The sequence below is a fragment of the Toxorhynchites rutilus genome, chromosome 3, assembly GCF_029784135.1.
Source record: "Toxorhynchites rutilus septentrionalis strain SRP chromosome 3, ASM2978413v1, whole genome shotgun sequence".
Lineage (NCBI taxonomy): Eukaryota > Metazoa > Arthropoda > Insecta > Diptera > Culicidae > Toxorhynchites > Toxorhynchites rutilus.
In genome coordinates, this window is record NC_073746.1 from 264,440,737 (window position 1) to 264,729,094 (window position 288,358).

The window sequence follows — 288,358 nt, forward strand, 5'->3', positions numbered from 1 at the left end:
TTGCGGGGAACTCCATATCAACACGGTTCGAGCGGGATTTTGCCTTTCCCTTCACTTTTCCTCCTTTACCATGTCCAGACATGGGTGCTTGGGTTGGTTTGTTGATGTGTTGTGATGCGAACCGATGTGGTGTACGGTTTGAATGAGAATGATCGTTACGGCAGCGGAGCGGGGATTTTTAAGCTGACTGGCTGGCTCGAGAATTACGCATGTGTGAGACTGCGACCAATGTTTCGTTCATTTTTTTCTTTTTCCTTTCCAATCGTGCTTCATTCTATTTCGCTGCTGCTCTGGTTGCCCGTTTTGGTCGGTACGATTTGAGGAGCACAAAATGGACCAATCAAAAATGGGCACATAGTGAATTTTGAGAATGCTTGATATTTCACAATTATTCAATTATTTATCTCAAGAAAAATGAAATGTTATTCGTTATGATAGATGCGTAGATATATTTCCTATCAATTGATGCAAAAACATTTGCGATCTATTGAGAAATGCTCGAGTTATAAGCGTTCCAAATCTTGCATTTTTTCCTACTTGTTCAGTGCCTAGATTTCCATTTCACCCCCTATATCTTCCGGTTAGACGTAGTCCTACGTCAAAAAAAAGTATTCCTCCTCATCTTTGAACTAGCGTTTGATTCAGCAAACTAACGCACCAAGCAAATGATTCATGGAATGAGTCCGAATGGTTGGCATTGAAATACCGAATCATCGAGGTATAACCGCAAACTTGTCATTCTAAAACATACGTTCAATTGAATGGAATATTATCTCATACTCTTATTAATTTTACCTACATAACGTTCAAACGTCCGAAATTATGCAACCGACATAACGTTCAAACGTCCGAAACTATGCAGCTGACATGTCTCTTATAAACGGGAATGAACTCTTTCACTTCACGGAGTTTAGTTTTACACGTGACAATGATGATAGACACAAAAAGATTAAGTGAAGTGTAAGTGACGTGGAAGCGTTTGTGACAGTATTGTTCGTGATCAGGCCCTTAGTTTATTCAATCTGATATTTTGGACAAATCATCAGTTTGGTCGACTGTACACATATTCTAGAAGAGGTAAACAGATATTTTGTTTGATCTCAGCAATTAATTAGCATAGAAATTACTTTCATGTTTGGGGACAAAGTGGTAATAGGTGAATAACGACTTACAATATTCTGTTTACTAAAGCTGATATACCGCATCACATTCTGCTTTTGAAGAAGATCCTTTTGTGACTTTGACCCTGGATAAATATGCCACTCTAACTAAACGAAGCCTCATTAAGTGCGATTCACATACAACAGCTGATTGAACAGATCTGTGATGCAACATGTTTAATTAGACATGTTTACCTTTAATTGGACATTTTTGTAAATATTGAGTTCGGGGCCCAAATTATGGCCCCACATCGAAAGTCGCCACCAGTCGCTAATGTCCAATTACTGGTCAGAATCGACTCCAGTGCGACACTGAGTGGTGCCTCAGCATATCGCATTATAAGTAACTTACTGTACTTTTTATGCTAATATATCTCTTACCTCCAAATTTCGGAGTGAAAATCATTCGCGACTAGTTGAGAGAATTATTCTATTTATTATTATTGTTGAATAAGGGTCGGACTAAGGGGTTTAAGCATTTTAATTCAATGATTTTCATTGAATTTTTCAAAATTTAGGATTGATTCTAGGCATGCTGATTCGAAAGAGGGCATTGCAATTTAAAATTGTTGTAGATGGCGACACCATGAATACATTAAATAAACCATTCGTTTGACATTTGACGTGACGGGCTGGTGGAAGTATTTACTGCATGTGTGAATTGGTGGAGACGTTGACGAAACGTAGACGTTCTTCTCCGTAACGTTCTATGTGAATCGCACATTATGCGGAACGTTATGTGTTTCTTACTACGTTTTTGTATGCCAGAGAATTTTTAAAAATTTTGACAAAAAAAAAAGCGCATAAATCTATCCCCTTTAGCTTGATATGTGCGAGTGACCACTTTGCCGCCGCTAGGTGACTACATTGTTTCCAAGCAAAAAAAATGTTCGATTTTTCACCTTTTTTCTAATGATGAAAAATGTACTATTTAATTTTTTATAGTAAAAGCCGTTTGCTATCTTGAGCAACAATGAGTTGAACTATGATATTCTTCGAGAAACGGAAATTGAATCGGTATGTGGACGCTGGAAATGGGCATATTCCTTAGGGTGACCACTATGCCCCCACTTCCCCTATATGAACAGATTGCAATAAAAAGGAGAAAAAATTAATGAAATAAATATCTCAGTAATCAGGACTTTTTTCAAGCAAAACAGACGTTTCCATTTGAACAAGCATAAAAAAACATTCAGGTACCAGTGTTACCATTTCTTAGGTACAATTTTTTTCTTATTCATATAACATCGGAATGAATTTGGTCGGTGAGATTCACGCCTGGTTTGTAGAATCTCATTATGTTTCATTCGAACAGATAAACGCAGATAAGTTTTCTGCCCTTCTTGGCCAAGGAACTCGATTGTTCTCTCGTGATTTTGTTGATGATAAGACATGAGTTTTGTATTACCCATTTGCAAACCACAGTAAGGGCATTGCTCAGAGACTTTCTCCACGCTTAGCTCCACAGCATCCTTAATTTTCGAAATCAGAGCAGTGGTATAATTCGCGTTATCTACTTCCAACCTCAGCGATTCCAGAAAGCATCTAAACTGAGGGCACGTCTTAATCAGTCTGAACTTAACTCTATTGTTTTTGAACGATTGGAAAAGATTAATTTTCAATAGCTGTATCTTTGCAATTGTTTCTTCGTCTTGCAGGCTTTTGAATTTTATTTTGAACAGACATATCAAATGACACTGTTCGACGAATGCTATGTCGAAAACATCGTTTATCGGATGGCCACAGTGAATGCAAACGTAGAACTCTTTCGGGCGCTCTAATTTCTTGTTTAGACTACTTCTAAAAAATCTCTGAAGCCGAGATATAATTGCGTAATACTCTCTTATCGATAATCGATCTACTGACATGTTTTTACTACTACTATGAATGCCATCTGAGCGAATTGATTCCTTTGCGGTGCTTCCTTCGTCAACGAACATAACCATATTCGGGTGAGAATTATGTTGGAGTGGTATATCCATAGCGTCCTAAAACGATTGAGTATAGATTGTATTGTAAACAAAAACAGTGAGCCGTAATGCATTCTTACATTTACATACATTTATTTTAATGTGGTTCCACCGGTTACACACATTAGCTGATGCTGAGGGCCGGATGTCCTGGTGTTCTATGCACTTGTTCGCAAAACGATCGAATTTACCGGCAGCTACAGAATGTTTGATCTCATCAAGAGTACTTTGACAATTATCTACTAAAAGACTTAAAATGTTTGCAATACGTCGTAAACGTGTCCTTGTCTTCGTGGATCAAATATTACTTCGGAAAAGATATTTTATTGCAATCCTCCAGGCGCATCAAAAGGCTACGCTGTGAAATATCTCGGAATATGATTGTGTGAAGAATAACCCAATATGAACACACGTACTAAGGAACCACACTGATTTTGTGGAAAATTAGGTGGTAGATGAATGTTATTTTATTCATCTCGTTATATGATATCAAATTTAATCGCAGCCCAACTGTAAAATCCATAATGTTTGGTATCATCCGAAAATTGTTCTGCTTAAAAATGAACAGAGGAAAAACGCCAAATTATAGATAATGTAAGACATACACAAAAGCATTGAGGCAATAAGTATTAAGACTTTTCTGCTTACAATTATCGATATAGAAGAACATCAGTAGCTTGGCTAACAAGACCAACATGCTGATGGCGGATTTCGCGCAAACTATTGCACAATGGTCCAGGAGATGCATTTAGGTGGAAAATAGAATTTAGAGCTCGACAGTTATTCTCTAAACAAAAACTGTCTTCGACAAAGTTGTTACATACGATCGAGCGCTCATTTTTATGTTATCAAAAATAGGGTGACCAAAATTGTCGATGAAATAAAAAATATAACTTTCTTATCTTTATAGATATAGGTAAACATAGTTCGACAATGTTGTAGTGCCGGTTATTTGAGATATCTTTGTAAAACAACATTTTTTTCTATCTCTTGAAATAACCGATATAGCGCATGTTTCCTAAGTTACGTTAGGGTCATAATGAAAAAAAATGTTTTTTTGCTCTAACTTTTATATTTCAAATTCTAAATACAAACTATCTTCGGAAGACTTTTAGAACTTACTAATACAAACATTTTGCGATGCAGAACTTGTCAATATCTCAACTTCACCCAAAGTTATTGATATTTCTTCCCAAAAAACATGCTCTTTTCATTTGTTTGTCATTCTTTCTGGGGCAAACATAAAAAATGTTTGTTGACGGAATTTGAAAGAACAGATTTCACTCTATATAATATGTTATGTTCAAAACTATTTAATTTTTTGGGTTTGAGTAAAATGAAATTGAAATCATGAGTTTTTGGGTAAAAAAGACATCAATAACTTTGAGTAAAATTTAGATATTGGCATGTTCTGCATCGCAAAATGTTGGTATTGATAAGATCTAAAAATCGTACGAAGACAGTTTTGATGTAGAATTTGAAATATAAAAGCTAAAGCAAAAAACCGTTTTTCATGGTTACCCTAATGCAACTTAGATAGAAAGCGCCAGAAACAACTTTGTGGGAGATATTTGTTCTTTAGATAAAAACTGTCTTCAATAAAGTTGTTACATATGATAGAGCGCTCATTTTTATGTTATCAAAAATAGTGTGACCAAAATTTTCGATAAAATAAAAAAATCTAACTTTCTTATCTTTATAGATAGAGATAAGCATAGTTCGACAATGTTGTAGCCCCAGTTATTTTAAACAACTTTGATGAACAAAGCTTTTTTCTATCTTTTGATATAATTGATTTAGCGCTTTTTTTCTAAGTTGCATTAGGGTGACCATGAAAAAACGGGTTTTTTTGGTTTCATTTTTATATTTGAAATTCTCCATCAAAACTGTCTTCGTATGACTTTTAGAGCTTATCAATTCCAACTTTTTGCGATGTAGAACTTGTCAGTATCTTCTACTTAAAGTTATTGATGTTTTTTACCCAAAAACTCATGATTTCAATTTTAATTTACTCGAACACAAAAAATAACATAGTGTTGAAAGTCACACATCATGTAGAGTTAAATATACTCTTTCAAATGCCGTCAATAAACTTTGTTTATGTCGGCCCCAGAAAGAATGACAAACAATTGAAGAGAGCTTATTTTTTGGGAAGAAATATCAATAACTTTGAGTGAAGTTGAGATATTGACAAGTTCTGCATCGCAAAATGTTTGTATTAGTAAGCTCTGAAAGTCTTTCGTAGACAGTTTGTATGTAGAATTTGAAATATAAAAGTTAGAGCAAAAAAACAGTTTTTTCCATGGTGACCCTCTATCGTATGTAACAACTTTGTCGAAGACAGTTTTTGTCTAGAGAATAACTGTCGAGCTCTAAATGCTAATTTCCACTTAAATACATCTCCCGAACCATTGTGTATTGATTTAGCAGAATTCTATCAGGATTCATTCAAACTTCGTGGATGTTTATATATGAGCTAATAAAGCATTCAATAACTCTCCTATACTCGCGTGAAAAATTGTAACTCGTATACTCACAGACTGTGGGTGGGTCTGTAATATTGCTATTGTGTAGTTTTAAGCGTTAGGCTTTATTTAACTTCATTCAGTTTTATTTGATTCGGCCATTGATTCTTGGTCTGTCAGACCTATGCGTGAGTATAGGAGGGTTTAGGGGGTCAAGTCTAGTAATTCTGAAGTTAGACATTCGAGAATTAGCCCTTGGAGTATTTTCCGAAATTCTCATTATTTATCGAGTTGTAGATGTTTTAGTGTCGTGGTATCTGATCTAGTAGGTCCTTCATTCAAAATTTTCAACGCGTTTTTCTCGAATTTACATTTTTCCAAATTTGCCTTTACGATATCTGAAGTTCTTCTGAACCAATTTATTTCAAATTTTTTATTCATGAACATATCTCATCGGGTATGAACAACGAGAACAACGGAACGAATGGTTTGACGACGAGTACCGAGCGCTCCTGAACGAGAAGGATGCAGCATGAGCCATGCTGCAACAAGTGACTCGACAAAACGTGGAACGATGCACACTGAAGCGAAGGCACCAACCACATCTCTTTCGGGAAAAAAAGCGCCGCCTGGAAGAGAATTTGGAGAATTGGAGAATTTGTAGAATTTTACACTGCGGCAGATCCTCCAAAAGTGCCGCCAGTATCAGGTCCCTACGCATCACATCTTCGTTGACTTCAATTCCGCACATGATACAATCGACCGACGACAGCTATGGAGAATCATGGGCGAGCACGGCTTTCCCCAAAAGCTGACAAGACTCATTGTGCTTGTTTTGACGTAGGACTACGTCTTTCATTTCTATACCGGGGTGTAAAATCAAAGTTTCGAAAACGAAAGCGTTACGCCGGAGACCGAGATTTTGAGCGTTAATAGCTCCTAAACAACTGAACGAAATGGTATGATAAACACTTCATTCGAAAGATAAAATGTCTACGCGTTATATACTTGTTACTTTTTGATCCAAAAACTTGTTTCAACAGTCTTAAAATTGCTTTCAAAACAGGCTATTGAAATCACCAATCGGTATATAAGTGAGCGCCGCTCGGAAATCCACTCAGTTATAATTGAACAGCGATTGGAGCATGTTGTCGCTGTTGTGGTGAAGCTCTTCGTTTATCATGAAAGCGCGGATGAACGGTGTCACCAAGAGTCTGTTTGTGCACCTTAGGCCAGAAGGGAATCCATCAGGAAGAGAGTGATGCCACAAACGGTTCCCCGGGAAGAGATCGGAGCAGCCGCCACACACACGCATACACGCGCGGAGTTTTTTTTCGTTTGGATGCCATCCAGCATCGAGAAGATTCCGGAAGAATATTATCGTTGCTGAAAAACAAACTGCCAGTTCCCCTGGGAATTGAAGAATACATTAATGCGAAAGAGTTTTTTTTTATGTTTTCTAACATATAACGCTGCGACCAAATACATTTGGTTTTGTGATTTTTCAATCAAATGCAATTAATTAGCAGGAAAGCTTCTGAAGATTATTCTCCCCCATCAGTAGAATATTTTCGTATCGAATACAAGATGCGCGCGCAATGGAAAATGTTTCGCATCGCGAAAATCATATAATTTTCAATCAATTATTGCTCAGTCGCCAAAAGTTTCAAACTCAAAGAGTTCATTCGCCTCTAGTTTGCCTTCCAAATAGCCATCGTAAACCACACCTTCTTTCGATTCAGTCACGAACAAAAAGCATACTTAAGCGATATTCTGATGGTGAAACGCATTCATTTCTCGTGAGGACATCGACAAGACAACATCGTTACTGAACGAGCTGGACGAGCTGGATGGTGAGGGATCAAGGGATTCATTACCTGGCCTGACTTGAACTGAAACGCATTCGATCATTCCCTTGGAATTGAAAATTACATTCAAGCGAAAAAGTTTATTATGTTTTCTATCCATATAATACTGCGACCAAATACATTTGGTTTTGTGATCTTTCAATCAAGTGCGATCAATGTAAGACCACGTCTTTCGGCAATTTATTAGAGGTGCAATGAATCCTAAGAAGGAATTCCCGTTCTACGCGCACTGGCAAACGTTGTTTACTCAACAATTTCTCAAACGAGAAATGGGTGTTGTGAGAAAGGATGAGCGAACGCAAAAAAATATGTAGACTGATTTGATGCAACAGTTATTTTGTCTATTGGAAGTGGAATACAAATCATATCACAATTATGCAATGTATTATGTATTATACAACTTTCGTGTGATTGCTTTTTTTGCTGAATATTGTGCCTTCAACGTAACGCTCTCGTTTTCGAAGTTCCACAGATATTCATTTATTCATTCATTCAGAATTGATTCAAAAGCAACTAAAAACAAATGATCACTAAATCAAAGATAGTCCTACGTCACCCTTGCGGTTTTACCACAGATATAACCCACTTCCTGTTTTTTTCGGCTCTGTTATAGCTAGAAACACTTATGAGTCTAACTCAAATTAACCCTCTACCGCCCAAGTTTTTATTTATCTGAACAAACCTACTCCACTTTTATCTCAAATTTCCGACTTCCAACATAAAATACTCCTAGCAGATAGCTGCCAGCATAAAAACAATGTGTATTTGTGATAGATGAAAATATTATAAAGACGTTCTTGTGGGGGTGAACATTGAAAATGATGTCTGAATAATTTGAAAAGAGAATTCGCGAAGCCCGTCTAAAGACGGGCTTGGGCTGTAGAGTGTTAATGGAAGAATAAAAAAGTGTGTTGACCCATTTTTCTCGTAGAATATGTGAATAATTAGTATAGTAAAGAATGATTCATATTTAGTAATATTTATCAAAAATCAGGGCATATTTGGTAATTACTTCTCTGGTTATGCATAATTCAATTGGTTGTGTATGAAGCGCTGAATATTTGCGTTGACGGCGGAATGCTATCGACATCTGGATACGACATTAGTTTGTATGAGGCCAACTATTCTCTATCAGATTAGTCGGCCATGAGGCAGTTTTAAATTGCTAAAATTTGAATGAAAATTTATTCTTGGCGTTATTCACATACTAGAAGTATGTTGTTTTTACTCTAATTTAAACTATTTGCTATGCATTTTCAGATATTCTAATAAATACTTACCATTATAATAAAAAATTATCTTTAGACACAATTTTTGTATGATATTTTTTCACTACTTGCAAGAAAAAGTGATTTTCATTTACATAGAGCATTAATTTGATTTGGGAAACATAATTTTCATTCATAATTTTTATTTTAAATTGTGTTCATTTCTTCCGCAAACCCAAATTGTCATGCCTACTCCCCCATTCCGTAATACGAAGCTCAATGGCATCAACGCGGATATTTTGAAGTATGAAGTTTTTTTTTACTATGCCATGGAACATAAATCAGTCAGTGAATAATAACAAACTCACGGCATCAAAATCTACAAAACAAGGCTCACTCCCGAAAGTAGAAAACTTATTTGAATGTAAACATTTAATGTTATAAGTATGGAACAGCTTGTGCGTGACTCGAATATCGCTTCGTTGGGAAATCACCTAGCGTAGCTATCTTAATTCAGGAAAGTCTTACCTCGTGCTCGTTGTTAATAAAAGTGAAGTCGAGGACCAACGGTTGCTAAGCAACGGTATATGTGATGTCGGACTTTTACACCGCCATTACGCCGACACAGCTAAGCGTACGCCTGGGGTGACTATATGTTTGAGACAATACATCATCAAATCTGTCGTACTCTCATCGGGGAGCACACACAGCTATCATTTGATTGTATCATTATTCTATTTTCCACAATAAAACGATTTCATACGTACAAAAAACATAAACAAATTCGTTTATGGTCGCTTACCTAGAATGGCACTAATGTCCCTAAAGGGTATGTTGCTATCTCAAAGTAGGTATTACTTGGGTCATTTTTATTAATGCTTAGTTAAGAATTTTAAGGACAAATAACACGCCTTGAATGTATTCTGAATGACAAGTTCCAGAATACGCGTGACCACAGTGCAAGTCGAAAGAAATTTCGTTGACGAAAGAACTCCCATTCAGAATGGGAATCGAATTCGATCCTCCGGCATGATAAAGTGTGACGCTAACCACTCGCCCATGGGAGCAAATCGTAACATCGACTATTTGCATTTGTTGATCACGTGGTATTTTTTAATATTTTGCAGTGTTTGTGGCGACGCCGATATAATTAACGTCATGCGCAAGTGCAATGCAATTTTCCGGAATATGACACCTTATATTTGAAAACCGTGAACAAACTGACATATCAAACTTCCAACCAATCAGCGTCGACCACATCCAATGATTGTCAAAACTGCTCGATCCAGCATTTATCTGCATTCTGTAGTATCTAAACAACACGTCAGTTCAACAGTCCTCTAGAATAGCAATCACAAAAGCAGGAAATCGAACAAAATCCTTACATATATAATTGAGGCTGTGTAACAATAAGTTGTGTAGAAATATGATCGCGTAGTTTTAAGTTATCTGTACGGAGTGATATCGAAGTTGTACGTTATAGAAAGCTGGCAAGCTGGTACAAGAAGGAGGAGAAAAATGTTGCCAAACATTTATGAAATGTCCCAGTTCAGCAATAGCCGAATGCTGACCACGGCTTTACTGTTTCTAATAATAGAAACATTTTTCGATTGTAAGTAAAATTATTCGCTACTGTAACTAGTAATTCAGTTGGAGTGTGTATCTGTGTTTTTTTACTTAAGCGACGGAAATGCTCATTCGTGTTACTGTGAAATAGTGACCACCTGATTTAAAGTGCCGCAATGTCCACAGACAAAACGACCATGACGTGTCCCTACATCTGTTAATATCTATCATTCCATCAAATTTTACTGTGTGAACAATTTTAGGCATCTACGGGATCCGGCAGTTCATTTTGCAAAATATATCTGGAAAACGTTCAGTTCAGATAATAAGGTTTTTAATGATTATATATTCCAGGTGCAAAATCAGCAGCTTCACAGGCCGAAATCGATCGACATTTGGAAATGGGTCGAGATCTACTAGCTAGAGGGCAGCTTTCAGATGCACTCACACATTACCATGCCGCTGTTGGTAAGTTAAAATGAATTGTTGAATGCAGAAAAATAACTAATGCTAAAACATTCAAATAGAAACACGTACTCTTCGTTTGTGTGATATTGTTTAGTATTTTATCAGAAAAGGCATTGTTCCCCATAAAACGTGACTAAATATTGATATTGTTATGGCATTAGTCATTCTATTGTAAATTAACCATTCAATAGTAAACTTATAATATTTTTTGTGGTAGACTCATATAATGTTTTTATTTCCAGAGGGGGACCCAAATAATTACCTTACGTTCTTCAAACGCGGCACGGTCTATCTGGCTCTTGGAAAGTCTAAGTTTGCCATCAATGATTTTTCGAGGGTACTCGAGCTAAAGCCGGACTTCATGGCTGCTCGTGCTCAGCGAGGCCAGGTGTACCTGAAGATGGGTGATTTCGAAAATGCCGAAATAGATCTTATGAATGTGCTTCGTATGGATCCGCACAATCACGACATCAACTATTACTACGCTAGAATCGATCCAGCCCGCGATCAGTGGGCTCTCTGTCAAGATGTGATGCAACGAGGAGACTTCACTACGGCACAAGCACTGTTAAGTCAACTCCTAGAGATTTGTCCTTGGTCGGTGGAGATACGTGAAGCCAGAGCCCAGGCTTACATTCGTTTGGGTGATAGAATGGCTGCAGTTAGTGATTTCCGATCTGTCAATCGGTTATCGCAAGACAGTACGGAAGGATACTATAAGTTATCGAAGATTTTATATGATTTAGGAGATTCCGGGGCGGCACTAAAGGAGATTCGCGAGTGCTTGAAGCTTGATCCCGAACACAAAGACTGCTTCCCTTTTTACAAAAAAATAAAGAAAGTTGACAAAATCCATTCGGACGCTCAGTTAGCTTTGGAAGAACGAAGATTCGCCGATTGTACGCAATATGCTGAAAAATTGGTTAAACTGGAACCCAACGTTCCGATGATTGTATATAATGGAAAGCAACTGCTTTGTTCCTGTCTTGTAAAAGATGAGCAGTTTACTCCGGCGGTTGGGCGCTGTAAAGAAGCACTGGACATTTATCAAGATCCAGAAGTGATGTGTGACCGAGCAGAGGCCCTTATTGGTGCTGAAATGTACGATGATGCTATCAATCAGTACAGAGATGCGTTAGAGATCAACGACAATTTCCAACGAGCTAAAGAGGGCATCGAACGGGCCCAGCGATTACAGAAGCAAGCAGAACGGCGCGACTATTACAAAATACTAGGAGTCAAGCGATCTGCTACCAAACAAGAAATAGTTAAAGCATATCGGAAGGCGGCTCAAAAGTGGCATCCTGATAACTTCCACAACGACGAGAAGAAGGTCGCGGAGAAAAAGTTCATCGACATCGCGGCGGCCAAAGAGGTACTAACAGACCCGGAGAAGAGGAGGCAATTTGATGCGGGTGAGGATCCATTGGATCCGGAAGCGACTCGCAACGGATTTGGCGGTGGAAATCATTTCCATCACTTCCAGCATGGGTCGCCGTTCCAGTTCAAATTCCATTTCACGTAGGCCAATCGTAAAATCTAGCGGACAGATTATGTTCTAATTTCCCTAACACTTTCTGAACTGTCCACTTGTTGATGTCGTACAGTGCCAGCTTTAATTTATTATTAATTTCTGTCAACTTCAACTGAGACATTTGTAGTTTCATGTTTATCTAACAACTGAGATATATTGTTTTGATTACGGTCGAATTTAGAGGCATTGCTAGTTTTTTTTAAATTTAAAACACTTAGCGAGATATGAGTTGCAAAAAGATGGAAGAATGCAGAAATGTACAGGAAACGTGATTCGGAATTAGTTTCCACATTTTCTCGTTTCTCCCTCAGAAGAACTGATTAAAGAGGTAGTCAACCTAGTGTAAATAAGAACTTTGATCACAATAAATTATTAGTATAAAATTAATTTACTATTTCTATCAATATGATGTTCGAAATTTCCATTCCCATGATCTTTCAATATTGATTTTTTTCTACTATAGGGACTTATTACTACAAAGTTCATTCCCCTATAGCCTCCATTTTGTCTGAACTATTTTGAAAAGTGAATCCATGCTCAAAATGCAGAAGTGAAATAACGTTAGCTAATTGGATCTAATGAACGATTTACATTTGAATGAGTTCCAAGCGGACATCAGTGTCCTTCCCAGAAGTAGCTTACGCATGTTCAGTTCTCAAATCAATCCAGTCCCTCTAAACTCCAGATCTTATTGTGCGATTCAAGTCAAATATATTTTGACCGTTATCTCTATTTTACTATTCAAGATACCGGGCAAATCGCTTTTATAAGCTGTCGAGTTGTTTGGTTTGGTTTGCATCCCCAAAATTTTGCCTTAGCAAACATTTCAGAAACAGTTCAGAATATGCAATTTGCCGTTCGAACAAGAGCATCAATTCAATAAAATTTTATAGATTTACAGAATATGCCATTTTGTTCGGCAAGGAAGTGATAGGGCGAGCGCTCGATTCGATTAACGTGATAGGAGCCAATATATGACAAACACTTTCCTTGGATATACCCATTATCCTTAGTATCTCCTCAATTATGATTCGGCGGTCGTCCAGATAATCACCCGTATTCGTATTTCGTAAATCAGAATTACCCGAATGGATCCCAATTTTTCATTCTGTAATTCGATCGAGTCAAATCCAATCGAGTTGTGCAAATGTGCCACGCAATTTGACATTGACCACACTGAGCTTCGTGTCGCGTTTCTATTAAGCCAGAATGGTAATAGATTTTTGGATGAATCCAATTGAATTCAATATATTTACTTTGTAAATGAAGACAAATCCCATGTTAGATCAATTCATGCATTGTGAATGATTACGTTTATCGTTACAAGTAAATTTAACGAATGAGTCTGACCGTACGTTTACCTTTTACATATGGCATTCCCTTCATTTATCGTGGACTTCTATTTCCGTCTGAAGTTAAAGCATCTCTCAAGAGTACGTATTTCTCGAGCCGCGAATTTGCTTGATTTGTTGAACTTATGGCACTCAGTTTAAATTTTGACATAGGAGGAGACAGGGTAAGACCGCCCTCCTAAGAAAACCAATTTTAAGTTAAACGTCCGTCAGGATTTCCCTTATTTGTTGTACTACATATCATTGAGTATATAACAATCTACTACTAAAAAATGTGTAACTGTTGGTTGCATAACTTGTATTGACGTTTTTACATTATTTTTTTAAATGATAAAAAAATGCTTTTTATTTTGCTGGCGGGGTAAGAAGGACCACCCGCGGGGTAGACGCAGCGATACTATTTTCAAACAGTTTAGTCCAGTAAAAACAACAGGAACAGTGTTGTCTGAGGTACTAAATGTTTAGGTTTGTTCATAAACTACACACAAACTTCTGAAAAGGCCATCCATATTCCACATGCAGAGTTTTGAAAATATTCGTGAAAAATTCACCAAATTATCGGAATCTATAAGGAAGATTATCGACGTGGGTCTAAAATCTCTCAAAATCTGTTCACGTGAAGTCTTAGTGGCCCCCGAAGTAGGTATTTCTAGTTCCGATTCGATATGTTGTTTCGTTCAGCCAGCTCGAATGCCAGTTCCTTGATATCTCGCATTGTGATGGCGTAGAATCGATTCTCCAGCTGTAGCAAATGCTCCACCGGTTCTTGTTCCTGAGTAGTGGAAAAAACTGGATCAATGGATCCGAGATTCATCGTCGGAGATTTACTGCCTTTGATTTGTTGGTGGTTCTAGGAATTCCAAAACTGACTGATGCTGTCCTGATGAACACGCCGTTATCCACTGTCGCTTTAGCCATATTCAGCTTATCCAACGTCCATTGCATCTGCAACGACTTCCGTAGCGTAGTATATTTGCCAAAATACTGAGGATTTCTTATAAAACCAGAAGTGGTCCGTCTTACCCAGCCGAGCGGTCTTACCCCGTCTTCCCCTACGCATTGAACGCATATCCGCGTTGACGGCATTGAGCTTCGTTTACTAGTTTAGGGGAGCCTCAAAGAATAACTGATTTTCATGCGGGATGAGCACGTTTTTAAAATTAAAATTATGAATGAAAATTATCTTTCCCGTATCAACCCGATATACATACAACCAAGACACATTTGTATGATATATGATGCAGATAACTAGCATATTCACATAAAAGTGGAGGCGATATACGTATATGCCATATTTTGTACGCATATATAGCCGTATATAACGATATGCGATGCTTTTTGGGCTGATATGCGATTTGATACGACAACGTTACCACTCAATCCATCGATGACATGGAAAATCGTGTTTTTGCATTTTATGCGATTTTAGATTCACCCGTGGCCGAGTGGTTAGCGTCTCACATTATCATGCCGGGTGTTCGGGTTCGATTCCCGTTCTGGCCGGGGGATTTTTCGTCAAAGAAATTTCCTTCGACTTGCACTGTGGTCATGCGTATTCAAGAGCTTGCCCCTCGGAATACATTCAAGGCGTGTTATTTGGCTTAAGAAATCTCGACCAAGTATTAATAAATGACGCTAGTTAATGCATACGTTGAGACGGCAAAAGTTCCACAAGGGAACGTTAACGCCATTCAAGAAGAAGAAGCGATTTTAGATTATATGATCGATATTTTGATTGATATTTTATGCGATTGTGATTTGATACGAGATTATATGTAACTTATCATGTGCAAAGTTATACGATTTAATGTTTGCTGGGAAATTAGTATTCTATTCAAATGAAAACTCCTTTATTGCAGGTAGTGAAAAAATCTCACACGAAAATTGTTTATGAAGACAACTTTATATTATAATGAAAAGATTCAATAATAATGTTGGAAATGAATAGCCATATGGTTGAATGAACATCAGAGGTACGCGTTTCAAGTAATTGAATAACATAATGTGGAAATTTTCATTCAAATTTTAACATTTTGAAACCGGCTTCGTGTCTTCTAATATGATGAAGATTACACATACGATTTTGGGACCCAAATTGCCATCTTGAGCCATCTCACCTCACTCGCCGCGCGGAATAAAGGGGAATGCTTTTGCAGTCCGTGTTGCGAAAACACATTCCGAAGTTCAAAAATGCATGTGGGTATAAAACTATTATTTTTCTATTATAGAAGCTTTTAATATAAAATTTATTCACCTCTAGTATTAGTAATTTCGATTTCCTCAGGCTCCTTGGTTTAAAGTCCGTGTTGGGAAAACCGTATTCCGCTGTTACTCTGGTTGCTTTTTTGGTCGGTACAATTTGGTCGGAGCGTAAATCGGGCCAATCAAAGCGTGGAATTCAGCGCGTTTCGACAATACTTGACATTTCACAATTATTAAATTGTTTATCTCAGAAAAACACAATGTTATTCTTTGGGATAAATGTGTAGTAATATTCCCTATCGATTGATGTGAACATCTTTGAGATCTATTAAGCAATGCTCGAGTTATAAGCGTTCTAAATATTTCATTTTTTCCTACATGTTCAGTGCCTAGATTTTCATTTCACCCCATATATCTTCCGGTTAGACGTAGTCCTACATCAAACTATTATTTGGTAGATTTTTTTTTCGTTAGACTATCTGTCAACTGTTTTCTCCTACCTAAGGAACAAACGTTTTCTTGACATTGTTTAGTAAAATGTTTACGAGAGTTTTATCAAACAAAGTCAGTGCGATTAAAATGAATGTGTGTGCACAAGTCATGTTTTGATTTTGAAACTATCTCTATATTGTTTTCCTTTAGAATTCAATAGACAAATCACATGATTATCATTCTGCAGAGTTATTTTACTACTTTGTGACGTCAGACTCCTACACATAGCTGAGAGACAATAGTGTCGAAAATTCAGGAAAAAAAATATATTTATACATACATTCATTGTCGGTTCCAACATAAAATCCCTAATGACATGATTTGAAGCGTTTTTTATAAAATCGTTTTATAGATTAAATTTGGAAAACTCAGGAATTTTTCTGATTTTCCAGAGCACGACAGTCGATATATGTTCATTTAATGTGAAGGTGGAAGCTAGCCAGTAGTATAGGTAAACTAACGTGTAAAAATGGGTTAATAGTGTTTGTGAGAGAAGAGCAAATCACACGTAAATAGATCAATTCGCTTATCAGACTGTGTGACGCTACATTGACACGAGTCTTTGAGTAAATTTGAAAAAAATTACAATTCAATACTAAAGTAAAATGTATGAACGATATGTTCCGATGAACAATTGCAAATATAAATATATATAAAAGGTGCATTTGCATATGAAGTAAAATTCTGATTATACGCCAGCGTAACATGAGCAATTTTATAACACATGCGAATTGGGGCCCTTTTGGTATTAACAAGTTCTTCCGAATAGTAACTCGAAGTTGATAATTCCTTAATGTTTTCCTTCGTTGATCGTATTGTTTTCACATATTCACGTTGGAGAGCCTTAACGCTCTTCGTTGGCGAGGCATTTTGATTGAATGTAATACTTTTCCGTTTACTGTTTTTGAAAGCATAGACAGCTGTGGCAGTGTTGCGAGCTCTGCAATACAATTTTCTTACCCAATGTAAAAGTTGCTAAAACTTACATTATAGACCCATTAAACGTAGAAATAATAATTGTATTGATATCAACACAATTTCATTCTATTTATTTTAATGACATGAAACACTATGACTCAGGACTAACATTTTATTGAGTGGTTTTCATAGCTGTTTGGATGATGTTGTCCGGCATCAGTGTCGAAAAAATAACGATGCTTTCACCAATACAAACAAAACCATTGCCGAAGATTGGAAAATGAAAATTTAACTTTCACAGCACTAGCTCAAGTTTTCCGACGTTTTTCACTATACAGTGCGACAGTTGATTATATTTGATGGGAAGTGTGCGAAAACGACCATTTTCTTCACGATGTTTCGAAAAATTATTGATTTTCGGGCGAGGGGTGAGAGAGGGAGTTGATATAAATGAGCGCCATTGTGGCAGCCATTTGTGGCTAGCTTCCAACTTCACCTTAAGTGCAGTGATTCGTCTCTAATTGGAAATCTAGCTAATTGGACAGACCTGTAATGCGAGACGAATAATTGGACATTTGATCCTCTAATTGGACATTTCTGTAAACATCCTTTGTTTTTACACCACGATAAATTTCAAGGAGTGTTTTCAAACATTTTCCAACAATTTTCTAAGATTTTGTATTTTGTACACTTTTCTAATGGTTATTTGTTAGATGTTCAATGATTTTCCTGTTTTAACTTGTTTTTCACATTGTGGTGTGATTGTTGATATGTCCAATTACAGGTTACAATCGCCTCTAATGTGACACTGAGTGGGGCCTGGGTATGTTCATACACTGTTTGACCGAAGCCAAATATTTGACTCATTCTGACAGATAAAATTAGATCAACGTGTACTGATCAAATATATTCGACACAAAACACGACAAGTAAACATTTATTTCATGGATGTCTAAAATATTTTTTCGATCTGTTCTTCGAACCTGTCGGTACATGGTAACATTTTTTTTCAATGTTCGAAGTTTGACATTGTTTCCACTGTTGATGATTGAAGAGGGGCAATCTGTCAAAAAGTATCAAATATTTGACCTCCGAACAAATGGTTTACGACCAGCTTAACTGCTATCGATCTGTGAATTTAAAGTAGCCGTTATTCTCAATATTTGAAATTTAGATTAGTTTTTTTCGCAGTGTATATTTTCATAAAGCATTCAAATTTTCCACTATTTGTGCAGTAGTAGAACTAGTTGCTCTGACAGCTATTCGTAGCGGAAGTAGCAGAAAATGTCTACCATTTGACAGTTCTTGATCGTCCTCTCTCTTTTTCCGGCATCGTGTGTGCTAGTAGACACATTTCCTCGGAGGTATGCGCGAACTTTTTGTAAAATATTGATAAAGTTTAGTGATTTTTGAAAATAAAACTGTTTCTGATGGTAGCATAATAATTTTAAAACATAGTGAGACAGCTATTCGGAACAATTTGTGAGGAAGTTTCGAGAAATTCGAAGAGTTGGGATTGTTGATATCGCAATTTCAGCGGAGCTGTAAAGGTGATCATTGGATCTGTCAAAATTTGTTGTCTTCTGAATTCGGAATGTAGAAAAGCGTTGAAATAATTACTTTGTGTATAGTGCTTTTGTAGATACTCAATATTTCTAATTTAATTTATGTGAACTGTGCTTATATGAAGTAGAGTGAAGTTTGTTTTCATGTTATTTTGGGTGCCATAACCTTGAACGAGAAGTGTTTTCCACTATGAACAGTTTTACTTTCAATTATATCATTGTCTGAATGACTGAACTGAAATATAATAATCCTTTTTCAGTTAGTTCGAAATGGCCGATACTGCAAAGAAACCCGCCGCCAAGAAGGCAGGAGGTAAGGCTAAAGTTGCCGAAGCCCCAATCGTCGCCAAGGGTGTGAAGAGTTCCCAGACCAAGGAAGCTATTAAGGCCCGTATCCTCAAGGCAAAGGCACAGCGTACTGCCAAAACTGCTCTTCCTTACCAAAAGAAAGGCTACGGTCGTCTGTGGGCTAAGGCCGTATTTACTGGATACAAACGTGGTCTGCGTAACCAACACGAGAACCATGCCATTCTGAAGATTGAGGGATGTCGCAATCGCAAAAATGTTCTTTTCTACATTGGCAAACGCTGCGTTTATGTTTACCGTGGCAAGGCAAAGCGCAATGCTCCTGGAAATGCCGAGAACAAGTCTAACATCCGCGCCATCTGGGGTAAGATCACTCGCTCGCACGGTAATAGCGGTAGCGTTCGGGCCCGATTCCGAACAAATCTGCCAGGTCATGCTATGGGACATCGCATCAGGATAGTGAGTTGAAATGAGAAGTCATGATTTGAGAACATATTATACATTAATTTTTTCTTCGTTTTGCAGATGCTGTACCCATCCAGAATTTAAGTTCAAAATAAAAACTTTTCGTGTAAATTTACAAGAGGTTAAAATAAAAGAAACGGGAGGCATTCCTAGTGAAAAATTATGAGGTTTACAAATCGATTGGGAGAAACAACGTATGTACTTATATCAAAAATAGGTGTGTTGCGGAAAAGTTTTGTGATCGTGTGCTGGAATTTTGTTTTCTGAAGAAGCGAGTTTCTGTGCTACAGTCAAACAAACCATGGTAATTCGTAAAGGAATGGACGATAAGTCCAGTTTATTGTTTTTGTCCATGCAGCGCATAGTGCCAGTGATCTGCAAGTAACTATGAACAACTCGTCAATCTGATCAATACACTCTGGTTCCTGCCGTATTCATTGTAAACACCTTTTGTTAGAAATGTTGTCGCCAACTAAACTGCTCACTTTAACGGAAGAAAATTTGAGAAGGAATTTAGTAGAATTGTGATAATGCAATGGCTCTCATAATACAGTTTGTCGTCTCTTGAAGATGGATAAAATATCGGTAGTTATACACCGGTAATTATCTTGTATATTCAATTATGATCATCCGTTCAGTTGTGATCATTACTATTATTGGGTCCTATTATAGACATCGAGCAAGTCGATAGCATCGACCGAGTGATTGTCGATCCAACGTACAAATATACACCTAGTCTTTCCATAAAATACAATATTATAATCATTAAAGATTATTTGATTGCGATGAGTTTGGAAGAAATTTAATTCTGTGCAATTTTATATATAACACGTTATTTTCTTACCTCTTTCAGTAGTGAAAATTGTATAAATATTGACAATGGTTGAAACAAAGAAGGAAATTCGAGAGCATAATCAAAAACAAGTAGAAAAATGCATGGTTCCTGCATGTGAGAACTTCTTTGGAAAGTCCGGAAGTAAAATATACGTGATTCGTTTTTGAGTTTTAGGTTATCATCATTTTCTTAGTTCAAAAAAAAAATCCAGATGCCTCACCGATCGTTTACGTTTTGCGTTAAATCGCCAATAGCTATCGGTGCAACTGTCAAACTTTTTCGAGTTGTTTGGTTTGCTTGTTGCATATCTTCAGAGAATTTTTTAGTTTTGGTTTGCGTCCCCGATATTTTCCTTTGGGAAACATTTCAGATTGATTGATTCTTTGTTTTTGAGAGGCTTTAAACTTTGCAGTTCATTTGCTTCTAGCAACACATGAAATTCCAGCTCGGTAAGAGATTACAGTAGAACCCCGATTATTCGCAAACAGATGATCCGCGGTGTGGATTATTCGCGACAGTGAGTTCCATAGTAAATTTCTAGACCTTCTTGGAATTTGCCAGGGTGTGGTAAAATCATACTCTTTTGACGTAGGATTACGTCTTTCGGGAACGTATTGGGGTACAAATTGAAAAATGAAAATCGATCGCATCGTGAAAAATGTCCAATTTCAAACGCTTGTTACTCATTCATTTCATGATGGATTGATGAGATTTTTGCATCAAACGATTACGGCACTCCATAACAATTTTTCACATTGAATAAAATTTTATATATCATATAACTAACTATCGAACAATTGAAAAAATTCAACCCCTATCCAAACAGAGATACCCAGTCCTGAATGGTCGAAATTGACGTCATTTCTTTTTCGCGCCCGATTCGTTCTCTCACCGGCAAGCTGCATGGCAATCGAGTAGGAGGCGCCTACTTCACACATACCAAATGATATAAAAGGAAGGAGCATTCGTGGATCTCATTCATTCTTACAACGGACGTGGAACGGACAACAACAAGTGGAGAGCAGCAACAGTGAAAGCGGCTAATATATAGGCGAGCATAGAAGTTGAGCGGTCAAAATGCGAGCTGTGTCTTACATCGCACTTCTATGGCAGCATAAACAGCGGCAAACAGTAGCAACGGTTGTTGAAACCGGTCTACTACTAGTGGCAGCAGCAAGCATCACGAGCGGATCGTTTCAGGCACGCTCTCTCCGTCAGAAGTGCGAGAACGTTTCTTGGCATCGTGAAAGTACAGTATCGAATCTGAGCGGCCAACAATTGAGCTGTGTCTCACATAAGTGGTAGTAGCAGCACCATCGGCGGTAAACATCGAGGCTCAACCTCAACAATCGAGCTGTGACCGCTGCCAAAAAGTTAACAACTGCTACATCCGACTGAAACCTCACATTAGCACGCAGCAGATTCCGTACAACCCATTTAACCATTCCAGTCCTTTTCAGGACTTTCGATATTGCTTTGAAACGAAAGAGTTTAATTTATTGTTTTCCACTTATCATAAAAATGATATAAAACTACGATCAAAAATACTGTTTACTTTTAAATTTTCTTTGATCATGTGCAACTAACAGGAAACTTATCACGTCAGAAACATACTTTCCATCAACCAGCCTGACTGGATGCGGTAAGGGAGGCGAATGACATATGTATGCATATATATATATAGCGAAACGGCTCCGGTCATGCCTCAAGGAATTTTCTAAAATAATATTTTGCCGATGCCTTTGCGCGAACTACACGGGCGAGTAGCACCATAATAGCAAATCAAATGTCGAAGTTCGTGATATGGGTGCGTTCATCGCTATTCGGTTTGGCGTCGGTTTAACCCTTTCATTACGGCAGTGTGCTCCGCCGAAGTGCTACCCCTGTACGGAGCACTGCGCCGAAAAGTATGCACATCGCGCTGGTGTGATCGAAGAGCAGTATGAATTTCATGTCGTCTAAAGACGACGCTCGTACACACAGCTCGTCGCGCGGATGTCGTCTATAGACGACGCTCGTAACGGAAGGGTTAACCATCAATAACTACGCTTGGCAACATTGACATCTGGCAATTTTCATATAAGATTTTTCCCCCGCATGTTAAAAGTGGTTTTTCATGTACATAAAAGCGCAGCGTAGTATGTCAACTGCTTCCCGGTTAGAAAATAAATGATCGTTAGAAAATAAATGAGCGACCCGTCCAATTTCAAACGCTTATTGCTCATTCATTTCATGATGGATTGATGAGATGTTTGCATCATACGTTGTCGGCACTCCATAATAATTTTTCACATTGAATAAAATAATATATATATATCATGTAACTAACAATCGAACAATTAAAAAATCTCAACCACTATCCAAACAGAAGATACCTAGGCCTGATTGATCGAAATTGACGTCATTTCTTTTTCGCGCCCGATTCGTTCGTTCACCGGCAAGCTGCATGACAATCGAGTAGGAGGCGCCTACTTCACACATACCAAATGATATAAAAGGATGGAGCGTTCGTGGATTTTATTCATTTTTACAACGGACGTGGAACGGACAACAGTGGAGAGCAGCAGCAGTGGACGCGGCTAGCAGCAAGCATCGCGAGCGGAGCATTTCGGGCACGCTCTCTCCATCAGAAGTGCGAGCACACGCTTCTTGGAATCGTGAAAGTGCAGCAGTGAACTTCAAGATATCGAAGCATCGAATCTGAGTGGCCAACAATTGAGCTGTGTCTCATATCGAATGTAAGTGGCAGTAGCAGCAGCAGCGGCGGTAAACATCGAGGTCTAAGATAAAAAAAAAAGACGGGTGGGTAATGTCGGGGACATAACCGGAGTGACGTAGGACTATACAAAGGGGACAGCTTTTGTTAAATATATATTTTAAATATATTGTTTTATTTTCTTCTCCTACGTGAATACCTACCTATCTACCTGAAAAATGGATTAGTTTACTGTTTACTCTTTATGAATATGTTGATGGTTCTGAGAAGAACCTTTGGTGTTGTGTTTTTGTTATCACTCGATATTCCCATCTTGTTCGGTTAAACCTTCCTGTTTAGCTATTGCGTTTGCCACTCGCCACAGCTTTCACAGTTGGAAAATTTCTTCCCATCCAGCTTAGTGACATGTTGTACAGTAAATTACATTCAATGCGACGTGCCGAAGCGCCACTCAGTGTCGCATTGGAGGCGATTTTAACCTGTAATTGAACATTTGCGATGACAGTGGTACAGTGTCGACTTTCAATGTGGGGTCATAATTTGGATCTCTATGTTTACAAAAATGTCCAACTAAATAAGTCGCATTACATGTGCGTCCAATTAGCTGAATGTCGAACTAATTGTAAATTACTGTACTTTCAATCTGGAAACAATTTAAGAATTGGTGAAAATTGTATAATCAGGAAAGTCCCCAACTATCAATAAGCTCAGAACAACTGCCAAATTCACATACTCATCAGATCCTGACAAACAAATTATGAAAAAATCAATTTGTGTTTTATTATTATTTTGGATAATGTTTTAGAAAGCATTGAACTGTATTTCATAAACTCTTTTTTGGAAGGTTTAATGGCCCTGAAAAGCGTCTTGTTTTATGGAATGGTTCCAATTTAGAAAACTTAGTACTCGTGGTTTTGAAAAAAAACCATTTCGAACGCCCTCGATGCCGCCTTGTTCTGGATTTGCCACCAAAGCAGTTTGTATAAAGAACAAACTTTTTTATTTATACCTTTTATATATTTATACCTGATGCCGATTTGCGATTGCGTTTGCCACTCGCCACTCGCTGCAACTGCCTGTTGTCTTGATGTCCACCGTACCGAATGTGTTCTGTTCCGAATGCGGGTTTTCTTATCGTCGCGAGCAGCTTTGCCAGCTAACTCGATCACTCGATCACCCTTGCGGGGAACTCCAGATCAACACGGTTCGAGCGGGATTTTGCCTTTCCCTTCACTTTTCCTCCTTTACCATGTCCAGACATGGCTGCTTGGGTTGGTTTGTTGATGTGTTGTGATGCGAACCGATGTGGTGTACGGTTTGAATGAGAATGATCGTTACGGCAGCGGAGCGGGGATTTTTAAGCTGACTGGCTGGCTCGAGAATTACGCATGTGTGAGACTGCGACCAATGTTTCGTTCATTTTTTTCTTTTTTCTTTCCAATCGTGCTTCATTCTATTTCGCTGCTGCTCTGGTTGCCCGTTTTGGTCGGTACGATTTGAGGAGCACAAAATGGACCAATCAAAAATGGGCACATAGTGCATTTTGACAATGCTTGATATTTCACAATTATTCAATTATTTATCTCAAGAAAAATGAAATGTTATTCGTTATGATAGATGCGTAGATATATTTCCTATCAATTGATGCAAAAACCTTTGCGATCTATTGAGAAATGCTCGAGTTATAAGCGTTCCAAATCTTGCATTTTTTCCTACTTGTTCAGTGCCTAGATTTCCATTTCACCCCCTATATCTTCCGGTTAGACGTAGTCCTACGTCAAAATCGAACTGTGTCCCGCATCGGTCCAGTACTGATGGCAACAGCAAACATCATGAGCAGAAAGTTTCAGGCATGTTCTCTCTTTCTGCTGATGCTGCTGCTCAGTCAGATTTCTCATTTTGTTCGACGCTCAGATCGGTAAACATATATGTTTTTAGTGTTTTAAGTGTGGTCACATCAGATCAACATCAACCAACATGACCTCATGCGGCAAGGAAGGCAAAGGAGGATCGAAGCGTATCGCAAGGTTCTACATGACAATATCCAGTGTATCAAACTCGCTATTCGCCGTTTAGCTCGACGTGATGGTGTCAACGAGAACCACCAAAATAAAAACAGAAATAGGCAGCAGCGGCTCCGAAAAAGCTACCGCTGCCAAAAAACAAAAAATACCCAACAACCAAACTAAACGGCCCTTTTCAGGGCCATCAGATCATTATCAAAGAGTTTAACAATATATTTTTTCAAACATCCAAAATCAGCATGCGACAGATAGCCTAACGTAATCCTACGTCAACTATGCGGTCGTGTCTCGGACACAACCTTCTGTGACTTTTTTAGTCATGGTTGCATTTTCAACGAATTTAAACAGAATTTTCTGCCGGCGCTCTAAAATCGTGGTTTTGTTACATAAAAATGACTCCTAAATTAATATCGTACATTTTTAGCAGCCCAAAAAATGGGGTATTGCCAGATACACGTTGTAAAGGTTGTAAAGGCAGGGTTTGGCTAAGTAAAATATTGAAAAAAAAAAGTCACAGGAGGGTTGTGTCCAAGACACGACCGCATAGTTGACGTAGGATTCCGTTAGGCTATCTGCTGCATGCTGATTTTTACATTGTTAAACTCTTCGATAATGATTTGGGTCCGTTTTGTCTGGTTGTTAAGTATTGTTTGTTTACTCCGCCATAACAGAGTGATATGTCATTAGATGGTGCGTATCACGTACCAGAGCCGTCCTCTGTGGTCCTGGACGAGATGGCTCCTGTGTTATGTATGGATGAAATAAAGAAAAAAAAGCTCATCAAAGTAATATAAGATAATTATCATTATCGAACACAAGTTTTCTCACCAGAAAAAAAGACGGGTGGGTAATGTCGGGGACATAACCGGAGTGACGTAGGACTATGCAAAGGGGACAGCTTTTGTTAAATATATATTTTAAATATATTGTTTTATTTTCTTCACCTACGTGAATACCTACCTATCTACCTGAAAAATGGATTAGTTTACTGTTTACTCTTTATGAATATGTTAATGGTTCTGAAAAGAACCTTTGGTGTTGTGTTTTTGTTATCACTCGATATTCCCATCTTGTTCGGCTAAACCTTCCTGTTTAGCGATTTGTTGTCACTCGCCACAGCTTTCACAGTTGGAAAATTTCTTCCCATCCAGCTTGTGACATATTTTACAGTAAATTACATTCAATGGCACGTCGCATTACCACCGGCAGCGGAGAGGGGATTTTTAAGCTGACTGGCTGGCTCGAGAATTACGCATGTGTGAGACTGCGACCAATGTTTCCCTCATTTTTTTGACGTAGGACTACGTCTAACCGGAAGATATAGGGGGTGAAATGGAAATCTAGGCACTGAACAAGTAGGAAAAAATGCAAGATTTGGAACGCTTATAACTCGAGCATTTCTCAATAGATCGCAAAGGTTTTTGCATCAATTGATAGGAAATATATCTACGCATCTATCATAACGAATAACATTTCATTTTTCTTGAGATAAATAATTGAATAATTGTGAAATATCAAGCATTGTCCAAATACACTATGTGCCCATTTTTGATTGGTCCATTTTGTGCTCCTCAAATCGTACCGACCAAAACGGGCAACCAGAGTAGCAGCGAAATAGAATGATATCCTTGGAAAGGAAAAAGAAAAAAATGAGGGAAACATTGGTCGCAGTCTCACACATGCGTAATTCTCGAGCCAGCCAGTCAGCTTAAAAATCCCCTCTCCGCTGCCGTAACGATCATTCTCATCCGAACCGTACACCACATCGTTTCGCATCACCTCACATCAACAAACCAACACAAGCAGCCATGGTTGGATATGGCAAAGGAGGAAAAGTGAAGGGAAAGGCAAAATCCCGCTCGAACCGTGGTGGTCTGCAATTTCCCGTAGGTGTATCCGCCAATTGCACCGGAAAAGGTAGCTAGGTCGAGCGCGTTAGTACCTGTGTACCAGTCCACCTAGCCGGCGTTATATAGTTTCGGCCGCCGGAGTGATCGAGTTGGCTGGCAAAGCTGCTCGCGACGATAAGAAAACCTGCATTCGGAACATAACACATTCGGTTCGGCGGACATCAAGACAACAGGCAGTTGCAGCGAATGGCGAGTGGCAAACGCAATCGCAAATCGGCATCAGGTATAAATATATAAAAGGTATAAATAAAAAAGTTTGTTCTTTCTACAAACTGCTTTGATGGCAAATCCAGAACAAGGCGGCATCGAGGGCGTTCGAAATGGTTTTTTTCAAAACCACGAGTACTAAGTTTTCTAAATTGGAACCATTCCATAAAACAAGGCGCTTTTCAGGGCCATTAAACCTTCCAAAAAAGAGTTTAGGAAATAAAGTTCAATGCTTTCTAAAACATTATCCAAAATAATAATAAAACACAAATTGATGTTTTCATAATTTGTTTGCCAGGATTTGATGAGTATGTGAATTTGGCAGTTGTTCTGAGCTTATTGATAGTTGGGGACTTTCCTGATTATTCAATTTCCACCAATTCTTAAATTGTTTCCAGATTGAAAGTACAGTAATCTACAATTAGTTCGACATTTAGCTAATTGGACGGACATGTAATGTGACTTATTTAGTTGGACATTTTTGTAAACATAGAGATCCAAATTATGATCCCACATTGAAAGTCGACACTGTACCACTGTCATCGCAAATGTTCAATTACAGGTTAAAATTACCTCCAATCCGGCACTGAGTGGTGGTAATGCGACGTGCCATTGAATGTAATTTACTGTAAAATATGTCACAAGCTGGATGGGAAGAAATTTTCCAACTGTGAAAGCTGTGGCGAGTGACAACAAATCGCTAAACAGGAAGGTTTAGCCGAACAAGATGGGAATATCGAGTGATAACAAAAACACAACACCAAAGGTTCTTTTCAGAACCATTAACATATTCATAAAGAGTAAACAGTAAACTAATCCATTTTTCAGGTAGATAGGTAGGTATTCACGTAGGTGGAGAAAATAAAACAATATATTTAAAATATATATTTAACAAAAGCTGTCCCCTTTGCATAGTCCTACGTCACTCCGGTTATGTCCCCGACATTACCCACCCGTCTTTTCTTTTTCCTTTCCAAGGATATCATTCTATTTCGCTGCTACTCTGGTTGCCCGTTTTGGTCGGTACGATTTGAGGAGCACAAAATGGACCAATCAAAAATGGGCACATAGTGTATTTGGACAATGCTTGATATTTCACAATTATTCAATTATTTATCTCAAGAAAAATGAAATGTTATTCGTTATGATAGATGCGTAGATATATTTCCTATCAATTGATGCAAAAACCTTTGCGATCTATTGAGAAATGCTCGAGTTATAAGCGTTCCAAATCTTGCATTTTTTCCTACTTGTTCAGTGCCTAGATTTCCATTTCACCCCTTATATCTTCCGGTTAGACGTAGTCCTACGTCAAAAGTGTTACTTTAGTGTAGAGAAAACATATTTGAAATGGAAAAGGTAATTTCATTCATAATCTTTTATTTTCTGAGAGTTTATTCAACCCATTTCTTTTTCGCTTTGAATCCAACGGAACACGATGCTACATGCCTCAATGCGAATTTCATTTGGGCTAACAGCACCCAATACGATATGTTGAGCATATGTGAGATCACTTTTTCGAATATTCCTTCATTTTTCCAATTTTGTTCGTCGCATGAACTTTCCTTGGGAGAAAAAAAATCGTTTCATATTTCAAGTCATTTTAACACAATAGCTACCATATACAATTTTACACTTACAGTTGTGCTAAAAGATTTATAATACATGATCGGTCATTGATATGAAATTTCACGAAGCAACCAACATATAAGCTCCAAATTTAAATTTTATTTATATACTATCAAGCATAAGTTCTATTCAGTTCATTGAAACATTATTCTTTAATCAACCCATCAAAAGATTCTTATTTGAACGAAAAAACACTTGTTCATCGATCCCAACTTATTCGCCAGCAGGTATGCAATCAGCAATGCCCACGCTAGTTACGATGAGCACTATCCATTTGTGCGCGTCGTTAGTTAAACTGTCGACCACGAGGGTATTTACATCACCGTGGATTTGAAATCTCTGTTAGAGAAAACATGTCGGTGGGAAGAAAATTATAGGAGGTTGTGTTCAAGATACGACCGCATTGTTGACGTAGAACAACGCTGTTATTTTGTATAAGTCGCTTATTTATTCTTCTTCTTGAATGGCGTTAACGTTCCCTGTGAAACTTTTGCCGTCTCAACGTATGCATTAACTAGCGTCATTTATCAATACATAGTTGAGATTTCTTATGCTAAATAACACGCCTTGAATCTATTCCGAGGGGCAAGCTCTAGAATACGCGTGACCACAGTGCAAGTCGGAAGAAATTTCTTTGACGAAAAAATGCCGGGTGTTCGGGTTCGATTCCCGATCAGAACGGGAATCGAACCCGAACACCCGGCATGATCATGTGAGACGCTAACCACTCGGCCACGGGTGCACTTGCGCTTATTTATACCTTCGGATATTATTCTATAATGTTATGAAATTTTAGAAACAACTGTTGCGTTGTTGTTGAAAGTTGCATTACTTTTTCATGCTCGAGAGAAGCGCAGCTGTCACCCTTAGTGGAGGAAGTTTTGCTACTGGCAAGCGAAACCTAATCACATACAAAATTCCAGAACGACATTTACTTTCTTGGTGACTATACAAGCGAAATAAACTCTTTTTGTTAATAACCTCGAAAACAGTAGCAATGCTTCATTATGATCAATATTAGCGCAAATGCAATTCTAGTTGAAGGCAGTTTTGCGACTGGCACGCGAACCTAAATAACTTATAACATTCCAATAAGACATTCAAGATGCTTGGTATTCCCTAAATATTTTTTGGCACACAACCTCAACGTCTGGTTCGCCATAACGTTTAATGCATTGATGCATTCTCAAATGCACCAAGGAAGCCCTTCTGATGACGGAGAACAAACAATGTTAACTGCTTGGAAAAAGACTGAATTATGCCACACAGCTTGTACTCTGTCCATCGATGCGAATTCGCTGATGAGTTTGTCAAGAGCGGCCGCCTTCACCATCAGCAAGGGGAGCTTGATTTTGGTTGCTGCCTGGGAACGGCGTTTACATTTTCGACCAACGCGTCGAAATCGCCTACTTCGCTGTTGTTCGATGCGGTGTCACACTCGCGAAGGCTCGGTTCAATGCGAGCGCTTTTCACTGCACCAACATCGCATGCATCATTAGATGACGCTTGCCTCGAAATTTTATTGCCCCTGGCAATGCGTTCGTTTTTTGCAGGGCTCGAGCCTGCCTTCCTCTTCTTCGTGCTCATCACACACTACGCGAAGCGTCCAATTTATGACGCGGAAAGAAAAACACAATACGAATAACGCGAAAAACGAACAGAAAAACCAAACGACGATATCCAAGTTGGATTACCACTGGTGGGGTCCAATCTTAGATCGAAGCGCAGCGAAAGCAAAGTGAACTGGATTGCTCAACAGTCCGATGCCGAATGAAAGTTTCCCTCAGCGAGATCCACTGTTTATACTCTAGGCAAGTATTCCCCTTCATTCTTCTACTTTTCCTTCGTTTACGTTTCTTGCAATCCTACGATTTCCCCTCCGTTAGTCGTCGATAAGTTACTCGTTATTGACATCTCTGTTCGGGAATGCACACAAATGGACAGAACAAATGTATGGGAAAATGGAAACGCTTAAAGTTTTCATGAATTTAAACCATTTACAAACCAGGGGATTCTAATGTATAGCATAATAAACAAATCTTACGGAACTTTCGATTAGTTTAGTGTGTAAATCATGAAAATACGTTCGCGGCAAAAATAGTTATAACGTTAACTTTATTTCATAAAAACGTGACCTGTTTTCCGATTTGGCACCCTTAATGAAAGACGTAGTTCTACGTCAAAAAAGTTCCCCCTACTTTCATGTATCTGCAATGCCGATTTTCTCCAGGCAATTTGGTTTTGATGTCTGCTAGAGACACGCCGCATGTGTCATCAATTTCGACCAATCAGAAGTGGGTATTTCCGTTAGGATAGGGGTTGATATTTTTCAATTGTTCGATAGTTAGTTTCATGACATATATTATTTTATTCAATGTAAAAAATTTGTTATGGAGTTCCGAAATTGATTGACGCAAAAATCTCATCAATCCATCATGAAATGACTGAGCAATAAGCATTTGAAATTGGACAATTTTCGCGGTGCACTCGATTTTCGTTTTTCAATTTGTACCCCAATATGTTCCCGAAAGACGTAATCCTACGTCAAAAAAAATTCGAAGTGCAGCAAAAGAATATTTTTGTTGGTGGCAATATAGTTGCCACTACTTGTAAAAGGGTTAAAACTCTGTATAAAAAAACAGGTTTTTTCGCTGCACTAGAAATATTGTAAATCGCTGCACTAGAAGTATTGTTTTGATTTTTGCATAACCAAAAGAGGCGAATGAACCGAAAAGCCTCTTTAATTCAACATCGTCGTTGTCGCATAACCAATTTACAAGACAGTGTTATTGGGATAAATGGGCCGTGGCAGCTATATTGCCACCAATTTTTTCAACTGTTTCAATAGTACAAATAAAAAAAAAATAGTGGGTTATATCTATGATATAACCGCAAGGTTCACGTGGAACTACCTTAGCTTAGCAATCATTCGTTTGTATTGATTAAATTCTTGATTGAATGAAACAGTTTCCAAATTCAATTGAGTTCAATATATTTGCTCTGTGAGTGAAAAAAATGAACAAATGCCGTGTAAAGTCAATTCATTTATTGTGATTGATTGTTCTTCGTTACAAGTAAATTTAATGACGGACCTTTTACGTTTGGTATGATGACTAGAACAAAATATATGTACGGAAGAATTATCAAACGTTTGATGAACCAGCCTAAGGCTGAAAATCTTTCCAATAAAGACAAAAAAAAAAATTATCAAACGATTATTTTATTTTACATTTCCCTCTGAAGTTTACATCCCAAAAGTGTACATACTTCTCGAATCTCGAATTTGCTTGAAACTGGGAAGTTCATTCGCTTCTAGTGTCTGCACGATTTTCTCAGGTTCCTAAGTTTAGAAGATCATGTTAGGACAGACATATTCCACTCTGCACAAAGGCAAGCGAGGACAAAAGTACTCGCAGTTTGCATTTATTTGCAGAGCCGATTTCCCCAGAAACCTCGGTTTTGAAGTCTGTGTTAGGGAAACACATTTCAATCGGAACAAAAATACCCCCGATTTGTATGAATTTGCAATGCCGATTTCCCCTAGGCTGCTTGGTTTTGATGGCTGTGTTAGGGAAACCGTAAATCGGGCTAATCAAAACGATGCAGTTAGGGCGTTTAGATAACGCCTAATATTTTACAGTTATTCAATTGTTTATCTAATGAAAAACAACATTTTGTTAGTTGCGATAGATGCGTAGAAATATTCCCTATCAAGTGATGCAAACATCTCTCCTATCCAGTACGAAATGTTCGAGCTATAAGCATTCGAAATCTTTCATTTTTTCTTGCATGTTCTGTGTTTAGGTTTTTCATTTTACCCTCCATATATTCCGGTTAGACGTAGTCCCACGTCAAAAAATCGAGGGGTTGTATCCGAGACATGACCGCTCAGGACGTAGGACTACGCAATCTTTTTTTGTTAAAATTTGTTGGTTTATCATTTCGGATATTATTTGCGAATACGTCGTAATTTCATAAATAACTCTTTAGTAAAAAGTTCTGGGGACTCTAAAAAGGTGTAATGGCTTGCGTGGTTTTCTAGAATCATTTCGAAAAGCAACGATTCTTTTTTGCCTTTGCGAGAACAATACACTAATTGGTCATATGTTGCAATTTGTTTCTTTATAGTTAAAAATTGAAAAACTAACGAATTCAATCAAATATTAACAAAAATGTGTAAAAATAATTATGACTATGCAGCAATACACTTGCAATAGGTGATCGATTCAGCTCTCACTTTATGAAGCGTTTCATATGTATAGAGCTGGACATTTATTTCGATATATCGTTCCACCCATCAAGCATATTTTGTTCCACCTGTCTGATGTATGTAGTGTCTCCTATCAAAGCATCGCAATTTTCGTAGCCAAAGCTTGGAGAGTTCTATCTTTTTGATGTAGGACTACGTCTTTCATTTCTATACCGGGGTGTCAAAGTTTCGAAAACGAAAGCGTTACGCCGAAGACCGAGATTTTGAGTGTTAATAGCTCCTAAACAACTGAACGAAATGGTATGATAAACACTTCATTCGAAAGATAAAATGTCTACGCGTTCTATACTTGTTACTTTCTGATCCAAAAACATGTTTCAATAGTCTTAAATTTGCTTTCAAAATAGGCTATTGAAATCACCAATCGGTATATAAGCGAGCGCCGCTCGGAAATCCACTCAGTTCTAATTGAACAGCGATTGGAGCATGTTGTCGCTGTTGTGGTGAAGCTCTTCATTTATCATGAAAGCGCGGATGAACGGTGTCACCAAGAGCCTGTTTGTGCACCTTAGGCCAGAAGGGAATCCATCAGGAGGAGAGTGATGCTACAAACGGTTCCCCGGGAAGATCTCGAAGCAGCCGCTACACACACACACATACACGCACGGAATTCTTTCCGTTTGGATCGAGAAAGATCCGGAAAATAATCTGCCAGTTCCTCTAGGAATTTAGAAATATATTCATGTGAAAGAGTTTATTTGAATGTTTTCTATCCATGTAACACTGTGACCAAATATGTTTCAATCAAGTGCTATTAACAGATGGTTATCGAGTTAGCATTAACCACTGGTGGGCTTCCAGTATCGAGGAAAATGTGGAAATATCTAATCGTTACTGAAAAGACGGGTGGGTAATGTCGGGGACATAACCGGAGTGACGTAGGACTATACAAAGGGGACAGCTTTTGTTAAATATATATTTTAAATATATTGTTTTATTTTCTTCTCCTACGTGAATACCTACCTATCAACCTGAAAAATGGATTAGTTTACTGTTTACTGTTTATGAATATGTTGATGGTTCTGAAAAGAACCTTTGGTGTTGTGTTTTTGTTATCACTCGATATTCCCATCTTGTTCGGTTAAACCTTCCTGTTTAGCTATTGCGTTTGCCACTCGCCACAGCTTTCACAGTTGGAAAATTTCTTCCCATCCAGCTTGTGACATGTTGTTCAGTAAATTACATTTGATGCGACGTGCCGGAGAAACACTTTGCCACTCACTGAAACTAATTGTTGCCTTGATGAGCGCCGAACCGAAGCTGCTCTGTTCTTGATGCGGGTTTTCTGATTGTCGTGAGCAGCTTTGCAAGCCAACTCGAGCACTCCGACGGCCGAAACTCTATAATCGCTGTTAGGTATACTGGTGCTCCGGCACCAATCCGTTCGGCCTAGTTACCCTTGCCGAGCAATCAGTGAATGCGACCAACAGGGAACTGGAGACTTGCACGGTTCGAGTGAGACTTTGCCTTTCCCTTAACTTGTCCTCCTTTGTTACGTCCACGATGCCGATGCCGTACAACCACACGGGTTTACGGTTTGAAAGAAAATAAGATATTTTTTTGGGGTCCGCGTGTTTTATACTCTAGCGGTACACACTCACAGGATAGAGACAAATCGGCAGACTCAGCCAGAGGGGCGAGTCCAACGAGACGAACGAATGAGCGTTAAAAGGGAGCGATGGCAAAAAAATACATGAAAGCTTCTCTTTCCAAGGGTAAAGGACCATCGAACTAATTCTCTTTGAATAGTTCAAACATACACACAATTAAGACTTAGGAATTAGAGTTAAAAACACCAACACATTCACTCCAACACAGAAATTCGGGATACAATGGAACATCAGAAGTATCCGACGAAATATTCTAGAACTGGAAATGCTTATTTCAAACTCTAATCCCACAGTCATAGCCCTTCAAGAAACTATGACTCCAAACAACTTCGATAAACACTTCATCTCAAAATATATCACATATTTCAAAGAGGGTCCCAACCCCTCAAAAAACGGAGTTGCAATCGCAATCAAAGATGGCACTCCACATGATCTTCTTCCCATTACCACTGATCTTCAGGCAGTGGTAGTGCGCATTAAACACCCCTTTCCAATCACCGTCGTTAGGATCTACATCACTAATGATTCCGATCCGAACACTCTACGCGGACAACTGGACCATCTGTTCGCCCAACTTCCCGTCCCAATCATGCTTATGGGTGATTTCAACGCCCACTCATACGCCTGGGGAGGTGCATACCTCGATCGAAAAGGATCCATCATTGAGGATTTCATATCCGACCATTCTCTTCTCCTTCTTAACAACGGCCAACACACCAGAACCCATTATTCTGGTACTACTTCAGCCATCGATCTCACTATAGTATCAGACAAACTATCTTCAAAACTTTCTTGGAACATCCACGATGATACTTGCGGAAGCGATCATTTTCCAATCTTCACCTCCTTCGGCCAAACTTCTCCAGAGTTTTCAACAAGGCCAAGATGGAAATTTGAATACGCTGACTGGGCTGGCTATCAGTTTGACATTGAAAACCGCCTCTCCGCTAAACGAGATTGGACAGCTGAGGAATTCTCCAAAGTTGTCCTAGAAGTTGCAATGGTGCACATCCCCAGAACCAGTGGCATCCCTGGCAGGAAATGTGTCCCATGGTGGTCACCTGAGCTGAAGGCAGCGATCAAAGGTCGACGTAAGGCCCTACGCAAATTAAGAAAGGCCCATCCGGACAGCCCACTGAGACCCACTCTGCTTGCAGAGTTCCAAAGGGCTCGCAAAGAAGCTAAGACTGCTATCAACACAGCCAAGCACAACAGTTGGGTTAAATTCGTCAGCGAAATTAATCCCAACGCGTCAACAAAGGAGTTATGGAGTAAGATTGGCAGGCTTCATGGAAAGAAAAGAAGCAAAGAATATAATCTTCTAATTAACGGTCAATACACCAATGACGGGAAAATCATCGCCGAGGCGTTTGGAGATTTCTTTGCTTCCGCCTCCTCCAATCAAAACTACGACCAAACCTTTCTAACCCACAAAACGGAATGCGAAAGAATTCCCATCGATTTTCATACCGATGTGGAATTTGACTTCAACAAAAACCTCTCCCTCAAAGAGCTCGATTGGGTACTGAACAAAGTCAAACAAGGATCCACAGGACCTGATGACATCAGCTACCCTATGCTTAAGAATCTACCCCATCTCGGGAAAAAAGCACTTCTGAAGCTCCTCAACAAAGTCTGGGACAGTGGAACCCTCCCCAGTTGCTGGAAAGAGGGTTTAATGATATGTATCCCGAAACCAGACATGAACAATCATCTTCTTGACAATTTCCGCCCCATCACTCTCCTAAGTTGTGTTGGGAAAGTCTTGGAAAAAATGATCAATCGACGCTTAACGACTTTTCTAGAGTCAAATAAGCTGATTGATCCCAGACAATTCGCCTTCCGTGCGGGAAAAGGTACAGAAGATTGCCTTGTAGCAATCGAAAAAATCCTAGATGACGCAACTGAAAAATTACACCACATTGATATTGTTTCCCTGGATTTATCCAAGGCCTTCGATCGGGCATGGAGGTACCCAGTGCTGAAAAGCCTTTTCGACTGGGGGATTCGTGGGAGATTAGGTCTCTTCGTTAAAAGTTTTCTAGAAAACCGGTCTTTCAAAACCGTTATTAACAACCACCAATCTTCTCTAAAAATCCCAGAAAACGGCTTCCCACAAGGCTCAGCACTTTCACCAACCCTCTTCAACACTGCCATGCAATCTCTATTCGAGATTATCCCGGACCATATAAAGGTCATAGTCTATGCAGATGACATCACTCTTATCTCTACGAGCTGCTTCGGCTTAATTCAGAGAAAGAGGCTTCAAAAAACCTTAGACTCCATCCAAAACTGGGCTCTAAAAACAGGTTTTAAAATTTCCCCGGAGAAATCCAAACACATACATATCGGAAAAGCTCTCAGAAGGAGAACCTATCTTCAGCTCAACAAAATCCCGATCCCTACAATGAGGACATTGAAAATACTAGGGGTTACTTTCGACAAGAAACTCAACTTCCTATCACATTCCCAAAAGACCAAAATAGCCACCAGAAAGAAACTGAACATCATCAAGGCTATCGCAGGCAACCTAGCCTCTGGTCATAGAAAGACGCTGCTAAATGTTGTAAATGTTTGGTTGGTCCCACAAATCCTTTACGGAATAGGCACCTTCAGCCGTGGAGGGGACAGGGTGTTAAACACCATTCAACCAATTTACAATAAAGCAATTAGGCTCGCAATTGGCGCTTTTCCCTCCAGTCCTACTCTTGCTGTAATGGCAGAAAGTGGGCAACTTCCCTTCACCCACCTGGTAACAAAAGCCATCACCAATAAAGCCATCCGTCACTTGTCACTCCCCGAAAGCGACCACAATGTCCCATTAATACATAGGGCTAAAACATGGTTCAAAAATCTCACGAACAAAGATCTTCCCGATATATGTGAACGTTCATCTGCAACGGGAAGAAATTGGAACGTCAAACCGCCGAACATTAACCTTGAACTTCTCAAGGCAGTTCGGGCGGGAGACCCTTCTCCAAAAGTCAAAGCCTGCTTCAATAACCTCGTTGCATCCAATTTTCAAATCAACCACCAGGTATACACAGATGGTTCAGTCAGTGCCGATGGAGTTGGATGTGGAATCTTTGAGAGTAGATACACTGGTAGCTTTTCTCTTCCACCGCAATGCTCCATCTTCAGTGCGGAAGCTTTCGCCCTTCTAATAGTTACCCAAGAATGCACCCATGAGTTTCTTCCTACCACAATATTCTCAGACTCAGCTAGCTGTCTCCACGATCTTCTAAGTGGAAACTGCAAACACCCATGGATTAAGCAAACATAAGAGGCTGCTTCAAATAAAAACATCTCCTTCTGCTGGGTTCCTGGTCACTCAGGAATCCGCGGAAACACAGCCGCCGACATACTGGCCGGCAAGGGCAGCAAAATAGAACCCCCAGACATGCCCTGTCCTCCATCTGACATTGTCCGCTGGGTAAAACAGCAAGTCCGTGAAAGCTGGGACATAGGTTGGATAAACAGCCGTCCCACCCATCTTCTTCAAATTAAAAATTCCACTCTTCCTTGGGAGGACCGTCTCAATAGTAAGGAAAGGCAAGTCCTTACCCGTCTTCGAATTGGGCACACTAACTTCACCCACTCACACTTGTTCTGCAGAGCCGAAAAACCCCAATGTGCTTGCAACGAAGCTCCGGTTTCCGTTAGCCACCTTTTACTTGAATGTCAACATACCAAAGATGCTCGAGTCCGACACAACATAGGTCAGAGTCTCCGAGATATCCTCAGTAGAGGCGAGACCCAAGAAACCAATTTAATTGCGTTTCTGAAAGAAACCGACTTCTTTGGTAAAATCTTCTAATCTAATTTGTTAAAATCTTCTAATTAACGGTCAATACACCAATGACCGGAAAATCATCGCCGAGGCGTTTGGAGATTTCTTTGCTTCCGCCTCCTCCAATCAAAACTACGACCAAACCTTTCTAACCCACAAAACGGAATGCGAAAGAATTCCCATCGATTTTCATACCGATGTGGAATTTGACTTCAACAAAAACCTCTCCCTCAAAGAGCTCGATTGGGTACTGAACAAAGTCAAACAAGGATCCACAGGACCTGATGACATCAGCTACCCTATGCTTAAGAATCTACCCCATCTCGGGAAAAAAGCACTTCTGAAGCTCCTCAACAAAGTCTGGGACAGTGGAACCCTCCCCAGTTGCTGGAAAGAGGGTTTAATGATCTGTATCCCGAAACCAGACATGAACAATCATCTTCTTGACAATTTCCGCCCCATCACTCTCCTAAGTTGTGTTGGGAAAGTCTTGGAAAAAATGATCAATCGACGCTTAACGACTTTTCTAGAGTCAAATAAGCTGATTGATCCCAGACAATTCGCCTTCCGTGCGGGAAAAGGTACAGAAGATTGCCTTGTAGCAATCGAAAAAATCCTAGATGACGCAACTGAAAAATTACACCACATTGATATTGTTTCCCTGGATTTATCCAAGGCCTTCGATCGGGCATGGAGGTACCCAGTGCTGAAAAGCCTTTTCGACTGGGGGATTCGTGGGAGATTAGGTCTCTTCGTTAAAAGTTTTCTAGAAAACCGATCTTTCAAAACCGTTATTAACAACCACCAATCTTCTCTAAAAATCCCAGAAAACGGCTTCCCACAAGGCTCAGCACTTTCACCAACCCTCTTCAACACTGCCATGCAATCTCTATTCGAGATTATCCCGGACCATATAAAGGTCATAGTCTATGCAGATGACATCACTCTTATCTCTACGAGCTGCTTCGGCTTAATTCAGAGAAAGAGGCTTCAAAAAACCTTAGACTCCATCCAAAACTGGGCTCTAAAAACAGGTTTTAAAATTTCCCCGGAGAAATCCAAACACATACATATCGGAAAAGCTCTCAGAAGGAGAACCTATCTTCAGCTCAACAAAATCCCGATCCCTACAATGAGGACATTGAAAATACTAGGGGTTACTTTCGACAAGAAACTCAACTTCCTATCACATTCCCAAAAGACCAAAATAGCCACCAGAAAGAAACTGAACATCATCAAGGCTATCGCAGGCAACCTAGCCTCTGGTCATAGAAAGACGCTGCTAAATGTTGTAAATGTTTGGTTGGTCCCACAAATCCTTTACGGAATAGGCACCTTCAGCCGTGGAGGGGACAGGGTGTTAAACACCATTCAACCAATTTACAATAAAGCAATTAGGCTCGCAATTGGCGCTTTTCCCTCCAGTCCTACTCTTGCTGTAATGGCAGAAAGTGGGCAACTTCCCTTCACCCACCTGGTAACAAAAGCCATCACCAATAAAGCCATCCGTCACTTGTCACTCCCCGAAAGCGACCAAAATGTCCCATTAATACATAGGGCTAAAACATGGTTCAAAAATCTCACGAACAAAGATCTTCCCGATATATGTGAACGTTCATCTGCAACGGGAAGAAATTGGAACGTCAAACCGCCGAACATTAACCTTGAACTTCTCAAGGCAGTTCGGGCGGGAGACCCTTCTCCAAAAGTCAAAGCCTGCTTCAATAACCTCGTTGCATCCAATTTTCAAATCAACCACCAGGTATACACAGATGGTTCAGTCAGTGCCGATGGAGTTGGATGTGGAATCTTTGAGAGTAGATACACTGGTAGCTTTTCTCTTCCACCGCAATGCTCCATCTTCAGTGCGGAAGCTTTCGCCCTTCTAATAGCTACCCAAGAATGCACCCATGAGTTTCTTCCTACCACAATATTCTCAGACTCAGCTAGCTGTCTCCACGATCTTCTAAGTGGAAACAGCAAACACCCATGGATTAAGCAAACAGAAGAGGCTGCTTCAAATAAAAACATCTCCTTCTGCTGGGTTCCTGGTCACTCAGGAATCCGCGGAAACACAGCCGCCGAAATACTGGCCGGCAAGGGCAGCAAAATAGAACCCCCAGACATGCCCTGTCCTCCATCTGACATTGTCCGCTGGGTAAAACAGCAAGTCCGTGAAAGCTGGGACATAGGTTGGATAAACAGCCGTCCCACCCATCTTCTTCAAATTAAAAATTCCACTCTTCCTTGGGAGGACCGTCTCAATAGTAAGGAAAGGCAAGTCCTTACCCGTCTTCGAATTGGGCACACTAACTTCACCCACTCACACTTGTTCTGCAGAGCCGAAAAACCCCAATGTGCTTGTAACGAAGCTCCGGTTTCCGTTAGCCACCTTTTACTTGAATGTCAACATACCAAAGATGCTCGAGTCCGACACAACATAGGTCAGAGTCTCCGAGATATCCTCAGTAGAGGCGAGACCCAAGAAACCAATTTAATTGCGTTTCTGAAAGAAACCGACTTCTTTGGTAAAATCTAAACCGAAATACTAAATACCTTGGAAATTGCTTATTAAAGTTCGCCACTTCACAGTCATGTATGCGTGTTTATGTGTGTATACACATGTATGTACGGGTCGGAAGGAAGGTATTCATACATGTATATACACGCATTCAATAATAATAAATAACAAATAATATAATATATAATTTCATACCCACATCTATCTTCTATCCATTACATTATACTTTAATCAACTTCCTATTCCTACAGCCACACTCACCAAGGAGGATAAATTCATTAAATAAACCTCTCCATTTTTCAGCTCTACTATATACCATTAAATTCAAAACCACTATATTTTATTATCTATTCAAACTGTATTTCATTTCATTTCACCCCACCCCACACCCACTCCTCCCCTCTTTCCTTCCCATACCACTCCCACCCCCTTCCACTCCACTAATCCCACCCAAATCCTTTCCACTCCTTTCCTTCCTATCCTCCTGAGAAGGGCCGTTTTGTTTTTTGGCTTTGGAACACGCCTTTCGCTGGGTCACTTGTGCTTCGTTACTGCTTTGGTCCTCGGATCAGTAAATTTTTACGTTTCTTTACAGCATATATTAAATATCTTATGAAGCATAGGATCCCTTCCTACCTTCTTCTTTAACCGAGAGTCGAGCGGACAGATCTGATGAGTGGTTTTTTTTTGGTTTCCCTTTCGCCAGTCCCCTCTGGGCTGGTTTTATTGTGGCTCTTCACTGGGCTAGAGGCGAATGAACTGCAAAGTTTAAAGCCTCTTAAAAACAAAGAAAGAAAGAAAGAAGAAAAATACATTCATTACGATTTGTTCGCTCGTTGGATTCACATGCAGGCTAAAAAGGGTCCTTTTTAGGATCACAAAATTATCTTCAATCTAAAGAGTTTATTGTTTTGTTATCACTCGATATCCCCATCTTGTTCGGCTAAACCTTGCTGTTTAGCGATTGCATTTGCCACTTGCCACAGCTTTCACAGTTGGAAAATTTCTTCCCATCCAGCTTGTGACATATTTTACAGTAAATTACATTCAATGGCACGTCGCATTACCACCACTCAGTATCGGATTGGAGGTAATTTTAACCTGTAATTGAACATTTGCGATGACAGTGGTACAGTGTCGACCTTCAATGTGGGGTCATAATTTGGACCCCGAACTCTATATTTACAAAAATGTCCAACTAAATATGTCGCATTACTGGTCCGACCAATTAGCTAAATGTCGAGATAAGTGTAAATTACTGTACTTTCAATCTAGAAGCAATTTAAGAATTGGTGAAAATCAATAAGCTCAGAACAACTGCCAAATTCACATACTCATCATATCCTGGCAAACAAATTATGAAAAAATCAATTTGTGTTATATTATTATTTTGGATATTGTTTTAGAAAGCATTGAACTGTATTTCCTAAACTCTTTTTTGGAAGGTTTAATGGCCCTGAAAAGCGCCTTGTTTTATGGAATGGTTCAAATTTAGAAAACTTAGTACTCGTGGTTTTGAAAAAAACCATTTCGAACGACCTCGATGCCGCCTTGTTCTGGATTTGCCACCAAAGCAGTGTGTATAAAGAACAAACTTTTTTCTTCTGCTACCTGATGCCGTTTTGCGATTGCGTTTGCCACTCGCCACTCGCTGCAACTGCCTGTTGTCTTGATGTCCACCGAACCGAATGTGTTCTGTTCCGAATGCGGGTTTTCTTATCGTCGCGAGCAGCTTTACCAGCTAACTCGATCACTTCGGCGGCCGAAACTATATAACGCCGGCTAGGTGGACTGGTGCACTGGTACTAACGCGCTCGGCCTAGCTACCCTTGCGGGGAACTCCAGATCAACACGGTTCGAGCCGGATTTTGCCTTTCCCTTCACTTTTCCTCCTTTACCATGTCCAGACATGGCTGCTTGGGTTGGTTTGTTGATGTGTTGTGATGCGAGCCGATGTGGTGTACGGTTTGAATGAGAATGATCGTTACGGCAGCGGAGCGGGGATTTTTAAGCTGACTGGCTGGCTCGAGAATTACGCATGTGTGAGACTGCGACCAATGTTTCGTTCATTTTTTTCTTTTTCCTTTCCAATCGTGGTTCATTCTATTTCGCTGTTGCTCTGGTTGCCCGTTTTGGTCGGTCGGATTTGAGGAGCACAAAATGGACCAATCAAAAATGGGCACATAGTGCATTTTGACAATGCTTGATATTTCACAATTATTCAATTATTTATCTCAAGAAAAATGAAATGTTATTCGTTATGATAGATGCGTAGATATATTTCCTATCAATTGATGCAAAAACCTTTGCGATCTATTGAGAAATGCTCGAGTTATAAGCGTTCCAAATCTTGCATTTTTTCCTACTTGTTCAGTGCCTAGATTTCCATTTCACCCCCTATATCTTCCGGTTAGACGTAGTCCTACGTCAAAATAATCTGCCAGTTCCTCTGGGAATTTAAAATTACATTCATATGAAAGAGTTTATTTTAATGTTTTCTATCCATGTAACACTGTGACCAAATACATTAGGTTTTGTGATTTTTCAATCAATCGCAATCAACAGGATAGCTTCTGAAGATTATTCTTCCCCATCAGTAGGATATTTCCGTATCCAATATTGGATGCATAAAACCTTGTGCCTCCAACGTAACGCTCTCGTTTTCGAAGTTCTCCAAATATTCATTCATTCAGAATGAATTCAGATTCAACTTCATACAAATGATCTCTAAATCAACGATAGTCCTACGTCACCCTTGCGGTTATACCATAGATATAACCCACTTCCTGTTTTTCGGACTGTCATGGGTGATTTCACGATTTGCTCTGATTGGTTGACGAATAAAAATTGCTATTGAAGAAAAAAATCGCGCTCATTGTGGAAGTCTCCAAGCTTTGGTTGCGAAAATCTCGTTGCTTTGACAGGAGACACTACCCTTAGAAAAATCCTCGGTCGAAAACTACTAAATACATTTGGTAATGCAAAATTAGTAGAATGTACAAATTTTTTGTACAAATTGTCAACAAACCCGCATCCCTACCAGAGATTAGTATATTTTACTCGATAAAATTAGTAAGCTTGGATATTGTCATATCTGAAAATTGGTGAGAAAAGCGCGTATTAACCATTTTCATTGTTCCCATAAGGCAATACTGAGGTATAATAAGGATATAATTCTGATACGTGCATTTTCGGCGAGAAAATGTAGCCGATATTGGGCTTCCGAATCATGGTTCTGCTTGACATATGTGTTTATTAGTACGGTCGAAAATGACTATAGATTGGTAGTATTTACCAAAAAATTCGTTATATTTACTAATTATTTCTCTCAGTGTACATACATCAGACAGGTGGAATAACATATAATTATAGAATCACATTATAAGGAAATAAATTTAGCATTTATTATTCTTATAATCCTTACAAAAAGGTACTTAAACACTAGTGTCTAAATCATGACTGAGGTATCGTTCCTGCTTTCTGATGCTGCCCAGTTGTTCCTTTACCTAGGCTACGTTCTACCTGGTTCTGATGGTACGTTGGTAGTGGTGACATAAGCAATGATGGTGACTTAGTGATGACGTGGCTTGGTGATAGCGCGGCCTGTTGATAGCGTGACAAGATAGTGATGTCGATACTTGTTGGCTGAGCGTAATCATACGGGTCTGGTGCGTAACTCCTCCGGGGGAAGATTGAAGGACGTCCTCGGACTGTTATTTTGGTTTCGAGAGGGGTTCACTTCCATTTTCAATGGTCACTTTTCATTTTAGCAAACGATTTTGTCGATAGTCCTTTGATGACGATTATAGATGGAGTAGATGTCGTTTTTCTTCTTCGAAATTCCATTTACCACAATGTTCGGAAAAACATCTTGGAATTCTGAGACATCGCTGATAAACTCCCGTGAATTGTAGTTACCTCATTTGTCTCAAAATGGTTCTCTTCTCATCAAATGTGCCAGGAAGAGTAGTTATTGTTCAGTTATTTCGAGTAAATAATTTTTGTCACGTTGAGCTCTGATATAATGTCTTTCCATTGAGATCTTCTTCAAGAGATTGTGTTTTTCTTTTTTTGTAATGTCCTTGCACATAGTTTGGTGAACCTTTTTTTTCAGCGCCTGGTGTGGATTATTGAGTAAATCATCATTCTTGGGAAACATGTTTCGGAACTGGACACTCACTATTCATCGATGTGGTTTTGGAAACGATATTTTCTAATTTCTAATATTTTCTAATGACATCGGATGTATGAATTTGATTTGATTCTGCTTGTGTTTTCCTTTGTTTTTATAAAATTATAGTAAAAATTAATTCTAAAGAGAAAAAAAAATCATATATTCTTATTCTAGCTTGTTGAAATTATTTGTAGTTCTTTTTTTCGTTGTAATTATTATCCTATGAAAATTTCTTGTCTCTAAATGTTGCAGCTTAGTGATTGACATTTTTGTGTACATTATTTTTGTGTGTATTAGTTACATTGATTATTGTTCAAACCTTTAATTTTCTGTCATGTCTTCTTATTATTAGTTCTATTTAATTCTTCTTACTATTGACGTAGGACTACGTCTAACCGGAAGATATAGGGGGTGAAATGGAAATCTAGGCACTGAACAAGTAGGAAAAAATGCAAGATTTGGAACGCTTATAACACGAGCATTTCTCAATAGATCGCAAAGGTTTTTGCATCAATTGATAGGAAATATATCTACGCATCTATCATAACGAATAACATTTCATTTTTCTTGAGATAAATAATTGAATAATTGTGAAATATCAAGCATTGTCCAATTGCACTATGTGCTCATTTTTGATTGGTCCATTTTGTGCTCCTCAAATCGTACCGACCAATACGGGCAACCAGAGCAGCAGCGAAATAGAATGAAGCACGATTGGAAAGGAAAAAGAAAAAAATGAACGAAACATTGGTCGCAGTCTCACACATGCGTAATTCTCAAGCCAGCCAGTCAGCTTAAAAATCCCCGCTCCGCTGCCGTAACGATCATTCTTTGTGTGGACACCGACTGGACAACATCGTTGCTGGACGAGCTGGACGGCGAGGGATCGAGTGCCTTTCTCAAGGCAAGAGGGTGGAGGTGGTAGCGCTGGAGTAGAGTAGAGTTTTCAAAGGGCCTTTCTCAAGGCTAGAGACGATTGAACCGCAAAAGTTTAAAGTCTCTATAATACAATACCTTCCTTCCTTCCGTAACGATCATTCTCATTCAAACCGTACACCACATCAGTTCGCATCACAACACATCAACGAACCAACCCAAGCAGCCATGTCTGGACATGGTAAAGGAGGAAAAGTGAAGGGAAAGGCAGAATCCCGCTCGAACCGTGTTGGTCTCGAGTTCCCCGCAAGGGTAGCTAGGCCGAGCGCGTTAGTACCAGTGCACCAGTCCACCTAGCCGGCGTTATATAGTTTCGGCCGCCGAAGTGATCGAGTTAGCTGGCAAAGCTGCTCGCGACGATAAGAAAAGCCGCATTCGGAACAGAACACATTCGGTTCGGTGGACATCAAGACAACAGGCAGTTGCAGCGAGCGGCGAGTGGCAAACGCAATCGCAAAACGGCAACTGGCAGCAGAAGAAAAAAGTTTGTTCTTTTTACAATCTGCTTTGGTGGCAAATCCAGAACAAGGCGGCATCGAGGGCGTTCGAAATGTTTTTTTTTTCAAAACCGCGAGTACAAAGTTTTCTAAATTGGAACCATTCCATAAAACACGGCGCTTATCAGGGCCATTAAACCTTTCAAAAAAGAGTTTACGAAATACAGTTCAATGCTTTCTAAAATAATACCCAAAATAATAATAAAACACAAATTGATTTTTTCATAATTTGTTTGCCAGGATCTGATGAGTATGTGAATTTGTCAGTTGTTCTGAGCTTATTGATAGTTGGGGACTTTCCTGATTATTCAATTTTCACCAATTCTTAAATTGTTTCCAGATTGAAAGTACAGTAATTTACAGTTAGTTCGACAGTTAGCTAATTGGAAGGACATGTAATGCGACATATTTAGTTGGACATTTTTGTAAACATAGAGATCCAAATTATGACCCCACATTGAAAGTCGACACTGTACCACTGTCATCGCAAATGTTCAATTACAGGTTAAAATCGCCTCCAATGCGACACTGAGTGGTGCTTCGGCACGTCGTGGGGTCTTTTAAATTGATCATTCAGTTTTCACAAACCCATGTATGGTGTCCGAATTAAAAGTGGCTTCAAATTACAACACATTGTATGCAGGATGGCATTAACGAATTTTCTCGGTAGCAAGAACTGCTTTCTTTGGTTGATAACTGATGTTGAAAATTGACTGACGTTACATCTGCATTGCATAGAGGAATAACTAAGGAGCAACACGATGAGCTATGTATTTCCTGCTGCTTTGTTCTTATTTTAAAGGACTTTAATCCGAAGGTCATTCGTCCCTGTATTTACTGTTGGTTTTTCAGAACGCTTATAGCTCGTTTATTTCTCGACAGATCGTAGAGTTCGTCTCCAAAACCTCAGTTCTTTTTCATTTTTATTTACTTTGTTTGCGGAGAACACATCTTACAATTCATTCGTCTCCGAAACCACAGCTTAAGGTACGGTAATGTGCTCAATAGTGAAATATATGATAGTGAACAGGCTGATGACTACCTATGCATTCCCTATCACAGTCATCATTTTGATTGTACGATATGTGTATACGCCGAAACATGCCCGACGTTGCACATTTAATAAGTACAAAGCCTTCAGAAAAAAAATCAAGAATCAAGTTTGTAAAAAAAAACACAAAAACACAACACCAAAGGTTCTTTTCAGAACCCCCAACATGTTCATAAAGAGTAAACAGTAAACTAATCCATTTTTCAGGTAGATAGGTATGTATTCACGTAGGAGAAGAAAATAAAACAATATATTTAAAATATATATTTAGCAAAAGTTGTCCCCTTTGTATAGTCCTACGTCACTCCGGTTATGTCACCGACATTACCCACCCGTCTTTTTTCATATTTGTTTATTTTTATTCCGATAACAAACATTACTATTACTGAATAATATTTTGTTCGGAGGGAACTGAGTTGCACATGTATTGAAGTAAATTATCCTATGCCTGTTACTGTGATATTGACTCGATATTTAGGTTATTTTTATGTAGTTGTGATTGTTTCTGCAAGAAAAAACAGGTCGTTTGAAGTTCGGGAAAGGCGTTTCGATTGTATCTCCTTTGGTGTTAAATTTCCTGAAATAAATCAATAATAATTAATTGGGTATTCCGTGAAATGGGATGGATGAATCATCCGTATTTGTCGAATAGGCGGAGTCGTTGTCATTCTCTTGCTGGTTTGGTGGAATCTTTCTCTTCTGCTGTATATTATTGAAGCTCTGTAATGGAAGAATTTGTGCTATTATGGATTGTTTTTGTATGATTTCCAAGTTCTGTAAGCGTTGGTACGTTGGAAAATTGTACTTTAGGGTGTAATTATAATTTTTGAGCTTATTTCTCCAATTTAAAATTTTAGAGTTTTTCTTGCAATTTTTGATATCGTGGACGGGTTTGTAATTTGTAAGTAGTGTAAAATTGTTGTCATACAAGAGAGGTTTGAATTTGCTGACTTCCCATATTATGGAGAGGGCCTCCTTTTGTATGGTACTATAATTTGTTTCACGTTTCGTCATGTATCTACTAACGAAGGCTATAGGTCTTTCTGTTTGGGCTTGGATCTGCGACAGGACAGCACCTATGGAATAATTGCTGACATCTGTCTTTAAAATGAATGGGAGCTCGAAGTTAGGATAAGCGAGAATTTGATCTGACGTTATAATTTGTTTCAACTTTTGGAAAGCTGCTATGTAGCTTTCGTCGTTTACGTCGACTTTTTTATCTTTCTTTAAGAATTTCGTAATAGACTTTGTGTGTTCGGAATAATTTTTTATGAATCGTCTGTAATATCCTAACAGTCCTAAAAACTGTTTTATCTGCTTAGGGGTTTCTGGTAACTTCCAATCAATGATTTTTTGGATTTTTACGGGGTCTGGTTTGATTCCTTTTTGTGTTATTTTGTGACCTAAAAAATGAGTTTCTCTGCGCATAAAATCGCATTTGTCAAGTTGTATATTGAGGTGACATGAAGAGATTCTTTTTAAAATTTTCGAGATATTGATTAGATGCGTATTCAAATCTTTGCCGATGATTATAATGTCATCTAAGTAAATGAAGCAAATACTACCGATGTAATCGTTCAGTATGCTGTTCATCGTCCGTTGGGATGGAGTGTTGTTAAGTTCGGAATGAATTTTGGTATACTAAAAATTCAGCAAGCTCGTAGGAAAAGCAATTCTCTCTTGATTTTCTAGGTTCGTTTCGTTTTGTTGAGATACGGATTTGAGGTCAATTGTTGTAAAATAGATGGATTTTCCAACATTGTCTAGAACTTCTTCAATTTGGGGGAAAGGTAGTTTATCATTGATATATTGTCATTAAGTTTTCTATAGTCCATAACAGCTTGGATTTTACGTATACCTGACGCATCTGGATTTTTGGGCACTACCCAAATGGGTAATGATTTCTGATAGATAGATTGTTTGATTATTCCATTCTCTAGGATTTCCCTAATTTGTTCTTCTACATCCTTTTTGGAGGTGTGTAGGTTTTTGTGGGATGTACTGTAGACGGATTCGTTGTCTATTGTCGTAGTTTTATGTTTTGTTGTGGGAGTAGCAGTATTTCTTTCATCTTGTTTCAAGAATGCGTTTTGATTATCTAGAATAATATCGAAGAGACAATCCTTCTCAGTTTGAGACAGGTGGTCTGTGCGGATGATATTTGATAAATTATGTTTATCAATTGAATACTGTTTTTCAATGGGAATAGGGGTGATTGTCTCGAAGTTATTGACTTGTGGTTTTAGCTGGGCCTTCAGAAGTGGTGGTGTATTTTTATTGGTTATTACTTTAATTGTAGATTTCCCATGCTTGGAATTATATAGCCCAGGCTCGATTACAATTGATCCTTGTAACTTTTGATAAGTCGGTACCAACCAATCTCCGTTCTCTAACGTATGGATTTCAATGGTATGGGAGAATAATTTCTTAGAAGGAAAATATTTCTCGAAGGGAAATAAAATGTCATTGATAGATAGAGTTTGATTTTCGTAATCAATTTTCGCTTTGTTACTCGCGAGGAATTCTGAACCAAGAATACCATCGAAGAAATCGTGGAATTTTAGTTCGAAATATTTTTGAGGGGGAACAAGGCCATCCAATAGATTTGCCATTCCTTTCTTATTTATATTATGATTACCAGTAATGTTTGTGATTTTTGTATTGTTTGTTAAAAACATGTTTGATACGACACCAGGCCGAAAAATATTTTTATTTGCTCCTGTATCGATAAGGAGTCTAATAGCTTGTTTTGTATGAGCGTTTTCACTTATGAGGTACGGCAAATAATTGACCTGTAGTCTTGATTTATTATGATCTATTAAAAAATTTAAATCGATATCTTTCTCTTCATTTCTTGAATCGGAGGTTTTATTGTTTGTCTCCGTATTGTAAGTTTGTTTTGATTTTAATGTTAGGTTCGTCGAGCCTACTTTCATAGACTGTACACTGTAATTATAGTCATTTCCACGGGTTGACGAATCATCAGCTGCGTATTTGTTATTATTTAGGAAGTTAGAATTGTATGGTTTGTAGTTCGTGTTAATTTTTTGGGTCGTTTCCGATTTCGGAATGACGGCTCTTTCCAATTTAAACTTACATACGAAAGCGTAAGCTGAATCCATGTCTTCAGGTCTGGCAGCCTGTGTATATCCGAATAATGGTTCTTTTAGTCCTGCTATGAATGCGGCTAAAGCGTCCTCTTCGATAAATGCATTGATCGCCTCCCAATGTTTGTTATATTTTTCATTTTGTTTAGCCAAAATTTTAATATTTTGTACTAGTTCTTTAATTTTATTGTAGTATCTATGAACGGACATATTGTCTGTCATTTTGATTTGCCAGAGTAAGCTTTTATAATAAGTTATCTCTTGGCGGTCTCCGAGAGCTTTTATGAGACTTTCTCTAACCTCATCAAAGGTTGGAGGATTTCCAGCCAGACAAATGATGTCCTTAGCTTTACCCTCTATTTTATTAGTGACAGCCGTCACGAACATTTTATATTGGTTCTCCGGAACCAAATCTTTAAAAAGACCTAAGGTGTATTCAGCGGTAGCAAGCCACCCTGAGAGTTGTTTACGATTTCCGTCAAACCGTGGGAGGGATTTGATAGGATCGGGAATCCTAAATAATTGCTCGATACTGACTGCACTGTACGCAGTCCGTTGCACTGAAGACGTGCTCGCATTTCCCAGTGACAAGCCATCTAGTAAGCGTTGCTGATGCTGATTTTGCTGCTCTCGCATTCCATTCAGCACTTGCGTTAGCCCTGTAATTTGAGCTGTTAGCATGTTAGCATTATTTGAGCTGGGAACATGTGATAAATCCCTTGAGTCGATACTTTGTGTATCCGAATCGGAGTTATTATCGGCAATTTCTAATTCAGTCGATTTTAGTGCTCGCCTTACTCTTCTCAGTGCGTTAAACTTTGGCATCTAGTTTGGATTACCAGTCTAGTTGCACTTGGGATTATAAAAAGGGAAAGAAAATTGCCTATCTGGTAGTGGAATTTTCTAGAAGCACACTAAAAAGTGTTGATTCGCTTCTCAGAAGTGCACCAAAAAAAGGTGTTGATTCGCTTCCCTACCTAACAAAGTTAGGGACGTGAGAAATTATCAAAATTTCTCAAACTTATCTTCTCAACTTGACGTCTATCTGGTAGTGCGCCAATGTTTTGTTAGAAAATAAAGTTAGAAAAATAAAAATAAAATACTCACGGTTTCAAGTCGTGTGCGTGGGTTCGGCTGAACGTTGCTGGTACTCCAGGTGGTGTAGGCGGGGGGATCCACTACTCCTCGACGACGTCAGTTAAATCCTTCGGTCTTCCTGTCTTAGATGCTGCTACTAGCGGGATCGCTTCAGCCAAGTTGGTTGTGCTCGGCTAGCCACTTTTTCACTTACACTCACTTCAGCCAATTCCGTACGGCTGCGCCAATTATAGAATCACATTATAAGGAAATAAATTTAGCATTTATTATTCTTATAATCCTTACAAAAAGGTACTTAAACACTAGTGTCTAAATCATGACTGAGGTATCGTTCCTGCTTTCTGATGCTGCCCAGTTGTTCCTTTGCCTAGGCTACGTTCTACCTGGTTCTGATGGTACGTTGGTAGTGGTGACATAAGCAATGATGGTGGCTTAGTGATGACGTGGCTTGGTGATAGCGCGGCCTGTTGATAGCGTGACAAGATAGTGATGTCGATACTTGTTGGCTGAGCGTAATCATACGGGTCTGGTGCGTAACTATATGTTAGATGGGTGGTGTGGTATCCCTAGTTCATTTACGATGGTATTGGTGTTTGACACGAAATCAACCTAGATGACACACACGCTGGTAAGTGACTTGAATCAGTCTTACTTTACTCTGGTGTCGGTCTGTTGTGTCGTGGAGTGACGCTGCCGATTGTTTGACCCTCGGTCTCATTTATCTAGTTACCACATATTGGCGACTAGAAGGATTGTTTTGTTTTGCATTCGAATTGCAAGAAGCAGGAAATTTTGAGAAACGCTTTCTAGGTAAGATGTGAATGAATTCGCAAATGTGCTGTGAAAATTTGCAACGAACGCCATTTTGTTTTCTCTGTGTGCCGTAAAAAAATGACCAAGAAGATCGATTTTAGATGCTCGAAAGCCGTCGATGATTCAATTCGTCGAAAATGATAAACGATTGCTTGAAAAATGCAAATGAGAACAGTATGGTCGGTGACTCAATTCGCCGTGGAAATTGCTGTATACTATAATACTTTGGATGCCAATGATTGAATTCCTTGGATAGAGATGTTGGTGATTGAAATAATTGAAGACTGGAACTTGATTGAATTCGTTGAAAACTTTTAGTAATGTCGATGATTGAATTCGTCGAAGGTGAAAGATTAATGCCATCTTTATAGGCCAATGATTTGATTGTGATGATGATGATCGTCAGAAAAAATGATGGTGTTATTTTGAATTTGACAAATGGAATTTCTGTGTTGTTTAGGAAATGGAGGAGGTAGAAATTGGAGATCAGCAAAATCCCGTTGTATCGAAGGGAAACTTCGATACAACGTACCCTCCATATAACGTCACTCGATATAACGTACATTTTACCTCGATATAACGTACATATTTCCAAAGTGTAAAGGAAATTTTTTTTCAATATTTTTTTTCTGATAGAACAATGAATTATCTGTATTGTGATGCTAAAACAAGTTTTGTACCTTCAATCAATCCCGAAATACAGCTGGTTTTGTGATTCCGGATTCTAAATGAATCGAGCTTTAATCAACAGTACGAAGGGAAACATCATGAGAAAGGCTGGCTTCGTCTTCTGATTTAAATTATTCATTAACTGTACTAAAACAGCAACACAACAATGTATTATAGACTACGTTTGTGAGTACTTTATTATGCTTCGATATAACGTACAATTCGATACAACGTACAATTTTGAAAGTAAAATGTACGTTATATCGAAGTTTACCTGTAGTAGTACAAACTATGCCAGCGTCCAACCCAGCAGCGTACAATTTACCTCATTTTAAATTTAGACATCTTCCATCTTCCGAGATTCGGAATGCCTGGAATGGATGGGTTCGAGGTTTCGAACGTGTGATGCGGGCTTCGAACATTACCGATGGATCCATTCAGGAAATCCAGCTGTTAGCGTTGGGCGGATTAGAGCTACAAAGTGTTTTCGATGGAGTTCCAGGAGCGGATGAAGAGTCGGAACAAAGTGATAATCCTTACACTGCTGTCAAAAAGAAATTGGATGACCACTTTTCACCCAAATACCATGAGTGTTTTGAGAGATATTTGTTATGGACAATGTCGCCGGAATCAGAAGAACCCATCGAAAAATTCCTAGAACGCATTCGACAAAAGGCAGAGAAATGTGTTTTTGGAAAAACCGTACTAGACAGCCGGCAAACTGCTATTATGGACAAGATTATTCAAAACGCTCCGAACAATTTCCGTGAAAAACTTCTGGAAAGAGTAAACTTGACTTTAGACGAATGTGTGAAGGTGGTCAACTCGCATCAAGCTATAAAATATCAATCATCGAAGATGGACGAAAAATCAAAATCTGCTACGCAGGATGTTCAAAGGATGTGTGTCAGTTCCAACAGGAGACACTTTTCACGGTCAGAATCCTCTTCTACACCACGGTATACCAGGTGCGGATACAGTCAACACAGATCGGGTGAAAAGTGTCCGGCATTGAATCAAGCTTGTAAGCGTTGCCTGGGAGTCGGTCACTTCAGGTCTGTATGCAAAAGTTCAAGGCAAGTTGAAATTTCACCAAGATCGACGAGAGCAAAACGGTCATACCCATCTTCATCTACTATACGCTCTGAGAGTGTCTTCAAGAAGCCCCGAAAGGTGATGAAAATAAAAGCAGAGGACAACAATTCGGATGACAATGATCATCGAAATGATTCTGATGAAGAAGAGCTGCCAATTTATAATATCATGGAAACCAACGACGAACTGATCCAGTGCGAGGTAGGAGTCGTCAATATCGAGATGCTGATAGATTCGGGATCGAAATGTAATTTAATCGACGATGCAACGTGGAAGACTATGACACTACGGAATGTGAAGGTTAACAATCTTCGATTGGACGCAAACAAAAAGTTTCTTGCGTACGGAAAAGTTCCACTGAAACTCATCACGGTTTTCGATGCGGAAATCAGAATATTGGGAGCAAACCGGAAATTGTCAACGGAAACAACGTTTTACGTAATTGAAAGGGGACAACAGCCACTTCTGGGAAAGATTACGGCTCAGCAACTGGGTGTTCTTCGTGTCGGCCTGGGCTCAGACAACATAAATCGTGTAGAGCTAGCGAGAATGTCATTCCCTTCTATCCGGGACGTTGAGCTAACGTTGCCTGTTGATCGCAGTGTAGCACCAGTGATTCAACCACTTCGGAGATGCCCGGTTCCGGTTCTTCGGTGTAAACTGCGCGCCAGAACTTTTTCAAAGCTTAATGGAAAGTCTCATGTCAGCGTGTCCTAATTTAGTCGGTTTTATAGATGATTTTCTCGTATTTGGGGACACCGAAGAGGCACATGATCAGGCTCTGAAGATAGTAGTGCAGAGGTTCGAAGATCTTGGCGTTCAACTTAACCACCGAAAGTGCAAGTTTAAGCAGCGGGAAGTGGTATTCCTGGGACACAGGCTTTCGGGAAGATGTGTGCTTCCGTCGGATGATAAGGTACGATCCATCCTAAATTTCCGTTCTCCTGATTGGAGAAGTTCGGTAGTTAAACCCTATGCGCCTTTCCTAAACGAGCTGAGCTACATTAATGGGCTAGTGATGCGAGGCCTAAAGTTAGTCATACCTCAGGCTCTTAGAGTTCGTATGTGTCAGCTGGCACATGAAGGTCATCCAGGACAATCAGTTATGAAAACTCGATTGCGTGATAGATGCTGGTGGCCTAACATGGACAAACAAATCATCGAAGTTTGTGAAACTTGCGAGGGATGCCGTCTCGTTCATTCAGACGATCCACCTGAACCCATGAGCAGACGTTCTTTGCCGGATAAACCGTGGATTCATTTGGCAATCGATTCTCTCGGTCCCATGCCAAGTGGGGAGTATATTTTTGTAGTCGTCGACTATTATAGCCGATATGTTGAGCTGGAAGTGATGACGAAGATAACTGCACCTGAAACGATCCGATGTCTGAAGAATATTTTTCGTATATGGGGGTACCCACAGACCATCACGCTGGCAAACATGCCAAACAATTTGTTTAAAGGGATTTTTGTGAAACAAAACGGATCATACTGGCCACAGGCCAATGGCGAGGTGGAACGTCAGAACAGACCATTACTTAAACGTCTGAAAATCTCAAATGCCTTGTACGGAAGCTGGAAAACAGAGTTGGATGATTATCTGATCTTGTACAACAACATACCCCATAGCGTGACAGGAAGAGCGCCTAGTGAACTCCTGCAAAATAGGAAACTTAGGTTCTAGCTACCCCAAATTGACGATCTCAGCTCAAGTCCCCCTACTACCGAGTTTCGCGACCGGGACATTCAGAAGAAATTTGAAGGGAAACAGAAAGAGGACAATAAGCGTGGTGCAAGATCCAGTGGACTGGAGATCGGGGACACTGTGCTCATGAGAAACTTTGTTATTTTTTATCACAACAGTTTATTTTATTAGGCTCATTTAGCAATTCAGCTGTAACAGAGCCGAATTCATTCGTGTACATTTTTTATCTTAAGATAATTTTTGTTGTATTTTACACTGTTACCATTTTGATGCGTAAGAGTATCGCTATCTATCGATAAACATTTGTTTTATCGATAACACAGTAGCCGTTTAGGCGTAAGAGAATTCCTAATTCTATCGATGCACAACAACTGTCGCCTTTTTTCGGCGTAAGAATATTGCTATTGTTCGAATGTTCACAGATGAGCTGTTCACAGCGGGACTGTTGATATGAGGCTTCCTTTGTTGCGTTATTAATAGTGCCAATTACCGATGCAGCAGACCGAAAATGTGAGTGGTAAGGGACTGGGATTACCCTCACATGATGATTGTTGCGTGGACATAGGTGCTAGAATAACACACAAAGATGGTCAGTTGAGGGGCCCTGAGTTATGAGCTCATGATCGTTCGCTTAGTAGCGGACACGCAACCAATTAGGCTACGAAGACCCCCTAAAGCAACTTGTTGCCTCACAATAAGCTCTCCACAAATTTCCATTTTGAGAAATTCCTAGTGGTAGACAAAAAAGGTACAAACGTTACAGTGATAAGTGTTACGAAAGGAACACATCTAATCTGTGCAAGATTCTTGAGTCAGAGAACAATCAAGAGTTCCTTCAGTCGAAGCAGACCATCTTCGATGAGAGCTGGACAAGACCAGGCACAGATCAGCAGCGTGAGATTTTGGAGACAGTAAATGATGTGGAGGGATCTCAAGGTAAGCAGTTCCATCCAGATAAGGACTCTACAACTCCATCTACCCGACGATCGAGACGAGCACCGAAACCAAACCGACGTTACAACCAGTGATCTCAGTTTTACCTTGAAGGAATCTACAAAAAAGTAAGATAGTTGTAAAAGTAGTTTTACCGACATTTCATTGTTGATAATATTGATAATATTATATACGGTCAAAACAAAATAAAATAAAGAAAGGGAAATGTGGTATCCCTAGTTCATTTACGATGGTATTGGTGTTTGACACGAAACCAACCTAGATGACACACACGCTGGTAAGTGACTGAATCAGTCTTATTTTACATTTGGTGTCAGTCTGTTGTGTCGTGGAGTGACGCTGCCATTACCACAGGTGGAACGATATATCGAAATAAATGTTCAGCTCTATACATGTGAAACGCTTCACCAAGTGCGAGCTGAGTCGATTGGCAGGAATTTAATAAATAGCAGGAATTTAATACTTGCATGACCACTTCTAGCGATATGATTTTGTTCCACCGATCTAGTTCGATCTTGTCCATAACAAATAATGGCAGTATGATTAGGGGGATGCAGGTTTGACAGACAGATTATGACAGATTATCGCGCGATATCGCGCATTATTGTGAAGAGCTGCACTGAAAAATATCGCTAGTGAGTATATCACATGCGATTAAAAGCCTGCATTGTAAAGAAAGCATTAGTCATTCACAATGAATTACGAAAACTTGCGAATCTGTCAAACTCAAATCTGCCAAAGTATTCCAGTGACAGCTTATTATTTATTATTGCTTTGCACAAATAAGTTTTTAAACCAGAAAAAAGAAATGAGAAAGGAAAAATGAATCGACGACAAGCTTTGATTCGCGTATTTTTAGAAATACGAAAAAGGCGAAGTAGAAACGCGGCTAGAGTACCCAGAGTTTGGTGGGTTACGCCTATTTTTTTTGGAAAGACGGGAACAAGGAGCTTGGTTAAATCTCGTTCCAACTTTGCGTGATACAGATCCTAAATTTGTTTTTCAATTTTCTCCGAATGTACGCTGCTCAGTTTGATACACTATTGTCTTTGATGAGAGGTGAACTTGAAAAATTTACATTGCGTGAATCAATATCCCCTGGAAAAAGGCTATGTATCACGTTGAGGTTAGTTCTAACCAAGGCGCTTATATCAATGTATAACAGGTGAAGCAACATCATCACTTCAATAAGACGGGGATTACGGTTTCTGGAGCGGGAGTTGTTTGTTTTGTTATTGCTAGGATACGCCATTTTTGCATTTTCACATGCGAGAGTAGTGGAAATGTAAATTAAATTCTACAAAATCATCCCTTCTTTTCACATAAATTCGCGAAAGCCGAACATAGTAGGCATCGTTCGAATAAGCGTCGTAGCAGTTTGTAGAGAGCCGCCGGCAGCGTTCTGATGCTGTTTGTAAACAATACCGACAGCAATTCCAAAATGGCTGAAAGTGCATTTCATATGATTGTTTCACCTGGTATATATAGAGTCGCCTTGGTTCTAACTATATATATTTCCATATGTTATGGTTGGCGATGCAGCATTTCAATCGAGACCTAATCTAATGAGACGGACCTAATCTAATACGGAGGAGAATATTTGCCCGCAAACAAGATAATTTTGACGTAGGACTACGTCTTTCATTTCTATACCGGGGTGTAAAATCAAAGTTCCGAAAACGAAAGCGTTACGCCGGAGACCGAGATTTTGAGCGTTAATAGCTCCTAAACAACTGAACGAAATGGTATGAAAAACACTTCATTCGAAAGATAAAATGTCTACGCGTTCTATACTTTTTACTTTTTGATCCAAAAACTTGTTTCAATAGTCTTAAAATTGCTTTCAAAACAGGCTATTGAAATCACCAATCGGTATATAAGCGAGCGCCGCTCGGAAATCCACTCAGTTCTAATTGAACAGCGATTGGAGCATGTTGTCGCTGTTGTGGTGAAGCTCTTCGTTTATCATGAAAGCGCTGATGAACGGTGTCACCAAGAGCCTGTTTGTGCACCTTAGGCTAGACATCAATCCATCAGGAGGAGAGTGATGCTACAAACGGTTCCCCGGGAAGATCTCGAAGCAGCCGCTACACACACACACACATACACGCGCGGAATTCTTTCCGTTTGGATGCCATTCAGCATCGAGAAAGATCCGGAAAATAATCTGCCAGTTCTTCTGGGAATTTAAAAATACATTCATGTGAAAGAGTTTATTTGAATGTTTTCTATCCATGTAACACTGTGATCAAATATGTTTCAATCAAGTACTATTAACAGATGGTTATCGAGTTAGCATAAACCACTGGTGGGCTTCCAGTATCGAGGAAAATGTGGAAATATCTAATCGTCACTGAAAATAATCTGCCAGTTCCTCTGGGAATTTAAAATTACATTCATGTGAAAGAGTTTATTTTAATGTTTTCTATTCATGTAACACTGTGATCAAATATGTTTCAATCAAGTGCTATTAACAGGTGGTTATCGAATTAGTATTAACCACTGGTGGGCCTCCAGTATCGAGGAAAATGTGGAAATATCTAATCGTTACTGAAAATAATCTGCCAGTACCTCTGGGAATTTAAAAATACATTCATGTGAAAGAGTTTATTTGAATGTTTTCTATTCATGTAACACTGTGACCAAATATTTTTCAATCAAGAATTATTAACAGGTGGTTATCGAGTTGGTATTAACCACTGGTGGGCTTCCAGTATCGAGGAAAATGTGGAAATATCTAATCGTTACTGAAAATAATCTGCCAGTTCCTCTGGGAATTTAAAAATACATTCATGTGAAAGAGTTTATTTTAATGTTTTCTATCAATGTAACACTGTGACCAAATATGTTTCAATCAAGTGCTATTAACAGGTGGTTATCGAATTAGTATTAACCACTGGTGGGCTTCCAGTATCGAGGAAAATGTGGAAATATCTAATCGTTACTGAAAATAATCTGCCAGTTCCTCTGGGAATTTAAAAATACATTCATGTGAAAGAGTTTATTTGAGTGTTTTCTATCCATGTAACACTGTGACCAAATACATTTGGTTTTGTGATTTTTCAATCAATCGCAATTAACAGGATAGCTTCTGAAGATTATTTTTCCCCATCAGTAGGATATTTCCGTATCCAATATTGTATGCGCCCGCAATCGATTCTTGCTCTGTCGCCGAAAGTTCCGAGCTCAGAGAGTTCATTCCCCTCTAGTTTGCCTTCCAAATTGCCATCGTAAACCACACCTTCTCTCGATTCAATCACACACAAAAAGCATACTTAAGCGATATTCTGGTGGTGAGACACATTCATTTTTCGTGAGGACATCGACAAGACAACATCGTTGCCTAACGTGCTGGAGGAGGTGGACGGCGAAGGATCGACACATACACGCGCAGAACTCTTTCCGTTAGGATGCCATTCAGCATCGAGAAAGTTCCGGAAAGATCTAATCATTGCTGGAAAATAATCAGCCAGTTCCTCTGGGAATTTAAAAATACATTCATGTGAAAGAGTTTATTTGAATGTTTTCTATTCATGTAACACTGTGACCAAATATTTTTCAATCAAGAATTATTAACAGGTGGTTATCGAGTTAGTATTAACCACTGGTGGCCTTCCAGTATCGAGGAAAATGTGGAGATATCTAATCGTTACTGAAAATAATCTGCCAGTTCCTCTGGGAATTTAAAAATACATTCATGTGAAAGAGTTTATTTTAATGTTTTCTATCAATGTAACACTGTGACCAAATATGTTTCAATCAAGTGCTATTAACAGGTGGTTATCGAATTAGTATTAACCACTGGTGGGCTTCCAGTATCGAGGAAAATGTGGAAATATCTAATCGTCGCTGAAAATAATCTGCCAGTTCCTCTGGGAATTTAAAATTACATTCATGTGAAAGAGTTTATTTTAATGTTTTCTATTCATGTAACACTGTGACCAAATATGTTTCAATCAAGTGCTATTAACAGGTGGTTATCGAATTAGTATCAACCACTGGTGGGCCTCCAGTATCGAGGAAAATGTGGAAATATCTAATCGTTACTGAAAATAATCTGCCAGTTCCTCTGGGAATTTAAAAATACATTCATGTGAAAGAGTTTATTTGAGTGTTTTCTATCCATGTAACACTGTGACCAAATACATTTGGTTTTGTGATTTTTCAATCAATCGCAATTAACAGGATAGCTTCTGAAGATTATTTTTCCCCATCAGTAGGATATTTCCGTATCCAATATTGTATGCGCCCGCAATCGATTCTTGCTCTGTCGCCGAAAGTTCCGAGCTCAGAGAGTTCATTCCCCTCTAGTTTGCCTTCCAAATTGCCATCGTAAACCACACCTTCTCTCGATTCAATCACACACAAAAAGCATACTTAAGCGATATTCTGGTGGTGAGACACATTCATTTTTCGTGAGGACATCGACAAGACAACATCGTTGCCTAACGTGCTGGAGGAGGTGGACGGCGAAGGATCGACACATACACGCGCAGAATTCTTTTCGTTTGGATGCCATTCAGCATCGAGAAAGTTCCGGAAAGATCTAATCATTGCTGGGAAATAATCAGCCAGTTCCTCTGGGAATTTAAAAATTCATTCATGTGAAAGAGTTTATTTGAATGTTTTCTATTCATGTAACACTGTGACCAAATATTTTTCAATCAAGTACTATTAACAGGTGGCTATCGAGTTAGTATTATCCACTGGTGGGCTTCCAGTATCGAGGAAAATGTGGAAATATCTAATCGTTACTGAAAAAAATCTGCCAGTTCCTCTGGGAATTTAAAATTACATTCATGTGAAAGAGTTTATTTTAATGTTTTCTATCCATAAAATATCCATATAATACATTTGGGTTTGTGATTTGTCAATCAAGTACAGTTAGCAGGTTAGCTTCTGAAGATTATTCTTCAGAACAAGGTTTTTCGTATCCTATATTGGATGCATAAAACCTTTTGCCTCCAACGTAACGCTCTCGTTTTCGAAGTCTCCCAAATATTCATTTATTCATTCATTCAGAATGGATTTAGATTCAACTTCAAACAAATGATCTCTAAATCAACGATAGTCCTACGTCATCCTTGCGGTTATACCATAGATATAACCCACTTCCTGTTTTTAACTATCGTTTGTCCAGAGCCAGAAACGTAGTTGAAAATGCTTTTGGAATTCTTGCTTCTAGATGAAGAATATACAGGAGGCCAATTACTGCTCGTAAGGAACTAGCGAAAAATAGAATCAAGGCAACTGTTTGCTTGCACAATTTTCTAATTGTGAATAAAATGCACGAACGACCTTTAGAGCGCAGGTACATTGCGCCCAATACATCAGATACCTATGATTATACTGGAGAATATTTTCCTGGACAATGGAGAGAGGAGACAACAGAAAGCGATGCAATTCGGAGACTTCCTTCATCACTAAGAATGAGTGTTCGTAACTTCTCTGTTGAGTCTAATGCAGTATGTGAGAAATTCCCCGATTATTTCCTTGGCCCTGTTTCAGTGAAGTGGCAATGAAAAAAAAGGAAGGTACCAGTTGATAATTAGAGAATTCTACCAAACTTTTATAGGACTCTCCATTATTCTTATTATTATTATTATTCCATTATTTCATACTTCCTATCATAGTCATTCTAGTATAAACTTCCATATAATCTAGATATTATTATTGTCATAAATCATAAAAAAAGAAAAATGCGGGCTTTTAAATGTCAGTGTTATAATAGAAAAATAAAAAAGTTCAATTTTAAAATCATAAAAAGTATTTTTAGAGATAAATGTATGTGAATATTGATTGTAAATCATTTTCCGAATAATGAATATTTTATATAAAAAACAAAGATTAATATTATTATTATTAAAACAATTAAGACTACAAATTAAACATTGAATGATCGAATTGTTTACAATCCGCTAAAAAGAATACTTTAGCTACAGCCAACTTAACTCTAGCTTGTTCTACTATATTCATTTGTATTAAAGATGGCCCGAAACTTTCCAAGAATGGAATTTCTGGCGCATCTTCTTTTGCAAATGTAAGCAAAGCCTCTTCCAGAGACTTATCCGTTCTCTCATTTGAAGTTTTTGTTCTCTTGCATCTCGACTTGTCTTCCTCTAGAATTCTCCTAGCTTCTTTTTGGGCTCTATTAATTGAATCCTGCCAGTATTTGTGTACATGAAATAAGTTTCATTTTATTTAATTATTAGTTGAATATTTCAAAAGTGACTTACAAATTAGCCTGAATATTACTTCATCGTTCCATTGATGTTAAGCCGAACGACATTTTCTTATTGCACTCATCTATTCCCGAAGGAGGCGATCTGGTGTAGTGGTAACATCCATGCCTCTCACGCTAAAGGTCACGAGTTCAATTCTCACTCCCGACATTCTTCCAAAAATGGAAGTAAAAGTGACGAACCAGCCAAATTTTCAACTCACTAATAATACAGATAAAAAAAAAGAGTGGGTTATATCTATGATATAACCGCAAGGTTCACGTGGAACTACCTTAGCTTAGCAATCATTCGTTTGTATTGATTAAATTCTTGATTGAATGAAACAGTTTCCAAATTCAATTGAGTTCAATATATTTGCTCTGTGAGTGAAAAAAATGAACAAATGCCGTGTAAAGTCAATTCATTTATTGTGATTGATTGTTCTTCGTTACAAGTAAATTTAATGACGGACCTTTTACGTTTGGTATGATGACTAGAACAAAATATATGTACGGAAGAATTATCAAACGTTTGATGAACCAGCCTAAGGCTGAAAATCTTTCCAATAAAGACAAAAAAAAATTATCAAACGATTATTTTATTTTACATTTCCCTCTGAAGTTTACATCCCAAAAGTGTACATACTTCTCGAATCTCGAATTTGCTTGAAACTGGGAAGTTCATTCGCTTCTAGTGGCTGCACGATTTTCCCAGGTTCCTAAGTTTAGAAGATCATGTTAGGACAGACATATTCCACTCTGCACAAAGGCAAGCGAGGACAAAAGTACTCGCAGTTTGCATTTATTTGCAGAGCCGATTTCCCCAGAAACCTCGGTTTTGAAGTCTGTGTTAGGGAAACACATTTCAATCGGAACAAAAATACCCCCGATTTGTATGAATTCGCAATGCCGATTTCCCCACGCTTCATGGATTTGAAGTCTGTGTTAGGGAAACACATTCCAGTCGGAACAAAAATACCACCGACTTGCATGAATTTGAAATACCGATTTCTCCAGGCACCTTGGTTTAGAAATCTCTATTAGGGAACACATTTCGGTGGGAACAAAAGCTCCCCCTACTTTCGTGTGTTCTTTTTGGCTTTAAGAGGGTTTAAACTTTTCAGTTCACTCGCCTCTAGGCTCTTTCGTGTGTTTGCAATGCCGATTTCGCTGCTTGGTTTTAAAGTCTGTGTTAGGGAACATTTTTCGATGAGAACAAAAGTCCCCCTACTTTCATGTATTTGCAATGCCGATTTCCCCAAGGCTGCTTGGTTTTGATGGCTGTGTTAGGGAAACCGTAAATCGGGCCAATCAAAACGATGCAGTTAGGGCGTTTAGATAACGCCTAATATTTTACAGTTATTTAATTGTTTATCTAATGAAAAACAACATTTTGTTAGTTGCGATAGATGCGTAGAAATATTCCCTATCAAGTGATGCAAACATCTCTCCTATCCAGTACGAAATGTTCGAGCTATAAGCATTCGAAATCTTTCATTTTTTCCTGCATGTTCTGTGTTTAGGTTTTCATTTTACCCTCCATATATTCCGGTTAGACGTAGTCCCACGTCAAAATCTATTCCTGATGACAGTATGACAGTTGTAGCACGGTACTGATTTCGACTTTTGGAAGCCCCTCGTTTCGTTATTTTGAATTTCAGACCCAACACAATCTCTCCTGTGTGGATATGGGATTCTCTCTTCTTTCTATGTAGTGGATGTTTGGCAACGCGAGTGCCGCTCCCGATTTTATATTTGAGCGCCCTGCCATAATGGACGCTGGTTGTTCTTCGGCGGCTGATTTAGCCAAGACACCCTCATACCTCGCACCTGAAAGACTCATGCTTTCCTTTTTTTCGCTTTTTCGAGATAGGCTAGATAGTAAAGTGTGTTGCAAATCCCATGGGTAGAGGTTCGAAACCAAAACTATTATGTAAATTACGTTGTTGATTTAATGTTTAAATTATATGTATCCAGTATCCTGTTATGTTAAATGTTGTTGATTGATTGATGATATGAGTTAGAAAATAAAATAAATTTTCTATGTTGATGTTGGATAATATTGAGTAAATAAATGTTATGGTAATGTTAGAGATTTAGGAAAGAACTCTTGTTGCATTTAGGGTAACACGTGGTGATTTTGTCATATGGGGTGATTTGGACCACTCCTTTATCTCTTAAATTACGGCTCAACTTGGATTTTCTATAATGTCATTTCCTTCTATTGTTGAACCGTATGTACCTAAGGTAAAATTTTTTTTTAAAAAACTTCACAAGTAGAGGGGAACGGTAGCATAAATACATCAAGTACTTTGAGCGTCAATAAATGTGAGTTTTCTGATCGTGGTTTTAAGGTTTTCCCCGCTGATTAAACAAACTTTTCGTGTATTGTGCAGTAAAGTTCTGTTCGCCTACAGAAGAGGAACAATTGGATGTAGCGAAACTGTAAGTTTGATAACAATAAATGAAATAAGTTGCATTTTAATTTTTGCGTGTTGTGTGTGGTGACATGGACACATTTCTGTGGGGTGAATTGGTCCTACAGGTTTGAGACTTTTCTTTGGTCTAATTGATTCCAGATGCCGCTGAATTACAAGAAGAGGATGGACAGACAACGTTGGAAGAAGGAGGAGCTTGAAAGAGCAACGCAGGCCATCGAGAACGGATTTTCTTTGACCAAGCATCAAAAGTGTTTGAAAATGCTCGACCAACAGTGAAAAGATTCATGCAGAATTCAAGATGGTGTCAATCCAACTTTTCTGGTCTGGAATCTGACCAAGACACCTGGTATCGATCCCAAAACATTGTTACTGATTGTAACATTATCCCAAAATACTTTACATAAACATAAGTATGTTTTTTTTCGATGAAACACACACTGGACCAAATCACCCCACAGACGGTCCAAATCACCCCGCATCAAATTTTAATGTCCAAAAATCATCTCTCATCAAAAAAATAATGATTGAACATTATTTATTGAGGAAAAAACAAGTGTAGCTCAGTATACAATGTGACATTTTTTATTTGAACCGTATTGGTTTGGAAATATTCGGCGATTTGCTTAGGTGGACCAAATTCCCCCCTTTTCCCCTACTGGCTGGCGGGTAGCCCAAACACCGACGACTTTTTCAGGAAATAGGTCTCTAGTCCAAGGTTGGGACTTCCTTCTGTTGCTGTAGCAATATTTCAACCCCCGCTTCGTTCTTTGAAGCTAGTTCAAGGTGGGTGGGATTGAAGGTATTGAAATTTGGTCCTGTGATGAGATTCTCGGCATAAAAGGTGTTCTTGGAACCAGCTGAGGTTCTCAGTTTGTGGTTGTCTTGCGGATCGCGGACCAACGGTGTCGCGGGTCCTCTCGAGAACGCAGAAAAGGTCGCGGAATTAACCGGGTTTGTGAAGTCAAAAGACAAAACTCGCCCTCAGTGGGTGTCTCATTGCCGGGCATTAAGGTACAACTGGCGCTTAAGCCGACCGCTTATCTGCGCAAAATCCCCGGTTGCGACGAACTCGCGCGCTTCCCCGCCGTCGCGGGTTACACAGTGTCGATGTCTGGTGCCAACTTCCAATAAGGGGCATAATTTGGATCCCAAACTCGTTAGTGTAATCTCTATCAGATTTGAAGACACGGAGCCTGTTTTCAAATTTTAAAATTTGAATGAAAAGTTTCACATCATGTTATTTAATTACTTGTAACACGTATTTCTGACTTTTATTTAACCATTTTGCTCAATTCCCCCCTTTGCGAAAAATAATCCCAGTGCTTCACCGCTATCAGTATTTTGTAAGAAAGTTCGTAGCATATCAGTAAAGTAATGTTAAAATACAAACGGTTTTCAAGACAGCAACACTCGTAACGCTTATTCCGCATATCAGGTTAAGAATCGATCATTTGTAGATCGATGAGTTTGCTCTGAAATCGATCCGAATCTTTCGTCACTGCCAGTCGGAAGGCATTTCAAACCATGTTTAAATTTGTTCTTTGATATAAGGAAAATATTGTTCAAGTTTAACTTAAACTTGAACTTAACTTCTTGACAAATGCTGTATAATTTCCTTTTATATGGTCTTCTGTATTGTTTCGTCGTCTGGCACATCATCATTCGCTGACGAAACTCTTTCAAACATTGCGAAGTTATTTAATTGAACATTACATTTCAGGTTTGGAAATGTTTGCCGAGGATCGCAAATTTAGGCGTATCCAATAATTTTTTTCTTCAAAGCGAACTAATGTGCAGTATTTCCTTGCACAGTTCCCCCCTTTTAATGACCAAATTCCCCACCGGTTGAAAATCACTGGTCTATACATTTCTAACATTTTACCTAAATCTTTCATTATAATATAAAGTTATCTTCAAAAATGATTTTCGCATGAAATTTTTGCATCACAAAAAAGTGTTTCTCATTCAAATAGAATACTAATTTGATATAAAAAAAGTTAATTTTCATTCATATTTTTTAATTTTAAGGACGGTTTCATTCCGCCAGAAAATTAATTATTTTTGACGCTCCCCTAAACAAGTAAACGAAGCTCAATGCCGTCAACGCGGATAATGTCTTGTTCCCACTGTATGATGTATGGAGAACCTACTGTCCAAGCAATGCGAATTCGTATTAAAAGTAAAAGCTTGGGAAGTTCTATCTTGATTCAATTTTTTGCAAGTGGTTCCGTGCTTCGTTCTGATTGGTTGGCTGAAAAAATTCGCAATAGTTCGCAAAAAATTTTCTTCATTGTGAAGGGTTGAAAAGCAAGCTTAATTGCAATGCCCGATGCACTTTCAAGTGAAATATTCGCCAGCGTTCACAGCTCGAGAGGAAACATACAACACAAAACAAGCATAATAAGCTACCTTTGTTGTTTCGGGCACAGAAAGATTCTGATCGTTTTCCTCAGAGGAGATGCAATACTTATATGCTAGCGACAGCTTACTTACTATGCAAGGGTGGATTTAACTTCGCAAATATTCTCTTTTCGCTATCTCCCTTCGATGTTTCTATTCTAGCGGCTGCAGAAGTTGCCCGTTATTGACAGCTCTGTTCGGGATAACACACAAATGGAAAGAACAAATGTATGGGGGAATGAGAATGCTTCCGATTTTCATCAATTTAAACCATGTACAGACTATGGGATTGTAATGTAGAGCATATTAAACAAATCTTATAAAATTTCCGATTCGATTGGTATGCAAATCGTTAAAATCCGTACGCGGCAAAAATAGTTATTAACGTTAACTTGATTTCATAAAAACGTGACCTGTTTTCTGATTTGGCACCCTTGAGGGAGTACTCTAGTCTAGAAATGTGAAAAAAAAATCAAAAAAATTTCCTTCATATTTCTGTAGTTTAGGCATTCAAGAATATGCCCCAGAAAGGACTTATCGACAATCCGAGTTAGAGCCATTTTAGTGATTTGGTATCTAACCTGGTACGGCCATAACAATGAACTTCAAACGCGTTTTTCTCGAAACTAGTTTTTTTGAACTGGCGTACACGATATCTCAAGTTCTACTGAACCGATTCATGTCGAATTTATATGGATACAATCTTCAGGCATCCTCCTATCGTGTGAACCTCTAAAAATTATATTTTTTAAAAATCGCTTGTAGCTTGTGGTTTTTGCTTAAATGTGTGGTGTCATATAGATGTCAATGTGCTTCAATACGTACAGGATGGGCACTTCATGAAACACGCGGAAGCCTCGTTAATGTAGTGCGGGGGATCAGTAAATAGTGTTCAAATACACTACGAGAGCTAATTTGCTAATGAAATGTTTTAAATATGATAATACTGAAATTGAAATAGATCAAAAAGTAGAACATTTATATGATGTTGGTAAAACGGACATATAGCGCAGAAGTCTATGACTTTATTCAATCAACGTATGTTTTTCCGAATTTTCACTAAATTTTGAAAAGAAGATCAGAATTAATCCTCCTAGAAGTAATATGTTTCTTTTCACCACATGGGCAGTTCACACTTGGTGGTTTGATTTACGTTTGAAACCTGAATTTTCACTTCCACTGGCAATTGTTTGTTTCACCCCTACTGTACAGTTATTTCAATAAATTTAATTTTCGACTAACAAATGAATTTACCTTCGGGTACATCATGTTAACTTACATACTCGAATATAACAGCCATTGAGTAAAATTTTTAAACTTACCCATTTAAAATACTTTTAGCGAAGCCGCAAAGCTTACATCTGCATGCGGAATCAATTATGATTTATGATTTTTGAGTTTATTCCCTTTTCTCCTTCTGATCAGTCGTCATTGTTATGGGGTAGTTCAAATATTAGAAAATAACATGTGAAAGGGATTCTCCTTACCAGAATTATGATATACAATCTACACAAATCACTTGTATGACCATTTTACTCCCACTATCATCTGTCTTACCCGCACTTTTCCTATCGATATGTAGGAAATTCGATGACCGAGAATTGCCTAAATAATTCACTATTCTGATGAATTTATTAACATCAATTCTTAAAGCTATCGATATAGATGATTAATTCTAGAGACAGAGAATCAGAATGTTTCTATTTGCTGCCAGTTTGGCTATGCATTACTATTCAATTTTTTGAGTGGAAGTCATACAGGATCTGTTATTGAAAATCATACTTATCTGCGTTACGTAACAAAATTCTATTTTTATTTATGAATTTCATGCCAACTGGCCGTTGGCAGCACCATCTCAGATAGCAGCGAAACGTTGTGGGTGTTAACAAATGGGTCTTTTAAGCAACTTTGCATACTTGAAATATTCAAAAAAAAAGAATTAGACTACTTTTTTGATAGGGCCAAAAAATTTCCTATTTTTTAACAAAAAATTATAACTCAAAAATTATGATACCTACAAAATTTGAGTCAAAGGATGAAATGTAGGAAAATGCTTAAATTTTCATAAAAAATACAAAATTTAAAAAAAAATCGATAAAAAATTATTATTTTAAAACTTAAAATTAATTATTCTCAAAAATGTATTTTTTTTTAAATTCTCAAAAAAAAATATGAATGACTGTTATAATTTTCAACAAGTCGTCCATACATCGCAAGATGGGAACTTTTACAGGGAAAAAGCTTCTAACAACAACTTTTTCATGCTCTCTTTGAAAAAATTACAACTAATCCTAATTTTGTTTAAAGTCAAGATAGCGATATAGTGTATTCGACAAATTTTTAGATCTTATTGCAATATGAACTTTCGTCGAAGACGTAAACTTTCTATCTTTTATAGTTTCTGGAATATAGCGCGTTTTTGTGTGGAGACCCCTGAAAAAAAATGTATTTTCTATTTATTTCTATAAAAATTAATAATACAAATAGCCTTCTAATGGCTCTCAAAGTATGTATTACTTTCGTTTTCTATGGTGAATTCAATTACATAAATGCTTTTTATAATCTCTTCTGAATGTAGCCAGTGAAGTTGTTGCTTTAATCGCACGTGGTAAGAAACTTTTAAAATATTTGTTTCGCACCTTGAAAATAGCAAATTATGAGTTCATGGAAGAGATGACGCAATGAAAAAGTTTTCCAAGTATATTGGAGCGTTTTTTAGAATTCTGAATGTACACGTTCGAAGATCTAAATATTCACTATAACTACAGTTGAGTATTAATTTAGAAAATTCTGAGATATGGTCAAATCTATTAAGTCCATACACAAATCTGGTAATAGAATTGTAGTTTTCGAAAATTTTCATTCATTGATTTAGCGTAAAGTGTATCACCGTATTCAAATAGTGGAATAATCAATGATCGAACAAGTTTTAATTTGATATGTTGAGGGGTGAATTGTTTGAGTGCCACCAAGGTCTGCATCGCATAGTAAACTTTTTGACAAACTGTATTAGTCTGAGCTTTCCAATTTAAGCTACTGTCCATTAAAATGCCATGGTTTTTAACAACTTCAGAGTAAGTAATTTCCTCGTTGTCCATTTTGATAAACGGTGCTCCGTGTATATTCATGTGTCTAGATTTAAAGATTATAGCTTGAGTCTTACGAGCATTGAGAATCAAGCCATTGTTATTGCTCCAAGATATTATATTTTGAATATCAATGTTGATCATGTCTACAATATTTGTTAAATCATTAGGATTCCCTGATAGATGTAACTGGCAGTCATAGGCATACAGGTGAACCATGCAGTAGTTCATTTGATTATGTAGGTCATTTATGAACATTGAAAATAATAGAGGGCCTAAGATAGACCCTTGCGGTACGCCACTTTCAATCTGGACAATATCAGATTTCGTAGCGTCGAAATCAACATATTGAGAGCGATTCGACAAATAGCTTAACATCAACGCAACAGCAGATTCATGCAGCATAAAACAGCGTTCAAGTAAAAGATGATTTATAGAATCAAATGCTTTACTAAAGTCGAACAACACTAGCAGAGTTAATATTTTTTTGTCAAGAGTGCGTCGAATGTCATTATCAATTTTTATGAGAGCGGTTGTGGTACTGCAATTTTTACGATATCCTGATTGAAAGCGACAGAGTAGTTCATGCCTATTTAAGAATACGTTCAACTGGTTTGAGAGAAGTTTTTCCAAAATCTTAGAGAGTGCTGGAAGTATTCTGATTGGTCGGTATTCTGACTCCTTTACAGGATTATCAACCTTTCCAAACGGAACGACTCGAGTTGTTTCACTCGTTACATTGTTGTGTGTGAATTCTCGCGTTTGACATGTTCTTGGCATGTTTCTGAATAGAAAGATAGCACAGCATGTAAATCGCTATAATTTATACATAAAAATGTTACGAATTAGACATTAATAGAAATTTTTTAAATAAAAACATGAAAAAGTTGTTGTTCGAAAAACTTTTTCCCTGTAAAAGTGCCCATCTTCCAATGTAAGGGTGACTCGTTGGAAACTAGATGGGCTATTCATATCTTTTTTCCAGAATTTAAAAAAACATATTCTCAAGAAAAATGAAATTTAATTTTCAAAATATTTTTTTAATGAATTTTTTATTCAAAAATTTTATTGAATGCCCACGATTCAAACGTTCCAAAACCTTCGTGTTTAATGCCCTCCACGACCGCATAAAAATCCAAAACGACTGGACGCCCTGGGAAAACGACCGCGAAAGATGGTTCTGCCGTTATGCGAGTCTCCGAGAAAGATCACTATTTACTCACGAGACGCGACACGGAACTAGGACACAACACTTATAATCCTTACAAACATTAAAAGGGTTAACTATTATCTATTAGTCTTTCGTTGACATTTTTTTAAATGATTCACCTGTAACGAATCGCGGCGTAGCAGGAACTAGCATCAATGGAGTCGATGTTGGCGATTCGTCTGTTATAGGTGAATCATTTGAAAAAATGTCAACGAAAGACTAATAGATAATAGTAAACCCTTTTAATGTTTGAAGGATTATAAGTGTTTTGCCCTAATTCCGCGTCGCGTCTTGTGAGTGAATAGTGATAAATGTCCGTACGTTAGCACAATCAAAATTAAGTCCGAGAAAGATCCCTTCAAGGCCTCGAAGAAGATCCGGGACGAACTGAACTTGTCCATGAGTTCCCGGATAGTCCAGCGGCGGCTGTTGGAGCAGCATTTGAAGGCGCGGCTGAAGTTCGCGAAAGTTCACTTTGATTGGATCGGCCCGGAGAAGGAAAAGCAGTGGCAAAATATACTTTGGTCGGATGAGGCGAAGGTAAACCGCATCGGCTCGGACGAAAAAACTTGGGTCCATCGCCCAATAGGCTGCGCTTACATGCCACAGTACACCACGAAGACATTCAAGCATGAAAGAGGGAACATTATGGTGTGGGGGTGCTTCTCCTGGTACGGGGTTGGCCCTCTATACTGGGTAGATAAGGTCATGGATCAGTACCTCTACGCCCAAATCCTAAAAGATGTTATGCTGCCACACGCCAAGTGGGAGATGCTCAGGAAATTGCAGTTTATGCAGGATAACGATCAGAAGAACACTGCCAAGACCGTCAAAAAGTGGTGCCACAATAACAAAGTCGACGTCATGGAGTGGCCAGCGCAGTCACCGGATCTAAACCCTATAGAGAACCTCGTGAAAAGGTCGGTGTACTCGGAGAAGTCGGAGAATAAGCAGCACCTATAGGATAGGCTCCAGACTTGTTGGTACGCCATGGCACGCCATCCCGGCCGCGTTTGCTGACCGTCGACCAAAATAGCGGCGCGTTGATGATTCGACGGCCGGTTTGGCGTTGTTGAAAAAGGAACAAAAGGAAAAAGAAAAGAATCGAAATGTTGGAAACTCGCTATACCAAGTGTATTGCCCTCGATGGAAACTGTGTTGAGCAATAAATACAGCTTTACCCAAACAACGATTGTTTTCATTAGAAATCTCGAGACTTTTCAGCCCATCTAGTAATTCTAACGCGTTACAAAAATGGATTCATAACGGCAACTTGTGGGGAATAAAATCCATGGCGCTATGCTTCGTATTTGGTGTAATCAGAAGGATTTCTACCACTTTGAGCTACTAATTAATAAGATCGAACAATGTCGAGCTACGCATAACACATTGTAATTCGGAAAACTATCGAAAAACTCCTTATCCATGAATTCATGAAATCATTTCCAAGCTTTCTGGCAACCTTATCAATAGAAAAACAACAAGACCCTCCAATAGCATCAACAGAAACAGCTCAATGAAACAAGTTATTTCTCCAGCCAGAAGCCAGTCGACATATAGGATATTTAAGCATATTTTGGCTCAGCGTCTCTCCATCTCCGAGAGTTATGTACTCGTGTAAATACTTAATTCCCAGCTCTCGTCATTACTGACCCTATAGTCACAGTCATCGCCACCACCATCACGTATCATCATTGATCGTGTTCAGCTCTATGCTGAATGATGTTACATGTATGGAGCGAGAGTCTACTGTGTAAAATAACATCGGTGTGGAAAAGCTCCGTTGCTCACGGGCTAAGCATTCTTCAGAGCTAGTATCAACCGAGCTTCTGTACGGAGTGGATGTGCGTTGCTGCGACGGCGAGCAAACGTTTGTGGAGGACGTCTATTTTTCATTTTCTCGAGAAACGCAACACAACGGAATACAGTGTTGGGCGAATCAATCTCCCACCAATACCAGCAACTATCTTTCGACATTTTCCTTGGTGTTTTTCTGTAATCTGCTTCTCGCAAAACATAAACATAGGTGAGTGGAGTGGAAGAGTAGCATAAGCAAACCAGTGAAACCTGATCCAAAACCAAGCGTTCGCGCTGCTGGTGTGGCAGCTCAAAAGGTGTTTCAGCGCGGGGGAGTGCATGGTTAGCGGAAGTGTCACTCGGTTACTTTGTGTACGTGCACGGATTACTGTGAAATGAAGGAATCAACAATGGAGTAAGCGTTCACAGAAGTGAGAAGCGCCGGTTTTGTGTGCGGTGGTATGTGCATCAACTCGCTTAAGTCTATCTGCTATGCCGCCGTGCCGCCACTGGCTTATGCTATGCTGTTGCTGTTGCTGTTGCTGTTTTCATGTTTTCTTGTCTTTTTTCTCCAATGAACCTAAATTCCAGAGAATGGTTCTCTAGGCACACATGTGAAGGTGAATCAAATGTGCTTTAAGTCTGAATACATAACAGAGCTGAGAGAGTAAGAAAGAAGGCTGAAAATATTTGAAGCGAAATAATCGACGTGTGATGCTTGAAAGGTGCGCGAAGAAGGGGATATCTCCAGCCCAACTAGTTTTGAATGGAGCAAATGAGTGTGGAGTAGGACCTAAAACAAATTGAATTTTGAAACTCGGTTGGCGAAAATTTGACTGAGTGTTGATTATCCAAACGATAGTGTCGGATAGTGTCGTGCTTTCTATTCATGACAAGTTCATGTTTATGCCCAAGGGAGTTTTGCTCTGAATCCGCCAATTGTGGAATGAGTTTATCGTGCCAATGAACTCCACAATGTACAACAGTATATTTGCTTATACGGGATCAGTGTGAAATAAATAAACAAAGTGGTTCATTGAGAAAGCAAATCGGCGCTCTATATGATTTTTGTCTTTCAAAGCCCGTTATTGAAACGGGTCGCAGTGAGAGTGTCCCCGTCAAATTGCAAAAAATGCAATTCCGCTGAAGCTGTGATGCTGTGCGTACGGTTTGAATGAGAAGGATTCATCCCTTATGAGGTGATGTCACATAGCCTTACGATTAATTCAGGGTTCTGTTGTTCACAAGTGGGTAGATAATACGAAGCGATTAAAAAAAACGACCAGAATTGATAAAAATAAAAGGTGTTGTCTTCCATCATGACAACGCGAGACAATACACATTCTCAATGCGCAAAACATGTGGGGGTGTTTGATTGGGAAGACTTGATGTATCCACCGTATAGCCTGAAAACTGAAAACTTGAGGCCGATCTAAAATAGTCGAAAATAACTTGAAACAATTTCAAACAATTTGTGCTAAACTGGATTCAAAAAGAAGCTGGAAATTTGGGTGCCACACCCAGAGATGCCAACCTTCCTGATTTTTCGGATTCCCAGACTTTTTGGCACGTTCCCTGATACAAGCACACATTTTCACTTGATTTTTCCGAAATACAGTAGAGACCCGATTATCCGCGAACGGATGATCCACTGTACGGACTATTCGCGCCAGACTACTCCGTAATCGGGGTTCAACTGTAATTTTGGTTTTTATTTTATCAAAAAAAAAAAATCAACCGCACTGAGTTGATATTTTTTTTTCTTTGTTTTTAAGAGGTTCATTCGCCTCTATGTGGATATTACAATGCTGGGCTTCCTATCGAAGTTTTATAGGTTGGACACTGTCATGATGTCCTTCTTCGATAGCACTATCGTTCCTGGAGGAGTCTCACCTTGCCAACGTAGTATTATTTGGGTCGTTTAATCGCATGTGCCAGTGTAAGTTGTTCTATGACAAAAAATCCCCCGGCCACCGACTCTCTAATTATCTAGGATTGTTTATACAACTTATTAAATCTATCGAAACTGAAAAAAATGCTACACCTCAGCATCACGTATTGATTGTCGTTGGAAGGTGCTGGTACATTGAAAAGGCGAAAGTCAATCAGAGTTATGGATGAAGAAACATGTTTCAGGGTTTTAAATAACTCCGGAGAATTTTGTTTAATGAAATGTGAATATAGCAAAAAAAATCTATTCAATTTCTTCTATGCCTTCCTCATTTGATTATTCAATATTTATTCCAAAGCATAGAGAAGAATTTGGAGAAAATTTGAATATTGTCTATATAATCCCTTTCATTTGATATACATAATTGACTACTTTTAAAGATGCTGTAGGTTTTGAGAAACATGGACATGAACGATTGAAACATATGGCGACAAACTGGTTTTTCACCTTCTGCGGAAATCTATAGGAAGTTTATCATTTCTTCCCCACTGCTCAGCATTCATAGAACGACTTCTCTACCGTCTTAGTCTGAATAGAACAAATATTAGAATTATACAGGTCAGACTCGATTATATATAGTCATATGATCTTGACGGATCGATTTTATTCAACGGCGTAGTGATGGAATGCTTTTTTTTCGAATTTATTTACTTATTCTATATGAGTGTTGTATTTTCTTTAAATATTGAATAAACATTTCACATTTCTATTTTAAAGGTGAATGAACTGCAAAGTTTTAAGCCTATTAAAACAAAGAACAGAACATTTCTATTCAAACATCAAAGGCATTTTATTGAATGATTTTCTGCATGAAGGTCACAAAAAAACTTGAAGCCCAGAAAATTTTTATTTACCACGGCATCTTGTACCGTCGTGGAATTATTTAAATAAAAAAATAATTAAAAGTTATTATTAGAAATCCAATGACTGCTCAGCTGAAAATAAGTCCATAAAATCCAACCATTCCATACGTCTGGCATTTAGTCGGAATCTTGGTTGTAGTGCCACTTCCAGAGAACAACGTTTCGATTTAGTCAAAACCCAATTTGGTTACAATTTTCTCTGTCAGCCTCGTAAATGTGATGGTGAAGATATAACTTGTGACAACTTGTTTTGTGATGAACAAACTTACAAAACTGTTTCTCCTAAATTTACGACCACATATTTGACACCTTTTCTTGGTTCCATGTTCAAGTTTTTTTTTGTCAGGTGGTTTTCAATGTTCACTGAAAAACAAATTTGTAAAAAAAAAATCCCCACATCAGAAAGAGAAGATGGGTCGAAAATAAAAAGTTGATTCTCGCGATTTTTTAGAGTACAAAGAATCGATCATAAAAATCGGAAACAGGAGAAGAATAGATCGATCTTATAAATATCGATCCAAGATCGCCCAATCCTAAGGTAGCAACCAGCCCCTTCGTTGGTGTCAGTTGTAGCATGGATCTACAGATCTTTCAATACAGAGTCAACAGAGAAAGAGTATGTCCTGATTACAAACAACAAGTTTGACTGTACTTTGAGCAAGCCAACTTTGTCTTGCCTCTCAATCCTTGACGTACAGTCAATCGCAAAATTGAGTGTACAAATGCTAGTTGACGATACTTTACATTGATTTGGTATAAAATTCATTGAATACATTGATTCTTTTGATGCATATTCATTACTCACACATTTAACTAGCTGTACGTGCAATAAAATTCAGCGAAAAGTTTTCTGCTAATTGTTTATTCCTAAGAATTGATTACAATCTCTCTTCTATGCATCGTAAAATTGAGTGCACACCTTAAATTTCTCCGAACAAATTAGCCTTGTAAGTAAGATCTTTGCGAATTAGCGTACTTTTTTTGTCAGTGATTGGTGTCAACACTTAACCACTGCAGGCAGTGTTGGTTTTTGTTTTTTATTGATGTTTGAAGAAGTTTTTATCAAAATGGCAAATTAGAGAAAAGAAATAGATATTGTTACGCGTACAATGATATTAAGTATGAATTGTCGTGGAAAGACATTGCAGAAAATAGCAGCTATACTCGGAAGAACTCACTACACAGCAAAAAAAAAAAATCATAAACAAGTGGGAATACGAAGGAACCATTGAAAATCTCCCGAATGGAAGACACAAACGTATCCTGTATTCTTATGATGAACGAGTAATTGTGCGAACATTTCGAAAGAACCCTAAAACAAACATTACTAAATTGACTACAGAAGTAGCTGGCACCATTGGAAGACCTGTCAGTACAGACTCTGTCCGGAGAGTAGCATACAGGAACAATCCGAGAGGTCGTGTTGATCGTGAAAAGTCTTTCATCTCAAAGGTGAATATGAGAAAACGACTACAGTTTGCTAAGCCGTATGTTAACAGACCTAAGGAGTTCTGGAACAAGGTCCATTATACGGATGAGATGAAAACCAATCTCTTTGAATCGGATGGAGGACAGATGGTGTGAAGGAAACCAGGATCGGTGCTCCAGATTCAGCATTTGGTTCCTCACAGTAAAACACTGTGACTGTGACAACTGACTACCGTTGATGAATGGTATATTGGTGGTTTATCGATTCGGCGATGGACAAGATGGCTTCATTGAACATCCTGAAACGTAACCTTAAGTGTCACGTGCAGAAACTGTGTCTCTTTGGTGATGACTACTTTTAACGGCTATGGACAATATGGCTTCATTGAACATCCTGAAACGTAACCTTCAGTGTCACGTGCAGAAATTGTGTCTCTTTCGTGATGACTACTTTTAACAGGATAATGACCCGAAGCAAACTGATCTCATCGTGCGGGAGTGCCTACTCTATAATGTCCCAATCAACTCAAAACACCTCAAAACACCTCTGCAATTTGAACACTATTGAGCATCTATGGTGGGGAATCAAGAAATGAATGGAAAGTGAAGCAAGATCAAAGCGAACTCAACGTGTTAAAAATATTGTGCCGTTATGGGAGATTTGCGTGGCTAGTAAAATAAAAATAAAATATTCCTATTCAACTCATTAAAAGGTTCAACCTTTATTTCCACTGTCTGTACTTCTCATAAAGATATTGTTGAATAGATTTCTCGTCTAATGATATCTTATGAACTTATCTTATTTTTACAATTTCGAAAAATAACTCCATGCATAGAATTCAAACACATAGACCTAAGTCAAAAAAGGTCTGTTCTTAATAGCAGCACGTATCGATCTATGAAACGAATTATCAAAAGCTTGCAGGAAACGAAAGTCCAAATACCATCGAGTAGTTGGAGAAAGTTATTTTTAAAATCTGGAGGAATCTCAACCAATCATAAGAAGTCTGAACTAGACAAAGGATGGTCTGGATGTCTGGGTGTTCCATTAAAGTCTGGAAGATTCCAGATAAATCTGGAAGATTGGCAACGCTGCGTCGTAGAGAACCTTACGATCGACAGTTGCATTGGAAGCTATGGAGAAAAATCAGAGCGAACCCAGGGTTCTCGGTTATTGATATCGCAAAAATGCAACTCACATCAATCCGGTCGATATCGACCCCTTGGGGTCGATATTGGTTTCTCAGGGGTCGACATGAACGAAAATTGATTTTGGGGGTCGACGAGATCCAATAATTGACCCCCATTAATTAACACAAGTTCTCGTTTGAAACTTTCAAGATACAGTATAAGTTGTGTTGATTTTGATGAGAAAACAATGTTGCCGGACTTCCATATTTGTCTGCAATCTTCCAGATTTTGGTAAAGCATCCAGATATCCAGAACGTACTTTGTCTAGTCCAGGCTTTCTGCATTTTGCCTAGATTTTTCCAGATTGAAAAAAAAAATCTGCAAGCACATTTGACTTTATAGAGTTGGTTTGGAAAGCTAGTTTGTGCTAGCTTTATTGAAACAGTTATTCAAAATGGCATCACTGATTTCACCAAAGAAATTAGGAGGCCAGATTGAGCTGGCTTTCTCAGAGCATGCTGGTTTTTACAAAGTATGTAGTAAAGGCATAATGTGTTCTGGAGAATTGAAGGATTTCTTGAAGCATGTTACGACTGAGAAGCACAAAAGCGACTGCTGTGATTACGAATGTTCTCGGAAATGGTCAACACGAGGAACTCATTGATCATCTGCGGAGCAATTCGTTCAGTTTGATTGCCGACGAATCGACATATCTGTCGAAGAAATAGTCGGCCTTAAGGTATCCGTACACTGTTTGTTCGGAGGTCAAATAATTGACACTTTTTGACAGATTAAGTTTGGTTTGAAATTTATACAAACACTATTTTGTTTGCCACTCTACAATTACCAACAGTGGCAAACAATGTCAAACATCGGACATGGAAGAAAAAATCGACTGAAATGTTTAAGGTAACCTTACCATGTACCGAAAGGTTCGAAGAACAGACCAAAAAAATATGTTGGGCATCCAATAACTGAATATTTGCTTCTCGTGTTTTGTGTCGAACATGTTTGGTCAGTACACGTTGATCAAATTTTATCTGTCAAAAGAATCAAATAGTTGGCTTCGGTCAATCGGTGTATGAGAACACTTAGTAGCCAGAACTAGCTATTGGAAGGATGGTATACTGTTCGTGAATGATTGCATACCAAATTTATTTGATTGGCTATGAGGCTGATGGAGCAAAGACCATGACTTCAAAAGGTAACTCACTTGTCGCTTTGCTTAAAAGAAATTGCCCACCGCCTTACATTATGAAGTGTATTTGCTATAGTTCTGCCTTATGCTTATGCTCTGCCTTATGCCATTGCTCATTAACCACAAAAACACTGCTTGCCGCTGCCTTGTAGGCTTATTTTATTGTGCCTTTGGTTATATAAAAATTTAAAAAATGTCTCTACTGCAGCGAAAAAAGAAAATTATATAGAATTTCAAAGAAAAAATATAAAATTTGAATTTTTCATCAAATACACCATTTTTTTCTTCGATAAAATGAAATGCATGAAATTACCCAGTAGATCCAAAATGAACGCTTACATTAAAAAACTTATCAACTTGTTATATGTTCAACGAATTTAAACAGAATACTTTTAGAAGTTTTTGGTTAAGCAAAATATTGAAATAATCCCCTTTATTCCGCGCGGCGAATGATGGTTCAAATCACAGTATGCTTGTAGGTGAATGGTGTGACCATTTGTCACTAGGTGAGATTTGAAGTCGTGTCCTCTTATGTTATCGACTCAGCTATCAAATAAAAGCTAAAAAGTAAGGTGGCTTCCAGAATAAAGCGATAAACTTTGCTCTCTCACGTCACTCGCGGCCTGGAATAATGGGGAATATTACATTTGTGCAAAAACATATTTTCTGTGGGTGGCAATATAGTTGTTGTAAGAAGTTGTAGTAAGAATTTTGTATGAATAAGACAGAACTAGAAATAGATTTTTGTTTAAAAATTTGACTAAAGGGGTCTGATGTATCACTTAATTCTGGAAATGGAAACCATTTGGAACCATTTGAAAAGGGCTGGATATAAAAAAATGGGTGGGTTATATCTATGATATAACCGCAAGGTTGACGTGGAACTACCTTAGCTTAGCAATCATTCGTTTGTATTGACTAAATTCTTGATTGAATGAAACAGTTTCCAAATTCAATTGAGTTCAATATATTTGCTCTGTGAGTGAAAAAAATGAACAAATGCCATGTAAAGTCAATTCATTTATTGTGATTGATTGTTCTTCGTTACAAGTAAATTTAATGACGGACCTTTTACGTTTGGTATGATGACTAGAACAAAATATATGTACGGAAGAATTATCAAACTAAAGGCTTAAATACTTTCCAATAAAGACAAAAAAAAAATATCAAACGATTATTTTATTTTACATTCTCTATCTCTATTAGGGAACACATTTCGGTGGGAACAAAAGCTCCCCCTACTTTCGTGTGTTCGCAATGCCGATTTCGCTGCTTGGTTTTAAAGTCTGTGTTAGGGAACATTTTTCGATGAGAACAAAAGTACCCCTACTTTCATGTATTTGCAATGCCGATTTCCCCAAGGCTGCTTGGTTTTGATGGCTGTGTTAGGGAAACCGTAAATCGGGCCAATCAAAACGATGCAGTTAGGGCGTTTAGATAACGCCTAATATTTTACAGTTATTCAATTGTTTATCTAATGAAAAACAACATTTTGTTAGTTGCGATAGATGCGTAGAAATATTCCCTATCAAGTGATGCAAACATCTCTCCTATCCAGTACGAAATGTTCGAGCTATAAGCATTCGAAATCTTTAATTTTTTCCTGCATGTTCTGTGTTTAGGTTTTCATTTTACCCTCCATATATTCCGGTTAGACGTAGTCCCACGTCAAAAAAGAATTTCGATGTATAGGTGCCACACGAATCAATTGTAATTGGAACTTTGCTAGAATGAATCGTTCTTGAAAAAGACTATGTTAATTAATATAACCGGAATTCGTCACAAAAATGCTCTTTTCTCAGCTATCATATGAACTTATTGATTACGCTTTTCTTTAAGCGAAAATGAGCATGTAAATTGCGAATGCAAATTTTGCTATTTCTTCCATATCAACTATAATTGACTAATGAAGATAATTTTCTCTGCTTTCTTCACAGATCTGGACTATTTGACGACTCTCAGATTGAACCTGGGAACACCAACACTCGATAATTGTTAGTGAAACTGAAAAACAAAACGTTTGGAATCTTCCGCCGTCAACTGTTTATTTGAATTTTCTTCGGAAGACAGAAGAAAACTTTATCAAATAAAATACACCACAGTTCAATCGACACCCCGAACCTCTTACCAACAAACAACTTGTCGATACTTTGCATGGTGGCAACAGTGACAGTGTACAAGTGAATTCTGACGAGTGTACCTGGCAAGCGATCGACACGCTTGCAACAGGTTACGATTGGTGCGCAGGTTCACCGGTCGAGGGTATGTTACGTGCGGATAAACGAAAATTTTCACGCTTCGAAGAGTGCTGACTTGGCTTCAGGTTTCGGGTTTCGTGCCTCCCGTTGAACATGTCTTTGAAAGTGACGGCCACATTGGTCTCTTCATCGGTTGCAATCGCATTTCGCGATAGGGCATTGAAGTCGAATTAAACCGGAGATAATTTGAGCGCGCTTTGCGCAAGCTTATTTGGGTGTTTCTCAAAAGTTGCGTCGAATTTTTCTCGGCTCGACCAGGCGCTTTACAACAAAACGAAAAAAAAAAACATTGTCGGTGTGCTATTCGGTTCTACGTTCGAGAAAATGACACAGTGCTGCTGAATTGGTCAACAAAACGAAAGTGAAAATTGATTTTCTCTGATCACTGATTTTTTTGGTGTGGTGTGTGAACGCAGCAAGACGGGGGGCAGCTACGCCACGGTGAATTTCGAAACTTATCGACTTCGAAAACAAAAGTTTTAGCCGAAGAAAAGTGATAAATATTTGTAGTTAATTGATTGCTTTCGCTGGGCGCTCTTCTATCACCTGTTGGTGTGTGCTTTTGTTCGCAAAAAATCGTTTTAGCCCACCTTACGAAAAAGTAATTACAATTGAAACCGTGCGCAATCGACGGTAGCGAAAATAGTCGAAAGAAAGAAAATAGAGTGCAATAAAGATTAAGCACCAACTCTAGTGCATAATTGTGAAACATAGAAAAAGAAGTGGAAGAAAAATCCGTGCACGAAGTTGATTTTTTTGCTTGTTTAAGTGGAAGAAGCTTTTGGTTTATCAGTGTTATCGGCGGTGGAAATTTTAATTGCAAAAGAAAGGAGCCGCAAAACTTTCAGATTTACAAGCTTGCATCCATACACTAAAACGAAGCGGCCGGTAAATTGCATGCTGGGAGCCACAGAAACAGACGGAGCGACGACGAAGAGGACGTGAACTTTTACGTGAACTCATTGCAAATGGTAATTATGTTTATTGTTTAAGACAAAAAAAATCGTTTCTTCTGTATCTTGGGCTGGCAGCCGCGGTACTTATTAGGAAGGAAGGTATTGAATTAGAGAGACTTTAAACTCTGAGAGTTCATTCGTCTCTGGTACTTATTAGTAATCATAACTGCTAATAATCGGATGCCGGTTACTTCTTCTTTCGGAACCCGGGTGGTGTAGGATCTGAGCGAAGTGAAAAGGTGTAGGACGGCTAATTGGAGGTTTGCATATCGGTAACGTGTGTTGAACGCGTTTTCGACCGATTGCACACGAGCGAAATTGCTTTCGGATTAACGAATCACAGTGAGAAGCTGAGTTTTGGTTTGATATAGGCAACAGAAGTGGTCAGTAACAGATTGCGCAAAATGTTTTCGTTAATTATAGCCTCTGGTTTGGTTATTGGCGGCGGGGTTCATAGGTCTTTCCTAACTGTAATGATGCCTCCGTTTTGGAGTTGTGAGATGGAGTTACAAGGTTATTTCGAGTACATTGACTCGGGTTTCAAGCAGATGCTAGGCAATGGGTGATTAGGTAACGCACGGATAACAGTGTTTGCCAATTGATTTTGCAATTTTACTTAGCTATACAAAAAATGTAGTTTGTTTGTTTATGGGAAATGTGGTTATTTCATTTTTTGTCCAGATACTTTGGTAAAATGGCTATCCACAATTGTAATTTTGTTGATGGTTCTATGACACGGTTCCAAGTTTTTTGTTGGATTTTTTACGAACTGGAACTTTAAGCTTTTTTTTAAAATTACCTATTATTACAAATACTGGACATGTAATGACTCATCCTCAGCAATCGAAGAACAATATCAGAACTGAAGTCTCAAAAACGTTGAGAAGATTTAAGGGAGTTGAGAACATAAAGAAATGGCTCCAAAATAAAAGCGTGAGTATTTCAGTTCGGTTTACAGAAGCATGGGTTGCAGTCGTTAAATTTCTCGTAAAAACCAATGATGGATACTTTGCAATAACGTAGGTAGCGTTGGAAAAGTAGCATTTTGTACCGAACACAGCTTTCAACTGTTTTATGATTACTTGATCGATGTTAAGTCAGATTGGACTAAGTAACGAAACAAGAAAAATGCGTTAATGGCAGCAAACAACCAAGAATTTCCTAATCTACATTTTATTTTTATCAGATCATACTAATGTTGCAAATAATCAGATTTTAGGCGGAAATTTACTTTGAATGATCAGCAAAAACTGATAATAGAATGCAGTCAGAGTGCATAAAGTGCATACGACCACAGCGACTAGAGAGAAGTCAATTTGTTTCTGACAACCAGAAAATGGAAGGAATTTCAAATGAAATATTAGGTTTTTTCGCATCACAAGAATCTGCCCTTTATGCTTCAATGAACACGGAAAAGTCTTACGTATTAAAAAAAAATATTGAAAAAATTAATCGAATATATTACATTGAGGAAAAAGTTATCCAATATTTTCTTGGTAGCTGGCTTTAGTGATCAATATCTCGCGCAATATCGATCATATAATTTCATGTTTAGGCTCGTTGTAAAGGTGACATTTTTGCTGTTTTTTGTTTGTTCCATTTAGTTGTGAGTTACAGGGTGTTAACAAAGACAAAATTCGGTACATTTTACACACTTTCTTTTAAAAAGAAAATGCAAACCAGGGCGCTTAAATTGTGAATGGCGTTTATTAACGAATGGCAACGGTAAAATACGTGCAAGTCAATTTATTTAAATTTTTTATTTTTTTTCAAATTTTTGGTTTTAGAACAATACAATAAATTCATTCTCTACTGTCAACAAATGGACAAATGGTTTAAAGCTATCGATTGACCAGAAACGTCCAGAATTAGATAACAGAAGAGGCGTTTTGCTCCATCAGGACAACGCAAGGCCACACAATTGGAATGTTTCAATGCATCTACCATATAGTCCGGACCTGGCACCAATCGATTGCCGCCTTTTTTCGCATTGCAAAATTTTATGAGCGATAATAAGTCGGGATCAAGAGAAAATTGTAAAAAATTATTGCTCAAGTTTTTCGCCAAAAAGGACCAAGACTTCTGTGATACGAGGGCAGTGGCGATTTATTTCTCAACATAGTCTCCTTTTAGCTTGATACACTTGACCCAGCGATGCTCCAACTTCTTTAATCCATCTGAAAAATACGTTTTCTCGAGGTCTGCGAAGTAGGCCTCCGTGGTGGCGATGATCTCTTCATTCGACACAATTTTCTGCCCGGCCTTTTTAAGCTTGGAAACAAAAAAAAAGTCGCACGGCCAAATCTGGAGAATACGGTGGATGGGACAACAGTTCGTAGTGTAATTCGACCAATTTGGCAGTGGCGACGGCGGAATTTCCATTTTTAACTTTAACCCCAAAAACATGGATAACTTTTTCCCCAACCTAATATTATGATATCTTGTTGAAAATTATTATTGAAAATTCTTAATCTTCAATGTAAATTGCGGAAAACAAACAATTTGAAAATGTAGCAGTGACTTCGAATTCGAAAACAAATAATTTTCTGAAAATATTCTACTTTCGAGGAAAAAGTAGACGGTGAAGTACCAGTTACTGGTTGCAACAGCAACCACGAAGCAGGAGGTCGACAAGGATGATTATTAAGACCAAATTTTGTTAGGTAATTTCCAAGTGATGCTTGATGTTCGGTTAGGATAACGCTAAGCCACACGTATTGAAAGTGATTCAGGAGACCTTACCTTATAGTCTGGCGCTGGCACTAAGTGATTGTCGCTTATGGCAAATTATTTTGATGGTGACGAGGATTTTTACTGAGAAAGGCATAATTGATATGATAGCAAATTATCCAACAAAATGGTGCAGATTTGACCTAAATTGAAACATTCTAACTATGCTAAAAACTCTCTAATTTCGGGCAAGCATAATGAATTTTTCAATACTATTTGAGATGAGACTAGAACCTAAATCTTAGATCTAGTTTTTTTTTTCATTCAAAGTCTTGCTATGGATCCATTGCTAGATCCACAATCTACAATTGGAAGTTCGAACATTGAGTCTGGAATATAATTTATTTTATCAGATGTCTCATATCATTTTGTATTCTACATCAGTTTGGAAGTTTACGACGTTGACAACGTTGATATCTCGAGAGGAGCGGCGACACTCCGTCCGAATTCCCCATAAGGTTTACCTATAACATATCATTAAAAAAACAAATGATTATTTTTTTTGAGGTCGGATTAATTTTGAGTCAGATTTATTTACCAAAAATGTTGCTTCTGTTGCTGGTGCTGTTTTTATGGAAAAGTTAATTTTGGCTGGTGTTGCGTACAACGTAAAATGTGTAAAGTAATCGTCAGCTGTTTCATCTCACCAAAACGGATAATACATTCGTTCATCGACATAAATCGATATAAGTACAAGAGTTTTTTCGAGAAGAATTCAGCAGAGATAAACATTCGTTATAATTGTATTACTTAAGAGAAAAATGTGTTCGCACAAGATTAATGTTCATTAAAGTAAATATAGGTAAATTTTGAATGAACTTAACTTGAGGAAAAATTCATTCCATTGCTGAACTTTGTATCGTGAAGGTCGATAAAAACTGTAGTTGAGCTGCCAAACACTCGTTTTCGTTTGTATAGTTGCCAAGTATTCTCACCCAAACACCCTTTTACAAGGCTAGGAGTTATAGTTTTCCGACGATCTAGTAGTCACAGTTGTAGTTTGTGTTATTGCCTCGGAAAATGCCATTTGCGGAAACTTTCGTTGCATTGTTTGTTGTACAGAAAAATGCAGTTGATAATCATCATTTGCTTGTTGAAGCTTACAAAAAAAATTGAAAGGGGTTGCATCTAGGACACGACCGCATATTTTGGACGTAGAACTACGCAATTATATTATGCAATCCACTTGTTTACCACTTCGAATATTATTTTAGAATGCATCGAACTTTTTTTTAATAGATTATGTTCTTAGTTACAAATAAATTTGATGAACGTCCTTTTACGTTTGATATGATGCCCAGGACTACAAAAATATGTGAACGTAAAATTATCAAACAATCATTGTATTTTACATTTCCCTCTGAAATTATTACACATCTCATGTTTACGTAATTCTCGAACCACGAAAGTTCATTCACCTCTAGTATCTGAAACGACGATTTTCCCAGCATTCTCAGTTTAAAAGTACGTTTTAGGGAAACATATTCCGGTCTGTACAACTACAAGCAAGTACAAAAGTACTCAACACAAAAAATACCCCCGTCTTGCAAGTATTTACAAAGCGGATTCTCCCAGGCACATTGATTTTGAAGTCCGTGTTAGGGAAACACAGCTCGGTGGGAACAAAAATACCCCCGACTTGCATGTATATTTGCAGAGCGGATTTCCACAGGTACATCGATTTTGAAGTCTGTGTTGGGGAAACCATAAATCGGTACAATCAAAACTTGGCAGTTAGGGCGTTTAGATAACGCTTGACATTTTACAGTCATTCAATTGTTCATCTCATGAAAAATAATATTTTATTAATTGTGATAGACGCGTAGAAATATTTCCTATTAATTGATACAAACATCTTTCCGATCTGTTAAGAAATGTTCGAGTTATAAGCATTCGGAATTTCTTCCAGTTTTTATGAATTTAAACCATTTAGAGATTAGCGAATTTTAATGTATAGCATATCAAACAAATCTTAGAGAATTTCCGATACGATTGGTATACAAATAATTAGAATTCGTTCACAGTGAAAATAGTTATTAACGTTAACTTTATTTCATAAAAACGTGACCTGTTTTCTGATTTGGCACCCTTCCTGAAAGACGTAGTTCTACGTCAAAAACATGCTGCGTCGGTAAGCATGTGTAAGAATTGGTTTAAACGACTCAGAAGCAATGATTTTTATATGAATGATAGAAAAAAAATAGAGAGCCAGCGAAAAAAAATAAAGACACACAATTATCCTACGACCACCTATGAAGAAACTATCACTGGCGATTTTTTATTAATGACTCTTAATATATTGCGGACCGCTCACGAGTACAAGCGTAAAAACGTGCGGTCCTTAATGTGTTAAGGAAAAAATAATGGAATGGGAGAATAGACACGACAAGATAACTTTACAGCATGATAGTGCCAGGGTACATGTCATGGATTTGTCAAGAGTTATATAGAAAGAGTGAAATGGGGTGTTCTACCTCACCCACCATATCCTCCGGACGTTGTTCCCTCAGATTAGTATTTGTTCCGGTCTACGGTGTCGGGTCTTTCTAAAAATTTTCGATGCTATGAAGAAATCTAAATTTGGCTTGCTAACTGGATTGCCTCAATCAACTAGACTTTGACCAGCGTGGAATCCGTGTGTTGCCTGAATGAGGGGTCTGATGAAACATACATTTTTCAAACGAATGTCCTTTTTTCTTAAAAAAAATCCATCATACTTGTATACCTAATAACAAAGAAATTGTTCATGGTCATCTTGAGCTCAAACGTATAGGGTTTAAAATTTTGAATTATTAGGTTGGGGAAAAAGAAATTCATTATTTTTGCGTGAAATCCAAAACTTTATTGAAGATGTTTCGGATTGTCCGATTTGGGTCAAATATGCACCGTTTCGTTGTGTTATTTGTTATCTTTTTTACAGGTAAAGGAATAAAATATTGGCTAGGAATGAATTTATTGTTCATGCTTTTGTAGGATTATCGCTTCTATCCTGTTTATTTCGGTTGGGCGACCATGTTCCCGATGTTCTTCAAAAGTGCGATTCAAGCAGGCACAGTAAAAATCCAGTATGAACGTTTGTACTGCAATGGATTTTTTCCAACGGAAAAAAGTATTTTATTTTCTCTTCTACATAGGAGTGCTTCCACATATATTTCAAATTTAATCATTCGCACAATATTTTCATCATGGGACATATGTTTGCAAAAAAAAAAGTTTTTAATATTAAATTCATTTGTAGCATTTGTAGCACTTTTAACAGTGTATTCAAATCCACTCCGTTCACCGTTCGATTTTATTATTATTATTATTTATTATTTATTTCATATAGCTCATATGATTTCATGTTGTTTCCCTGCTTTGCGATGTGACTGTTTGCTTTTTTCGGTTGCGCGTGACTGTGTTGTGCTTGTAGTTGCATGTCGAAACTTGTTGCTATTAGGAATCATGTCATGCGCAACTTAGAGCACTTCATGGAAGGATGGCAAAGATTTGAGAAGTGGATAATTTAGATGCCAAATATGCTTTTTTCACACTGAAATGCATATGAAACATCGAAAAAAAGTAATTAGGCGATAACTTACAAAAAATATAAAATTATAACTAAATCTTACAAAAAATCAAACAAAAAAAATTCGCACAAGATAAAGTTTGTCTGTATACATTTTTTAAGCTAATTCGGTGTTAGCCTGACGAAGCCGAGTGTTCAATATTTCGTCAATTTTGCTTATGAACTATGTTAGTAATATTTAACCGATTACTCGCGATTGACTCATGGTTCATATTACTGTGTGTTGTTGGTTGTTCGCAGAGTTGCCTATCTTCCAGTTTTTCCTTGATATTGCCATTTTTTAAGCATTCCAGTGAAACAGCCAGACGCAAAAAATCTCAAATTTTCTTTGATTTTTTACAGTTTTATCCAGATTTTTTTGTTTTTTCGTAACTTTCAAGTTTTTACTCCTCAAAATTATATTCTTTTCTCCCAGTTATGGGAATCCTACTCGGTCTCACTCAGAGACCTTTATAACGTTTTTTGCCTTTCTATATCTATATGTATGTACCTGCTATTAGCACAAAGTAGTACGGTATGATGTTTTGAAATTGTAATGTAATTTGCCTCAATTTTATTGACGTTCGTTCGTTTATTTATTTAGGCTCATTAGCATTTTGGCTGTAACAGAGCCGGATTTAATCGTGTACATGTTACATGTTCATCGTATCTATACATATGGGAAATTACAAAATATCCATTTAAGCATAAGAATATTCTTTCTGTTCCTTTGATCAGTAAAACCGAACAGCGGAGATAGTTGATATGATCATTGTTGTGTTATTAATAGTACTACAGTTTTGAACTCACGACCGATCGCTTAGTGAGCGAACACGCAACCAATGTGGATACGGAGACCCTCACGCGATCGAAATAATATTCAGGATATCGATAATTAATTTAGGGAGATTCGAAACTTGGATTCTACAGGCTTCATTATGAACGAAAACAAGGATGAGTCTTTCTTTTGGGGTAAAATCAACCGTTGAACGGAACGGACTGTACACTATCAGTGATTAAATGTTTCGAGCTGGTCCACGCTCTTCAACACGTAGTGTCCCGTGTCGGTTCCTGGGGGCTAACGTTAAGCTTTTCGTTAGAAAAACGTTGATCGCTGAGACTGGCACAAAATTTACAAAATTAAGGAAATTGTTTGTTTACAAAATAAGGAAATTGTTTGTTTTCGGATGTTTTCCGATACGTGACGAATTATGATACGAATTTTCGACTATTTTTTTTCCATACAATAAATATCTTTGGGAGCGGGAACCAACTTTGATATTGCGCAAAAACTCTTGATGCAGACTGAATGGAAAGTGTAGCAAGAACAAATCAGGGCTCAACTTGTTAATCAAATGTTTAAATCTCAAGATCGCGAGATCGTGTCGTTGCTTATCCGATTTAGAGGCTTAGTTTTGTTATTGTTAAAATCAGGAAAATATCGTCCGACGATTGCCGAGAAGTGAGATATAGTAAGGATCAGGGCCCGAAATTTTCGAAGATGAAAAATGAAGACCGACTCTATTCTCAGTAGCTTCGCTTCGACTAGAACTGCTTCGGCAGTCGCCGTAAACAAAAAGTGACTTGACTAGAAAATGAATTGACTAACGTTGGCTAGCGAGGATGACCGGTGAACTAGTCCAGTCAATGTTTATTTTAACTGACGCGACTAATGAATGCAAATCTGCCTCTTCATTCAACTGACTTCAATCCATCCTTCCATTTCCCCCTGACACTAATTTTATACCCGCGTGCGCAATTTTATTTTACGTCCATACCCTTAGAAAAATCCTCGGTCGAAAACTACTAAATACATTTGGTAATACAAAATTAGTAGAATGTACAAATTTTTTGTACATATTGTCAACAAACCCGCATCCCTACCAGAGATTAGTATATTTTACTCGATAACATTAGTAAGCTTGGATATTGTCATATCTGAAAACTGGTGAGAAAAGCTCGTATTAACCATTTTCATTGTTCCCATAAGGCAATACGGAGGTATAATAAGGATATAATTCTGATACGTGCATTTTCGGCGAGAAAATGTAGCCGATATTGGGCTTCCGAATCATGGTTCTGCTTGACATATGTGTTTATTAGTACGGTCGAAAATGACTATAGATTGGTAGTATTTACCAAAAAATTCGTTATATTTACTAATTATTTCTCTCAGTGTATAAAGAAGAACGGAAACTTGATTTCTAATGCAAAAAGGTGGTTACCCCATCAATGGACGGCTTATGTCTACCCAAACTCAAACCAACGAACTTAGACATTTATCATGTATGCTATAAAGGTCCTCGCGTTAATATTAGTAAAAAGCGAGCAAAATAGACCACACACACTGCACACTATTTTGTAGGTGTGAGTAATTTTCGTGTACGATACAAAAAAAGCGTATGTCAAACCACGTTGAACTCTAACATCGATGCGTGCATAATGATACATGGGAGAGAGAGAGGAACGAATTCGTTTTGGGGGAAGTCACTTCAAAATGCAATGAAGACAAATTGACTGGGAAGAATGAAATGATGTAGTCGAGCCGGTAGAGGCAGATAGCGACTAAACGCCAAACTGACTGTTTAGTCGTTTTGGCGGAGAAACTGCGTGAAAAAACCAAAAGTCATTTCCGACTGAATACGGGTATAGTCAGTCAGATGGTCAGCTGACTATCCTCAGTTGACTATGACTATGCTGAGCCCTGGTATAGATATCGAAGAAGACGCATCAAAGTACCGAAGATGCGAGCAATGGAAATTATATTAATGCTTGTTAAATTATTAATAATTTCCAATATATATTGATGCTTGTTAAATTGGAAAAGTTTAAAAGCTTCAACATTGTAGCAACCTTGAGGGCCGAGATATCGAAATCAAATCTATTTCTCAGCATTTTGATTCCAACTTTATGTGTTATAAATTAAACACTCCAAAGAATCTGTACATATGGCAACACTAGTCTTGAGTAGAATGGCCACCTCTAACGAATTTGTCGAACGTCATATTTTAATCAGACAGCTAAATTCCGAGTTATTTTTTTTTAAAAGGTCAATGATTTTGGATCCATGTTCAAAGTTGTTAGAAGTCGGAGAGGGTTGGGTCAAAATCGGCGGTTCTTCGGTTAGCCCGCAAGAATTGCTCCAATAATAATTTGGTTTTGTTTCTAACGTAAATTAATGTTTTTCTTTTTTCACGAAATGGAAATCTTTCCACGCAAAAGAGGTATTATTTTATAGCTGCTAACTAACATACTTACATACTAAGATGGTGGTTCGCTGAATGTGACTTTTCTATCCATATAAAATCATTCTCCCACGAGATCAATATATTGCCATCATATCGAACATTTTAAGCTTTATATGATCCGGATGTATTTTTTTATTTTCATTGTATCGCTGAAAAGATGAAACCCGTCTTATTCTCCTGTGCAGCTTTGCCTGACTACATATTATGCTGAAGATGCATAAAAGGTTTCATCTTCCTGTGGCGTTCTTACCGTGGCTTAGGGATAACAGCGAGGAGACACGACGTCTGTTTTTTCTTCTCCTTTTCTGAAAGGATGTACGCTTGGGGTGAATAGAAGTCGAACTTTTATGCCCAAAATTGGTCTTCTTTCAGTCGTTCCCGAGCGCAGATGAAATTTGTTTGCGAGGTGATATAGCCTCATTGACGCAAAAGGTACCAAAAATAAAATAATTTCATATTTACTTTTCTTATTATAGGATGTCGTTAAATCCAATATGAAACGGCCAACGAGAATTTATCGCCATAGTGGAAAGATGTTTTGATTTTTTGATACGACACCAACAGATAAAACTAAGCATTTGTTTCAAAATTATAGTGGTAATTATCAAGTTACATTAAAAATGCTGATTTGAAATAAATCGGAGAAGTCTTAGACAATTTTCACAACGGTCTTGAGAAATCTGTTTCTGAATACAGTGAAGATTGTTCAATCAGATTCAAACGCGCAATTCTTTACGGGTTAAACCCACATATCATATCACCACAGCCCAATTATGCTGCAGACAAGAATTCGTCACCAGGGGCGTCCGAATATTATCATTCATGTACAATTTCATATTTCTGAAGATGAACATCCCTCGGACAGGTTGACGTCATGCGGATGCCTTCCCGTTAACGTCAATCCTAATACTTTACTCTTCGCTCGAAACCTGTTTATGTGAGGGGGTAGGAGGACACTGTGGCTTATTTTCTCCGAACTCATCTGGAGCTGGCGAACCAAATATAGTATCAATAAAAGAGCCATCAGTTCCTACTTTGGTTTCTCTTTTCCTGTTGTTCTCTTGGGGCAAGCCCGAGTACGAAAACGTATTCCGAAGAGATTTTAATGTTGTCACAATCTTTTGCGATATCACGGCCTATGGTACAGGCCAGGATTGCCAATTGATTTCATATTTAGATAACACGCCAGCTTATGTTTGATTGTTTTGGATTTTAGATCATTTGCAGAATAAGTATTGGGATTAGTCACCCTGCCCCAGCATACAAGTAAACGTTATTCTTGAATTCAGAATACAACAAAACATCATGACAGTCATGGCGACTTGAGAATTGAACGCCACGTTTTCATGAAAATTTGACGCGTATCAATTGAAAGAATAAGATATGTAATTGGTTATTCGAAACGTTATTTTAGTTCTGTTCGAAATTGTCTGACTCAGTTGTTGGTAAATGAACGGACTACATGGAAAATATAAGTTATGAAATATAATGTACAGAAAACTTACCTTCAATCATTACTTAAAATTTTAAAATTTTGAATTTCATAAGATTGTCCGAGCTTTATGTTTATCTGTAGCGGAGAATATACAGGGCAGACTCGATTACATACAGTTTCCAATTTACTTATTTTCAAAATCCATAGTAAACTTGATTGTTTCTATCAATCAAATTAAAGCTCTCTAACTGCTCTACAATTTGTCATTTGACACCCAACTTCTATCTTTCTTAATTTCTCTGCAATATCGTTATAAACAATTCCTCGCGAGCCATCAATTAAAATATTTTTATTATAGCCAGTTAACTTTTAGCTTAACGTTGAAATATTATTTTTTTAAAAGCCATTTTAGAAACATAAATTTTATTTCAAACTGTATATAATCGAGTCTTAAATTGTATATAATTGAATCATAGTTATAATTGAGTCAGATATAATTGAGTCTGTATGTAATCGAGTCCGACATGTACTTGTAAATGAATGTAAATGATGTACAATCATGCAATGTCGGGTTTATAGAAATTCAAATTTTGGTTTTCAAGCTTTAACCAAATGTCGAAACTTTATGAAATTGTAGATTTTCTGATTCTCTCTTCGGGTGGTCTCTTACATAAAATTTTTCATGCAGAATTATGTGCAGAACCTGTGTTTTTACAAAAATCTTATTACGAATTAATTTTATTATTTTACGAATTCATAAGGTTTAAGACTTTAATCAAGTTTAAACAAATTTAAATCTTACTCATACTCATAGGTTTTTCTTATTTTTTACCAGTTAAAATATACTTTTTTCGTATTTACGTATAGTCCCTGGATCAACTCTATTTCTACCAAAAGTGTCAAAGCAACTTGTCGCGACGACCTCCGAATTCGTTTGAGCTGATTTTTTATAAATACAGTGTAATTACATTAATATAATCTAAAAGTTTTGTAACTTGCGAAGAAACCTATAACAGAATACTTTTTGCTTGAGTCTGGTACTGTGTACTGACGCACTAATTAAGCATCGTTAATTTTCTCTTTCAAATTTGACTTTTCGATGTTTTCCAGCACGAATGCGATTTTATTACTTTCGCACATTCAGAATGTCCGATTCGTATCGAAATGAACGACGAGAGCCGCATTATAGGTAAAATTTGTCAACAAGTAAAGCGAGTGATGCTTCGTGATTGTTTGGAGAGGAGAGAAAGCATTTGGAATATGCCATGATGCCATGTAAGAAAGTGATCAGAAGAAAGTAACACATTTTTTTTCATTTCCCTGCTTTGGCACAAGCTGGAGAATTTACTCCGATTGTCGGAAAGCGGAATTGGGGGAGAGTAGGAGACACAAATGATGCTAATTATGGTCTTTTGGTTATATTTGCTGTGTGTTTGTGTCCTCAGAAAATACGAGAGAGATCATTTTCTCAGCTAAGATGCCGGAAAAAATTAAAAAAGGAAACACAATTTGCCACAGAAGTGTGACAGATGAATATATTCAGTAATACTGGAGGGACATTGAAAATTTGTATACATTGAATGAAGTTTGAGTACTGGCACTAATCACAATCTGTTTAACAAATAACCATCGATTGCTTCATGATTATGGTTCTTTTCAATTACCATAAACTCCGAATAATTCCGGCCCCATATTGTTAGTGGTTGTGGCAACAGTAATCGAAAAATATTATCGCCTTTACGCCGAGCACTTCTCCGCACCTTCGCAATTACTCGCGTTCGTCGGAGCAAAACAGCAAAATGAGTTCTTAACCAAGAAGGTTACAGTAACTACATGAGATATGCTCCAAGGAATACCACGCGAACAACCTCGAATCAGCCTAGCAAAAACAGCTGTGTTACAATGCGGAAACAAAAATTAAACAATGTTGGGTTTGGGTTCTATCCACGATGTTGAACGAAAGCAAAAAGAAAATTACAAACCAACCATTGTTGGGGCTACGGGCTGTCAGTCGATCGAGGCTGTGGAATTGAATTAGCGCCAGTGCGGAAGATATGGTATAGCTAAGCCAAAGAGTTTGCTTTTACCGCTAGACCGATTCAGCATAGAGTACGAGAAGCTACGGGTTTCGGATCGTAATAAACGTGTAAACTAGATTCCGTAGCTGTTGATTGTTAGAGATGCAACATAAACCTTTTGAGCTATTGTGCGAACAGTCTACTCGTTTTGAAATCGAAATGTTCCGAAAATTGATTGGCGCCGTAAAACCAAACTTAGGAAGAAAGTCCGATTCAAAATAGAGAAAATAAAAACTATGCTCTTTCAATCAGTTGTAAGGTTTATTTTGTATGGAACAGGAGAGGTCATAAGTTGTTCAAATTGGGTTTAGTTCAATGCTTTCATAGTATCTCGTAAACAGATACTGTAATTTGCGAAATATAACTGATCGACAATAAGCAGAAACTTAGTGAATTCATTACATGTTTATATCGAAGTTTTGCGCTGAAATTAAATAGTGGGCTTTATTATATAAATCGAATCGAGGTCTCGATGCAATCACTATCACTATCACACCGAGCGAAATCTCGTATTTTGTAAATCAAGATAATCTCGTATCGAGCTCGAATTTCATGTGTTGCGATTGCATATATTTAGACGTTTCCGGAATGTTTCTCAAAGTAAAATATCAGGAATGTATACCAAAACAAAATAATTCTCTGAAGATATGCGACAAGCAAACCAAGCAACTCGAAAAAATTCGGAAAGTTGCACCGATAGCTATATCTCGGTCGATGCTATCGAATTGCTCGGTATCTATAGAGTAATGCGGGGCAAATGTGCGCACCTAACTGTTTTCGTCCAATAACTCTTGAAATAAAAGCAAATAAAATTCCGTTTGCTTACCAAATTGTAACTATATATATTACCTTCGAAACGTAGTACAAGCATTTCTCGAGTTGTGTTTGTAATTGGACAAATACCTATTTTAATACAAAAAGATAAATGCGCACCTTTGCCCCATAGTGGGGGCAAAGGTGCGCACTGTACGCGGCAAAGGTGCGTACTTATTGAATTGAACTTCTGAGATAACTTATACCAAAAATAAATGCTTTATCATCAGAAGCAGGAGAAGCATCATTACTAGAGAGTGTAGGCACCGTATAGTATGCAGGAGGGGGGTGTTCTGTGTTTTTTTTTATGGGTGGAGAAGAGTGGGTGTTATAGTCGAACATACCACGTGGAAATGGGAGGAAGGAGACTGACAATATAAGATATCCGAAAATGTCCAACATTTGAGACAGAATTCGTTTTTATTAACAAACTAGCTGACCCAGCGAACTTCGTCCCACCCACAATTGATATATTGATATAAATCATTTCGAACACTCAAGTTCCCACAGAAATAATTTTTTTGTACGTAATCTATACTCGCGGTATATAATTTCATCTTTGACATATAAATCTGATGCAGACTAAGACGCATCAATCCTGATACTGACTGTTTAAATCCGTGGCTCCGTTCTTGAGTTAAATCGTGAGGAACGGACACCAAATCATTTTTATTTATATAGATTGATTAAGTTTATAAATACATAGTTACCTTCACTTGATTTATTTGAAACTCATTGTTGAAAAGAAAACAATATTGATTTGAAGTTCATTGTGAAAAAATAAACATAAACGAAACATAACCGTTATTGAATTGAATGCATGGTGAAAACAAAAACATTTTTTATTTGAAATTCATTTTGAATTATTTTTAAGCAATTATTTATTTTTATTCCTCATCTTGGATTTCGGTTCTGAGGATTCCGACGCTTTGCCTTGGAGCGCTTCGAGACAGACGGTGGTTCCACATGAAGCTAGAAGCCCAATCTCTTCCTGCTAGTTTTGCAACTTTGTTGAATTCGTGCTGGAGGTTGTTGGCTTCCGAAAAATCGAACGCCATGCGCCGTAAATATTTGAGAGTCATACCATAGAAAACTTTGTCCAGTGGCCAACAGATCCTCAGACTGCTCACTCTTAAATACCTATCTGAATCGCACTAGGCGCTCGCTGACACATTCCAGCAGAAGTAGAAATGTCAGTAAAAGGATATTCAAATCATAAATCACTTTCTGATATGAGCCTCTTCCACAGAGTTGATTCAGAAATACCGAGATCTGCCGCAGTCCGGCACTTCGAGACTCCCTCCCGAAGCCTCTGTCGGGCCATTTGAGCATTTCTAGAGTGCATTTCTTCAAATCAGTTTTCTTCTTGTGGGTCCCGTTAATATTTTTGTTGAAAACATTTTATAATTTTTTTTAAGAGCAAAACGCTAAAGGGTGTGTCACATCAAATTGCATCACGGAAAAAACGCTGTAGAAATTCGCCCAGTAGACCGATCCTCTTGAAAATTTTAGACAGTAAAATAAAAACTATTAAACAACTTTTGGCATTTTCTTTCTATTCATACTTCGAGCCCAAGCCCGTATTGCCGCACCTTCCTCTTTACCCCGTCCATAAGGTTCTGTACAACGTCAGGTTGTAGTTTTTTTTTGAACAGAAATCCATTTTCTCTTGAAGTCCGCCTCCGATTTGACAACTTTTGGGTTCTTCCGGAGGGCCTGCTTCATAATCGCCCAATATTTCTCTATTGGGTGAAGCTCCGGCGCGTTGGGCGGGTTCATTTCCTTTGGCACGAAGGTGACCCCGTTGGCTTCGTACCACTCCAACACGTCCTTTGAATATAGCACGAAGCGAGATCCGGCCAGAAGATGGTCGGGCCCTCGTGCTGCTTCAATAGTGGTAGTAAGCGCTTCTGTAGGCACTCCTTGAGGTAAACCTGCCCGTTTACCGTACCGGTCATCACGAAGGGGGCGCTCCGCTTTCCGCAAGAGCAGATCGCTTGCCACACCATGTACTTTTTGGCAAACTTGGATAGTTTCTGCTTGCGAATCTCATCCGGAACGCTGAATTTGTCCTCTGCGGAGAAGAACAACAGGCAAGGCAGCTGACGAAAGTCCGCTTTGACGTAGGTTTCGTCGTCCATTACCAGGCAATGCAGCTTCCGGGCTCGCGTCTTCCCCACCATGTTTTGCCTTTCGTCGCGGTTAGGAGCCTTCTGAATCTTGTATGTACGCAGGCCCTCCCGCTGCTTGGTCCGCTGGACGAATGAACTTGACAAATTCAGCTTATTGGCGACATCCCGGACCGAACTTCTCGGATCACGTCTAAACTGCTTAACTACGCGCTTGTGATCTTCTTCACTGACGGAGCATCCATTTTTGCCGTTCTTCACCTTCCGGTCGATGGTTAGGTTCTCGAAGTATCGTTTTAGTACTCTGCTGACCGTGGATTGGACGATTCCCTGCATCTTACCGATGTCCCGAAGTGAAAACTCCGGATTCTCGAAATGAGTGCGCAGGATTAATTCACGACGCTCTTTTTCGTTCGAAGACATTTTTCCAAATTTACGAAAAATTGACAGTGAAGCATAGCCAACGTGATCTATACACTCTTATCTGATTATAAGCGAAAGCTGAAGATATAATTCCTAAAAATTAAATTTCTACAGCGTTTTTTCCGTGATGCAATTTGATGTGACACACCCTTTAGTGCGAGCTTTTTCCTCACAGCCACTGCGCACCTTTGCCCCACAAGCAATTTTTGAACTAATCGAATTTTCAAAAAAAGCTTTTGAACTTTTTCACAAAAGCGAATACGCACTATTATCTACTATAGAATGAGGGTTTCCTTGACAGTGTACTTTCGAGCTTTCCAGTTATTTTAGGTAAGTAAATCGTCATCTCCAAAACTGAAAAAATAGATCAAAACATCGCAAAACTCTTTTTACCTCATAACTTTTTGTCACTTTCATGAAACGTATCTTTTTTTATATGTGTGAGCTGCTGGTGTAATGAAGTATCAAACGACTACACTGTTGTCGAAACATTATGCTCGTTCGCTTCAAAATGGCCAATGCGCACCTTTGCCCCGCATTACTCTAACAGTAAAATAGAGCTAACGAGCAAAATTCTTTTCGCCTCGATTTCTATAATGAGGCCCTGTGTTTCATATCATCTTCCTAGTGCTGGGTATGTCATCTATCTGCGACTGGAATAATTTTTATTATGTTACCGGAAAGTAACAAAAAAAATGGGAGTGTCTATTGAGATATGTGATGTTTTGAAATTTTGTGCAAGACCAAGGTTCCAAGGTACTCCACACTTTCAGTGAATATTATATCATTTTTGTGAAAATGTGGAAAGCATTTTTGTGAAAATGTGGAAAGAATTGTCAGTAGGAAAAACAATTGGAAGCATCTCCAAAAGCCTTTAACTGATAAAGGCAAAACGATACACAAATATTTAATTGCATTTACATATGTTAGATTGATAGATTGATAGATTGATAAACTCACTGTTTATGAATTAGCTAGTAATAGTCTTTTGACTTCTATATAAAAATAATTATATCCCAAAAACTGAAATAACACATTCAAAATTTATCTTTGTAAATGAAAAAATATTTGCATGTAAGACATAAATAATGATATAAGAAGAACATTTTTAATTGTAACGATGAAAATAAATGGCATGATATATGAAATATGATCCATGATAATACGCTCCGTAATTTTTTTGACTTGGCAACACTGGTATTGCTAGGCTAAATCGAACCCAAGGTGCCTCTATATATACCAGGTGAAACAATCATATGAAATGCACTTTCAGCCATATTGGAATTGCTGTCGGTATTGTATCTATATATTTGTGCTGAGTATTTCTGAGGAGGAAACCATTCCTTCTTTGAGCGCTAATAATTCTGCTCCAACTCAACGAAATGGTATGTATCAATTTATACAAAAGATAAAATTTCCAAGGGTTACATGCTTGCTACTAGAAAAAGAAAGTTTCAATAGCTTGAAAATTGCTTTGAAAACATGTTATTGAAATCACACAAATCTGTATACAAACTGGTGCTCGCTCGGAAGTACACCAAGAACGTCGTTTGATGTTGTTGAAAGCGGACATGGTTTGCTGAGAAGCAACGAACGACAATGAAGTGTCTTTGTCAAGGCAGATAGAGAAGGAGTTCGGATTGAGTTGTCCTCATAGGTTCTTCTCAGGGCTAGAGAAGAATGAACTGCATAAGTTTAAAGTCTCTTTAATTCAATACAGCAGCAGTAACAGTCATGTGCTCCCTTGGCCGAGTGGTTAGCGTCATAACTAACATGCCGGGAGTTCGGGTTCGATTCCCGTTCTGGTCGGGGGAATTTTTCGTCAAAGAAATTTCCTCCGACTTGCACTGTGATCACGCGTATTCTAGAGCTTGCCACTCAAAATGCATTCAAGGCGTGTTATTTGGCATAGAAATCTCAACTAAGTACTAATAAAAATGACGCAAGTAATACTACGTCCTCTAGGAACGTTAGTGCCATTGAAGAAGAAGAAGAAGAAGCAGTAACAGTCAGTCAGTCAGTTATTCAATCAGCTATAATTGTACAGCGGTTGGAGCATGTTATCGCTGCTCACCCATTCCATGTGAAACCTTGTGGTGGTTCTCAGATTTTCGTCAAATGTGATAATTTTATTCTTTATCGCAAAACATTAGAACTGTACTTTTTTATTTTTTTATTAGGGTGCCCATTTCCATTTAGGGTGGTCCGAAAAATCATATTTTTCCACTTTTTCCCAAAAATGACTTTTTTTTAACCAACGCAACCGATTTAGATGATCGACATATAAAATTGAAGCCAATGCGCTTACCGTTTGTTAAAAAATAATGAACCTACAAAAACAATGGATTTTGTTTTGTTAATTATTTGTTGTAGTCGTTTTTTATTATTTTCAAGGCTTTGGACTAGAGGGCGCTATAATTTCGTTATATTTTTTCTGGAAAGCTGATTATTTTTCACACAACATATCTCGATATCATCGATGCTTTTTTTTTGAGATATGAGTTTTCCTAATTAACCTATAGTTTGAAAAAAACAATTATGAGTTAGTTTTCTTTGAAAAAATATTACTTTTGGGAAAATTTTGATTTTGATTTGATTTTTTTTTGTAATTATTGATTGAGTCAGTTTTTCGTAGTTTTGTCGGTTAAAGATAGAGGGCGCTATATTATTTTATATTTTTCTGGGAAGCTGAGGATTTTTTACATAACAAATCTCGATATCAGATATGCTGTTTTTTTTCGCTCATTGGCTTCAATTTGATATGTTGATTATCTAAATCGGTTCAGTGATTCAAAAGTTATGAATTTTTCAAAAAAGTCATTTTTGGGAAAAAGTTGAAAAAAAAATATTTTTCAGACCACCCTAAAATGGAAATGGTCACCCTAACGAAAAAATAAAAAAATACGGGTCTTATATTTTGCAATAAGGAACAAAACTACCACTTTTCATGGAATTTTGAGAACCACTATACCGGTTTGGCACGGAATGGCTGTGCTACAAGATTGATGTGGCGAAGCTGATATATTTTATCAAGAAAACGCTAATGAACGGTGTCACCAAGAGCCTGTTTGTGCAAACTAAGGGCACTGGTGCATCGTGTTCATTCAATCTAATGCCAAAAAGGATTCCACCGGAGAAAAGAATGGAACCGCTAAGAAGGCAACCAAAAAAAAGGCCAGGAGATAAAGCTGGGCATTGAAGACAGCCACCACACAAATACACGCAATTATTTTCGTTTGGTGGTCATTGAATGCAGGCGGGCGAAAGCGTTGAGCGAAAAACTGACGACAAGAAGAAACCGAAACGATGTCAACGCTGCTACCGAGGAGAGGAAAACAGCTACCGCTGCTGGAAAACTCAAAGTCACTACTGTGAAAAATCCAGTTATTCTTAGAACTGTGAAATAGAGGAAATCATGGTAAAACCGACACTGCGAATAAAACCGACTCCCATTGATTTTTTCCATTTTTTTGCCAATATTCCAATGTTACCTGTACACCTTGTCATTTCTTACGTTTCGAGTTACCATACAGCTGCGGAAGTCACTATTCTATCAAAACAAACAACTGAACAAAACCGGCCAGCAAAAAGGACACGGTTCGTGTGACATTTCGCTATTTGAATTCAAGTGTTTCAGTTGGAAAATTTTGGAAAAATCGATACTCTTATGAGCCTAATTCATCTTAGTACATTGTTAAGTGTATTTTTTGAGACGGTGGTAGGTTGTAGGTGGTAGCGTGTCTTGCATCTCCCGCAAGTTCAAGCAGCTACCCATATTTATAGATTTTTGTGATTTCAATAATTTGTTGTTGTTGTCTTGAATTATAGAGACATAAAACTGCTTCAGTTCATTCGACTCTATCGATAGTTTGCTTTCGATGCATGTATCTCGTCGACATTTTAGCTTTCGAATGAAGTGATAATTATGTCACTTCGTTCAGTTGACAAAGAGGTATGGCTCAAAATCTTGTGCCTCCAACGTAACGCTCACGTTTTCGAATTCCCCCAAATATTCATTTAACCATTCATTGAGAATTGATCCAGACGCAACTTCAAACAAATGATCACTCAACCAACGGTAGTCCCATGTCAACTTTGCGATTGTACCACAGACAGGGTCCAATATTTTCGAAGACGAAAAATGAAAATCGATTCTTCTCTTAGTCGCTTCGCTTCGAGTAGGACTACTTCAGCATTCGCCGTTAAGATGACTAGTTCTCGCTCTTCATTCTCGGTTCGCTTCAATATGCCGTAAAATTAATTGGACGGTGAATAATTAAACGAACACGGAGCGTCATAGAACAGATAGCGACGATAGGGAACAAATCACTTTTGATATATGTTGACAGAGAAACTGCTAGAAGGAGCAAAAATTCATTTCCAATTGAATGCGAAGGCCGATGTCTTGTTCCCTGAATATTCTCAGTTGAATATGACTTTACCGAGCCCTGACCACAGATATAGGATGGGGAAAAAGAAATGTCGTATTTCTGATCGAAATTTGACGCTTTATTTAACCTACTTAAAATTATCCAATTTAAGTCAAATATGCGCTGTTTTGTTTGCAAACCTGTTGCCATTTAGAAGGCAACTTCATTATCCCTCCTTTATAAACACCCATCCCCCCCCCCTCCCTTCTTATTTGTGAAAAAACTCAGTCAGCCAGTTTTCGCAAGCCTCTTTTGAGGCCAACTTAGTATCACCAAGAGCGTTCTGCATGGACCGGAAGAGATGATAATCACTTGGAGCCAGGTCCGGACTATGCGGTGGGTGCAATAGGACATCCCATCCGAGCTCCCGTAGCTTCTGGCGGGTCATCAAAGATGTGGTCAATCGTCTGCTTCAAATGGTCAAGCTGCTCACAGTAGAGAACCGAGTTGAGGGTCTGGCCATAGTTGAGCAGCTCATAGTGGATGATTCCCTTCCAATCCCACCAAACACACAGCAAAATCTTCCTGGCCGTCAATCCGGGCTTGGCGATGGTTTGGGCCGGCTCATCGCGCTTCGACCACGACTTTTTTCGCTTTAGGTTGTCGTACGTGATCCACTTTTCATCACCAGTCACCATCTTCTTAAAAAATGGGTCGAGTTCGTTACGTTTCAGCAGTGCATCGCAGGCGTTGATTCGGTCTAAAAGATTTTTTTGCGTCCAATCTTCTGCAAATGGTTCCAAACGGTTTTATGGTCTATACCCAGTTCCCGGCCAATCGAGCGATTGCTCACATGCCGGTCTACTTGGATGATTTCAACGATTTTATTGGTTTCCATGACGGTTGGCCTACCAGTAAAGCCACTACACCAGAACGAAATCGATCAAACCAACGCTGTGCTGTGCGTATCGTTACAGTATCGGGCCTATAAACTGCACGATTTTTTTCGGCCGCCTTCGTTGCAGTTTTACTTCGCAGGTAGTAAAAACGTAAAATATGTCGAATTTCTTGCTTGGTGGACTCCATCTTTGACGCGCTATAACTTGAAACTGAAAAGGATAATCACAACACTGCCAAAACGACACTTGTAGCACGTCTTTGAATAGCCGTGCGATAAGTACAACACAAGATATGTTCAAGTGTTGTCATATATTGACAATATACGACATTTCTTTTTCTCCAATCCAATATAACCCACTTCCAGTTTTTTGGTACAATTCCAAGCTTACATTCAGTCTGAGAGAATGAGAGGTCTGCTCCATACGTTTACACATTTTAACATTCTTAAAAATGTGCTTTTATTTGGGCATTAGACGCTTTAACACAAGAAAAAGCATCTTTTCTGCCAAAGATGATATTTTTTCTTTTCTTCAACGCTAGTTTAAGTGTGAAATCACGTGAGTTTATTGACGATTATTACAGAAATCACCTTGGTATGATAAATAAAAGCATTGTCGTATCATTCTTGCACATACATAATGCATAAGTCCCAAGCTCCACTATAGAAACAATAACGAAAATCCGTCTATCAGGCATCTGAAAATCTACTAATTAAATAAATATTGACAATGGCTGGTAGATAATTCTAGAACAACAATGGAGCGCGGAAGTAACAATCGAGCAATTGCCGGTACCGTTTGATTCCGTATAAAATTAACACCTTCGTCTTCATTTAACTGTAAACTATTTACCTGACATGAACGGTTCGGCCGTCGTTTCCCAGAAGATCTTTCAGATCGCCAGGCGCCGTATTGGTAACAAGGGGAAGTGCATGTTGTGCTGGAAGCGTGCACCACGATGCCGATAACGTCAGTAATTTGTTTTTCTAGAATTTTCAGCTTACACCGTATAGTTGTATGGCCTGCGAGAGCCTCTGATCTTGCCCTGAGCTTTGGCCTCTCCACATTCAACGCAGAAGGAAGTTGCTTAGATCCCGCCCAAGTTCATGAGCGGTGTAATTTGTGGCGTGTACATAGCCTAGCTAGTGTTTAGAAAACCTCGAGTGTTTAATTTTTCCGTCACATCGAGAGACGCTGTCGGATGGGATAGCTCACACAAATGGTGCTATTAAAATTCACCGTACGATGTGGGTGCTAAGAATAGCAAGGATATCGTGAGGTCAACAGCGCGGATTACGTGTTTTTGTCGTGCCGTCTTAATAAATAATAACGTGCTGCGATAGCACTGTTAATAAACATTGGTCAGACATACGGGTGATATAAACTGAATCAAGCTGCTATTATGTAAATCATGGCCTGTATCAGCAGACACGAGTGAAGCCACAAGGTTGCAGGCGAAGCGGTATGAACAAAATGTGATCCGCATTTTTGGCGGATTCCAATTCCGAGTTCCACCTGATATTATACAAACTGTTTTCCCCTCTTTCTCTGTATGTATAATCATGAACCATATTTGTGCAATAATGCACTGTTCAATTATTATGATTTGCCTATCAGCAACCGGATGATTCCTTCCACGTTGCAAAGGGGCACGGGGGAATGTGTTGCTGTTGCGAGGTGAACGATGAGAAGATTAACCTGGTGGCTCCAGACTATCAGCTCGTTGGCTACACTAATTATATATACAACTGGTTTTAAATGTGCTTTGTTTTTTGTTATTCCTTTCTTCGAGTGGTGGGATTTGGAGGTTATTCCGGACAAAACTGAATATTGCGACGCTGCAAAAAGGCCTTCAGACAAGATGTACGCTTGTAACACACTAGTAAATAAAAATGTTTATCAACTTGTTAGCATACTGTTCCGGCATCATAATGATTAATATTTATAATGATAGCAATTTTAGAACTAGCGCATGATTTTCGGCCTAATGATAAATAAAAGGGTATTCGTTCCGGTTCAGACAACTTTGTGTTTGAATCATATCATAAATAATTTAGATGATAACGAAGATTCGAATAATGTGGAATATGCGTGGGATAATCTGATCTGCAAATCGATTTCATGAGTCAAAACTGGCCGTTTATGCCAACAAATCAAAACAACACAAGTCTTGTTAGTGATGAGTACGCATAGAAATTTTTTCCTGTTTATAATACACCAAAAGAATGAACGACATAAATGCATTTTCACTGCGCTTCCACGTGTATACTCTGAATAAAGTGTTGCTTTTTCGTCATTTTGGAGACGTCGAGAAGGGTGGTTCTAAACCAACCGGTAATCCTGAATCGCCCCGCATGAATCGCAGGGACGGAACTGCTTACGGAACTTTCAGAAGTTGGAAAGGAAAAGTATCGCAAAGTAAAATATATATTTTCGCTGCTTAAAAGCCATCACAATTTAGGGGGTCAGTTAACGATCATACTCCTGCCTGCAGTCTAAGTCATTAAAAATGCCTGCTAGAATTAACGTGTTCATGAATGAGGGTAGCTTAAATTTCGTTTAACGATATGTACACAGAAAAGGCTGCTCTCTGGAAAAACCAGCGAGCGTGTCCGTAAAAACACCGTGACCGTTGTTTCGGTCCACGTTATACAGTCATTTTGAAGATAGCTAGCTAGAAAATTAAAAAAAAATTGATTTGTGCATTCATAGTTTGTCTGTTTTCAGGGGTTTTATTATATCAGTTACGGCTCTTGGTTCGATAAGATCACGATTTCAGAAAATGGAGTAACATACATTAAATGATGATTTGAATCAACAATATGTCTGATACAAAGGTATTTGGCTTGTTTTTTTTGTAGCTGTAAAAGTTTCTGAAACATTTTAAGTTTAACATTTCTTACTTATTTTGTTAACAATATTTTCTTTATAGTGTAATAGCGAGCCCCTGCTTTAAAACTCATTAAATTTGAATGTTTTATTTATTTGAAACCTTGCTCAAAAAGATTGGCATACGATGACCTATTGTTCGATAAACAACCGCTTTTTCAAAATCTAGTTTATATTCCACGTGTAATGTATATTTTCCGCTGGTTTTTCGAATATCATGGGTATCAAACCTCGAGAAATGTTAGAAGCTCTTGCTATGCAGAGCATTACTTTGCCGTTTAAATTTAAATACATATATATCTTTGTAATCGTTACTTTCAATTTCTGGAAAATCACATAAACAAAACAGAAGACTGTTCGAGAGGCATTAGGAAACGTCATTCTGTTTCATCGTCCGAAGTGGAGGATATATCCAGTGCTATGTCTAATAAAGAGAGCGTGCTATGTCTAATAAAAAAATATTCTAATCCTGAATATTTTTTTCCGTTCAATGCTAATAAGGGAGGGGATTCAAAAACAAAGTTGTGCCATGGCGTACTTTATTCCAGCCTTTCTGGTTATCTGAAACGAAAAAATTGAACAGACCCTGAATCACTAAAGATGCCGCTATCGCATGAACCTCGGACACATAAAAACACATGTTGTTTTACAACATGGCGACCGTTTGAAGGAAAAAAACTGTTTTAACTTTCTACTTTTCCCAATTTTTTAAAATATTAAATTTAAAAACTTTTAATATTTTAATGGTTCATGCGATAGAGAGATGCATACAGATTGTATTCATATAAATTCGACATAAATCGGTTCAGTAGAATTTGAGATATCGTGTACGCCAGTTTGAAAAAAATAGTTGCGAGAAAACCGCGCTTGAAGTTAATTGTTATGGCCATACGAGATTGGATACCGCATCATTAAAATGGCTATGACTCAGTAAATAATGGGATTTAAAAAAAATAATTTTGCGGTATATTCTTGAAAGCCTAAACAAAAGAAATATAAAGAAAATATTTTTTATAAATTAATTTTTTTACTGCGTTAACCTCTGTGTCAACAGTGCATTGAACTTTTTTGATTTTTTCCAAACGATTTTATTGCGATATTCAGATTTACTCAACGTTTTCCTTCATTATATCGCGGTGTATCTTTGGAATCAAAAGTTACCGGAACGCAATCGACGAAATCCAAACCGCGCGTGATTGGGTGATACAGTTTTAGGACCATAAACTGTATTCACAGTTCCGGTCGCTTACGTTTTTATCGTAGTGGAGCTGTAAATGATGGTGCATTTTTTTTGCTGCTGGCTTTAATAAAACTGTAAAACTAATAAGTATCCATAAAGCTGCCCCAGATCTATATTTAGTGCGACGTTTCTAACGTCACCCGATCATACTTATTTCCATAAAAATACAGGATTTTGTTTCCCATACTTAAAAAAATATAGTTGACGTAGGACTACCGTTGTTTTAGTAATCATTTGTTTTTATTAATTCAATCATTAATTGAATGGAACATTATCCGAATTCAATTGAATTCAACATATTTACTTCGTAAGTCATGAGTTTGAACTAATCCCATGTTAGGCCATTTCATGCATTGTGATAGACTTTGTTCTTTGTTATAAATAAATCTAATGAATAAGTATCCATTATCCTTTTACGTGTCGCATGATACCTTGGTCGTTTCATTCATTTATTGTGGACTTATAAAATATGTGAACGGAAGAATTGTCAAACGATTGTTTATCTCAAGAAATTCTTATCAATTTATGCAAACATCTTTAAGATCTATTATGAAACGGTCGAGTTATAAGCATTCGGAATCTTTCATTTTTCCAATATGTTCAATGTTTAGATTTTCATTTCACCCCCATATATTCCTTTTAGACGTAGTCCTACGTCAATATGCTGCAAATATTTCATCCAATGAATGCATTTGAACTTATCTGAGTTAACCATTTTAACATAACTTCAAGAATGGTTTCTGTCAAGTTGTTGGATCCTGTAGTTGTTTTCGTTTTGCTGACTAAAATTCGTTGAAATATTCATCCAAAAATTGTAGCAAGCTGCGAAGAAAATTTCATTTCATATCATTTCTTTCCATTTTTCTCTTAAAGCTGCTCTTTAATAGAAGCCATTGAGGTGGCCAGAGAGAAAGGAAGAAACATTACCAAACTCTATTTATAAGAGCTAAAACGACTTCGCTGCATCTGAAAGGTGAGCGTTTGTTGTTGTTTCTTTTCATCTGCTTTCTTTCAGCGCAGCATTTCCTCTGGTGCCTCTATTCATCCCATACTTTAAGAGTGAGGGCCGGTTTGATAGAGCACTGACCATAATTAATAGGCTTTACGGAACTTTTATCAATGTATCATGCCCATACATCTAAGCGAACGGGCAAAACGAAAAAGTTAAAGTCCATCTGCTGGCTGTAAATACGAAGCGTAATGAAGTGGTGGAAACAGCTGTTTGTTTTTTACATTTCCCTTTCAACTTACGCAAGATGATGGAAACTTCTTCAGAGGTAGGAAGAAGGTTATTATGCTTTGAAAGAGTGAAATTATGTGGTAACCTATGAGCCGACGAAACTCACCTGATCGATGAAAAAAGTTTGTTGTGTTACCATTCCACACACAATATTTATGGTGAATGATCGCTTCATGAACGAGTCTCACCTAGGCTCTTTTGTTTTCCCATCGAATCTGATGGCGAACTTGCGCTAATTTTCCCACATAACACACATACCGCTATGTACGGTGTGTTTTGTTTTGACTCCTACGTTGGCTACAACGTATGCTGAACTTTCATTATATTTCTATTCACAGCACATACATATACACTATGCGAGCTTGCATAGATCATACGCTCGCCCGGTTGCTTCATTCGAGACATGATTTGATATAACATATTTTCACGCTCGCCAGTTTGTGTTGCGTTTATTTTTTTTTCTGCAACGATGATGAAAGGCTGCGAAAAAAGCACCATGGTATGCGGATTTTCCGCTGTGAATCGCTGTGAAAACGATGATGGTGGAAACTGAATCTCAAAAAGCTGATACGCTATAACTTTGATTTCTCGATCCACTTCGGCTGGGAATTACAAACGTCAGTATCCAGAACCGACCAGTGATGGGCCTGTGATAAGCGCTAAACTAGCGTTCAATGGCTAATCGATTTCTGGCAAAATGGTTTTATGAGCATAGATTGTTCATTGAATCTATGCTTTAGTGCTGATGAGAGCCACGTTTCGAACGCGTGCCAGTTGTGCTTTGCTGTTCCATGTATCAATCCATTTTGATTTCGGGGGACCCTACTCTGGACGGTTGAAAAATAGTGTTCAGTCAAATTTCCAAAAATAAGATAATAAAAATAAAATAACAAAGGCCAGTCTTGTATCCATTTTTACAAAGATAGGATGGTAAAAAACTGGGCTTCCGAGCTTGGTTGAAAACCAATGAATTTCAAAAATCATAGGGTAAGTGTATCATTTATGCAGGAAATATGTCACATACTTGCATAAATTTGCGAATAAATACTTTATTTTAGTTCAAAAGTGTACAAACGTATACTTTTTCTAGAAAGTTACTCGAGAAAATTGGGGATTCAAGCAACTTTGCGTACTTAAAACATTCAACAAAAAATTAGACTACTTTTTAAAGAAGGCCAATGTTTTTTTTTTGGTTTTTTTTAAATTAGTTCATACTCATACCCTATAGTACCTCGAATCAAAGGTTGGAAATTGTTAAAATTTTCATTAAAAAATAACAATATTTTAACCCATAGCGAACGAATGCCGCTATACTCGCGACTCGCGTTTTTGAAGATTCTTACTGATATTTCGATGATTAATTGACTAAATTGTATAAAAAACATGTTTGAAAGTGCCACTTCCATGTACCCATTATGGTAATAGTGTTCCTGGAGTTTCGTAATAAGTGTACCTATTATGGTAATAGTGGGTGTCACATGGAAAAAGTGTCAATAGGATTCAAATAATACTTCAATAATAATTTTTAAATAAAACTATGCCTCTTAATCTTATTTTTAGTATGCCATGTCGTTATTTCTACACTCGACAAAAATTATGTGAACCGAGCGCGAAGTCGAAATTTTTAAGTGATTTTAGAAACGCTGTAACTTTAACCAATAACTGTACGACCAATGACGGTTGCTCTAGTTTGAACCACCTCTGACGCATTCATCGGATGAAGATTTAGTTCATACTGGTCTACTTGAAATAATTATTTATTGTCAAAATTCAAAAGAATGCGTAGTGCGGCGAAAATGAAACAAATATATAAAACAGTTAATGCTAGCCTGTACAATGTAATACTGGCCACTGAAACCAGTTGGAACGACACAGTGAAAATTGAACAATTTTTTGGTACCAATTTTAACGCGTTTAGGTGTGATCGAGATTTGTCATTGTGTGATAAAAAATCGGAGGGTGGAGTACTCATTACTGTTAATGCCCTGTTAAACGCAGTTCGTATTCCTAGTGTACAACATAAAGAATTTGATGATGGGTGGGTTAAAGTATGTATTAATGGCCAAACACATGTTTTTATATCTATCTATTTCCCTCCTAAAACATTCCAAAAAACATTCTTATGATAAATTTTTAAATATTGTAAAGTCATTTGTTGATGAACTCGACCCTAAAATTAAAATCCATATTTACGGGGACTTCAATCAAAATACAATTGATTTCATTGTAGACGAGGAGAACGAATCAATCTTACTTCCGATTGTAGGCGAAAATGAGACATTGTGACTTATTTTCGATAAAACAAGCCAACTAGGTCTATGTCAAATCAATTCTATTTCAAATGAACTAAATTGTTTCCTAGACTTGTTGTTTACTAATTGCACAGAAGATTTCCATGTTTCGGAAGCTGAATGTCCTCTTTGGAAAAATGAAAAATTCCACACCGCTATAGAATACTCTTTATTTATCGATAGCACTAGTACACGCCCCGCCGAATGCGATTTTGAGATAAATTTTGATTTCAAATGGGCAGACTACGAGCAAATTAATTGTAAGCTTAAGGATATAAATTGGTCATTTCTACTTAAAGATGAAAGGAACATAGAAAAAGCTGTTGGAATTTTTGATGATATTCTGTATAGAATCATAAGCGAACATGTTCCAACAAGAAAGAAAAAACTTAATACAAATTCAAAAACACCAGGATGGTTCACCCGTGATATCAAAAATTTCAAAAACAAAAAACAAAAAGCTCATAAAAGATACAAAGCAAACCAAACTTTGGATAATTTAACCATATACAAAGATATTTGTAAAAACCTTGATACGAAAATATCACTACAATATGAAAGCTATATTACAAGGATATAAAATAATATTAAATCCGATCCTAAGAAATTTTTCAATTTTGCCAGCGATAAGATGAAATCTAATAATTTCCCATCAAGTATGAAATTTGGAGAATACGTTGGATCAAATGATAGTGATATTAGTAATCAATTCGCCCGTTTTTTCCAAGATAACTACACAACAAATAACGTGGTTCGAGATTACGATTATTTTTCGTTTTTACCCGAATGTGCAAACTCGGTCTCAATTGATAATATTACCGCTAACGAACTTCTTATCGCGCTGGAGGATCTAGATTCATCTAAAGGTCCCGGGCCGGATAGTATCCCTCCAATGTTGTTGAAAAAGTTGGCATCGGCTTTCGTTCATCCTTTGTCCTTGCTTTTCAATTTATCGCTAAAATTCGCAATATTTCCTTCTGTCTGGAAAAAATCATTCCTACTACCCATATTCAAATCTCGTAACCGTTCTGACATAAATAACTATCGTGGCATCGCCATATTATCTTGTATTCCCAAACTATTTGAATCCATTGTCAATACTAAAATGTTCAATCAGTTAAAACATTATATTTCACCGAATCAACATGGTTTTTATAAAGGAAGATCCACTGTCACAAATCTGTATCCTATTCTCTTGCGGTGATGGATAGAGACAACGTTGTCGAGACTCTTTATACAGACTTCAGCAAGGCTTTCGACAGAGTAGATATTCCAATGCTTTTTTTCAAGCTCCAACGTATGGGAGTAACTGGAACTCTATTGAAGTGGATAGAATCTTACCTCACCTATAGAACACAGTTTGTTCGCTTTAGAGGAAAAATCTCTAGTTCAGTGTATGTCACATCCGGAGTTCCACAAGGTTCTCACTTAGGCCCTTTACTTTTCATCCTATTCGTAAATGATGTGTCACTAGTATTAACTAACCTCAACATTCTAATATATGCTGATGATATGAAATTGTATATGGAAGTAACCAAATGTAGTGATCTTGTGATTTTCCAACAAGAAGTAGATGTTTTCTTCGAATGGTGCGTGAAAAGTGTTTTAGATATTAATGTGAAAAAATGTAATATTATATCGTATACTCGAAAACATGAAACTTATGACTTCATATGTTCTCTAGGATTTGAAACTGTAGTGTAGTATGCGTCAAAATTAGAGATTTAGGTATAATTCTTGATTCGAAACTCACTTTTGGCGAACATTACAATACAATGATCAATAAAGCAAATAGTATGCTCGGTTTCATAAAAAGATTTAGTTACAATTTCAGTGATCCATACACAATAAAAACATTGTATATAAGTTTTGTAAGATCTATTTTAGGATATTGCAGTGTTGTATGGGCACCCTATCAAGAACTGCACTCCAATCGAATAGAATCAGTACAACAACAATTTTTATTATTTGCCCTAAGAAAACTAGGCTGGACAACAAATCCCCTCCCCCCTTATGAAGCCCGTTGTATGTTAATAAATATTGAAACACTTGAGAAACGCAGAGAAAATGCCACAATTTCATGTTTAATTGACTTAGTTTCACACAGGATTAGTTCTGAAAACTTACTTGAAAATCTAAATTTTTATGCACCAACACGAGCCTTGCGAGCACGGAATTTGTTCAAACCAACTTCATTTCGAACTTTATATGCTATGAATGGTCCACTTAATAGAATGATGAGAACGTACAGTAATGTAATTGATGTGACAATGACGAAGAAATAATTGAAAAATTATTATGAAAATTAATCATTATTAATACAAAATACATGATACCTCTAATAATTGATTTTCATAAATATAGCTATTAATTATTCATTAAGTATATTGTAATTGTAATGTAATGTATGTAATTGTTGTCTACTATAGTTTGACGAAATAAAGAAATATTATAAAAAAACCAACGCATGAAGATGGGATATACATCACTCTAAAACTTCATTTAAAGCTTCATTTAAAGCTTCAAGTTTTGAGATGTAATACTTGAATGCTTCTATCTTTTTGTGTGTAGGTGTAGTGGATAACAATATTGGAAAGAAAAAAATCTATTATTTTGGTTTTTTTCAAAGATTGCGTAGATTAACCCCTTGCCGTATTATTTAATACGTCACACAACAAGTGATTTCACTATCCTGCTAAGCGCTCTAGCGCCCTGTATTAAGCAAGTACACCACGAGTGAGACTCGATGCTGTACGGGGAAGGGTTAACCGCCCATTAACCTTATCAATCAGCATTCATTTGATTCCGAGAACGCTCCTGTAGGTCATTTTACTACAGGAAAAAGTTTTGATAGAATCAAAAATATCCCTTTTTCTAATGAACAATAATGCGATTATTCACAAATCAGAGGGCAGTTTTGAAAATTCCAGTAAAGGAGTGAGAGTTTTCCCATCTGGTTCTATAGTTATGAAACACTGGAATTTTTGGTTTTTGAATGTTTCGCGCCTGAACACAACAATAAAGTTCAAACGGCCAATCTTTTAAATGAAGATAGTTTTTATATCCTACACTATATACTTCAATTCATCCGATTCTTACATATCTCTGAAAACTTAGAAAAAATGAATGATTCTATAGTTGTGAAACGCAGTGAATAAACCAATTGATACTTCATCATTAGCCTATTCTTATAACATTTGAAGCTATTTGAGACACCCTGTTATGCATGAAACTTTCAAATGTAAAAAATAATAAATAAAATAGAAATTTCTTTCACGGTAGCCATTCGGATGTAATTTTGCGCACATTGTATTTAAGAAATTTCCCGTGAAATTGAAATTATTCGACCTGATATCTTCGACAAATCATCAGTTTGTATAACTGTTCACATATTCAATGAAAGGTAAACAGATAGATTGTTTGGTTTCAGTGATTAATTCGCATTCGAAATAACATTGTTGTTTGGGGCCAAATAAGCCATCACTGGATAACGACTAACAATGTTATGTTTTCCAAAGCTGGTCTACCTCATCATATGTTGCTTTTCAAGGGGTTCCTTTTGTGGCTTTGACCATGCAAAAATATGCCACCTCAACCAAAACCAAACCTCAATATGTGAGGCGTTATGTGTTTCTTGCTACGTTTTCGTACGTATGAGAAAATTCTAATTACTACTCTATGTGAATACAACTCATAAATCTACCTGATATGTGTTATTGTTTATTTTACCACCACCATGTGATCATTTTAACCGCACGAGAAAAAATTCCCGATTTGACACCTTTTTTGTTTTTTCTTTTAATGAAAATGTACTATTTTTTTATAATAAAAACCGTTTGATACCTTGAACAACAATAAGTTAAGCTGTAATATTCTTTGAAGAACGGAAATTGTAGCGGCAGCTTACGATATTGCGATAATTGGCACGTAGATATAAAACTGTACCAATTATGGAAATACTAAAATACATGTTTATTTCGGTAAAATCGTATAAATTGGTCGAATCACAACATCAAGAAAGTTGTAATGTATGCGTCTACACTATGTTTGCATCAAAACAGCCACTTTACAGCATAAAAATCTCATTATTTTGATCGCATATTCCTTAGAAAAATGCTAAGAATTAAACATCAAAGGGACACACTATTTTCAAACTAATTTTCAACAAAAGAACAATGTTTCCCATTATATCAAGTTCCAAAATCGACAAAGAAAAGATTTCTGATGTTTAAAAATCATATTAGAGTATTTTAAAAATAAAATATGTTTTTTAAACTAACAAAAAACTCAATCTATTACCATAATAGGTACTATTGCGATGATTTTTGATGATTTATTGGAATTTTGGAATTACTTCTACCCTAATTGCGTTGTTAAAAATGATGACGCTTTTCGACGTGGAATACAAATGCAGAGGTTAATAGTAAGGGATTATTCTCCCAGTTGCGGTTAAATACAAGTATACAGAGAGAAGAGTATTTTTTTCCAATTCATTTATTTGTAAGGCTCAATCGCATAAGCTTTGCGGAGCCGCCAATTCAAGATTTGTTTATACAAAATTTCAACTTGAATCTATGTTTAGTAGGTTTCGACCGATTACTCGCGGTTTACTCGAGGTTAGAGGGACACCAATTTTTGTGCGATGGGTCAGGTTAGGGATATGGATATGAGGTATCATTGTCTCAACCGAGGGTTGCCGCACGCACTGTAGTATTGTGCATAATGACCAGGGATAGCATCTGGTGTTCGATTAGCTGTCGAGGGTGGGCGACGGTGAGATGAGGGTACAAGCTTGAGCTTAGGTATACTGTATAATTCGTAGTTGCTCTCCGTGATTGACCTGAACCAACCAAATTGCACAAAGAACACACAGAATAACGCTTGGGACTGGCAAATCATTCTCGTAGTGCAATTTTCGGTGATTCGAGCTTTAAATGGTCAATAACGACGCCGGCCACGTCCTTACAGTCACCAGGGGAAGGGAAGGAATGTTAGTATGATAATCGCCTCCCGAAGGCCAGAAGGGTCGCCTCTATAGCGTGGTTCCCTAGCGATTACTATGGAAGGGATAGTTGTTAGTGGGGAAAGGTAATAATCAGGATTCACTGAGGTAAGTGATGTGATTATGTGAACGCGAACTAGTGACTACTCTACAAAACGAAAATCCTAAAATCTTGTGTTACGACTCAAGGCAGAAATTATTGTTAGGTATCCTATGACCTATGAAACCTGTAACATTAATTGGACTGACTGTATATTCCATTATTTAACGCATATACTTTTATTTCAATCTCGACGGCGGAGTGTTATCTTTGGGAAATCTAAGGAATTTCTATATTATATTATTTATCGCACATACTTTTCATCGAAATACCTCTCCGCGTTATCTTTAGGAGAAGAAGAGAGAAGGTAACCGGGAGAAATCTACATATTCTACTATTTATCGTGCTCCCGTGGCCGAGTGGTTAGCGTCACACCTAACATGCTGAGGATTCGAGATCGATTCCCGTTCTGGTCGGGAGAATTTTTTCGTCAGAGTTATTTTTGAGAAATTTGAGAAAAACCGAGAAAAGCCTCTAAAATTGCACGTACATTTTCTCAAACTCCATAAAAAAAAATACATCGAATAAACGCCATCCGCTGAAGAAAATTTAGCTGAATCGGCCGCACAGATCCCGAAACAAATATGTCGTCAAATGATAAAAAACAAGTTTCAAGGAAAACATGTCTCACCCCACTTATACTGACATGCGTTGTAATAAATCTGAGAAGACAACCACCTCCCTCTGCTCAACCACAAATACATGTGAAAAAAAGAGAGAGGGATAAAATTAAAGTCTCTGGTGAACGAATGCGATGATGACGTATCGTAGGAGACCATATTTCATTCTACCGCTTCCACTCACTCTCTCTTAAATGGCTAACGAAAAACTCTCCACATCGTACCAAAATAAAAACGCTCTACTACTATCAAATTATTAGAATCTTTTTCAATTTTGGGCCGTGGACTGCGTGGCTCCTCTTTTTGGTGATAATATCACTGCTGTTTATCATATGCGTTCGTGTTGACCAAGTGTTGTCTACACTTCAGAGAGCATTATTATGACACACGCACAGGACGACGAACAAGACGAACGAATATGACGCTAAACTTTTCTGCCGTTTGCACAACATGCATTCAAAGGAATTTTAATTCAATTAAATTAAAATTATAAATTGACTTCTGTCGAAACATTCTTCCTTTCATCACCATCATTTTCTCCTACAAAATCTAAGCCGCATCACAAAAATACAGACGGAAACTAGAATGAACCGACAAGTAGACGCGCACTTTTTTCTTTTTATGAAAATGAAGCATTATTTTCAGAGAAAAACAACATATTTTCAGCCTTTCCGATTTCCACGATTTGTTACCGATTCTCAAACTTCTGAATAACCTACAATTTACGTTCACAAATTAATACTATAACAGGTTCAGCTGAAACACAATTAACCATGACGAACGACGAAAAAAAAAATCACCGATCGCCTCTCTCGGCGACGGTGAGATGTTGTCCCCTCATCTCACCGTCGCCGAGAGAGGCGATCAAACTAACAAACAAACAAACTAATAACGAAAAAAAAAAGACGGGTGAGTAATGTCGGGGACATAACCGGAGTGACGTAGGACTATACAAAGGGGACAGCTTTTGCTAAATATATATTTTAAATATATTGTTTTATTTTCTTCTCCTACGTGAATACCTACCTATCTACCTGAAAAATGGATTAGTTTACTGTTTACTCTTTATGAACATGTTGGGGGTTCTGAAAAGAACCTTTGGTGTAGTGTTTTTGCGTGCATTTTGGAGAAAATAATTGTAAACAGATCCTCACATACTTTGATGGATGAACGCCAATCGGTTGTGGAAACAGCGATTTAGATTTGCTGTTTCCACAACAAACTGGCGTTGCCATACAAATGGAACACAAATTTCTACATTACTCGAGAATTGTTCAAGCAAACGAAACCAAATTTGGCATGTGAAGGTTTCAGATGCAATAAATGTTTCTATGGTGGTTCGACACACCTCCCTCTCTCTTAGGGTGGGCTGTCATACAAATGAAACACAAATTTGTGCATAACTCGAAAACTAATCAAGCAAACGGAGCCAAATTTGGCATGTGAAGATTTTAGGGGGCACGAAACGTTTCTATTGTGAATGGACACTCCTTCCCCCTCGCTAAGGGGAGAAGAGGGGAGGGATCTGAAAAATCTTGAACGAGAATTGTGTCTGAAAATAATCTCATATTATTATGATGAGTTTTAGTAGAAGTACTAGGATTTTTTTTAGTAAAAGGTAAATTCCACGGGGTCGATTAGAAGATCAATCAATGAACAGTTCTGCGATTGGACTCATGAACTTGCGCTTGGTAAGAAAACGTGAATGTTTGAAGGTATTGAAAACAAAAACAAAGTTTTGGGCGGGACGAAGTTTACCGGGTCAGCTAGTTGAATATAACCACCGCCCAAGACTTCCAGTGTTCCAATCGGTTTGCCAACTCAAGAGGGAACTCTGACGCAATAATTAGAAAAATTCATCGTATGAAATCTGACTATCAAACAATTCGCCTTCCTGGGCACTCACCTTTGCGAGAGTGTTCGAGAGGGAAGAGTATGTGCCTTCTGGAAATAAATAACCTCCGCAATTTAATTTCAAAATACGACCAGATTGCAATAGTTTTCTTCTACTCAAACTGATTTCGAAAACAAAACGTGAAAATGTGCGAGAGATTAGTCCTACACAGACTCTCATGGATCACAGAAATGGCACTTTCTACCGAATTTTCAGTCGTGTCAAAGGAAAGACGTCACAATGCTAACAATTTGGTGATACTTTTCATGTTCCCTTTATACTAAAGTGTTGGTAACTTCTTGTATTTTCAGCGCTGTAGCAAAGAATTTTGGTGCTTTAGTGCAGTAGCGCCATTCCAGAGATCCATGAGGGTTAGTCTCTTTGTTTCTTTTGATTAAACTCATGAATTACACTAACTGGTTTAGGGCATCGGTTGAGAGCCATCCTCTTCTATACCATGAATACTATTGAATTTTCGTAAACGTGTTTTATTCGGTACTACATGCAGAATTCTATTGGATAGTATTAAGTAACAAAGTGTACAGGCCTTTCTCAGATTGTTTTCATACGTTCTGCTTCTAATCGTAGCTATAAAATTGAGTCAAATATAAGGTTTCAACAGATGGTATTAGTAATCAGCAGTGACGTGGACTGGGTGCTGTCTCCCAAACTGTTGCTAACGATATGTGTGTCGGTTGTATGTATTCAAAGGAGCTTTTCGAAGCTTGAACTCATTGAGAGTTATTTGAGACCAGCTATGTAGCAATCTCACCTGAAAAATTTGTTGAACTTGTCATTGAAACAAGGTAACAAAAAGGCGATTGATTTTGTCTATTTGGAATGTTTTGAATCGCTGTTGGCGTCATTAGGCATCTTGCATATATTTTCCGTTAGAATAGAGGAGTATCGGAACATTTTTTTCTAATGCCGAATACCTCCGAAAAATAGCTTGACGAGATCTAGACAAGTAATTAATATGAGCGGATAAACTTTTGTTCTACCAAAAGTTAAATTTTTTACCTAGTTTCATATTTATCTAGATTATTGAAGAATTCAAAGTTAAATTTGACTCTTCACGTGGGATAATACATTTTCAAAGCTAAAAATTATGAATGAAAGTTATTTTTTTAATCAAATATGTAATCTATGTAATTTTTTGCAAGTGGACTTGTATAAAAAATGTGTTTTTTTTTTGTGATTTATTTATAATGATGTGTTTCAGTCGAAATATCATTTTCATGGAGTTGAGTAAGGTTCGGTATTACATGTTTGAGCAATCGAATAACATCAAGTAAACACTCACTCATTTAAAAAAAATACTCAAACTCAAATTCACTGCCAGGAATTATATTCAAATCGACTGTGATGATTATAAACTTGTTGCTGTATAAATAGCAGCTAAGTTGTGAATCGAACTCATTCATTCATTACAGAAAATTTGTTCATGTATCAGTGATATGAATAATTTGAACACATTTTTATTGGGCAAAAGCAAGCACACGAAAAGTCAATTTACGCTGACATAAAATCTTATTCGTTACTCGTAAAATTTTTTTTTAATATTCCAAGACACTGGTATGCTGAATCTCTATTCCAATAAATGTACAGTTAAAGTAGTGGTTGTTGTTTGCAGAAGTTCTTAATTACGTATCAAATGAAGATTAACGTTCAGGATCGAAGCCGTTAAGTTGAGTTTTATTCATTAGCCACTAATGTCAAATGAGATTAACTGATATTTTTCCACACGTTCCAGACGTTATCACTTGAATATAATTACTCACTTTCATAATTTGTCATTTTGTTTGGCATTTTTTTTCAATGGTTAGGAATCTCATTTGGTTTTCGGTCAAGGCTTGAAAAATATTTTTTTTCAATCCTTTATACATAACGAAAGCAACGGATTCGCCGATTCGCTTAAATAATTCAAGCTTTAGCTGTGGTCACGCTATTTAGAGAAGAGAACGAGAAGGGATAAATTGACAAGATACGTAGATTAAAATGAATTAATTTTAACCTGCAACTCACCCACCGACAAAAAATCCTTAAGTTCAACATCGAGTCAAACCTTTTTCTCACGCTTATTTATTTTTGTTTTTATTACAGGTGAGATGAGCTGGATTTCTAAATACGTGATTAAAATTTTGCTACATGGTTCAATAAAATCGTCTCCGAAAATGAGTTTTTAATAATTATCCATTTTTTCATCATCTGCTTGACGTAAGTATGTATTTTAAATTCAGTATATTAGACAAGAAATATCAGAATTCCTGTAAGATGAAAACATTGCAACAGTTTTGAACATATCCTTTTGAATATATATTTTATCTATCAATAACATTTAAAATACATTCTTCGCCGATTGCCCGAAGTAACCAGACGAAGGAAAGTCGCGTCCAAGTTCCGTTATCGGTTACCGCGTGATTGTTGTTTTTTTGCCGCTGAAGAGTTCATTTCACTATCTGGATAGTGAGTGAAGTGCCCTGCCTGCAAGTGGATAAAGGCTTTCATCCTCGGAAAGCCAAGCATTGGTTTTTGTTTTGTCGCTGCTTCGCCGACATTGGAGATTTCGCTGAGTCATCGTGCCAACAGTGACAGTGCGGGTAAGCTTTCACCGACGACTGTGTGTAGTGGTGTCGTAGGCACATTCCCACCACCAACGAGCTTTCAGCACGCTCCCGTTCATCTGCACTGGAGTGCGTTCATAGGTGAATAAGATTGAATATACTGAGAGAAAATATTTTTTTTTTGTTTTTGTGAATTATTTTATTGTGAAATATTGTTTAAAAAAATACTTAGAATATAAGTGAAAATTTAAAATGGCAGAGAGTGGGGGACCTTCGGATATGGAGGTCTCTGACTCTAGTTCCCTCCTAACGGATAAAAAAAAGTCACTCAAACGTGTTCCAAATACGGAAGATACTTCTTCTGGGGACGAGTCAGCTAACCCTACCAAGCCTCCCTCCAAAAAACTAGCAAATCTCCCATCTGCCCTTAACGATCCCACTCTACCTTCAACCTCGTCTTCTCCCTCTGTTCTTCCCGCTCCTTCTCAACCTTCGCCTTCCCACTCTCAATCCCCGTCCTCGCCTTCCCCCCCTGTTATTCCCACTCCCCGTGTAAAGGTCTATCCAGAAGATGCGCCCGGAACTGGTCCCTGGGTTGTTTTCTTCAGGCCTAAGCCAAATGGAAAGGCGTTGAGAGTCATGCAGATCGCGAAAGATCTGGCAAGGTATACCTCCGTTTCGGAAATTTCGAAGGTTAGACCAAACAAATTGCGAGTTGTCGTGAATGATCGAAAAGATGCAAACAAGATTGTTGTCGATCAGCATTTTATAATTGAGTATCGGGTCTACATACCCTCTCACATAGTCGAAATTGAGGGTGTGATAACCGAAACGGGCTTGACGTGCGAATACATTACGAGTGAAGGTACCGGCCGTTTTAAAAAACTGCCCTCGACGACTGTTAAGATCTTGGGTTGCCGCCAGCTCGGAACAGTCTCCCATGAAGGAGAAGAAAAGAAATTTACGCCGTCCAACTCGTTTCGAGTCACCTTCGCTGGTTCAGCTCTCCCTGACTACGTGATGGTAGATAAATTGAGGTTAGCCGTGCGACTTTTTATTCCAAAGCCAATGACTTGTCTAAAGTGCAAGTCAGTTGGTCACACGGCTGCTTATTGTGCCAATAAAGAACGATGTTCCACTTGCGGAGAACAACATGAGGGGAAATCCTGCAGTGCGACTGAGCATAAGTGTCCATATTGCGGGGGATCCCCACACGTGCTCTCAGCTTGTGAAACATACAAGGCTCGCTGGGAGAAACAGAAGCGCTCTTTGAGGGAACGCTCTAAACGCACTTTCGCAGAAATTTTGAAGGGCGCTTCTCCACTGGCTCAAGAACAACAACCAATCAATACACACAATGTCTTCGCTACGTTGCCAGTTGACGAAATGGAAGCGGATACAGCTAACGGGGGCACGCCGTTTATTTCTCAAGGGAATCCCCGGCGCAAAAATGTGACCACTCCCAAAGTTCAAGGACAAGTCCCTCCGGTGATACCCCCTGTTAGCTTGCCCAAAAAATCGAGTGCAGCGGATAAGCAAAATCAGGTCCCTCCTGGCCTCCGTGGTAATAGTTCACCTTCGAACGACCCAGCACTCGAGGGGACATCAAAAACCCCAACTGTCCCTGTTTTTCCGTCAAGTTCAACTTCCCAATCGGGATTTATAAAGTTGTCTGACCTTGTGGATCAAATCTTCACGTGTTTTAATGTTTCCGACTCCATCAGAACCATTGTCACCGCAATGCTTCCAGTACTAAAGACAATTTTGCAGCAATTGATGCAAACATGGCCCCTCCTTGCAATGATTATCTCTCTTGATGTCTAATTTAAATAGAGAGGTCGGAGATATCACTGTTTTACAGTGGAATTGTCGTAGTCTTATCCCTAAATTGGATACATTCAAATTTCTAATTCATAAACTCAATTGTGATGTTTTTGCTCTATCCGAAACCTGGCTCTCTTCTCAAAATGATCTCTTTTTCCACGATTTTAATATAATACGCTTGGACCGTGATGACAGATACGGAGGGGTACTATTGGGGATCAATAAGTGTCACTCATTTTTTAGAATTGACCTTCCACCTACTGGAGGGATCGAAGCTGTTGCTTGTCATGCAAACATCAGAGGCAAAGACCTCTGTATAGTCAGCTTGTATTGGCCTTCGAGAGCTGCGGTTAGCCGCAAGCAACTTGTTGACATGTGCTCACTCCTTCCTGAGCCACGATTAATCTTGGGAGACTTCAACTCTCACGGAACTGCCTGGGGGGAACAGTACGACGACAATCGTTCATCGTTGATATATGACCTTTGTAACAGCTTCAATATGACCGTTTTGAACACTGGGGAAACAACACGTGTACCTAAACCTCCTGCTAAACCAAGTGCTCTTGACCTCTCGCTTTGCTCGAATTCACTATCGTTAGATTGCAAGTGGAATGTAATCCAGGATCCCAACGGTAGTGACCACTTGCCAATCAAAATTTCTATCACCAATGGGTTGAATTCTTCTGAATCAATAAACATGGCATACGACCTCACAAGACACATTGACTGGAAAAAATATGCGGACGCGATTGCTCTAGCCATCAATTCCAGAGATGGTTTGCCTCCATTGGAGGAGTATAACTTCATTTCTCGTTTGATATATGACAGCGCGGTTCGCGCTCAAACGAAACCCATCCCAGGTTCCACTATTCGTCGAAGGCCTCCCAATCCATGGTGGGATGGCCAGTGTTCCAAGCTTTATGGAGATAAATCGAATGCATTTAAAGCTTTTCGGAAACGTGGAACCCCTGAAAATTTTCAGAAGTATTTGGACCTTGAAAATCAATTTAAAAACTTGATCAAAGGGAAAAAACGTGCTTATTGGCGAAATTTCGTGGGAGGTTTGTCACGAGAAACGTCAATGAAAAAATTATGGAAAGTGGCTCGAAACATGAGAAATCGCTCTTCATCCAATGAAAGCGAGGAATATTCACATCGATGGATTTTTAATTTTGCACGAAAGGTTTGTCCCGATTCCGCTCCAGTGCAAAGAATTATTCGAGATATACCACAAGATAGGTGCGATCTTGATTCCGAGTTTTCGATGGTAGAATTCTCTCTTGCTCTCCTTTCATGTAACAATTCTGCTCCGGGATCGGATAGAATTAAGTTCAACTTGCTGAAAAATCTCCCTGATGTGGCGAAACATCGCTTGTTGAACTTATTCAATCGGTTTCTGGAGCATAATATTGTTCCAGATGATTGGAGACAAGTACGAGTTATAGCTATTCAAAAACCCGGAAAACCCGCGTCCGACTTCAATTCGTACCGCCCAATAGCAATGCTGTCTTGTATACGGAAATTGTTGGAGAAAATTATCTTGTTTCGCCTTGATCGATGGGTTGAAACGAATGGCCTACTCTCAGATACACAATATGGGTTCCGCAGGGGCAAGGGGACGAATGATTGTCTTGCGTTGCTTTCTTCAGAAATTCAACTGGCTTACGCCGAAAAAAAACAAATGGCTTCAGTATTCTTGGACATAAAGGGGGCCTTTGATTCTGTTTCAATAGAGGTTTTGTCAGACAAATTACAATCTCGGGGTCTGCCGCCTCTATTGAATAATATGTTATATAACTTGCTTTGTGAGAAACATTTGAACTTTTCTCACGGAGATTCGGCAGTAAGTCGGGTCTCTTACATGGGACTCCCCCAGGGCTCATGTTTAAGCCCCCTTTTGTACAACTTCTACGTAAGCGACATTGACAATTGCCTTACACAAAATTGCAGCCTAAGACAACTTGCAGATGATGGAGTGGTGTCTGTCGTAGGATCAAACGAATCCGACCTGCAAGAATCCTTACAAGATACTTTGAACAATTTTTCAACCTGGGCCATTGGGCTAGGGATCGAATTCTCCACGGAGAAAACAGAGATGGTGGTTTTTTCTAGGAAGCATAAACCAGCAAAACCAAAGCTTCAACTTTTGGGTAAACCGATCACTCATGCTATGTCATTCAAGTATCTTGGGGTCTGGTTCGACTCTAAATGTACTTGGGGGGCCCATATTAGGTATCTGAGTAAAAAATGTCAACAAAGAATAAACTTTCTCCGTACAATTACCGGCACCTGGTGGGGAGCCCATCCCGAAGATCTTATAATGTTGTATCGAACAACTATTCTCTCATTGATGGAGTATGGCAGTTTCTGTTTTCAATCAGCTGCCAAAACACACCTCATTAAACTCGAGCGAATTCAGTATCTTTGTCTCCGTATCGCGTTGGGATGTATGCCCTCAACGCATACCATGAGTCTCGAGGTTTTGGCAGGCCTACTCCCACTAAAAGATCGCTTCAATTTATTATCTCTTCGGTTCCTCATCCGGTGTAAGGTTATGAACCCATTGGTGATCGGAAATTTTGAGCAGCTGATCGAGCTAAATTTTCATTCTGGATTCATGAGCTCATATCATGAATTCGTCTCCATGCAGGTTGATCCTTCTTCGTATATTCCCAACCGTGTTTGTTTTCCTGACTACATCAATTCCTCTGTGCATTTTGATCTGTCCATGAAGCAGGATATCCATGGAACATCAGATTATCTTCGATCGAGGATCGTTCCAACGATCTTCGATGCAAAGTATGGGGATATCAATTGTGATAATATGTACTTTACTGATGGGTCCTCTATGAATGAGTCCACAGGATTTGGAGTGTTCAACGAGATTTTTAGCACCTCACACAGTCTTCAGAATCCTTGCTCAGTGTATATTGCTGAATTGGCAGCGATACACTGGGCGCTGGACAGCGTCGCCTCACGACCTGTTGAACACTATTACATTGTAACGGATAGTCTTAGCTCTGTCGAAGCTATCCGTTCAGTGAGGCCGGAAAAGCACTCGCCGTACTTCCTTGAGAGAATACGAGAAATTTTGAGTGCTTTATCCAGACGCTGTTATGTCATTACCTTTGTCTGGGTCCCTTCACATTGCTCAATTCTGGGTAATGAGAGGGCTGACTCATTAGCAAAGGTAGGTGCAATTGAAGGCGATATTTATCAGCGTCAAATCGCCTTCAATGAATTTTATTCTTTAGTCCGCAAAAATACCATAGTTAACTGGCAACGCAAATGGAACGAAGATGAATTGGGCCGGTGGCTCCACTCGATTATCCCTAAGGTTAGCCTCAAACCATGGTTCAAAAGTCTGGACTTGAGCCGGGACTTTATTCGCACCTTCTCCCGACTCATGTCCAATCACTGTTCGTTAGATGCGCTACTCTTTCGTATTAATCTTGCCGACAACAATCTTTGTGTTTGTGGCCAAGGTTACCACGACATCGAGCACGTTGTTTGGTCGTGCGAGCTGTATCTTGTCGCCAGATCGAATTTAGTAGTCACCCTTCGGGCCCGAGGAAGGCAGCCCAATGTGCCGGTGAGAGACGTGTTGGCTCGGTTAGACCTTGATTACATGTCCCAAATATATGTATTCCTTAAAGCTATCGATCTTCGTGTGTGATTGTCCTTATACCCTTAGTTTTTCCTTTTCCTTTTCCTTTGTGAGAGATCGGATCCCTTCTTAAGAATAAGATGAAATGTAAATACATATTAGATATAAGATAGGTTTAAGAATTGAGTGTGATGAGTGTGATTGAGAGTGTGATTGAGAGTGTGAGTGTGATCAATGTCAACATATCCTCATATCCCCTCCTTTTCCTGAAGAAAATATGTCACCCTTCTAAACTCGAGTTGACCGCGAGTAATCGGTTTCCTATATTATTAACATTAGAATTAAGGAAAAATGTATATATACTAGTAACAATACAGTAAGGAGTTCGGCTCCTTTAAACCTATGTAACTGAGCCTGTAAAAATAAACGATTTAAATAAATAAATAAAAACATTTAAAATATAAATATCAGTAATGATTTCTTGACTCTTTTACATTAGTCAAAACTATGTTTTCACCGAATCGACTTCGAAAAAAATACATTGTTTGGTTCGTGTCCGTGTTTTTCCCTTCACCACGTCAAGCACCCAAAACAAGTTTCGCTTTTTATTGGCGCTGAGAAACCGGCTGCCCATAAGTGTTAAAAATTCATTCCATTTTATTGCTTGACTTGTTAACTTTTTTTGTTCTCTTTCTCTGGCACAGGATGAACAGCGGCGGCGGCTATCAAACCTGTTTCAAAAGTGTGATTTGTTTTGTTGGTTTTTTATCTCTCCGTTAAGGACTGGACTTAAGGACTGTTAAGGATTTGTCCCTTATGGCAACACGCAACAGGTTTGGTGCTGACTATTTTTGTACTCATTATGGAAAGATACCAACCCCAGCTCCTTTAACGCGATTTATCGGTTTGACATTAGCACGTGCAAGGGGGTGGATGACGTTATTCCATGGTAGCTTCTACCGGAATGTTACTCTCGATTAGGTTGGGATGGATCCGGAAAAGGAACCCTATTAATATTATCAAAAAATAATATTGTCCTATTCAATCAACCATACTGTTGCTGTTTTAAATATATTTCACTCTGTCTGAATCTACAGGCACTTGACCAGGCAAAAAAGCAACGAACACAAATGAATTAACATCTTGTGTGAACAGGTTTCGCTATTGGGGCTTCGTACGAATAATATGACAAATTCATGATAGCATTTGTTTACTTCTTACATTGTTACGGAATAACGGCAAATCGTATCGAGTTGAAACAATTCACAACTTGCTTCAATTCCAAGACCTGCCTGACTTATACGAATTTTCACACTAAACTATTCACGCTCTATGCGAAAACTGGTGAGCTTGTGACATTTGGCAAATCTAATGGCCTAAACTTGTTTCGTTCGGGTTTCAAATCAATGCCTAGTGTTAAGCAATTGTGCTTTGGACTCTTTGGAGTATTTCTACACGATAAGCGTAGAAGGTCGAATTTCAGAGATCGTGACACACATGAACATTTGCCAATGCCGTGATGTTTTGCATAATATGCTGGTTGTGTTTACTGGCTTTCACTAAAATACCGTATCGAAGTTTTGTGAAGATGTGCCAAATGGATTTTTAGTGATTGACTTCGTTTGTTTTCACCGATTTTTGCAGCTTCGAGAACATAGCTGCTAGGTCTTGTACAGTCTCCGGTACGGTATTCCAATCTGCATTGTCCTTTATTTGATACTAACTGACCCGACGAACTTCGTCTCACTCAAAATAGATTTTTTGATTTGAATACTTTCAAACATCCACGTTTTCTTACTAAGTGAACGTTAGTGAGTCCAATCACTGAACTCTTCATTGATTGGTTACCCTTTGACCCTTTACAATTTCCTTTTACTATAAATTGTCTAGTACTTCTACAAAAATTCGTCTTTATAATATAATTTTTTTTTCAGATACAATTCAAGATCAAGATTCATCAAGCATTTGGAAATAACATGTTTCTCCGTTGCATGAAATACCTGTTTGATACAGAGAATATTACAGAACAAAGACAGCTCAAATCGGGCACACCAACACATTTGGCCATCCATTTTTGTTTATATAGATAGAAGATATAGGAATGCGTTATTCCGTCTGAAAATCCTTTTCATCTTTCGAAAAAAAAAAAACAATTTCGTTCCGATTTTTCTCTCCGCTATATTGATCTACGGGAAGAGACGAAAACAACGAAATATAGATGACCATTCCGGGCTTTGCGCTTACCAACACATTTGGCCTTCCATTTTTATTTATAGACTAGCTGACACGTCCCGCCCAAAATTTGTTTTTTGTTATCAATATCTTCAAACATTCATGTTTTCTATGAGCAAGTTCATGAGTCCAATCGCAGAACTGTTCGTTGATTGATTTTCTAATCGACCCCGTTGAATTTACCTTTTACTATAAAGTTCCTAGTAGTTCTACCAAAACTCATCATTATAATATCAGATTATTTTCAGACACAATTCTCGTTCAAGATTTCAACCACTTGCAAATAACATGTTTCTTCGTTACATGGAATAAATGTTTTATACAGAAAATATGATACAATAAAGACAGCCCTAAATCGGACAATTCCTTCCTCGAGTTCTGCTCTTATCAACACATTCGGCGATACTTTTTTATTGGTACAGATAGAAGAAGGTATAGGAGTGCGTTTCACCAAATTAAAATCCATTTCCAGTTTCGACAAAGATCAATTTCGCTAGCGCAAACATCAAATAAACTAACAGCACTTGTCACTATGTAATTGTAGAACTTTCCCTTTTTCCTTCAGCGTTTTCCGAAAATTTTCAATTGTCATGTTTCTTTGGAATATTTTTGGTTGAAATATATGTAATATTTTTATGGGACCCCCTCTCCATTCCAGAGGAGGAAGGGGTGTCATACCATCATAGAAACATCTATTGCACTCTAAAACCTTCACATGTCAAATTTGGTTTCATTTTCTTGAATAATTCTTGAGTAATGCACAAATTTGTGTTTCATTTGTATGGCAGCACAACCACCCCCCCCCCCCCCCCTTAGAGATGGGGGTGGAGAGTCTAACCACCATAGAAACATTTATTGCACCCTAATACCTCAATATGCCCAATTTCGTTTCATTTGCTTGATTAATTCTCGAGTAGTGCAGAAATTTGTGTTTCAATTGTATGGCAGACACCCCCCCCCCCCCCCTTAGAGACGGGGGTGGAGAGTCTAACCACCATAGAATCATAGATTGTACCCTGAAACCTTCATATGCAAAATTTGGTTTCATTTGCTTAATTCATTCTGGAGTAATGTAGAAACTTGTGTTTAATTTGTATGGCAGCCCCCCCTTAGAGAGGGGGATGGTGAGTCTAACCACCATAAAAACATCTATTGCACTCTAAAACCTTCACACGCCACATTTGGTTTCATTTCCCTGAATAATTCTCGAGTATTGCAAAAATTTGTGTTTGATTTGTATGGCAGCCCCACCCCCCTTAGAGAGGGGGGTGGAGAGTCTAATATCGCAAATATCGAATGGACTAATAACAACGCTTATGATGATGTAATTGATGTGGGAATTCATTTCTCCGAATTTTCCGTACTTCCTTTAGGATTTTCCGAAAATTTTCTCTCCACTATATTGATCTACGGGAAGAGACGAATGCAACAAAATACAGGAGGACCATCCCTTCTTCGGGGTTTCCGCTTACCAACAGATTTTGCCTTACATTTTTATTTATATAGGTGGATGCAATGGAAGGAATCTCATGTCTAGCGATAGAAATATCACCACTTAAATGAGTCTGTCGTCACATCTTGGATCATACGATCTTTCTTTAGATATTCGCCTTGTACATGAATACAACATGTGAAAACATAACGATTTCAAAAAGAGACCCGTTTAGTCTGCCTTCGATGGCGATACAGCGATTATAGCGATCTTGCAACTTGATGCCATTTTTATGGAACTCTTTCGGTTTTACCTCGAAAAAGGCCTCAGTTTCGGTAATCACTTCATCATCGATCTTGAACAGAAAATAGTCGCTGGAGGCTAGATCTGGAGATTACAGTGGATGCGGAAGCGATTCGAAGCCCAATTCATGCAATTTTGCCATCGGTTGAATAATTGATTTGATGATTTTTACATTTTTTCACAACAACAAAAGTTGATTCATTCTCAATGCTGTAACTCACGAACCACGTATTTATTGAAAGATGGTGCTTTGTGATAGTCAAGTAAATTTTTGCAAGAGGCGCCATCTAGACGTCAACCTTATGAACTTTTCAGACGAACTGTTAGTTCCTTGCTGCCTATGAGTCTACTCTGAACCTAAGTGTTATTATATTAGTTTGAAAATAGGCTTTAGTCAAATACCTTGACAAAAAGCTATCGTCTAACTTTTTTTTTTCAAGTTTATCACTTATAATTTAACCCGGTTAAACATACGATTCGCATCCTTACATGTTATGACTGCAAAATATTACGGAAAATGTCCTTGTGACACAATTAGTTGAACTTGCAAACGTATGGGAAAATAGAGCAAATCTTGGTAGAGATGTTGGCTTTACGACTGGGTAGTTGAACGAACAAACAAATGCATTACGAAATCGAATAAATTACAACAAGGGCTGTCCGTTTAAATAACACCTTTGAACTAGATTTGAATACACTCTTAGCAAAACCACCTCTTCATCAATTCCAGAGAAATAATTCACAAATTTTGCTGCGTAGCTCTTTTTGCAAAACGGCATCCAACCACATCGGTTGTGTGGCAGGGACTATAGTGACAGCGACCGCAACAGAACAAATTTTCATCTTCAGTTTTCAGCCAAAGAACACAGCTCTCGCTGCAGTAAAAAAACCTTCCCCACATCCGGGTGACACCCTTTGACGGCAGTTTTAACCCGGAAACAATGCTCTAATTCTCCAAAATTGAATCGATCGGAAAACTAATGAGTCCGAAAATATTCCTGAACTCACACAAGCTCTCTTCCGAAAATGAAAATTACAAAAAAAATATTGATTCCAAATTAACTCTCTGTCTAAAGTGAACTAAAAATTGGAAAGAGAGAGAGAGAGAGAGTGAGAGAGAGAAAGAGAGGGGAAACAGAGAGAGGGAGAAAAAGAGAGAGATAGAGAGTGTTGTATTATAAAGGTTTTAAACTTGCAGTTCAATCGACTCTATTCAATTTTAAAAAGTAACGCCAATTTGGAAAAAATACCTAAACTCTACGCTCTGAGGAAGGCGTAGCGCATTTGAGAAGCGCTTGTCATCGACTGATTACTAGCTAGATGTCAGCCGAATCGTAATTATTAAAAATTTGAACCACAAAGCAAAGCTTTTTGTACCTCTTTCTGGATGCAACGTAACATGTGCGTAAACGACTCTCAAATCAGGAGAAAGAATCAGCAATATTTCCAAATAAACTCTCAGCTTTTAGAAAATGGTGATGATCGCTGTCTGGAGTGAAACTTAAAATCGAAATCACTGAGCAGAGACGAGTAAAATCGGGAAAAAACTACAACTAAACAAAATGCATTTGCTGTTTTGTTTAGTAGTTTTCCTATTTTTGCTATATATGTCTTAGGTAGAAGAAATATAAAGGCTGCAGATATTTCAATTATCAATTTGTGGAATCAAAATACATCAAATAATTGAAGAGATATCAAGATTCAATGTTTATACGCTTTTTCCACCCGACACTTTAAAATGTGCCGATGTATTGAAAGGGTTAGACGTAGTCCTACGTCAAAAAACAATATACAGTAGAACCCCGATTATCCGCGAAATAGACTGGATAGGTCACCGCGAATAACGAAAATCGCAGATAACGCGATGTACGACTAAAAATGAGGTGTAAACATTTAATATTGTCAATTTTATCAATACAGAAAACATTAAACTATCCATCTGCAAGGTCGTGTGCACCAGTGGTCAGATAATATTAAAGCTATGACCAAAGAAAGAGTAAACTTCTACTGACAAATTTTGGTTAGCTCTACAGAATTACCATGGAACTCGCTTTAATCGGGGTCCACTGTATATGAAAATATTGAAGGAACCCAAACAGTAATGATTTAAAGATTTGTGCCCACAAGTTTTCTCGTTGACTAAAATCAAACAGTAACAGATGTTTTCGACTATCTCAGCAGTGGGTGGGGCTAATGCCGCCATTTTGGTGTCAAAAAATAGTGTTTTCGAAAAAAAAATTTCGATGCCAAATGTCTTGAAATTGCATGAAACGTCAAGATCTACTGTCACCTCGATAAATATTTTTTTGTTAAAAATCGACACTCTTGGACTTCTGGAATAAATACGAGGCGAAACGTATGGTTTTGGGTGCCAATAAAAATAGTTATATTGATTTTTCATTGGGAGCTTGCTGCGAAATATTGATTTGCACGATAATATACCCTACGCAGAATATTGGCTCATTCGAACTTCACTTGCTAGTGTCGCAAACGTTAAAATATGAGTTTTTTTGAAAACCGAAAATCACCGGGAATATGAGGTTTTCGAATATCTTTTCGATGCTAAATGTCTTTAAATTGTATGACAAGTTAAGATTTACAGTTATCTTAAAAAAAATTCTTATCAAAAATTGACCTTTCAGACGGAAAAACGACCGAGTGCCAAAAAAATTTTTTTTACAAAAAAAAAATCGAGATTTACTCGACGTTTATTTGCACGTTCAGCCGTTTTTTTTAGCAAATTAGAGGAGTACTTCATCGCAAATTGTACCAGAAGTACAAAATGCTATGCGTACCCTCGGAATGAATGATTCATAATTTTCACTTAAAAATTAAAAAATCACCTCAATATTTCGCACTTTGTTCATCAATTTTTTTGTTGATTTCAATATTTATATTTTTGTGGTTTTTTTCTGTGAACTCTCAGGGTTAATCTGGACTAACAAATGACGCTTCTATGAGCTATTATAATGCCTGATACAGAACATCGCTTTGTTGATTTAATGCAACTAGATGTTCAAGACCAATAACGGATGTAGTGGACGGTTTTCAGGTCGGTTCCGCTAGTTTTTCAACTGATTTTTACAGTCGATCCTTTGATTATGCTATATAGAGCTTGTTTCCATGGACGAGCAATTGATTGAGTGATCGGAACGAGCTTGCTAAAGACATGACCTTACAGCTTATCAGTGATTTCAGATAGAGACTTCAGCAGCTTGAAAAAATTGCCAACATGCTTGAACAGGAAGTGAACCAACAAGAGCAATAAAAATACGCTAAAAACATCGCGTAATATTATATGGAACATGGCGTACACCAAGTCATTACCTTTTATAGCTGCTCTCGAATTATTCCAACAAGTCATCAGTGGCGAAGAGTAGAAATAAGAACATACACACACTAACGCACAGCTAGACCGAACGCCGACAGCTGAGCGAGGCGGCTCAGTAAAGTGGCTTACGCATGGTTGGCTAGAAAATAACTCGAAAACGGGTACATCATAATATGAGTGTAGAGACGCTTGGAGCCAGCCTAACTGTTTTGCTTGTTCAGCGCTCTGGATAACACATGTGTACTTACGTTCGAAGGTAATTATTATGTGTTTTGTATAACCTAGCCGTGATTATTTCACCCTTCGGTGGTTGTGATATTTGCGCACCGATAGGAATTATTTTGCAGCACACAACAACCATCGATCAAACGTCGCCGATTGGCAATCACATCACTCAACTGCATAGAGGGTCTCCGAAAAATTTGAAACTTGTTCCACCGGGCCGGCTCACAATGTGGGAGTGTTTGGCATTATACAACACAGCTGAAAGTCGCGTGAGGCCTCGCGAATTCGTACACTCGCGGGGGCGTTCAAGCGAGTAGGACTTTTTTGCTTGTTTGTTTGCCATAGCCTTTGCGAACGAATAATTTGACACACAGTAGATGCGGGCGCAGGAAATGACAGAGGAAATAGAGATATTCGTAGGAAATAAACTTGAGGTTAAATCATCTTATTGGGAAAAATATCCTACTGTTCGTTGAAATTTGTCTTTTTTGGTGAACTAGGTTGAGTAGCCATAGATGACACCCACTTATTTGGTAGTGACATTTCGCGGTCATTGTCGTGGTTAGTCGTTGAAGTTAGGTTTATGATTCCTGTTTGTATGTAGGTTGGAAGTGTTGAAATAACTCTCTTGGGAGTTATGAACTTGAATACTCGATACATGGGTGATATGTAAATAACATCCATCGTAATCGTAAAATAATTTGGGTAGGTGTTTGAATTTTCTGTGGACTTTCGCATGAAAATATTCCAAATAACGCAAACAATTGTTTTCTGTCACACCGAGCAAAATTATGGTTCACTATCAATTGAGTGTTGGCAGCCTTTTGAATCACAACTGTTATGTGTTTTGTAAATGTCAACAGTGGGATTCACGTAACCCTTCGCAATATCTTTTGCTCTCTATCGTATTGCTTTATCAATGGCTTTTCGGGGCATCAGCTTAGTTCGCGTTACGTGATTGTTCGAAATTCCCAAGCTAAGTTCATCGAACCCATGCTTACGTCACAGACGTGGAATCCATCAGTAAGGGTAAAACACTGTTGTCTTCAGTGTGATATAATGAAAATTGATGTTGGGCAAGTTTTGGAAGCTCGAAGGCTGGAAATTGATTCCTATCGCATGTTTTTATTCTGTTCGCACAAATGCAATGGGAAGCATTCGTTTAGCCGCACCTTATGTTTTTTATGAGCTAATATCCTTATGTTGATAATATTTTTTTATAATTTCTGCTGAATTATCAATTTCAGTCTTATTAATTTCATTGTATTCCATCTATTACAAACAATACGTATTCACTTTTTGTTAAAAAAATATTGAAAAATGTGAATATTGGGCGGAAATTCGTATCACTGAAGTTTGATGCAAAAACAATTCGACCGTCATATGTGGCTACTTCAGACATTTTAGCTTTTTAATGTCTCTAACAAAAATATTTTTAAAATTTGTATAAAATCCTCGACATCCTCGACGATTTCTGTACAAGGCGGCCACACTACGAAATATGTAACGAAAAAGTAAAGGTTTTCGAATGCACATTACGCAAAATTGTTTTTGCGATTATATTAGGCTGTCAAAAAAGTCCTGCGGTATTTTTTTTTGAATTTTCATTAGTTCATAAAATTAGTTACAATCATCTGTTTTAAGTCAAATATGCGCCGTTTTGTTCGATGACTTGTTCCCAACGAGATGCCAACTTCATAATACCCCTGTTATAGAAGCTCGCTTCCTGATTGGCAAAAAACTCGGATAGCCAATTTTCACAGGCCTCTTTTGTGGCTAACTTCTGACTACCTAGCTCGTTCGCCATGGACAAAAACAGGTGGTAGTCACTTGGTGCAAGGTCCGGACTATACGGCGGATGCAAAAAAAACCTCCCATCCGAGCTCCCGGAGCTTCTGGCGCGTCACCAAAGAAGTGTGTGGCCTGACGTTGTCCTGATGGAAGACAATGCTGCCTCTGTTTATCAAAGATGGCCTCTTCTTCATGAGTGCTACCTTCAAGCGGTCCAGTTGTTGGCAGTACAGGTCCGAATTGAGCGTTTGGACATATGGAAGCAGCTCATAATAGATTATTCCTTGACAATCCCACCAAACACACAGCAGAACCTTCCTGGCCGTTAATGAGGGCTTGGCCACCGTCTGAGCCGCTTCAGCGGGCTTCTACCACGACCGTTTGCGCTTCACGTTGTCGTAAGTGACCCACTTTTCATCGCCAGTCACCATTCGCTTCAGAAACGGGTCGATTTTGTTGCGATTCAGCAGCGATTCACATGCGTCGATACGGTCAAAGATGTTTTTTTGCGTCAACGTGTGTGGCACCCATACATCGAGCTTCTTTGTGAATCCAAACTTCTTCAAATGGTTAATAACGGTTTGATGACTTATCCCCAACTCTTGGCCGATGCTACGACTGCTACTATGCCGGTCTTTCTCGGCTAATTCAGCGATTTTGTCGCAATTTTCGACGACAGGCCTTCCGGAGCGTGGCGCATCTTCGACGACCTCTACACCAGAACGAAAACGTTGAAACCATCGTTGTGCGGTGGAAATGGAAACTGTATCGGGTCCATAAACTGCACAAATTTTATTGGCAGCTTGAGATGCATTTTTGCCTTTGTCATAGTAGTACTGTAAAATATGTCGGATTTTCTTTTTATTTTGCTCCATATTTGCGACACTATAACTCACGAACGACTTAACCAAACAAAACACTGTCAAGGACTATATTATAGCGCGCAAAAATACCTTTCCAATAAGCTATAGTATGACTCGATACAATGAATACAACTAGAACTACGCGCTTACAACGACACCTCGCGGAAATACCGCAGGACTTTTTTGACAGCCTAATATTATACTATATACCATTAGATTCATTAAAAAAAAATTTCAGCATTTTTTTTATTATAACACACACACAGTGAACATAGTACAATAAGAAACCAATTTAGCGAATAATGTAGGCATCTTTTTTTTATTTTACTACTTGCGCTGTTGAGAAGAGAAACAAATAACATGTTTGCATACAATTCGGGCGTTAGACTCCGTGGCAGAGATGGGCAAACCGTGCACGAACAATGCGAATGAACTAGTTCGCCAAAAAGATTGAACGACCCGTCGATCTTTTTTAAAAAAAACGGTAGTTCACCGTTAGCGAGTTGATTCCGAACGAACTGATTACCAGCAAACTGTTTAGGAACGAATGATGTGCAGCTGAACTGAATACATCTTCTTCTTCTTATATGGCACTAACGTTCCTAGAGGAACTCCGCCGTCTCAACGTAGCATTACTTGCGTCATTTTCATTAGTACTTAGTTGAGATTTCTATGCCAAATAACACGCCTTGAATGCATTCTGAGTGGCAAGCTCTAGAATACGCGTGACCACAGTGCAAGTCAGAGGAAATTTCTTTGAAGAAAAATTTCCCCGACCAGAACGGGAATCGAACCCGAACCCCCGGCATGTTAGGTTTGACGCTAACCACTCGGCCACGGGAGCACAAACTGAACTGAATACATGTGGGAAGCAAATTGCGTTGGACGGAACGGATGAATATAACGGGAACGTTCGGGGAAAGCTGAAAAAGATAACGATAATGTCTTTCACAAATTAAATGCATGTCACGCGTGGCTTATTTTGTTAATGTATGGTCAATTTTGAATCTGCAATTGGTATTGGTTTCATCAGTGCAATAAAATTTGATTCTCGGAAAAATAAATTTTCGATTTAATGCATTTTGTGGATAATATTTATATACTTTCTGTTTATTAGAAAAAAATCCGAGGGATGCTAGAAGAATTCATGAATTGGGTAAACAATTAATATTCAATCAAATTCAAAAAATGTTTTTTTTTGTTGCTTTGGCCTATTGTATATATGTGTTATCGTGATAACCATTAACTGAATGTTTGTGAAAATTGACAAATGTCGTCGCAGATTTTTTTCCCTCTCATTGAACTATTATTAAATATGATCTTTGATGGAGTTTAGGTTGCGTTTTACAAACAATTTGCGACTTTTACAGAAAAGTTCCTTCTTTCTCCATTTATTGACAAAAACTAAATTCCATTTATTGAAATAAAATGAAATAATAAAAATTTAGAAAATGTTTTATCTCATCTAACGATATCAATGTCAGGACATGAAAAGCTGTGATGTTGCTAATGTTTGTTGGGTTCCAGCTAGCTTTCATTGTTGTTATTGATACCGGTATTGATACCGTTGAACGAAACAGCGAAAGAATGCTTTAAAATGACTGGTACACTTGGGTGAACGGTTAGCGACTGAGTCGTTCATCAATGCGAACTGCTTTGCCCATATCTACTCCATGGTCTGGTTTTCTTATTCCTTGTCACATGTACTTTCATGACGGACAAGGTGAGTCGATGCGTATTAAAAATTATTCTACATTTGCCGATAGCAGGCACTTACCAAAATCAAGTTATAGCTGGTAGTGTTGCCAATATGCATTCTGAAATTCACACTTCTATTATCCCCAAAGTTTCGGCGAGAGCCTGGTTTAAAGGATTTAACGCCGATAGATATTCTTATAGCAAGGTTTATGATTAGATGAATAGACAATCATATCGTGTTTAATGCACGTCTTTGTCATATAAGATGTGAATTGAGTACGTTGGTAATGTTCAAAATTTTGCAATAGAAGAACTAAACTAGCTGCTGATTGAAAGGTTCGAAAGGGTACACTCACGCTAGTATGCGATAACTTATTAAGATGTACTAATGATTTTATATAGCCAGCTACACTACATTTATCCATCCCTATAAATTAGCAGCACCCGTTGGGATCAGTTCACTACAGAATCCACAAAAATTTCACAAGGCAACACTCATGGTCACTCATACCTAATCTGCATCACCTTGCGATATAATGGCGCCAAGGCAAACAGGCTATTTGAACATAACTTTAAGAATGCACTGTAGATGATGGCTTCTTATCGTTTTACACCAAAATCAATAAACGAAAAAAAAGCGACCGATCGATTAATTCTTTAGTTGAGACGATTTTATCAACAAAGAATTTATGTACATTTATAGGCATCGATACAAGAAGACCAGTTTTTCATGTTGATGTTAAAATATATATCTGATTTCTCTTACAATCCGTTTGAAGTTCCGCTTAGTTTATTTCTAGGGTCACCATTCGGAGTTGTGGATGAGACAGTTACAAAAACTCAATTCTTAAACAATTATCCTCGTATTCCTACGTCAATTTTTCGTCCGTGTCTCTAGGCTCGGACCTTTTTTTCATAAAATAATACTTTTGGCACCATTGTCTGAAAAGTTGCCACTCCTGTTTATCAACAAAATAAAGACCCATTCCACGAGGTTATGCACCAAAAAGACAAATTTTAGAGTATCAATAATTATTGGTTCGACCCTTGGAGGCGGAAGGGAGATCTCAGAGGAAAGTGGGATGTATTTAAGATAATAATTATCATATAAATTAGTATATAGCTTGCTACAATACGGTATAATTCATATCAAATACACTTCTGATTTTGTAACGTAACAACGCTTGTGAATCCTGTTTTTCGCGGAGGCGTTTGTCGAGTCACAAACTCCATGTTCTTGCAAGTTTTTTGAAAAATTGAATATACTGAAATCTACTTCCATATGCTGTTGACAAATCATAGAAGAATGTTCATTTGCATGTTTTAAAACGGAGCTGAAAATTCAACAATAATGTTCAACTGTCAATAAGTCAGGTATTGGTATGTCACAAAAGAAAAAAAAGGGTTTTGATTCAGTTCATTCAGATTCAGTTCAAAAATTTAGAAAATGTTTTATCTCATCTAACGATATCAATGTCAGGACATGAAAAGCTGTGAAATTGCTAATGTTTGTTGGGTTCCAGCTAGCTTTCATTGTTGTTATTGATACCGGTATTGATACCGTTGAACGAAACAGCGAAAGATTGCTTTAAAATGACTGGTACACTTGGGTGAACGGTTAACTGTCAACTGTCATAAACCGCAATAAGTCAGGTATTGGTATGTCACAAAAGAAAAAAAAGGGTTTTGATTCAGTTCATTTGTGTTTTTTTTTACTTAAGTTCAAGTTTATAGAACGAAATGCCAATAATTATTCAGATAACTCATAGTCATATAATTGAAGATTTTCTATAATTATTATTTTTTCTGTTTAATTCAATTGATTTTAAAAAATGTCTATAGTAACCCTTCGTGATAGTTTGAGACCCCTCCCCTCTCTCTGAGGGGGGTTGCCATACAAATGAAACACAAATTTCTGCATTGCTCGAGAATTAATCAAGCAAATGAAACCAAATTTAGCATAGAGAGGTTTTGGGCTGCAATAAATGTTTCTATGGTGGTTAGACACTCCTCCCCTCTCTTTAAGGGGGGGCTGCCATACAAATGAAACACAAATTTCAGCATTACTCGAGAATTAATCAAGCAAACGAAACCAAATTAGGCATATGGAGGTTTTTGGGTGCAATAAATGTTCCTATGGTAGTAACATACTCCTCCCCCTTTTTAAAGAGGGGGCTGCCATACAAATGAAACCCAATATTCTGCATTGCTCGAGAATTAATCAAGCAAATGAAATCAAATTAGGCATATGGAAGTTTTGGGGTGCAATAAATGTTTCTATGGGGGTTAGACACTCCTCCCCCCTCTTTAAGGGGGTGGGGTGGGGGTGTCTGTCATACAAATGAAACACAAATTTCTGCATAACTCGAGAATTAATCAAGCAAATGAAACCAAATTTGGCATTCGAAGGTTTTAGGGGACAAGAAGCGTTTCTATGGTGAATAGACACTCCTCCCTTCTCTCTGAGGGGAGGTGGGGGACTGCTATACAAATGAAGCATACATTTCTGCATGATTCAAGAACTAATTAAGCAAACGGAACCAAATTTGGCATGTGGAGGTTCTAGGGGACAAGAAACATTTCTAAGGTGGTTCAACACTCATCCTATCTTTCTAAGAAGGGAGGGGGGGTTTGCCATGGAAATGAAACACAAATTTCTGCATTACTCGAGAATTAATCAAGAAAAAGTAGCCAAATTTGGCATGTGAAGGTTTTAGGGGGCACGAAATGTTTCTATGATGAATACATTCCTCCCCCTTTCTAAGGGGGGCTGCCATACTAATGAAATACAAACTTCTGCATAACTCGAGAACTAATCAAGCACAATTTGGGATGTGAGGGTTTTTTGGTATAAGAAATGTTTCTATGATGGTATGACACCTCTCCCTCCTCTGAAATGGAGAAGGGGTCTCATAAAAATGTTACACATATTTCAACCAAAAATATTCCAATCAAACATGACAATTGATAATTTTTGGAAAAGTCTGAAGGAAAAAGGGAAAATTCGGAAAATTAAATTCCCTTATGTTCTACAATTACATAGTGACAAGCGTTGTTAGTCCATTTGATGTTTGCTCTAACGAAATATCTTTATCTTCTTCTATCTATACCAATAAAAATGGATTGCCGAATATGTTGATAAGAGCAAAACTGGAGGAAGGAATTGTCCGACTTAGGGCTGTCTTTATTCTGTCATATTTTCTGTATCAAACATTTATTCCATGTAACGGAGAAACATGTTATTTGCAAGTGGTTGAAAATCTTGAACGAGAATTGTGTCTGAAAATAATCTGATATTATAATGACGAGTTTTGGTAGGAGTACTAGGAATTTTATAGTAAAAGATAAATTCAACGGGATCGATGAGAAGATCAATCAATGAACAGTTCTGCGATTTGACCCATGAACTTGCGCTTAGTAAAAAACGTGAATGTTTGAAGTTATTGATAACAAAAAACGAATTTTGGGCGGGACGAAGTTTGCCGGGTCAGCTAGTTATAAATAAAAAACAATTCTTTTGTACATAGAATGAACGCATAAAGATGGGATGTACATTATTTTAAAGCTTAAACTCTCAGGTTTCGGAATATTTTACGAACATTTTTTTTCTGGGAGTTTTTCTATGTTGCTAGAAATAATCACTACACCCAAAGTTAATTTTTAGCACATTTTCTGGCATCCTTTTGGACTTTTTTTTTGCATAATCCCAAATGAAAAGAGAAAAGAAAACAGAAAGAGATGTCTGCTCGCATACATACAAACCATTTTTAAGCTTCAAAATAGCTCATTATTTGCGCATTTCACTCTCATGACCAGGAAATGTCATCTTTTCTGCCAAAGATGGCATGTTTTCTACCAACGCTAGTTTGTGTGTAGAAACGAGATTCAGAGAATACGAAAGATGATTTACCAATAACTCGATTCTTCCAATCTGACTAGTCATTGCGACATAAACATAATAAACAGAGCGGGGACCACAGAAACCTGTTATCATCTGAATAATTTACTGGTGTTTGATTCAAACAAATTCAGTCTATAAATAAGGACAAATAGTATGAGTAATTTTATTCCCACGAGATTCGAGCACGTTGCTATCCATAAAGTGACAATAACATATTTGAATCTGCTAGCATACACCATGAATCACACCACGACCACAGAATTGCCCAAGAGCAAACATGCATTGGCATTCTTTTTGACCCTCATGCAGGTACGATACTATCGGTTCACCGATCTCGCGGTCCATTATTCAACATAAAAAATTCACTCTCACAGTCGAACTAGAACTTACGTTCCAACTCCTAGATCAATCGGTTCCGATACTACTCCACGCCGATATTTGGTAGACTCGCTGCAAAACATTTTATTCCGTGAGAAACTTTTCAATTATTACGGGTTCACGATGTTGTGTTTGCATGGAGTATTACTATTTGCGCCTCTTGCTGCAATGCTATGCCCAGCGGTTTTTTTTGTTCCATCGGTCATTCGGCCAGGAATGCCGTCCGATCTAGCGCGCCACATGAGTCAAGCTCGTAGTGTGAGGCAATAAAAAGATACACATGATCTTTTGAATGTGGTTCGAGACTCTCAGTTGCACACCTCCAGTTACGGGGTGGATAGTTCCACTGGGAAAAATCAGTGAATTGACGATAGTCGTGATCGGTAAAATATGTTGTGGTGTAGATTGGAGTTTTAGTTTTTATTTATCTTAACACTCAGGTCTATGTTACTGCAGAGTGTCCTTTAGATTAATTCATCGATTTAGTCAATGAACTTGGTAAAAATCGGATTGATTTTCTACTCCGAGATACGACATTGATCGGAGCATAGTATACTAGGTGCCTCCATACTTCTTGAACTTAAATTCACGTTCATAGTGTAGTATAGATTGCGTATGGAACAATTAATGAGAATATGGTTTATGTGAATCACCGGTAACACAAACAAATGTGTGCGCTTTTTCATTCGATAACTTTACAATCTGTTTAGTTTTCAGGCAGAATCGAACAGCGCTGCACCTTAAGTCTCTTGTTTCTCTCGTGTAGAAGAGTCGATCTTGTCCTCAAGGCCGTATGGCGGTGTTTGTGAGATTAACTTATTGAAATCGGCCAAATGAACTTCCACCATACATTCTACATCATGCACCCGATAATAACCATTCGAAGACGGAATCTGGATTGTTTTCAGAACGTTTTGCGTATGAATCACATTCTACCAAAGAAGTACCATGAATTGTTGAATAAAACATTATACGAGTAAAGTGCTTCTTAGTAGGGATGATATAATTTTGTAAACTCATAGATTTTATAAATTTTCCATTGTTGTAGTAATTGGTGGTCAGCTACGCTTGCCATTGAATTAAAGACCATCGGTCACGTCGAGCGATTGCAGATTGGGCTTTGGAATAGATATAGAGCGGTCATGGTTCATTATGAATGTTGCTGGTATGAATTGTAATTGTTCTTGTTACATGCTCCGCCTAGTACTCACTGTCTGTCTCATTAACCGTGTGCGTTTGAAGAGAATAAAGTCCGAATATTTAGGATGTCAACAGACGTTATCAACCGACTCTTGGTTTGGTGCTAGTTGCTAGTTTTTTTAAATTTTCCTTTCTATCTGTGATCGTACACAAACCGTGTTGAAACTGAGAGCAATAATCGACCATGCAAGTGAAACACGGAAGTTGCGATCAGCGACGGCTGCACTTCGCGCGTTCCGTCCAGTGTTTACTGATCGTCTGACATCCACCGAGAGTGAACAATCATACCTCACAGTCTGACAGCTACCTACCTACTTTCTGGTCGACGTGGAACATTAATAACGCTTCCATTCGAATTATTAATATATCTTTCGAGAAATAATGTGTACTTGACAATTTATTTATTGGCTATATTGAATGAGAGATGCAACAAATAGTTAGCAAAAGAACCCTTTTGAATATGCAGGTCGTCTAGTTTATTCGTAGTTTATTGATTATTTCCGCTGGCAATGAACTAAGCAATGCAATACCACTTTGACAAACATAAAGAAATAAATGATGTGATACAGAATAACCTCCATATTTACGATGACCACGGGTCATTCAAACAAGTTCCGACAACTGGGAAAAAAGCTGGGACTTATAGCATCCGTATTTGCATTGTGCTCATGCACTGATGTAGTTTCAAAAGAAGTCGCTTCTTAACAACAGCCCCTGATGATAATTTTATATCTGGGGTTCCCATTAACGACGCTTGCGTTTACATTTGAAAAAGGCGCCGGCAGTGGAAAATTTTCGCCGTCCGATCATGTCCGAGCGAATAATTCTGGGACCACAAACAGTGATTTGTGCCCAAAATTTCCATAATTTCGTGTGAGTGTTGCCTACTGATGATATCTGTTTTCGAGACTGGAACCAGTTTTTTTCGAAAGCTCTTCGGGGATGAGAAAAATACAAACCCCTGAGGCAGATGTTGAATGATGATAGTGCTGAGAACAATGTTACTAATTTGTTTGACAATGTTTGGAGCTGATTTAAGCATTGGATTTTCTGAAGCTGTATTAGTAGTCCAAGACATAATGCTACCAATTACCTTTATTCTTGTGCTTGGAATCGTCTGAATGAGGCTCATATAAAATAACAATCTCACCTGTAGATGTAGTCAATTTCATCAAATTATATTGTGTTTGTTCGGCAGAATTTAACACAGTAAGATACTTAGATAACAATGATAATGCAGCTTTTATTTAATTTCAATAACTTCTTTGAATTAGAAGAACATTTTAGTTTTTTGGAGTTCATGCATTTGTTAAAAAAAAGATTTTCACTTACTTGTCGTGAAAGTATTGCGAAAAATATTTTGATTTACAATGTCATTCGAAAATATCACCGTATTAATGAGATATTTAAAGAAAATCAAATAAACTTTTACGCTACCTGTTCGATTATATCAATACGCCCAAAATTTTCATGCATTTCAAAAACTGTCCATTTTGATCTGCTGGAGGGTCAGCCATGATTCCAAATCAAATTTTCGTGATTGAATGTAGAAAGCCACAAATTGATCTAAAAGGTTGTTTTTTGCGATAAAATGGATACGAGAAAAGCTTTGGTAATATGAGTTTGTTGAATATTAGTGATCAACATATAATAACGTATTTACGGTATTATTATTCCAGTAGTTTTTTCCAGTGGTGCTTTTAAAGGATATATGCTCCAAGTATCATATCAAAGCAGCACATCACGCAGGATAGAGTTAGGATGTAAAACAATCATTTGGTATATTTTGTTTATGGCTATAATTTATTCAATGCCCTTCAATACAGGTTTTTTATGGTTTTATGTCTATGTTTTGGAACATGGTTTTTAGTTGGTTGTTTCCTGTTTCCCAAAACAAGAATCTGTTCCATTTAGTTGCGTGAAACTTTAAAAAATAATTGGTTTTATTTGTACTTATAGTTGAGCTCGTTACAAGGGTGGTGATATGCGACCTGTATTTTACTCAACGTTTTAATTTCTTATGGCGTATATGAGTTAAAAATGAAAAAGTGCATCCAAAGTAAACAAAACTGTTTTGACGTAGACCTACGTATTTCTGTACTGATGTGTTAAAATTAAGCCTTAATATCTCTTTGCCGGCTGAACGGAATGGTATGATAACCACTTCCACTATAAATATTGTTCTCACCTTGGCCTAACTCAGTTTCTATTCTGCTTCGTGCAAAATGTTTTACCTCAGAATGCATTCTCAGAATATATACAAAGCAAACATAATACCAAGCCATCTCTGATGCGCAAGAGCTGAGAAGAAGAGAAATATTAACCATGAATAATATGAAAGTGATTTCGTTTCCAATATAATACTAGTAATTCACGTTTCAGCTGTCTTCCAGCTAACGATCAGTCGGAAGTGGAAGCCACAGAAAGGCTTCCAAATGGCCCTTCTCAAGGCCGAAAGTTTGGATGAAGTTTCCAAATTGGCCTTTTTCACGGCTAGAGGAAAGAACTGAGAAAATTGAAAACCTCTATAGTTCAGAACTCACTCAATCAATCAATTTTATTCCCGCTTCTGCCACCGAGCATCCAACATCACGGAGGCTTTTCACGACGCAAGGTCTGAGAGCGAAATTGCTTCGGAGAGCCGATAGTGTTTTATGAATAATAAAAATTACACCGCAGTGCAATTTTGACCTTTTTTAAACTTTTTGTTTTTGCACATCCAGTTAAGGCTCGATGAAAAGTACTTGCGTTGGTTTTCATAACGGTAGGTGGCGAGTGTTTATGTATGATTGAATCTCACGTTAGCATTGTTGATTGTATGCGTTGTTGTGGGCAGTTAATGGTGGTGGTGGTGGAACAAATGGTGGAATCGTCTGTGGCTGCAGAGGGTTCCTACCCCTAAACTAGCGAAAGCAGAAAAGTTATCACCGTAGAAAATAGTAGATAGTAAAAAGATGCTTTTGATTGGTGCCGCAGGACACAAATCTCGGCTAGAACGATCAATCATGAATCTATCAATAGCAGCTGCTTCTACAAAACCGAATTGGTTGCATCGTGCAAGCTTTCATCAGTCCTTGTCAGAGCTACCTATATTTGTTCATAAGAGGTCATTTTAAATTTAGCGTCCGAGAATATCGCAACAATTATTTGATCGCACAAACCAAATAACAAACTTGCCCAGTAATTGTTTGGTTGCCATGGGAACGAATATTATTTAAAGTTATGACGACGGCGTAGGTTGCTACAATATTTTCGGCGCGAACAATATCGAATCAATTTCGTGTGCTGTTGTTGTTTTCGTATACCACTACCAATGTAAAGCCTGCTGTGCACATCAGTCACCTGTAAATCGAACGCTTGAATTGCAAATGCAGTGCAGGAGACGAAAAATACTAAAAAAAAATTGTGTGCAGTATTAAAGTAATTCACTTGCGATTTGTACTCTATTCCCGCTTTAGTCAGTGAGCTGACAACAAATCCATGCATAGATATTTTATCTGAAGCGAAGTCTCGCTTCGGAGGCTCGTTAGTGTGAAGTCAATGATGAATGAATAAATCTTCTTTTGAATTTGTATTCTCTAACCCGAGGTGAAAAGATCGAATAGATGCATCGCGTCGGTTTTCATACCGCCAGGTAGAGAGTGTTTGTGTATAACTGAATCACACATACACACTGTTGTTTTTATGCTTTGTTAAAGGTCATTAATGGTGATAGTGAACTATTTTTGCAAAACGTTGAAATGATTATTTTTTAAACTTTTTCGTCGATACTAAAGGGTGTGTCACATCAAATTGCATCACGGAAAAAACGCTGTAGAAATTTAATTTTTAGGAATTATATCTTCAGCTTTCGCTTATAATCAGATAAGAGTGTATAGATCACGTTGGCCATGCTTCACTGTCAATTTTTCGTAAATTTGGAAACATGTCGTCGAACGAAAAAGTGCGTCGTGAAATAATCCTGTGCACTCATTTCGAGAATCCGGAGTTGTCACATCGGGACATCGGTAAGATGCTGGGAATCGTCCAATCCACGGTCAGCAGAGTACAAAAACGATACTTCGAGAACCTAACCATCGACCGGAAGGTGAAGAACGGCAAAAATGGATGCTCCGTCAGTGAAAAAGATCACAAGCACGTAGTTAAGCAATTTAGACGTGATCCGAGAAGTTCGGTCCGGGATGTTGCCAATAAGCTGAATTTGTCAAGTTCATTCGTCCAGCGGACCAAGCAGCGGGAGGGCCTGCGTACATACAAGGTTCAGAAGGCTCCTAACCGCGACGAAAGGCAAAACATGGTGGGGAAGACGCGAGCCCGGAAGCTGTACACCGAAATGCTGACGAAGCCGCATTGCCTGGTAATGGACGACGAAACCTACGTCAAAGCGGACTTTCGTCAGCTGCCGGGCCTGTTGTTCTTCTCCCCAGAGGACAAATTCAGCGTTCCGGAGGAGATTCGCAAGCAAAAACTATCCAAGTTTGCCAAAAAGTACATGGTGTGGCAAGCGATCTGCTCTTGCGGAAAGAGGAGCGCCCCCTTCGTGATGACCGGCACGGTAAACGGGCAGGTTTACCTTAAGGAGTGCCTACAGAAGCGCTTACTACCACTATTGAAGCAGCACGAGGGCCCAACCATCTTCTGGCCGGATCTCGCTTTGTGCCGCTATTCAAAGGACGTGTTGGAGTGGTACGATGCCAACGGGGTCACCTTCGTGCAAAGGAAATGAACCCGCCCAACGCGCCGGAGCTTCACCCAATAGAGAAATATTGGGCGATTATGAAGCAGGCCCTCCGGAAGAACCCAAAAGTTGTCAAATCGGAGGCGGACTTCAAGAGAAAATGGATTTCTATTCAAAAAAAACTACAACCTGACGTTGTACAGAACCTTATGGACGGGGTAAAGAGGAAGGTGCGAGCATACGGGCTTGGGCTCGAAGTATGAATAAAAAGAAAATGCCAAAAGTTGTTTAATAGTTTTTATTTTACTGTCTAAAATTTTCAAAAGGATCGGTCTACTGGGCGAATTTCTACAGCGTTGTTAATTTACATACATCGAATCGGGTTGTCTAATAATACGCTTTTCGATTCAAAATGAAAAAGTTGGATTCAAGTTAAGAGAATTTTGGCCTTGTAATTAAAAAAGTTATTTTTTCCTGCCTGTTAATTCAGTAATCAAAATTCAATTATTTGTAAGTTTTGTTTGCTCCGAAAAAAGATCATTCTCAAACAAATAATCCAAAAATTATATTATGCGGCATCTTTGGCAGAACGACAGCAGAATATCCGAAACGAATCGGTTGTGAATTGGCGGCGGAGGCGATAACAACCGTCGCAGAATGATTTTTCACCTTCATTTTTCAGCCGAAGACACAGCTTTCATCACTGGAAAATACATTGAATGATCGATCGGAAAAAGTCAGCAATGAGTCCGAATAGGATTGGGCGACCTTTTGAAAACGATCGATCTTGACGGATCGATTCACTGATTAAAACGGTAGCAAAGAATCGATCTTTGAAAAATCGAATGCCTTTTTTCCAATTTATTTACTTGTTCTATACAAGTGTTGTTTTTTTTAAACATAGAATAAACATTTCACATTTCGAATATCAAAGATATTTTATTCAGCATGAAGGTCGCAAAAACAAAATTTTGCAGGTCATTCATCCTGTACCGTCATGGAATTATTTAATTAAATAAATTTATTGAAAATTATTATTAGAAATTCACCAACTGATATTCATCCTGAAATTCGCTGACAATAATCTCATAAAATCCAACCGTGCCATACGTCTGGTATGTGGTAGTCTTGGATTTGAAAATATTGGTAGTAGTCCCAGTAGTCCAGTCTAGGAAAAAAAAAAACGTTTCAGCTGGACTTGATGTCATCATCCAATTTCGTTACGATTTTCACTGCCAATCTAGTGAATGAGTAAATGTGTAAATATAACTTGTGTAATTGTTTTGTAATGTCCAAGCTTACAAAACTGCTTCTCCTAAATTTGCAACCACTGATTTTACAACCTTGAAAGGGAACCAATGTTTATGAAATTTGTTATCAGGTTAATTTTGGTGAGATTAAAATCAATGTTCACTGAAAAACAAATCTACAAAAATATTCCCACGATCGGAAACATCGAAAAAAACATCGATTTTCACGATTTTTTGGAGTACAAAGAATCGATCCAAAAAATCGGAAATCGGAGACGAAAAGACCGACCTTCTCAAGATTGATCCAATATCGCCCAATTCTAGTCCGAACACACAACAGTTCACACAAGCTCTCTCTCGGCAAAAAAATATCACAAAAATGCTCAAACTTTGTCAAATTTTGTACCGGCCATTTGCAAAAAGTTTAATTGTAATTTAATTATGTTTTTTCAAAAAAAAAAAAATGCAGCTAATAATTATCGTTTTGTTGTCGATGTTTAATAAGAGTATGCCTCATCGATAAGCATGGTTGAAAAGTGATTGAAACGATTCAGCAGCAATAATTTTTATTTTGGAAATAGTTAACATTCTTTGAATAAAATAGTAGTGAGATTTATGTTTTAAATAAATGCCTTTTTTCTATTAAAATATCCATAAAGTCATACTTATACACCTATTATAATACACACGATGAAATGTGTGTTCTGTGGCTTAGTTATACAAACTAAAAATAATGTTGGTGATAATTTTGTTATCCTGATAGCTACATTGTTGTTCTGGAAAAGATTACTAAAAGCTTATGGCTCCACTGGCTGAAAGCTTTTGGATAATTTACATGTAATTATAATTCATATATATATACATAGAAAACCTGTATTCCTTCATCGTGTCCAAAATCCGAGTCACGCGACGGGAATTCCAGTTAGATCGCGAATACAAAAATAACCGGGGAGTCCCCGTCCACAAAGCAAAACCTTCTTGCTTCATTGGAGACGATCAATACAATTTAATACCACCAAACGCTATATCTGTCCTGTTTCTGTTGTTGTAAACTTTTATGTCATATACCACTTGCCAATTTTTTATGTGACCAATATTTGAATAAGAACAAAAATGCGAACAACTTACAGTAAATTTGTCATCGCTTTATTCGACTGGCGGTCAAACGACGAAATCAGATGGTTTTCGGGTGGAAGCAAATATAAAAATCGTTGGAATTCGAGGGAAGCCAGCCATAAAGTTACATTATGAGCGTCGTTATATAATTTGAAACGTGGGACTTTAGCACCAATCGCCAAATCTGAGCAGGGCTTGTAATAGTTGGATTTTTTTATTGGGATAGCAAAAGTATTCAAAATTATTCCGAGGTGCTGGTGAGAAAAATACAAACATCTAAAAACCGATTTTCAGCGGGGGGCCAGAAGTCGAAAATAACATCCTGAGTAGAGAATGAACTGCCAGAACCCTTTTCGGACTGCAGTTTAACTGCTTATTCGTTGAGTTAATTTTAAGAAAGATTAGCACATAGTAAATTGAACAAACAGTCATATAATGTCCAGCAAGTTTATTTGTTGGTAACTTGGAACACGATTTTGTTTTGCATTGACAGTCATGTTTCCACAACAGCAGCCAGATTAGATGTATTTATCAACCATTTACATAATTGCCTGTAACATTTGAGTTTACCCTCCAAAAAATTAAATTAAACACGGAGTGAAATCAGTGGTGGTGGTGGTTCGTAACCTACCTTATTACGTTCTTTTATTTTGTGCTCTGTTCTGCTCGAACGTATGGCCGAAATTTAATCAAAACCACGGAGGGAAGACACACAAAAGACAGGGTCACCCAACTGTAGATCCGGTTGCCGCTGACAAACGTTTCGATTGGAAGGGGGGATTTCTGGAAACAATTGTGTGTCTATGTGGAGTTATTTCAAGACGTAAACATAGATTTTGTTTTGTGTGCTATATCTATATAAAAATATACGACATGGAGGAGAACGAGCGAAAACAACAGGTTGCCGTAACCTCATTCATCGAAACGGAGTTGCGCATGAAGTCTCGCACGATGCTTCGTGAGGTGTGTGCTTCTGAACTCGGGTGTACATATTGTATTTGCGTGCAGCACTTGATGGTTTTGTGCCACCGTACTTCCTCCGGTTTGGTCAAGTAGTTGGAATGTGTTACTTGATATGGAAGCCGGCGTGTAGTATAGCAACCATGCCGATGGGGTACAAATGCGTGTTGTTCACTTTCATGCTATCCGAACGATTCCGATATCTGTTTCTGAGACTTCATGGTATCCATGAATTGGCCCCGTCGATTGAATTCAAATTTCTGTTTCATATGATGGATTTCATGAACTGTGTATCCAGTTCGCACGATTTATTATATTGAATATATGTCATCATTTTTATGGTTATTGATGTCGAAAGACAGTGTTGAAGGGTAAGATGGTATAAAGAAAATCATCGGCTTGATAACACAATGAAGATGTATGATTAGAAATTGTTGAAATCTTCCTGTTCTATTTATATGGAAAAAAAAACGCGTTCCACTCTATAAAGTGTATCGGCTATATCGAGTCTAGTGCGCGTGAGTCCTTATGTCTTGTATCAGTTTTTGTCACTACAAGAAATACCTAAAGGCGTTACTTATGTAGCCTAGCAAATATGCAATGATTCGTTCTTATGAATATTTAAAAGCAATTGCCAAATCGCAAACTACTGGCTGCGGTTTGTTCTTCCGGGTATTTGACCCAAAGAAGGATAAATATGTAGCTTTGTTGGTTTTTTTTCCGGCAGTATTAGGTTTCGCTATCAAATTCAATCCAAAACATTTAACATTTTCAGGCGCCAAAGAGTCAAGAGCTTTGGTGCGAATTTTTCGTCATATTGGGAAGGAGAAAATCCATTGTCTTTATTTAGCATAGTTAGAATGCTCTGATTTAGGTCAAATTGTTGTGGCGATGAAATCAAGTAGACCAACATATATTCTTATATAGATTATATACGTATTTTTATATACGTATTTGTTTAAATTCCCAAAAATATAAATATCAATAGCCCTTAAAATTTCAAACAAGTCGTCCATACATCGGAAGATGGGTACTTTTACAGGGAAAAAGTTGTTCGAACAACAACAAAAAAAAATACAACTTAGCTCTGTATTGCTTGTGGCTGCTTATCGGGCCAAAATACGGAAATGTTGGTTATTATTGTATGCGCTCAACCAATCATCTTTTTTTCGATAAAACAAAAAAACACATTTTCAACACAGCATTGATTGGGATAATAAAATTCAATAAAATGTATGTACAGTATGCAAAAAAACATTATCCGCCCCCAGTGAAAAATTAGATTTCGTTCAAAAAACCGTTCAGAAAATTAAAACACGTTTAATTGTTGTTCCATTTATTATTATTCGTGTAAAAACAAAGCCATTTCATGCGAGCTCAAAATAAAAAAAACAAATTCTCTTGCATTTGAGATAAAGGTACGCAAAAAATATATATCCACCCCTCTGGCTCACATAGTTTTAGTACTTCGTTTAACAACCTTTGGCGTAAAAATTACTCGGTACCGTCGTGGCATCGACTCAACAAGCATAGCATTTGTTTCCGGGGTGATTTTGTCCCATTCAGTTGAGATCACCTGCTGCAATTGCTGGATGCTTGTTGGTTTTTGCTTCTGGAGCCAAAGCTTTCAAAATTGATGAGAGATACTCGGTCGGATTAAAGTCGGTAGACTGTGCTGGCCATTCCATAACCTTGATACACTTTTCCTTGAACCACTGTAAAACCTGCGACTTCTTGGTCGATAGAATCATGACCAAGGAGGTTTAATCGGACATTTTGAAGCGAAAACTACTAGCTTCGGCACAAAAGCTAAAGTTAGGGCGCAGATATACTTTCCAACAAGACGAAGATCCGAAGCACACCTCAAAGCAGGTTTTACAGTGGTTCAAGGAAAAGTGTATCAAGGTTATGGAGTGGCCAGCACAGTCTACCGACTTTAATCCGACCGAGTATCTCTCATCAAGTTTGAAAGCTTTGGCTCCAGAAGCAAAAACCAACAAGCATCCAGCAATTGCAGCAGGTAATCTCAACTGAATGGGACAAAATCACCCATCATTCTCCAACGCCGGATGTAATCATAGATCCTCACATCTTACTGCAGAAAAAAAAATCAAAGTAAAGTAATTCACCACCGCCATGCTTGACTGTAGTCCGCAAATACTCATTTTCAAAACTTTCAGCAGTTCTCCGCCATTTTCTTGTAATATCTTGTAATATCAACCAAACCATCTTATTCCAGTCATCACTGGTCCATGAAATTTGTATTTTTGCGGACAACCATGGACAACCATACTCTGCCCATTAGACCTTTGTTATGAAGACGATTTCGTACGGATTGAGATGTCAGTTGAATGGAAAACTCGCTTTCAATATGTTTCGCAATTTTCGGAGCTGATTGTCCCCGGTCCAGCTCCACCTTCTTCACGATAGCTTTGTCAATTCGGTCAGTTGTCTTTGAAGGACGCTCCGATCGCTTAGTTGGAGAGATATAACCACGCTTTTTGTACATCTACACAATCCTAGCGACCGTATTTTTGTGAAACTGGACAATATCGGCAATATCAGAGTAGCTTTTGTCAGTTTTTTTTTGTCCCATATCCATTATGTTTATTTTTATTAGTCTCATTTAGCAATTCAGCTGTAACAGAGCCGAATTTATCGTATTCATTTTTTCTTATGTTTTATATTACACAGCAGCCATTCAGGCGTATAAGTATTCTTATTCTATCGATAAACAACACATTTCGCCTTTTTCGGTGTAAGAATATTCTTCGAATATTCTTGTTCGAGTGTTCATAGTTGGACTATATACACAGCGGGACTATTGATATGAGGCTTCCATTGTTGTGTTTTGAGATGTTCAATAACCAAATTTCGAATGCTGATCGAAATTTGTGCATTTTTGGGCATTTTGCAACAAATAACTTCCAATTTTGAACTGAAATTTTGAGCACGAAAACCTCAAGAGCAGTAAATGACAGCTAGACACAATGTTTACCAGGGAGTGAAATTTGCTGGAATAAATTAATTACTTTAAAAATTATTAGATATACAGTTTGATATTTGTCTGAAAGCCAAATACTGTCATGTACAACCTTTCATACTTTTTTTTAAATTTTGTTTAATACAAGGTAAAATGTGCAATAAAGTTTTATATACATAAAAAATCAGAACTTTAGTGAAGAACGAACTCCCATTGGTCATCGAAGTTACAGGATCTGACGATAGAATCAACCTTTCGAAGACGTAGCGGGTTTTGTTCGCCATCGTCTGGAAATTGTTCGTTCGACCCACTTGTCCAAACTAGGAGAACCTGGAGGGTGAAGCTGCAAAATACCACGAAAATGATGTGTTACTTCATACACAAACCCGTGCACACTCCTTAATATTTAAACATCCACTCTTTACTAAATAGAATAACTTTTTTCAAAACAAATGTCTATTAAATTTGACAACTTGTGGTATCATTACTTTGGGGGCTCTAGACTCTCTTATGACAACAATTTGATGTGTTGTAACTTTCATATACTGCAAAACCCAGACCATATGCCTGTAGGGCACTATGGAATAAAGGGTGTGTCACATCAAATTGCATCACGGAAAAAACGCTGCAGAAATTCGCCCAGTAGACCGATCCTTTTGAAAATTTTAGACAGTAAAATAAAAACTATCAAGCAACTTTTGGCATTTTCTTTTTATTCATACTTCGAGCCCAAGCCCGTATGCTCGCACCTTCCTCTTTATCCCGTCCATGAGGTTCTGTACAACGTCAGGTTGTAGTTTTTTTTTTAACAGAAATCCATTTTCTCTTGAAGTCCGCCTCCGATTTGACAACTTTTGGGTTCTTCCGGAGGGCCTGCTTCATAATCGCCCAATATTTCTCTATTGGGCGAAGCTCCGGCGCGTTGGGCGGGTTCATTTCCTTTGGCACGAAGGTGACCCTGTTGGCTTCGTACCACTCCAACACGTCCTTTGAATAGTGGCACGAAGCGAGATCCGGCCAGAAGATGGTCGGGCCCTCGTGCTGCTTCAATAGTGGTAGTAAGCAGAGCTGCGATTTGTCGTGACAATCAAACGATGGTACTCACCTAAAGATAATCAACAAATTTTGTACTACGATCATCTTTGGTGACCATCCCAAAGCCAGTCCAATGGTGTGAGAAAAGTATTATCACAACACTAACGCATGGTGAGCTTCTACTTGACAGTAGAAAAGTGAGCTCCTTGGTGAGTGTCCTGTTGCTGAAATGTCAGAATCGGGCGACACTCAAAAGCCGAGCTGATGGTTTTGGTGTCTCGATATTCACAACATTCGCCTCTTTGTGTTCGTTTTTTGCGACTAGGGATGCCAGATGTGAATATACAGTTTCATTTCAAATACAATTTGAAGAATATTGTGTTTTCAGGCATGTATTTTCTTTTCATCGTTTTAGGCCTCAACATTTTTAGCGGAACTTCGCCGTCTCAACGTAATATTACACGTGTCATTTGTATTAGTACTTAGTTTGTGGAATGACACGCAATGACTCTCTGATCCCCTCTACTCCGGATCCCGTTGGGTTTGAAATTAGCAAAATTATGCTTTTTGTAACTCGTTCGACTATGTTTTTTTCGATATTTGTTTTTCATCATTACAAGGATGCTAAATTTGCAAACATGTTCGCAATTTTACTGATATTTAATTTAAGTCCTGTCTGTTCTGTAGTAGACTTATATTTTCAGTTGCACACTGCAGGGATATGGCATTTATTCTCTTTATGACTTGATTTTCTGCGCTAAAAATCCCCAGACACGAAAACAACAAACCACCAAGTATTTTTGTATTCTTTATTCATCGTATATTTTTGTATCTCTGGGTTGACCGCTACTGACCTCACCAGCTTTTCAAACTGAAATACCACAAAATGCTACGCATCTGATTAATTTTTGCTCCCAGGGAGGCCTCCCCGCATCTCATGTTCTATGGTCCTTCCGGGTCAGTATGAAAACTCTCATCATGTGTCTGCTGCGGGAACTTCACCGACCGGGCGTGGAACGGCTACGCAATGAAATAATAAGCTTCACAACACCCTCGAACCGGAAGGTGGGAATCAGGACCATCAGCAGTAATTACCACATCGAGTTGAATCCATCGGTTGCCGGGATATATGACAGGGTGGTCGTGTCGGATTTGATGAAGCAAATTGATCGCAGCGGGTAGAGTGGACATACGACTCGTCTTGTCCGAGTATGTGTCTACGTGCAGATTGATTTTGTGCGTCAATTTTACTTCGCGGGTTATTCCCGCGGCTAGAAGTCGTTGCTTGGGAATAATAGTGCCGCCTCCATCTTAGGAGGATATTCATAAAATTTTGAATGTAAGATTATCATTTGTTTGTTTCTTGAATGTAACAATACTATTTGCATTTTAGCACATTCCTTCGGAGTTACCTAAAAGAATTAAGCTATCCTCATGCTGGAAGCTTGCAAGGTACAACAGTGTCCGTTCTCGGTGAACCAAAAGGTGCCGGGAATCGACTGGCAAATATTCCTCCGAGAAACCGCCAATCAGATTGTCCTCGAGCAAAGTCCACAAAAGCTGGGAGCGGTGTTGGGACGGCTAACGAGCTGCTGCCAAGGCGTTCTATCGGATGTTATAGTCTGTGGATTGGTACCGAATCTGACATACTGGCAGTGTTCGTGTCGCAGTTTATGGTACTGTACAAAAAGTGACACAATAAAGCCTCCTCAATGGAAACGGATGATTTAAGTTGAATTTCATATTAAAATAGTGAACTTGAGGAAATATTGAATATCTCTTTCAATAGCTATTGAGTAATAGGCAGGAATACGCCTTCAGGTATTTAGAGAATATATATCAATCATTTTCACAGAAGATTTAAAAAAAACTGCTTTCCAGCGTACTAATCTGAATGAGACACACGTACGTCATTACAACGTAGAACTGTTAGCGACGACACTTAATCAGAATAACATACCGTTTTTTCTGCTATCCCGATGTTTGAGGAATATTCTCACGTTCCATTCGCATCAATCTTCATTTTTAAACCATTTTGAAACTTAAGTAAGTGACCCTTCACTGTCATCAACGAGGAATTAATTGATTAATTTATTTTACAGTTGTACAATTCCAAATGGAATCGAACTAAAATGCAGATTTAAAAAACTTGTGTTTTTGATTCGAACGAAAGTTTGCATTCCATATGGTTTGGTGGAAATATGAGTTTGCCTCAGCATTTGGGAATTTTTTTCTCATGTGTAACTTTCGAAAAAGGCGTATCGATTTTAGTAAGAGAAATTTTTGATAATTTATATTTCAAAAACTATGAGTCCAACCGAGATAGTGTCTTAGAAAGAGTTATAGAGTATTGATGTTCAAACGAAAAAATATATACTGAGAAAAACATTTGAAGACGATATTTTTCAACGTACCTCCTAAACATATAGTTTTACCATAATGATGCATTTGGAAAAGTTGTTGAAAATTATAAACAAATTCATACAATTTCATGAACATGTCGGTATAACACGACATACATATTAAAAGAGCCTATCTATCTATATATATATATATAAATGGAGTGATGTCTGTCTGTCTTTCTGTCTGTCTGATTCTTATGGACCCTCCCCCCTCTCTAAAGGGGGCTGCCATAGAAATGAAACACAAATTTCTACATTTCTCGAGAATTAATTAAGCAAATGAAACGAAATTTTCCATGTGGAGGTTTTAGAGTGCAATAAATGAATCTATGGTGGTTAGATACTCATCCCCCTCTCTTAAGGAGAACAAATTTTTGCATTACTCGATAATTATTCGAGCAAATAAAACCAAATTTGGCATGTAAAGTAACGGAGAAACCTGTTATTTGCAAGTGGTTGAAAAATCTTGAACGAGAATTGTGTCTGAAAATAATCTGATAGGAAATTTATAGTAAAAGGTAATTTTAAAGGGTAGATTAGAAGATCAATCAATGAACAATTCTGCGATTGGACCCATGAACGTGCGCATAGTAAGAAAACGTGGATGTGATAACGAAAAATAAAAGTTGGGCCGGACGACGTTTGCCGGGTCAGCTAGTTTACTATAAAAAGACAATAAATTAGAAATATTTTATTAAATATCTCGAGAATGGCTGCATTTAGAAGGAGATTGATAAAGAGCTTTTTTGTTCTAAATCACATCTGAATTCATAATTTGTGGTTAAAAATGATTGTTAACACACGAAAATTCATGAAAATTCGATGTTCCACAAAGTTCATCAAAAATAGTTTTACGATCTTGTTTTAATTTTTTTACATGACTTTTAATTTATATAATTTTTTTTTAAAATACATATATAAATTTAAAAAAAATCAATTGAAAAAGACAATAAATTAGAAATTGTTTTTTTTTCAAATATCTCGAGAATGGCAGCATTTAGAAGGAGATTGATAAAGAGCTGGTTCGTCACTTTTAATCCCATTTTTGGAAGAATGTTGGGAGTGAGAATTGAACTCGTGATCTTTGCGTGAGAGGTATGGTTGTTATCACTACGCCAGATTTATCAGTGTATATTTTTTTCACGTTTGGACATCAATACTCTATAACTCTTTCAAGACACTATTTCGGTAGAACTCATAGTTTTTGAGATATAAATTATCAAAGATTTTTTTACTTAATTCGATACGCCCTTTTCAAAAGTTACACTTGAGTTAAAAAATTCCCAAATGCTGTGGAAAACTCATATTTCCTCCAACCCAAACGGAATACAAACTTTCGTTCGAATCGAAAATACTCATGTTTCGTCATTTCATTTGGAATTGCTCAGTTGCTACAATATGATTATCCCATATGAATCGTTCGTTACTTTCAATCAAGGGCCATTAACATTTACATCTGATTATCTTCATGCCATTGTCCTTGCTTGTCATTAGACTCAATATATTTTGTAGAGCAATGTAATAGCAATTCAATAAATATGATAGTTGTTAGGTGAGAATGGAAGAGAATGAAAATAAAGTGAAAATGGTGAAATATGTGATTTTGTTAGAATAATGTAGTCATATATTGTGTTCAAGCAGTTTCGTAATGTTACGATGAATTTTTAAATTTATTTGAAAACGATTATTATTTTAATTTGATTATGTTAATAGAATTCCTTTCATTGCTGCCTTTCTAGCTGAGCTTAAAAACCGAAATAAACGAATCTGATTGTGTATGTGCTATATAATCATATTCTAAATTAAAGGAAAACTACAACAAATATGTTATCTTTGAGAAAAAAACAGCAGTTTTAGATAATCGCAGAAGACAATATGTTGTCTTTAATTTTTGTTAACTGTTTATTGGAATCCTTCCAAGGAGCCGTGAGCAACGAGCTCAACGATGTCCGCATTTAATTTCAGTAAAAGCGTGTTCTCCAGTATATCGTCCGTAATACTTGTACGTCGACTAGTTAAAACAAGCGAAAGTGCGCTGAATGCTCTTTCAACAGAAGCTTGACTGGATGCTGATGAATGAACCAGCATAGCAACATCATATACCTCTGGATGTGAAGACTTTCTTGCTAACCAATGGTTCCAAACACTATACGTATGAGGCTGTCGTGGCTCAATTTCCAACATTTTGATTTGTTGACGTATGTTGTCCAACGATTTCGAAGAACTTGCTGGAGTTAGTGTTCCACCAAACAAATTTGTTAGGAAGTCGTCCATATCGTCAACGACTATAGATCCTGACGATTCGTTGCTCGATATGTCCAGCGATGGTAGTCTTCCAGTAGCTTCACGTAATGTAGTCATTCTTTCCCATAAGCGTATTAAATATTCCTATAGAATAGATCACCAAAATATAATTGTGGTTAGTTCTCTTATATCAGTTTTACTAATCTATTTCAAGATAAAATATATAACTAGTTATGCAGTAATATCATGCCAAACCGATATAATGGTTCACAAATTTTCGTGAAAAGTAGTAATTCTGTTCAAAATTAGACCAATATTTTCGGGCCCAAGGACACTATACTTTTTATATTTTTTCTTGAAAGCTGAGGTTTTTTCACATAGCATATTCGAATATCAGAGAGGTGTTCTTTTCTTGTTTGACTACATTGACTACATCGATAGATGGTCATCGATCACCTGAATCATTCCAGTAGTTCAAAAGTTATGATTTTTTGAAAAATGTTATTTTTTGGAAAAAAAAGGGGAAAATGATTTTTGAAAAATCATTTCGCCTCTCTGAATTTTAGATATGTTATGTGGAAAATCCTCAACTTTCAAGAAAAAATATTAAAAAAATACAGCACCCGATAGTTTTTTATATTTTTTCTGAAAAGCTGAGGATGTTTTACATAACATATCTTGAAATCAGAGAACTATTTTTTTCGTTGTTGGATTATGTTTTACGTCTTAATTAAATATTTCCATGCGACTAGGCTAGAACTATGCAACCAGAGGCTAGTTTTTCCCAAGTGTGATATTTTTTTCAAGGAAGACTAGCTAATTGGTTTTAATTTGAATCGGTTCAGTAATTTAAAAGTTATGAATTTTTGGACATTTTTGGGAAATATGAGAAAAAAAATGTATTTTCGGACCACCCCAAAATGGAAATGGTCATCCTAACAAAAAAAAGTGTCTGATATTTAAAACAAAACTACCACTTTTCACTAAAATCTGAGAACCACTATTTCGGTTTGGTATGGAATGGTTGAGTTGAGCTGGAGTATTCTCGTATTTGTTTTTTTCTCTTAATTACCTGAATTTCCTCTTTCTCTTCTGGAGTGAATACTGTAGAATTCAAATAGTTGAACCTAGGATCCAAGTATAGAGCTGCCCGGAAAACATTATTCTGCTTCAATTTCTCAAATCTACTCATCAAACTTTGAGAAAGTGGGGCGATGAACCTGTTACTTTCCAGTTTGTGCAGTTCCAGAACTGCGTTAAGCCATTGTATGTAAAACTCCGAAAATGGTTGATGTTGCGATTGCATCATTTTTGTTGCTTTATAAAATGGCTTGAAAGCAGTCTCGTATTCTTTGATGAAGCGCCAAGTATCATCGTCGATAGCTGAAAAAAAACATCAATTAATTTAAGTTTTCCCTAAATTATATAATCATATCGTACCTGTTTCGGGATACTGTTCTCCAAGTGCAATGAAAAATTGCTCTTGTTTCATAACAGATTCTATCATTTTATACTTTCCACACCAGCGCGTGGCTGACCAAAGTGGAGGATAACTGGCATTGTGATATTCGAAGAAATTTTTATATTTCACTTTTCTCGTTTGCTTAACCATATTTTTTACTGCTTGCATTTTCGGATCTGCGTTACCAATTACGTCATTTAGAGCCAACTGCAAAGTGTGTATGGCACAACGAATAATGTTGAACTGTTCACCAAGCTCTGCAGTCAAATTCCTTATGAATTGATCATCTTCTTCGTCTTCATGCTCTATTATTTGAGAAGCATATTCTTGTTGCAATTGTTTTGCTGCAGCAAGCATATTCGAGCCGTTATCAGTTGTAATCGAAAACACTTGTTCTACATTAAGATGGTACTTCTTCAGTATATCAAGTATTTTGTTCTTGAGAAACTTTGCTGTTTGACTCTCGTGAACTTCCAACATAGCTGTAGGATTCAGAAATAGTATGTGTAATGTGTATTATATTTGGAAAAGTCTTTCTTACCAAGAGTACGACATACGATATTTCCGTTGATCTCGTATTGCGCATTTACGCCTAGGACGTGCCTACCGAAACATACGGCAGAATCAACTTTTAATGACAATAATCTTCCCCGCATTTCAGCAGTTAGCCACTCCGTTGTTTTCCCAGCGATCGCTTGAATGTGCGACTTGATATTTTCTCGGTTAATCGTCATATTAAGTGCACTGCATAATGGGTTCAATAGTTTCCGTAGACCAGACCATTCAAAACAACTAAATGGCATATTATGCTTCGTAACCAGTTCGATACAGGCTTGTACTAGAGTTGGATGATCAATTGCTACCATACGTTTCGCAACTACACGTTTTTTCTTTGGAGGCTCCGATTTGTCCATCGCGAAGAGTCCATGAATGTGGGATTTTTCAGGATGAATAAGGCGAAAATGACGGATGAAGTTTCCTCTTTCGTAGCTAGTTTGTTCATAACGGCAACTCCCGTCAATATTACAGATGAATTTTCCGTCCACTTTTAACACCAATCCCCAAGCAGTTGAATTAAATGACTTTCTTTTTGGTTTACTCACCCCACTTGGCCCGGGAGTATCCATTTTTTTCTTTCTTTCGGACTCAGCAAAAACAGGAAAAAGACGAAAACACATTTATCTCATTGCACCTATTTTTGTTTCTTACTCCAAGAAATAAACCAAAACCGAAACCTAGAGGCAGGCTTTCCCCTGATGAGGATTTGAATTTCCACAATTTTAATATTATCCGTCTAGACTAACGGTACTCAACCTTTTTTTTTTCATAGGGGCCACAAACACGTGTTAACCATGGTGCAGCGGGCCGCAAAGAAAAAAAATTAAGAAGGGTAATGTTCAAGACACGACGGCACTGTTAACAAAGAGCTACGAAATTATCACCGGCGAGCACAAACATTGAGGAAATTTCATAATAAAACTCTTTGATACAAATATTTGATAGCAATGACATAGCAATACTTTCACTGAGTGCGGAGCGCGAACGTTTCACGAAGCAATTTGAGTAGATTCTCAAATTAATTCTAAACATCAACATGTACTGTTGATTGCTCACTGTCCAGAGCACTGAAACTGGAATACTGAGCTACTTGAATATCTAAGTATTTTTTCAGTATCTCCTAGCAAAATTACATCTCCAACGCAGAACGAAACATCTCAGCAAAGGCAGAACGGTAACAGAAAATCCGAACCGAACCTATTATGTGGTGGCTGCGGAGGCGAAAGCAATACTAATATTTTCCTCAATACGCAAAACAATCAAAAACATTTTAAAAAATTGGTGGTAATATAGTTGCCACCTGCCGTCTAGCTGAAAACTCTAGGTGAAAATGATTTTGTATCCGAATTTTTGATGTTAGTTTCAACAAGAACAATCAATAAAACCCATGATCAGACTCAGCAGGTCCTAAACGATTAATATGCATTGGAAACTTCAGCAAAATGACTGTTTTTCAATGACTTCACGGGAAATTTTTTCTGGCTGCTCTAAATTGAGAGTTGTTAACACAAAAATGGCTCAAAAATGAATAGTTTTTGATTTTTTCGCGCTCAAAAAAATCAGGCATGTTGCTAGACATCAGAAGATGTTACCACATAAGGTCCGAAGTGATAATTTATTGTTCAAGAGAAATTAATAAAATTGTTGGTGGCAATATAGATGCCGGTACCCGTTAAAGGGCTAAATCATTCATGGGAACCGTTTAAATTGCTGAAAAAAATCAACAATGTTCGCTTCGATGGGAATGCAAACCATCAAAATTGATTCATAGCTAAAATAAATATTAACGGTAAAACTATTTCATAGAAAACGGTGACAGACTGTTTTGATTTGTTACCATTACTGCAAACCATCAAAATTGATTCATAGCTAAAATAAATATTAACGGTAAAACTATTTCATAGAAAACGGTGACAGACTGTTTTGATTTGTTACCATTACTGAAAGACTTATTTTAGTCTTATTTAAAAAAAAGTAATGATTTCATATTAATATTTTCATATTGATATTTTGATTTTTATTCAGGATTAGCCCTAATGATCGGAAGACATTTAATCTACTAATACCACTTTTCTAGACAACTAATGTCTAGATGTGTAATGTGTAATGTGTTAAACTCCGTTATTCTCATCTTATCATCCAAAATTATCTCGTATGTTTTCGTGATTGTTTCTCATACAAAATTAAAATGGACCAGGCGGGCCAACCTAAAGAGCCTAATGGGCCACAGGCAATCCGCGGGGACCCCGTTTAGTATAGCTGTGCTAGATGATGACTCTTCTACTCGAGCCTAATAGAGTAAATAAAGAGAAAACAAAAAAACAGAAACTTACAACTTTGCCGTGACGATGAACTACACTAAACACAGAAACCGAGATTTGCGACAGCAAAACAAGCAATTTTCTCTACTTTTCTTCTACACAACAACTTCTGCTTCAACAAACAGATCTAAATAACGGTCGCGATTGTCAAAAATGATTGGAACTCTCTGGTCACTCACATTTCCACTACCATCATTCACCACAACCACCACTCTCTTTACGTAAAATTGTAAACAGAGCGATCGGCAGTGCGAGGCATTGGAACCAACCGTCATTTGGTTAGGTGTCAGAAACAAATGAGTGAGCATCACTACTGAGTATCCGGATCTCACGTGCCGTGAGAGGAATTGAGTGACTATGGTCAGCTTTTTTGTGACATTGACGGTGATGGATTGCAGCTCTGGTAGTAAGCGCTTCTGTAGGCACTCCTTAAGGTAAACCTGCCCGTTTACCGTGCCGGTCATCACGAAGGGGGCGCTCCGCTTTCCGCAAGAGCAGATCGCTTGCCACACCTGTGAAGCTTCCGATATTCACTGCAAGGGTTCCTCAATGCCGGTAGTATAAGCCTACAGTGAAATCACCCGATACAGAGAGGAAATATTAAGTGTGGCTTACCTATCCGACCGTTGTCTGCTGAAGGAGGAAATTATGTGACATGTGTGCTACTACTGCTGCTATGATATAACACCAACATCACTGTTATACTGTCAGCTGCGAGGGGTAGGGCATTGTGCATTTAATCTCTCTTCTACGCACCTCACAACACCATGTACTTTTTGGCAAACTTGGATAGTTTCTGCTTGCGAATCTCCTCCGGAACGCTGAATTTGTCCTCTGCGGAGAAGAACAACAGCTGACGAAAGTCCGCTTTGACGTAGGTTTCGTCGTCCATTACCAGGCAATGTGGCTTCGTCAGCATTTCGGTGTACAGCTTCCGGGCTCGCGTCTTCCCCACCATGTTTTGCCTTTCGTCACGGTTAGGAGCCTTCTGAACCTTGTATGTACGCAGGCCCTCCCGCTGCTTGGTCCGCTGGACGAATGAACTTGACAAATTCAGCTTATTGGCGACATCCCGGACCGAACTTCTCGGATCACGTCTAAACTACTTAACTACGCGCTTGTGATCTTTTTCACTGACGGATCATCCATTTTTGCCGTTCTTCGCCTTCCGGTCGATGGTTAGGCTCTCGAAGTATCGTTTTAGTACTCTGCTGACCGTGGATTGGACGATTCCCAGCATCTTACCGATGTCCCGATGTGACAACTCCGGATTCTCGAAATGAGTGCACAGGATTAATTCACGACGCTCTTTTTCGTTCGATGACATTTTTCCAAATTTACGAAAAATTGACAGTGAAGCATGGCCAACGTGATATATATACTCTTATATCTGATTATAAGCGAAAGCTGAAGATATAATTCCTAAAAATTAAATTTCTACAGCGTTTTTTCCGTGATGCAATTTGATGTGACACACCCTTTAGGGCAACGAAACCAATCGATTGAGCAAATGAAAATAACATGAAAAACTAAAATATTTTTTGACAAACAAAACTTCGATCCCTTCCGATCACGTAGTATCCCGCCTTCGAAGACGATTGTGTCAATGAAAGTGAACCCGTAGACGGACGCGGAGAAATATACGAGTGAAGCAAAGAAGAAAGTTTTTATTTGTTTTCGGAATGCGACTCACGACGCCATAAAAGTTTCATCTTCAATCCTCGTGCTCGAGCTTAGGTGAGGCGGGGTTCAGTCTGGAAAATAAAGCGCCCATGACGTGACCTGACATTGCTTTGTTGTTGTGTTTTCTGTTTTCGTGGTTTTGGTGTGTTAAAAACCAAACTGCCGAGCGTATCGAGCATTTTGTTTTGTTTGGTACTGATGTTTGCCACAAGTGCAGCGGTAGCTAGAGGAATGGAAATCAAAACCCATTTCCGCATCGTTCTCGTTGAGCACGGTTTGTCAGGTGCACAACCAAATGGCAGCGAGGTTCGTGGCTTCGGAGCGCATGGATTTTATGCCGATGTTCTGCGTATTTGCGATTATAATTATCCCCGCAGATCGTGAGCTTCGTTTTGAGGTTTATAGTTTCATGTAGGTCGAAAGTATCATTGTTTCCCCTATTCGACATAAAAAGGATGCCATTAGCATTACGTACTCGTATATCAAATCACGCCAGTTGAATTTCCATTCAGCGTCAATCAAGCGTGAAGTTTTCGAAATTAATATGACTCATTTTATTTGGAGGTGTGGCATCCTGCAAGCAACGTGAGAATTAATTATGCTTATTGTGTATTCAGTGTGAAAGGTTCTGCATGTGAAATCGATGTGCAATATGAATTGTTGACTAGCGTATGTATGCGGGTGGGTTTGTTTCTGCCGTTGTTGTTTTTCGAAATCGGAATCGAAATCTGAACTAGTTTATATTGTTTGCGAACCGTTCACTTTGCACCTGTTAACGTCCAAGTACAGGTTTACGTTTCCATAGTTCATATTAGTATAAAAATGAGAATGATTATGCTGTGCAATCGAAACAGGTGGGAAAATTGAACATTGGCACGATTATGCATGTATGTGCATTCGAAGCCATCATAATTGTACGCCCTATATGGTAGAAATTTGATTGACGTAATATTTTTCCATGCCGTTGATTTGAAAGGTAAATATTTTTCCGAAGGTAGGAAGAGATTTGGAATCGCAGTTTGATCGTTTCTGACTCAGAGAGTTCGGTTATTGAATCTATAGTTCGTCGTTGTTCGTTGGTTACCTACTTAGGTTAGCTAAACGAATAATCCGCCTTCGCGACGCGACAGTGGAGGAATGAAAGCCAAGTTTTGTTAAACCGCATAAAAAAAGTCGCATAAAAAAAATCGTGCAAAACTTCACCAGCAGCTTTAAAAAATCGTATTCGGTACACATTTTGGAAAAAACTTTTTTTGTGCGGTAGATAGGGACCGTTTCCCCAAGAAAATAAATCAAATCCACGCCATTCACCGTTCAATTTCCTTTTGTTTCCCTGCTTTGCGATGGGACACTTTGCCTTTTTGGTTGCGCGTGGCTGTTTTGTGCTTTTAGTTGCATGTCGAAACGTGTTGCTATTAGAAATCATGTCATGCAAAAACTTAGAGCATTTGATGAGAGGAGGGGAATGATTTCAGAAGTGGATAATTGAGACGCAAATATGCTTTTTTCGCACTGAAATGCATATAAACCATCGAAAAAAACTAAATGGACGATAACTTCGTCGAATGTGCTACTTTTCATACACCGCACAAAAAAATCGCACAAAAAAACCGCACAAGAAGAGAAAATCGCGCAAAAAAAATTCGCACAAAAAAAACTGCACAAAAACAGGTTTTACTGTAGTCCCACAAGGTGAATTTTCGGCCAAAAAAATTCTTTTCGAGATAACACCAGATCTCGATGCATTTTTAAATCATTTGGCATCGATTTTTTTTTCGATTTCCTAATTCCATGTGCATGTATTTTTTTATAGTTAAATCGGTTAACACGTTGAGCCCCACATTGTTCATGCTGCGCTTTCCATTCAGCCCGCATCAAGAACGTTTGTACAATATCAGTGTCGGTCCCAGCACTCAAAGGTTCTTATTGTATACAGGTCGGACTCGATTATATATAATCGCAATTTCACTTTCAACGTTAATTTTCGAATCCAATACATAATCGAATCACAAAAAAAGCTATTTTCCTATTAATGTTTGACTATCATACATTAATGAAAAAATTGTTTTCTTGAGATTCGATTATGTATAGGATTTGAAAATAATTGTTGAAAAAAAATAGTCGACTATATATAATCGAGTCCGACCTGTACATAGAAAATAGTCAGAAATTAGACTAGAAAGCAGTCACATCTTGTGAAACATCCGAAAACAAACCATAAAAAAATAAAAATATATATTTCGTAGCTGCCAGTCCCAGTCAGTCAGCGCTTTCCTATCAAAAAGCTCAACGTCGACCACTAGGGACCGACGCGGGGCTCAACGTGATAGAGTGCACAATTTTTTTTTATATTTTATCTAGAAAGCTGTGGTTTTTTTTACATAGTATACTTTAAAAACAGAGAGGCAAAATTGGCTTTAATTTGATCTATCGATCATTTTAATCGGTCGAGTAGTTCAAAAGTTGTGAAATTTTGAAAAAAGTCATTACTGAAAAAATGGGGAAATAGTTTATTTTTTTCGGGCATTCCTAAAATGAAAATGGGCAGCCTAATGAAGAAAATAAAAAAATACTAGTCTAATATTTTGCGATAAAGAATAAAACTACCACTTTTCGCAAAAATCTGAGAACCACTATATCGGTTTGGCATGGAATGGCTGTAGGGCCATAGTATAGAAGCGCGCCAATAAAAAATGTTCACCAGAACAAATTTGTTTTTGAGACAACTGTAAATCTTGTCATCTCATGCAATTTTTCAGACATTTGACATCAATTATTTTTTTAAGACATCGCGTTCCGTTTATTTTTTTGTTTTCAAAAAATTAAAATTTTAACGTCTGTGACACAAGGGAATGAAGTGCGATTGAGCTAATATTTTGCAGTGGGTATTTCATTTTTATTTTATGAAAAATCGAGATGACCATTTTCATTGGCACCCTAAACCATACGTTTTGCCTCGTATTCCGAGAAAAAACTAAGTCCCGGAAATTTTTCTTTGGGAAACACCATTTCACCAGCTAGTCTTTTTTTTTTTTGAAAAAATACTATACCGACGAAAAAAAATTGATTTTTTTTTCGTAATTATTGATTGTATTTGTTTTTTCAAAGTTTACATGGTCTCGGAACCAAGGGCGCTATATTTTTTTATTGAAAGCTGAGTCTTTTTACATAACATATGCAAAATTCGGAGAGGTGTTAATTTTTGTTCTTGAGTTATGATTTTTCAAAAAAAAAGCGGGAAAAATCAATTTTCCGCTTTTTTCCAAAAATAACTTTTTTTTTTAAATTTCATAACTTTTGAACTACTGGGCCGATTCAGATGATCGATTCAGCAATCTGAAATCAGTGAATTGGATTCAGATTGCTAAATATTATACTTTGGAAAAAATACGTAAAAATTGGATTCTAGTTGCAAAAAGTTTGTCGCACAGTAATATGAACGAAAGCTTAAAACATGTTAACTTTGGAAAATCATAACTCAAAAACGGAAATAAATACCTCTCTGATATTCGGATATGTTATGTGGAAAAGCTTTCAAGAAAAAATATAAAAAATATGGCGCCTTTGGTCCTGAAACAATGAAAACTATGAAAAACAATTACAATCAATCATTACGAAAACAAAAACCGATTTTTTTTCAAAGTGTGATATTTTTTCAAATAATACTAGTTCATTGCCTTTATTTTGATATGTCGATCATCTGAATCGATCCAGTTCAAAATTTTTAAAAAAAGTTATTTTTGGAAGGAATATATCAGAAAATATATATTTTTATTAGTTGTGAAAAAAATGTGCTCTTACTAGAATTTATTCAATACTTCTGTCTTCTTTCACTGATATCCTATTTTTAGTAATGGGTTGTTTTTGTTACCAGTCTTATCTTGGTTCATTGCATAAAAAAGAATGAACTTTTTCCATCGAATGCGAAACTTTATACATCACATCATACATCAAGCTTTATATATATAGAATGGACTTTCGAACTTATTATTTTATGGGCTATGATTTACGAATCGCACTCACATTTCATCTCACACATACATGTCATTTTTGATGCTCGCTCGGTAGCATTGTATGGTAAATTATCTCATCTGTTTCGTCTCGTCCAAAACTAACGGTTATCCAATGTTAAATATTCGTCATGATTTTCATGGCTACATTTATCATTCTAGCGAATGTTCCCAACGGGGACGCTCCGAATTTTGACAAATTACTTGGAACTACTCTTCTATATGCAGGTTGAAATTATTCCCTCGGGATGTCAAGCAACAATCCAATTTCGCTTGGATCATCGAAATTTTCGTACGATGAATTACTCACTGAACTGTATCATTCGATACGGCTTACGTCCTGTTCTCCAAACACGCGAAGGATATAATAAGCATGAGATCTGTGATTTCAGGCGAATCCCAATCCGTCCACGGTTTAATGTTGTCCCTTAATGTGGCACTAAATTGCAACACGCGATCGAAGCACAAGAGCCGGTAACATCGGAACATCATGGATGATGCCAACCCATAAGTGCTTTTTTGTAGGTTTTTGCTTTATTATTTCGTCGATGTCATTCGGTTTTATTGCTGCTACTGTTTCATTTATTGTCGCTGAATGATTGAACCGAACGAAACTATAACCGTGTGTTTTATCGTTCCAAGTCATGCAAATTCGTTTTCGGTTGGCATATTCGAAGAGGATTTATGATTTATGCGCTTCTTGTTACAATGTTTGCGACGTGATGTTTTTTTTGTTGTTTCAAACTCGTTGAGCTAAAGTTTTCTTTTTTCTCTCTTTCCAGGTGAGATGTTTGATTTCATCAACATTCATCTAATTTGTTCATGCCAATTGGTTTGTATCCAAATATAGTAATTTAATCATGTTTGCTGTTATGTTACCAGCATCCCTAAGCTGTCGCTATTGATAATTTCAAGGTGGCCTCCTGAAAATTTTGAGAATTGGTTTTTCAGTTGGTATGCAGATATGTGATCGAAAACTTGCTATTGGTAGAAATTAATATAGTTAAGTCCCTCACAAACTGATCTACACTCTGACCAACTTCTATAAGACCACCCTGATTCTATTTCGTTGCAACACAAACAGTTAGAATTTTAACATGATACATTCATAAATTGTTGAATGCTTAGAATAAAGTATATTTAACGTCAATTTCGTTCAAAAGAGTTGTTTGTTTATTTATTGTGCTTAATTATGATAATATCAGCTGTCCTGTTTCTATAAGACCATTTCAAAATTCATAAGTATTCCTTGCCATTTCGACTAATAACCTGGAAAATTCGTGTTGGAATATTATTTACCAAATTCTGCTGAACGGATTTCTCGATATATTTTCATGTTTCCGAAATTGCGACCTTGAGCTCGTCAATCGAGGTGTGCCGTTTTCCTTCAGTGTAGATCCTGCGTACAAGGATCCCTTTAAGATTTTCAACAGGATTCAAGCCTATAGAGCGAGCCGGCCAGTCCAAAAAAATGAGTTTTTGATCCATAATCCATTGCATTGCTTATCCTTGCAATGAATAGTAGCATTGTTTTGCTGGAAGGCGAATTTTTTGTGACGGTATCCACGCAAAATGGTAGGAGAGAGGATTGCTGAACATGTATGTAATCCTTGAATGATGTGAAGGCTATATTGAGTTCTCCGGTTCCACAGAATCCCGCCCAAACAATGCACGAGCCTCGACCAAAATTTCTGGTTGAAAAATACTTTTCCTTCTTACGGAAATCACGCCAGTACCCGTTGAAAACATCAGAACCATCCAAATTGAACTATTTTCCGTCACTGAAGATAACCTATACATTGGAAAACTTTTCGTTATGGCGTTATGGATGAGGAGCTTTAACCTTTCAAGCCCTCTTTATGTGAGTATTTTTTACCAAAACTTGACGAGTTGTCTCCCGAGTAACATTTAAATTGAAATATTTGCATAAGCGATTTTGAAGTATTCGAAGCAGTTCTATTTTCCGCTTATCCTAGTCAGAGAGCTTCGATTTACATGGAGCTCTCTTCTTTTTACCATATCCTTGAGGATTCGTCAAATAGTTGAGAACTGCTTGATGGGATCGTCCAATCCGACGAGTAATTTCTCTAATTCCAACATTTTCTTGGTGAAATGCATCGCTTTGTCTTTTTGATGAGGGACTACGTCTAACCGGAGTATATGGGGGTGAAATGAAAACCTAAGCACAGAACATGCAGGAAAAAATGAAAGATTCCGAATGCTTATAACTCGGACATTTCTTGATAAATCGGAAAGATGTTTGCATCAATTGATAGGAAATATTTTTACGCGTCTATCACAATTAATAAAATGTTATTTTTCATGAGATAAACAATTGAATAACTGTAAAATGTCAAGTGTTATCTAAACGCCCTAACTGCCAAGTCTTGATTGGTCCGATTTACGATTTCCCTAACACAGACTTCAAAATCAATGTACCTGTGGGAATCCTTTTTACAAATATCCATGCAAGTAGGGGGTATTTTTGTTCTCAGCGAGCTGTGTTTCCCTAACACGGACTACAAAATCAATGTACCTGGGAAATAGAAATAGAACATGTTGCATCGAGAATAATAGATGCATACATTGTCTGTTCTGTGTTCTGTTTAAATTTTTAGTATCAATTACATTTCGACAGTCAGTCAGCTAGCAACCAGTTACCGGCGGTAGCGATGATGTCCATTCAGTATTAAGATATTTCCGCCGAATGAAAAGTAGAGGAAGGAAGTGGGAAGGTCCCACGTCTCTCCGGTTATGTCCACGACATTACCCACCTGTCTTTCTTCTATCCGCGAGCACTCTCCCTTTGCATTTTCCAGATTTATTAATCAAACTAACTAAAAACAACGGAAAAAGTAACTGGTCTTATTGAAAATTGACACTTGAAAAATACAAAAAAAAATTGTTTACGCTCAACGCTTGCACACACACATATGAAAATCATTCAGTGTATGATAGTTACCAATACGAATACACTAGAATATAAATTGAAGCGTTGTGTGTTCACAATGACACAAAGCAGCAAGATCATCACCTGGTCTCATAGAAGTTGGACAGAGTGTAGTAACGATTTCTCCATAACTTGGTCGAACATTATATCTTTATATCTTAACACGTTAAGCCCCGACCAAGTGGACAATTCATTTTCTATCTGCTCCTGCTCGGTTACTGTGAACCTTTTCCAAAAACCCTTTCCTAGCTTTTTACTGCTATTTCCAGTTCAGGGACCGTCGTGAACCTAAGGAAAATTTTAACGTCAGTCGCCAGGGAACGACATGGGGCTCATCGTGTTAATTGTTATTAAACTGACATTCGATTTACGATCTTTTGAGAAGGTCAATGAATGTGGATACGTTACCTGCTCATAATAAAAATGTTGATAGTGCTTTCTTTTTCTGTTTTTTAACCACAATGAACTCGCATTTCCATTTTACGCAAATCTTAATTTGTTTTCCAGATGTCCACAAATAAAATAATAAAATAATAAAAAATAAATAAAATGAAACAAAGATTTTAAATAGAAAATAAAACACTATTCTATGCATAGTGGCGCATCTCACACAATAATTCTGGAACGGGAGTTATCCACGATCATCTACACTTTAAGACCACGGAAACCCCGAAACATTAAGCATGCTGATCAGGGCAAGATTAGTGAACCTGCAGAACCGATTGATTCGCGAATTTCGCCATACGAGACGTGATTTGCCTGACAACTAACTTGCTGGTTATGATGGGTTGCTCGTTGTAGGCATAGCATATTTAGCAGTGGCCATAAAACGGTACTGCCACTGTTTGGTTACGAGGTGTGTAATCATAATAGATGAGCGTGAACATCATTCACACATCAAGCCGTTGGTTTACTGTTAGTTTGTGTACGGGAGAAGCGACTTGCAGAAACAAATGTGGTTCAACTGTTTACCTGAACTGATGTAAGCACCTGTTCATGAATAAATGAGTTATCTGATTGGAAGGAGCTCATTGTTGGGAGCAGCGTGGTGAAAATTCTTTGAACATTTTTCTTGCCTCAGCATGAGTTGGCGGAGAGAGATCGAGGTTTGATAACAGAAACGGAAAGAAGTTTGCTCACTGAATAAATATGAATGATGATTTGTTACCGAGCGAAACAATTCCATCTGGATGTTTATCGAAATGGGCCAGATACGGTTTTAGCAAGCAACATTTCGTTTGACCAATTTTCGCATATGAAGCGGTGAATTTTGGAGCCCTAATTAGTTTAATTTGAATACATATTATGATTTGATCAAAATGAATACGAAAATCTTTGATTGCTATATCTTTTGTCCAATCGATTAAAAACTCCTTGAGTAATGGAATTCTCCCATAGTGTTATATACAATTTTCTAAAAGGGTATGGAATTTCAATTTGAATTTTAGCTTGATGCTTTATAAGCTCTAGAGTTGCAGCGATTAATGCGAGGGTATGTATATGGAATAATAAATGATACACTTAATACCTTAAAATTTAATACCCACAGCACTTTGTTCTGCTTATCTGTTGTTTTTATGTGTGGACGTGTGCGCGGAACACAGTGTACCTGACTGAAACACTGTTTCATTTGAAAGTGAAAAACTATTTACTTACAATCTATGTATAATTAATTATCCTATTTCTAAAAAAGGTTTTTGCTTAAATTGAAATCAAACTCATTACATACACAATAAAACAGGCGAGGACATGAATAAAATGGATTGTTGTGGCCGTAGTTTGTTCTATGATATGGAACAGCTAGTAGTGATGAATTCCGAAAACGACGTTCGACAACGACGTGCACCCGTTCTATCGTCAAAGCATGAACTACTTAGAACAGGAACAGCGTATTCCAGAATGCTGTGGACCAATGAGCAGTATAACATCTTCAGGGCACGAACTCACATGCGTGACGACGGATGAATCCCAACACTGTGAAAGCTTTGCCAACTCCGAGTTCGCTGGTAGTCGATGTACGTTCCAGTTCTGACGATTCCAACAAATGTCGAATAAGTAGACGAGCAATTGTATTCTCAAGTACTTTGGAGCATTTTTTCAACAACAAGCGTAATATATCCCTATAAGATGTCGTAGCTCTGAGGTCCACCAGGTTTACTGGAAGTGCAGAATGTTCGTCTTTTCCGTGGTACATAGTCATTAAGCACCGAATATAGCTTGTTATAAAATATTGCTACTATTCCATCCACAGATCCAGATAACAGTAACGAATCCCAATCAACGGCCGTCAATACCACTTTAATTTGTCCGAAATCACAGGAATAAAAATCGTAGTTTCCCTCGTCTGACTCGGTTTGTGTAGTAAAATCATCGCTGCTCTCGCCCAAAAGCAACACAAAAGGCCCATGGTGATTGTCGATGAGAATTAGAGGTTCGATCGGTTCTAAAGGGTGTGTCACATCAAATTGCATCACGGAAAAAACGCTGTAGAAATTCGCCCAGTAGACCGATCCTTTTGAAAATTTTAGACAGTAAAATAAAAACTATTAAACAACTTTTGGCATTTTCTTTTTATTCATACTTCGAGCCCAAGCCCGTATGCTCGTACCTTCCTCTTTACCCCGTCCATAAGGTTCTGTACAACGTCAGGTTGTAGTTTTTTTTGAACAGAAATCCATTTTCTCTTGAAGTCCGCCTCCGATTTGACAACTTTTGGGTTCTTCCGGAGGGCCTGCTTCATAATCGCCTAATATTTCTCTATTGGGCGGACCTCCGGCGCGTTGGGCGGGTTCATTTCCTTTGGCACAAAGGTGACCCCGTTGGCTTCGTACCACTCCAACACGTCCTTTGAATAGTGGCACGAAGCGAGATCCGGCCAGAAGATGGTCGGGCCCTCGTGCTGCTTCAATAGTGGTAGTAAGCGCTTCTGTAGGCACTCCTTAAGGTAAACCTGCCCGTTTACCGTGCCGGTCATCACGAAGGGGGCGCTCCGCTTTCCGCAAGAGCAGATCGCTTGCCACACCATGTACTTTTTGGCAAACTTGGATAGTTTCTGCTTGCGAATCTCCTCCGGAACGCTGAATTTGTCCTCTGCGGAGTAGAACAACAGGCCCGGCAGCTGACGAAAGTCCGCTTTGACGTAGGTTTCGTCGTCCATTACCAGGCAATGCGGCTTCGTCAGCATGTCGGTGTACAGCTTCCGGGCTCGCGTCTTCCCCACCATGTTTTGCCTTTCGTCGCGGTTAGGAGCCTTCTGAACCTTGTATGTACGCAGGCCCTCCCGCTGCTTGGTCCGCTGGACGAATGAACTTGACAAATTCAGCTTATTGGCGACATCCCGGACCGAACTTCTCGGATCACGTCTAAACTGCTTAACTACGCGCTTGTGATCTTTTTCACTGACGGAGCATCCATTTTTGCCGTTCTTCACCTTCCTGTCGATGGTTAGGTTCTCGAAGTATCGTTTTAGTATTCTGCTGACCGTGGATTGGACGATTCCCAGCATCTTACCGATGTCCCGATGTGACAACTCCGGATTCTCGAAATGAGTGCACAGGATTAATTCACGACGCTCTTTTTCGTTCGACGTCATTTTTCCAAATTTACGAAAAATTGACAGTGAAGCATGGCCAACGTGATCTATACACCCTTATCTGATTTTAAAGCGAAAGCTGAAGATATAATTCCTAAAAATTAAATTTCTACAGCGTTTTTTCCGTGATGCAATTTGATGTGACACACCCTTTATTAGGTCAAGTTGACCTGGGTGACTGACAAAAATGAGATCGAGTAATCTGGCGTTCACATTCGCATATCGATTAATCTGTTGCAATCCGGTGGTAAACATAGTATTAATAAATGTGTTCTTCTTTGTATTTGTTTTTTATTCTCTTGTTTCATCTCTCGTTCTGTTCTTGTTTTTGCTCTAATTATTTTATTTTACTTAACTGTTTCGAACCCGAAGCCCCCATCTTAGTGAGCGCCTCGCAAACCCCCAGGCCATAGGGAACACATTTGCTCTGAACTCTAGCCCTTTGCGGTCGGAATTATTTTAACTTGAAACTTATCCTCTTATATTTCCACGCTAATAATACTTTGTTCATACCAAGTACCTTTACCTATTATTCATAGAAACTCCGTAGACATTAAAATACGTTTGTAAAAAATGTAAACTATTACACCGTTGAATAAAGTATCTAGTATGATTTCTTGCTGTGGTGGCTGGGAGCAGACAGACGACCGCAAAGGGCTAGAAGGGCTAATAAAATTGACAGTATGTCCAGATTTCAAGTGAATCAAGATTTATTGGATGTGCAACTGAATACGTTCCGTTTCCACAAGATGGCTCAAGGTGCTAAAAAAAGATCGACAGCGACACTTGCACATATCATGCTAAATGGGATAGAGTCATGTGTAGTTTCATGTTCAATTTTGTTAAAAACATTATTGAAATATTTGGTATATGTATGAAATAAGCTTCAATCTACCTTTGGAGACATCACAACAGTGTGTGCGTGTTCAAACCGGACGATCCGTTCTCGAGGTTTGCGCTTAGCAACACATTTGACGATTCCTTTTTTTTACATAGGTAATATCCTAAACTATATTAATGCTAATGGGCATGATAAACCTACCGTCAATCATGTTTGTCCGGTCACCGGTTATCGCTGTCGGTCGATCGGTCGATGGATGCATCGCAGTGCTGTGAAGTGATTATAAAGTTTGAAATTTGTTATTTGGGTTTTAGTGATAATGTGGATGAAACCTCAACTCGTTTACGACCAGGGGTTCGAAAAATCATACTAACCCTTTGTTAATTACGAATGACTGAATAGTTAATTTTTGACGAAGTTCATTATTGTGCACATCGGCAAGATATGAATTTAGATATCTAGTCTAGGATTGGCCGATGTTCATAAAAAGTCGATTTTCCAAACGGCGTAGGGATCGATCCACTGATTAAATCGGTACCAAAGAATCGATCTTAGAAGAGTCAAAAGTTTTTTTTATTTATGTGCTTACTCTATATGAATTCCGTCTCTTCTTTAAACAAGAAATACAAATTTCATATTTTTATTCAAACATCATAAGCATTTTGGATTCAGCATGAAGGCCACAGCCACAGGGCATTCATCTTGTGCCATCAGGTAGTCGTTTTATTCAATAAATTAATTGAAAAATGCATTATTAGAAATTCAAAAAATTACCCAGAACGATACCGCCCAGAACTCAGCTGACAATGATCCCATAAAAGCCTATCGTGCCATACATACGTTATTTAGTCAAAACCGATTCTTGATTTTGGCGCCAGTTCTAGAAAACAACATTTCGCCTGTTATTGATGTCAACATCACGTTCAGTGATCCTCTGCGCAACTGGTGACAGTTCACCCCCTCAGTAGCTGCCGCTAGTTCTGTCTCTGTCAGCATTTGTACAGAAGTAAATCGTAGAAGAAGCGATCCAAATGTTGACATTATGTTTAAAAAAATGTTAGGTAGCCTTTGATGAGATAAAAAATCGATGCATACTGAAAAACAAATCAACAAAAAAATCGAAAGCAAAAAAAAACAATTTTCTCGAGTACCAAAGGTCGATCCATAAAATCGGAAATTGGAATGGAAAAGATCGATTTTCTAAGAATCGATCCGAGATCGCCCAATCCCAATCTAGTCGGTTAATGAGACACCTTTGTGTTGTGATAGTTTCTAGAAAGCTTGCTACCTTTTAATTATTGTGCTCAACATTCTTTCCCAAATCTACCTCGATTATTTTCGATATCGTTCTCTTAAATTTATTTTTCAAAGTTAAATTTTCCAATGTTTAAGACTCACAAGCGCTGTGCTTTAATATGGTAGAAGTACCAACTATAGTAATATGAGTGAGTTTTTTTTTATTAATTTAGAAAACGTCTTACTTTCAATGTTCCTAATATGTTTTTGAACATAAGTAAAATCTTCTTTGTCGATTTCAGTACTTGATTCCATGCTAACCATATTTCTTTTGTTGAAAATGATATAGTTTGAAATTAGTGTGTCCCATTAATGCTTGCTTTTTGCATTTTGCTAGGGATTACATAATCAAAATAATGGGATTTTCATACTGTATTGACGGAATGAAACTTATGAGTTCGGTATATATGTTCAGTAACAGATATTTATTTTGAATGAATAATTGCTTTTTTATTTCTCTCAAGAATAAGATCGAGAGTGATGATTTTATTTTTTATTTTTTACTGAAGTAAGTATTATTTCACTGCTATTGAGACGTAACACCGTCTACTGCCATCATTGATACACTTATAGCGACACTCCAGGGACACTATTACTATAATTGGTACATGGAAGAGGCATTTTAAAACAAGGTTTTTAAACAATTTATCCGATTAATCACCGAAATATAAGTGTGAATCTCTTAATACAGGGTTTGAACTGCTAGAAAAAGTAACATTTTACTTTTATACTTCTGTATACTTTTGAACTGAACTAGAGTATTTATTCGCAAATTTCTCTAAGTGTGCGACATATCTTCTCCATATCTGGTACACTTACCCTGTTTGTGTAGTCTATTTTACCTGTGTAATGGTTTTCCGATTCCAATTGTAATGGGTTTTCGATTTTCCATTTTGGCGAGATGTCTGTGCTCGATTCTATAAACACTCTGAAAGACCATCGGCCGATCCATGGATGTAAATTAGAAAAAGATAACTAAAATTATATTCCGGGGGAAAAATATTTATCAGCAACTAGCTGACCCGGCAAACTTCGTCCCGCCCATTTAAGTAAATTTAATTTACTCGAGTAATGCAGAAATTTGTGTTTTATTTGTATGGCAGCCACCCCTAAGAGAGGGGGAGGGGTATCTAACCACCATAGAAACATTCATTGCACCCTAAAGTTTCCATATGCCTAATTTGGTTTAATTTGCTTGATTAATTCTCGGGTAATGCAAAAATTTGTGTTTCATTTGTACGGCAGCCCCCTCTAAGAGAGGGGGAAGGAGTATCTTAACACCATAGAAACATTTATTGCATCCTAAAACCTCCACATGCCAAATTTGGTTTCATTTGCTTGATTAATTCTCGAGTAATGCAGAAATTTGTGTTTCATTTGTATGGCAGCCCCCCCTTTGAGTGGGGGAAGGACTGTCTAACCATCATAGAAACATTTATTGCACCCTAAAACTTTCACATGCCAACTTTGGTTTTGTTTGCTTGGTTAATTTCCGAGTAATGCAGAAATTTGTGTTTCATTTGCAAGGCAGCCCCCCCTTAGAGAGGGGGGAGGGGTCTCAAAATATCACGAAAACCTTCCCCGGCCCCAAAAACCCCTACATACCAATTTTCATGTCGATCGATTCAGTAGTTTCCGAATCTATAAGAATCAGACAGACAGACAGACATCACTCCATTTTTATATATATAGATAGATAGATAGATTATATCTCACGGGAGAGAAACGTTATTCGTACGAACATAACTTTTCGAAAGATCAAGATTAATTTCTGGGCGTAACAGATTTGATATGTTTAACATTTCTTATATAAAGTTCGTGCCACACGCGATTCAACAAGCTTGCTGGTATTCGTGTACAGGTTTTCTATGTCACTGAATGACAGCATTATTAGCGCATGGTCAAATTTCCCTAGCTAGGAGAACAAAATAAACGCGATTCACGTTTGCGTTGACATTTTCCGCTGGATTGCGGTTGTCGGCAACGATTTCAAGCAAACGAAACGAGCAAAATAATTTATTTTAATTTTAATTTAGTTTAATTTACTCACGCTTAACTGTTCGCCAAATTGAATTGAGTTCGAATTTTTAGGGTTACACGCAAACGAAAATTGTATTAAGGTAATCCGTTTTGATCGTTTGACGAGAAGATATCGATTTGCTTATATTATATTTCAGCACTAGAAAATGTGATTTTATAGAATATTCAATTAACCGAATATTAGTCATACTTTTCCTGGGCGATCGGTTAATTTTTCGTTAATCTAAGCGCTCCTTTATTGATGAGTAACTTCTTAGAATTGGAGTAGAGTTTATCTTACATTGGATATTAGCATTTAGAGCACGACCGTTATTCCCTAGGCAAAAACTGTCTTCGACAAAGTTATTACTTATTATAGAGCACTTATTTTCATGCTGCAAAAAAATAGGGTGACCAAAATTTTCGATGTGATACAAAATATAACTTTCTTATTTCTATAGATAGAGGTAAACATAGTTCAACAATGTTGTAGTCCCAGTTATTTGAGACATCTTTGTAGAACAAAGTTTTGTTTCTATCTCTTGAAATAACCGATATGGCGCCTTTTTTCTAAGCTGCGTTAGGGTTGCCATGAAAAAAACTGTTTTTCTGCTCTAACTTTTATTTTTCAAATTCTACATATAAACTGTATTCAAAAAACCTTTAAAACATACTTATGCAAACATTTTGCGATGCAGAACTTGTCAATATCTCAACTTCCCTCAAAGTTTTTATATTTCTTCCCAAAAAATACACATTCTTTCTGGGGCAAACATAAAAAATGTTTGTTGACGGAATTTGGAAGAGCAAATTTTGACTCTATATAATATGTGATTTTCAAAGATATGTTATTTTTTTGTATTTGAATAAATTAAAAATGAAATCATGAGTTTTTGGGCGAAAACCCATCAATAACTTTGAGCAGAATAAGATATTGACAAATTCGGCATCGCAAAATGTTGGTATCGATAAGCTCTACAAGTCGTACGAAGACAATTTTGTTGTACAATTTTAAATATAAAAGTTAGAGTAAAATATCGGTTTTTTTCATGGTAACTCTAATGCAACTTAGTTAAAAAACAAATTTGTGGGAGATATTTACTCTTTAGACAAAACTGTCTTCGGCAAAGTTGACAAAGTTGTTACATATGATAGAGCGCTCATTTTTATGTTATCAAAAATAGGGTGACCAAAATTGTCGATGAAATAAAAAATCTAACTTTCTTATCTTCATAGATAGAGATAAATATAGTTCGACAATATTGTAGCCCCAATTATTTTAATCAACTTTTTAGAACAAAGCTTTTTTCTATCTTTTAATATAATGGATTTAGCGCTTTTTTCCCTTTTTGCATTAGGGTGACCATGAAAAAGCGAGTTTTTATTTGCTCTAACTTTTATATTTCAAATTCTACATCAAAACTGTCTTCGTACGACTTTTAGAGCTAATCAAGACCAACAGTTTGCGGTGCAATATCTTAATCCTACTCAATGTTAGTTAGTAGAAAGTTTTTTACCAAAAAACTCATGATTTCAGTTTTGATTTACCCAAACACGAAAAAAACATAGTTTTGAGAATCACATATCATGTAGAGTGAACTCTGCTCTTTCAAATTGCAGAGAGCGTATTTTTTGGGAAGAAATATCAATAACTTTGAGTGAAGTTGAGATATTGACAAGTTCTGCATTGAAAAATGTTTGTATAAGTAAGCTCTAAAACTCTAAAAGTCTTTCGAAAAAAGTTTGCATGTAGAATTCGAAATATAAAAGTTGGAACAAAAAACAGTTTTTTTAATGGTGACCCGAACGCAACTTAGAAAAAAGGCACCATATCGGTGATTTCAAGAGATAGAAACAAAACTTTGTTCTACAAAGATGTCTCAAATAACTGGGACTACAACATTGTCGAACTATGTTTACCTCTATCTATAAAGATGGTAAAGTTGTATTTTTTATTTCATCGACAATTTTGGTCACCCTATTTTTGATAACATAAAAACTTTTTGTCTAGAGAATAACTGTCGAGCTCTAAATGCTAATTTCCGCTTAAATGCACCTCCTGAACCATTGTACACTGGTACATGAGTGTAATAAAACAGATATATGATGTACAATAATTGAAAGTATTGAGCTACTGAGCTCGGGGAATAGCTCAGTAGCTCAATGTTTTTTTTTTAATAAAATTTTATTCTTTGTACGTTGTACTTGTTTCCAGGGAAAATCATATAAAGTAGAACAAAATGTCGCATTTTAATTTTGATGGTGGAATAGACGAGAGTGTTTTTTTCGCTTACACCTTTAATTGTAAGGGTAAGGCCATAAAGCACCTAAAATATTAATAGGGGAAATGGGGGCATAATGGTCACCCTAAGGAATACGTCCATTTCCTGTGGCCACATACCGCTTCAATCCCCGTTTTTCAAAGGATATTGTAGTTCACCTTATTGTTGTTCAAGATAGCAAACGGATTTTATTTTAAAAATTAAAAATAATACTATTTTGACATATTTGGTGTTCCTAAAGCGACTCCATGGATCTTCAGGAATGGCGCTACCTATCGAATGTTCAGTGCTCCTTTCGTTCTAGAGATTCAGCATCATCTCTTTGTGGGTTTTCACTTGAATATTCGTCCAATGTCTGAAAAACAAGCTCAATTAATATCATCATTAACAGTTTTACAGTTTTATCCACTTTACATTACTTTTTGCCTCCCAATTTTATTACCATTTTTATTCTTTACAACTTGTTTTGAAAGGATTAAATGCAGTTCTATACAGTTTATTTAGTGGCATAAAACATGAAATGGGTATAATTAAGTAATCGACATGAATTTAGATCGGATGAGATATTTTTTTGTATTGTTTCAGTGTTCTTGGTTACCACGCAACTGATGGGACGCTGAGTGCTGCTGGAAAGTCCACATTTTTCCATCGAAATAGTCATATAACAGAGACTTCAGGCCATCTTCGAGAACACGTTCTTGGTACATCATGCAGTTTTTATTCATATTTTAGTTAGAAAAATAGCTCGTTCCTATACAACGTGTATGAGTATGAGTGGATCCGAATCATCCTCTAATGCCCTTTTTGCATGTTTTATGACTCTACAGGAAACAATAATATTCACAGTGTACTCCACGAGCGATGAACTCGCCTACGCATACAATCGGCTGTCATACGGTTGGAAAATTAATTCCTGATTCGCTCAGAATCTATGATTGGAACAATCTGATGTGACTCAACAATCGGCTCGTTTGTGCGATGGAGGAAGATGATACGCTGCCTTCGATCATGAACACGAGGATGTGAGGTGTCCCCAAAGGTCATTTTGTCTCGTTCGAGCACGATCATTTGGGCCTCGCGTCTCCGTGAATTTACTGTCAATTAAAGTACACGTGATTCGGAAGAAATTCAGTTTGCCGGTGCAACGTTTCTCTCACTTTTGAGAGACACTTCGAGATGGCGTAATAAGAATATTTATGCCAGGTCAAAAGTTCTATATTGGCAACTGGTAATAAGATTATTCCAAGTCACGTTACGCAAAGCATTCAGTTAAGTACCTTCCACGTGCTTACCGTGTCGTTCAATGATCAGACATTTCCCGAGATCCGACAAACTACTGCTATTTTGTACGTGCACTTTCAAAAAACTGCAATGTCCGTTCATCGTTGTGACAAATTGCAATGCCTGTTCTCTGGACTGTTTGTCTATGATTATCTTTCATGAGAATCGCAATTTATTCAAATCAGGTTCCCGGTTATTTATCTCAACGGTGGTTGGGTGACGGATAGTACATCTCGAATCATACTCTGAGGAAACTGCTCTTCCGAATATATATATATGTGTGTGAGTGCTACAAACCAAATGGAGGAATCATATCAGTCCACGCGCTAGAGATCTTCACCGACGCGAATCAGCTTGAATGTTTGTGATTTACATGATCATTAGCGACAATTGCAATTCATTGTCTTACTCCGAAAGTATTCATTGCCTGCTGCTACATCAGTCAGCGTAAATCGCTGCCGGTATCTTTGAAGATGAAACCTCTCAAACCTCGCCCATGTATGGTATTCAACTTTTCATCTTACGTAAAATACATCACTACTGTGTCGTGTTTATCGTGCCGAAGCTATCATATCGTTCGGATCCGCTTATACCTAGGAATCTTGGTAGTTTTCCGTACGACATTCCCCAGGGGGCATTTACAAGTGACTACTTCGCTATAAACTATGAGCAAAAGTGAACCTGAAAATCGTTCTTCTTTAACTTTAACGTGGTACGATGCCATTCATTACAGTATGAGATTCCGGTCTTCCATGATATTTAGGCCAGAAGTTGTGCGTCATCATCAGTGTTCGTAACGAACCGAGAAGGTTAAACGTCACATGCAATGAAGACAGGCGATTTTTCAACCAACCTTTCGACCGTTATCAAACTATTGAAGTGACATTGATGTTCATTCTGCGACCGCTAATATGAAATATTAGTATGACATCCGCGAGAACCACGAAGCAATTCGCAAAGATCACATGTAAGGGACAAACCGAGAACAACGCTGGGAACCCGGCCAACGGAATTGATAATTACCAGCACGAACAAAATGGTCAACCGGGCAGCTGCTGGAGGTTGCGAACTCGTAATGATTTGTGGTGGTCGATGAGTCTCTAATATGGCCTCGCGAAGGTGATTTTTGCTTTGTGTGTTTCCTCCCGATGGCGACGGAGTTTGAATACATATTGCTGGATCGTTTTTTTCTTGTTTAAAACGGCGCGAAGCAAAATCATTGCTGTCGTTTCGTGAGTGTTCATTAATATGTCATAGACCGGCAAAATTTGCAATTTCCTTCCTGAGATTGTTTGTGTTGTTTATTTATTTCTTATTGATTCGTTGAATGAGTTGTTCATTATAGTGGTTTCTTGTAGATCACAATCTTCCAACTTCAAATGACAAAAAAGTTGAATGGAGCAATAATATGAGTCAAGTATTATTAGTCAAAATGACTCAGATGAAGCTCTAGTTATTTACAATCCGGAATCAAAAAACTAGCTCGATCTTGGCAGGGTTTTGATAAAATTAAATATTAAATTAAATTAATTAAATATACCGAAAGTGGTTTTGTGTGTGGTCATCACTTCATTTATGCTCTTCTTGAGCTTTTGTTTGACAGCTGCCTAATATCTTAACGAACCAGCCAAATGAGTTGAAAATCACTATAATACAGATAAAAAAAGCTGCCTAATATTTTATGATTGGGCGGAATTGGTGACGATCGGTTGGATTAATATCCTTTTCGATAAAACCCATCCCGTGGTCATTATGTCATTGAAGTTTCTATCGGCTGTATAATCTAGCCAAAACTTCACAGGTCCTTTGTGTGCTTTGATGTACGATATAATACGCTTTTTCAGCCATTCTTGCTTGAAGATGTACTTCGAGTTCTATCATATCCATAATTTTTTTTGACAAATTTGGCAGTCAATATAAACTTAAACTTGGGCATACTCTCGAGATACTGTTTTCTTATGGAAATCATTTAGCGGGTTTTATTCTCCATTTTCTTCTTCTGCTTCTTCCTCAATTGCACAACTTTTCTCGAGGAATCTGACCGTAGAATTACTGGGGTCATTAATTTTTTCATTAGCCTTGTTTGTGATTTCTCTATCGAATAACACATTTTTATTGATCCCCAAAATGACAAGAATATGTGTGTATCAGCGCACGTCGAAAGACGCATGTCCCTGGCGAGAAATCTTCCGACCAGAACGGGAATCAAACTAGAAGCTCCCAATATGATATGTGTGACGCTAATCACTCGATCACGAGAACTATAAACAGTGCTGAAAATATTCACGTTCACGACATTCAAATACGGCGAATTTCAGCCTACCTTGTATTGATATCCTTCTGCTCAAGTGAGAGTCGATAAATATGAAACAACGCTGTCAATGAACACGAGTGGGATGAACATCAATATCAACATACCATGAAGTTCATTTTTTCATTAGTATCTTCATTTTCGTCATGATATTCGAAACGTCGAAATTGAAGATCACTGCGTGTTAGTGAGAATCAATGCATAAAATTCAACATCAACCAATTGAGAGTTAAATCGATTAATTGTAAGGGAAGGCCATTCATCACATAAAATACAGATTTTTGTTGACTTCGACATTGAAATGTATAGTATAATTTTTTGACTATGTTTTATGAATCATATGGTCAATGGGTGAAAAAAATCAGAATCGGAATTCGAATATCGTATTCCGATGCTATTTTGGGCGCTCAACCGCACAACGGTCAACGCTCTGGTCCTTTCTTTTTTTTCTAAATATGGAAATAAAACACGTTCTCAATAAAAATTCACGCCAAGCGATGAAGATCAATTTAGCTTTCGTGATAATCATTTGAAATTATTGACAGTAAGGAAAGCACCTGAATGCAGGCTTTATGAAATTCATTCGTGCTGTTTTCGTTCAATATACTAGACAAAGTTCACGCGTTTTGACTCTTGTGTTATATTCATTATGACAGATATGATGCTAAGTTTCAACAGAAGAGAATTCATCCGACACTGAGAAAAAATTAATTCCTCCAGTCATGAATAAATTTTGATAATTTGTGACACTGACTATAAATGCTACGAAATGAATGGAGATTACGGGTTCTGAGCAAGGTTACCATAACTACAGATAACATAATCTGAATTTCTACAAATTTTTTCTGACTTGATTACATATTCTTAAAAATAACGTTCTATTATTAATTATGAATTAATGTTAATATTTTCCGTTTTATTATTTTTTTTAAATTTTTATTTCTTAACATAAATTCGGAAGACTCTAAGCATTTCGCTAATTGTTCTCGATATTTTTTATAGCCGGAATACCAGCTTCGTAGCACTGTAGAATGTGTACCGAGAGCAATCCGTACAGCCGATGGTTTAAAATTTTCTTTTACCAGTTTTCCCTCAACACAAACAAGTTTTGAACAACTGTGTTCTCAAAGAAGTAGGTTCGTGATTTCGACATCATCAATGGTAAAACAGCCTCAAACTAACTGTAGATCCAAAAATCTGTTTTTTATAGAATTTTAAGTGTAATCTAATCAAAGAGTTTCGAGGCGTTGATGAAATAAATTAAGGATGAGCAATTCATTTCTTCCAATACTGTTTACAGCGTGTTAGATAACTAACCTGATTATTTCAGGAGATGATAGAGAATCATATTAGAAGGAAAATATCCTTTTACGCATATGGTCAAATCTCTATTACTTTTCTTAAGCTCATTTTTTTCTCGTAAAACTCTAATTCAAAAAGTAAGCTACATAGAATGATTTTGTTGCTTTCATTTGAAAGATGAGAACATTGCGCATAGAATGCAGTTGTAAAACATTTAAATTATTGGTTTATTAGTGGTAGGCAGAGTTGCCAACCATATTTTTGAAAAAGCTGGATAAATTCGAAAAAAAAACTGGAAAAAAGCTGGAAGAGTCGATTCTTTTTCTCAATTTTGTTTATATTAGCAATAAGAATTACGATATACAGTGACAATATAAGTAATTAGAATTTTTAATTTACCTGTTATCATACATTTTAACATTATACTTTTGTTATACATGTTATTTCATTCTAACTAATCCTGATCTTGTTTTAGAGCACCCCCACGCCAAATCAACCGAAAACAGCAAAGTGATAATTTTCATTATGACCAATTTAAGTTACGACTGATTCGTATTCAACGTATTCAAAATATATTTTTTTAAACCATATGTTAAAATATGTTGTTGAAAAATCAGTAACAAACATTTTAAATGCAGTTCATATGACATATTCTCGAGATATATCCAACTTTATACAGTGATTAACCTCCAAATGGACATCCCGCATTAGAGGCGATTGTTATCTATAATTGGACACATTAACAAATACAACACAAACGACAAAAAACAATGTGAGAAGCAAGTTAAAACACGAAAATCGTTGAAAATCTCACAAATGATCATTAGACCAGTGTGTAGAATATATAGAATTCTATAAAATGAACTCAACAACAGACTTTAATGAAAAATCCGCCTCTTTGAATAACAACAACAGTTGATAGTAATTAAGTAAATGACTTAATTAAAGTGTAAAAAATTTGGTTCTAACACCATAAATTATTGGGAAATAGTTGAAAACACTTCTATAAATTTATCGTGTTGTAGAAACTCGCACAAATGTATATTTACAAAAATGTCCAATTAATTTATTTATTTAACATCGTCTTCGATTACTCGCACAGACTGAACTTATAAACTAAGTATAATTCTTAATCCTATTTTTACAATTTTGTTTCGTTAAATTAAAGTCGAATTCATCACATACGGCATTGAACTGTCGAATACACGAGTCAAGAGGGTTATTGTAGCCGAAGTTAGTCCTATGATACGGGACTGCTAACAAAAATGAGTTCCGAAAACGACGAGGGGGAGTGTTCAGCGGAATCTGTGCGAGAAGTTCAGGACAGTCAATTCATCCATGAATTATGTCAAAAATGAACATTCGCTGCATTGTAGTGCGCCTGGAACTTAATGATTCCAATCTTAATAGCTTAAATCGGTCGGAATACGGAGGAAGATTGGCTGGATCGTTCCATTGAAGTCGTCTCAGAGCAAACCGTAAAAAGTTTTTCTGCACCCGTTCGATTGACAAAACGTAAACTACGTAATGGGGCGACCAAATTGGAGCAGCATACTCAAGAATACCACGAACTAACGTGCAGTACAAAGTCTTCAAAGCATGAATATCAGTGAACTCGTACGCATGACGGCGAATGAATCCTAATACACAGAAAGCTTTAGCAGTCATAACGCCTACGTGCTCGTTGAATCTGAGCTGAGTATCAATCATGACTCCGAGATCACAGATTGACGATGTTCGTACCAGTATTGACGATTCCATCCTGTATTGATGCAACACGAGGTTATTGGAGCGACCAAAGGAAATGATCCTGCATTTTTTGTCGTTGACATGCATTCCATTATCGCCACACCATATGAACATTGTAGTAATGTCCTCTTGAAGAGCAAAGCAATCCGAAAGCGATGAAATCACCTTGTCGATTTTCAGGTCATCGACGAATGCAAGCTTAAATGATGAAAGCAGTAAGCTCAGATCATTGATAAAGATGTTGAACAATAGTGGTCCAAGAACGCTTCCTTGTGGTACTCCAGAAGTGATGCTGAAACTGCGAGATCTAAATGAATTGACCAAGACATATGCAGTGCGATCGCGGAGATATGAAAATATCCAATCCGTTATCGAATCTGGGAAACCTATCTTCTTTAGTTTTTCGACTAGTAAGACGTGCGGGACAGTGTCGAAAGCTTTCGCGAAGTCAATGTACGCTGCGTCGATTTGTCGCCTTTTTTCAACTTCACGGGACAGTGTGGTAACGTAGCACATCAGATTCGTTGTGGTGGAGCGATGCTTCATGAATCCATGCTGACCGTCGAAGATTATAGGAGACACCACGTTCTATAAGAGATTGCGCATTAGTCTTTCGAACACTTTGCTGAGAAAACAAAGTATGGATACTCCGCGATAATTCGTCACCTGCTTACAGTTGCCAGATTTATGAATAGGAATGATGCAAGCAGTTTTCCAAGACGCTGGAAATGTTCTTTCCTGAAGCGACCGGTTAAATTGATACGCAATGGGATTCGCAAGATCTCTGGAGCAGTTCTTCAGTAGCAAAGGTGGTATACCGTCCGTTCCACATCCTTTTTTGATGTCTATGCTATCAATGGCTTTTATTACTTCGTCTTCGGAAAATTCAATTACGGGTAGATTGATGTTGAACGAAGGGATGTGGGCAAAACAGTCACTCTTTGGCACAGGTGACGTTTTGCTGAACACGCTGAATTAGCAAGCATATTTGAGGCATCCGCATTCGTATTAGTCTGGATCCCATTGAATGTGACGTTCCGTGGGATGCGAGTGGAATTTTGTCGTTTCTTCACGAAACCCCAAAAGCGCGATGGATTCTCTTTAACGCTGGCTTGGATTCTCAACACGTAGTTCTCATAGCTGGTTGATAGCAATGTTTTGTATTGCGTTTCTACTGCTCTAAGATACTCTCTGTCGTTCTCGGATTTTGAAAGAAAGAAACGGCGCCGGGTCTTTCTGAGGACATTTCGAAGATGTCTTCGTTCGGCGGTCCACCATGGTTTTTTTTTGAAGTGTGGAATGTTCATCTTTTTCTTGGCACATAGTCATTTAGCACTGAATAAAGCTTTTCATAGAATGTTGATATCGCTCTATCCAAAGATTCAGTTCGTGCCGAGAAATCCCAGTCAACGGCACCCAATGCCACTTTAAGATATACAAAATCGCACGAGTAGAAATCGTAGTAAAAATCATTTTCTGATTTGGTTTGTTCAGTGAATTCATCACTGCTCTCGTCGAAAAGCAAAACTAAGGGAACATGGTGATTGTCAACAGGCAGTAGAGGTACGGTCGGTTCTATAATGTCGAGTTGTTTTGAGAGACTGACGAAAATGAGACCGAGCAGTCTGGCGTTTATACTTACATATCGATTAACCTGCTGTAGTCCAGTGCCAAACATAGTTTCGATGAGTGCTTTCTCTTGCTCCGAAGAGACATTTAGAGGAATGAAGCCGCTTACATCCTCGACACGTTGGAATCGAATGTATATTTGCCTGCAGTAACGGCTTGGAAGACCCCTTCACCAGTATCGTACACAGGACCGGGATGACTGCATGTCGCTGGCTGGAGTAGCTCGACTGTGACGAGAGGATTAGGGGCTTCCATGAGATTTGCAAGTCTGCATCCCGGTGGTGTTGAAGCTGATGAAGCTGCTTGTCTGGACAGGTTAGGTACACCCATGAAACTTCGATGTAAGTTTGACGAAGATGAAGAAGCACTGAAAGCCAATGGTATTACCGGAGGTGATTAGTTCGAACAGGGTAAGTACTTGCCTGCTGAAGCAGAGTAGAAGACCCTATCTTCGCACCCAAACACAGGCCCGGGACGACTGATGATCGCTGGCAGGATGGTCTGGATTGTGGAGGGGGAATAAGAGGCTTCCAATATGATTAATATATTGCGTCCCGGGACAGTATTGATTGTTGGAGTTTTTTGAGGTGAAGGATCTTGGAGAACTAATGACGTGATCTATTTCCTCCGCGGCGAGAACCGAAAATATTGACTGTTATTTTCCAATTCTCTGAACATCAATCCTTCTGGCCATGTTGTAGGATCAAGAGCTTTGTTTCTGAGTGATAAATCAAGTCCAATTTTGAATGACACAACCGAAAGGGTTTTGGTGTCTTTGCCTTTGGAAACCAGTTTTACTACCGGTGGGTCACAGTCGATCTCTAAGTTTGCTTTCGTCATAGCGCGCACAGCTTCTTCAGTGACGAATTCTTGACAAGTATAGCCAAAATTTTTGGTCGTCGTCATTTTTGAAGACTGGAACTGTAGTCACATTGTCTAGAGTAGGCTTACTCCCAATTTGACAGGTTTCAGGGCGTGCTGCTGTTTCCAATACGTGAGGACGTTTTGCACCTCTCTGTTGGTTGATTGTTGGCCAAACAGTATTTGTAGCTGGTGAAAATTGGACTATGGAATTTGAATGCATTTGTTTGATCTCGGTCCGTAATTCAAAGAGAGCCGTCGAAAGAGTATTCAACGGTGAATTAAAATCCTTATCGACTTGGTTCGTGATTGCTCGAAAGTGAGAATTTTGAAAAAAGTTAGCGCAGTCATCGCACATCCAAAAAAAAATTTTATTATTGGACGAGAAATACGGTTGTAGTGCACGCGATACTTCAGAACATGTGATGATATGAAAGAAAGCTCCACAATAACCGAGAAAACCACCATTTCGATACCGCTAATTGTTTCATATCACTTTTTGCAATGTTTTGCCATTGTGGTGCGCCTACAATTAGACAGTCTCGTAAACTTCATTGTAGGATTCGAGATGCAAACCTCCTCAGTTGTTTCAGTTTTATTCCGGTAGATGTCGCTTCAGAAGAAAAAATCGACGTGGAGAGTAATACAAGTTTGTTGTTTTGCTTCACGAACTAAAGCACAACACTCGCGAAACGTTGTAATTACTTATAACGGAAAAAAACAATCGATACAAATGAACAGATTTAACAATGGAGTACCGATAGACCGTGATAACTCAAAAACAATATTTAAAGACGTAAAAAAACACAAAAAAACACGGGAAAAACCACGACAGAAATATTACACTTGTACACATAAAGCAGTGTTGCCGAAGCAGAACAAATGTCCAATTGTTCGTGTCGCATTACAGGCCTTGAAAACGAAAATTCTTCCGACTTTTTGAAAATCAGTCGTGATTTGAATATGATGATATGATGATGAAAATTGAGGTTTTGGGTAACCGTTTGTTTGGGATACCGTCATAAGTAGAAAGTTATAAAAAAACGGAGAGCGTCGGGGCTGATTTGCTGTGGAATTGCTCTTTATTCATCTTCATTATTTTTTATTTCTACATAATTTTTGAAACCTAGAATTCCTCGCAAAGTTTTTGTTCCTGTTCTAATTCCTAGTTTTGATTCGTTCAAGTTGTATACTGAAGACAATCGCTTAAAGGTTACTGAGGAATGCGTCAGAATCAAGGATGTTGTAATAATATTTCCAATTTGGCAAAATAAATGTCATACCTTTTTGGGTACGCTAGTGGTCTCGTTCAAGAGGGGATACTGTAAAGTTTTGTCCCGACCCGGTTCAGTCGCCATCATGCGTTGGAATAGTGAGGAGCGTGCCTTTTCTTTTGAGGTTTACTTTTCAAGCGGATGTTCGGTTATTGCGATAAAGCCCATTTTCACTTGTGTGGGTCGGTTAACAAACAAAACATGCGCTACTGGGCTGACACCAACCCTCGAGAATTGCATCAAAAGCCTTTGCATTCACCCAAAGTCACAGTGTGGTGTGCAATTTCCTCAACTGGGATTATTGGTCCCTGTTTATTTGAGGAAAATGAGGTTACAGTGACAGTGAATTCGGACCGGTATGTAAACATGCTACAATGTTTTTGCCCACGGCTAGAAAATTTGAATTTGGGGGACACTTGGTTCCAACAAGACGGTGCAACAGCACACACTTCAAGAGTATCGATGGCTGTTTTGAGGAAACACTTTCCAGAGCGCCTTATCTCAATTAGAAGCGATTTGGAATGGACGGCAAGCTCTCCCGATCTGTCTCCTTGTGATTTTTTTCTATGGGTTTTTTTAAAATCCCGTGTTTATGTGAACCATCCATGAACCCTACAAGATTTGAATAGCAACATCCAAGAAGAAATTGCCAACATAACACAATGTATGGAGAATGGGGGACGTCACCTAACAGATTTGATCTTCAAAACAATGTAAATTAAAACTTTAAACATGTACCTACATTATAAAAAATAAATAAGTATTTTCCGATGCACACAATAGTTTTTATTGAGTTTTGAAAAAAGGGAGTTATGCTTCCGCACCCTGTACATTTGGGGAGTAAAATACTTGAATATGCCGAAAAAACAAAAAAAAACTGGATAAAACTGTGAAAATTATAAAAAAAACAGTAGAATTTTCGGCTTTGGCTGTTTCGCTGGCATGCTTAAAATAAACTGGCAATATACAGGCAAACTGGGAGGTTGGCAACTCTGGTGGTTCTTCTTGTACTTGTAGACGATATTTAATTTTTTGATCGTTTTGGACGACTTTCACGTTTCTCTGTCTACTTAATTGAGTGATGAAAACCTTCGTTTTCTTTCCACAACTACAGTTTGTTTCCCGGTAACGTTTGAACACGATATTTAGAGTCGATTTTGGAAATTTCAGAGCCTTAGTATTCTTTCTGACCACGTTGGGGTTTCAACGTGTCCAGAATTTTTTCATGTCTCGTTCCATCTTCAATAAATTTTTAATGCGTGTATCAATCCTGATCAGCTTTTTACCAGTAGGTAAAAGAACAAAACGCTGCCATTAGTTTCTTGGCACGATAACTAGAGGCGCTGCGGTAAATAAAAATATGCGGCCAAATACTAACTGGAACTGAATTAATTATCTCCGTTTCAAATTGTGTAATAAAGGCCGCTTGGGTCGTTGCTGAAATAAAAAAAAAATGCCGTAGACTACATGTGGGTCCGTAGAATTTTGGCTCTAGTCATGTATTCTAGCCTCAGGCTTATGAGCAAACAACGAGAGGGATAGTCGGGCAGGTTTGTAAAGTTGAACACGATTGTCGGAAGAATTATTTCATACGCCGCTACGTACTGAAATTATCCAGGATACATTTCAAGGTTTTGTTTTACTGTAAACGCTTTGAAAGCAGTTGGAAAACAGTGTTCTATACTCGATACTAGATTTTGCTTCAAATTCTGTTCAAAGTTTGCCAGAATATTCTCGTACACGGTTTTCATGTTACAAAGAGAGCTCATGTTACGTGCGCAATGTACACGAGGAACATGTTTTTCCAGAACTGCAAGTTTTTCGTAGAAGATTGTCACATCCATGGAATCCATCACTAGATGCTGTCGCTAGTCGGTCGAAGCAATAGCATTGTTCATCGTGTCGAAATTACTGCGCCTGAACTCCATCTCCATAGTTTGTTGTTCTGGCGCGTTGACCGAGGCCATGTTAACACATTGCGGACCGCTCACGAGTTTTTCGTGTTTCGCGTTCCATCTGTTGCGGATGGATGACGAAATTACCCGTGTTTTCTACACATGATGGTTGAATCTTTGGTTTGCTAAGAATCTAACAAGACCTACCGATTGCTCGACCGATTGCTTCACCCCTCCCACACCGAAGGAAATTATCTCATTCGTGGAGTCCGAACAAATGAAGTTGAACGCTTCGCGTTTGCCCCAAAACGTGCGGTCCTTAATGTGTTAAAACACCATTGAGTTTGTGAAGTGATTTACTTGCAGTAATCCGTAAACAGGCAGTAATTCATTTTGGGCAAGAGACCCAAATATTAATTTTTTTTTGGACAAGGATCCCTATTTTGGACAAGGGGTCGATGTCGACCATTTTGAGAATCCCTGGTCTAGATGATCAGACATGGTATGGATTGTACGAAATTGTGCGAGAGTGTACAACAGATGTACCTTATCAAGTTGAAAGTTTAAATTGAACTGCGACTTGCTCAAGACGATTGCAATCTGGTAGCGAGATCAACACGCACCTGGGGCTGGACATGCACAAATAAAAAAACCTTTTTTTATTTTTTAAAAGTGATGAAATGTTTGTATGTATGGGACAAACCTCTTATTCGCTCAGACTAAATGAGATATTTTCTGCTGATAATTAAACTGACAGCGTACACAACTTTTTTTTGCAAATTGTCTCTTTCTTTGCTCCTTTATATTGCTATGATATGTATATTATACACCAACCCGCCTCTCGCTAGAGTAAATTCTGTACCAGTATGGGCGGATATACCATTTAATGAAACTTTTAAGCTCATTCAATGTAATGTAAGAGGATGTCAAAAAGTTTGTTAAATATTTAATTTGGGTGTATTTGGAGGATACCTTTCTTAGGTGATGATGGTAAAAAACTTTGCATTACTTTATACGGAGCTTTACTGTACTGTACTTGCGGATAATCGGTGCTTCACTGTGCTTGTTACCACTTTTCGGCAATGTATACCTTTTCGCTAATTTTTCAAAGCATTCGTAGATTCTTCCGTAGATTATTTCGTATCAGCACGTGTCTGAACACCTCAAGACGGAAGTATTCTGACAAACAATTTTTTGAATTACTTGTGTCTACATAAAGTTACGGAAATTGATGATAGCTTCTAAAAGATTTTCCTAAACTAACGTTGTTTTTTTCACTAAATCTTTGATTCTGTTAGGAATAACCCGTCTTGGTGATGAAAGTTCGACGAGAATATATTTGATACCATTTGCAGATGAAATTCATCGTTGCATCTTTAATTAGGTTGTACTTAATTATTTCAGCTCTTTAACTTAAAAGGGGAAATTCTTCTCGATTTCAAACGTAACGTGCAGCGAATCTTCTTCTATGAAATACAGAAAACAGGGTTGCTTTGTGTTGCCGGAATTACTTATTAGGTCATTAGTAACTAGTCATTCAAGCTATTATTGATTACAATCCATATGGTTTGCTAATTGAACGTAAAGATCGTTATGGCATTGAGAACTCATCGTGGAACCTGAATGTTTTACATGCGATTAACATCAGAATTGAATTAAATTGACTTCGCCTTAAACGAAATCCATCACGCGATGCCCTTACAAACTCGCCATGATTCCTCGTAGAAACGAGCCTTTGACCTAGATTTTTCTTCAAAATCGCCCCACAAGATCAATTAAACGATATAATCTTTGTTCAGATTTTTTTTGTCCATTATTCATTGAATTTTGTACAATCACTATTAATTTCAAGCGTCGAATGCTAATCTGTTTATTTTTATTATTTCTTCATTTCGCAGATTGGAGCTTTACTGCAAACGCTTAATTTCGACACCTATTTGTAACTATACAGAAAGAGAAATACTATGAGGCTGCCAGAGGAAGAGAGATAACCTTGGCTTTATCGGTGGCTTTCTGCAGTTAATACATATCAACAACAAACAAACAGCATCTAACAGTTGAAACAGTCGCCTAACCGCCGCCATAACTGAGTTCAAGGCCTTCCATTACTAGGAGACCCGAATGAGGAATCGATCATCTAATATATCCCACTCCGACACGAGAGTAGAGTCGTCTGTGGTGTGAAACGTTCAATAAAGCGCAAGAAGAATAAAAGTGCGCAAGTGTGTTTGAGTTGATTGGTGGTTTGAATTGCAAGTGCAACACTTAATTAAAATCTGGAGCCTCCTCATTAAGGCCCTGTGTGCTATTGTGCCAATGTGGATGTGTACGTCTACCGCATGAGCAAGAGCATTTGATTGGCTCGTATTACGTGAAGCAACCAGAAGAAATAAGTTGAAAACTGCTAATTTCCGTTAGATCATTTTCCGCTACGAAAGCGGCTGAAACAAAACAGCAATATGTGAGAGATCCCGCAGTCACGGTCGAATCAAGTTTTCAACTTTGTGTGCCAACGAGGCGCCGGTTCGTATTGCGAGTTTCGAATCAAGTTATGTGATTTGATTAGGGCTTCCTAAGCACGTTCCATCGACACAAGGACGATGTAAAGTTAATTTTCTTGTTGAAGATTAGAGCTATCAAGCATTTACAAGTTTAATTTAGAGGCAATTTCCGCTCTTTAATCAAGAATTCGAAGAGCCGAAATCCAATATGGCCTCCAGTGACAAATCAACGTCGAATGGAACGAGTGAATCGCAGCCGTCTTCTTGTGGCAGCGAAAACAGTAGAGATGAGGTGGATTTTGTACTGAAACTCCCGTCCGTGGCAGAATCCGATACATGTTTGGCATGCAGCAAGAACCAAAAATCCAGTGGAGCGTTGAACAACAATTGTTCTCACGGGAAAAGTCCCGACAAGTTCAACATTTTCCATCTCAAGCGTCGCCCCAAAAGTGATCCTGGAACCGGGACAATCGCTAAGCACGCGCAGCAGCTTGCGGCGGATGCATCGACGGATCCTGTCAAAAAGAAAAAATCACGCTTCGTGAAGAGTGCATCCATCGCACGGATCTTCGGCAACAACTACAATACCAAAAAACACGAACAGGACGGTGGAACACTGTTGAAGTTGCAGCATTTCAAGCGAAGTTTCCTCGGTAGCGAGAGGTTCCACAAAAAGGACCCGACGGCTGTCACAGCCGGTGTGGGACCGGAACCGGAACCGAAAATAGGCGATGGATGCTATGTGAACGATAACGAGAGCGGTACCAAAGCGATCAGGTCAATAACGCGAGGGTTGGGGCGACTGCTTAGGAGGAACAGCCATAGTATCGAGATTAGTCGACCGGATCCGGAATACAAGGTGTCCTACCTTGGGAACGTACTGACTGGCTGGGCGAAAGGTGAGTGATGAATTGATTATGTAAAAATTCTAACGATAGAATTCATTGATCCCTGTAGCTGATGTGTTTTATACTCATTTTTACAAATTTTTCGAAAAACGAAAAGAACAAATCCATGTGGATTTTGTTTCAGTTATTTTCCTTCACAGAAAACATTTGAACCAGAGGAAATGTAAAATATAATGATCGTTCGACAATTCTTTTGTTCACACATTTTTAAAGTCCACGATAAATGAATGAAATGACTAAGGTATCATGCCGTACGTAAAAAAGTAAACGACGGTCAGTCATATTCATTAAATTTACTTGCAACGTGTCATGTAATTTTAAGACATTTTAAATCAATTTTTTTTAAAAACCCCGATATCCGGTGATTTTCCGGTTTTCAAAAAACTAAAATTTGAACATCTGCGACACCAGTAAATGAAGACCGAATGAGCTAATATTTTGCATAGGGTATATTATCGTGCAAATCAACATTTCGTAGCAAATTCCGAATGAAATGTCGAGATAATTATTTTTATTGGAACCCAAAACCGTACTTTTCGTGTCGTACTCCAAAAAAAAAGTCCCAGAATGTCGATTTTTGACAATTTTTTTTTCGAGTTGACACTAGGTCTCGACGTTTCATGCAGTTTTAAGACATTTGGTATCAAATTTTTTTTCCGAAAACCCCGATTTCCTTTACTCCTCCCTTGGGTAATCTTTCGATTTTCACAAAACTCAAACTTTGACCGCTTTGCACCACTTGAGTCCGATTGAGCTGAAACTCGGCATAGGGTGTTTTTTCGATGTGGTAAACATTTTGTATAGGGTAACTTTTTGAAATTTTAGGGTCTTTTTTCCCATTCATTCATTGGCACCCTAATATACATGTTAACTTATATTCTAGGAGATACAATCATCATATATTTCCTATTTTTTTCTTTTTATCTAACATTTTGAAGACTTTGGGGTCATCTACGGAATTTGAAAACTTTTAGCTGCGATTTAATTTTCATCTACAGGAATAAAGCAATGAAATTTTTGTGTTTCCGATTCTGTTTTCGCGTGATTGAAGAGTGTGGAAGAGCTGTGGAATAAAATCGCAACTAAAAGGTTTTCAAATTCAGTAGATGACCTCAAAATCTTCAAAATGTTAGATAAAAAAAAGGAAATATATGATGATTGTACCTCTTAGAATATAAGTTAACATGTACATGGTATAAGATCAGATGAATAAAAATTAATTAATGTCAAAATATGTCATAAGTTTTATTACATTTGATTTCAAATAAAGACCTCTAAAACACTCATTCAACATTTTTATTATTATTATTATTTTTTATTTTGGGTAAGCTTTCTGCACTGAAAAAAGAAATAAACTTAAATACACAACAAATATCAATATAACTTAAAGACGGAAAGCTCTTGGATTGATGTTATCTGGCTACCTATGTTTTCTTTCACTGCGCCAACCTCAATCAGTGATCTACTTGGAACTCCAATACCGTTAAATATGTGTAGCAAGGTAAGCAAAAAAATGTGCACCAAAGCGTCGCTACAATTAAAATTCCTCAACTCAATTGTCGCCATTACCTACACAAAACTATAATACCGATGATGGCAGTAACAGTCGTGATCATCTGTTCTCCACTTTGCAAGCACATTCAATTGTGACCCTTTCCAGCGAAATACCAACTATCACTGCGAGTCTCAGAAAGGCTTACCGAAGTTATGGTGAATGAAGTAAATACTCAACATGCAGTGATAATTCTAGACATTCGTCATCTTACCCATTCACATGCCTGATAAACCGATACTCCTTACGATATGAACGATAAAAAAAAAAGAATGGAATGGAATGTGGGAAATAGCACAATTAGTTCACCCTCCTATTCTGCAACATTTCGCTATCATGTGACACTTGCTGCTCGATAATGCCCGCGAATGGGCCGGTGCTATAATTTATTCTTCCAATTCATCATCTCACGGAGAAACGGCGGCGTTTTAATCAATTATCGTCGGTACGAAGGAATAGCCCGTCCAGCAGCACCAGTGCATCCACCCGCGAGACGGCAAATTCAACACCACCACCCCGTTCACATCCTATCACCATGTTATGTTCCCGACTTTACCTAGGTGTCGTTATGCTTGGGGGTAATATAATGTCATGATGAGCGGTATGGTGCGGTATCTTTCTCACCATTCGGTTCCCACTCATCCGGGCAGCTAACTGTGAATGGGACCGCCCAGAATTGGCACGGGCGGCCGTGAACTTTGAATCTGATTGAGCACCCGGGAAGTAATCCTGGATGAAATGAGATTGCTGTACGGCAGAACATCATCATCCACAGCGAATCGGTTCGATCGAAGACAACGACAGTGCAAACGAGGTATTAATTATTTTAATTGCAATTGACATTCTAAACCCTTCGTGGCTTGGGACATGTGAGTGTGTATACGGGTGGATTGTGTCTTCGTTGGCAACACGCGATTCTTCCAGGCAGGTATGGAGCGTTTTCGTGCAACCGTATTCAGGTCCGGTTCAACAGCACATGGTCACGTGGCTTGGGATAACTTATCGGTAGTTACTTAGATGAACTTTTTGATGTTTGAGTTAATAATCACGGTAAATTAAAAATAAAAGTCACGGTAAATTAAACACGTGGGGGTTCATACAATGTTTTGTGACACGCGTAACGATCCTGGGCAAATCCTCAACTGATAACGATTCAATTAAAGTTAAAGGTTGTGCTGACACCCACAACAATTGTCATCGAATGTGAGGGATAAGTTTTTCGCCGCTGAATCTAATCTATACAACCAGTCCATCATGAGCGGCCATTTTAATTTCACAATTTCATAATTTCTGTTGGACCCCAAGTCACTCTGGTACCCTTTTTATGTTCTTATTTGATAGTTGCCCAATTATTGTTATTCTTTTATTGGGCGGTATTTAGGGCAACGGGGGAAATTTATTCCGCTGTCACGAATCCATTGAAATACCCCCTCTTGCTCTAACTTAGCTAAAACTTCACTTCGTTTGCTTCAATGTATAGCAGAATATGCATTTTCAGATACTCTTGCGCTAAATCTATCATGTGATCTGGGAATTCAGGATCTTTCTAGGGAGTTTGTCGGCGAAAGCGAAATTAAGTTGGATTGGGACATCTCCTCGAACCATTATCCATTATCCTACAGAGATTTTGGCCTGGAAGGTTTCCAAAATCCATCGTTACGATAAACATTCTTGGTACTTCGTTAGGACCTTGCTGTACAAGATCCGAGTGCGAGTTTCGGCCACTAGATTCTGCAAAATGGCAAAATAAATCATACAATTCGAATATGGTTCGAAATGGTTTGTTGGGCCGAACAGAGCGTTTACGCAATCATCATCCTTATTTTTTTTTTAGTTGTCAAAAAATGAGTTGACTATTTCGAGGTAGATAAAAGATGATCGCTCAAGGTCGAAAAAAGCTATTTATTTTTGAGCCATACTCGGTATGTTTATTAGTAACTGTTTTTTCGCCAAACAGTTTTAATTTTATTACTCTTCTATGTAGCACTTCTTTGTTGTTGGAACTCAGATAAAATATAGAATTGTAGATGAATTTATGACATGGTCGTATCTCACTTAATACTAAAAATTCATTTTTGTTCTATTTCATTTGCTCGGTCAGGTTGTACACATTCTGTAATGTTCAGTTTTTTTTTATATATGCACTTTGTAAGCTGAACTATGGCTCATTACCAATTTCTCCACATGAAGTATATAAATGAAGTACACTGAAACATATACAGGGTTTTCCAACCTTAAATTCCGAAAGTACAGGGTTTTCCAACTTTAAATTCCGAAAGTAAATTGAAATAAAACACACTTAGAATTCGAATTTCGATGAAACTTTTATTTCAAATTAAAGTTTGGTTTATGCCATTATGTGTGAAATACAACATCATTCAAATGTCCACCTAAGGCTTCCTCGCACACCTTGATCAGGTAATTTTCGATGACTTTTCGGCACATATGGGGCGGTATCTCGGTCATAACTTCACGAATGTTGTCTTTCAAATGTTCAAGAGTTTGCGGAAAGTTGGCATAGACACGGTCTTTCGCATAACCCCACAAAAAAAAGTCTAGCGGGTTCAAATCGCATGATCTGGACGGCCAATTGGCATCATCAAAACGCGAAATTATGCGTCCCTCAAATTTCGTTCGCAATATGGCCATGTTCGGTCGTGTTGTGTGGCACGTCGTGCCGTCCTGCTGAAACCACATGTCATCCGTATCCATATCTTCAATTTGTGGCAAAAAAAATATTAACTGTAAATGGTTAACATGCGGCCATAGCGCTCACCATTTACAGTTACCGTCTCGCCGTCCTCATTTTCAAAGAAATACGGCCCGATGACTCCACCAGACCATAATGCGCACCAAACAGTGACTTTTGGCGGATGCAATGGCCACTCAACAATCACGTGTGGATTTTCTGAGCCCCATATACGGAAATTTTGGGTGTTCACATAGCCACCGAGCTCGAAATGTGCCTCATCGCTGAAGAAAATTTGATGCGAAAATTCAGCATTTTGCTGCTGTTGTTCGTTCACCCAATCGACGTATGCCCGACGCATTCCATGGTCACCACGCTCTAATTTTTGTACCAGTTGGACTTTATATGGATGTAGGTGCAAGTCCAAATGCAAAATTCGCCACAATGATGTGTTTGACAAGCCCAATTGCTGAGCACGCCGTGGAATCGAAACATTCGGGTCATCCTCCGCATTGGCAGCAACAGCAGCAATATTTTCGGCCGAACGCGCATTACGATGATGCACAGGTTTCACAATATCCGCTGCGGATCCAGTTTGTTCGAATTTACGCACTACATTAGCGATTGTGTGCTCTGTAGGACGACCAAAATCCGTCCGTAATGCTCGAAAAACATTTGCCGGTTTTTCATCATTTTTATAGTATAATTTATCAAAATTAACACGTTGTGCGATGCTAAAACGATCCATATTGTAAAATGGCAGACATTCAACTAACTATATGACGCTTTGGTTGACAGCTACGTCAAACGGTTGTCAGCGCAGGGCTGTATACTTTCGGAAGCCCGAAATGTAAAACCCTGTATAACACGAGACAGTTATGCGTTTTGAAAAAGGAGAAAACTAACCACATCGAGAGCACAAGACTGAATAATAAGGTTTATTCCTGATCGCTACATTGACAACTTCGATCCCTAGTCCCTAATTCACTATTTACCTAACTGTCACGTACCAGAAGCTGCAGCAACAACGGTATTCTGGGAACGATGTTCGTCGGAGATGCTACTCGCTGTCCTCCAAAGGTGATGATCAGGAATGCAGATTCAGCATGAAGAGATGTTATGATTTAGATCAGTGGTACTCAACCCTTTTTCGTAGGGGCCAGAAACACGTGTTAGTCATGGTGTCGCGGGCCGCAAAAAATTAGATAAAGAAGGGTCATGTCCATGACACGATCGCATTGTTTACATATTAAGGACCGCTCACGAGTTTTCTCGTGTTTCGCGTTCCGTCTGTTACGGATGGATTACGAAATAATCCGTGTTGTCTACACTTGATGGTTAAGTCCTTGGTCTGCCAAGAATCTAACAAGGCCTACCGATGGCTCGCCTTCGTCTCATCCACACCGAAGGAAACGATCTCATTCGTGGAATCCGAACAAATGAAGCGTACAAGTTTGCCCCAAAACATGCAGTCCCAGGTGTATGCCTTAATGTGTTAACATAGAACTATGAAATTATTGCCGGCGGGAACAAACATTAAAGAACTTTATTGATAAAACTCTTTGATACAAATAATTGATAGCAATGACCGATAAATGAATACTTTTACTGAGTTTTTCGAACTGTATTTTAGTGACTTTCAACACTTTTCGTTGGTTCGTCATTTTACTTTCATTTTTGGAAGAAATTGTGACCGTTAGCGTGAGAGGTGCGAATGTTACCACTACGCCAGACCGCTTCCTTAGACTTTTTCACTGAATTAGGAGCGCGAAAGTTTCGTGAAGTAATTTGAGTAGATTGTCAAATTAATTCTAAGCATTAACATGTTCTGTTGATTGCTCACTGTCTAGGGCACTAAAACTGAAATACTGATCATCTTGAATATATAAGTAGTTTTTCAGTATCTCTTGGCAAAATTGTCAACGTTTAATGATGTTTCCTTCGTTGTGTCCCTGTTTCATATCCCTCCTATCCGATCTATAAACTTTTACTTAGTCGCGGCAATACATACACACACTCTTTACAGATGCACGGGCCGAAGGTTGTGCAGTCCACTGATCATTCAACAAGAGCCAAAGGTTGTACCGCTCATGACAACTCTACACGAGCTGATGATTGCGCCGGCTAGTGACCATTCTATCCTGGATTCCTCGAGTCGAGAAAGACGCACCACGCTAGATATGGGGTACAGACTAGGGGGGCGTTGCTGATTAATGGTCAGCTGCATCCCAATAGGAAGTATCCCGTGTCGGGCACACGTACAGAGCATCGAAGACTGCGACATACCAATTATGAGAACACTTGTAATACTAACCTCGAGTCAACCGCGAGTAATCGGCTACATATTACTAACATAGTCTAAGCAAACATTGTCAAAATATTGAACTCCCGGCCCCGTTAGGCTGACGCCATATGAGCCTTAATAAAATATATATTTTGGATAAAAAAAACATCATTACACCAATAGATCATAACACACTCCTGAATTCACAAAAGCTCTCTTCAACCAAAACTAAATATTAGGCTGTCAAAAAAGTCCTGCGGTATTTTTTTTTTGAATTTTCATTTGTTCATAAAATTAGTTACAATCATCTGTTTTAAGTCAAATATGCGCCGTTTTGTTCGATGACTTGTTCCCAACGAGATGCCAACTTCATAATACTCCTGTTATAGAAGCTCGCTTCCTTATTGGCAAAAAACTCGGATAGCCAATTTTCACAGGCCTCTTTTGTGGCTAACTTCTGACTACCTAGCTCGTTCGCCATGGACAAAAACAGGTGGTAGTCACTTGGTGCAAGGTCCGGACTATACGGCGGATGCAAAAGAACCTCCCATTCGAGCTCCCGGAGCTTCTGGCGCGTCACCAAAGAAGTGTGTGGCCTGACGTTGTCCTGATGGAAGACAATGCGGCCTCTGTTTATCAAATATGACCTCTTCTTCATGAGTGCTACCTTCAAGCGGTCCAGTTGTTGGCAGTAGAGGTCCGAATTGAGCGTTTGGCCATAGGGAAGCAGCTCATAATAGATTATTCCTTGACAATCCCACCAAACACACAGCAGAACCTACCTGGCCGTTAATGAGGGCTTGGCCACCGTCTGAGCCGCTTCAGCGGGCTTCTACCACGACCGTTTGCGCTTCACGTTGTCGTAAGTGACCCACTTTTCATCGCCAGTCATCATCCGCTTCAGAAACGGGTCGATTTTGTTGCGATTCAGTCGATACGGTCAAAGATGTTTTTTGCGTCAACGTGTGTGGCACCCATACATCGAGCTTCGTTGTGAATCCAAGCTTCTTCAAATGGTTAATAACGGTTTGATGACTTATCCCCAGCTCTTGGCCGATGCTACGGCTGCTACTATGCCGGTCTTTCTCGGCTAATTCAGCGATTTTATCGCAATTTTCGACGACAGGCCTTCCGGAGCGTGGCGCATCTTCGACGACATCTACACCAGAACGAAAACGTTGAAACCATCGTTGTGCGGTGGAAATGGAAACTGTATCGGGTCCATAAACTGCACAAATTTTATTGGCAGCTTGAGATGCATTTTTGCCTTTGTCATAGTAGTACTGTAAAATATGTCGGATTTTCTCTTTATTTTGCTCCATATTTGCGACACTATAACTCACGAACGACTTAACCAAACAAAACACTGTCAAGGACTATATTATAGCGGACTATAAAAATACCTTTCCAACAAGCTATAGTATGACTCGATACAATGAATACAACTAGAACTACGCGCTTACAACGACACCTCGCGGAAATACCGCAGGACTTTTTTGACAGCCTAATATAAAACAGATATTTAGAAGGCATCGAAATTTCTAGAATAACCTGTTAGTGGAAAGTTTTAGTGGCCCTGAAAACAGCTTTTTTTTCTGCCGAAGATGAAATGTTTTCTGTCAACGCTAGTTTGGGTGTATACAAGATAAAGACGAATCCTCCCCTGTCATAATATACGTGAGGGGGTCTTCGTAGCCACTTGGTTACGCGTTCGCTTACTAAGCGATCGATTGTGAGTTCAAACTCAGGGCCCTCAATTGACCATCTTTGGGTTGTTATAGAATAACTACATCCACGCAACAATCATCAGCGATGGAGATCGATCTACGGTGGAACAAAGATCGATTCATCCATACAAGTGCTCTGCTCGGTAAGAAACATCGGGCGCCGTTCTATAAATAACCCAACAATGATCAATATCAACTGTCTCCGCAGTCTGGTCTGCTGAACAATGGAAGAACAGATAAAATATCCTTACGCCTAAATGGCTACTAGAGTGTAATTTACCCTAATGTAATTGAACAGAAAACCTAACGCCTAAATGGCTACTACTACTACTGTGTAAATCACAATTTATAGAAACATAAACATATGTACATGTACACGATAAAAACTCGGCTCTGTTACAGATAAAATGCTAATGAGTATAATAAATAAATAAATGGGATAAAAAAAACAGAAAAATATGCGGGGCCTGAACCGGCTACTAGGCAAACATCGATCACAAATCGCCCATATCTCCCACGGTACTATGCAGGCATCTTCAGAGTAATACCACACCAGCATCAGTCACAGCTACACTTCCGTTACTACTCCCAGCATCAGCCATCATGCAGTATGAGTGTAAACAATCAATCATCTCCGATACAATGTAATCATCCATCTAAATTAGCTATACTGTTGTATAAATGCGTGATAATATTACACCATTGTATAAAATGAAGTTGGAAAATGTTTTTTAAGAGAAAAAAGAAGAGCAAAAAAAATGTTCGTGATTTTTTTCGGATGTTAGGAATTGAGTGAAGTGTTCGGGTATTTTGATTATTGTTGAAGGTATATTTAAATATGTATTTGCCGTTTTTGGAGTGCACAAATAAGGAATATTACGCTGTTCACAGGTGGATGCGTAGATGCTGTCTGAAAATCGGCACCTTGCTGGTGGTATCGGTTATGAAGCAACGAAATGTCGCAAAACGAATCCAATGAATATTTGGAAACTTTAGGACAATACCTAAAGCGTTACATAAGGGTTTTTGAAAATTCGAAAATATGTTGAAAATGGGTTATTCTTCATGAAAAAACGCTGTTTAGAAGCTCATAAAAAAGAAAAAAAACCCATATCTATTCAACCACCAGTTGAATAAACATGGTTTTGAGAAATACGCGTTTGAAATTTCGTACATCAATATTATATCCCTTGAGGTAACCTCATACTTTTGGCTTTAATTTTATAACGAAATCAAATATCGAAAAAAAAATTCTAGGACAACATTTGTGAGATCATAAGTTTCCCAAAAAAGCAACAATAAAAAATCGATTTTTTCGACTTTGCAGACCGGGGTCTGGGTTTGAAAACTAGCGCGGCTTTTGAATTTACGGAGGTTACGTATATTCGATTATCGATTTTTTTATGGCACTATGTTGTTACTCTTTTTTTCACACGCTAGGCAATTTCGAATGTTCAGTTCATTTTCGATTGACTTTGGTTACACATGTTTTGCCTCGTCTTCAATTTATACCCATTTCAATTCTGCAGCCTCCATTGGGATGATTTTGGGGTTAGGACCCTCAGGAGCAAATTTGGGTCGTCGCGGACAGAGTCTAACAGCTACTTAGCAATGTTCATGCGATGCTATTTTTGGTCTAAATAGAATAATTTGGTTCGAATTTCGTGGCAACCATGCCCAAATCATTGGTAAAAATCGAATGGCATGAGCCTATCTATATGCATTTTTTCTAACGGTGATTTGACGATTGGCCAATACTATTTTTCTCACTTCATCAATGTTTTCACCTGTTGTGGACATGCTCGGGCGTCTGGTGCGCTCTTCGTCGTTCACACCTTCCCAGTCCTCTAAGAACATTTTGGTAACAACGATAAACGTTGCGTCGGTCAAAGATAGCTTCCCCATATTTCATAGTTATCATTCGGAATGCGTCCTTAAAGTTTTTCACATACAATTTGATACGGATTCTTTTATCCAGTTTTTGGATTAAGCAAAAATCTAAGAAGAGCCAAAACATGTGCAAACAAAGCAGCTGTGAAAAATTGAAAGAACCTTCAAAATGGCCGAGTTTGCTATAGCATGAGTGAGAGACATGAGTACCAATAACAAGCGATGCCACAGAAAATCGACAACCAAATATACGTAATCCGCAAAAATTCAAAAGTCGCGATACTTTTTGAACAGACTTCGTATAGTAAAAAATAAGACGAGACTATCCCTCGAGGAACTAAACTCGCAACACCAAACAACAGCAAATGCCACTTGGCTTTTGGGATAAAAGTAATGGAAAGTAAATATGAAACGAGCAGAATGATAAATAAAAGATAAATTGCACAAAGTGGGAAAAATAACCTGCGGAAGATGATGCAGTTGTTCGTTTGACACAATCACTCCTTTCCGTGACATTGTTTCTCTGTGTTTTTTCATTAACGAATGATAACATCACATACGACGACAATGGCGATAGCACAGATTATGATCTCCTTCCCCCGATTGCGGGGGTTGCTGTTAGTGTATTAGCTGTTGTTTGTTAATTGGCTCATACAGGCAACCTAAAATAAAGAAGCTGACGCTGATGATGATGATGATGACAAAGTTAATATCGGGAGAGCAAACCGTCACCAAGATGTTTTGCTGCGTGACTCAAAGCGGGAGTATTTGTTCCGTTTCAATCATGTAAGTGTATATGGTTTTTTTTTAATGCTCGTTCCTCCCGTTGATGGCCGATTAAATGAAAATTTAATTAAAATGTCAATTATCATTAGTTTAATAGACGGTTCATCGTCGTTGTCGTTTTATATTGGCAGCATGATGTGTACGAAATTAGTAAAATTGTTCCCATGTGTATTACAGATGGCATTTTCGGTTATTCATTCCCCAGTAGAAGTTTGTAATACTACTCTCATTGTGTTTGACGAGATGTTGCGAAACCAAAATGAATGCATTATACTAATAGGGAGCTGCTCGTATGGACTCGATTATGTAAGTTAGATTGATGTGTAGTTATTAGAAAAAGCCGCACCAGAGATCGTGCTATTAAAAAACCTCAATTGACCTAATGGGAGAGATTGAACAACACAATATTAACGAAGAAAGTAAACGCAAAGGGGGTCTTCGTAGCCACTTGGTTACGCGTTCGCTTACTAAGCGATCGATCGTGAGTTCAAACTCAGGGCCCTCAATTGACCATCTTTGTGTTGTTATAGAATAATTACGTCCACGCAACCATCATCAGCTATGGAGATCGATCCACGGTGGAACAAAGATCGATTCATCCATACAACTGCTCTGCTCTGCAAGAAACATCGGGCTGCTGTTCTATAAATAACCCAACAATGATCAATATCAACTGTCTCTGCTGTCCGGTCTGCTGAACAATGGAAGAACAGATAGAATACCCTTACGCCGAAATGGCTACTAGAGTGTAATTTACCATAATGTAATGGAATAGAAAACCTAACGCCTAAATGGCTACTACTTCTACTGTGTAATTTACAATTTATAGAAACATAAACATATGTACATGTACACGATAAAAACCCGGCTCTGTTACAGATAAAATGCTAATGAGCCTGATAAATAAATAAATGGGATAAAAAAAAAAGTAAACGCATTCATCAGTAATGATCACCTTTATTTGCCAATCACATTTATCAATTGCTAATGGCCCATTGCTGTTAAGCATCACCAATTGAGACTGTTGAAACCGAAACTGAAGTTTATTAATTTTTTGATTAAATGAAACAATTTCCAAATTCAATTGAACTCAATATATTTGTTTTGTCAGTAAAGAGATTGAAAAAACGCCATGTAAGGTCAATTCATACATTGTGATAAATAATGTTCTTCGTTACAAGTAAATTTAATGACAGTCCTTTGACGTTTGATATTCCTAGGACAAAATATGTGAACGGAAGAATTATCAAACGATTATTTCATTTTACATTTCTCTCTGAAGATTGCATCTCTCATGTGTACATATATCTCGAGCCGCGAATTTGCTTGATTTGATGGACTTCAGTTACTCAGTCTCGATTTTGACATGTACGTCGAACGCACATTGTTTAATTAATAGGCGTTATCGCAGCAAATGGTTATCACATTTTGCCAATAATCAAACGATATGCGTAGAAATTCAGTGAGCAGAAGATATGAAGGCATATCCTCCAATGCAATCTTCAATAACCGAGCCAAAGCGTTGTGTTCGTACCCGCTCGTGTAATCCGTGTTAGGAAAATACTTTTCGGAGTGCAAAAAAAAACATGCGGGTGCAGAAGTACCCCCGGCTTGCATGAATAAACAACTTCAACTTCTACTTTTTATACTATAGAGGCTTTAAACTTGAAAGTTCATTCGCATGTCTGCACGATTTTCCCAGGTCCCTAAGTTTAGAAGACCGTGTTAAGGAAACATTCTAGTCTGCACAAAGGCAACCGAGTACAAAAGTACTCGCAGTTTGCATTTATTTGCAAAGCCGATTTACCCAGACACCTTGGTTTAGAAGTCTGTATAAGGTAGACACATTTCAATCGGAACAAAAATACCCCAGACTTGCATGTATAGTAGAACTCCCATTATCCGCGGTGCGGTTTATCCGCGAAAGCGAGTTTCCGTAGTAATTCTATGAACCTACACTAAATTTGTCAATGAGTGGTAGGTTTTTGTTCTTTTATTTTAGTTATGACTTTCACATTATTTGACAACTGGTATACACGACCTTACATACAGATGGATAGTTCAATGATTCCTGTGTTGATAAAACATTGTTTTCCCACGTCAAAATCATGAGATTTTGTCAGATAATATATTTTAATACCATCGACAAACGCAACACTTTGGTAACTACGTAAATCTGTTTTTGACAACGTCTAAAATCAACAACAATATGTACATGTGAGGCAATAATATACAAACACTCTTCACCAGACGAGAGGAAACCCGTCTAGGTGCACGATTTCATAGAGTATCCGCTTTGAATTTGAAATCGTATTCAGAACCGAACCACGGTGTGCGACATCTTTCGTTCACTATTTTGTCCTTAGGCTTTGTGTCGACCGAAACAACTGTGTACGGCATCAGTCTATAAGAGGGCATTTAGCCATAAAGATGGCTACTTTCTGACTGAAGCCGGTTGGCAGAAGTGGCATCCCTTTAAACTCTCATTCGGTGCGTTTTTTTGTGGAAGGGTAGAGCTTCAGTTGCAAATATCTCACTTCTCCATAGCGTCTTCAGTGTAAGTTGTTAGTGCACTCTTGATTCCGTAATGGTATTTAACAAATGGTTTGGAAAATGGGAATGTTTCCGATTTGATTAGTATGCAAACAATCTTCAAATGACAAAAAAAAAACTAAAGTAGGGAATACCGCAAATATTCTTCATTCGGAAGAATTCATTGTCAAATCGAAGGAATGCATACAACCCTGCTAGCATCTCATCTCAAATCATTAGGCGTCATGAAGTCATCAACTCGCACACCTGGTAAAACCGTGATACGTTTTCTGATCCTTAAGCGTAGAGACTTAGTCCTACGTCAAAAATCATTGATTTCCATATGTTTTTTCCAGCATGTAGGGCCCAATTATTCGAACGAAGTCTGTTATTAGTTCCAAAACAGTTAACCTTCGTCAGTTGCAGCTGTTCAATCAAACCTCCGCAAAATGGTTATAAAGTTGTAAGTCTTTTGCGGTTATCCGTTTTATGTGTTAAACGATTTGAATCTCCCACCGCAAAACCCTAAGGTGTTAATCACGGAACCCATAACCATAATCAACACCATAACGGATCAACTTTATATGACCAAACTGGCCTTCTAATCTAGATTTAGATTTCGTATTTAACCTCAAAATAATACTGTTAATTAACCCCCATTTGATTCGAGGTTTTTGTTTTCGCACACATGAGGTGCATAATCTAAATTGAATCTACCGTGTTTCCCTATGAATGCACAAGCTCCTGATGAGCTTCGAACCTGAGGTTCGCTGTGGCAGATGATCTCAACCTAATAACCGGGATGAGGAATCGTTCACATTCTGCAACGACTTGTACAGTCGATACTTCCCACTGCCAGCGACAACGCGCATCGATTCGGGAGCTCGTTCAATTGATCCACTTTTTCCATCGGAACTCGTAAGCTTGTCTGTTCCCGCCTAGACATTCCGATAGAGCCGCTGCTGCGGAGGAGACAGAACCGGAAAAAAAGTTGGCCATCGCGTGCGTACTTCACTGAAGGCGTGTGTTCGTGGACAATCGTGCATCTCAGCGCAGTGCCTACACCGGAGCAGGTTCCACACCCTTACATGGTGCAACAGGGCTCACCACTGTGCATCTCGGAGCATTTCTCTTCGGATGATCATCAAGTGCTTATTGCAAGTGCTCTTCCCCGTTACGATGATGCTGCTGGAACGGCGACCTCAATGCTAATCACGAAGATATATCGCGAAATGCTGCTGTAGATTACATCAATTTGTGCGTTGAAAAAAATCGAGAGAGTTCGTAAACGGTTCTACCGATACGGGCTTGCGATCAATATTTCCGTCAGTGAGTGAAAGAAAGAGCGTATGTGTCGGAAGCTGTCAACTGTTTTTGTGTTTGGAGTGAAATTTAGTTGAAATAGTTGAATGAATAATAAATTGTTTAATTTATTCCTTATTAGCGTTTTGTTTGGGTGCTCGTCAGAACTTCAGCCAATAAACATGAACAAAATGGACAACTAGGTGATTTATTTGGTCATCCTACTACACGGTAATCATCTCAAATTTACGAATATTTAAACTCGATTGCCTATATTTTCTGTTGATGATGTACACTTTTTGCACATTCAATCTATTTGAAGTTGAGAGGAACAGAAAAATTGTACCATCATTACCACAAACAATATTTTTTCCCATCGTGCTTCGACTCTGAGTATTAAAGGCGATTTGGAAGGTATCGAGTTCAAGAGAGCTGTGCTCTTCTATTCTGCTATCACAATACGGGCAACTACCATGATATAATCTCTATCCGAGCGCATTGACAATTATAATGCGGCGATGATTAAAAGAAATATACAAAAAAAAACTATAGCTGTAATTTTTTTCTCAATCTTCTCTTCGCTGTTCACCCGAAGCGATTTTCAAATACGCTCCTGTGCAGTTGAAAATTATCACTTCGCGAGTGCTACGGTTTGCTACCAATCGCTCAAACATTATAAAGAAGGAAGTTATAAAATTGGATTCCATCACGGAACAACCTTTACGATGGCTTATTTCGACCAGAGTTTGGCCTCGCCGTTTTTGCTGGACTGCATTTGATTTGAACTTTATTTTACGGACCGATGGAAGTGGCTTCCGTCCGACAGACCTAATCATGTCGTGACGCTCCATGATTGGCAGCGCTTTTTAGAAAGCGCAAGTGAATGGCATTCACACCCACTCCCCTGTTCCCTGGGATCGAATACGCTGGGCCCGAAATTGTCGGCATTGTCCATAAATGTATGAGTTATTGCATTTTTTTTCCGTGCGATGATCATTAATCAGCTATCTTTTTAACTTTTCGTTCCAGGTAAATGACAACTCTTGTGGATCCGATCCAAATAGATCTCATTGCATTGTCCGTGATTATAATTTAGCTGGGGGAAAACGAAAGTTGAAAAATGATAATGATTATGAGGCAATCTCTGTTACATAGAGTTCGATTAGCTCCATTGGTTCGAGACAAAAATTGTATGTCTTCATGGTACAACAAAATAGCGTAGTTTTTATATGGTTTTGCACATTTTAACTAAGTTTTTGATAACTCATATAAAGCCATTCTACGCAAAATTGGATAACCAATTTTAATTATCACTGATTTTTAAAAGGGGTATACCTGGTACATAATTATGAAACCGGAATTTTCCAACAAATAGCCCTTACTGTGAATATTATTCTTATCATACTGCATTGTTGGCAACATTGCCTTGTTTTGACAACTAGCAAAGGATTTAAACAGACAAAAAAAATTAATTTGGCGATATAGGTTTGAAGAGCTGTGAACATGTCGTCTTTTGTGCATGGGAAGCACGATTCGCGGTCAGCATTTACATTTTAAGAAGCACATCGAATGCTTGTTGAAATCTACGATGAACATGCTCTTGGAGAACCACAGTGCTTTGAATGGTTAGAAAAATTTGTTAATGGTAATATAGACGCAAGAAAGGGAGAGTCTGGAAATCTTCCGAAAAAGTTCGAGACAGTGAACTGAAAGCACTTTTTGACGCAGATGACACTCAAATGCTACGGCAACTTACGGATCAATTGAATGCGACTCAAGAAGCAATGTCCACGCGTTCGAAGACCATGGAAAAATCCAGAAGATCAAAAAACGGTTTCCACATGAACTAAATGAATGAAAGCAGAAAACGGAAATACAACAATTTATGATTGACGATGAAAAGTGGATCTATTTCGAGAGTCCTTAGCGTCAAAAATTTTGGGTTAGTCTAAGGCAGAGATTGTAAAAGTGGTCGACCCCTTGGGGTCTTGTTATAAGAATAACTAATATTAATGAATTTTATATTTATTTATTGATGAAAAAATGATGTTAAGTTTGCTCCCATAACTGCAATATTTTTGAATTAGTATTTTGTATGAATAAGGAAAAGATAGCATTTTTAAAGGAATTTGGTCATAGGGGTCGATGATATCACTTCATTCTGATAACTTCATGATAACTTTTGGGCAAGAGGCCCAAAATAGTTTGCGAGTCCCTAGTCTAGAGGGAACCAGCAAGATCGGTTGCATCATCGATTGGGATCAAAATGGTTTGATTAACTATGTGCTATTCTTACCTGACGAAACCTTTAATACTGAACGCTACAAATAACGAATGACCTATTGGAATCGAGTTTTGGGTTTCGGGTGCAAAACGACCAGAGAACCAAAAAAGCAACACAAAGTGATTTTGTTGCATGATACAGTTTCATCACACACTGCTAAACCAGCCATGCGGCTTACTCATTAGACTTGGCTCCTTCCGACTACCACTTATTTGCATCAATGTGACATGTACTTGCTGAGCAGTGCTTCTATTCTAACGAAAATGTGGGCTTGATGAATTGCCAGAGAGAACAAGAGAAACAATGTTTAACTATCGAAAATACTTGAGTTTGGGTAGACTGTAGACTTCGTAGTGGCTCTCCGTGATCGACCTGAACCAACGAAATTGCACAAAGAACACACTGAATGACGCTTGGGATTAGCAAACCATCCTCATTGTGCAAGTATCTGTGATTCGAACTTAAAATAGTCAATAACAATACCGGCCACGTTCTACATTCACTAGGAGAAGGGAAGGAATTTTAGTATGATATTGGCGACCAAAAGTTAACCTCTATAACGTGGTTCTCTTGCGGTTACCATGGAAAGGATTTTTGTTAGTGGGGAGAGGTAAGAATCACGATTCATTGGGGTAAGTGATGTGATTATATAAACGCAAACTATCGATCACTCAATGAAACGAAAATTCGAAAATCTCATGTGTCAGAACACGCGGTAGAGATTATCTTTAGGTGTCCTAAGAAGGAAAACCCGTTCAATTATTGGACCGGCTATGTATTCTATTATTTATCACACGTACTTGAAATCGAAATCCAATCGCGTCGGCGGAGAGTTAACTGTGGAAACCCTGAAAAAGTAACCGAAAGAACTGCTTTCGGACCAAAAGAACTGGCAATATATTCCGTTATTCATCGTACCTACTCTGTATCGAACATCAATCCTCTAATCACAGCGGCAGGGTGTGGGTATTCATTCATTCCATTTTTTCTTCCCATTTCTTTCATGACGAAAAACTCTTCTCCTTCTTCTTCTTCTTGGATGGCACTAACGTTCCAGTGGAACTTTTGCCTTCTCAACGTAGCATCACTAGCGTCATTTTTATAAGTAGTACTTAGTTGAGATTTTTATGCCGAATAGCACGCCTTGAATGTACTCTGGAATGGCAAACTCTATAATACACGTGACCACAGTGCAAGTCGGAAGAATTTTCTTTGACAAAAAATCCCCCGACCAGAACGGAAATCGAACCCGAACCCCCGGCATGATAGTGTGAGACGCTAACCACTCGGCCACGGGAGCACATATGACGTAAAACTCACGGATAACAGTTCTTACACTCATGGACCCTACAGTTACAATCGTGGACCCTCTGCTCCGGGTCTCAATAGTTTCAGGTTCTCTTCTGACATGATACTATAGAGATCCATCATTCGTAGGCGGATTTTACCTATCGAAAATACTTTCAATAAAGTGGAATTTTTATTTTTGCTACGACGGTTTCGAGCACACTCACAAGACCCCTTGTTGTCACAGTTGACCCCGACGATACCATTGCCGGTGAGATAGCTAAAATATGATCGGCCATCATTCATAAACCGAATTGAACGCAAAACATACAATCCAGTTTTCATAATATTTATTTCTAACTGTAAAAGTTTGAATCTAAAAAAATCTTTAAATCGGTAGTGGCACTGAATTAATAAATAAATTCGATTACATTCATACATAACTGAATTGATAGGTTCTAGGAGCATCTACAATCATTTATTTGTTGGTTAGAGTAAAAATGGCAGGTTAAACTAGATATAAGTAAACTTTCTAGCTATCTGCAATTAAATTTCAACTAAATAAATGCTTTTAGTTTTTAGTATGTAGGCTATCCCATCACGAAACGAAAGTTGGATTCGCGATTTTAATGTAATAAACGTGCGTTATCTCAAAAAAAACCGGTCTCAAAATCCAAATCTCAAAAAAAAAACCATTACATAGTCATTTTAAGAATATTATGTATGCAAACATGTTCAATTGGCTAATATCTTAACACCCACAATGCGGCATTGATGAAGTTTTTAAATGCAGGACGAGTAGGCCTGAAATTCCTTTTTTGTAATCCATCAAGTGATGCATTCAGTGTTTTACTCTTAATTGCCATCATTTTGAGATTGCGAAATCATGTTAAGTTAACATATTTTTTTCATATCATTTGCCCTAAACACATACTTTCCCTTTGCTTTTTAGTGTGTGTGGAATTTTATTAGGTGTACAAGTATGACTTTACGGATTCATAATATGTGTCGAATGTCGTTCCGTTGGCATTATGTTGAAGTTGGGAACTCATGTATTCAGAAAGCGTGTACATCAGCTTCAAAACATAGGTGTAAATAACCAACATTTTCATCGTATTGAAATGTAGGATTTTGCATAGGAGAAACGCCATTTGCGAGAATTTTAACTGTATTATTTCTTTCCGAAAAAAAGTGCAGGTGATAGTCTTTGTTTGTATTTGATTTGTGTTTTTAAATAAAATGTTTTATTTATCATCTAAATTTATATTATCGCCTTCAAAATAGGCCCTTTCTGAAGCAATACACTTCTTCTAACGAACAATCATATCATCGAAACACTTTTTACACCTGTATTCAGAAATTGCCTTCAATTCACGCAGCGAATTCGTTTTTGTGTCTTCGATGCTGTCAAAACGGGTCTAACAAAGAAAAGAATTTGAGTTTCTGAAATAGGGAAAAGTCACACTCATATCTCGTCACCAGTAATTATGCGTTGGATGAACGTGGGATCTGAATTTGATCGTTTAGGCTCGTCTTTAGCCACTTGACTGCGATGAATTTTTTGAAAGAAAATTCAGCTCTTTTGGCCGTGCTGCGACTTTTCTGATGTCCAAAACATCAACCAAAATATGACGACCGGTTTCGTGAGAGATGTTTAATTCACGGGCTAGCTCAAATTTAAATGACGATTCCCGAGCACCATTCCTACTATTTTGTCGATTTTTTTCATCAGTCGAAGAGGTGGATGTTCGTCCTTGACAAGGCAAATCTCGGCGGTCTTTGAATACCTTATTCCATTCATACACCCGTGTTTTCGACATAGCTGAGTCACCTATGTATTCAGCAATATTTTCAAAAACACAAAATTTCACATAATATCTCTGACCAAAAGAATTATCCATATCAAAAATCGCCGAGCAAAAAAAAAGTTAACTAGTTCTTAATGATAAACAAATATGAACAAACTGAATGATAGATCGTGAAAGTAGTACCAACTTGAGCAGAAATTGGAAAATGTTCAGCGGGAAGCGTTAAAATTACCTACAAATTCCCGTTATATATTTGACAGAATATAAGTCACATTATTGTAGAAGTTTTCATTTCTAAGTTATATCGATTCATAAAAAAGTGGGAAAATTTTTTGCTCTTTCCAGAAGCCAGTATATGCAAATTTTTGTGGAACAATTATGTATGCAAACATGTTCAATTGGCTAATATCTTAACACCCACAATGCGGCATTGATGAAGTTTTTAAATGCAGGACGAGTAGGCCTGCAATTCCTTTTTTGTAATCCATCAAGTGATCCATTCAGTGTTTTACTCTTAATTGCCATCATTTTGAGATTGCGAAATCATGTTAAGTTAACATATTTTTTTCATATCATTTGCCCTAAACACATACTTTCCCTTCGCTTTTTAATGTGTGCATCCATGCGGGCAAATCCATTGGCATAATTGTTATGCTTATTATTGATGATGCAATGCCGACGGTTGTGGAATCCATTCCAAAATTGCCTACTAATCAATAGACTAAATACGGATGGGAGTTGTTTGTAATGTATTGCAAAGTGCAGCAAAATACGCCAATAGGGAATTTTTATTGAATATGTTTGTGCTTGCCTGGGATTTTTCGAACGTGTTCCCCGAGAGGACTTATCCCATAACGAAACATCGGTGTTAATCTACACGATTGTGTAGCTAACTATTGATTAGCACGTTCGATAATGACAACTTTCCACTGGTACTCCACTGGAACATAGGGAAATCCATCATAAATCCTAGAAGTGCTTTTTCCAAGTGGCATTCCTGCAGCATTTGGCCGCGCAGCTGTCACCGATTAGCTTGCAAATATCATTTCACTGGCAGTGTCCATTTCGCAGATGATTATTGCATCGTTTTTGTGCTGTCGCAGCTATTTTAGTATCACCTATTAACGAGGCCACGCGAGGCGCACGTATTTATTTATTTAGCTTATTCCATTTTCAGAACCGCCGATCGCTCGACTCTACAATAGCAGCAAATTATTTCACGTTCATTAGTTTCTGCCAGTATTATTATTATTGTTGTAGTTGTCACGGATGGATTGACAAGGCTCAAAAAAAAACGATGCGAAAAGAGATGCAAATCGACTTACTGTTGTGTTGTGTTGTTCACTGTGAGCTATTTCATTCTTCTTTCTATAGCTGCTTTTCACAATTGAAATCAGTACAAATTATTATTTATGCCCCGGCTGAATGACTAATGAGGTTCGGTAGATAGTTTGAGTCGAAGTAAGAGTGTGCGACACAGAAAGTGGGCTCAAAAGTGTCACACCGAAAGAAACTATTGTAGGGCATTGAAATTACTCGCAGTGCAGAAGCCAATTAAAGTAGCGCAATCACCTTGCAAGGAAATGAGAAAACGATGATGTTTGTGATGTGCTTTCGTTACATTCTGAAAATGCTATGCAGTGAATGACAAGATTCGTTGATTTCGACTATCTTAAAAATATGTTAGAATTTAGGCTCTCCAGACAATGAATAAAATTAGAATAAAAAATAGAAGTCTCCAATAGTTTAACTCAAATATGTTTGTGGAAAAAAATGAAATGTACAGTGTGCGATTTTCTTTTCTTGTGTGAGTTTTGTATATGACTTTTTTGCGCGGTATTTGAATAAGATCATATCTGATGATCGAACGTTTAGTTTCTTTATCTTTGATATGTATTTCATCACTCTACATAGGTACTGTGTTAGCTAATTATCAGTCCCAGGCTTTGTTTTGTGTGTTGTTTTGTATCAGTAGGAGCTAATTGAAGGAAGTCACTGGCATATCGTGATCGGGGGACACCCGGGACGGGTTTCTAGGGTGTCGCCCCTCCCGATAACACTTTGTTATTAGTTATTTGTTTCGTTTTCGAATGAAAAATCTAATTTATCGAAACAAGAAACGTATCTATTTAGAATCTCGTTTCTTAACAACGAGTTAAGATTACTAAAATTTACTACCGAAATTCGGAGTCAATTGCCTCAATTTTAAAGGCGCTACGTCCAATTTAAGGTCGTCATAATCGTCCTGCCAGATCAACACAGTACAGTACGAAATGTTCCCGTGCCAGTAAGACAACGAAGTGCCCCTAGTGTCGAGAATATTGCTGCCGCTAGCGCATCAATTGAGGAAGACCCAAATCTGTCTCTCACACGTCGATTTCAAGCGATGGGCATCTCTGTGACGTCGTTGTGGCGAATTTTGCAAAAAGACCTTGGCCTGCATCCTTAAAAGATCAAATTGACTCAAGAACTGAAGCCGCTTGACCACCAGAATGTCGTATGTTCGTGAATTGGGCTGAGCAACAACTTTAAAATGATCCGGATTTGCATCGAAAAATCTTCTTTAGCGATGAGGCTCATTTCTGGCTGAATGGCTTCGTCAATAAGCAAAATATGCGTTATATCGTATCCACTCCATGAGTCACATTGCATCCCGAAAAAATCACGGTCAATTGGGCGCCTCGGTCGTGCGATTTGACTCTGTTAGACTATTTCCTGTGGGCTACGTCAAGTCTATGCCAAAAAGCCAGCGACGATTGATGAACTTCGTACTAGTATCGACCGATTTATGCTTGAAATCCGTCGAGAATCAGGTTCAGCGTCTGGACTTCTGCAAGCGTACCCGTGGTGGCCATGCAAAAGAAATCGAGTTCCATACATAATGGCATCAAATGTAATTTCATTGATATCCAAAACCGTTTTTGCTCTATTTAAATTATTTAATAATTATTTTTTTGTAGCGCTCTTATTGAAAAACCCGATAGCACGAATATAGATCACGTACAGACGTACGTACATTTCTGTGGGAACTGTTTGGGTGTTCAAAATTATTTAAATGAAAACATCAATTGTGGGTGGGACGAAGTTCGCCGGGTCAGCTAGTTTACTAAAATATTAGATAGAACGAAGAACAAATCACAAAATTTCCACGAGTTTGTCTTAGTTATTTATTTTTGGATTCAAAATGTGACTACTTTATCGAATTTCAGAGTATTAATTTATTTCTTTATTTATTCATCTGACTATTGGGCGGAAAAACCCCACATCTTCTTACAAACAATCCATACATAAATAAACAGTAAATTTTGAACGCGACATCTAAAATAATAAAAGTGAATAAAATAACAGTAAGCTTAAACTGTAGTCAGATCATAAAAAAAGCAAATGAAACTGAGTGGGAACCGTGACGTTGTCCATAGCAGTCTTCGTTGCCAGTGGTACCTAATCAGTTCCTGGAGTCGGTGCCTCAATGCAGACGCAGTAGAGGCAAAATCGAAATGGACGAAGACTTCGTTGAAACTAGCCGACATGAAGCGCATTGGTTCGTGGAGACCGGATAAAGTGTTCCGGGGCTCAAGCAGCAGAAAATTTCGTTGGCGAAGCGGTCGTTCAGGAGCGTAAATGTTGAGGTGTCGTAATAATTCAGGTGCGTTGACTTCTCCTTTAAAAATTTTCGCAATGAACACAGCTTGAGCAATGTTCCTTCTCTGCTGCAGTGTCTGAAGTCCCAACAATCGGCATCGATCTTCATATCGGGGTAGGTTCACAGGATCTCGCCACGGAAGACGACGGAGGGCATATCTCACAAATTTCCTTTGTATCGATTCGATCCTAGCGGTGCACGTTGGCTGATATGGGCACCATACTTGAGAATTTGATTCCAAAATCGATCTCACCAGAGCGCAGTATAGAGACCGGAGGCATAGTGAGTCATTAAATTCGCGGGATATTTTGAACATAAATCCCAGCTGCCGGTTGGCTTTAGATATCATATCGTTGTAGTGCAATACAAAGGTAAATGCTGAGTCTAGGATAACGCCAAGATCACGAACTTTATGGACACGATCGAGAGACTGTCCGTCAATTGTATAATCGAATATTATCGGATTAAGCTTGCGGTGAAACGTAATAACATTGCATTTGTGAATGCTTAGCGTCAGCATGTTCCGTGTACACCTTTCAGAGAAACGATTCAGCAGCCGTTGTAAAGCATGACAGTCTTCAAAACTTTTGATGACCACGTAAATTTTGACGTCATCGGCGTAAAACAATCGGCAACCAGGTGGTAGTACGATAGAAAGCTCATTAATAAAAATTGAGAATAGCAAGGGGCCCAGATTGCTCCCTTGTGGCACGCCAGACAGGTTCGAAAATTGTTCCGATCTTTCCGACGCCACGTTAACAGTGAGCATACGATTCGTGAGGTACGATTTAAACCAACTGACAAGATCCGCGGAGACACCGATTCTTCCTAATCGTTCCAGCAGTGTTCCGTGGTCAACCCTATCAAAGGCTGATTACAAGTCTGTGTAGACGGTGTCGACTTGAGCACCGGCATCAATATTGCTTATGCAAAACGAGGCAAACTGAACCAGGTTCGTGGTAGTTGATCTTTTGGGGTAAAAACCATGTTGATCAGTGGCAATGTAATTCTTGCAGGAGTCGAAAAGTAAGTCGCTCAATAATATTTCGAAAACCTTGGAGCAAGCACAAAGCGAAGTAATGCTCCTGTAGTTCTCAACGTTCTGTCGATCTCCTTTTTTGAACATAGGAAACATGATCGACGTCTTCCAGCTTGTGGGAAAGCAGCGTTGTCTTAATGAGAGATTGAATAGTGTAGTGAGTGGACAAATCAACTCCTCCTGACATTTTTTGAGGATGTAGGTTGGGATGCCATCGGGACTATACATTGAACACTTCAATTTATATATAGCAGATTTCACTTGATCCGGCGAGACTTCGAGGTTTCTCAAATGGCACACATCTCTAGGTGTATCTCTTCAAGCGTCTAAAATTTGGCATCCTGACAAAGTCGTATGATTGAACGCTCTTCTGAAGTGGGTTGCAAAAAGTTTACATTTGGCTGCAGTGGAATTGGCTACTTCACTACCCAGAAACATCTCTGCAGGCAACCCATTGTTATATTTCGTTTTGAATTCACAAATTTACAAAATTTTCGAGGGTGTTTGCGTAAATCTTCCTGAGTCCGTATGCTGTAGCGTTCCTATAAATAGCGATTGTACGTTCAATAATTGTTGCTAGCCCGTGCGAAATATTGCTTGGTAAATACACATCGAGAATGGCAGTAGTCACGAAGAGCCTTCGATCTCAGACGTTTCAAACGTCTCAGGTAAGCATCTCCCCAGAATGGTTTGGGAGACGGTCTGCGCAATGGGATAAAATCATTCATGCAACTTTTGAGCAAGCTTGTACAGCTATCAACTGCATCGTTTATATCATCTGCGGATTCTAGGAAATGCCAATCAGTTTGGCGTACGGCTTCTAGTAATCTTTCAGAATTGGCTCGATGATAGTCTAGTCCGGGTTCGTCCGGAATATTCACATGTGCGATGGAATGTGAGAGACTGATTGTTACCTCCAAAGCAGAATGGTCGGTCTTGTTTACAAATAAATATCTTTGGGAGTTGAGGCCGATATTGTACAAGCGCTTCCCTTTAATCGTGCTATCCCTTTTAAGGTGTGTGCATAAATTGGTTTTGCAGCATTATAAAGAGCACTCCTTCGATTTTGCGACAATCTTTTTAACATCACGCTCAGGAAAATATCTCAGCGATCAGTTGAAAATGCGAAAAACGAGTAAACAGATTAAACAATTCTCAAAAATATCACACACTGCAGATTTTCAGCAAAATTATGTTGTCCTTATAAACCCAAAGAGTTGTCTACAAACTTTATGAATACGGATCTTTTTTTGCTTTCTCTACAAAACCTAAACTCCTTTATTTGATCCTGACATGGTCGGAGCGGTCGATATACTGTGAACGGGACTTCAAACTAAACCCTCACCTTCCAGTTGTTGATGGATGTCGTTTGAATAACGCAAATGCAAATTTTCCCACTCAAAGCAAAGAAAATAGAAGTGGGTTATATCTGTGATATAACCGCAAGTTTAACGCAGGGCTATCGTTGGCTCAGTAATCATTTGTTCGAAGTTGCATTTAATTCAATGCTCAATAAATGAATATTTTGTTTACCCTTGGAATTGTCTTGCGGTCTGTTCAAATGTATACGAAATAATATTCTTTCGCTTGTGTACGATATTGTTGTAGGGTACAGTGACTGCTGTCAAATGACAGAAACTAACAGTGTCCGAAAAGCATAACGCTTGTAACGATTTTGTATGTCCGTGCATCACGGCAGTAAAACAGAAACTGACAGAGGGTTACCAGTCGACACATCTTGTATCATGTATCAGCCGCAACCTAATCGAGACTGAAATATAATTCCAAGAAGCTATCTATATTTATAATGATTTGAATAGTTCGCTTTCGAAGCAATTTTGAGCTATTGAAACAAGTGGCCAATAAATAAAAAAACATCACTCGTAGGTCTTTTATCTTTCGAATAAAGTTATTTTCGTACCACTTCGTTCATCCGGCAGAGAGATATTAACACTCAAAACATTCGTTTTCAAGACTTTGAACTTACATTCAGTACTGAAATGAAATACATACAGTGATTCAATGCAGATCTCTATTCTCTTCTTTTGAAAGTCGAAAACAAGCTTTCGGAACATTCTATTTAGATAGAGTCATAGTTTCACATGAGAATGAAAAGATTTGCTATCTGTTTTTAGAATAATGGCTCTAAGAATGGTGAATTTATGAAAATTGACTCAAATTAATATTCGTACGGTGGCTGGAATTTCAACTCGATTTCGAAGCCGTTGATCAATTTAAGAATTCTATATTTAGTATGATAAACGTTGTTCATTGTAACTATCTTCAACTGCCTTTAGCCGTTTTCTATGAGTTTTTTTTGTGTATTCGGGGGGAATATTCATCCATTTATTCATCAAGTGGTTTTACAAAATCGTTTTTTTAGAAGTTTGATGGTTTCTGAATTTCCAACACAGATAACAGGAATGTCAATAACTTTTGAGCAATTATAATGTAACCATGTGTGTACTTTATAACTTGTACTTTGGGTCGTACTTTGGGTTGTACTTTGGGTCATTGTCGTGGTAAAACTTTGAATCCTAGATTCAATCTTATTTTGTTTACGCTTTCATATTTTCATTCAGGATGTTCAAGTAAACATTCTGATCCAATACACCATCGATGAAATCCAAATTTCTCATACATGCACCCTCATACCATCCCTCCACCACCATGTTTGAACGTTGTTTTCAGATTTTTTACGCCTAATTCATCGTTGGCTTCCTCCATACGAAATATCATTTTTTTTTATTTTTTTTTCTAAATCATGGTCGTGGGTGTCACTCCTCTAAGGGTGTCACCTGAAGCAGCAATGAAATGCATATCAAAGCTAAAAAAAAAAACAAATGACGATAACTTCATCAAATATGATCTTTTTTTTAAATATTGCACAAAATAAAAATCGGGAATTAAAATCGTGCCCAATAACAGTCTAAAAAAAAGTTCTCATTCGTTATTGAGGAAAGGTTTAATGGAAAGCTCCATGTATTGTGGCACTGTGTAGATTTCAAAGCAAAATTGTTCTATATGTGCAAACAGAAAGATATAAGGCAAAAACGTCAAACTAATTATATTTACGATACATGTAGTCCGAAACCAGGGGTAGCATTACGCATTTCGAAACGAGTAACTCGTTTCGAGAAAATTCGAACTCAAATCGAATTGGTTTTAGTATTACGTATCTTTTTCAAGTTAATATTTTCAGTGTACTTGATTTAGAGCAAAAATTTTTCCGTAGAGAAATGTAAAATTTTTGGGTTCGTAAACAAAGCTAAGTCAAAGTGGTCCAAACGAACAAAAATCACTCGTTTCGAAATGCGCAATGTCACCCCAGGAATGCATCTGGGGTCTGTTTCGGAGGATATCACGAAGGAGAATTATAAAATATAATTTTTACATGAAAACTTAACATATTAGGGACCGCAAAGAAATCTGTAAGACATACGCCGGGGACTGCACGTTTTGGGGCAAATTTGTACGCTTCATTTGTACGGATTCCAAGAATGAGATCGTTTCCTTCGGTGTGGATGAGACGAAGGCGATCGGTAGGCTTGGCAGATCAGGGATTTAACCATCAAGTGTAGAAAACACGGGTTATTTCGTGATCCATTCGTAACAGACGGAACGCGAAACACGAGGAAACTATTGAGCGATCCTTAATGTGTTAATGTATTAAATTCATATCTATGGAAAAAATAATTTTGTTTATCTTTCATAATCTTACAAGTTATGTATCACAGCATTTGAGCATAATTATTCCGACCAGTACGACATCCATGCCCAAATTTCATGCAACTGCAAAGGGTTAAAACCAAATCTCTCGATTTCTCTACGACTGTGATTGATCAATTTTCACACACAGTATAGTGAATGCTCGTGGAAAATCAATTAAGTCCGGCACTTTTCCGCTATGCAAACACTTACACGTTTTGATGTGGAACATCGAAAATAGTCAAACCTTTATCTGGGAAACACATCATGACAGTATCATACCATACACCCAGCCACCCACAAATCATTAGCGACTGCTAACGACCATACTGTTAAGCATGACTAATAATGTATCTTCGTCTATGGTCGCACCGTCGTGCCGTAAACCCGGTAAATTTCAATTTGCAATGGAGCCGTGATAGTCTGTTCAATTTGCGGTTAGCTTCAAATCAGGTTTTTTCTCTGTCTTGGAGGGAGAAATGGAGAACTATGGAAAAGAGAAAGTCGATCCTGCCAGAATTTATGGAGATTTAATTACGGGTAAATTGTGCGCATTAGAACGTTCAATCAGAATATTTACTTATACCTATATTATTCCCAAGAGACCAAAAACATATTTTGAAATATAACTACATATAACGAATAAATTCGGTTAAGCGGAAAACATGAATTTTTGTCACTTGGAGTGATCATTGAATTAAAACCGTACGACTAACTTTCCTTGAAAAGTCAAGGGGAGATGGTTCTCCACGATTCTTTCTCATTTTATTATTCACTGTTTGTCTTATAATGTGTCTTGAAGCTTGAATCACACCAGGTACGAATTTAGCTGGGACTGTAAACGGGTTTAATTATCTTCTGAAGCATAGAGGGAAACCTGCTAGTTTTGTGAATAAATATGTATATATTTATGATAAATACAATTAAATAACTGTCGTTTTTCATTCAAAATCGTCCTCTAAATTACGCTCTTGACGAGTACGAGACTCCACTAATCGATTGGTTCAAACAGTAGTCAAAATGAGACAAATGAGGACGGGTCGCTCAGCGCAAACACCACATAATTTCTTGATAGTAATCCTCATAAACCATATGACAATAAATTATGTAGTAGCCCGTTTTTTTCGTTACCAGCTGAAACTAAACACATCAAATTTTTACATCATTTGATTCGTATTTTGCTTTCGTATGCTACGATAAAGGGTTACTAGATGTAAAATTGTATCAAATACAAAAATACGAAAATGCTAGTTTTTGTTTCGTCAAAATCATGTAAATTTTTGTCGAAGCACAATAACCTTCCTGGGTTGCAATTCATGCGTCTACAAAGTGTTTGCAACCGAACAGCCGCTTTACAGTATGAACATTTCATTATTTCGATCATGTAATTCTTAGAAGAATGATAAGAAGCATAGATCACCGTGACACAACATTTTCAAACTATCAACAGAAGAAGTATGTTTAACATGGAATCAAGTACTGAAATAGAAGATTTTACCCATATTTAAAAACATGTTTGGGTCATTAAAAATACGAAATTAAATTAATGAAAAAATCACCGTTATAAGTATGATTGGTGCTTGTACCCTTATACCTCTTCAATTTAAGCCAATTGAAAGAGAACTGCTGAGAATTAAAAATAAAATGATAAAAGTTTTATTTTCTCTTTTTTTATCAAAGTTCATGTTGTGTTTTACTTTATCCAAAAAGACAATACGTTCAAAGATAGGTGTTTCCGAGATCGTGGTTCAGTTGCCTCTCACCATATTCGGAGACATTCCGATGGTTCATCCATCTCTCGGTATGCGCAAATATTTGTCGCTAAGATTGGATGGAAATCGTCAATAAATATCCGTTGTGGTGACGTGTTTCAGCGGTGCGCTTGTGCGACAATCGGCCAGAGTTGTGTGGTGGGTTCGAGAAATTGATCAAAACAAGTTGACGCAGTTTGGAGCAAATAATTTTTTTTTTAAATCTCACAAATATTGCGCTAAAACGACAAAATTTTGACCGCCAAAAAGTCGCATCTCAAATTGATCATAATAAAATACATTACCTCTTTAGTTTGAGGTCATATTCAGCATCTAAAAACTACTGATTGATGGCTTCTGTTCTATGACTAAAATTTATTTTTCGAGAATCATTTGCTCTCCCCATTTATAGACGGTATCATCACCATCACCGCCATCTCCACCATCACTGGGTCTGGATTAGAACCGGCCAAACCGGTTCCTCCACAACGAGATTAATATTACTTTCAATATAAGGTCTAGTACCATCCGACAGGTTAGCTTAGAATGGGTTGTGAGGGGTCAGCCGGACGTGTGCTTGCCCACTGCAGGTGGATATGGACGAAACGAAACAAAAACTTTCCGTCCCTTCGCTGGTTGACCTTGGCCCCAAAACTTATCGATCATACGCAGACACAACACAACAAAGCGAACGGATTTCGATTAGATATAAGCATAAGAGGTATTTAGGCTAAATGCTGAATTATAACTATATTGGATCATTAGAGCTGGCCAGCAGACACGATCGTGGACTCGAGCCGGCGCTGTTAATGGGTAATCAATTGGATGATTTATATCTGCTGTGGCACACATGTGCGAGCCCTTTGATTGAATTCCAAATCCAGGGCAATGAAACAATGCTTTCAAATTCAATCGGTTGTTTCCCTGCTGCATCTAACACAGTACATTATTAAGTGTGTGGATATGACTTTGCCTTTTTTTGAATATAACACTTGTTATACTGCTGCCGATTTTGAATGTGTTTACAACATTGCTGTGAGAAGAATTTTCAAATTTGATGAAAGTACTTGCCAGTTTTGCCTCTAACAATTAAAAAAAATATTTTTTTTTATCATTCGAGTGCGACTCGTTATTACATTATTATTTAGTTTCACAAAAGGTTTATTCTCGTTGGATTCCAGCAAACGAATGACGGTTTATCATGATAAGCATAAGCGATGCTGTCACAGATGGCGAATCATGGATCATATTGAACATGAAATATTAAAAAAATACATCTACAGTGATACAAACTCGTAATCGTACTCCACCATGCAGATCTCAACTCCTTTCTTGTGCGCCTTGTGCTTTGGGTTATTGTCTTGATAAAACTTGAAACCTCGATTCAATCTCATTTTGCTCACAACTTTGCTTAATATTTTCCGTCAGGATGTTCAAGTAAACATTCTGATCCATTACAACATCGATTTTTCAGTAGAATTATGATTAATTGAAGATTATGTTCTCCCATCATACACACTGATATAGAGAGCCTCCAAAACATCAACTTCGTATCGTTAAAATAATGAAGGTTGGTTTGTTTATATGAACGTGGGGAAGTGAAAATTATAGGAATATCTCTTTTATCCTTCTTTCTCGACGTGATTTCACAAATATTCACTGTACACTGTTTCATTATCTTCGTAATTAGCGAGAACTCCAATAAAATGTGTGTTTTTCATTGATAAAACACTTCTTGAAAATAGCATTTTCATATGGATGTGGTAGGCAATCAAAGATAAACACAAACACTGACGTCCCAATTTGAAAAATAGCTAAGGTAGTGCATGCTATGTCGCTCGAAACTCTACAATCTTCATTAGCTTTTTTCTAGGACATGGGCTCTTGCTCTTTTTTCTATTTTGTCATGTCTTCCACATTATAAGACCACTGGTGTACATGATCTCACAGATGAATAGTTTAATGATTTCTGTATTGATGGAACATGTGAAACAGGTGTAAACACCATTTTCAGTCGTTCATTGCGTTATCTGCGATTTTCGTGATCCGCGGTGACCTTGTCACTCAATTCCGCAGATAATCGGGCTTCTACTGTACTATAAAAAAATATTGACATGAAATACTAATAATAATGTAATGTTTTTCCAACACTCAAGGGATGGATTTTCACTAAATAACATTCTGTAAAATAAAAACAATAATTGCATCATTCAACCTATTGTGTCTTGTGAATTAAAAGCCAAATTCATTAGTGATCGAGATCATATTTACAAATTACAAATGTTGGTCATAACTGCACTGCCATTCTACGCATAGTTGTCCCATGTTCCAAAATCAGCAACTGAGGAAAACACAATCAAAGTTTTCTACCATATTTGTCTACCAGAAACTTTAAGCGTTTCAGTTTGGCAATACACAGAGTTTTTTTTATAAGCAGTAAATTATTGTTTCATGATATGTAAAAAAGATCCCCTCACTTTAATCGATACATCCTGATTACGGGACAGTTATGCCTAGAATATCAAAATGGGACAATCGAACTTAATGTTGTTTTTTTTTAATACTGGGGACAAATAATAAGTTGTTTGTGTTTTTCTCAAAGATTATGCATAAAAACATCAAACATCACCGCAGAGAGTGATCTGCATCCCCTTTGTAGAATATAAATCTCATTGTTATTAGACGTGTTCTGTTAAACTTTTTATAATTGTCGGAGGATTAGTTTGTTCTTCAAAACCAGAAGTGAATGCATTAGTCCTGCTAGAGGCGTGACATAAAATTTTGGTTCTTCAATCGTTCATTTATTTTGGATTTACAAAAAATACATGGTGGGACAGTTATGCCTAGAATATCAACATGGGACAATTGAGCCTGATGTTTGTTTTTTTTTTGAAAGTTGGGATCAAACAATAAGTTTTTTTTAGTTTTTTTCCGAAATATTATGCATAAATCATGAAGAGAAGTGAAAATTGCCAAAAAGTAACATGGGACAACTGTGCGTAGCATGCCAGTGCAGACGATTCAAATAATTTGCTTCAACAATTCATATTTCGAACATGATGTATTTTTAAAAGGTATCATCGAGTATTTTTATTTTATTATCGTGTAATCGTTCTATGCATCTGATCAAATCTCAACCATTGCATAGTTGTCAGGCTTTTTCACTTTTTGGCTATGGTTGCCTTTAATTTGTTCTTGAAATTTTTCCACAATTTTCCTACATCATCAATTCAGTGAAATTGAGTAACATTTTTTTAAGCAAATAGATTTAAAGTTGGTACATTAGGGTTTTTTTTTGTAATTTTGTAATTACTCCAAAAACCCGTTATTAACTATATTATTTTTATGAACCAAACTAATCTCCGTAATTTTCTCTACAATTAGGTTTTTGACACTAATGTATTATCTCTTTTAGTTTCGCTGCAATTTAATTTTGAAAAGATGATGTTCGGTCTTCAATCGACATCCGATTGTGTGTTTTGTTTTGTGTAATGTGATGATGTTTTACCCAACCAAACACGTATTGTCCAATAATGTTTTCGTTGAAGCGGAACCAAAGGTTTCTTTGAACATTCATTCTGGTACACATCATGATTGATAGCCAAATTAGAGGGCTTGAACAATTGCACAGTGGGGTGTCTCCATATAAAGGCTGGCCAAGTAAAAAAGTGTCGTTCAATGCGAAAAAAAAACATGGTATTTACATGATTTCGGGATGATGAACACGAATCTGGCATCCATTTTTTATTTGGGGCAGTCCAAAAAGCACGTTATCCTTTTTTGTGATTTCATGGCACCCACTTCTAGGCATTATTTTTTACATACTTTTCTATACAATTTTATGACCTTTGAGAACAAGCAAACTCACTGGGCGTTGAAAAAGATCACGTAGTTAATGGAATACTTCTTCTTCTTTATAACTGCCATCATATTCATAATCATCTTTTCCTGATTCATCAATTATCAATTATCAATTATCTGTCAAAAAAAAAATTTACTTATTTATTGGCAAACAAGTTTCAGGTGTCATCCAGCTTGAGTAATTTTTACCAATGGCGGTTCCAATACACTAGCCGCACTAGCTGAAAATAGCACTGCGTAGCACTTCTTCTCCGAGTTCGCGTTTGAAGTAGGGACGTATTTTTCCAGCTGGTGCTAAAGTCACTTCCTTTGTTGGAACAAGTCTTATGGGAGGATTCGTCCATGTTGAATACACGGGTAGAATCTTCTAAGGGGTTGCTGATATCTGCTTGTCGGACGTAATCATCCACCTCTTGGAACAACTTCCGGATTTTATGTCCCGTAACACAAGTTCGCGCACTTAGTATTATTCGCTTGATGTCGGGATGGCGTCTTAAGAAACCATTCACCCACTTGTATTCAGGAACAGGTTCTTCCCTTTAACGGTTCGCAGAAAATATGCCACCTATGTCTTCAAACCTCTTCCTTCCGAAAACTGAGTGTTTTCCAGAGCGTTTCATGTTACCATTCAATTTCAGTTGTGTACGGAGAGTACTTTCCGGGATTCCTTGATATTTTGCTGCTCGGCGTTTTTAAATACTATTTCATTTCATCTCCACGGTCAAAACAAGCAGCAAACACTTAGAACTTACAGATTTCTGATAAACTTCGGATTTGCAATACTTTTTTCATTAAGTTGAGGAGAAAAAAGATTTTGTTGCGTCTTAGCGTCGATGCTATCAGGAATAAAATTTTGACATTTTCGGTGATGTCGGATTTGTTTTGCTCTGTACAACTCAATTCTTTTCGCTGAATTATCGGTGGAAAACAAAGACAAAAGAACAATTTAACTATTCAACAGTATCGCACAATCAATAGTCAATTGGTGTATTTAGTCTTAAAAAGACGAAAGTGCGCAGAGTTAGGTGAAGTTACGGTAGTTCCTTATCACGGTTTGTCGTGTTACATCATCGTGTCCATGATATTTTATGAAATTGCTTATAATTTCAAACAATACACCATATTGCTAAAAAATATATGCTTAGAATTTACAATGAAAATCAATTCAAGACATGAGTTTCCCCTATAAAATTTCTAAATTAATTGGTGCAATGGATTGATTGATCGAATAGAAAATATGATGTAAAAACTTTCTAAATAAATATTCTCCGAGATAAATTGATAGTTTTGGAAACAAATATAAAAACATTTTACAAATATTTCCAAAAATATTTAACAAGTTTAAAATTTCTTAGTAGCCAAGGTCCAATAAACTTAATATGTGAAACACACTGCTACACTTATTGACCGAAGAAATTTCTATTATAAAATCAAAGCGTTTTCACTGTGCATCAATTGATACTTTGAACCACAATTCGAATTGCGCTACAATGATTTAAACAAGCGCCAAAAAATGTCACATGTTAGTGTTGCACCTCCCACACCATTGCCATTGATGGGCGCTGCCGAAATGGAATTGAAAATGACTTTCACTCACGTCCGACCAATTGGAGAACCATTGCCCCCGAGCTGCTCGTCAGCGTGATCTACACAACTTACCATTTCAATAGATCACATGCTCGAGGGGAAAACCGCAAGCTAATTTGGTGGCTTTCGGTGGAATTCCAGCTACTACCCCGGCAGCTTCAATGTGGAAACAAAACCCCCGCTTGGGCCAACGGCAGGGTAACTGGTTTATTAGGTAATGTCTGTTGTTTTTGTAGGGGCACTCATTTGTACGAAGTAACGCTAGGCGTCTCTGCCAATTTGTTCGAGCAAATTGAAATAAAATAAATGACGGGATTGTTTGGTCGATTACGAGAATTGCTCGCATCAGCCACCACGGAAATGCTGGCTAGTTTTCTGCTGCTGGGAAGACGATGGCTGGGAGACGGAGATCAAACGTCATTATTGAAATTGCAGTTGAACTGAGAGTCACCTTTTGAGCATTGGTACATACGTAATCGACCGCGATTCGATGTGACATAACCTTCGAGGTAGGATTAAGTATGGCGACGTATGTAATATTTCATTCGCAAATGGGGTGCCTTTTCGCCAAGAGCAATGATTACGAATAATACTTACGATTTTCCTTTGTTTGTTTCTCTTCCACAGGTGAGGGCTGTGTGGAGAAACCACTGGCTACGCTGTGGCGAAATTACACCCAGAACAGTAAACCGGACGTGATGATGAAGCTGTGCCTGTGTCCATCTGGGTTGAAGGCAACCACCAGGCAGCACGGCCTGACCGAGTACTGGTCTCATAGGATTACCTACTGCAGTGCACCAAAGAACTATCCCCGGGTGTTTTGTTGGATCTATCGACACGAGGGTCGCAAGCTGAAGCATGAATTCCGCTGCCATGCGGTTATCTGTTCCAAAGAGACGATTGCGAAAGATATAAGCTCCGCATTGAAGGTATTATTGCGTTTGTGTTATTTTTACACATTCGTACACTTAATCAATATTGCACTGTTCTAATCATAATTTTTGCGTTTTAGGAAAACCTAGCCAAAGCCCTGCTGGAGTTCAAACGGGACAAGTTGAACCGACAGAACGCCCGGCTCAGTCTGGCGAACAGTGTGTACGACAACCCCAGTATGCCGAGGCGTAAGATAATGCTGAGCGTCGGTGCCAATAACTATAGGCCGCCGCTGGAGCGCTCCAAGTCCGCCCCGAAGCTGATGGCAATCGAGGAAATGATCGGCGAAGAAGAGGAAGAAGACGACCAACTGCCGGGAGGAAGTGCCACTAAAGTTCCCAAGTCGGGTCAGGCTGCAGGAGGGGAGGATCTCAGGGCATGCTGCAAGGAAGATGCACTCTACCCTTCCACCACGCTGGGCAGGCGGAGATGCAGACGGGGTCACTCGATGCGCAGGAGTCGGCTGAGAAACTCATTCAAGTCGGCCAAAGCCGTCGAAGCCAAAGTACCTTTGAAGAATGAGAATCTCGTGCAGGAGAGTCCGATGAATAAGTCAGTTGATTCCATATTGGATACGATAAAGCAAGAGGAGGAAGAAGAGCATGTTCCCGAAGGAGGTGAATCCTCAAGTGACAATCTTGGTCCGAGAAAGATATCCCATAGTTCTGATTCTTCGGAGGATGACTTCGAGACATTGCTACGACATTACAATTACAACTCCAAAGAGCCACTGTCGCTGGAACTTATCTCCTATTTAGACATGAAATTGAGTCCCAAGGAAGCGTCTAGCATGCACGATATAAGCGCTAGTAACCATCGGGATAACGTAGCCGAACTGGGAATGCGATTAGAAGACGCCCGCTTAGCGCTTAGTTTGGACGATCTTGATAGCTATGAGAATGATCATCGCCCGGAAGAATCCGAAGATGGGGTGTTTTTCAATCAAGATGAAGTTCTAGAAATGCTCCGCAGTGCAGCAGAATCAGCCAGCAGTTTTGTTGCTGGTGAGAAAGCCGACCTGATGAGTTTGCTCCAGAAAGCTCCCAATGGCGAAGATGACACTGCTCCACCCTCACTTCTTTGTGTATCCAACAAAATAAGTGGTCATTCAGACAGCGACGAAGGGTCAATCTCCAGTGGATGTGAAACATCCAGTACTGTTACCACAAATACGGACGAATCCGCGGCGGCCATACTAATAAAACCATGTTCGGTTCTTGAACGAGTCCGTAGTTTCGAACAGTTAGCCGACCACCAAGTCATTCAGGAGCCGATCGGCGAAAAAACTCCTCTTGGCAAACACTGTGCCGAAAATGCCGTTTTCAAGCGTAGCATTACAGTCCCTGCTCCTGGCGTTAAGACGAGCTTCCTACTACCGGTCACTACGACAATCGTTCAGGAAGCAAGCAAACTTCACGCGGAACCAACGCATCCGCTGTACGATTCGACTTCTGCATCCTCTACACCCAGTGGTAGCGCACAACATTCGCTTCGACTCAAATCAACAGTTGCTGCAATTAACACCGAACTAATAAACCATCTGCAGGCCGTCGACTCCGACTCCGACCTCAGCGACGAGTCCGGTTACGTTGAATTCCAAGACCATCAGCCACCAATCAAATCCATGTCGGCCTAAGGTGCCTCAGAAGAAAGGGTGCTTATTTTGCACATTCCCTTATTCCAATGGTCCTGTTTTCGGGATGGCGGCGGAAACGGTTGCTAGCGCGCTGTTGCAGGTGCAGAAAAGTCTAGTGAATTAGCTTTATATCTGTTGTGTTTGGTGTGGAACTGTAACTGAACAAAAGCATCACAAACAAATTGGTTAATCCTCAAGGTCGATGTTAAGATTTATTGTTGATATATGATATGAATTAGTTGTTTGTTGTAGAACTGTTACTTTTTGATTAATCTCACTAAAAGCGGAATCAAGGGTGAAAGCCTCATACCAAATAATTTATTATACTAATACTATGGCTTAATGTTTATAGGATAGTTATCTCTAAGTTGGGAATCCGATTGTTGATAGTTGAAGCGGGAAATACGTTATTTACGATATTCTAAGAACCAAGTAAGTAGTTCACAAGTAACCAATGAGGTGAAGTAAGATAGGAGAGATTATAGTATAACAAATAACTGAGCAGGTATCTATGACCTAAGCATAGAGAAGAAGAGCACTATCCGCACACAGAAACACAGATCCCTCCACCCACTTGCTCACACAAGATGTTTTATATTTAGAAACTAAGCCAATCATGAGAACCAAAACGATCCCCGAGTATGTCACTGTTTGGCATCTGTCTTTTTACAGTAATAGTGCGTATAACATATGAAGTGAACTTTATTGGTAGTAATCAATCAACTGAAGGACTTAAATTTGAAAACTGTGAAATTATACTAACAGAAAAGATATGTATGTAACTATGAAGATAAATATAGATGACTATATTTATTTATGTATGATATTAATGAATGTCTCAAACGTAGATGAAGAAATGCGGAAAATAAAGCATTGGATGGAATGATAAAGATGATTAATTTAGGATGACATTTCATATACCATCAATGGGAGTGAGAATAGGTCGCTTGCAGCGTGCATTATGTATTAGTAATCTGTTGGGCAGGCAAAAGAGATAGGATTTATATGGATCGACAAGATTGAGCTTCTTTTAAATAATTATTTTAGCGAAATCGTTACAAAAATTACGCGCTACTCTATACTAATGACATGCGAACATATGTGTCTTTGCATAGAAATACTTTGTGTTAGCGTCAAAGCCATACACACGGAGAAAATTTGAAATTTCTGTTGTGGCTATGATCCATATCAATGGAAGCAGATTGATTATTCAAAAAGTTGCACAGGAACAGTGCAAACTTCACATTGCGATTGTACAGCCAGATTAGGTGAATATTTTCCCATGTAGGCTTTGTGCTTTTCGCCCTGGAATGAAGGTCTCGTGAAGAAGAAGACTATAATAAACCTTCGTGTGCAGTTTTCCTTAATTGGTGGTTCCGCCAAAAAAGCGGTTGGTTATGTTGAATTTAAGAACACATTCTGCCAGAAAGATCAGCCAACCCCCAGTTATGATCTCCGGGTACCTGAATGCTCTGCGGGAAAGTGAAATAAGTTTAATAGAAAATTGAATGGAAATGGAGAAAATCCATCAATCAGCTAATTCATCGAAAATACAAGGAAGCATTCGAACGTGAGCTCGAGCCTTTGTGACTTTAATCTAGGTCCAAACATGTTCATAATCCTTTCCTGCTCATTTTTCGATTCAAACTTAGTGGGAAAATCGCTCAATGAACATCGCGAAATAGGTGCTAATAAATTAAGTAAATTAAGGGCGTCACGCAAAAACTCTTGTTCATGAAATAGCTTGCCTAACTGTTTAACAAAGTTCATGTTAGTTTTATTAACTGTTTCCCGCTAGTAGAAAGACCGCCATTATATTTAAATTATCTACAAGAACGCTGATTGACAAAGAATCTGCTTCTGCTGCATAGAAACTACGAATGTAAACAAACGATGTGTGCCCAACACATGCTCTGCATGTATGTGTAGCAAGAGTCCTATGGGTCAAAACGGAGAAAGTTACTATTAGTAATATCTTGACAAATATTGCGAATATTTTTGAAAGCCGTGAACCGTTTAGTAGGAGACACATTTTCGCTACTTTCAATGCATAATACTTAACTGTAGTAGAAATAGTTATTGTTTCATAATTCATCAAAGTTTGATGAATGTACACATGTCTTTATACATCAAACTTTGATAAATTATTAAACAATAACTAACAATAACTATTTATACAATAAATTGAGAGCGGATTGAGAGCGAATTGAACTATCGGCCGATGAACAATCGTCGTGTGTGCTTAGATCGATGCTAGCCAGTAGAGTAACACGGGGTGAGTTGGACATACGGGATGATTTGGACCACCCTTTTGTCTCAAAAAGTACGGCTCAACTTGGATTTTTTATAATGTCGTCTCCTTTTACTGTTGAACCGTATGTAAATAACGTAAAACAAGTTTGGTAAATTTCGACAGGTGGAGGGAAATGGTAGCAAGAACTCAGCGAGCACATTGATTGCCAAAAAATGTGACTTTTCCGATCGTGGTTTTAAGGTTTTTCCCGCTGATTGAACAAACTTTTCGTGTATTGTGCAATAGAGTTCTGTTCGCCTACAGAAGAGGAACAATTTGATGCAGCGAAACTGTAAGTTTGATAACAATAAATTAAATTATTTGCATTTTAATTTTTGCATTTTGTTGGGTAACATGGAAACGTTTCTGTGGGGTGAATTGGTCCTACAGGTTTGACGTTTTTATTTGGTCTAATTGATTCCAGATGCCGCTGAATTACAAAAAGTGGATGGACAGACAACGTTGGGAGAAGGAGGGGCTTGAAAAAGCAACGCAGGCCATCAAGGACGGATTTTATTTGACCAAGCATCGAAAGTGTTTGAAAATGCTCCAATAATAATGAAAAGATCGATACAGAATTCGAGATGGTCTCAATCCAATTTTCCTGGTCTGGAATCTGGCCAAGACACCTGGTATCGATCCCAGAATACTGTTACTGATTGTAACATTATCCCAACATACTTTACATAAACATAAGTATGTTTTTTTCGATGAAACACACACTGGACCAAATAACCCCACAGGCGATTAATCCGACCAATCTATCGGCCGACAAAAGTCTGCAGTCTGCGGGGGCTCTTAACCATATGGTCCTGATGGTCAATTGATCACTTTTTTCTGACTGACTGAAAACGAGTCGAGTTTGGGAAAAATAACTCAAATACGAGAAAAAACACCTCTATGATTTTTGGATGTATTACGGACAAAACCTCAGCTTGAAAGAAAAAATATTAAAATACTCAAAATCATACTTCGGACACTTTGTTCTAATATCTTGAAATGCTTAATGCACTGATGATATAACTATCAAATTAATATCACAATTGCTTCTTCAGAGTAATTCCTTGGTTTCTCTATCATTTCACATAAGAACTACATTTAAATTATAACATAATCGGCAGAAATCATACAACACCACTCACTATCGTTTGTGTTTGACGTTTGCTTAGCGTGAGCACGTAGAATTTACCCGTTCATAAACATTTAAATTTCTCTCGTGTTTCATCAGTTCTTTCTTCTTTCTTTCTTTGTTTTTAAGAGGCTTTAAACTTTGCAGTTCATTCGCCTCTATCATCAGTTCTCATCATCGTTAACATTTTACTGTGATTGCTAGGTAAGTGTTTCGCAGTTGACTATAAAACATATTCAAGTGTAATGTAATTTTCGCCCAAAAAATTACGAACTAAAGTGTCCGAAATTTTAATTCAATCTGTCCGAAATTTGATTTAGGGTCCGAAGTATGATTTTTATTCGCTTCATTTGAAAAGCATTTTATTCGATGCCTTTTTTATGTTTTCAATCAAATGGGTACCAAAGTAGAAAGCTTTAAAGCATATTGAACTAATTTATTAGAAATATCAACCAAATAATACCTGTGCATAAAATTTAGACCTGTTTTTCGCATCATATGCCTTAAGCGTCCGAAATATGATGCAGAACGGTATATAGCGCCCTCGGTACCGTGATCATGTGAACTAAAAAAAAAACAAATATAATCAACAATCACGAAACAAAAATCCAAATACCAGCTGATTGGCTTTAATTTGATATGTCGATTATCTGAATCGGTAGAGAAGTTCAAAAGTTATGAATTGAAAAAATGAAAAAAAAAATTTTTGCAAAAAATGGAAAAAAGATCCCTAAAATTGAAATGGTCTTATTTTTCTTGACGGAAAAATAAAAAATACAGGTCTAGTATTTTGCGCTAAGAACAAAACTACAAATTTTCACTAAAATATGGGAACCACTAGTCTTTTTCTTTTTGTGCTCCCTTGGCCGAGTGGTTAGCGTCATAACTAACATGCCGGGTGTTCGGGTTCGATTCCCGTTCTGGTCGGGGGAATTTTTCGTCAAAGAAATTTCCTCCGACTTGCACTGTGATCACGCGTATTCTAGAGCTTGCCACTCAGAATGCATTCAAGGCGTGTTATTTGGCATAGAAATCTCAACTAAGTACTGATAAAAATGACGCAAGTAATACTACGGTGAGACGGCGAAGTTTCTCTAGGAACGTTAGTGCCATTGAAGAAGAAGAAGAAGAAGAACTAGTCTTTTTCGAAAAAATATTACACTTGCAAAACAATAGGATTTTGTTTCCGTTATTATTGATTGTATTAGTTTTGTACAGTTTACATGGTTTGGGGACCAAAGGCACTATAACATGGTGTGAAAAGTTTCATTCAAATTTTAACTTTTCAAAATTGGCTTCGGACCTTCTAATCTGATAGAGATCACACTTTCAAGTTCGGGATTGGTTTGACACTGAGACTGGCTTCTTACTTTTTTTTTGCTTTTCTTCGACCAATGCTTTAATAATGTAATGCTTTATCGTGAAAACTAGTTTGAGAGTATTTACCATGAGTACATTATGTAGAAGTATATTTTCAAATATCATTGGTAACCCTTTAGAATTGATTGGATTGATTGGCTTAGAGCAGCTGGTTCGAAAACTGGTCCGAAATCGACCCTCTATTGTTTAGTTTTGTTTTAGGTTTGACTGGACGAAAAGAATTTAGCAGAATTCGCGTTGACGATTGTGCTTTGTGATACGAGCGTAAAAAATAGTAATGTATTTTCGGGTAGAATGAACACAATTTTAGCATAAAAATTATGAATGAAAATTCACTTAACTGTACCGAATACCTATTCTATGTAATAAAATAACACGTTTTTTCGCAAATTGTGGAGAACTAATAGAAGAAATCTGTGTCTGGTGATGAACTTATATCATAATATTGAGTTTTTCTAAATGTATTAGAAAATTTATTACCAAATGGTTAAGTGAGGATCAGGACCTCGTGTTATGAGTAATAAAATAACTACGCTTAACATGATTTGAAAAAAAATTAAATATTAACATTTTTAAACCGCTGGGGGGAACAGTACGACGACAATCGTTCATTGTTGATATATGCCTTTTGTAACAGCTTCAATATTGCCGTTTTGAATACTGTGGAAACAGCATGTGTACTTAAACCTCCTGCGAACCCAAGTGCTCTTGACCTCTCGCTTTGTTCGAATTCACTATCGTTAGATTGCAAGTGGAATGTAATCCAGGACCCCAACGGTAGTGATCACTTGCCAACCAAAATTTCCATCGCCATTGGGTCGAATTCTTCTGAATCTATAAACATGGCATATGACCTCACAAGACACATTGACTGGAAAAAATATGCGGACGCGTTTGCTCTAGCCATTAATTCCAGAGATGGCTTACCTCCATTGGAGCAGTATAACTTCCTTTCTCGTTTGATCTATGACAGCGCGGTTCGCGATCTTGATTTCGAGTTTCGATGGTAGAATTCTCTCTTGCTCTCCTTTTATGTAACAATTCTGCTCCGGGATCGGATAGAATTAAGTTCAACTTGCTGAAAAACTTCCCTGGTGTGGCGAAACATCGCTTGTTGAATATATTCAATCTGTTTCTGGAGCATAATATTGTTCCAGATGATTGGAGACAAGTACGAGTTATAGCTATTCAAAAACCCGGAAAGGCCGCGTCCGACTTCAATTCGTACCGCACAATAACAATGCTGTCTTGTATACTGTCTTGTAATTTTTTGAGAAAATGATCTTGTTTCGCCTTGATCGATGGGTTGAAACGAATGGTCTACTCTCAGATACACAATATAGGAACCGCAGAGGCAAGGGGACGAATGATTGTCTTGCGTTGCTTTCTTCAGAAATTCAAATGGCTTACGCCGAAAAAAAAAACAGATGGCTTCAGTATTCTTGAACATAAAGGGGCTTTGATTCTGTTTCAATAGAGGTTTTGTCAGACAAATTACACTCTCGGGGTCTGCCGCCTCTATTGAATAATATGTTATATAACTTGCTTTGTGAGAAACATTTGAACTTTTCTCACGGAGATTCGGCAGTAAGTCATGTAAGGTTCCATGTAAGGTTCTCTTACATGGGTCTCCTACAGGGCTCATGTTTGAGTCCCCTTTTGTACAACTTCTATGTAAGCGATATTGACAATTGCCTTACACAAAATTGCAACCTAAGACAACTTGCAGATGATGGAGTGGTGTCTGTTGTAGGATCAAACGAATCCGACCTGCAAGAACCCTTACAAGATACTTTGAACAATTTTTCAACCTGGGCCATTGGGTTAGGGATGATGAGTCTCGAGGTTTTGGCAGGCGTACTCCCCCTAAAAGATCGCTTCAATTTATTATCTCTTCGGTTCTTCATCCGGTGTAAGGTCATGAACCCATTGGTGATCGGAAATTTTGAGCAGCTGATCGAGCTAAATTTTCACTCCGGATTCATGAGTACATATCATGAATTCATCTCCATGCAGGTTGATCCTTCTTCGTATATTCCCAACCGTGTTTGTTTTCCTGACTACATCAATTCCTCTGTGCATTTTAATCTGTTCATGAAGGAGAAAATCCATGATATTCCAGATTATCTTCTATCGGTGATTGTTCCTATGATCTTCAATGCAAAGTATGGGCGTATCAATTATGATAATATGTGCTTTACTTTTTTTTTTTTTGATGGGTCCTCTATGAAAGAGTCCACAGGATTTGGAATGTTATGCTTCCTTTACAATGCAGGCTTTTAATCGCATGCGATATACTCACTCGCGATATTTTTCAGTGCAGCCCTTTACAATGGTTAGCGATATCGCGCGATAATAAGTCATAATCTGTCTGTCAAACCTGCATCCCTCTAATCATACAGCCATTATTTGTTATGGACAAGGTTGTACTAGAGTGGTGGAACAAAATCATATCGCTAGAAATGTGAATGCAAGTATAAAATGCCAGATAATTAATAATTAAAAAACCAACAAATTCAATCGAATATTAACAAAAATGTGTAAAAATAATTATGATTATACAGCAATACGCTTGCAACAGGTGATCGATGCAGCTCTAACTTTATGAAGCGTTTCATATGAACATTTTTTTCGATATATCGTTCCATCCATCAAGTATATTTTGTTCCACCTGTCTGATGTATGTAGTGTCTCCTTTCAAAGCAACGCGATTTTCGCAGCCAAAGCTTGGAGAGTTCTATCTTTTTTCGCACTGTCATAGGTGATTTCGCGCTTTGCCCTGATTGGTTGACGAATAAAAATCGCTATTGAAGAAAAAAAATCGCGCTCATTGTAGATGATTGTCAATCCGGCATTAAACGAAATTTTCAGCACCTCCCACAGTCTTCAGTTTCCTTGCTCAGTGTATATTGCTGAATTGGCAGCAATTCACTGGACGCTGGACAGCGTCGCCTCACGACCTGTTGAACACTATTACATTTTTTTATCCCATTTTTTATTTATTTAAGGCTCAGTAGCATTTTAGCTGTAACAGAGCCGAATTTTAATCGTGTACATGTCATATGGTTATCATATATCTATAATTAGCACATTACACAGTTGCCATTCGCCAGTATTCCTTCTATACCATTACATATGGTACATTCACACAGTAGCCATTTAGGCGTAAGAGTATTCTTTCTGTTCTTCCATTATCCATTTGGAACACCGGAAAGCGCAGACAGTTGATTGATCATTGTTGAGTTTTTTATAGAACATCAGCCCGATGTGTCTTGCAGAGCAGAGCAGTTGTATGGATGAATCGATCGATCTCCATCGCTGATGATTGTTGCGTGGACGTAGCTATTCTGTAACAACACAAAGATGGTCAAATGAGGGTCCTGAGTTTTGAACTCACGATCGATCGCTTACTAAGCGAACGCGCAACCAATGTGGCTACGGAGACCCCCACACACTATTACATTGTAACGGATAGTCTGAGCTCTGACGAAGCTATCCGTTCAGTGAGGCCGGAAAAGCACTCGCCGTACTTCCTTGAAAGAATACGAGAATTTTTGAGTGTTTTAACCAGACGCTGTTATGTCATTACCTTTGTCTGGGTCCCTTCACATTGCTCAATTCCGGGTAATGAGAGGGCTGACTCATAAGCAAAGGTAGGTGCAATTGAAGGCGATATTTATCAGCGTCAAATCGCCCTCAATGAATTTTATTCTTTAGTCCGCAAAAATACCATCGCTAACTGGCAACGCAAGTGGAATGAAGATGAATTGGGCCGGTGGTTTCACTCGATTATCCCTAAGGTTAGCCTCAAACCGTGGTTCAAAACTCTGGACTTGAGTCGGGACTTTATTCGCACCTTCTCTCGACTCATGTCCAATCACTGTTCGTTAGATGGACTACTCTTCCGTTTCAATCTTGCCAGCAGCAATCTCTGCGTTTGTGGCCAAGGTTATCATGACATCGAGCACGTTGTTTGGTCGTGCGAGGAGTATCTGGTCGCCAGATTTAGACCAGAGAAAGAATTTAGAAAACTCCCTTCGGGCCCGAGGAAGACAGCCCAATGTGCCGGTGAGAGATGTGTTGGCTAAGTTAGACCTTGATTACATGTCCCATATATATGTTTTCCTTAAAGCTATCGATCTTCGTGTGTAATTGTCCCTATATCCTTATACTCACCTTTCCTTCCTTTGAGGGTAATTCGTCCCCTTGCTATGAATAGTAGAATAAGTTGAAACGTAAATACACTATAGATATACGAATAGACCATACCTTACTAACCATAGAGGTAAGGAAATTGAAAATTATATTCAAGAATTCGGTAACTGAGCCTGTAAAAATAAACGAATTAATAAAAAAAATTCAAACTGCCTTCAACCCCTCTTATCTGAGAGGGAGTGTGGGTCCCAAACTCGTATGTTGCCACCAGACGTCGACACTGTATATTTGTCATCGCGTATTAAATTCGAACTTTGCACTCTAGTATGTAGAAATAAAGCACGAGTGAAATGGCTGCGTTCTCACACTACTTTCTGCTTTGCGTCGTAGATGATTGTGTTTTAGTTTAGTTAACTACTTCTTCCATGTGAAAACAGGGCCGCCTGAATATGTGTTTTTTTGTAATCGTGTAGACAGAGTCATTTTTACGTTTCACGAATTTCATGCCAACTCGACCGACCATTGGCAGCACCATCTTAGATAGCAGCGAAACGTTGCGAGTGTAAGCGCTTGGGTCTTTTAAGCAACTTTGCATACTTGAAATATTCAAAAAAGAATTAGACTACTTTTTTAAAAGGGCTAAAAAATTTTTCTTGATTGTTTACAAAAAATTATAACTCAAAAACTGTAATACAGGTCGGACTCGATTATCCGGAATTTTTGGACTCGATTAACCGGAGTATTTAATTTTTGATTTTCGGATATTTTGAGTAATTTGTATAATAATTCTATATTGAATAGCTAAAATGGGTATCAAACGAAAGGGCTTGACTAGTAGAACACAGTTATTTATGAAAAATGCAAATCCAAGATGGCGGCCACTACAAAATGGCGGATTACATATTTTCTCAGAACTGGGGTAAAATGAAAGGGCTTGACTAGTAGAATACATTTATTTATGAAGAATTCAAATCCAAAATGGCCACCACCACAAAATGGCGCCATATATATTTTTTTCACAACCCCATCTATATGGGTATCAAATGAAAGGGCTTGACTAGTAGAATACAGTTATTTATGAAAAATGCAACCCTAAGATGGCGGACACTACAAAATGGCGGATAACATATTTTCTCAGAACCCCATCAATATGGGTATCAAATGAAAAGGCTTGACTAGCTTGGTACAGTTATTTATGAAAAATGCCCAAAAATGTATCAAAAGAAAGTTCTCGACTAGAAGATAATGAACATAGAAGATAATGAAACATCCAATTTCAAGATGGCCGCAGTCCCCAAACAACTAATTACTTTTTGAATGGTTTCATTCAGCTTGAACTGTTTCTATGTATGTTTGTTGGATTGTCTCGCATTAATAGAAAATTGACCCCGTTCCTGTTGAATAATTGATCTAAAATTTGGAACATACCTTTTATTCTACTGTCATTATAAAGCTGCGTATTCCATGCTCTTGAAAAATTCAATTTGGCCGCTGTAAAAAAAAGGATGAATGACTTGATTTGGAGAATACACTACAATATGAACAACATAAATTCGAAAAGGTCGCCGCCACAAAATGGTCGACTATGTATTTTTTGCAATCCCCTCAATATTGATATCAAATGAAATGATTTGACTATTAGAATACAGTACAGGTCGGACACGATTACATGCAGACTCGATTATATGTGATTCGATTATATACAATTTTGGACTCGATTATATTTGGAAAAAAATATGTTTTTTATATTTCAAATAAGGCGAAGGTGAAGGTGAAGTTGGAGTGGCTATAATATGTACAGTGGGTAAAAATCGTGTTTTTTGAAGATTTTGCTTGAATTTTCACCAGGAATTGTTTATATCGATATTGCAGCTAAATTAAGAAAGATAGAAGTTGTGCGTCAAAGAACAAATTGTGGAGCGGTTAAAGAACTTCATTTTAATTGATAGAAACAATCTAGTTTAATATAATTTTTTAGGATAAAATTAATAATAACACATTAAAAATTATTAACTTTTAAGTGTTTCACTTCCAAAATGTTATGAAAATCCACATATTTAGTTGTTCCATTACTATATCCTGTACTAAATTTTCTCATCTTTCAAATGAAACCATCAGAATCGTCTTCCGTAGTGTGCTTTTTAATGTAGAGCCAGTTTGAAGCAACAGAGTTCGAAACAAAAAAAGTTCTATAACTTTGTCATTGTTGAAATTCGAACATATGCGTAGGAGGATTTTTTTCATCAAATATCATCGTCTACCTCCTGAGAGAATCTGATTAAATTTATTTTTTTCATGTGGAAAGGTGTTTTCTGACTTTAAGGGGATTCTCAAAAATCAAATTCCTCTTTTATTTTCAAAAAACGAAAAATACATGCAGAAAAAAACACAAATAAAGGAATAAAATTGCTTTGACTCGATTATCCGGAGTGAAAAAAAAATCAATACTCCGGATAATCGAGTCCGACCTGTACCTACAAAATTTGTGTCAAGTAATGGATTGTAGAAAATTGTTTAAATTTTCATTATAAAATACCAAAACTTTTTTGAAAACAATTTTTCTGAAAAAAAATTATTATAAAAATTAAAAGTTATTTTTCTTAAAAACCCTGAAAAAAATAATGTTTTGCTAGTTTCATTTTTGTGTGTAAATTCTCGCGTTTGACATTTTTATTAATAGAAAAAAGTTAGCATAGCATGTAAATCGCGGTAATTTATACATACAAATGTTACGAATTAAACATTGATAGTAATTTTTCAAAGAAAAACATGAAAAAGTTGACGTCGAAAAAAATTACAGGTGGTTGTGTCCAAGATACGAACTACGCTGTTATTTTATATAAGTCGCTTGTTTATATCTTCGGATATAATTCTATAACGCTTTGGCGCACAATCTTAACGTCTGCTTCACCATAACGTCAGTTTAATGCATTGATGGATCCTCAAAGGCACCAACGAAGCCCTTATGATGACGGAAAACAAACAATGTTAACTGCTTGGAAAAAGACTGAATTATGCCACACAGCTTGTACCCTGCTGTAACACCCTTCGATGCGAATTCGCTGATGAGTTTGTCAAGAGCGACCGCCTTCACCACCAGCTGGGAGAGCTTGATTTGGTTGCTGCCTGGGTAACGGCGTTTACATGTTCGACCGACGTGCCGAAATCGCCTACTTCACTGTTGTTCGATGCGGTGTCACACTCGCGAAAGCTCGTTCAGTGCGAGCGCTTTTCACTGCACCAACATCGCGTGCATCATTAGATGACGCTTACCTCGAAATTTTATTGCCCCTGGCAATGCGTTCGTTTTTTTTGCAGGGCTCGAGCCTGCCTTCCTCTTCTTCTTGCTCATCACACACTACGCGAAGTGTCCAATTTATGACGCGGAAAGAAAAACATACGATACGAATAACGCCAAAAACGAACTGACAAAACCACACGACGATATCCAAGTTGGATTACCACTGGTGGGGTCCAATCTTAGATCGAAGCGCAGCGAAAGCAAAGTGAACTGGATTGCTCAACAGTCCGATGCCGAATGAAAGTTTGCCTCAGCGAGATCCACTGTTTTTACTCTAAGCAAAAATTCCCCTTCATTCTTCTACTTTTTCTTTGTTCACGGAGACTTGAAATCCTACGACTTCCCCTCCGTTGGTCGTCGATAAGGTGCTCGTTACTGACTGCTCTATTCGGGAAAGCACACAAATGTACAGAACAAATGTATGGGAAAATGAAAACGCTAAAAGTTTTCATGGTTTTTAACCATTTACAAACCAAGGAATTCTAATGTATAGCATATTAAACAAATCTTACGGAATTTCCGATTCGTTTAGTATGCAAATCGCCAAAACCCTTTCGCGGCAAAAATAGTTATTAACGTTAACTTTATTTCATAAAAACGTGACCTGTTTTCTGATTTGGCACCCTTAATGAAAGACGTTGTTCTACGTCAAAAAGTTTTTGTAAAATGAAAAATCACCCATTTTCCGATGCATGGGTGATTTGTTGAAAATTGTATGGGCTATTCATATTTATTTTATCAGAATTTTAAAAAAACATGTTTTCGAGAAAAACAAATTTTAATTTTTAAAATATTTTTTTTTCAATAATTTTTTTTTCAAAAATTTGCTTGATATTTTGTAATGAAAACATTAATAATTCCCTACATTTCATTCTTTAATAAATATTTTGTAGTTGTTGTTGTTTATTAGGGATACTTTACACCGAAGCAGCTGGTGCATTCGTATCCTAACACTTTGTAGATCTTCTGGTTATGGTTAAGTAAGATTTTTCGAAAAAAAAGTTGAAAAAAACTCAAAATTTAAAAAAAAAATCTATTGGACCTTCTAAATTTTAACCAAAGAATAAATTGTAGCAAATTATTTATGTTTTTATTAGAAAATATCAAGCAAATTGTTGAAAAAAAAATATTTTGAAAATTAAAATTCATTTTTCTTGATGTTCTTTTTGGAAATTTTGAAAAAATGAATATACCCTTATCATTTTCAACAAGTCATAAGTCACATCTCAGTTCAACAAGTTCAACAAGTCATACTTCGGGAGATGGGCACTTTTACGGGAGAAAAGTTTTTGGAACAACATTTTCATGTTTTTCTTTGAAAAATCACTATTAATGTATTAAATAAAACGCAGTTCAACTTCTCTTCTGGCGCAGCAAGACTTATTTGCTCGTACCTTGCTGAGAGGAAGCAAACTGTTTTCTGCGGTGACCGACGCTCCAGTAGTGCTGATGTAACTTCAGGTGTACCTCAAGGTTCCGTGCTAGGACCACTGTTATTTTGTTGCTACATCAACGACCTCCCGAACGTTCTCCAACACTGTTCCATACAACTATACGCAGATGATGTTCAGCTTTACATTAGCCGCTTAGGCCCGAGTACCCGTGAGATGATTAGAATGATAAATGAAGACCTTGGAAGAATATCGCAGTGGACCCAGCGTAATGGATTATATGTCAACCATGCTAAATGTAAGGTTCTGTTGATCAGGACAAGATCACGAAGCATATCACAGCTCAGTTTGTTGCCGAATATAATTATGGATGGACAAGTGATTCAGTGGACCGAAACAGCAAGCAACCTCGGCTTCGTATTCCAGAATGATCTTCAATGGGATGGACTCATACGCCAGCAATGCGGTAAAATTTATAGTAGTTTGCGAACGTTGTACAGCAGTGCATCATGTGCTCCCATCACAACGCGCCTGAAACTTTTTAAGAGGCTGATTCTTCCGCATTTTTTGTTTGGTGATGTGTTTCATGTAAATCCGAGTGTAGGATCATTGAATAGGCTGCGCGTAGCACTAAACTGTTGTGTACGATTCGTTTATGGTTTAAACCGTTACTCTAGAGTGAGTCATTTGCAACCAAACCTTGTGGGTTGCCCGTTTGAACGATTGTATGCATATCGCTCTTGCATGTTCATCAGGAAGATTTTGACAAACTGTACGCCAATTACTCTGCATCAGAGACTGATTCCGTTCCGAGGTCGTCGTGTGCAAAACATGGTTATCCCTGCAAACAATACATCTGTTTATGCTAACTCTTTGTTCATCAGAGGGGTTGTAAACTAGAATATGTTACCATCCGAGTTAAAGCGTTCAACATCGGAAGCAATTTTTAGGAGAGACTGTTTACGCTACTGGAATAGTTTATGAATGAATAGTTTAGTTAGATTAAATTTTATTGTATAAGTCTTGTTCATGTTTCATCACAGTATTGCCATCGGAAGTAGTGATTTAAAAAGGTGTTCTTTATACTACTGGACAATAAATAAATAAATAAAAATAAATAAATAAAAATGTTTAATTCATAACATTTGTATGCATAAATTATCGCGAATTACATGCTCTGCTTTCTTTTTTCTATTTAGAAACATGTCAAGAACATGTGAAACGCAAGAATTTACACACAAAAGTTAATCCAGTAAAACTTTTTTTTTCAGTGGCCTCCATACCAAAATGCCCTATATTGCAGAAACTATAAAAAGATAGACGGGTGACTACTTTTAAGAAAGCATGAAAACCATCATTTTTAACATTTGTTTGCTTCTTCCATAAAATTTTGATATTTAATACAATTGATGACGATACCATTTTTTTGTTTACCAACACAAATATACTTCACAGGATACTCACCCTTGGTACACATAGTATATGTGCTCATTGTTACCGGTTGTTGTATTGGGGAAACTTTTTTGTAGCAAATGCTATAAAGAAGTATTGCTATAAAACATGCTATAAACAAGTATATTGTTATGTAAGGTCGTCATAAATATTTTTATGTGTGTAAACTTTCAAGTTCTTTTCTTAATAGAAAGCTTTACGCACTGGAAACTTTCGTTTGCATTCAGTTTACGTTAGATGTCTCCGTAAAGTTTTCATAATATCCATTCCGTGATCCGCAATGGCAGATAAACAGTATCGACACCTGGTGACAATATCCGTTTAGTGAAATTAATCTCTATCAGATTAGCAGGCCCAAATGCACTTCTAAATTATTGAAATTTCAATGAAATTTTTTTTACTTCATATTATTCGACTACTTTAAACACACAGTACTGACTCTTACTCGACCGTTTTAAAAAAAGCTTCTTCATGTTCCTCCTAAAAAAACCTAAATTTAATATAAAATCATTTTTTTTTTTTTAATTCGTTTATTTTTACAGGCTCAATTACTTAAGTTTAAAGGAGCCGAATTCTTAAATATATTTTTAAAACTATATATATATATAGAAACAATTTTCTTACATCTATGGTTAGTAAGGTGCAAAACCGATTACTCGCGGTGTACTCGAGTTTAGAAGGGTGACATATTTTTAGGAGAAGGATGGGATATAAGGAAATTGTAACAATGTTGATGAGCACTCAATTCTTAAATCTATTCGTATATCTATAGTTCATTTACATTTCAACTTATTCTACTATTTAAAGCAAGGGGACGAATTACCCGCAAAGGAAGGAAAGGAGGGTATTAGGATGTAGGGACAATCACACACGAAGATCTATAGCTTTAAGGAAAACATATATATGGGACATGTAATCAAGGTCTAACTTAGCCAACACATCTCTCACCGGCACATTGGGCTGTCTTCCTCGGGCCCGAAGGGAGTTTTCTAAATTCGATCTGGCGACCAGATACACCTCGCACGACCAAACAATGTGCTCGATGTCGTGATAACCTTGGCCACAAACGCAGAGATTGCTGCTGGCAAGATTGAAACGGAAGAGTAGTGCATCTAACGAACAGTGATTGGACATGAGTCGGGAGAAGGTGCGAATAAAGTCCCGACTCAAATCAAGACTTTTGAACCACGGTTTGAGGCTTACCTTTGGGATAATCGAGTGAAACCACCGGCCCAATTCATCTTCATTCCACTTGAGTTGCCAGTTAGCGATGGTATTTTTGCGAACTAAAGAATAAAATTCATTGAAGGCGATTTGACGCTGATATATATCGCCTTCAATTGCATCTACCTTTGCCAATGAGTCAGCCCTCTCATTACCCGGAATTGAGCAATGTGAAGGGACCCAGACAAAGGTAACGACATAACAGCGTCTGGATAAAGCACTCAAAATTTCTCGTATTCTCTCAAGGAAGTACGGCGAGTGCTTTTCCGGCCTCACTGAACGGATAGCTTCGACAGAGCTAAGACTATCCGTTACAATGTAATAGTGTTCAACAGGTCGTGAGGCGACGCTGTCCAGCGCCCAGTATATCGCTGCCAATTCAGCAATATATACCGAGCAAGGATTCTGAAGACTGTGTGAGGTGCTAAAAAATACGTTGAACACTCCAAATCCTGTGGACTCATTCATAGAGGACCCATCAGTAAAGTATATATTATCACAATTGATACGTCCATACTTTGCATTGAAGATTGTAGTATAAAATCATTGTCAGACACAATTTGAGTTCAGGATTTTCTCATCACTTGCAAAAAAACATGTTTCTCTATTTTTTGGAATACAAATTTGATATTATTAAAATTTGATTGTTATTAAAAGTAAAAATAATTAAATAAAAATAAACGAACTACTTGTTTTCGTAAATTAATGATAGTGTTCAAAATCGTAAGAGCCCAGCTCACATTTTGGCAGGAACTGAAATTTAAGTATTATTGAGGTGCTCAAAACTTAATTACAATTTAATTTTACTCCTCGTCAAATGTTCAGTTTTTATGATCTTAACGCTCAATCAGCCGTTCCATGTCAAATCGATATAGTGGTTCTCAGATTTTCGTGGGAAGTGGAAAATTTGATTTTTGCCGTTAGACCCGTATTTTTTTATTTTTTTTTTGTTAGAGTGACCATTTCCATTTTAGGGTGGTCCGAAAAATCTAATTTTTCCACTTTTTTCAAAAAATTCATAACTTTTGAACTACTACACCGATTCAGATGATCAGATATCAAATTAAAGCCAATCACCCATTTTTCCACTACAAAAAACCATAACTTTTAATTTACCGGACCGATTCAAATGATCGACATATCAAATCAAAGCCAATGAGCTATTATTGATTTTGGTATTATTGATTATATATGTTTTTTATAGCTTACACCGTTTCGTCCCGAAACGGGCGCCATATTTTTTTATATTAAAAAAAAATATCCTGGTTTCAATATATGTTATTTGAAAAATTCTTAGCGTTCCAGAAAAAATATAAAAAATATAGCGCCTTTGGTCCCGAGACCATGAAAACTATACAATCAATAATAACGAAAACATAATTAAAATTTGCTGCAACTGTAGTATTTTTTTTCAAAAAAGATTGTCTTACGTTAAAGCTAATAGACTTTAATTTAATATGTCGAACATCTGAATCGGTATAGTAGTTCAAAAGTTATAAATTTTGGTCAATGGTCACCCTAACAAAAATCCCTAACAAAAAAATAAAAAATTCTGGTGTAATAATTTGCGATAAAGAACAAAACTAACACTTTTGACGAAAATCTGAGAACCACTATATCGGTTTGGCATGGAATTGGCATGTCAAATAACTACTAATACAACCAAAGTTAACACAACCAAAACCCCTGAATCTTCCCACCTTCTATCCTCCGTCAGTGACATATATTAAAGTGTTTGCCGGTCGACCAGCCCGCTTGTATTGGGTAGGGTTACCATGGTTGCCATGTTAGCATGATTACCATGAGGTGAATGAATTTTGAATATTAAATTCAATTTTTCAGAATTTTTTTTTCTAATTATTTGAATATTGAGATGAATAGAAGAATGTTTCAGTTCAAATTGGAATTTATTCAATGTTAATGAGTTCAATCAATGTTTTTGTTTTTTTCTTCAATTAAAGCACAAGAGGAATAAAGGTTTAAAAATTGTAAAAGCTTCTGTTTGTTTACGCCTTATTGAGCTGGTTAGCTGCTTATTCCCAAGTATTCTCAAAAACTAAATCGCGCGGGAACAGTTAATTGGATAAGTATATAACAACAAAAACAGGAAGTGGAATAACCGCAAGGGTGACGTATGACTATCGTTGATTTGGTGATCATTTGATTGAAGTTGAATCTGAATCCATTCTGAATGAATGAATAAATGTATATTTGGGGGACTTCGAAAACGAGAGCGTTACGTTGGAGGCACAAGGTTTTATCTTCAGAAGCTTTCCTGCTAATTGCACTTGATTGACAAATCACAAAACCAAATGTATTTGGTTGCAGTATTATATGGATAGAAAACGTTAAAATAAACACTTTCGCTTGAATGTAATTTTCAATTCCAAGAGGAACTTGCAGATTATTTTTCAGCAACGATCACATCTTTATGGATTCCGCTCGATAACCAGCAAACGAAAAGAGTTGCGCGCGTGTATTTGTGTGTGTGTGTGTGTGTGTGTGTGTGTGTGTGTGGCGACTGCTCCGATGCCTCAAGCGGAACCAATTTTCGATGCTGTTACTCTCTTGGTCGCTATCTTCACAAAACAAAATGTACTGTGGTCAAATACAGTATTATATGAATAGAAAACATTAAAATAAACTCTTTCGCTTGAATGTAAATTTAAATTTCAAGGGGAACTGGCAGATTATTTTTCAGCAACGATCACTTATTTCCGGATTCTTCTCGATAACCATCAAACGAAGAGTTGCGCGCGTATATATGTGTGTGTGGTGGCTGCTTCGATGCATCAAACGGAACCAATTTTCGATGCTGGTACTTTCTTGGTCGTTTTTTCTTCTCCTCATCATGGATTGGCTCTTCTGCGCTCCCTCGCAGTTCGAAACATACTGAATGCGTTTCATGATGATGATGTTGGATTAAAGAGGCTTTAAACTTTTCAGTTCATTCGCCTCTAAATGGAATGCGTTTCACCACCAGAATATCGCTTAAGTATGCTTTTTGACCGTGATTGAATCGAGAGAAGGTGTGGTTTACGATGGCAATTTGGAAGGCAAACTAGAGGCGAATGAATTCTCTGAGTTTGAAACTTTCAGCGACTGAGCAATAACCGATTGAAAATTATATGATTTTCGCGATGCTAAACATTTTCCGTTGCGCGCGCATCCTATATTGGATACGAAAATATTCTACTGATGGGGAAGAATAATCTTCAGAAGCTTTCCTGCTAACTGCACTGGATTGAAAAATCACAAAACCTAATGTATTTGGTCACAGTATCATATTGATAGAAAACATTAAAATAAACTCTTTCGCTTGAATGTAATTTTCCAATTCCAAGGGGAACTTACAGATTATTTTGCAGCAACGATTACATATTTCTGGATTATGCTCGATAACCAGCAAACGAAAAGAGTTGCGCGCGTGTATGTGTGTGTGGCGGCTGCTCCGATGCCTCAAGTGGAACCAATTTTCGATGCTGGTACTTTCTTGGTCGCCTTTTCAGTGGCATGACTCTCCTCCTGATGGATTCCCTTCTGGCCTAAGGTGCACAAACGGGCTCTTGGTGACACCGTTCATCAGCGCTTTCATGATGAACGAAGTTAGCTTCACCACAACAGGGACAACATGCTCCAATCGATGTTCATTTATAACTGAGTGGATTTCCGAGCGACTCTCGCTTATATACCGATTGGTGATTTCAATAGCCTGTTTTGAAAGCAATTTTAGAGCTATTGAAACAAGTTTTTGGATCAGAAAGTAACAAGTATAGAACGCGTAGACATTTTATCTTTCGAATGAAGTGTTTATCATACCAATTCGTTCAGTTGTTTAGGAGCTATTAACGCTCAAAATCTCGGTCTCCGGCGTAACGTTTTCGTTATTGAAACTTTGATTTTACACCCTGGTATAGAAATGAAAGACGTAGTCCTACGTCAAAATGCGAACACGTACATTCGGTGTTTCGATGCTCCGCGTTTTGACGGATCAATGAAAGCCTATAAAATGTGTATGTACGATTGATATATTTGCCCTCAAACTGAACGAAAAACGCACTAATAAAAGCGGCAACACATCACAAACAAACATGCCAACGTACCTCACGGGTTCATATTGTAGCCCGAAGAAGATTGTATATCTGCAAGGGAGACCCGCTCTACACGCTCCACATCTTTAATTGCAAGCGGTAGCAGCAGTCGCAACATGGACAAACTCGTGGATAGCTGGTTAGCGACGAACTCACGCTGCAAGAATGTTCCTTTTGGTATATGTGATTTTAATTAATAGTGACGTGCCGCCTTCCCTAGTAGCACCTCCCGCTATCAACGTCGAGACTAGTAGTTAAAAGGCTGATATTGTGGTGATTGTCATTGAGCAAAGATAGTGGCTGATTAAACGGCTTACAAGTTTATAAGCTTGAAAAGCTACCAGCATTATTCAGCAGATTATCGAACGTAATGGGATTAACAACAACAAGATTATCATAATTAAATCGGTTTTACTACATAATTTGGTACATCAGCATATGTCATTAATCTGTTTTGACGTAGGATTACGTCTTTCGGGAACATAAAGGGTGTGTCACATCAAATTGCATCACGGAAAAAACGCTGTAGAAATTTAATTTTTAGGAATTATATCTTCAGCTTTCGCTTATAATCAGATAAGAGTGTATAGATCACGTTGGCCATGCTTCACTGTCAATTTTTCGTAAATTTGGAAAAATGTCGTCGAACGAAAAAAAGCGTCGTGAATTAATCCTGCGCATTCATTTCGAGAATCTGGAGTTGTCACATCGGGACATCGGTAAGATGCTGGGAATCGTCCAATCCACGGTCAGCAGAGTACTAAAACGATACTTCGAGAACCTAACCATCGACCGGGAGGCGAAGAACGGCAAAAATGGATGCTCCGTCAGTGAAAAAGATCACAAGCGCGTAGTTAAGCAGTTTAGACGTGATCCGAGAAGTTCGGTCCGGGATGTCTCCAATAAGCTGAATTTTTCAAGTTCATTCGTCCAGCGGACCAAGCAGCGGGAGGGCCTGCGTACATACAAGGTTCAGAAGGCTCCTAACCGCGACGAAAGGCAAAACATGGTGGGGAAGACGCGAGCCCGGAAGCTGTACACCGAAATGCTGACGAAGCCGCATTGCCTGGTAATGGACGACGAAACCTACGTCAAAGCGGACTTTCGTCAGCTGCCAGGCCTGTTGTTCTTCTCCCCAGAGGACAAATTCAGCGTTCCGGAGGAGATTCGCAAGCAAAAACTATCCAAGTTTGCCAAAAAGTTTGCACGGTAAACGGGCAGGTTTACCTTAAGGAGTGCTTACATAAGCGCTTACTACCACTATTGAAGCAGCACGAGGGCCCGACTATCTTCTGGCCGGATCTCGCTTCGTGCCACTATTCAAAGGACCTGTTGGAGTGGTACGAAGCCAACGGGGTCACCTTCGTGCCAAAGGAAATGAACCCGCCCAAGGCGCCGGAGCTTCGCCTAATAGAGAAATATTGGGCGATTATGAAGCAGGCCCTCCGGAAGAAACCAAAAGTTGTCAAATCGGAGGCGGACTTCAAGAGAAAATGGATTTATGTTAAAAAAAAACTACAACCTGACTATGTACAGAACCTTATGGACGGGGTATAGAGGAAGGTGCGAGCATACGGGCTTGGGCTCGAAGTATGAATAAAAAGAAAATGCCAAAAGTTGTTTAATAGTTTTTATTTTACAGTCTAAAATTTTGAAAAGGATCGGTCTACAGGGGCGAATTTCTACAGCGTTTTTTCCGTGATGCAATTTGATGTGACACACCCTTTATTGGGGTACAAATTGAAAATCGAAAATCGAGCACATCGCGAGAATTGTCCAATTTCAAACGCTTATTGCTCAGTCATTTCATGATGGATTGATGAAATTTTTGCGTCAATCGATTTCGGTACTTCATAACAATGGCCCATTGAAGAAAATAACATATGTCATGAAAGTGACTATCGAACAATTGAAAAATCTCAACCCCTATCCTACCGGGAATTCCCACTTCTGATTGGTCGAATTAACGACACATGCGGCGGGTCCCTAACAGAGACATCAAAACCAAGCTGCCTGGAGGAAATAGGCATTGCAAATACATGAAAGTAGGGGGAAATTTTGTTCCTACCGAAATGTGTTCATTAACAGAAACTTCAAAACCAAGCTGCCTGGAGGAAATCGGAATTGCAAATACATGAAAGTAGGGGGACTTTTGTTCCTACCGAAATGTGTTCTCTAACAGAGATATCAATACCAAGGTGCCCGGGGGATATCGGCATTGCAAATATATGCAAGTCGGGGGCATTTTAATATTGCAAGTAAGGTGTGTGATATGATTAATTCTAGCAAATAAAATTTAAATTTTGAACTCTAATGTTGGTTGCTTCGTGAAATTTCATATCAATGAACGATCGTGTAGTTTCAGCACAAGTGTAAGTGTAAAATTGTATATGGTAGCAATTGTGTTGAAAATGACTTGAAATATGAAACGGTTTATTTCAATTTTCATAAATAAAAAGCAAGGTGTGTTTCCGCTCGATAACGGGTCGTTTGGTTTTAGCTCTCTGTTTTGTTGTGTTCATTTTCACCTAAGGAAAGTTTATGCGGCGAGAAAATTTGGAAAAGTGAAGAAATATTAGAAAAAGTAATTTCCTATATGCTCTACATTTAGTATTAGTTGTTGTTAGTCCAATTAAAATCCGCATTGGATTGAATAAACACACAGAAAGTAAAAATTATAGAGAAATTTACCTTTTCCATTTCAAATATGTTTTCTCTATATTAAAGTAACATGTTTACTGATGTGAGAAATTGATAATTGTGTTCGGTATTGGTAATTATCTTATATTACATTGGTGAGTTTTTTTTTTTCTTTATTTCAACCATACATAACCCAGGAGGCATCTCGTCTAGGATCACAGAGGACGGTTTTCATCATATCTCGTTCCACTTCGGTATCATTTATCTGATACGCACCATTCAACACCTGTTTCCCATCCTTCTGTCATCATCGATCGGTAAACACTAATGGAGTGAACAAACAATACCCAACAACCAAACAAAACGGCCCTTTTCAGGGCCACCAAATCATTATCAAAGGGTTTAACGATGTAATTCTTCAAACATATCCAAAATAAGCATGCAACAGATAGCCCAATGGAATCCTACGTCAACTATGCGGTCGTGTCTCGGACACAACCCTCCTGTGACTTTTTTTTTCGGAGCAAATGCGAGATAATGTTCCAACAAATTATTTATAAAAATGAAAAGGTATTTGTGGAGTAAAAATTGCCTGTTATATTCGATCTGTGAATCGATGTAATAAATAATATGATCGCTTCGGTAGTTATCGGTTTTTGAAGGAATTATTCAGTCTTAGTTGTAGGCACATCGTCTGTGTGCTTGATCAAAGTTTTTGTCAAATAAAATGATTATCTTAGGCATTCGAAATGCAAATATCAAATAAGCGGCACGCGCAAAAGTTCGACTGGAAACGATCATCAACATTAGCACTGTCATCATGAGCATCACTATCATCATCTTCAATGGCCCATAGAGTTCTCTTCCTCTCCTCCGTCGTTACGAGGCATGATTTTTTCAAATGATCATAATCAATGAGCGGTGTCGGTAAAATTAAGGTCACCACGCGTTGGTTTTGGCCCCTGAAAAAATTAGACCCTCATTGAAATCGAATTTGTGCTGCGCATCAGGAGGAGGAGGCTGCTCTGCCAGCTCTTCGGAACCGTTTTCTTCTTTTTCTGCTTTTGGCCACCTAACTAACCTCAGACCCCACGATGATTCACCTAAATTCGAAAAGAAAGTGAATTGATTTAGCCTCTGGACGGACCGACCAATGGTCATAAAACGTGAACTAACGGTACATTAACGAATTTTTCAGCGCGCGGAACTGGACTTCGCTTGTTCGACGGTGTCTCATACCGCATTCGGTGGGGCGTAGTTTGTTATTTTCAAAATATGCTCGTTTGCACTTGTATGTTTTCGGCGGGCCCAGCGAAACCTGTTGAGTCAGGTTATAGATGTATCCAATCAGCGATTCGACATATGGCTAGAAATTAGCGAATTACTGTGAATCGAGTATAATTCCGAACGGCAAACCGAAGATAATTGGTGATTCGGTGCAATACGGAACCGACTTGCTTGAATCGGCTGAATCAAGGCAGAGTAATAGAAATGGCTGTTTATGTTAGCAAATTGCTCCTTATTGTTCCTTTGTTGCTATAGATTGGAAAACATTTTAAAATTCAAATGAATATTTTAGAAAAAAAATGTCAGAAATGAACCGAAAAACTTAAAAGTTAATAATTTTTAATGTGTTATTATTAATTTTATCCTACAAATTTATATTAAACTAGACTGTTTCTATCAATTAAATTGAAGCTCTCTATCCACTCTACAATTGGTACTTTGACACTCAACTTCTATCTTTCTCAATTTGGCAATATCGATATAAACAATTTCTGGTGGAAATTCAAGCAAAATCTTCAATAATCACGATTTTTACCCCACTGTACAAGTAATAGCCACTTAAATTATACTTTAACAATATTTAAACAATATTTCTCGATTGTGTTGTGTGGCCTAACCAGCATCTACATGCAAAAGTGGAGGCGATATACATACATGACAAGTGCTTGCGAATTACTTTGGATGAATATACGAATTATACATGCACCTAGTACGATTATTGCCATACGTATATAAGATTTACTACAGACATAGAAAAAAAAGCAAATGGCGGAAATTATTCGTGAGGTTATCATTATTTTCATAACATCACGAATCGCCGTTTGTATGTACAGTCAATCGCAAAATTAAGTATACACCCCGTAAAAAATTAAAATGGTCACAACAAAAAATCTTCAATTTAGACGAAAATTGAGTGTACAGTTCAAGTTTTCTTAAAAAGAAAATTGAAATCAATTCAGAAATGTAAACAGATAACAAAAATCAATCTCCTAGTATTAGGTATGGCCCCCTTTGGCGTCCAGCACTGTCTGCAAGCGCCGAGGCGAGATTTTTGGTCACTGTAAACGAAATGCTTCGGCTTATTATCCTGTTGGAAGTAGTAATCACGAAAGAGACCCAATTTCTGCACGGGACATTGAAGGTTACATTTCAGGATGTTCAATGAAGCCATCTTTAATTTTTTTATTGTGGGAACCAAATGCTGAATTTGGAGCACCATTACTGGTTTCCTTCACACCATCTATCCTCCATCCGATGCAAAGAGATTGGTTTTCATCTCATCCGTATAAAGGACCTTGTTTCAGAACTCCTTAGGCTTTTTAACATATGCCTTAGCAGACTGTAGTCGTTTTTTTCATATTCACTTTAGAAATGAAAGGCTTTTTACGGACAACACGTCCTCACACGTCCTGTAGTCAATTTAGGAATGTTTGTTTTAGGGTTCTTTCGAAATGTTCGCACAATTACTCGTTCATCATCAGAAAAAAAAGTATGAATGGTCGTGGAAAGACATTGCAGGAAATAGCAGCTATAGTCGGAAGAACTCACTATACAGCAAAGAAAATCATAAACAAGTGCTAATAAGAAGGAACCATGGAAAATCTCTCTCTTTCCACGACCATTCATACGTATTATCATTGTACGTGCAACAATATCTATTTCTTTCCTCTAGCTTACCATTTTGATAAAAACTTTTTCAAACATCAATAAAAAACAAAAATCAACACTGCCCAAGACTGTATGAGAACATTTAAGTTGGTAGAAATACAAATTGTTCAAATGACTCTTAGTAGAAGGAGGATATAAATTGCTGCTTTCGGGCCTGGTTTGGTAGAGATTAATTTGCCTCCCTCAATCATCATATCACCACCACACGTCGACACTGTACATATTTCATTTTGATGTGTCAAATTTCCAATATACCATCAAATAAGATCCAATACACATGTACATCATGTAGTACAAATTTTCGCACAACTACACTGAATCAAACTATTCGTTTATGTGACTCACGAACTGCATCTGCCTAATATGCACATATGATTTCGTTTAAATCGATTTTACGATAGTGTATGTCATAAAATTGATGCTTGTTATACGGTATTACGACTTTATATGTTCTGATAAAAAAAAATCAGTGTTTTCGCACTTTATACGATTTTAAATATACACAATGTTTACTTTGATCGACATTATATATGATTGTGATTCGATCCAACATTATATGCGATCTAGAATATTATGCGAGTTATGCGATTTAATGTTTGCCTGGTTTTCAAGCTATAGGTTAAAGTCCTGAGCCTACCAAATCGAATATTTCTTAGCGAACTTCGACAGTTCACAAGCTTGAAAATGTTTGCTACATTTCCCTTTTCAGTTGACGTACGAAACCTCTACCCAAAAAGCTGCTTTGGTGTAGGTTTCATCCCCTATCACCACGTTATCGAACTTTGTCAGCGTCGTCGTGTTCCGGGTTCGTGCTTTGGTCGTCTTGTTTTGTATTTTGTCGCGATATGGAGTCACTACCTCCTTGAAAAATCGACAGACCGGCTCGTTTCTTTAGCTCGAGGCACGGTCGTAGATGACACAAGGTTTGGGTTCCGCTTGAAAGCGCTGGGTCATTTTCTTGCCGTCGCTGCGGCTTTCAACTTTCTGTTTCCTCGATCCAGGCTTCCTGCTCGTTGGCAAACGTTCATCGGACACTTTTATTTTGTTGGTGAAAGTCAATTTGGCAACGTTGAAAGATTTATCTAACTCGACAGGAAAATTGTTCGGATGTTTGCCGTGCGCACAACCAAATAACAAAAAAGAACATGTTTTCGACGTAAAATTAAGTCCTTCAGAAAGGGTACCAAATCAGAAAGCAGGTCACGTTTTTATGAAATAAAGTTAAAGTTAATAACCATTTCCACAACGAACGAATTCTGATGATTTACATACCAATGGAATCGGAAACTCTCTAAGATTTGTTTGATATGCTATACGTTCCAATTTCCTTATCCATAAACGGGTTAAATTAATAAAAAGTGGGAGCATTTCCATCTTTCCTTTTCGTATCGTCAACAACGTGCAAACAAATACATTCGTTTCTGTTCGTTTTCATCTTATTTGGTATAAATAAGTCATCTGCAAATAGAATCCACATCACTTCTCGTTTGGTGGTCATCAAAGCAGCACCGTTGCCGGGGAGTGTCGAGCGGGAAGTTAGGGAGCGAGGGCTCTTCTTAGGGCTAGAGGCGAATGAAAGCCTTCTAAAAACAAACATGGAATGGAATGGAATGAAGCCACAGTTGCGAGCAAGCAAGAAAGCACAACACAACAAGCGGACATCGTTCATGCTTGATACTGATTTCACACTTATATACACACAAAGTGCGATACGAGAATGGAATGGAGGGAGGAGAAATGAACTACTGCGATTTACACTTCCAAAAATTTCGATACATTTAAGAAAAAAATTTCCGAAGAGATATTCAAGAGGATTGAATAATATAATTCCGTAGTTCTACGCCGAAAATGCGGTCGGGTCATAGATACAACCCCTTATTTTTTTAAAGTACAATTGAAAGAAATGCGTCAAGCGTCAATTTCGAACATCATTTAACTCTCATGTTGAAAATACAGAACGCTCTGACACAGGTTTGGAATAAGGTTCTCAAAGCGAACGAGATCATGATGGGATATCACTATCGACTATAATTAATGCGTTAGAGCAGTGATACTCAAATTTATTTGGGCAAGAGACCATAGTGGACTATAGTGATACCATCGACCCCCTAGAGCCGAAATTCGTTGAAAATTTTATTTTATTCATACAGAATACTTACCAATTCAAAAACATTGCGGTTGTTGAGGTAAGTATACTTTACATCATTTTCTTATCAATCAATAGACATAAAGTTTAGTAAATATCAAGTGTAATCATTAATTATTAATACAAATTACAACAATAATACTATCTACTAAAATATTGGTTATTCTTATAACAAGTTGGTTTACGTAACACAACTTATACAGTATGTGTTATAGACACACCTAATTTTTAAGGAGTTACTATCTTCCTCGGTTCATTTCAAGAAAAACAATAAAATTAGCCCAAGTTTTTCGAAATTCCGTGGATCGGAACAAAACTACCAGCACTGGAACACTTTCAAAACAAAATAATGTCAAAACATTGCGAAAACATTAAACAGAGATGCTGCTTTCCATGTTTCTACTACGCGTTACATATGATAACCAATGTTGATGCAACTGCTGTTTCCACGGTGTTACCAATCATCAAGAACGTGTTTTTAACCTTACTATACTCGCGCATAGGTCTGACAGACCAAGAGTAAATGAGGTTGCTGAATAAAACATTCAATTATATTTTTTTCTTTAAATAAATACCCATAACACCTAAAAATACACAATAGCAATATCACAGAGGCACACACAGTCTGTGAGTATGCGAGTTACGATTTTGCGCGTGAGTATAGGAGAGTTAATGTAGTGGTACTATACCCGAACCACGTTCACGAGAATAAAACAAATTGTGCTCATACATACACTGAACTGGTAGTAGCGAATGTAATGAAACGAATGCTTTTTTGACCCTAGGCATTCGTTTAGCCAAAAATAATGCTTTCGTGAAGCTATCGCGACATCTAAGTGCTATCGGCTGAACAATGTTTAATTTACCAGGTTTACTGGGTTATTATAATTTACTAGGCTAGTTTTACTATATTATTATAATACAAATTGTGTTTTAATTTCGGAAAACTGGGAATGGGATTCGGCTAAACGAATGTCTGTCACTCCGTACCCTTTAATACAGGAATATGAGCAGCTGTAATCGAAGTACCAAGTATGGGGCGATGAATGAGACAACCATCCAAAAATTGTTAGATGATGAGAATTGAACTAATGGAAATATTACTGATTTTACATTTCACTTAGTTATGCCCGTTTCTTGTATTAATTCAATGCGTCGATATGATATGATTTCGCATTAACGCGAAATTTGTGTTGAACTGTAAAAAAGCATACAACTATTTATTTACTATGTATCGATATTTACAAGACCAGACTGAAAGAATGAAGTTGATAAAATCGTTCAACTCTAACCCCTTGAAACAAGGCTAATGCTTGGTTCGATACGACCTCGATGGCCCCATAAAAGATTTGTGTGCTTATCTTCCCATCCTGGATCCAAACTAAAGACCACCGGTGCAATGAGAACTCGACTTAATTCGATTTTGGTACACTTTTCTCTCTCGCTCACTCTCACGCAGGCACTTACTCAAATTATTGTTCCTTTTTATGTTATCACGAACGGTTCACCTCGTTCGACAACAAATTATTAAATGCTTATTATTATTTATGAAATTCGCTTCCAAAAAAGCGATAAATATACACGCGCACAGGTACACAGTTGACCTCGATTCCTGAAAAAGCTCTCCGGACCGATTCATCCCCATCTGGCTCCGCCGGACAGCCGGTGGTCATTTTTGGACACCATTGCGGGCGCGCACGGAACAACGAAACTCTTTCAACTTGGGTTCGGAGAAGGAAATGAAGACGAAGAAACCGCAGCAGCAGCATCAGAGGAAGAAAATTATGATAAATTGCATTATTGAAAATTCTGCCTCAGGGGGTTGGAGAGGACGCGCCCTAAATTTTCTAGCGATTTTTATTTTGTTTTTCAGTACCGAATAGGATGGAGGATGCTAGTTTGGTCCCGGTATGTTTGGAAATCGGACTGTAATATAATAGTAGTATCAAACGATAGAATCGTTTAATACCTATGCAAATCATACGATAGATACAAGTGCTAACAAATTGGTGTTTTGAGTTGAATGGAACATTATATGGCAGGCACTCCCGCACTATGAGATCAGAGTTTTTCGAGTCATTATCCTGTTGGAAGTACAGGGTTTTCCATTTCGGGCTTCCGATAGTATACAGCCCTGCGCTGACAACCGTTTGACATAGCTGTCAACCAAAGCGTCATATCGTTAGTTGAATGTCTGCCATTTTACAATATGGATCGTTTTAGCATCGCACAACGTGTTAATTTTGTTAAATTATACTATAAAAATGATGAAAAACCGGCAAATGTTTTTCGAGCATTACGGACGGATTTTGGTCGTCATGGACGGCCTACAGAGCACACATTCGTCAATGTAGTGCGTAAATTCGAACAAACTGGATCCGGATATTGTGAACCCTGTGCATCATCGTAATGTGCGTTCGGCCGAAAATATTACTGCTGTTGCTGCCAGTGTGGAGGATGACCCGAATGTTTCGATTCCACGGCGTGCTCAGCAATTGGGCTTGTCAAACACATCATTGTGGCGAATTTTGCATTTGGACTTGCACCTACATCCATATAAAGTCCAACTGGTACAAAAATTAGAGCGTGGTGACCATGGAATGCGTCGGGCATACGTCGATTGGGTGAACGAACAACAGCAGCAAAATGCTGAATTTTCGCATCAAATTTTCTTCAGCGATGAGGCACATTTCGAGCTCGGTGGCTATGTGAACACCCAAAATTTCCGTATATGGGGCACAGAAAATCCACAGGTGATTGTTGAGAGGCCATTGCATCCGCCAAAAGTCACTGTTTGGTGCGCATTATAGTCTGGTGGAGTCATCGGGCCGTATTTCTTTGAAAATGAGGACGGCGAGACGGTAACTGTGAATGGTGAGCGCTATGGTCGCATGTTAACCGATTTTTTTTGCCACAAATTGAAGATATGGATACGGATGACATGTGGTTTCAGCAGGACGGCGCCACGTGCCACACAACACGACCGAACATGGCCATATTGCGAACGAAATTTGAGGGACGCATAATTTCGCGTTTTGGTGATGCCAATTGGCCGTCCAGATCATGCGATTTGAACCCGCTAGACTTTTTTTTGTGGGGTTATGCGAAAGACCGTGTATATGCCAACTTTCCGCAAACTCTTGAACATTTGAAAGACAACATTCGTGAAGTTATGACCGAGATACCGCCCCATATGTACCGAAAAGTCATCGAAAATTACCTGTTCCGGATCAAGGTGTGCGAGGAAGCCCTAGGTGGACATTTGAATGATGTTGTATTTCACACATAATGGCATAAACCAAAATTTAATTTGAAATAAAAGTTTCATCGAAATTTGAATTCCAAGTGTGTTTTATTTCAATTTACTTTCGGAATTTAAAGTTGGAAAACCCTGTAGTAATCACGAGGAAGACCCAATTTCGTTACGGAAAACTGCAGGTTACGTTTCAGGATGTTCAATTAAGCCATTGTGCGGATCGCCGAATCGATAAACTCCATGGTTCCAGTTCCCGAAACCGTCATTACACGATACTTCAGCCAACTGCCACCGCCGTGTTTTATCGCCGTGCAAATGCTGAATCCGATTTTTAACACTATCTGTCTTCCATCAGATTAAAAGAGATTGATTTTCGTCTCATCCGTATATAGGACCTTGTACCAGGACCTCTAAGGTTTGTGTTCTATTGCCTTAGCAAACTCTAGTCGTTTTTTCATGCTCATCTTTGAGATGAAATACTTTTTACGGGCAACAGAACCTCTCTGATTGTTCCTATATGCTACTCTCCGGACAGTACCTGCGCCGACAGGTCTTCCAATGGTGCCGGCTACTTCGGTAGTCAATTTAGATATGTTTGTTTGATGTTTTTTTTTGTAATGTTCGCACAATTGCCCATTCATCATCAGGAGACAGGATCGGGTTTCGTCCTCTACCAGGAAGATTTTCCATGGTTCCATCGCATTTCCCCTTGTTTATGATTTTCTTTACTCTATAGTGGGTTCTTCCGACTACAACTGCTATTTCCTGCAATGGTTTTACACGACAAGTCTTGCTTATTATCAATATACGTGTAACAATATTTATTTCTTTTCTCTCAATTGCCATTTTGATAAAAACTTTTTCAAACACCAATAAAAAACAAAAACCAACACTGACGAAAAAAAGTACGCTAATTCGCGAAGATCTAACCAACAAGGTTAATTTGTATGGAGAAATATAGGGTGTACACTAAATTTTGCAATGCTTAGAATAGAGATCGTATTAAATTTTTAGTTTAGTTTTTTTATTTTTTTAAATATAGTTGAATATTGCGCGCATAGTTAGTTGAATATGTATTAGTTGAATGCGCATAGTTAGTTAAATGTATGTATGTTAGTTGAATGTATAGTTAGTTGAATGTCGCCAATGGAAATGGTCATCTCAAGTTCAAAGAGTTACCCCATAAAAGATGTTCACCACCTCGAAAAAACACCCTATGCTAAATATCAGCTCAATCGGACTTAAGGGGGATGGCGCAAAGCGGTCAAAGTTTGAGTTTTTTGAAAATCGAAAATTACCCAAGGGGGGGGAGTAAAGGAAATCGGGGTTTTCGAATATTTGTTGTTGATGTTAAGTGTCTTAAAATTGCGTGAAACGTCGAAATCTAGTGTCATCTCGAATTTGTTTGTTTTTCAAAAAGCGGCACTCTGGGAGTTTTTTCAGCATTCGAAACGAAAAGTATGGTTTAGGGTGCCAATAAAAATAGTTATCTCGATTTTTCATTCGGAACTTGCTAATATTCGAGATGACACTAGATTTCGACGTTTCATGCCATTTTAAGGCATTTGGCATAAAAAAAAATAAAAAAAAAATCGAAAACCCCTATTTCCTTTACGTGATTTTTTGATTTTTAAAGAACTCAAACTTTGACCGCTTTGCTCCACTCTCCCTTAAGTCCAATTGAGCTGAAATTTGGCATAGAGTATTTTTTCGAGGTGGTGAACCTTTTTTTATAGTGTAACTTTTTGAAATTATAGGGTCGATTTTTTTCCTATGCATTCATTGGCACCCTAATGTATATGTTATTAAAATGTATCAAAAGAAGAAATGTATTAAAAATATGTTGCACCAAATAAATGGAGAGTATCGTCTAGTAGCATGTGTACATTTTTGCGTTTGACTATAACTTGTTTGTATAGAAATAAAAAGCGAGAGACGACCATAAATTCTGGACGTGCATAAATTTGCTCATAAATATCTTGATCTGGGTTCTATTACAAAAATACTATAGAGTAATTCCAAATAAAATCGTCCTAAAAGTGCAGATTTTAAAAATATGTATTTTTGAATCGAATGAAAGCTTGTATTCCATTTGGGTGGGAGGAAATATGAGTTTTCCACAGCAATTGGGAATTTTTTGACTCAAGCGCAACTTTTGAGAAGGGCGTATCGATTGTGGTAAGAGAAATCTTTGATAATTTATATCTCAAAAACTATGAGTCGTTCTGAAATAGTGTCCGGAAAGAGTTATAGAGTTTTGATTTTTAAGCTTGAAAAAAATATTAAAATAAACTGAGAAAAAAAATTAGTACTCTTTTTTTCACACAAAAAAAACACTTCAATTTGCAATATCTAAAATATGTATTTTTAATTTCTAACTTTGAGTAGGTTAAAGATATTGACGAGCAAAATGTTTGTCTTAGTAAGCTCTAAAAGTCGTTCGAATACAATTTTGATGTAGGATTTGAAATGAAAAAGTTAGAACAAAAAAAAAACCCGTTCTTTCATGGTCACTCTAATGCAACTTAGAATAAAAAGCGCAAAATCGATTATATCGAAAAATAGAAAAAAAACTTTGTTCTACAAAGTTGCTTAAAATGATTGTAGCTACAACATTGTCGAACTATGTTTATCTTTATGTATAGAAATAAGAAAGTTATATTTTTAATTTGACCTGAATTTTGGTCACCCTATTTTTGATAACATTGAAATGAACGCTGCATGATATATAATAAAATTGTCGAAGACAGGTATTGTCTAGAGAATAGAGATCTTTCATAAAGTTGTTTTAAGCGCTTTTTATCTTGGGTCTCCATGTAAAAAACAGAATGTTTGCTCTAACTTTTATATCTCAACCTCTACATCAAAATTGTCTTAGTATGACTTTTTGAGCTTATCAAGACATTTTGCGATGCAGAACTTGTCAATATCCTAATTCTACTCTAAGTTATTGATGTTTTTTTACTTTAAACTCATGATTTCAAGGTTAATTTACTCCAAGACAAAAAATAACATAGTTTTGAAAATGTCACATTAAGTAGATTCAAATATGCCGTTTCAAATTCCGCCAATAAACATTTTTTATGTTTGCCCCAGGAAGAATGACAAACAAATGAAGAGAGCGTATTTTTGGGGATGAAACCAATAACTTTGGGTAGAGTTGAGATATTGGCAAGTTTTGTATCGCAAAATCTTCGTCTTAGTAAGCTCTGAAAGTCGTCTGAAAACAGTTTACATGTAGAATTTTAAATATAAGAGTTGGAACAAAAAAAATCGTTTTTTTTTTCATGGTGACCCTAACTCAACTTAGAAAAAAAGCGCTATATCAATTATTTTAAGAAATAGAAAAACACTTTGTTCTACAAAGTTGCTTAAAATAACTGGGACTACACCATTATAGAACTATTTTTACCTCTATCCATAAAGATAATAAAGTTAATTTTTTTATTTCATCGAAAATTTTGGTCACCCTATTTTTGACATCATGAAAATGAGCGGTTTATTATATGTAACAACAATGTCGAAGACTGTTTTTTTGTAGAGAATAACTGTCGAGCTCTAGATGCTAATTTCCACTTAAATGCACTTCCTGGACCATTGTGCAATGGACTGCAACGAAATGTTCTCGTGGTGTAGACCGTTTCCGTTTTTTTTTATAGGTGAATGACATGAGCCGCGAAATTTTAAAAGATGTATCTAAAAGATATTGCATTCCATTAACTATAGAAATAGGAATGGTCACCCTAAAAAATAAAAAAAAATATGGGGCTATTGTTTTGCCATAAAGAACAAAATTACCACTTTTCACGAAAATGTGAGAACCACTATATCGGTTTGACATGGAATGGCTATATACATAGGTACCTTAAAGATACCTTTTTTCTCTCTATTATAGTAACTTTCAACACATTTTGGCTGCTTCGTCACTGTAAATTAATAATTCCCAATTTGACTCCATCTACCCAGCATTCACATACAACGGTTTTGCCCGATACGAAGTCGCACAACAAAGTCACTTCGAAGGGTCGATGGTGTTATGTAATATAAAAAATGTAAATGTAATATAACACACATAGCTGTGCAATTTGCATGAATTAATGTTTGAAAATGTTAACAAGGAATCTAAAATAACTTGACAACGGCATTTCTTTCATAATGTCGCTGTCAAGAAACACAATAATGCGTAGAACAGAAGTTTTTTTATTTATTTAAATCGTTTATTTTTACAGGCTCAGTTACATAGGTTTAAAGGAGCCGAACTCCTTACTGTATTGTTTCTAGTATATAAACATTTTTCCTTAATTCTAATGTTAATAATATAGGAAACCGATTACTCGCGGTCGACTCGAGTTTAGAAGGGTGACATATTTTCTTCAGGAAAAGGAGGGGATATGAGGATATATTGACAATGATCACACTCACACTCTCAATCACACTCATCACACTCAATTCTTAAACCTATCTTATATCTAATATGTATTTACATTTCATCTTATTCTTAAGAAGGGATCCGATCTCTCACAAAGGAAAAGGAAAAGGAAAAACTAAGGGTGTAAGGACAATCACACACGAAGATCGATAGCTTTAAGGAATACATATATTTGGGACATGTAATCAAGGTCTAACCGAGCCAACACGTCTCTCACCGGCATCATGGGCTGCCTTCCTCGGGCCCGAAGGGTAACTACTAAATTCGATCTGGCAACAAGATACAGCTCGCACGACCAAACATAGAACAGAAGTTATAAGTGAAAATTTTGGAGAGATGCTAGAAAAATATTAGGTTAGGGAAAAATCCATTATTTCCTCGGCTGTAGTGATCGATATCTGGCGTAATATCCATCATACAGTTTCAAGTTAAGGTGACATTTCACACTAAAAAAATCTTTTGCTTTTTTTGTTTGTTCTATTCAGTTGTGAGTTACAGGGTGTTAACAATGGAAATCAACAAAGAGAAAATTCGGTATATTTTACACTTTTTCATTTATAAAGGCGAAAATGCAAGCCAAGCTGCTGTAATTGTGAATGGTGTTTATGGTAGTTAATTTTTTTTAATTTTTTATTTTTCTTTGAATTTTTTCTTATAAGTTCATTACCCTAAATGCAGATCTCTTCTGTGAACAAATGGACCGTTTAAGCTAGCGATTGACCAGAAACGTCCACAATTGGTCAACAGAAGAGGTATTAGGTTTAGGTTTCCAACACCAAAATTTGTATCGATCACGACTGGAAGTCATATGGGTTGTATAAATCATTGCAAAATTGGTGAAAAAATCGAGAATTTCAACATAGCGGAGCTAAATAAAATTAATTTGAAGCTCCAAAGAAAACCAAAATAGAAAACTGAAATGTTTAGCGATGTAAAAGCTTTCAGGAAACTCACATTCTTAGAAGTACAAAGAGTGGAGATTTAAGGCATTTCGAAAATATGGCGACAGATCAAAATATAATACAATACAGATCACAATCGATATACAGATCGAATGTAACGAAATTAGTTCGACAGATGATTTGAAAATATTTCAAAAATAGAAGACATAATATTATTTATGTCATTCGCGTTCAATGATGGAATTAATATTGAAAAACATATCAATGATATGTTAAATGCACTAATTGAAAATGAAAGTTTTAATTGCTATACAATTTTGAAATCAATAGCTTCATATGGCAATAATTTACTTTGAGAGGAAGTGACTATTCGGCAGCCTGTTTATGAATAGCTTTTAGTATATTTGAACAAAAATATGAAAAACTTGCCGTAAACACGCAAAGACATGTCCCCAACGCTTCATCAGATATAAAAACAAACATTTACGATAATATGTATTTGCAATAAAATTTTTAACAGTAAAAATAAATCATGAAAATATTGTTATTATAACTAATTAGTTTTTAAGAAAAAAAATCATTATTTTCGCTTACTAAAACAACTTGTATATGTTTGAAATAACTAAATATTTTACGATTAAATATTAAATTCTTATTTCCAATACTAATACTTATTCACGGTCCCTAAAAACATATTGTGTTGGTAGCCCGCCGTCTAATAAGTGAATTGATTAAAATAATTCCGTAGCCCTATGTCTGTCTGATTCTTCTGGACTTGGAAACTACTGAACCGATCGACATGAAAATTGGTATGTAGGGGTTTTTAGGGGCGGGGAAAGTTCTTAAGATAGTTTGAGACCCCTCAAATGAAATGAAACCAAATTTGGCATGTGAAGGTTTTAGAGTGCAATAAATGTTTTTACAGTGGTTAGACACTCCACCCCCCTCTCTAAGGGGGAGCTGCCATACAAATGAAAGACAAATTTCTGCATATCTCGAAAACTAATCAAGCAAATAGAGCCAAATTTGGTATGCGAAGGTTTAGGGGACACGAAACGTTTCTATGGTGAATATACACTCCTCCCCTCTATCTGAGGGAGGGGGGACTGCAACACAAATGAAGCATACGGAACCAAATTTGGCATGTGGAAGTTTTAAGGGGGCAAAAAACATATCTAAGGTGGTTGAACACTCCTCCCATCTTTCTAAGGTAGGGCCGCCATAGAATTGAAACACAAATTTCTGCATAACTGGATTTGGCATATGGAGGTTTTAGGGAGCAATAAATGTATTTATGGTTTGACACTTTTTTTTTCCTCTCAAAAGAGGGGGGGGGGGAATGGTGCTGAACAACTTGAGAACTAATGAAACAAATGGAGCAAAAAATGGGATGTGTGGGTTTTTGGGAACGGGAAATGTTTCTATGATGGTATGACACCCCTTCCTCCTCTGGAAAGGAGAGGGGGTTCCATAAAAATAGTGCACATATTTCAACCAAAAATATACCAACCAAAGAAGACAATTGAAAGTTTTCAGAAAATCTCTGAAGGAAAAATGGGAAAATTCGAAAAATTCAATTCATATGTGTTCTACAATTACTTATTTACAAGTGTTGTCCATTTGATATTCGCGGTGATGAAATTGATCTTCGTTCGAAAGTGGAAATGGATTTTAAACGCACTCCTATATCGTTTCTATATAAATAAAAATGAATCGCCGAATGTGTTGATAAGAGCAAAACTCGAGCAAGGAATTGTCCAATTTAGGGCTGCCTTCATTCTATTTTCTATCTATTTTCATTCTATTTTTTTCATTCATTTCATATTTTCTGTACCAAACATTTATTCCATGTAACTGAGATACATGTTTTTTGTAAGTGGATGAAAAATCTTGCACGAGAATTGTGTCTGAAAATAATCTTATATTATAACATTATTTGAGAATTAATCAAGCAAACGAAACCAAATTAGGCATATGAAGGTTTTAAGGTGCAATAAATGCTTCTATGGTGGTCAGATACTCCGCCCCGCTCTCTAAGGAAGGGGCTGCCATACAAATGAAACACAAATTTCTGCATTTCTCGAAAATTATTCAATCAAATTAAACGAAATTCGGCATGTGAAGGTTTTAGGGTGCAATAAATGATTCTATGGTGGTAAGATACTCCGCTCCTAAGAAAGGGGCTGGAGAGGACACAAATTTCTGCATAACTTAAGAACTAAGCAAGAAAACGGAACCAAATTTGGCATGTGAAGGTTTTGGGGGGTTAGAAATGTTTTCATGGTGATTCGTCACTCCTCCCCTCTCTTTAAGATGGAGCTGCCATACAAATGAAACACAAATTTCTGCATGACTCAAGAACTAATCAAGCAAATGGAATCAAATTTGTCATATGAAGGTTTTAGAGAGCACGATACAATTAGAATATCTATCAATCAAAAGTTCTGCATTTGGACCAATGAACGTTCGCTTAACAAGAAAACGTGAATGTTTGAAGGTATTGATAATAAAAAAAAATCTATTTTAGGCGGAACGAAGTTTGCCGGGTCAGCTAGTATTAATTTTTTTAAATTTACTTTCCAATATTAACCTCTTAGCCAATTATCTACCACTGCTAGATGGCTCATTGGAATATATTCAAAGATTTTAACTGGATATGAACGCAGAAAGTCATGAGATAGTCCTCCAAAACATAAATGCATATAGAAAGCAGCCACAAAGCTTTACATATTTAATATTGGCTGCTTTGGTATGTCCCTACCTTACAACGTATTATTTTGGGTAGCTATTATCATAGAATCCACTATTCGGTTATTTTTAAGGGTTATGTGAGGTTTACGGTTTATGTCAACGAAACTCAGAAACTTTTGATGAATTCTATGCCCTTAGGGAATTCTTGAAAAATATACTTGTATGTAACTTCCCGGGAGATTTTTAAATCATTCGTATATCAGAGTCACAAACGAGTTAACGTTAATGATCTATCATGTTAATTTAACTCTGTATAAAAGAAACTTAACTGCACTTCGTAAAAAACAATTCTAATCGACAACATTGATTGCTCTAACTCTGTCTGACAGCAAACTTAGTTTAAACTCTACTACCAATTGAGTAAGTACAATCATATAGTAAAGTATATTATAAAAAATAAGGAAAGAAGCTGTAATTTTATTATGTTTATTTTCATTTGTTTTAGATAAATAACAACTGCTTTTGATTTCTGAATTTATGTTATGCAGAATATGGTCAAACATAAAAGTATGAAGTAGAACAAAATAAAACCAATAAGTTACAGTATAACATTTCAATCCTTAAGAAATCGTTTCAAGAATTTCTCAAATTGTTCAAATTGTATGTTCACTAAGACTCTCTTGATCTTCTGATTCGCTACATAATCTTTTACCAGATGTTTCATTTTGATCAATGTAAATTTTAATACTACGACGCGTGTATTATCATAAATTATATCATTTAATTACACAACTGCTTTATAATTGTACGGAACATATGAATGAAAAATAATAGTGTATAGGCTTACGTCCCATGAGTAGCTGCCCATTCATCCGTTCATCCATTCAGTAATTACAATCTATACAGCTGATGAACGACCTCGTTTGCATCTTCATCCCAAATGTCCGTGGCAAACGGGTGGTATCGGCCAGCTGCGCCAATAATTACCGGCCTCGGCACTGACGGTGGTGACTTCGCTCAATGTCAATGGCTCTGCAAAATGTGCAATGCATCCCAAATCGACGTCGAAAGCAAGCGTACCCAGCTTATTGATGTGCAAATTTCGCCCGATCCAAAGCCAAGCAATGCTCGCGCAAAAATGACAAACACGTGTTATTTGGCAACAAACAAAGCTGCAACAAGAGGAAAAAAAACCGGTGCGGGCACACTTCCTTATTCGAACTTTCTTCGCTAAAATAAGTGGGCGCAGTTGCATCAATGGTGACCAATTGTTGGGAGGTAATTAGTGTTAATGTCTTTTCCTCTTGCAGACGCTTCTACCAAATGGGCTGGCGGCTGTCGTTTATCTTGTCCCCACTTGGAGTGATGATGAAGCGTGATAATAAGGTTTGCATTCTTGAGAAATTGAGATAGCATGCAAACGATCCTAACAGTTCAAAGTATGCGAGTTCGGCATTGTCAAAAATGATTTTTTATGAAATATGCAAATTTAGGGTACATTCAAGGCTAAAGTAATATAGTCTGGCTGATAGACGGAGCGATGTGAAATAACATAAAGTTTGCAACGGCATCGTTTGAAAAGCGGTAAAAAATTTAAATAATCTTGAACAATAATTCCACATACGTGGAAAAATGTGCTTAGATTTCGTCATTGAAGTGTTGACATAGTCATGTAGTACTTGTGGCAAAAGTTCCAAATTAAGCTGAACTCCGAAAAATACGTCCACTGTTGAAAAAAAAATTCCCTTCAGACACAGATTTTCGCAAATGTCTAAATTTTACAATCCGTTGACTGTCTGAACGAAACATATTTGCCTGCAAAGTGGCGATTGATTAATGTCTATGGGTTTATTACACACGTATTGCCCAAACAGCTGAACTTGAGAGCGCTAATCGAGCAGATCAGCCAATTCACGCTCATTGATTAGTTGCAGTTTTGTAAATACCATAAATCAAGAGGGCATTCTGCAATCCAATTCTGCCGCAATGTTCACAAATTGTGGTGGCAGCGTAAAACCACGATTAATGGCATGCGGGACTCTGGGGGTGACTTTTTCGCTTCTCGAAGCCGAAGCGCCTAAGCAGTTTGCACTACATATAAACTTCTATGCACCGAGTCCAAGCGGCAACCGTTAGAGTGTTATAATTTTTCTCTATTGTTGATTGATTTTCCTTCGGTTTTTTTTCTTTATTCGTTTTTCGCTGCCGCCGCAGTTTCAGTTGGATGGATCGTTTGGCAAATAATTACTGGTAGGATCGAAACGAACGAAGGATATGTTGCAACCCAAATCAAAACCAATGGAGTTGTAATTTGATTTGTTTTTCTCGCCACCGGTGTTTCGACAATCCTGCCATTGAATCGGAAGGTCGCACGCTGCCGGACAGCGCAGGTGAATTTTGCACACAGACACCGACCGTTAATGATCGAAATGAACCTAGCTGGACGATGTGATGTTTTGATTTGCTGGTCATATAAATCATAAATTTGCCGTAGAGTTTTCCGCGACCTTGTCTAATTTCGAATTCTATTAAAAAATTTCAATCATGTCTCAGAGACATATGGAGTCAAATCGAAGAAAATGAAACATTACCTTCGTATGGTGGAGTGGGTTAGGGACGTCAAACTTGATCTTCAGGCCTCGTGTATCACCGGTGGTAAATTCGCGTATATTTATTTAATGTACTGAAAATATGTTTTTATGGCAAATATAACTCTGTAGAAAAATATTTCTATTAGAAGAGTGAGGTATTATCAAAAATGTATTTATAAATACTCGAAAGAAGATAATTGTTTATCGATTGATGATATAAAGAAATATTTTGTGGCAGTATATCACACTTTAGCCGAAATGTCAATAGTTTTAAAAGAAGAGTCAATCAAAAAGGGATTGGCAAGAAACGTGTTAAATAATTAGCTCTCTAAACCAGAATCTCCTGAAATATTTAAAAAATCAAATAAGAAAAAGTCACAGGAGGGTTGTGTCCGAGACACGACCGCATAGTTGACGTAGGATTCCATTGGGCTATCTGTTGCATGCTGATTTTGGATATGTTTGAAGAATTACATCGTTAAACCCTTTGATAATGATTTGGTGGCCCTGAAAAGGGCCGTTTTGTTTGGTTGTTGGGTATTGTTTGTTCACTCCATTAGTGTTTACCGATCGATGATGACAGAAGGATGGTAAACAGGTGTTGGATGGTGCGTATCAGATAAATGATACCGAAGTGGAACGAGATATTTCATCATATCTCGTTCCACTTCCGTCCTCTGTGATCCTAGACGAGATGCCTCCTGGGTTATGTATGGTAGAAATAAAGTAAAAAAAAACTTATCAATGTAATATAAGATAATTACCAATACCTAACACAATTATCAATTTCTCACATCAGTAAAACATGTTACTTTAATATAGAGAAAACATATTTGAAATGGAAAAGGTAAATTTCTCTATAATTTTTACTTTCTGTGTGTTTATTCAATCCAATGCGGATTTTAATTGGACTAACAACAACTAATACTAAATGTAGAGCATATAGGAAATCACTTTTTCTAATATTTCTTCACTTTTCCAAATTTTCTCGCCGCATAAACTTTCCTTGGGTGAAAATGAACACAACAAAACAGACAGCTAAAACCAAACGACCCGTTATCGAGCGGAAACACACCTTGCTTTTTATTTATGAAAATTGAAATAAACCGTTTCATATTTCAAGTCATTTTCAACACAATTGCTACCATATACAATTTTACACTTACACTTGTGCTAAAACTACACGATCGTTCATTGATATGAAATTTCACGAAGCAACCAACATTTTTTTTTTATTTTCGCTTATTTTACGTCGGCATATTTCCGCCACTTTAGTGCCAATCACCGACATCAGGAAAGCGACTCCACCTGTTCCTACCTATCAGACTCAACAACTCATGAGCCGGGCCAACTTCTTTCACTTCCCTTCCGAAGGAAGACGTAACCAGAGATTTTTCGCCTCAGAAAATCCCAACGACGCCAGCTGGGATTGAACCCAGACCGATCGGATTGTGAGGCTGTTACGCTAACCACACAACCACTGGCGCCGTCAAGCAACCAACATTAGAGTTCAAAATTTAAATTTTATTTGCTAGAATTAATCATATCACACACCTTACTTGCAATATTAAAATGCCCCCGACTTGCATATATTTGCAATGCCGATATCCCCCGGGCACCTTGGTATTGATATCTCTGTTAGAGAACACATTTCGGTAGGAACAAAAGTCCCCCTACTTTCATGTATTTGCAATTCCGATTTCCTCCAGGCAGCTTGGTTTTGAAGTTTCTGTTAATGAACACATTTCGGTAGGAACAAAATTTCCCCCTACTTTCATGTATTTGCAATGCCTATTTCCTCCAGGCAGCTTGGTTTTGATGTCTCTGTTAGGGACCCGCCGCATGTGTCGTTGATTCGACCAATCAGAAGTGGGAATTTCCGGTAGGATAGGGGTTGAGATTTTTCAATTGTTCGATAGTCAGTTTCATGACATATGTTATTTTCTTCAATGGGCCATTGTTATGAAGTACCGAAATCGATTGACGCAAAAATTTCATCAATCCATCATGAAATGACTGAGCTATAAGCGTTTGAAATTGGACAATTCTCTCGATGTGTTCGATTTTCGATTTTCAATTTGTACCCCAATATGTTCCGGAAAGACGTAATCCTACGTCAAAAAAACTATCTAACTTACAGATATAATCCTGCATTTCTCACACCTCGATATGGCACTAGTTTATATTAGCGAATTCGTTTTTAAAACTGAGTTAGTGCCAAACTGACTCTGTAATACAAAAACGTTCTCAGGTTCACGAATGCGGCGATTTGTTGGTGTGCGTTATATAGTCTGATTTGATTACATTGCGACGACAAATGTACAGTGTCGACGTCTGATGGCGATATTAGTGCTTGGGAGGTAAATTATTCACTATCAGATCAGAAGGGCCAAGTGCAGTATAAAAATATAAGTATGAATGAAAATTTTTACTTCATATTGTTTGATTACCTAACACATGTCCTGACACTCACTTAACCATTTGTCGATGCATTTCCTGTTTGTTCCACAAATAATTACTGTCATGATGTAAAATCATCATTTGACACAGTTTTCGTTCAATATATATCTGGGATATCGATAAAAAACTTCTTATTTCATCACATAAAGTATATATTCGATACGTTAAAGTAAATTTTCATTCATAATTTTGATTTTGAAAGCATGTTTATTCCATCTGAATATCCAACATTATTTTCGCCTCCCAATGAAGGCACACGAAGCTTAATGCCGTCTACGTGAACATACTCTTCAAAATCAGAACCCGAATTGGATTACGATTCCAATAATACAAAATCAAAAGCAGCAGGTTTTCCATTTTCATAGTCTTTATTTTTAGATTCTCCAAAACAACTCGGAACTTGACAGTTCAGTATAGTTGTATTGGTGAACCCGAGTGCCAACCCGTGAAGCATCTCAGTGCGAAACTAACAGCTTTCGGGGCGAACCTAGTGCGACACTAGGTTGAAACCGAGTGAATAAAAAACATTTTGACAGCAGTTAGTGTGGCACTGGGGTTGAAACTGAACAAAAACGAATTCGCTATATGAAAGATGTAATAACAAATTTTAAGAGTACTATGGGAAAGCTGAAATTTTCTAATGAAACCTTTGAGGAAAGAATAATCTAACCAATTACAAACTTTTCTCTGTAAGTTTTATCCCCACTAGCTTGTTTGTTACATACATAATATCACTTCGACATCAGCTCACCTACTGAAATCAAAATCAAAAACAAAACCACTCGGAAACCTAAATTGTGAAAACGTACGAATTACGTACGCTCGCAGAATTACTTACGATTTTCCGTTCATGTTCCCATTTTCCACTTTTGGCAGGTGTACAATGTTATAGTGTGGTTCAAATATCACAGAATAACATGTAGGAAGGATGCTCATCAACGTGAATATGAAACTCAATTATCTACTATTTAAACCTTTTTTTATTTCACTTATTATTCCACTAACCCCCACACCAGAAAGCTCGTATAAAGATCCCCCTGGTAGTGGACTCTTGCTAACATACAACAAACAAAGAAGAAATAGCGGAGAATACATCTACAAACAAAGAAAACAAAACATGTGAGATCCCAGTGGAACATTGGAGTTCCTTTGAAGGGATCCACCATATTATAGAACATGCTGGAAAAAAGAAAACTAAAGAAAATATACTAGCCAAAGTCTACATATATATAAAGGGGTCGGCACATTTACAGAATATATTGATTTATGTTATTGGTCATATACTGTTTAAGCTTACTTTTTAAAATATGTTTATTGCTTATTGCTTTCAGGAAAGCATGTTGAACTTCAAAGGACCGTAACTCTTTATGCGTGTAAGCCCCAATTTCGTATAAGCTCTGCTTCTCATTAGGTCATTTGCATTTCTGGTATTCAAAAGGTTTATTCGAGTAAGGAATGTGATATTAAGGTGAAAATTACGGTTATGTAAAGTGTTGTGAACAAACATAATACGTTGGATATCACACAGGCCTGAAATTGGAATAATTCTATTTTGTATGGTGGTGTAAAGCGCAACTTTCGGATATAAGTGAGGAAGGTTGAAAACTACTTTCACACATCTGTTTTGCAGCGTTTGAATTTTTTTAAATTTTGATTTGGCAGCATGACCCCAGACTACAATTAAGTATTGGAGAATGGAATGGATGCATGCGAAATAAAACTTTAACAATGCTTTTATTGGTATGAAACATTGGTATGTACTCTTCTCATGAGGCCACATAAACTTGCAGCTTTACTCGAGACATGTTTAATGTGAGTATCCCAGGAAAGGGCAGAATTTAGATACAATCCTAGGTTTTTGACAGAGGAGACTTTTTAAACCGACAGAATTCCCACACATAAATCACGGTGTAGAGGAATTTTATTTCGCGGCGAGTGGAAGATGGAAGATACATGGTAAAATGATTGCCGCTGAAATATTCTATGAGTTTCGCTAGATCTGATTCCATGTCCGCTACAATGGTTTGAATACCAGAACGCGGATAGAATAACGCCGAATCGTCTGCAAAAAGTCTTGGTATTCCGTGAAACGTTAAATTGCCAAGATCATTGATTATCAGATCGTTGGCAACTCCTCTTACCCCATATCGATAAAGTTATTTCAGTAGAATTTCGTGTTTAAGAGTGTCGAAAGCTTTCTTGAGATCGACAAATAAGCCTCCTACGATCCTTTTTTGATCAATTTCGCAGATCAGTTCATCGACGAGCTCTGTAATAGCGGTCCACAACCTTCACGGAAACCATACTTATGTTTGTATATAACATTGTTGGCACACAAAAAGTCGGTAAGTCTACAGGTCAACAGTTTTTCCAAGATTTTATTGAGAACAGACAATGTTGAAATTGGACGATAGTTCGAATAATCACTATTGTCTCCAGATTTGAACACAGGTGAAATTTTGGCGATTTTCAGAATATTCGGATACACTCCAGTTAGGATTATTCTATTGAAGATCTCGGAAATGATTTCAGAGAACCGACCTATGTTAGCTTTCATCAATCCTGCTGAAAAGTTGTCATAACATTTGCTTTTCTTAACATCAAGCTGACTTATCAAGATGCGAACTTCGTTCCCGCTAGTAGGTCTCAGAAAGATTGAGCTTCTAACACTTTTTACTTGTTTTAGATAGTCGTAATTTTGCACTGTCAATTTACTAGCCAAATTGTTACCAATAGTAGAGAAATAATTATTAAATACTTCTGCAATTTCATAATTTGAATTAATGGTTCTATCATCAACTTTTAATTCAATTTGCTCACCAGGCTTAGAGCGACCAAAGATTACGTTTAACTTTTTCCATTCATTGGAATGATTAGAACCACTGAAAATAGTTTCATAGTACTCCTTTTTACATTGTTTCTTCATATGTGTTACTTTTTTGGATACGTAAGTTAACATATCCCTGCCGTGTACATCATTGGGACTTTTTTCACCTTTTCGAGATTCTTCTTTTTCTTCATCTTCTTCTTCTTAATTGGCACTCACGTTCCTAGAGGAACTTCGCCGTCTCAACGTAGTATTACTTGCGTCCTTTTTTTTCATTAGTACTCAGTTGAGATTTTCATGCCAAATAACACGCCTTGAATGCATTCTGAGTGGCAAGCTCTAGAATACGCGTGACCACAGTGCAAGTCGGAGAAAATTTCTTTGAAGAAAAATTTCCCCGACCAGAACGGGAATCGAACCCGAACCCCCGGCATGTTAGGTGTGATGCTAACCACTCGGCCACGGGAGCACACCTTTTCGAGATTATTATTCTTGATTTGTATCAACTTCCAAAGTCTATAAGTCATCCATGGACATTGATCCCTCTTCATTTTGACAAGTTTAGTCAAGGTTCTGGTACAGCTTATTAAGAAGTTATTAATGGTTGTAGTAAGAGAATCTAATGTAGCGTCAACATCGTCAGTAACTACAATATCATTCAAATGTTGAGAACAGATTTCCAAGTTTAACACGATCAACAATATTCGTTCCCAGTTCTTTTTGGCTCTTCTCATTAGTCAAAGGAAGAGATGAAATAATAGGAAGATGGCCGTTAATATCATTAAAAATAGTGTAATTTTAGTCTTCACGGATGTCTGCTCTCAGCCACCTCAGTAAGGATCATAGTATCTAGCTAATTAGTATCCTTATTGTAATATAATAACCTCTCCTCTTAAATAGAGATATCATCGGAGTTAACAATGGACAACTCTCACACCTATGATAATGGCCATTGTCATTCTTCGAG

At 37.8% G+C, this 288,358-nt stretch overlaps 4 protein-coding genes across 10 annotated transcripts; 3 read left to right on the forward strand and 1 right to left on the reverse strand.

The window, feature by feature from the left end:
• Nucleotides 1-761: 761 nt before the first annotated feature.
• On the reverse strand, nucleotides 762-3,916 carry LOC129776764 (uncharacterized). 4 transcript variants are annotated; one of them, XM_055782600.1, is made up of 4 exons: nucleotides 3,779-3,916; nucleotides 3,439-3,683; nucleotides 3,221-3,380; nucleotides 762-3,148 (listed from the first exon to the last, which is right to left on the reverse strand). In XM_055782600.1, exons 2-4 carry the CDS (start codon nucleotides 3,474-3,476, stop codon nucleotides 2,366-2,368), a joined length of 981 nt encoding a protein of 326 aa, XP_055638575.1. In that variant the 5' UTR covers nucleotides 3,477-3,683; nucleotides 3,779-3,916; the 3' UTR covers nucleotides 762-2,365. The 4 variants fall into 4 exon arrangements, 3 of the variants coding, with proteins under 3 accessions (XP_055638575.1, XP_055638576.1, XP_055638574.1); XM_055782601.1 differs by lacking the exon at nucleotides 3,779-3,916 and having other exon boundaries at nucleotides 3,439-3,488; nucleotides 3,547-3,725; XM_055782599.1 differs by lacking the exon at nucleotides 3,779-3,916 and having other exon boundaries at nucleotides 3,439-3,725.
• Nucleotides 3,917-9,953: 6,037 nt separating this feature from the next.
• On the forward strand, nucleotides 9,954-12,626 carry LOC129774681 (dnaJ homolog subfamily C member 3). Its single transcript, XM_055778521.1, has 3 exons — nucleotides 9,954-10,283; nucleotides 10,592-10,705; nucleotides 10,948-12,626. Exons 1-3 carry the CDS (start codon nucleotides 10,190-10,192, stop codon nucleotides 12,228-12,230), a joined length of 1,491 nt encoding a protein of 496 aa, XP_055634496.1. The 5' UTR covers nucleotides 9,954-10,189; the 3' UTR covers nucleotides 12,231-12,626.
• A 5,814-nt stretch (nucleotides 12,627-18,440) lies between these two features.
• Nucleotides 18,441-19,702, forward strand: LOC129774682 (60S ribosomal protein L35a). Of its 2 annotated transcripts, none has more exons than XM_055778522.1 (3): nucleotides 18,441-18,567; nucleotides 19,029-19,533; nucleotides 19,600-19,702. In XM_055778522.1, the coding sequence occupies exons 2-3, from the start codon at nucleotides 19,039-19,041 to the stop codon at nucleotides 19,621-19,623; spliced, it is 519 nt and encodes a 172-aa protein (XP_055634497.1). In that variant the 5' UTR covers nucleotides 18,441-18,567; nucleotides 19,029-19,038; the 3' UTR covers nucleotides 19,624-19,702. The 2 variants fall into 2 exon arrangements, with proteins under 2 accessions (XP_055634497.1, XP_055634498.1); XM_055778523.1 differs by lacking the exon at nucleotides 18,441-18,567 and adding an exon at nucleotides 18,594-18,753.
• A 54,632-nt stretch (nucleotides 19,703-74,334) lies between these two features.
• On the forward strand, nucleotides 74,335-240,976 carry LOC129774679 (uncharacterized). 3 transcript variants are annotated; one of them, XM_055778518.1, is made up of 5 exons: nucleotides 74,335-74,533; nucleotides 82,813-84,104; nucleotides 200,269-201,770; nucleotides 238,137-238,438; nucleotides 238,522-240,976. In XM_055778518.1, exons 3-5 carry the CDS (start codon nucleotides 201,080-201,082, stop codon nucleotides 240,076-240,078), a joined length of 2,550 nt encoding a protein of 849 aa, XP_055634493.1. In that variant the 5' UTR covers nucleotides 74,335-74,533; nucleotides 82,813-84,104; nucleotides 200,269-201,079; the 3' UTR covers nucleotides 240,079-240,976. The 3 variants fall into 3 exon arrangements, with proteins under 3 accessions (XP_055634493.1, XP_055634495.1, XP_055634494.1); XM_055778520.1 differs by lacking the exon at nucleotides 74,335-74,533 and adding an exon at nucleotides 74,540-74,924; XM_055778519.1 differs by lacking the exon at nucleotides 74,335-74,533 and adding an exon at nucleotides 74,941-75,503.
• The last annotated feature ends 47,382 nt before the right edge of the window (nucleotides 240,977-288,358 follow it).

Bases quoted from the DNA above. Each gene is read 5' to 3' on its own strand.
- LOC129776764 (XM_055782600.1), bottom strand. From the start codon at position 3,476: ATGCGCCTGGAGGATTGCAATAAAATATCTTTTCCGAA. The intron at 3,381-3,438 runs GTAATATTTGAT...AAACATTTTAAG, and splicing joins AATAAAATATCTTTTCCGAA to TCTTTTAGTAGATAATTGTC. The intron at 3,149-3,220 runs GTATGTAAATGT...CAATCGTTTTAG, and splicing joins GGAACCACATTAAAATAAAT to GACGCTATGGATATACCACT.
- LOC129774681 (XM_055778521.1), top strand. From the start codon at position 10,190: ATGTTGCCAAACATTTATGAAATGTCCCAGTTCAGCAATAGCCGAATG. The intron at 10,284-10,591 runs GTAAGTAAAATT...TATATATTCCAG, and splicing joins AATAGAAACATTTTTCGATT to GTGCAAAATCAGCAGCTTCA. The intron at 10,706-10,947 runs GTAAGTTAAAAT...TTTTATTTCCAG, and splicing joins ACATTACCATGCCGCTGTTG to AGGGGGACCCAAATAATTAC.
- LOC129774682 (XM_055778522.1), top strand. From the start codon at position 19,039: ATGGCCGATACTGCAAAGAAACCCGCCGCCAAGAAGGCAGGAGGTAAG. The intron at 19,534-19,599 runs GTGAGTTGAAAT...TTCGTTTTGCAG, and splicing joins TGGGACATCGCATCAGGATA to ATGCTGTACCCATCCAGAAT.
- LOC129774679 (XM_055778518.1), top strand. From the start codon at position 201,080: ATGGCCTCCAGTGACAAATCAACGTCGAATGGAACGAGTGAATCGCAG. The intron at 201,771-238,136 runs GTGAGTGATGAA...TCTCTTCCACAG, and splicing joins ACTGACTGGCTGGGCGAAAG to GTGAGGGCTGTGTGGAGAAA. The intron at 238,439-238,521 runs GTATTATTGCGT...TTTGCGTTTTAG, and splicing joins ATATAAGCTCCGCATTGAAG to GAAAACCTAGCCAAAGCCCT.